Below are 288358 nucleotides of genomic sequence, written 5' to 3'. Positions count from 1 at the left end.
GCCCACTTCTTCGGATGCAAGAAGTGGGCTGTAGTCCACGAAAGCTTATGCTCTAATAAATTTGTTAGTCTCTAAGGTGGCACAAGTACTCCTGTTCTTCTTTTTTCAATTGAGATTGAAAAACACACCGGTTTTTGTCCTTCAAGAAAGGAGCTATCAGGCCACCATCTTTCCCAAAGGCAGCTTGGCTTCAGCCCAGTTGGAAACAATCGGGCATCTATCTTTGCATGTGGTCACCTATACTTTCACCTACAAAAGTTAATGAGAAATGGTGGCCATCTTGCTGAGGACTATCTGGGGATTTTATCTCATTGTTCTTAGTGGGAGATGGCAGTTATTTTGAATGAGGGCAAAATTCTACTCCGTAAAGTTTCGTTTACTGCCCTCATCACTATAGCTGAAGACAGAAATCAGAAATTCATGAGACCCCTTAAGCTCCAAATATCACAAGACTTAAAATGAAATTGCAAGTGTTAGTAATACAGGAGGTGGGGATGCGACACTGTGCACTGCAGACATACAGAATTACAAGAAGACGAGGTAAAGGAATAAAAAGAGAATGAGAAAAAGGAGCATACTGAGGGGGAAATCCCCAAACATTCTATTGCATTCCAGGGTGCAATTCAGACTAGTGAAGGGCTGTGTCACCACCACCATGCAACCTTGGGTGCCTCACAATGCTTTGCTGCTGTAGCTCCCAACCTGAGCCACTCACAAACAGCTGAACAGCATTTCAGTCACATCCTGAGTGTCTGTGTATAGCTGCAGCCTGCGTGCAACACTCCAGTCACATTCTGGCTTCCACCAGCATTGGTTACGACCTGCAAGGTGACCTCAATACATTCCCAGTGACCTCAATACATTCCCAGTGTGCTGCACTGTCCAGACCTCTCCTGGATTGTTCGGCTAATTAGAGGGCTGTTGCCTATAAGGGGTCAATATACAATTGTTTACTACTTTAACTGGAGCTACCAAACAATTTAGTTTAAACACAAGACTTAATTACTTTTGATTAAAGAATAAAACAAGTTTATTTAACTATAATGATTTTAAGTGAGTACACGTATAAGCTATTAAAGTCAGAAATGGTTACAAAAGAAAAAAAGATAAAATGCTTTCTAGTAACTAAACTTAACAAACTAGACTCAATTCAAGATCAAATGCTTACCACAAGTTTCCAGCAACATTGCTGACAAAATTTTCACATCAGGATCCAAAGGCTGGTTCCTTTGTCTTCTTAGATGAAAGAGAGTGACAGAGATAGGGTGAGAAAACCCTGGGTGGTTTTGCCCTCTCTTTTACAGTCCAGTCACCCTTTGAAATGCATTGTCCTGAGGGTCACCCCAAGATAAAGTTCCTTCCTGCCGTGTGGATGGCGACATGGAGTCTCATGGTAAAAGAGGTTTCATGTTGTTGCTTGCTAAAATCTAGATCGATCTATTCCTGCCCCCCTAATGTTGCCACAGAATGGCCACTTGACAGGAAATTGCATATCAACTTTATTGACACCTGGCTAGAGGCTTTAGCTTGTCCTTTGTCTTTGAGGAAGAGGTCTGGTAAACACATTTCAGTCATGATTTCAGCTTATATTCATAACTGTACATATAATGTTGCTATACACATTTCATCATGATATTATTGACCAGTGAGTTATTAGTTTTCAAATGCTACCTCACAAGGCATATTTTGTACAAAGATCATTACAGTGGCGTGTAGGGGGTGCATTCAGCCACACATTCCCCCTTAGACAGGAGATAACAAAATTGACAAGCTCTCAGCTCTGATGGATATTTGGGAAAAGCCATATAACCCATGCCCTGCGAAGCGAAAAGGAGAAAGATACCTTCTAAAGATACTGTAAGGAAGGATAAGGCTTGCTTTTCCCCCTGAAGATAACATGGGGAGTAGCCAGCTGGGCTCCCACACACTCTCCTCTCTTTCTAAAGGACAGAAGTGTTTTGGGGACAGATGATCATGAGAACTTGTGAGGGCTTCCATATGGTAGAATAAGCATCCAAAACTCTAGATATTTGTCTAAACATGAAACCTTTTAAAACCCATACAATTAACTGTGTTTTTAATGTTGTGTTATGGATAGGAGTCTTTTTATTTATTTAAACAAAAATAAATAAGTAAAATAATTAAGAAGTTAAAAGAATCCAAAATTCATCAGGATTCATAGATTCCAAGACCAGAAGGGACCACTGTGGGCATTTGGCCTGACCTGTAAAACACAGGTCCATTTCTCCAAAATAATTCTGAGACCCTATCTATTAGAGAAACATTCAATCTTCATTTAAAAATGGTCAGTTATGGAGAATCCACTATGACCCTCGGTAAATTGTTCCAGTGGTTAATTATCCTCACTGTCAAAAGTTTATGCCTTATTTCAGTCTGAATTTGTCTAGCTTCAACTTCCAGCCCTTGAATCATGTTATATCATGTTTCTTTACTAGTTTGAAGAACCCATTAGTGAATATTTGTTCCTCATGTAGATACTTATAGACTGTAATCAAGTCACCCATTAACTTGTCTTTGTTAAACTAAATAGATTGAGCTCCTTGAGTCTATCACTAAAGGCATGTTTTCTAATCCTTTAATCATTCTTATGGCTCTTCTCTAAACTCTCTCCAATTTATTAACATCCTTCTTGAATTGTGGGCACCAGAACTGGAAACAGTATTCCAGCAGTGGTCACATCAATTCCAAATTCAGAGGTAAAATAACTTCTCTATTCCTATTTAAGAGTCTCCTGTTTATGCATCCCAGGATTGCATTAGCTCTTTTAGCCACTGCATCACACTGGGAGCTCATGTTCAGCTGATTATCCACCCCCATCCCCAAATCTTTTTCAGTCACTGCTTCTCAGGATAAAGTCTCCTATCCTGTAAGTATGGCCTACTTTCTTTGTTCCTAGATGCATTTACATTTAGCTATATTAATATGCATATTGTTTACCAAGCGATCCAGCTCACCCTGAATCAGTGACCTATCCCCATCGTTATTTACGAGTCCCCCAATTTGTGTGTCATCTGCAAACTTTAGCAGTGATGATTTTAGGTTTTCCTCCAGATCACTGATTAAAAATGTTAACTATAGTGCAGGGCCAAGAACCGATCCCTACCAGACCCACTGGAAACACCCTTACTTAATGACAATTCCCCATTTACTATTTTGAAAGCTATCAATAAGCCAGTTTTTAATTCATTTAATGTGTGCCATGTTAATTTGATATCATTCTAGTTTTTTAATCAAAATGTTATGTGGTACCAAGTAGAACGAATTACAGAAGTCCAGATATATTACGTCAACATTAATACTTTTATCAATCAAGCTTGCAATCTCATCAAAAAAAACAAAAAAACAAGCTAGTTTGACAAGATCTATTTTCCATAAACCCACATTGATTTGCATTAATTACTTTTCTTTAGTACTTTATTAATCAAGTCCTGTATCACCCACTCCATTATCTTTCCCAGGATTGATGTCAAGTTGACAGGCCTGGAATTTTCCAGGTCATCCTGTTATACCAATAGAATAAAAACCAGCAGGATCTTATTAAGAGGGATATGAAGCCTCTACCCTCCAGAGGTCAGTAAGCTTTGGTTAACCAAAAATAGAACCGCTCTCTATTGAGCCGGCTGTGTGCACATCAATGTTTACAATAACTGAGGCATTTTACCAATATTCCCCCTTTCGCAATTCTCCACCAAAATGTTATACCAATAGGATAAAAACCAGCAGGATCTTATTAAGAGGGATAAGGCAAAGATGCCACATTTATTGTAAATATACTGATAAAGCAAAAGATAAAAGTAAACAATGTTGTTTGACTACTTATTTCTTATATACACACACACACCTATATAAATATATATATATAGAGAGAGAGAGAGAGAGAGAGAAAGAGGTTCATTCACACAATCATTCATTCAAGTTCTGTATAGGTGTTATAGTTACCAGCCTAGAAGTTGCTCATGCCAAGTTACTGGCCAGGTATCTTGGTCATGAGGATGGAGCCGACTCTGTGTCAGGTGCACCTGATGCTCCTGGAGGCTGGCAGCAGAACCAGAGACTCAAAGTCATCAGTCTTTAGAGTCCATTCTTCTAGGAATTAATTCCTATGTTAGTCTATGGGAACTGTTTTATCCTGCTGTTGCTGACTTAATCAGCAGATGGCACATTCCTGTCCAAAGTGGCACATTCCTGGTGGCTTCACGCTGTCCAAAGTTTGTGTTTCTCATCCTTTCAGGTGATGGGGTGGATCCCAGTTTACCCTCAGGGGGTTGTCTGGTGGTCCTACTTGACACATTCTTCAGAGGATGGATACTCCCTTTCTAGGCTGGCACCTCCCTAACCATTTATGTACATCAAGCATTCATCAACATACATTTCATATCTTAACCATATTTTAATTTACTGTCTCCACCACTTTCAGGGTGTGTGCTAATTCATTTGAGACTCCCGGCCCTTTAATCACAGAGGATGGGGGTCTGTCCTAGGAGTCCTTGAATGAAGTGAAAATCACTTAACAGCTTATAGTGTTTGTTTACATTGTATCAGTTACTTCAAGAACAAAGTCAATTAACTTGTTTGTAAATTTTACATAATAATAAAGTATCTTTCACAGGATAGATATAATCAATGGTTTCTACAGACAGTAGCTTACAAGTTTTAACAGAAGACCCAAGAGATTTTTGTACTTGGTGAAACTGTTGGATTTTAAAGTGTTGGGGGACAAATTATGAGGGAGTCACTGTCACTTGGGGGAATCACTGTTAGTACCTTCTTTAATATCCCTACAATCCCATTTACACGTTTTAAATAGTGGCACAACATTAGCTTTCACTGGATCTCCCACCAAATTTGAAGAATTGTCCCAGGATTTTTTTTAAATGTTGACAATGATGAGTGGGTAGATTTAGTACAGTTTCTAGCAAGCCAAAGGAAGGTGGGAATAAAAACCTGTCTCAGGCAGACAAAAGCCTCACAGCTGCCAGAGATTAGGCTTCTTAGCCTTAACCTCAGAAAATTCCCACTGGTTTATTACACTAATTGATAGCAAGATGCTGACAGTTCTAGTGAGTGGCGAATATTAACCCAAAAGAGAAAGAACTGAGGTCTCGAGTGTAACCTACACACATTAGGGCACCCCACCTTTTCCCAGTCCCTAGGGCTCCAGATGAAAAGCACCTACCCTTACCCAATCCATAGGGCTCAGGGCCATCTGTACCCAAAATGTAGGGCTCCGGGTGTATACTACTACTGCAGGTTTGCAGGACCTTTTACCAGTGAAAGAGCCTTGCAAAGTAATATACTACATAACCTCTATTTATTAACAATCACCAAAACCAGACTGCACACGCTACACATACAGTGCTCACCACTCCCAATAAGACAGATGAATTTTTTTTGATGGCCGGTCAGAAACAGCTACATCTGAAATCTATCTAATCAATCCTAACATATTGTAACATAATTCTCTAACCAATTATATCCCACTACCCGTATTAATTTACACCTACCAAAATTAATTATGTAATAGACAGAAACAATTAAAGAACCGTACAGAGACCATACAAATAAACAATAGGGAAGTGGGGACCATAATGACAAAACAATAAAGAAATGAGGGTTTCACAACCACAACTATTGATAAGTGATTTCTTGGCAGACAGAACGGTGTCAAACTAAGTTTTCTTCATAGATTCATAGATTATAGGACTGGAAGGGACCTCGAGAGGTCATCGAGTCCAGTCCCCTGCCCGCATGGCAGGACCAAATACTGTCTAGACCATCCCTGATAGACATTTATCTAACCTACTCTTAAATATCTCCAGAGACGGAGATTCCACAACCTCCCTAGGCAATTTGTTCCAGTGTTTAACCACCCTGACAGTTAGGAATTTTTTCCTCCAAAGTAGTTGCAATCCCTCCCAGTTTGGTATCATCCGCAAACTTAATAAGCGTACTTTCTATGCCAATATCTAAGTCGTTGATGAAGATATTGAACAGAGCCGGTCCCAAAACAGACCCCTGCGGTACCCCACTCGTTACGCCTTTCCAGCAGGATTGGGAACCATTAATAACAACTCTCTGAGTACGGTTATCCAGCCAGTTATGCACCCACCTTATAGTAGCCCCATCTAATTTGTATTTGCCTAGTTTATCGATAAGAATATCATGCGAAACCGTATCAAATGCCTTACTAAAGTCTAGGTATACCACATCCACCGCTTCACCCTTATCCACAAGGCTCGTTATCCTATCAAAGAAAGCTATCAGATTGGTTTGACATGATTTGTTCTTCACAAATCCATGCTGGCTGTTCCCTATCACCTTACCACCTTCCAAGTGTTTGCAGATGATTTCCTTAATTACTTGCTCCATTATCTTCCCTGGCACAGAAGTTAAACTAACTGGTCTGTAGTTTCCTGGGTTGTTTTTATTTCCCTTTTTATAGATGAGCACTATATTTGCCCTTTTCCAGTCTTCTGGAATCTCTCCCGTCTCCCATGACTTTCCAAAGATAATAGCTAGAGGCTCAGATACCTCCTCTATTAGCTCCTTGAGTATTCTAGGATGCATTTCATCAGGCCCGGGTGACTTGCAGGCATCTAACTTTTCTAAGTGATTTTTAACTTGTTCTTTTTTTATTTTATCCGCTAAACCTACCCCCTTCCCATTAGTATTCACTATGTTAGGCATTCCTTCAGACTTCTCGGTGAAGACCGAAACAAGAAGTCATTAAGCATCTCTGCCATTTCCAAGTTTCCTGTTACTGTTTCTCTCTCTTCACTAAGCAGTGGGCCTACCCTGTCTTTGGTCTTCCTCTTGCTTCTAATGTATTGATAAAAAGTCTTCTTGTTTCCTTTTATTCCCATAGCTAGTTTGAGCTCATTTTGTGCCTTTGCCTTTCTAATCTTGCCCCTGCATTCCTGTGTTGTTTGCCTATATTCATCCTTTGTAATCTGTCCTAGTTTCCATTTTTTATATGACTCCTTTTTATTTTTTAGATCGTGCAAGATCTCGTGGTTAAGCCAAGGTGGTCTTTTGCCACATTTTCTATCTTTCCTAACCAGCAGAATAGCTTGCTTTTGGGCCCTTAATAGTGTCCCTTTGAAAAACTGCCAACTCTCCTCGGTTGTTTTTCCCCTCAGTCTCGATTCCCATGGGACCTTACCTATCAGCTCTCTGAGCTTCCCAAAATCTGCCTTCCTGAAATCCATTGTCTCTATTTTGCTGTTCTCCCTTCTACCCTTCCTTAGAATTGCAAACTCTATGATTTCATGATCACTTTCACCCAGGCTGCCTTCTACTTTCACATTCTCAATGAGTTCCTCCCTATTTGTTAAAATCAAGTCTAGAACAGCTTCCCCCCTAGTAGCTTTTTCAACCTTCTGAAATAAAAAGTTGTCTCCAATGCAGTCCAAGAATTTGTTGGATAGTCTGTGCCCCGCTGTGTTATTTTCCCAACATATATCCGGATAGTTGAAGTCCCCCATCACCACCAAATCTTGGGCTTTGGATGATTTTGTTAGTTGCTTGAAAAAAGCCTCATCCACCTCTTCCACCTGGTTAGGTGGCCTGTAGTAGACTCCTAGCATGACATCTCCCTTGTTTTTTGCCCCCTTAAGCCTAACCCAGAGACTCTCAACACTTCCGTCTCCTATGTCCATCTCTACCTCAGTCCAAGTGTGTACATTTTTAATATATAAGGCAACACCTCCTCCCTTTTTCCCCTGTCTATCCCTCCTGAGCAAGCTGTACCCATCCACACCAACATTCCAATCATGTGTATTATCCCACCAAGTTTCAGTGATGCCAACAATGTCATAGTTGTATTTATTTATTAGCACTTCCAGTTCTTCCTGCTTATTCCCCATACTTCTCGCATTTGTATATAGGCATCTAAGATACTGGTTTGATCTTTCCTCCCAGTTTTGTCCTGACTCTCCTTTCTCTCTGCCAATATAGCCCACACTCCCTCTCGTTTCCGACCCATCTCCCCGGTCTCCATGTTCCCCACTTACCTGTGGGCTTTGCTCACCTGTCCCCGTCAAACCTAGTTTAAAGCCCTCCTCACTAGGTTAGCCAGTCTGTGTCCGAATAGGGTCTTTCCTCTCCTCGAAAGGTGAACGCCATCTCTGCCTAGCAGTCCTTCCTCGAATAGCATCCCGTGGTCTAGGAAGCCAAAGCCCTCCTGGCGACACCATCTTCGCAGCCAGGCATTCACCTCCATGATGCATCTGTCTCTGCCTGGGCCCCTACCTTTGACAGGAAGAATTGAAGAGAATACCACCTGCGCTCCAAACTCCTTCACCCGTACTCCCAGAGCCCTGTAGTCACTCTTGATCCGCTCAGTGTCACACCGCGCAGTATCATTTGTGCCCACATGGATGAGTAGCATGGGGTAGTAGTCAGAGGGCTGGATAATCCTCGACAATGCCTCCGTAACGTCTCGGATACGGGCCCCCGGCAGGCAGCATACCTCCCGAGATGAAATGTCAGGGCGACAGATGGGCGCCTCCGTCCCCCTCAGCAGAGAGTCTCCGACCACCACTACCCTACGTTTCCTATTCGCAGTGGTGGCAACAGACTTTCCAGCCTTAGGGGTACGAGGCGTCTCCTCCTTTACTGAAGGGAGTGATTCCTTCTTTCCTGTATCAAGAAGAGCATAACGGTTACCTATAACCACGGCAGGAGGGTTCGGAGCAAGGGTGGAGCACTGCCTGCTGCCAGAAGTAACCAGCTGCCAGTGTCCACCCTGAGCCATCTCCTCCTCCACCAGTGGTGTATCAGCAGTCCTGTGTACTGGGACAGCTACCTCAGCTGTCTCCACATGGACACTGTCGAGGAATTGCTCGTGGATACGGATGCTCCTCAACCTAGCCACCTCCTCCTGTAGCTCTCCCACCTGCTGCCTGAGAGATTCCACCAGCAGGCACCTCTCACATTGGATGATCCCCCCAGCCTGGATATCAGTAAGTGGAAATTGCAAGTTACAGTCTTTGCAAAACCACACCAGGATCTGGGTAGAGGCATCCATGCTTAGGCACTCTGTCTGGCTACAGGCACAGGTGGAGGAGACAGTAGCAGTGCTGGCACAGGTGTTGCGGGTCTTTCTAACCATCGTAAGCCTCCCTCTGTCAAATTCCCGTCTGCAGCCCCCTGTCAGCTGAAAGGGTTGTTTAAGCAAAAAGTTATGAATGTAGTTGCTTTATAGGTATTAAGGGGAATCAAGAGAAAACAGATGGAACTGGCAAGGGACCCTCGCCCCCTTCCTAACTCCCTTGCAAAACTCCCTGTTAGCAGCCCCTGGTCGCTTGTGCGCTGCTTTATAAAGCCCTGGCCTGTATGAATGCCCCGCCCACTGATGAAGGCTCAGCCACTTACCAGAGGCTTCTAGCTTTCAAACCTTCCAACTGCCAGCCACAGATCTGTTTCTGTATCTGGTGACAGTGGGTGTTATTAGGACGGGGTCTCCTTCTTAACAGCCTGATATTCCATTGTTTTAATGTCATTTAGATGGAATGTGAGGATGTGACTTCCTGCTTCTCAGCCAATGGCTGCTGCTCAGCTGCTCTTTTAATCTGGCTGCAGACGAAGTCTTTAGGCCTTTCAATGTGGCTGCAGACAAAGGTCTTAACCTTACATAAGTAGGCTAGAAATTGTATGAGTACTCACAATTGCCTCTGACTACCAGGAAATTCCACACTTTGGGCTATTTAAATCTCAGTTGAAGAAGCCTATCATTTTCTATTGAAGACTAAAAAGGTTCAAGGTTGTGTCTTTTCCTTTTTCTTCTACAGTGCTGCTGTGGCTACTACCACCACCATCACCAGATACAGCGTGAAGTGCTCTATTGCAAATATTATAAGGTTTACTCTTTCCTGTGTGTATATAGTTAGTTTGATTTGGCACACAATCCAGAGTATATCACTGTCCGAAAAGGCTACAAAAAGGGGCTTCATAAACAAAGTGAAAAATGCTATAATATGGCCACTCTTTTTCTGCACTGAACTGGCACTTTGCAAAGTGTTCTCCTGTCTGCAATTGCTGGCAGTGCTCAAACTGCTTTTTCAGTGACCCTGCCTGTAGACAGAATGTGACCAGTATTGTTTTATGTATAGTACACTGTGTCACTGTAAATCAATGGTGATATTAAGTCTCCCAGTCCTTACTAAACAGAATGTTTGAGCTGTTTTGATGTAAAGAAATCAAATTAATATGTCCAAGTACTCCCAGTCTTTTGTTATAAGTGCTACCATAAAAGAGGTTGCAGTCAGGGCCGGCTCCAGCCACCAGCGAAGGAAGCAGGTGCCTGGGGCGGCCAATAGAAAAGGGCGGCACTCCGTCCGTTTTTGGGGCGGCACGTCCAGGTATGTGGCAGCAATTCGGTGGCTGGTCCTTCATTCCCTCTCTTCCTCTTCGGCAGCAGCTCAATCGGGGTGGTTTTTTTCTCTTTTTTTTTTTTCCCACCGCTTGGGGCGACAAAAAAGCTGGAGCCAGCCCTGGTTGCAGTGTTTGTGCTTACTTAAGAGGCCAGTCTTCAGTTGTGCGGGAGGTACTCTCAGCACACTGAAGGGACAGGAGGTAAAGGTGGTCTCACTGAACCTTTCTGCCTCCTGATCAAAAATCTGAAGGAACAGTTTAGCCTCTGGTGAAATTTAAAATAGCCATAGGGCTGCTCTATCTTTTGCTGACTTGTAACAGCCTCTTTAAGGACTCGCAGATGGCCACGGTCACTTGAGTACACTGTGCGCTGGCCATGTACTTTAATATACCCCCTAAAGTAGAATGGTGGTGGGACAGGAGAATAGCTCTGCCTCGGAGGAATCCTCTGATGTCCATTTGGGAAGCTTTAAGTTCCCCTTGTCCTGACGCAGAAGCAAAAAAGGAGACAATGTGTGCCACAATGTAGCCCAACATTTCTATGTAACTGGATAGCTTCCAGTCCCTCTCTAAAAATTAATTAAACTTTGGCTATATTGATAAATCAGCAAAACATCTACAATAAATATTGTGCCATTCTCTAGCATTCTGCTCACCCCTTGTTTTTATTTTGTAAATAATTATTTACACTTCTGTTATTCTTCATCCTTATTTCTGTTTTCATGGTAGTAACATTGAATATTAGCTCTGTAATCAATGAGTGCTGCTTGTTACTTTATCTCATCTGAAATTGTTCATGTGGCATAGAGGGACACAGAGCCCCCGACATGAGGTAATGCTATTCTCTGTTGTGGTTTCTAGGCTATGTTGTTTTATCTTGGATCTGATTTTATTTTCTTGCTCCTTGTTTGGGAGGTGAGGTGAAGAGAATATCTTGCTCTAGTCTAATCAAGAAGGATTATTATATAATATCTGTCAGATTGACTTTTACCATGTGGGATCTGGGGCCATCTTCTGTAGTGAGAACTTACAGAAACATCCCAAAATGTCTGTGAAAATAGAAGCTATTTTTAGAATTGTAGAATATCCTCCTACACTGCCAAGAGAACCTGTCAAAAGCGCATCTTGATTTGTTCTGCTCCTACAGTTCATGCTTGTTTGCAGTAATGATATTTATTGACTGAAGGTGGGTGGTGGAGGTTCTTGGCATCAGCTTCTGCAGATGTGAAATTAAAAGTACAGAAGATCTTCCTGCAAAGTTCCTGAAAGTTTTGAGATATTCTAATGCAATTGGGAGGGAAGGAAGGAAGGAGAGAGAGAGAGAAGAAAAAATATCAAGAAGAGATCAGATAAGAACAAAAATGAGGGGGGGGAAGGGATATCAGAATAAAAGGAAGCCACTATGATATGATCCTAGATGTTTTAATCTACGCAAAGTCATCATATTGACTGTGGTTCTATTCCTAGTCAAAAACTCTTGAATCAGCACTACAATTGAAATAGCTCTACAATAAAGCTCACTACGGAACTTTTAGTGTGCACCACCTGGGTCTACATAGATTAATTGATGTGCAACCCATTAGGCTATATCTACATGACACACCATGGCTGGTGAGGTGTAGCATATGGGTAGCTATACACATATCCATGAAAGACTGAAAGAGGTGAGGCAGCGGGGAAAGGCTTCGGTGTCTCCCTGTTGTTGGTGCCTTTCACTGGGATAAGGAAAGGCTCTGGCAGGGAGCATCAGACTGCCTTTCCCCACTGCCTCCCCACTGCCAAAGTCTTTCCTTACTGCTGCCTCTGGAATCTTTCCGTGCTGTGGGGAAAGGCTCCAGCAACAGAGAGGTATCACAGCCTTTCCTCACTGCTGAAGTCTTTCCTTGTGGTGGGGCAGGGCTCTAGCAGCGGGGAGCTGGCAAAGCCTTCCCCCTACTGCTGGAACCTTTCCCTGCTCTCTTCCCCACTGCTGAAGTCTTTTCCTGCAGCAGGGAAAGGCTCCAGTAGGAGAAGCAGGGACATTACATTGATAAAAATAGCAGTATAGAAGTGCAGACATGGCTTGGATGAGTAGAGAGCCTTGTAGGGTATGTACCTGAGTAAATACCCACACCCATTACAGGCTCATGCCCAGCCCACCACAATAGCAGCTAACTATATTTATTTATCTCCTCTCAACTGGAAAAGAGACTATGATACAGATAAGACTGCAACCAAATCTAGAGATTCATTATTTTAATTTGATAAATACAATTTTATATATAAAAGAACAGGAGTACTTGTGGCACCGTAGAGACTAACAAAATTATTTGAGCATAAGCTTTCGTAGACTACAGCCCACTTCATCGGATTTTATATATAATTTTTATATATAATTAGTGTTAATTGTGTACATATTATACAATAATAAAGAACAGAAAGACAACATTTCCTTTGAAGATAGCTGGAAGAAAAGCATCAGTGGTTAGACCAGCTCTGCATCTCTGAAAGTAACTTTTGATGTAAGACTTTACCTTTGAGGTGGCTATATGCATTACAGACTGCAGATAATTGTCCATTAGGCAATTACAGGGGTTTAGTTTATTCATGTTCATAAAGGAAAACATTTAAACACAAATATAAGTACTTCCAAAGAGGCTTGTACAAACATCAGTCCTCTTACATAACTCTAGATATCTGTCATATGGCAGACATTTATAGAAATTCAATAAGTTTCCTTAATTAAACATGGATTAATTCTAGATGGACATTAGCCTTAGCTGCTTCAGGTCCAACTGAAAATGAGTCTGCAAAAAAATCTGAATTTGTTTATTTCTGCTTAAAAGTTGCTGACCCAATGATCAAACAAAATTAGAAGAATCTTGAAATATTCAGCAAAGGAACAACTATCACACCTATATTTCTGCAGCATAAGCTGGCAAGTCGGAAAGGTCATTCCACTGACAGGCTGCAAGCAAAGGTCACTTCTTCCTGGCAGCTGCAAACAAAAGTCATTGCTCTCTCAGAAGTGTAATATTTGAGTGCCTGAAATATATTTTCACAAAAGTCAAGAAATGATTCTGTTTATCCAATACACACAGGAGATTTCTACTCTCCTACCCTATCAGCTCTCACTTGAACTCTGCTCTTGCAGAGAGAGATTATTAGTGAAACTACAGGCTGTATACTTCAGATCTTTTGGGTCTCTCTCCTCTGTCTAGCTTCTGTGATGGCTTAATGTATTCTTCTGCTTAAGTAGTTAATGTTGATACTTCATTTGGCTTCAGAGTTAACATCTACCTGGAATGAACGTGGCAAGTTACACTTTTCATAACTATTGTATCAGGCTATTTGCCTACACACTGAGTAAGACAAAATTATATCTGTTGGCATTTGCACTGTTTTCTTCACAACAATAAAGGCTAGAAATTATTTTTTAAAAATGAAATCTTAAATTCTGCAGAAAAGGAGGAGCCACCAGTTAACAGTAAGAAACTCCTTGGTGGTCCATAATTTGTCTATCATAGGTATATAATCTTAGTTTATGGTGTCTGGGTAGCCAGTCTGAGTGGACATGGCACATGGGAATAGTATGCCCACTTTCGCAGACCCACGTGTATAACTCTAGATTTGCATTACCTGAGAAAAGACCAATCCCTTGTTTTCTATGTTGCCAAGATATGGGGTGCTTTAGAACATAGCAACTATGCAGTGTTGGGCCTATGCCATTTCCAAAATCAGTTTTAGTACTTACAGTTCCTTTCTGTGGGTGAAACACACCTCATAATTAGTCTCCAAGATCCCAGATTTGCAAATAACCTGAAACTCAGTTTTGATTTGGCAAGGATTATAGTTTAGCTTTTGTGTTTTGGTTTAAAATGCAATTCTTCTCTGAAAAGTTATGATATAATATATGGCACCTCCTGGCCTATCAGTTCTGCTCCTTGTGTTTTTTCAGTCAGATTATCTTATATTTGTAAGGAAGTTTAAGTTTTATTGCCCACTCCTTACTTCTGTTATCATGGCATCACCAATACAGTTATGGGAAAATGAGCTGGATTCTATTCTGGCAGTAACTAACAGACATGTGAGTTCTGCTGTTGAGAACAATGGGGTTACAAAGATGTAAATAAAAGCAAAATTTGGCCTGCAGACTTTATTTGTAGCTCTCTCTTTTCAGTGTGCCAAGTGGGGTGCCCATTTTTACAACGCATGAGCCAGAAAGAATCTAGTTTGCCTTTCATCTCCCTGGAGTTTGCATTGCTAGCAACTGGGGACTGGGGGAGCAGAGGAGAATCTTTTTTTCTTATAAACTGAATGGATTTTAGTGGGAAATCATTGACATACAATAAACATGAAATCCCAAAATGCTTTTTACAATCAACTTTCTGAGTGGAACCACGCTTCTTTAAATCTGAAAAACCCAAATGAGACACCAGCCCACACACTATTTGAGAATCACTGTTTATAACCTAGGCATCAAAATGCACAGCTTTTGCAGTGTTTGCATTTTGGTTAAAAGGGATTCTTTCACAGTTAAAAATTGTATGTAGCAAAAGATTATTTCCCTATCAGAAAACCAGGGCTGGCTCCAGGCACCAGCTTGCCAAGCAGGTGCTTGGGGCGGCCAATCTGGAGAGGGGCGTCAGGTCCAGCTGTTCGGCAATTCAGTGGACAGTCCCTCACTTTCGCTGGGAGCGAAGGACTTCCCGCCGAATTGCCGCCGCAGATCCCGATCGCGGCTTTTTGTTTGTTTGTTTGCGCTGCTTGGGGCAGCAAAAACCCTGAAGCCGGCCCTGCAGAAAACCAACAAGGGGGGAGACTCCTTTTGATGGTAATTTCACATCCAAATGCTGTACATTCCATTTACAGTCCAGACATTGTAACCAGTAAATTGATACCTTGGTACATTTAAGGAAGTAAAATATATTAAGACAGGTGGGGATGCGATCTAAAATTGAGCCAATTTCTATAAGTATGGTGACCAGATAGCAAGTGTGAAAAATCAGGATGGGGGTGGGGTATAATAGGTGTCTATATAAGACAAAGCCCTGAATATTAGAACTGTCCTTATGAAATCGGGACATCTGGTCACCTTACTATAAACTGAACTCAAATGTAACTATAAAATAGAGGAAGCACTAAACTTTGATTACATTATCCTTAATATTATCAGAGAGATAGTTGTGGAAATGGTACTACCATTCAAAAACGCTGATTTCATCGTGGGGCATGGTACTGAAGATCCAACATGACTTTAAATTAATACATCATGTGTCATACTCAGAGAGGTCTTCTGTTAACAATTTCAAACCTACATCATTATGTAGTATCTCATCATTATTAAGTGTGTTCTTCATGGCTGATTAAAGTCAGCAGAGACACACTGGTAATCAGAGACACATTACTGCTGAGAATTGTTAATGCCTCCCTTCATGAGGGCAAGCTGCTGACCATGCTTAAGCACTCATTGGTTAGATGGTGCTATCCTTGGATACTAACATCCTCACCAATAACTGGCTACTCTGGAACGTCCTACTTTTAGAGCTGTCTCTGGAAGGGGTTATTGGGACAAGTCTAGCCACACACACATACTTAGTTTTCTTTAATCTTAATTAAGCTGTATTAAAATTGATCTCTTTCCAGCAAGAAACAGGGATAAAGTGTCCATCCTGATTTGTTAGAGCTGTTCTCAGTCACAATGCTTCTTCAAGGACTTCACTGCCTCTTGATAGGGACAATGATGAGCTGCCAAAATCTTAACAACCGGTTCCCTACCGAGTCTTCAGCGGCACTTCGGCGACGGGTCCCTCAGTGCCGCTGAAGACCGGAGCCAGGGCCGGCTCCAGGCACCGGCTTAACAAGCAGGTGCTTGGGGCGGCCAAGGGAGAGGGGCGGCACCTGTGGCAATTCGGGGGCAGCAGCTCTTTCACTCCCTTTAGGAGCGAAGGACCTGCTGCTGAACTGCTGCCGCCAATCGTGGCTTCTTTTTTTTTTTTTTGCTTGGGGCGGCAGAAATGCTGGAGCCGGCCCAGCCCGGAGCAAGTGAAGGACCTGCCACTGAAGTGCCGCTGAAGACTCAGAGCGCCGCCCGGAGAGTACAAGCCCCACATGTTTTTTTAAGTGCTTTTTTTTTTAGTCATCCCTGCCGGGGCCCTGTCAAAATCGGGCCCCGCACTTCCTAAAGCTGGCCCTGCATATCGGGATTGCAAAATTGTATCGGGGGCCAGGTAGGGAAGGCTGTGCCTCTCAAAACAGCCTGTCCCCCCCATCCGACCCCCACCCATGTCCTGCCCCCGACTGCCCCCCTCAGAACCCACAACCCATCAACCCTCCCCGCTCCTTGTCCCCTGACCACCCCCTCCCGAGACCCCCTACCCTAACTGCCCCCCAGGACCCCACCCCCACCCAACTCGCCCCGCTCCCTGTCCCCTGACTGCCCCGACCCCATCCACCACCACCCTGACAGACCCCCGGAACTCCCGTGCCTACCCAACGCCATTCCCCGTCCCCTGACCGCCCCCACAGAACCTCCACCCCCTCCAACCACTCCTTGCCCCTTATCTAACCTCTCCTCCCAGCCCCGACCCGGCTCCGTTACCATGCTGCTCAGGGCAGTGTGTGTGGATACCACACGGCCCACTGGAGCTCACAGCCCCACCCCCTTACCATGCCGCTCAAAGTGGCAGGAGCTGCAGAGCTGCCCAGGAGCGGTTCAGAGCGCTGATGCCGGCGGCACGGCACGCTGAGGCTCTGCGAGACGGGGGAAGGCAGAGGAGGGGCTGAGGGATCCTCCCCAGCCGGGAGCTCAGGCGGGCTGGACAGGACGGTCCCACGGGCCAGAGTTTGCCCACCCCTTTAACAACCGATTCTAAACCGGCTTCTAAATTTAACAACCGGCTCCAGCTCACCACTGGATAGGGAATCCTAGAGGGTAGTGCTGGACAATTGCTCCTGTCCTCAAAGGCTTTTCCTGAAGGTTTTCTAGTTCAGTGTTTTATATAAAGCCACAAGGGATACTGTGAGGCATTCTGGACTGTAGTAATATACTGAAATTCAGCTGTCTCTCCTTTTCAGCAAACCCAAATTCTACATTTTTGTTATCTGGCCAGGCTCTGATAGATATGGATCTAGATGAGCGGGCTAAAGCTCAGTCCAGATAAAACAGGAGTAATGTTGAATCATAGAATCATAGAATATCAGGGTTGGAAGGGACCTCAGGAGGTCATCTAGTCCAACCCCCTGCTCAAAGCAGGACCAATCCCCAATTAAATCATCCCAGCCAGGGCTTTGTCAAGCCTGACCTTAAAAACCTCCAAGGAAGGAGATTCCACCACCTCCCTAGGTAACCCATTCCAGTGCTTCACCACCCTCCTAGTGAAAAAGTTTTTCTTAATATCCAAGCTAAACCTCCCCCACTGCAACTTGAGACCACTACTCCTTGTTCTGTCATCTGCCACCACTGAGAACAGCCGAGCTCCATCCTCTTTGGAACCCCCTTTCAGGTAGTTGAAAGCAGCTATCAAATCCCCCCTCATTCTTCTCTTCTGCAGACTAAATAATCCCAGTTCCCTCAGCCTCTCCTCATAACTCATGTGCTCCAGACCCCTAATCATTTTTGTTGCCCTCCGCTGGACTCTTTTCAATTTTTCCACATCCTTCTTGTAGTGTGGGGTCCAAAACTGGACACTGTACTCCAGATGAGGTCTCACCAATGTCGAATAGAGGGGAATGATCACGTCCTTGATCTGCTCGCAATGCCCCTACTTATACAGCCCAAAATGCCGTTAGCCTTCTTGGCAACAATGGCACACTGTCAACTCATATCCAGCTTCTTGCCCACTGTAACCCCTAGGTCCTTTTCTGCAGAACTGCTGCCTAGACATTCGGTCCCTAGTCTGTAGCAGTGCGTGGGATTCTTCCGTCCTAAGTGCAGGACTCTGCACTTGTCCTTGTTGAACCTCATCAGATTTCTTTTGGCCCAATCCTCTAATTTGTCTAGGTCCCTCTGTATCCTATCCCTACCCTCCAGCATATCTACCACTCCCCAGTTTAGTGTCATCTGCAAACTTGCTGAGAATGCAATCCACACCATCCTTCAAATCATTAATGAAGATATTGAACAAAACTGGCCCCAGGACCAATCCTTGGGGCACTCCGCTTGATACTGGCTGCCAACTAGACATGGAGCCATTGATCACGACCGTTGAGCCTGACAATCTAGTCAGCTTTCTATCCACCTTATAGTCCATTCATCCAGCCCATACTGCTTTAACTTGGCGGCAAGAATACTGCGGGAGACTATATCAAAAGCTTTGCTAAAGTCAAGGAATAACACATCCATTGCTTTCCCCTCATCCACAGAGCCAGTTATCTCGTCATAGAAGGCAATTAGGTTAGTCAGGCATGACTTGCCCTTGGTGAATCCATGCTGACTGTTCCTGATCACTTTCCTGTCCTCTAAGTGCTTCAGAATTGATTCCTTGAGGACCTGCTCCATGATTTTTCCAGGGACTGAGGTGAGGCTGACTGGCCTGTAGTTCTCCGGATCCTCCTCCTTCCCTTTTTTTAAAGATGGGCACTACATTAGCCCTTTTCCAGTCCTCTGGGACCTCCCCAGATCGCCATGAGTTTTCAAAGATAATGGCCAATGGCTCTGCAATCACATCTGCCAACTCCTTTAGCACCCTCGGATGCAGCACATCCGGCCCCATGGACTTGTGCTCGTCCTGCTTTTCTAAATAGTCCTGAACCACTTATTTCTCCACAGAAGGCTGGTCACCTCCTCCCCATGCTGTGCTGCCCAGTGCAGCAGTCTGGGAGCTGACCTTGTTTGTGAAGACAGAGGTAAAAAAAGCATTAGTACATTAGCTTTTTCCACATCCTCTGTCACTAGGTTGCCTCCCTCATTCAGTAAGGGGCCCACACTTTCCTTGACTTTCTTCTTGTTGATAACATACCTGAAGAAACCCTTCTTGTTACTCTTAACATCCCTTGCTAGCTGCAACTCCAAGTGTGATTTGGCCTTCCTGATTTCACTCCTGCATGCCTGAGCAATATTTTTATACTCCTCCCTGATCGTTTGTTCAATCTTCCACTTCTTGTAAGCTTCTTTTTTGCCTTTAAGATCAGCAAAGATTTCACTGTTAAGCCAAGCTGGTCCCCTGCCATATTTACTATTCTTTCTACACATCGGGATGGTTTGTTCCTGCAACCGCAATAAGGATTCTTTAAAATTCAGCCAGCTTTCCTGGACTCCTTTCCCCCTCATGTTATTCTCCCAGGGGATCCTGCCCATCGGTTCCCTGAAAGAGTCAAAGTCTGCTTTTCTGAAGTCAAAGGTCCGTATTCTGCTGCTCTCCTTTCTTCCTTGTGTCAGGATCCTGAACTCGACCATCTCATGGTCACTGCCTCCCAGGTTCCCATCCACTTTTGCTTCCCCTACTAATTCTTCCCAGTTTGTAAGCAGCAGGTCAAGAAGAGCTCTGCCCCTACTTGGTTCTTCCAGCACTTGCACCAGAAAATCGTCCCCTACATTTTCCAAAAACTTCCTGGATTGTCTGTGCACTGCTGTATTGCTCTCCCAGCAGATATCAGGGTGATTGAAGTCTCCCACGAGAACCAGGGCCTGTGATCTAGTAACTTCTGTTAGTTGCTGGAAGAAAGCCTCGTCCACCTCATCCCCCTGGTCTGGTGGTCTATAGCAGATTCCCACCATGACATCACCCTTGTTGCTCACACTTCTAAACTTAATCCAGAGACTCTCAGGTTTTTCTGCAGTTTCATACCGGAGTTCTGAGCAGTCATACTGCTCTCTTACATACAATGCAACTCCCCCACCTTTTCTGCCCTTCCTGAACAGTTTATATCCATCCATGACAGTACTCCTGTCATGTGAGTTATCCCACCAAGTCTCTGTTATTCAAATCACATTAGAATCATAGAATCATAGAATCTCAGAGTTGGAAGGGACCTCAAGAGGTCATCTAGTCCAACCCCCTGCTCAAAGCAGGACCAATTCCCAGCTAAATCATCCCAGCCAGGGCTTTGTCAAGCCGGGCCTTAAAAACCTCCAAGGAAGGAGACTCCACCACCTCCCTAGGTAACGCATTCCAGTGTTTCACCACCCTCCTAGTGAAATAGTTTTTCCTGATATCCAACCTGGACCTCCCCCACTGCAACTTGAGACCATTGCTCCTTGTTCTGTCATCTGCCACCACTGAGAACAGCCGAGCTCCATCCTCTTTGGAACCCCCCTTCAGGTAGTTGAAGGCTGCTATCAAATCCCCCCTCATTCTTCTCTTCTGGAGACTAAACAATCCCAGTTCTCTCAGCCTCTCCTCATAAGTCATGTGCTCCAGACCCCTAATCATTTTTGTTGCCCTCCGCTGGACTCTTTCCAATTTTTCCACATCCTTCTTGTAGTGTGGGGCCCAAAACTGGACACAGTATTCCAGATGAGGCCTCACCAATGTCGAATAAAGGGGAACAATCACGTTCCTCGATCTGCTGGCAATGCCCCTACTTATACAGCCCAAAATGCCGTTAGCCTTCTTGGCAACAAGAGCACACTGTTGACTCATATCCAGGTTCTCGTCCACTGTGACCCCTAGGTCCTTTTCAGCAGAACTGCTACCTAGCCATTCGGTCCCTAGTCTGTAGCAGTGCATGGGATTCTTCCGTCCTAAGTGCAGGACTCTGCACTTGTCCTTGTTGAACCTCATCAGGTTTTTTTCTGCCCAATCCTCTAATTTGTCTAGGTCCCTCTGTATCCGATCCCTACCCTCTAGTGTATCTACCACGCCTCCTAGTTTAGTGTCATCTGCAAACTTGCTGAGAGTGCAGTCCACACCATCCTCCAGATCATTAATAAAGATATTAAACAAAACCGGCCCCAGGACCGACCCTTGGGGCACTCCACTTGAAACCGGCTGCCAACTAGACATGGAGCCATTGATCACTACCCGTTGAGCCCGACGATCTAGCCAGCTTTCTATCCACCTTACAGTCCATTCATCCAGCCCATACTTCTTTAACTTGGTGGCAAGAATACTGTGGGAGACCGTATCAAAAGCTTTGCTAAAGTCAAGAAATAACACATCCACTGCTTTCCCCTCATCCACAGAGCCAGTTATCTCATCATAGAAGGCAATTAGGTTAGTCAGGCATGACTTCCCCTTCGTGAATCCATGCTGACTGTTCCTGATCACTTTCCTCTCCTCTAAATGTTTCATAATTGATTCCTTGAGGACCTGCTCCATGATTTTTCCAGGGACTGAGGTGAGGCTGACTGGCCTGTAGTACCCCGGATCCTCCTTCTTCCCTTTTTTAAAGATGGGCACTACATTAGCCTTTTTCCAGTCATCTGGGACCTCCCCCGATCACCATGAGTTTTCAAAAATAATGGCTAATGGCTCTGCAATCTCACCCGCCAACTCTTTTAGCACCCTCGGATGCAGCGCATCCGGCCCCATGGACTTGTGCACGTCCAGTTTTTCTAAATAGTCCCGAACCACTTCTTTCTCCACAGAGGGTTGGTCACCTTCTCCCCATGCTGTACTGCCCAGTTCCTTGACTGTGCCAGGACTTCCAGTTTGTTTCCCAGGCTTCTTGCATTTGTGTATAGGCACTTAAGATAACTCGCTGATCGTCCCGTTTTCTCAGTATGAGACAGGAGTCCTCCCCTCTTGCACTCTCCTGCTGGTGCTTCCTCACGGTATCCCATTTCCCCACTTACCTCAGGGCTTTGGTCTCCTTCCTCCGGTGAACCTAGTTTAAAGCCCTCCTCACTAGGTTAGCCAGCCTGCTTGCGAAGATGCTCTTCCCTCTCTTCGTTAGGTGGAGCCTGTCTCTGCCTAGCACTCCTCTTTCTTGGAACACTATCCCATGGTCAAAGAATCCAAAGCCTTCTCTCCGACACCACCTGCGTAGCCATTCATTGACTTCCACAATTTGATGTTCTCTACCCGGGCCTTTTCCTTCCACAGGGAGGATGGACGAGAACACCACTTGCACCTCAAACTCCTTTATCCTTCTTCCCAGAGCCACGTAGTCTGCAGTGATCCACTCAAGGTCATTCTTGCCAGTATCATTGGTGTCCACGTGGAGAAGTAAGAAGGGGTAATGATCTGAGGGCTTGATGAGTCTCGACAGTCTCTTCGTCACATCGTGAATCCTAGCTCCTGGCAAGCAGCAGACCTTTCGGTTTTCCCAGCCAGTTGGGGGAGGATATAGAAGTTGTTCCTGCCACATCAATTAAAGGAATAACCAATTTTTAACAAAAGGTTCTCAGCCTCAATATCTTATTGGGCCAGTCATTGTTCCCGGATTCCCTGATGTCACCAGTGGTACTTTGTGCTTTTCACCTTTTATAGCTCAAAAAGAACCAGTGCCCATGCCTGACAAATGTGGATCCAGAGGTTTTGTTGCTCTAGGGTTGCACTCATATAATATACTCTAGTTAAAATAACCATTTTTAAATCCCATCTAGAAACTACAAGTGTAGAATGGAGCTGCCTGCTTCGTGAGAGGCATGAACTGGTCTGAACATGTAATAGCCCGGCTCAGGTCTCTGCACTCATTTCTTTTTAGATTGAAGGTGCTGGTGATGATTAAAGCTCTGGATGGTCAGGAAGCATATTACCAATCATGGCAGCTGGAAGCGTTATCTATTAGAACCTGCACTGAAACTTTCTGTGCCAGTTACAGGCTTGACATTAACAAGTGTATATGAAATACCAACGACACTCTACTGATCTAAATACCTTAGATCAGTTGTTCTCAACCAGGGTCCAAAGCCCCCTGGGGGGCCGCGAGCAGATTTCAGGGGGAGCCAATAAGCAGGGCTAGCATTAGACTCGTTGGTGCCCAGGGTAGAAAGCCTTGAGCCCCACCACTCAGGGCTGGAGCCAAAGCCTGAGCAATATAGCTTTGCGGGAACCCCTGTGACCTGGGGCCCCAGGCAATTGCCATGCTTGCTACCCCCTATGCCAGCCCTGGCTTTTATATGCAGAAAACCAGTTATAGTGGCACAGGTGGGACTTGGAGTTTTTATAGAATGTTGTGGGGGCCTCAGAAAGAAAAAGGTTGAGAAACCCCTGCCTTAGATAGTCCCCATCATTGCAGTGTCTGAACAGCTCTGGAGTTCGAGGCTAAATCCAGCCACCATGGCCAGTGTCAGAAATTTCTCACGTGAGGGATCCTGCCATTGGGATTTGCAGTCCCCAATAGACCTGCAGAGCCTGAATCTTGCAATCTTCAGGGCATGAAGCCAGATGCAATTTTTCTGATTAGCATTTGACTAACACTTTTTCTTTCTTGTTCTGTCTTTTAATCTCGGTAATTAAGGCACCTACCTATCCCGATGCTCCCAAATTAGGCTTTTAGATAAAAGCTCTGATCAACAGCAATGAATATATAAAAATCAAAGGAAAAAAAGTGTGCGTGTGTTTGGATTTAAATATTTCCTTGCATTGTCTGTGACCCAAAATGCATTGTGCTAAAACATGAAAATCTGAAATTGAACCAGCTTGTTGGTGTTCATTTTCTAACCTGAATATAGTGCAAAAAATAAACACTACTAATTGTGAAAAATAAATTAGAATGTGTAATTTGTTTTATTAGGTGCTGAAATAATGAGGGAATTCTTATATTTAAGAAAACCAGTAAAAAGCTTTGAGTTATGATTATGAGTGCTTACATCTCCTGTAACTCTGTCCAATCCTGGATCAAAATCTTGGAAATGCTTCACAGAAAAAGTGGCTACTCTGTACCTAGAAAAAGCTTACTACAGAGGACTAGGCATATTGGTTGCATAAGTTTCAGGTGTCTTCTGGCATTCTAATACAAATATTAATAAGATTTTAAATGTCAGGTGTTGTTTGCCAAATATATATGAAGCTTAAGATAAAATCTCAGACGCACACACACAATGTACTAGTGGTCCTTTTTCTTATTTATATTACTTAGAACATGATGTGTCCTCCCACCAACATTAGAGTGCAGTAAATGCTTGTCCCAAGACTCTGAGGGAAATTTTAGGCAAGAGAGGCCCCAAGGTTCCATTTCACCCCCACTCCCCCCCAAAAAAAGTGTGTGAGGTGCCTGCCAGAAGATGTGAGTAGAAAGAAGACCCTTTAACAGTGAAGAAAAAAGATATCTCAGACGAAATGAATGCTGCCTTACCTGAAACTAAGGAGCATAGAATTTGCCATACTGGATCAGATCAGTAGTCCATCTTGTCCAGTCTGACAGAGGCTAATATCTGACACTCCAGATGACGCTACAAGAAGCCCCATAACAGACAAATGCAAATAAACTGCTTATAGAAGTAGTTTCTTCCCAATCCCAGATTCCTTCTGATTGCCTTATCCCTGGAAAATGAGGATTTATATGCCCCTCCCCCTTTTTAAGTTATCCTAACTAATTTAATTGTGATTATTCTTGCCATATAAATTTCTAGTCCTTTTTTAATCTTACTAAGGTCTTGACCTCACTTGAATTTTTTGGCAATGAGCTCCACAGGTTAATTGTGTGTGGTGTAAAAAGACATTTCCTTTCATTAATTTGCTATATTTCAATTTCATTTAATCTCACCTTATTCTTGAATTATGAATAATAGTTGAATATCGGTTCACGCTTTTCAGTCTCTTTTGGTATGGAAGTCTCCCCATCTCTCTCACCATTTTATCACCCATCTCGATATATATGTTGTCTTTTTTAAGAGTGACCAGAAATCAACACTGTATCCCAGGTAAGACCATACCATTAATTTATATAATGGCATTAAAATATTTTCAGAAATATCTTCTATTAATTATTCATACATCCTTATGCAAAGCTCATTTGCTTTTTTAACTGCCACTACATACTGCACAGATTTTTTCATTGAGCTGTCCACAGTAACATTCTGGTGCTTTTCCTGAGTGTTTACAGTTAATTTAGAACCTGGAAATAGATATGAGAATTTGAAATTCTTCTATTCACTGTGCATTAAATTTTCAACACTAAATTTTCATGTCCACCAAACCCTGCATTCTTTTAGCTTTGTTGGATCCATTTGACATTCCTCTTTTCTAGTCTTTGCTCTCTGAAATAATTGTTTGTAGTGGTGGTGTAGCCGTTCAGTCCCAGGATATTAAAGAAACAAGGTGGGTGAGGTAACATCTTTTATTGGACCAACGTCCATTGGCAAAAGAGAAAAGCTTCAAGCTACACAGAGGTTGCCTTCAGGTCTGGGGGAAGATCCTCTGAATAACTTTCCCAGACCTGAAGAAGAGTTCCATGTAGCTCGGAAGCTTGTCTCTGTAACCAACAGAAGTTGGTCTAATAAAAGATATTACCATCTTGTCTCCTTAATAACTTAAACATGTCATCTGAAAAATTTGCCATTCTGTTGTTAACCCTCTTTTCTGGATCATTGATAAGTATATTAAACATCGCTTTGGACACTCTAATATTAATTATTTTTAATTTACTATTTATATCTACTCTGTCTTATTTTACTCTTGCTCTTTACTTCTTAGCCAGTTTTTAATTTGACAATTTTTTACCTCCTATGGCCACTTAGTTTTCTTAATAGCCATTTGTGATGGACTTTGTCAAAGACTCTGGAAAGTCTGAATAAAGCAGGTCTACCAGTTTTCCTTTATCCACTATTTAGCTGACAAGCTCTAGGTCAATAGAGTAATATTAATGATGATGATGTCTGGCTCACACTTTTGAATCTTGCTATTTGACTGTAGTGGATTTTTACTTGCTTTCTTTGCTTCTTTATTCTTTTGACGTGTGCACCCCTTCTGTGACTATTGTAGAATGCTCAAGTAGCCTCTATTCTAGGATTTTAATTGTATGCCTTTCTGATATTAGGGACTTTTTTAGGGTTGCCAGGTGTCCAGTTTTCGACTGGAATGCTGGGTCGAAAAGGGACCCTGGCAGCTCCAGTCAGCACTGCTGACCAGGCCGCTAAAAATTTGGTTGGCGGCACAGCGGGGCTATGGCAGGCTCCCTGCCTGCCATGGCTCCATGCAGCTCCCGGAAGCAGCAGCATGTCTCACCTCTGGCTCCTACATGTAGGGGCAGCCAGGGGACTCGGCACACTGCACCTGCCCCAAGTGCCGTCTCTGCAGTTCCCATTGACTGGGAACCATGGCCAATGGGAGCTACAGGGGCAGTGCCTGTGGCGGGGGCAGCGCGCAGAGCTACCTGGCTGCACCGCTGCGTAGGAGCCAGAGATGGAACATTCCGCTGCTTCCAGGAGCTGCTTGAGGTATGTGCCACCCCTGCCCCTTCCCGCACCCCAACCTCCTGCCCTAGCCCTGATCCCCCTCCCGCCCTCCAAACTCCTCGGTCCCAACCTGGAGCACCCTCCTGCACCCCAAACCCGTCATCCCCAGCCTCACCCCAGAGTTTACCCCCCCAGAGCCCTCACTCCCCCTCCCCCACACCTCAACCTCCTGCCCCAGACCTGATTCCCCCTCCTGCCCTCCAAACCCCTCAATCCCAGCCTGGAGCCCCCTCCTGCACCCCAAATCCCTATCTCTGGCCCCAACCCAGAGCCAGCACCCCCAGCTGGAGCCCGCATCTCCACCCCCCTGCCCCAGGCCTGAGCCCCCTCCCACCTTCCGAACCCCACGGTCCCAGCCCCAGAGCACCCTCCTACACCACAAACCCCTCATTCCCATCCCCACCCCAGAGCCCTCACCCACAGCTGAAGCACCCCCCACCCCTGTGCTCCAACCCCCTGCTCCAGCCCTGATCCCCCCCTCCTACCCTCTGAACCCCTTGATCCCAGCCCAGACCCCTCTCCTGCACCCCAAATCCCTGATCCTCAGCCAGAGACCTCACCCCCCCACATACACAACTCCCTGCCCCAGCCTAGAGCCCCCTTCCTGCATCCTGAACCCCTCATTTCTGGCCCCACTCCAGAACCAGCACCCCCAGCCCAGAACCTATACCCCCTCCCTCACACCGCAACCCACTGCCTTATCCAGGAGTCCCCTCCCATACTCCAAACCCCTCAACCCTGGCCCCAGCCCACAGCCCATACCCCCAACCAGAGCCTTCACCCCCGCCTGCTCCCCAACCCTCTGAGCCAGCCCGGTGAGTTAGGGTGGGGAGAGTAAGCGACGGGGCTGTGTGTGGAGTGAGCGGGTGGCAGGACCTCAGAGAAGGGACAGGGCAGGGGTGGGGCCTCGGAGGAGGGGTGGGGCAAGGGTGTTTGGTTTTGTGTAAGTAGAAAGTTGGGCAACCCTAGACTTTTTTGAGTAACTTTTTTTAAATTTCCTTTTCTGAAGTGTAGTACCATAATACGAGTGTTTGATTTGATTCCCCCAAGGATGTGAAATCTAATTATATTGTGGTCACTGTATAGTTATAGCTATTTCTTCATATAACTCTTCTGTGTTATTTAGGGCTAACTCAAGCATAGCTTCTCTTTTTGTACCTCTAGAAATACCTGTTCCAAGAAGTAGTGAATTAAAGGGCCTTCCTTACAAAATAGGCAAGAGAGATTTCAAAACCCCAAACGGGTTTAAGAATTACTTTTATCCCTTTAGCCTAAGAAAGTTTCAGAAATACTCTTTTTGTATTCAGAGCCACAAGAAATGGGAACTATGGATATGTCTATGTTGCAGCTGGTGGCATGAAAGACAGTTTGCGTGGATGTGATTGTGCTAGCAGTATTCTAGTTAGCGCACTAAAAACAGAATTGAGGACACCATGGTGTGGGCTTCACCAGGAGCTGCACAAGGAAGCATGTACCCGGGGCGGGGGTGTCAGGCACACTTGTGCTGTCTGTACCAAATCCTGCACCATGGCATCCTCATTTCTACTCAGCTAGCTAGAGTACAGTGATCACACTCACAGCTGTAGTGTAGGGATACCTCGAGTAGTCTCCAATACCAAGTAACCAAGTAAAAGATTATAAACATGGCCATACACTATGCCCTGCAGATAAAACAGGGCCCACAGAGATAGAACCAGAGTTAGAAATGTTTAGTGCTCCTCTTGACACTCTTTGTGATGTCCAAATCAAAGAGTCTTTGAACAGTGTAGATATCTAAGTGTATAAAACTGTTTCAGAAGGAGTCATTTCAATCCCCCTCATACATGAAAATTTCCCATAGATGTCAAAAGGTTTTCAAGCATAAGGGATATAGATTTTGGATCTGTCACTATCATTTCTGTCACTATTACAAATATATTCTTCATCATTATAAGTATTTATTTATGTATTTATTTGTGGTAGTGTTAACTATATGTTAGGTGCATTCCAGACAGATAAATAGAAGCAGTCTGTGTCCCAAGGAGTTCACAATCAGAGAGATAAACAAATTGAATGGGAAATAACCTTTTCATTTAATATACATGTTAACATGTTTTGTTGGAGATATCAAAGCAGAACTGGGTATGTGAGAGGGATTTAAGTGCAGACAGAGTAGAAGCCTAGCAGATAAGCTCCGGAAGCTTGTACCATGTGTCAAGCTGCCTAGAGTGGTACATGAGCAAATATAATGCCAATCTATAAAAAGGGAAATAAGGACAACCTGGGGAATTAGAGACCAATCAGCTTAACTTCAGATAGATAATGGAGCAAATAATTAAGCAATAAATTTGCAATCACCTAGAAGACAATAAGGTGATAAGTAACAGCCAGCATGGATTTCTCAAGAGCAAATCACGTCAAACCAACCTAATAGCTTTCTTTGGCAGGGTAACAAGCCTTGTGGATGGGGAGAAGCGGTAGATGTGGTATATCTTGATTTTAGTAAGGCTTTTGACATTGTCTCACATGACCTTGTCATAAACAAACTAGGGAAATATAACCTAGATGTGTAACCTACTATAAAGTGAGTGCATAATTGGTTGGGAAACCAGTTATTCCCAGAGAGTAGTTATCAGTGGTTCACAGTCAAGATGGAAGGGCATATCAAGTGGGATCAGTTCTGGATCCGGTTCTGTTGAATATCTTCATCAGTGATTCAGATAATGGCTTAGAGAGTACACTTATAAAGTTTGTGGATGAGGGATTGCAAGTGCTTTGGAGGATAGGATTAAAATTCAAAATGATCTGGACAAACTGGAGAAATGGTCTGAAGTAAATAGGATGAAATTCAATAAGGACAAATGCAAAGTACTCCACTGAGGAAGGAGCAATCAATTGCATACATACAAAATGGCAAATGACTGCCTAGGAAAGAGTATTGTAAAAAGGGATCTGGGGTTCATAGTGGATCACAAGCTAAATATGAGTCAACAGCGTAACACTGTTGCAAAAAAAGCAAAGACCATTCTGGGATGTATTAGCAGGAGTGTTGTAAGCAAGACACAAGAAGCAATTCTTCTGCTCTACTTTGTGATGATTAGACCTCGGGTGGAGTATTGTGTCCAGTTCTGGGCACCATATTACAGGAAAGATGTGGACAAATTGGAGAAAGTCTAGAGAAGAGCAACAAAAATGATAAAAGATCTAGAAAACACGACCTATGAGGGAAGATTGAATAAACTGAGTTTGTTTAGTCTGGAGAAGAGAAGACTGAAGAGGGGACATGATAAGTTTTCAAGTACATAAAAGGTTGTTACAAGGAGGAAGAGGGAGAAAAATTGTTCTTCTAAACCTCTGAGGATAGGACACTAAGCAATGGGCTTAAACTGCAGCAAGGACGGTTTAGGTTGTACATTGGGAAAAACTTCCTCTCAGGGTGGTGTGACAGACCCAGACCAGTGGGGTACAGGAGTCTGGTAGAAGGCAAATATACTGGTCACTGGATGAGTAGTTTTCTGTTCCCTGAGTGACTAGAGCAGGGACGGCACTAGAGTAATCAGGAATCTGCTAGAACCAGTTAAGGCAGGCAGGCTTATTAGGACACCTGGAGTCAATTAAGAAGAAGCTGCTAGAATCAATTAAGGCAGGATAATCAGGGCACCTGGGCTTTAAAAAGGAGCTCACTTCAGTTTGTGGTGCAAGTGTGAGGAGCTGGGAACAAGAGGTGCAAGGAGCTGAGAGGGTGTGCTGCTGCTGGAGGACTGAAGAGCACAAGCGTTATCAGATGCCAGGAGGAAGGTCCTGTGGTGAGAATAAGGAAGGAGTTTGGAGGAGGCCATGGGGAAGTAGCCCAGGGAGTTGTAGCTGTCATGCAGCTGTTACAGGAGGCACTATAGACAGCTGCAGTCTACAGGGCCCTGGGCTGGAACCTGCAGTAGAGGGTGGACTTGGGTTCCCCTGAAACCTCCCAATTGACCCGGACTGTGGGCTTCTTCTAGAGGGGAAGGTTTCTGGGCTGTTCCCCAACCCACATGGTGAATCTCTGAGGCAAGAAAATCCACCAATAAGTGCAGGACCCACCAAGATAGAGGAGGAACTTTGTCACAGTGGTTAAATTGCCTAGGGAGGGTGTGGAAGCTCCATCATTGGAGACTTTTAAGAGCAGGTTAGACAAATACTGGTCAGGGATGGTCTAGATAATACTTAGTCCTGCCATGAGCACAGGGGACTGGACTAGATGAGCACTGGAGGTCCCTTCCAGTTCTATGATTCTAAGACCATGAGTGCCAACCTCAGAGCAAATTGTTAAGAAACAGGACACAAACCCCAAATTGGTTGTGTATTCTATACTTAGATTTCAGCAACCAAGTATCGGGGGTAGCCGTGTTAGTCTGTATCTACAAAAGCAACAAGGAGTCTTGGTGCACCTTAAAGACTAACAGATTTTAAACCTCACTTCTTCGGATGCATAGAGTCACTCTATGCATCCGAAGAAGTGAGGTTTTTACTCACGAAAGCTTATGCCCAAATAAATCTGTTAGTCTTTAAGGTGCCACCAGACTCCTTGTTGTTTCAGCAACCAAGTATCAAGTGTGACCTCCTCAAGCACTAAAATAGACTTAACATGGAGTCACAGACAATCCCCTTGGGTACTCTAGTCTATCTTGCCACCTAGGCAAACTTCCTTTGTGATAGATGGTCCCTTACACCAAAAGTCACAACAATATTAAACTTGTTCCAAAGGATCAGTCACTTACATCAAGTCAATTATACCTTAGATCTCTCACCAAAGACAGCACTTGTAGCCAATACTATAATAAACTAACTAAAATGTATTAACTACAAAAAAGAAATGAGAGTTATATACAAGGTTAAAGCAGGTAAACATAGGTACACAAATGAGTTAGTCTTGGGTTTCAAAAGGTAATAGAAACTGCTGTAATATACAAGCTCTATATGCCCTTTAGGACTAACCCAAGCTAAGCAGTTTTGGAGATCCCTGCTTATGCTTAGAAATATTGCCCTCTCTAAATTCCAAGCAACATGTGGATACAGTTCCTTCTGGTTAGGCATTTTTATTCCCTTCCCCCAGAGTTCACACTGATGGAACAAGTGTCAGCACCTGTCTCCTCTTCATGGGTACGTGTAGTGGGCATGTGATGGGATCCCCCGGGTGCAACCTGGATGTGGGACTGATGATCCCTCTGTCCCACCAACCTAGGGTATCCCTCTCACACTGTGATGCTATGTCAAGCCAGAAACCTCTTACAGGCACTGCACTTACACAGCTATCTGCAGGCAGGGACACAACCAACTGAGTGACATGAATGATCTCCCAGGCACTCATGAACTAATTAATATCAACAGGGAGGCTCCAGCCAATTCCCCCCAGCTTCCCAGCCTTGCACCCCAGAACTGTACTATCTTACATTGGTCAGAAGCCTGGACAGTGTAAGTTCATTACCCAGTCTGCCCCTCCCTCGATGTGGAGAGGACGTACAGTAGCCTTTGTAAACTGAGCTGCGATTTAGCAAGGACTTCAACCAAAAGACACTGTTTTAGGTAAAATATAAAACAGTTTTATTAACAACAGAAAGATTTTAAGTGATTATAAGTAGCAAGCATAGAAATCAAGCTGGTTACCTAAGAAATAAAAATAAATTCACAATCTGAGTTCTACAAACTAAACAGGATTTGAATCAAGCAGTGTCTCACCCTGACAGATGGTACAAACAGGTCACAGATCGTCAATATACAGGCTGGAACTGTCTTCCAGTTTGGGACCATCCTTCCCCAGTTCAAAATCTTTGTCCTCCAGATGTTTTTTTCCAGGTGTTGAGTTCGGAGGGGTGGGGGAGAGGCCAAGTGATGATGTCACTTCCTTTCTTTTATAATTTATTCCAGCTTGTTGGGAAGATCTTTGCTTCTGATCCCCATGTCACGGCAGTCTCCATTGTCCACATGCTCTCTCTGAGAAGTCTTCTAGAATGACTATTGGTAAAGTGGATTCCTTTTAATGGGCCATCAGCATGTCTGGCTACTCCATTTTGTACCTGAAAGGCTGGTTGTGGGTGTTCCCAACCTCACAACATATTTCAGTTACACACACATAGCAAAACTTAATAACATCACATATAGTGATAGCACATACAATCTAACAGGATATTAATGTTAAAAAATCAAGATGTTTAAAATGATACCTCACAAAGCATACTTTGTTTAAAATACATCATAATGATAAGAAGTGGTGAATATGGGGGTTCCAGAGTACTACTCTGAGGTACAGAGTGTCACAGGGCAATCAACAAAGTCTTTGTCTTTTGATGTTTCACAATGGTTCAGAGGGTTTCAGAGGGCCATTTTGTGTGCAGAACCAACGCTTTATACTAAGTAATGCTTCTTTCCTGTTTGGTGAGTCACACAATTACAGAGATTTACAATGCAAACACTCAATATAATTTTTTACCAGGGCTATGGATGTTATAAGTGAGATCAATACATTCAGCATCCTAAAAGCATTTCATCAAGTCTAAATACTGAACACATTTTTATCAACTTAACTTCTATTTTAACACTGCTAACACACAGGTGAGCCAGACTGGTTTCTAGTTATGCACGTGTCAGTGTTCTATGAGGTCTAGGGGCCTTGACATGAGCTGGCACCTAGTCTGCCAGTGTCATACCATGCATGTGGGGCAGCATGGGAGAAGACACTGAAGTGCTTATGGGAGAAGGTGACAACCAAGTGATGAAAGGTAAGAACTTTAGCAGCAAATGTGAATTTGAACATGTAAGGAGGGTTAGAGGCATATAGAACTTTGAAAGTGGTGACAAGATGCTTGAATTTGATGTAATATCAGATGGGGAGTCAGTGAGGGAATTCAGAGAGGAAGTGACATGATCAAAAGATGAGCAAAGAAGATAACTTGCAGTGCAGCATTTTATATGACCTGGGAGGCAATATGGATTTTAGGGAGGTTGCAGAGATATTACAGTAGTGGATGTGGGGTGTGAGCGCCTGAATGAGTAATATAAATGTAAGGTGGGGGGAAGGGGTGGATCTTGATGATACTGAAGAGGAAGAGGAGGCAAGATTTGGACCTGGCTTAATTGTGTGGGGCAAGGGAGATGGGAGTGTCAAAACTAACATCCAGGTTGCTGACCTGAGTGATGGGGTGGTAGGTGGGGTTTTCAGCTGTAATAGAGGAGGGGGAAAGAAGAGCAGGTTTGGGAATTGAAATCAGTAGTCTGATTATTAACACGTTATGTTGAGGTAAGGCATTAAGATGACAATGAAACATCTACAGAGAAACATCAAATAGATGAGCTGAGACTCAGGATTGGATGGAAGGAGACGGAAACTTGAAAATCAGTCATAGAGATGGCAGTTGTAACCATCTAAATGGATGAGATTGCCTGGAGACAGGGTGTAAAGGGCAAGAACAGTGTCTTGGGGTACCTCTCACTGAAAGTGAGAAAAAGAATGAGAACTGACCAAAAGAGAGGCAGAAAGAATGGACAGTGCAACAGAAGAAAAACCAGGACAGGATGGCATCACTAAAGGCCTATTGTCTCTCCCTGATGATTACTTGATATCCACTGATATAGCAGATGCACGTTTCCATGTCAGTGGAAAGTTCTCAAATTTGCATTCAAAATTATCCCTTTCCACTGTTCTGTAAAAACTCTTCTGTATCAAATATATTCCCAAAAGTTTTCATAAACCATTAACAATTACTTGTACTGTTATCCCCAGCTTTAAAGTATCCACACGTTATCATACGAACAAACAGAACTAAATGGGGGACAGGGACACTGATTAGAACAATTCAGAAGAAAAGAATTCGTAACCAAATGAGAAAATTATATATAATTTAATTGTCTTTAGTTTATGCCCAGGGGTGAAAGTAGAAATAGGGACTTACTGGTACGGGGCTGGGTTGGGGCTGGCTCTGGCCCCCCGAAGGGGCAGGGCCTTGGGCGGAAGGGGTGGGGATGGGGAGGTCAGAGCCAGCCCTGGCGCACCCTGTACTGTTAAGTGCTCTCCCCCTCCCCCACTGGGGTAGCAGTGGCAGCAGTTTAAAGGGCCCAGGGCTCGGCCGCTGCTACCACCCCGGGCCCTTTAAACCGCTGTCAGAACCCCCGGCTGCCGCTGCTAGCTCAGGGCTCTGGCAGCAGAGCTCCGGGGGCTATTTAAAGGGCTGGGGCCATAGAGGCAGCGGGAGTCCCGGGCCCTTTAAAAGCCCCCAGAGCCCCGCCGTTACTCCAGGGCACTGGGGGCTATTTAAAGGACCCAGGACTCCCCTGCTTATACCACGCAGGCCCTTTAAATAGCTTCTGGAGCCCTGGGGTAGCAGCGGTGGGGCTCTGGCAGCTATTTAAAGGCAGTAGAGGCAGCGGGAACCATGGCCCTTTAAATAATCCCTGCTACCCCAGGGCTCCAGTGGCAATTTAAAGGGCCTGGGGCTCCAGTCGCTGCTGGGAGCCCCAGGCCCTTTAAATTGCTTCCTGGGGAAGCCAGGCCACCCTGGTACAGCACACCGGCTCTTGCCGGTATGCTGTACCAGGGCGTACTGGCTTACTTTCACCTCTGTATATGCCTCTATCCCCATATAGTACCATTACAGTTGAGATCCAATGAAGTAATCAGACTAACAGCCCCCTGTGAAAGATCTTCAGTTCTGGAACATATTTTCTCTGTTAATTCACTAGATCCCAAATTTGCTGACCTTCGGGTCATGTTGCAAAGATCATCTTTTTCCCAGGCGATTCTTAGTTGAGTAGTTTGTATTAGATAGTAGGAAAGTCAACGTTTGTGTGGTTTGGGGAGGATTTCATATATTGACATTGGTTTATTTTGTATTATTTCAGTAGAACTACCTGAATAGTAAGGTATTAATCAACACGTGTACTGGTGGCAAAATCCTTCCCTGATTATATTTTAAAAAGAAAGCAGAATCTATTTTACTTTTCATTGTCTACTCTTTTGTTACCTTGTATTTCCCACAATGAAAATAAACTGGAAAGTTTCCCTCTTGTTTCATCTTCAGCAGTGCTCAGCATTTAGGTCAATGCTTGGGCTTCAAACACTGTAAGGGAATGTTTGTTTAAAAAAACTTTTTCCTTTATTTTTTGGGGATGGGGTTATTTAAAAAAAAACTTTTCTTTTTGTTTTGTGGTTTTTTTAATGCGTATTTTTTTACAAAATTCTAATTTTTGCATCAAATACATATTGCAGTGTCCCTTAAAGAACTAAGGACCATCACAAACTCACCACCCTCTGCTCCAAGTGCAAGGCATACTACTTCAACCCTCCCTTTTATATAAACACATAGCAGTTTGTACAAACAAAAACAACACACTATACTGCACAAACAATTCTCTCCAGAGGCTGAGACAAAGAACAAACTGCACATAATAGATGTTAGTCATGTCACTTAATGCACTACTAGAAGGCACTCGGATACTACAGTGATGAGGGCAGAATAAGAACCTATAATACAAGTTACAATGCTTACTCCACTTTACCAGTCATTTTCTTTGCTCAGAAATAACATATCTACTCATCCTAAAAAGTTTTGTACTGTTATTTTTATTAGAAAGGAGTGTTCATAGAATCATAGAAGATTAGGGTAGGAAGAGACCTCAGGAGGTCGTCTAATCCAACCCCCTGCTCAAAGCAGGACCAACCCCAACTAAATCATCCCAGCGAGGGCTTTCTCAAGCCGGGCCTTAAAAACCTCTAAGGATGGAGATTCCACCATCTCCATAGGTAACCCATTCCGTGCTTCACCACCTTCCTAGTGAAATAGTTTTTCCTAATATCCAACCTAGACCACCCCCACTGAAACTTGAGACCATTGCTCCTTGTTCTGTCACTTGCCACCACTGAGAACAGCCTAGCTCAGAGGTGGGCAACCTGCGGCCCACGATCCGAATGTGGCCCGTCAGGGTAATCCGCTGGCGGGCCGCAAGACAATGTTTACATTGGCCGTCCAAAGGCATGGCCGTCCACAGCCGAGGCAAAAGAATCATTGAGCATTTTCCCTCACATCATCTGTCACTAGGTTGCCTCCCCCATTCAGTAAAGGTCCCACATTTTCCCTGACCTTCTTGTTGCTAACATACCTGTAGAAACCCTTCTTGTTACCCTTCACATCCCTTGCTAGCTGCAACTCCAATTGTGCTTTGGCCTTCCTGATTACACCCCTGCATGCTCAAGCAATATTTTTTTATACTCCTCCCTAGTCATCTGTCCAAGTTTACACTTCTTGTAAGCTTCCTTTTGTGTTTAAGCTCACTGAAGATTTCTCTGTTAAGCCAAGCTGGTAGCTTGCCATATTTGCTATTCTTTCTGCACATCCTGTTTGTTCCTGTTCTTTAATGCTACTATTTTGTATTTGTGGACAGTTGCAGTTTTGTTATTTTACAACTCTGGAAGAATTCTTCCTGGGGGGTAGGTTCTTTCAAGAGGACTACCCATAATTGACAACTTTCATAGTCATAGGTGTTATGTCATAAGGAATCAAACCCTAGAGAGATGAGTTGGTGGGTATGATATTTTTTGAAAAAAGAGGGAGGAGGAAGAAAATTTTTTGTGTATTTATATAATAATAATTTTCTTGGGCTCCTAAGTCACAAAAGCTGCTGTGAACCATTGAGACATGCTTCCTGAAATGATGGGAGTAGCCAAGAAGAAGTGGTGTAGAGGCAGCCACGGCTGCTTCTAAGCAAGGGAAATCCCCAAACGTCTTGTTAGGATGTCTTTATTTATTGGAGATGTATCAGTGGTCCAGTATCTAGCCCATTATTTATATATGAATATAATCTTTCTAGATAAAGCATGGATTCAGACCATCTCAGGGGAACAAATTGCAAGGGAAGGTACAGTCAGAATTAGAAGCTATATATAATGGGAATGATATTTTCCTGTCCATCAAGCTGTAATTTAATGCAAAATGCAATTATATTCAGTACACAACTGTTCAACAGTTGTGTAATTACTGTATTATACTGTGTTCAGTTTCATTATATTAATAAATGTGGCAACTTCTGTGGGAAGATCAGAATTCTTGTTCCACCCAAATGGATTTTAGAAACCTTGTATTATCATTGTGTGAAAATAGAACTACTACTTTCTTTTTGAAGCATGGACATTTTTCCTGAACGTGTTACAAATACAATGTGCAGTAAATAGCAAATAGAGGAATAAACTGTTTATTTTTGCTTATTTACAATGGCCTATTATACTGTACTTCTGATTCCTGTTCCATTCTGTCAGTTATATAGTCATTTATAGAGTGTTGGAAATAAATAGCAGCATTCCAGTGATCACTGCTTATATATATTCTAGATGTAAGACCCATATACCAAAATGAAATAAATGAAAAATACTTGTGATTGACATATGTTTACTTGTCTGAATTTTGAATCTACACTACAATATGAAACCTTCCATGAGATGTGTTTTTATTACTATGACGGTTTAAAAATGAGGCACTTTTTTTAATCTTGTAGGTGGATAGTCATTTACAATGAGTCATTGATGAAAGATTCTTTTTCTGGAGTTGTATACTTTATGTAAAATACTGTACATGCACTGAGCACTATACGGGAAAGCCATTTTCAAAATTGTAGCATTATAATTTTGTTTAGGAGTATATAAATTACTTTTCTGGGCCATATTTTAAGTTTAATTTATTTAGTCAGAAAATCCTCCTCACTTGGCAGATAATCATATTTCATCCTTATATCATTGTTATAAGGCTGTTGCTCATTTGACTTAAAATATATTACTTCCTTTTAAATGGAGACAGATTATATTTCATCTCATTGTGTGGTACTTATGTGGCAAATACAATGCAACACAACCTCTATGATTAATAAATATGAAACAATGCTCATTCAGAAAAATGATGAAGTATGATCCTGCTGTTTTTTGGTTGGATAAAACTTCCATAACTTTTAGTGGGTATTTTGCCTGCTAAGATTGCAGGACAGAGACCTAATTCTTATCCAGGACAACTTTTAATGCAAACACTGGGCCACTAGAGAAGTACAGTATGTGGTCACTTTTTTCTAATGTAATTTCAACTTTTCGTTAATACATCAATATGTTTTAAATCTGTATTAAAATAAACCTAATTATGAAAGCAATATATTCTAGTAAAATGCATGTTTAGTATTGATAATAGGGCTGTCAAGCAATTAAAAAAATTATCACGATTAGTTGTGTGATTAATATTTTTAATTGCACGATTAATTGCTCTGTTAAACAATAATAGAATACCATTTGTTTAAATATTTGTGGATGTTTTCTATATTTTCAAATATATTGATTTCAATTAGAACACAGATTACAAAGTGTACAGTCCTCACTTTATATTTATTTTTATTACAAATATTTGCACTGTAAAAAACAAATAGTATTTTTCAATTCACCTAATACAGGTACTGTAGTGCAATTTCTTTATCATGAAAGTTGAACTTACAAATGTAGAATTATGTACAAAAAAATAACTGGACTCATAAAAATAAAACATAAAATACAACCTACAAGTCCACTCAGTCCTACTTCTTGATCAGCCAATCACTCAGACAAACAAGTTTGTTTACATTTGCAGGCGATGCTGCTGCCCACTTCTTGTTTACAATGCCACCTGAAAGTGAGAACAGGCGTTCACATGGCACTGTTGTAGCCGACATCGCAAGATATTTACGTGTCAGATGCGCTAAATATTCATATGTCCCTTCATGCTTCGCCCACCATTCCAGAGGACATGCTTCCATGCTGATGACAGGTTCTGCTCGATAACGATCCAAAGCAGTGCAGACTGACGCACATTCATTTTCATCATTTGAGTCAGATGCCACCAATAAAAGGTTGACTTTCTTTTTTGGTGGTTCGGGTTCTGTAGTTTAGGCATCGGACTGTTGTTCTTTTAAGACTTCTGAAAACATGCTCCACACCTCGTCCCTTTAGGGTGACCAGACAGCAAGTGTGAAAAACTGGGACAAGGGGTAGGGAGGGTAATAGGAGCCTATATAAGACAAAGCCCCAAATATCGGGACTCTCCCTGTAAAATTTGGACATCTGGTAACCCTATGTCCCTCTCAGATTTTGGAAGGCACTTCAGATTCTTAAACCTTGGGTCAAGTGCTGTAGCTACTTTTAGAAATCTCACATAAGGGTACCTTCTCTGAGTTTTGTTAAATCTGCTGTGAAAGTGTTCTTAAAACCAACAACATGTGCTGGGTTGTCATCTGCAATTGCCATAACACGAAATATATGGCAGAATGCAGGTAAAACAAAGCTGGAGACATACAATTCTCCCCCAAGGAGTTCTGTCAGAAATTTAATTAATGCATTAATTTTTTAACAAGTATCATCGGCATGGAAGCATGTTCTCTGGAATGGTGGCCAGAGCATGAAGGGATATACAAATGTTTAGCATACCTGGCATGTAAAAACCTAGCAATGCCAGCTATAACAGTGCCATGTGAACACCTGTTCTCATTTTCAGGTGTATTGTAAATAAGAAGTGGGCAGCATTATCTCCCGTAAATGTAAACAAACTTGTTTGTCTTAGTGATTGGCTGAACAGGAAGTAGGACTGAGTGGACTTGTAGGCGCTAAAGTTTTACATTGTTTTGTTTTTGAGTCAGTTATGTAATAAAAAAACCTACATTTGTAAGTTTGACTTTCACTATAAAGAGATTGCACTACAGTACTTGTATAAGGTGAATTGAAAAATACTATTTCTTTTGTTTATAATTTTTACAATGCAAATATTTGTAATAAAAATAATATAAAGCCATCAGTGTATACCTTGTATTCTTGGTTGTAAATTGAAATCAAATATTTGAAAATGTAGAAAAACCATCCAAAATATTTACTAAATTTCAAGAATGTGGCTTAATTTCAAGTAGGTGTACAACTCCCTTTGAACTCATTGGGATTTAAGCAAATGCTTAACTTTAAGAGTACACTTAAGTGTTACCCTAAATCAGGGCCAAAATTTGAAGCTCTTTACTATTATCATTCATTACTAGTACCTTTTGAAGCCACCACCATGCACCTTAAGTAGATTTGAATTTGAAGATAAATAGCAGCTTTATTAAACATTCTTGTTGTACACAATTTGCACATTTTAATTTTTGTTGCCTGTTTCTTGCACTAGAGTGATAATCTTATACATGCATATTCAAGCATAAATTAAACAAAGAATTGACATCATAACCAGCATGAGGAGATGAATTCCTTAGTGAGAAATAATCTGCTTTCATGAAAATATCATTACTTAGGAAAGGGAACAAACTAGATGGGTACAAAATGCCTATACAATTAAAATCGGAGGAAGTGACAGCACTTTGGAGGACAGGATTAGAATATAAAATGATCTTGACAAAATGGGAGAATTGGTCTGAAATCAACAAGATTAAATTCAATAAAGACAAGTGCAAAGTACTTCACTTAGTAAGAAAAATCAAATGTACACCACTAAAATGTGGAATAACTGGCTAGGCACTAGTACTGCTGAACAGAATATGGGGATTATAGTGGATCATAAAGTGAATACAGTCAACAATGTGATGCAGTTGCAAAAAAGGCTAATATCATTCTGGGTTATATTATTATAGGAGTGCTGTATGTAAAACGTGGGAGGTAACTATGAGCTATGAGGGAAGGTTTAAAAAAAACTGGGAATGTTAAATCTTGAAGAAAGAAGACTGAGGAGGGACCTGAAATGTCTTCATGGCTGTAATGGCTTCAATAGCAGAGAGACCCAATCCAGCATATCCCATGTCCCAGTGGTGAGGGTGTGCTTCTGAGAGGTTTAAATCGCTGCTCCAAATCAGACAAAGGGGGATTAATAATCTGATTCTCCTGCATTCTGAGTGAGTGCTCTAATCAATGACCTAACTGATATAAGGGTACCACTATCACAGGGCTTTTTGTAAGAAAGGGTTTAAGTACCTGACTCCAGGAAAGGGTTCACAGCTGTGACTCCCAAGTAGTAATAAGTACCTAAAACCAGTTTATGCTCCACCCCTCTCTTCAGCATTTTCTGTTGACTAGTTTAGGTAGCTTCTTTGCTCACCTTGCTGGCTTTTGTGGTTCCTGTTCTTAGGCACCTAATTCTCACCATACTTTGTATAGGGAATCTAGGCACCTAAGTCAATGCTGTGATTTCCATTAGGAATATTTAACCTAAGATTATGCCACACTGAGTATAAATTACCTTAGTGGATCTAGCCCTTGATGGTTGGTTACTTCTATAAAGTAATATTGTGTATATTAAACAAAGTGGGTGATTTTCATTAAGTGAGTTATTGAAAGAGCTTAGGAACATTGAAAAGGCTACAGTAAATACTAAACAAAAACCAGAAGAGGAGATAGTAAAGGACAAACTTCCTGCATTTGTTCTGGCCAAGCCTCATGCTTACTGGAACATAGAAAGCAAGAAGATATCGACAGACTACGTCAGGGGTAGGTAACCTATGGCATGTGTGCCAAAGGCAGCCGTGAGCTAATTTTCAGTGGCACTCACACTGCCTGGATCCTGGCCACTGCTCCTGGGGGCTCTGCTGCTGGCTTGGGGTACCGTCCACCGGCCCCACTCAGCCCGCTGCCAGCCCCAGGGCCTGGCCACCGGTCCTGGGGGCTCCACTGCTGGCATGGAGTACCAGCCACTGGCTTCCTGCCAGCCGGGGTTCTGTCTGCCGGCCCCGTTCAGCCCTCTGCCGGCCCCAGATCCGGTCACCGGTCTGGGGGGCTCTGCTGCCGGCCTGGGGTCCCAGCCGCTGGCCCGGGGCTCTGCAGCCATCCCCAGCTGTGGCCCACTGGGGGGCAGTGAGGGGTGCAGACAGGGGCAAGAGGGGGTGCAGCTCAGCACTCCGATCTTAAAAATTGTTCTAGAGCACTGTAGTGGGATATTTTTAAGTCCTGATTTGCTGCTTACATCACTATCACACCACATGCAACAGCGCACTCCGTTTGATGTTGAGATTATAATGTACATGCAAGAACTGGAATCAGAATTTTCTGACAGATTTCAAGCTTTCCAGCGATTTGGCCCAATGCTTTCTTTTCTAATTAAACCTGAAAAGTTCAAAGAAAGCAACCTGGATTTGTCTGTATTTCAGTGGATGGGTGTTGAAGATTTCGAAATGTAGCTCATTCAGTTAAAAAGCTCAGAATTGTGGGCATCAAAGTTTGAAGATCTGCAGAGTGCACTTGAAGCTACTGAGAGAGATCATGGGGCCTCTATTCTCACCCGCTGGAACTCCCTGCCAGTGAAATTTAACTGTTTGAAGAAAATTGCGTTTGCAATGCTTTCAGCATTTGGATCCACATACCTGTGTGAACAGGTATTTTCACACATGAAATCTGTCCTCTATCCCTCTCGGAACCAGTTAACAACTGATCACTCAGAAGCCTGTGTGCAGCTTAAAATATCCAAATATGTGCCAGACATTGGAAAACTCAGCAAGGAAAAGCAAGGGCAAGGATCACACTAAACTGATAAGATCTGCATTTTAATTTAATTTTAAATGAAGCTTCTTAAACATTTAAAAAACCTTATTTACTTTACATACAATAGTTTAGTTATATATTATAGACTTATAGAAAGAGACCTTCTAAAAATGCTAAAATGTATTACTGGCACATGAAACCTTAAATTAGAGTGAATAGGAGTGAATAAAGACTCGGCACACCACTTCTGAAAGGTTGCCGACCCCTGGACTATGTAAATAAAAGGAAGAGTACTATGCATTCTTAGAACAACATTGGAAGGAAATTAATTAAGTGCTTTCACTGGCCAAGGAAGATTTGGATAAGCAGAAAAATAAATTACTTCTTCGGACAGTGATAGAATTAAAGGAGTGGCTGAGCCAAACCAGAAGAACGTGCTGCTAAGAAAACCTTACTTTAGGAACTGAAGAAGTGACTGACAATGAAGAAAATGTAGAAAGCAGATCTGGATTTTAAATATTTCTTCAAAATAACTTATATTTATTGATATGGTACTCATCTACTGAAAATGAGATGGAGATTTAAACAGCAATAGTTAACTGAGGGAATAAAAAACAGTATGTATTATCAGTAATATACAATGAGGAAAGCCAAAGACTTTTTTGGAGACAAGTGAATGTGTAAAATATATTAAGTATTTTTTACAAGATTCCATTGTGAAGTAATAAGAAAAAATAAAAACATCTATAAGAAGTTAAAATAGTTAAGTAATCTACATTATCGAATCAAAGTGTTATTGTGCTAATGTAGAGTGAAGGTCTGCTCTATTATACTAATGTAAATTCAGAGTAGCTCCAGTGATCTCTTGGCATTAGTTCAGATTTATACCAGTACAGCAGAATTTTTCCATAATAAAGAATGTTATAATTAAAAGTAGTCTGTTTGGGGATTTAAATATAAATAAGGCCACGGAAGGAGAGTCCCTTTCCAGGAACAGAAATTTTGAAATAAAAGCTTCAGTTTATTATGGAGATAAAAGAAAAGTTTCAGTTCTTATAACTGAAGAGTGGAGCATTCAGTATTGAGTAAGAGAGCTCCTCCTTCCCTTTTTAAGGGCAGCAGATGAGTGAGTCTTTAGCTGAAGACAGTAAAACTAAGGGCCCCGTGTGGCATAATAACAGATGGGGAATTTATAAGGCCCATTAAAATGCAGTGTTAGGCTGAGTGAAATTCTGCTCACTTCTACAGAGGGTGCCGTAGCAACCAAGCCACAAGATTCCATGACAGTTGGGGTGAGCCCAAGGATCTTCCAGGAAACCTGGTCTGGTTGCCCCATCCCCAGCCGTGTAAAAGATTTGGGACTGGGACCAGGAGCATCATTTCAGAATAATTCAGAGTGGGGTGGGGTGGTCAAAACTGTGTCAGCATATGGAGTATTATATATGATTACATTATATCCGCAGAGTTGGGTGAAGAGGAGTGGAAGTCACAATGGAGCATTGGAGCTATGAAAAATCTGGAGAGGGGACAAACCAAAGTCAGGGGGTGGGGCAACTGCCCTCTTGCCCCATAGCAAATGATGTCCCTGACTGGGACTGGAGTGTCAAACATTGGAAAGAGAGTTCAGACATCAGGGCAGAAAGGTCTGAGTAGGGCACAAGGAGGAGGTTGGGCAGAGTCAGTTTAGTTTGCAAAGAGAGGATGTGGTTATTGGGTAAGAGGAGCAGGGAGGGAGGAAGCTTTGAAATACTGCAACTAAAGCCTGAGAGAAGAGATAAGGAGGATGTTTGCTGCACTATAAAATGAAAGGCCTACTCTTGCTCCCATGGAAGTCAATGGGAGTTTTGCCATTGACTTCAATGGGAGCAGAAGTTAAGGTAGCAGGAAGGGTCAAGTTGGTGAAAGGCATCAGTCGTAGAGGTGGGTGTGGGGGGTGTGGAAGACTACAGTACTACACAAAATAGCAACAATGCATATATCATTATAATTTATTATTTGTATTACAGTAGTTCTGAGAGACACCAGTCAGAATCAGGGTCCTCTTGTGCTGGGGTTTGTATTAAAAACAGCAAAACAGTCTCTGCTCCAAAGACCTTACCATATACTTAAAGACACTACTACTTAACTGGAGGGCACACAGTAGAGAGGGTCAGGAAATGAAGGTGACTATAGTAGGAAAAAATGGTTATACAGGCCTCAAATCGTCAAACACTGAAGCACATTCTTAACTTTACTACTGTGATGAGATGACTGGTGTGTGTTGCCTTTCTGCTTCCTACTTCCTGTTCCCCTTCCGGTTTTCCTGCTACCTACCTGCTGTTCGGACTGTCATCATGTTTTGTTCAGATTGTTGCTGACTTCACCAGTTCATGGTTGTTACAGGTTTTGATTGACAATCCACTTGTGTGTCCCGCTTCAGGTTTTTTTGTGTTTTTAGATTGCTATTCTGAGGTGCATCAGAGCGTAACACGTGAATAGTCCTATTAACTTCAAAGGAACTGCTCATGGTAGTAAAGTTAAGGTCATGGTTAAGTATTTGCAAGCTTAGGGCTGGTAATGTGAACACAATGGGGCTACTCACATCCCTAAAGTAAAATTACTTATGAGCCTAAGTCTTTGCAATATTGAGCCCTATACATGTAACCATACAAGAAGAGCTGTCAAGTTGCAGTATTTTCCTTCCCAGTTTATTGTTTATAATATAAACAATTGTCAGAAGATGGAGGAAATCAAAAAACTTAAAAAATATGGACTAACAATGTATAAGAGCAATGGATAATAAAACAGGAGTTGGAACTACCCACATGTTTTACAAAAGGAACAGAATTTGGATTATAAACAGGAACAAAACAACAACAACACATTAATGTTTTATATAAAATGTACCCTGGCCCTTATCTAAGCCTATTTCTATTAAATATTTCCAACAGACTCATGCCATCTCTTGGGTCAACTGAGAGCACTCCTTTGAGGATGATTTGAGGAACTCCAATGTTCACCCCTCTCTTCTCACAGGTAATGTAAGGAAGCAACCATTTCCTAAAACTATGAGAACTATCTTAGCTTTTCCCAACTACTCATGCAACATAGACCTGCTTGGCATACAACTCCAAATTGACCTACTGAGTTGTTAATCCCAGGGAAAAAATGAATAGAAGTTTCATTTATGTTACCTCAGAGATGCCATGGAGAATCCATGAGATAATCTTTCCAAGTTATACAACACCTGCACCACCGCTGCTATGGCACATTCAGGTTGACTAAGAGGAACCTTTATATATATAATCTGTGCATTTAAATTTATTGTGCTTTTCCCCAATAAACCTCTATTCTAGGTATAATGTAGAGATATTATGTAAGTGCTGTGTGTTGGTCTAATGCTATTCTTAAGGTATTCTTGTTACAGATAGGTAATGCCACTGGCTAACATTACCAGGATTGCATGCAATTATGACCTGATATTATTTTCCTCATAAGTCATAATTATAATAGATTCTCCCTCTTTATTCACTAACTGAAGACCTGGGGATGATTTGCATTTCAGAAGATATTTTAAATTTTTTTTAAAAATAAAGGAATTAATGTTTGAGGCAAGGATAATGACATTACCCTTCATGGTTGGGTATATGACTCACAAGTGAGAGATGAGAACTATCATATTGCAACAGAGAAATTGAGTCTATTTTGATATTTTGTATCAACAATAGCCAGTGTCTGATATTTCAAAGAAAGGTGTAACTCTGCTCCACCCATCTAAATTGTTCAGTTGTGTAATAGCACCAATGAAAGGAAATGTCTTCCTAACCTCATCAATCATTTTATGCTTTATAGAATGAGGCTGGACAGCCCTTACCAATACTTTCTTTATTATCTTAATTTAAGTTGCTTTACTTGTTATGGAGAAACAGTAGCTCCTCCATAGTTAAGATTGTAACCAGCTTCCATTATGCTCTAGATTACATTACATTTCCTTGAATACCAATGAAGCACCTGTAGTACGAAAATATATGTAATTAGGCAAAAATATTAGCTACTATTCTTTAAATAGTTCTCAGTGATTCTGTAAATCCTGCTCTCAGTGATTTGAACAGTAAAATTTTGCCATTGATCTCTGATCATATTGTTATTGTCTGATTGCCGCTTCCTAAGAACACAAGGAAGTTCATTGTTAAGGTAGCTTATTCTTGAGATCAAGTGGCAGTGGTCAGTGTTTTTAGATCTGTAGCTAGATATGTAGCATCGGGGGGTCTAGTCCATCTCCCCAGGTGGATGGGTTAAATATGAAGAGATAGTGAGCAGCTTCACCACAGCTGCTATCCAGCCATGACCATAACTAGGTATGGTTAAACCATGAGTGCCTTACCCCAGTACCTGTGGTATGGCTGAACCACTGATACCACACAGACACAGAGGGAAGGAACCACAGCCTCTCGAGACCTGCCATCTGATCCCTGGTGCCACATCAGAGTGACAGAAGGTTGTTGTGGTGTTTGCACAGAGGACTCAAAGCAGGCATCCACAACCTCTGGGGGAGGCTCTACCTCTGCTCAGAGGGTGCCTTTCGCCATCCCAACGTGCACCCCTTCCTGGGGTGGCCTCCCCGGGCCGTCAAGCTTCCCCCCAGAGCAGGAGTAGGGAGAGGGACTCCGACATCCGGGTGCCGGCGGCCTTTGCGCGCATGCTCTACAGAGCCGCCGCTGGGTGGGTGAGGAGGCAGCGGCGGCAGGCAGCAGCAGTAGCAGTGACAGCTGCTTCTTGGGCGCTGCGCTTCCGCGTTGTGGGGCCAGAGGACTAGACAGGGGGCGGCGGCGGCTGGAGCAGGAGCAGGGCAGGAGGATGGTGGTTGGGGGGCGGGCCGGCAGCCAGCAGCAGCAGCGAGAAGCTCTCTCCTAAGGCACGCGCCGCACTGAAATTGACGCGCGGAGGCTGCTGAGCCGAAGGAAGGGCGAGCGTGAAAGGCAGGGACTGCGGCGGCCGGCCGGGGCACATGGAGGGCTAGCAGCGCGGCCACCGCTACCGCTATGTGAGGCGGGGTGGGTGAGAGGGGCCGAGGCCGTCGCTGTCACGTCGCAGCTGTACCGAGAGGCAGCCTCAGGCGGGGGCCAGGGGCCTCGGCAACGGGAAGGGCCCGGAGCGGGGCCAAGGCTGTGTGCGCGTCTGGGGCCTCGGCAGCTGCAGGAAGGGGGACCAGGTCGGGGGGAGGGGGTCATCTGAGGCCTCGAGAGGAGGAGGCGGGGGGACCAGATTTACCTTCTAGGGGTCACTTGGGGTGCCCCGTCTCCGCACCGCGCCTTAGGCTTCCCCCTGCGTTAGGACTTCTCCTCCCCTGCCGGCTCAGGGGCTCGCCGTCTGCCTGGGTCCGCCCGCCGCCCTGCTTCTGGTTCTCTGTTCCTGTGAATGAGGGGAACCGCTTGGACAGCACCACTCGCCTAGCACCGCCTGCGCTGCAGGGCTCTCCGCTCCCCTCTCTGTGCGCTGGGGGCTGAGGCGGCGGGGAGCGCCCGGAAAAGGGGGAGGCGGCGGCAGGCAGAAGAACAGGGAGCGCCGCCGCCGAGACCATGAGGAAATTTAACATCAGGAAGGTGCTGGACGGCCTGACAGCGGTCTCGTCCTCCTCCTCGGCTTCCTCCTCCTCGCAGCAACAGCAGTCCGGGAACCGGGAGAGCGACATCCCGGAGACGCTCCAGTCCGAGCACTTCCAGCTCTGCAAGGTGAAGACTGTAGCCAGGAGCCCCGCTCGCAGCCCTGGGGGAGATAATGTAGCCATGATGGGCTCTGCAGGCTTTGGGCTCTTTGGTTTTCAATACCTACAATTATCTGAACCCCTCCACTCTTTAGGGATGGGGAGGGAATGCTGGGGGAGTTGTAAAGGGTTTGCTCGATCGTCTTTTCCCTCCCTTGACAATTTCTGGATTGATTCTCTTGCCTCTAGGCTATTTCATGCACATAATACTGTGTCTGTTCAGAATAAGCTGGGGAGGGGGAAAGTAGGGAGGAGAGTAATGGTACCTGGGTATAATGGAAATCTGATTGCTGTTGCATTTGAGTGATGGACTGGACGTATGGGGAACCTAACCCTTCACATTATTTGGAAGTGTATTTATCCTTTTGCACCTAAAATGGGCTGTAGACGTTTATGCTGGATTTGTTGGAGCTTGTTGTCAAGTAGACACTTCTGATATTCTCAACTTGAGGTGGGAGAGAAGCTAATATTGTTAATTGCTGGTATAATTATTGTAGTTGAGGTCTATACATTTATAAAAGGATGATGCAGCAAATTAATCCAGCAGCTGCACGAAGAGGAATAAAAACTAATTTGAATATTAACACCCATCTTTATCTTTACAACATCCAGGGCCTACTTGTTATTTGGTTGGGCTTGTTTGTGTATATTGCTTTACATTTTATCTAGTGTTCCAGGCATTTTTATCAGCAATTTAAAAGAGGTAAGGGATCTGGAAAGGAAAAAGCAGTGTTGAGTTAAATGGCCTTGTTTACAGTTACATTGTAATCCCTTATCACTTGCAAAATTATTGAAAGTTGAGAGGCATGGCTGTTTAACGTAACCTATTTAACCTCATTGAAGTAAAACCTGTGTGTGTGCATTTTTGAGGTCCTAAATCACCACACTGGCATTTGTATATTTATTTGTAATTTTAATATAAGATTTTTTTTTAAAATAGAAAAGCTAGCATTTGTATGGTTTTATTTTTTCATTTGCATAGCTGTGATCAAGGTTAGATCACTATATTAAATATTTTTGTGTGAAAAGTGAGTCATGCAGTGAAACAGCACAATTCATTAATTTGAATCAATTATTGTCCGACAGTACAGTTAATTTGATAACTGCCCAAGTAGTAATTAAAATCCTGGCTAGTCAAAAATGGTAGCCATTCCAATAGCTTAATGTTAAGTATTGGTTTTTTGGGGGGTGGGATGTGTGATTTCTTTTAAAATGCTATCCTGGAGAGAGGATGTACTGTTCTGCTTGAGAGAAATGGGGATGGCTCTCTGAAGAGCAGTTCTAATGATTTGTAATAGTTTAATTTACAGTCCTGGCTGCGTTGTCAAGCTTCCCAGGAAACCTCTCATATTTTAATTGTCAAATGCCTTGTACACAGCTATAAACAAGAAGCCAGAGAATAGGGGAAGGGACAAAATGAAATGGAAGTAGTTGGTGGCTTTTTTAAGAAAAGAGGTAAAAATCAAATCCATTTTCAGTAACCATCTCTTATTTCATGTTCAAGGATGAATGGAATAGATTCTCTACCAGAAATTTTCTGTAATGAATTCAGGCTAAAGTGCTGTTTTGCATCAAATCTTTTTTCCTAAATGCTTGTTTCCTTACTGAAGTGCCATTAAAACTGAACCCCTCCTCCTAATACACTTTTGATTTTATTTATTTTTGGTCTGCTGCTTGACCCACCGTTACTTCACTGCTCTGACTTGTTAGACCGTACGCCATGGTTTCCCCTATCAGCCTTCAGCCTTGGCATTTGATCCTGTTCAGAGGATACTGGCAATCGGGACTCAGACTGGAGCTTTAAGGCTGTATCCTTTCATTCTGTTATAAAAAGAAAATCACTGTGCTGCTGATTGGAGTCCGGTCCTGGCTTATTCTTCTGCTTTGCTGGAGCTAGTGTGAGGAAGCACTCTGGAAATCAGATATGCATTTGCATTTGAAGGAGAGGGAAGAGGGAAAACTCTTGGTTGCTGTTGCTGGGTTCTGTCTTTTTTGTGTCTTTGTGTGTGCACACATCTTTTGAGGATATGCCAGTGCTGTGATGTATGGCTCCTCAGTTTCCACTATCTGGGGTTGGTATATGTGTCTGTGAAGTCTCTGTTGCGTTGGCATTTTTACAGCAGTTAAACACAAATCTGAGTAGAGGCCTGTACTAAGATGTTAAAGATTGTGGTGGTGTTGTCTTTTTGGACTTGAAAATCTTCCAGAGGGAAATGTTGGCTTCATGCTTGTTCGTGAATTTTCTTCTGGGGAGCTGCTTTCTAATGCTGTAATTATTTGCCGTTTGTTTTTAAGCCACCAAAAGATTGTTTTAGCAGCACCATTTGATCTTCTAACAGTTATCTCAACACTGAGTAACTTGTACATTTCAAACTAGCATATGGAATTTGTAGCCTAAATCAACAATAACTGTGTTCTTCTGTGCTTAACAGTGCTAACTAAATAAAAAATTAGTTGCATTTATTTGGTTGAGAAGGGGCCTAAATGTCTTTCCAAAAACAGATTGGAATTACCTGAACATCACTTAATAGGGGAATGTAGTCAATTAAATTTGCTATTATCCTGAAATCTACTTAAGTTTTGACATTTCTAGAAGCTTCAAATCATCTTTCTAGGAAAAGTAAGTAAATCCCTTTATAAACTGCAGGTAAATCTCATCTTTTTCTTGTTGCTGCTGCTACTTTGTTACTCCTTGCTACTGCTTATAGTATTCTGGGAGTTGAGTAACATAACTCTATCTCCTTCAACTAAAAATGAAATACAATATTACAATACAATACAATATTAATGGATTTTCAGTCCTTTTTAAGCTCTCTTTTCAATTTAAGTTACATTTACAAAAAGTTAATTGTTATTTGAGAGATTCAGAGAGGAGAGAATTTTAGATATAAACTGAATGAGGTAAAATGTGTAAAAACATACAAAGGTGATGTTTTATTATTTATTGATGAATAGTGCATTGTTCATGGGAGCATCATATTATAAGGATAGTTTTAATAAAATGCCCTTATATGTAAATAGTATGTATTTAGTTATCTATTGAAGATATCTCTTACAGTTAGGTTGCTATTTGTTTCCTATAAATAAATTAGCAATACATGGCATCCCTAAGATTATAGTGAGGGTGATCTGTAAAAGTGGTTAAATGAAGAATATCTAATATCAGTGTAATAGTGCCTTATGAGTGTGCTTGCTTTTTAATAGGCAAGAGTAAGCATTCTTGGAGGACAAGCAAGTTTAGTTTGAGCAGCAGTATAAACGCAAATGTTTTGTTTTACTCTTTTGATATTTTAATGGAAATGTTGAAACAGCTGTACTGAACTAGTGAAATGGAGAAAAATATTTCAAAATGTGGTTCTTATCTGAAACATCTAACTGGTAAATCTTTGGCTAATGTTTGATATTACTTACAGGGCTTGAAAAATCCACTTGCTAAAGGCACTTAATTTTTGTCTGAATTGGAATGGAGGGATAAACCAGTCTCTGCAGAATTTAAATCTTCACTTTTTGTTTTTGTTTGTTTATTTGTTAGAGAGGAGAAGCATTCCAAATATAAAACAATGTTTTTCTTCCTGAGTGCATAGGCATGATTCTGCTGTTAATAGCCTTCTAAAAGAGAGGGAAGTTGACCTTTGTTAGTTTTCACTGCTATTACTCAGAACCTTGCAGAGGGCAATGAAATTGGCAAGAATATCTTTCACTGTTGATGATTTAATGAATACTCTGAACAGAAACATGGCCCAGAGCTACTCACAGGGGAACAGGACCCAAAAATGGAGCCTAAGTGAAGGTATTGAATAACATATTGAAAAAGACCTATCTTTTTGTCTCCACACATTCTGATACCATTTAGATTGAAGTAGGGTGTCTTTCAGCTAGATGAGAAGTCTCCCCACCACATTGTCCTGAATCTAATTGGTGAGATTTCCCCTTGTCTTTTGTATTGGCCTCTAACTAGTAAATACTAAGTAAATTTTTAGGTTATGAAATCTTTCTAGTGTTTCATTATTACTCGTTGCATATCTCTAACTCTGGAGTTGTAATGACTGCTGTAGCTCATTTAAAGAATCAAATCAGTCTAATATCAAGTTAAATCCAATATGAGGTATAATGAGTAGGTTTTTAGGCATTTCTCTACCAATTTATATGGGAAATTCCTTTTCATGAGAGGGACTCAATGTTGCTTCTATTAAAATTTTTACATGACGCAGTTTTAAACAGGGTTCTAAGGGACTTTAAATTTAAAAAGGTAACATGATTTAACGCTCAAAACTGAATGGGGCCAAAATGTTTTACAAATCATGGGACTATCTAGTAATGAATATTATTCACCAATTTTAATGCTTTTTGGACATGTCTACGTTGAGTAGTTAAACCATTTTAAAAACTGTTCTAGTGAGTAGTTTTGAACTGCTCCAAGTTTTAAACTCAGTACTGGTTAGAGCTATGCATAGTGTGGGCTGGGTGTGACACCTTCCCTACAGTTTTGCCATTTAATATCTGTCCATTATGGTCATGTGTGCACCTGGAATAAAAGGTATGTTTTTAGCACATTAAATGACTGTTTAAATATCAGGATTTAGCATACATGGTAGCATTAAAAAAATGCACCTTTTTTTGGGCTGTGCCACTGTAGCACGACTGGTGAAAATGCTCGATGCTGACGGGAGAGAGCTATCGCCTCCCATGGAGGTGGTTTTATTATGCCAGCGGGAGAGGTATGTTGGTGGGAGAAGCTCCCCCGCCAATCTAGCAGTGTCCACACCAGTGCTTAGGTCGGTGTAACTTACTTTGCCTAGGCAGGTGGCTTATTCACACAAGGCTCTGCTATTCCATGGCCAGCTTGTTCCTTCCTTGAGCATCAATTGCTTTTTGATCTTGTTGTAGTTTGAGAAACAGAGCTGTCCATAAGGTACTAGGAAGAGATCACAAAACTTACTTCTACTTGTGACCTTACGCAGTGTCTTCAGAGTGACAGACTAGTGCACAAGACCACTCCACCCTATAGTTCTGAAAATGTGGTTAAATATGCAACCTATTGGTTCTTATTAATATTTCCATAGGAGTTTGTTAGCAAAATTTGAATCAGGAACATTTCTAACAGGATTAATTAAAAAAAAATAAACTTTGTTAAGTAAATATCCTTGTGCAGCATTGTGCTAGTTTGAGAAGCTATTATTCACCTGAAATAGAAAACTATATTATCTATCTCAGCTCTTCAAATAAGAGGAACTCTGCTCTATAGCAGACTGAGTTGTTAACAAGTGAATCAGTCAGAATGGAGTCTCCGTAATTGTGTTTGACAGCTATGGACAGAGAAATGTGGTGACCTCACTCTAGACCTTTCAGAAAAATCACATGACTTTTTAGTAGATCGAGGCAGAAGATACCATGGTTCTTGTTGCCTTGTCTTAGTCCTGAGCACAGGAACTTCTCTATGCATTCTCTCCTTTCCAGAATTTCATGAAAGATAGAGAAAGATCTTTAATAGTATGCCATGTTCACAGATGAGACCCTAGTTCTTGCACTCGATAACTCAGTAGATTCTTTCCCTTCCCTGGATGGAAGAATCTGCTAAGAAATACTTAAGAATTTAGACAAACTTTTCTTAGTATCCTGGATGCTGCAAGGAAACTTTTAGAATATTTTTTACCTTTCTCAGTCATTTCAAACGCCTTTTGTTCAGAAATCACTCTACAGATCTAGCATACTCAGATTTGTCTAATATTTATCTGATAATACACTACCAAAAAATAAAACACAGCTGCTAGGCTTTTTCAATACTGGTCCTTTGGTGTCTAATTCAATAATGGAATTGTTGCAGGCCCTAGGCATGCCAGTGTCTTAGTGAATAAACCTGCTCCTTTTTCCCTTTCGTTCATGCATTTTAAAGATCATTAAAAGCTACAGCACAAAAGATCCAGGGAGTCCAATCTGTTGAAAACTTGATCTGGTTCCTTTAAGGGAGGCAAGGTAAAGTTAGTGGTTAGAGCAGGAGATTGTGAGGAGACCTGGATCCATGCTTCACTGTTGCTTATTTGCTCCATGAACTTGGGCATTTTTCTGTGCTTTAGCTGTGTAAAATCCTTTGAGATTCTCTCAGGACAAGTACTCCATAAATAAAAATTATTATTTACAAGCCTTAAAGCCTTCAGTTGCATCTCAGAGTTCAGTCTCTCTAACATTCAAGATACTCTTCCTGACTATGGTTATTTACTCTAGAAGATCTGCAGAAGTAGGGGCCTTTCAGTGGAATTACAACATTGTGTCTTCTGCATGGACAAAACTGTGTCTAGGACTCCATGGGATTTCTATATATCTATTCTTTCTTTTATTAACCACAGGAGACTTTTCTTCCTCAGGTGTATATACACAATACCCAAAAAGTAAAAAATTGGTGATCTGGATGCTCATCATATGGTCAAAATAATATACATTGAAAGGTCCAAGTTCTTCCAAATGCCAGACTCTTCTCTTGTCCTCTTCTTTCTGGCAGTGAAAGAGAAGAAAACTACCAAATCTTCAGTAAGTGAATGGCTAAACTTTTACATATTTGAGGCACAGAAAACTTATTTTGGTTGATTTAAGGTCCCTCTGCAATAGTCACATCTACAACATAGGCAAAAAAGACATACACTTGTGTTTTCAAAACATTTTAAGCTGAATGTGAAGTTTTTGATGCCCCTTCTGGCAAAAGAATGCTTCATGCTGTAGTACCTGAATAATCTTATTCTAGATTTTAATCTTCCTTTTTTTTTTTTTTTTTTGTACAAACATTTTGACTAAATGTATAATTCTCCTTCAGAGTTCCACTGCTATTAAGATTTCATTGTTCTGACTGATAGTCCTGGGTGTAATAGAGGGAAGAAATGGCATATCATGCTTTCCTCTGAACATCTACATCCGCCAAACTATTTCCTCCCATCTTTGGGTATTGATTTATTCTTTGTGTTGAAGAGAGACTAATCACTAACTTTCTTACAGATCATAGAAAGTATTTTAAAAGAACATTGTTAATATCCCCTTACATTCCCTGTGCATGTGAAGATATACAGTTCTGATCCCCACTTTTTGCCCCCCTTCAGGGAGGCAGACTGATGCTTTTCTTGTATTAAATAGCTTTAATTCTTTCCCACTGTCTCCAGGGAAATGGAAAGGGCTTAGTAGATTAATAGAATTAGTGGCTCTATATATTCAGAGTAAAACACTAACTTTTGTTTTCCATATAGATCTTTTCTTCTAATGTTTTAAAAAATTATGTTTTGAGGATTCAAGAATGTCAAATTAATTTGCCACTTTGTGGTGCAATAACCATTTTTTTTTATAATTGTCTGATGAAGGTCCTTTCTTATTCAGAGCAGAATCTGTGTGTGTGCCAACACAATTTTGGATGAGTATGTAATAGCACTGAGCAATACATACGTCTCAAAAATATGGTAGGTAATTGCAGAGCATGTTCTGACATCATGACATACTATTCTATTGCTACTGTTGTTTAAACTCTTGTACTCCTTCCTACTATTCATATTTGTTCGAAGTCCAAACAACATGGTTACAGAAGAGGTTTATGAGGGTGGAGCATATTCTAGAAGAGGATGTCCTCACTTAGCTTTGGAAAAGCAGTAGAATTTGCATCAGTTAGTATGTTTTTGCTTTATCTCTGAATTAAGGGCCTGGAACAATAGAAGTATGTTCAACTTGTATGTTACAGTGTGGGACTCCTGAAAAGCAGCACATGCAGTGTGGTAGTTGGACATATATACTACTGAATGAGAGCCACAGAGTTTTGGCAGCCTGATGTCAGCATGGACTCCTTTTTTCTAGAAAGCTATAGTTTTGGTCTTGCTAATGTGTCCAGTAAGCAGATATGAGGTGACATTAAGATGAGACCTCACACTGCAGAAGGCACAGACACAATGAGAGAAAGGATATTAAATAGAGTCCCATTACTTAGAACAGTGTCTGTCAGAAAAGAGAAGATAATCAAATTTATAAACTAAAACCTTATTTCTGTAGTAGCTAGTATTTGAATGACAGTACAGTGATAAATGCTGTCTAAATATTTGTATAATACAAGACCATGGGTGAAGTTTTCATTCACTCCTGCATAATAATTATATGCTAATTGATTCTCATTTGAAGGATGCAGACCGCCCTTTAGGGTAACTTTGTGAGAATAAAGGTTACATTAGGTTTTTTTAATGGATGTCATATTTTAATCCCGTTTTGTTCTGTTGCTGTGCCTGGCCCATTCCCATCACAAGGTGACTGTGCTTTCCTTTTTGAGAAGGGAATGCTGGTATTTATCTTTCATTAAGGTGTGCTCTGCATGCAAGCATGATCCCACTCACTAGGAGACCTGATGTATTCACTCTGCACTGGCTAGGAGAACAAGAGACCCATGTCTGGTTGTGAACCAGAATTGTCGTGCTATCAGACTGTCTTGCAGCAACTTCTTAAATATAATTCCTGATTATTTCATTTTATGTTGAATCACAGTAGGTTCTTGAGTTGTGTTATCAGATCAACAGTCATAGTGAGACTATGCCAGTGGTTGTAATGCTCAGGTCAGCTAGTGATGTGTGAGGTGACCTGTATTTGTGTCATTTGACTTAGGCACTCTCTTAATTATGATCTTGCATTAAAATGTTTTTTCTTATTACTTTATTTGCTTTGTAAATTAAAATATTTGTTCACAAACCACCTTCACTGTTGGTTCAAATGTGAGCACCTACCCTTTTAAAGGGTTATGTAAAGATTTACTGGCATAAAAACCATTGACAATCCATCACAGTCGCACCCTGTACACCACTTTAAAAACTTGGGGGAAATGGCCTGGTGTGAAACAAAGCCCTGGAAATAGTTAAAATTGAAGCAATCATCCATTTCTTCTTCTTCTTTGTATGGCTGATGTAAATGTAGAGCAACACTATAATTTTACGTTCAGATGGCTAAGCCAGATAATTGCATCTGGAGTAGCAGAGTGTATTACAGTGATGCCTCCTTCATATTTGTGAGTTGTTATATAATCCATGGTCTGTTCTGGGTGACCAGTCACATATTGGAGAGTCTTTAATTTTCCATTTGTGCAGCAAGTATCCGCATCTACCACAGTTTGTGCGGATATGGTTTAGGGTAGCTCATGAGCTTCATGGGAGATCAAAGCCAGGGATCTTCTGCATCAGGTCTCTCATAAGGCCTTTATTTCTGACTTCTTGTGAACGCCATTCGGCTTTCCAAGCTTCATCAGGATTGAAGTTGCATTATTGAAGGTTAAATGTGTGGGTCCAAAAGGGCTTAAGCGACTTCAAGTGATGGTGAAGGATGTTGTTAAGGTCCTGGTAGATGGGAAGACGTACATTTTCCATGACCCTCTGGGATTCCCGGAGGATTGTGGCAAATGGATGAGGGAGCAATGTGTGACACCACTGGCAGCCCAGATGTTGGGGTCAACTTCAGGGTTCTAGTGATTGCATTGCAGTGTTTAGTTCGACATCAGCAAGCTGAGTATGGCTACTTCTGGTCCTTACCGGTGCACAGTACTCAGCTACGGAGTACACAAGGGCCATCGCTGATGTCCGTAACACTGATGCTGATATCTCCCAGTTTGTGCTTGCCAGTTTCTGGACCACTAATTCTGTTGAATGGAAGCAGTGTAAATCTGTAGGCTGTGATGACTCCTATGTACAGTGTTTATAGGATGAGATAAGCATAGGGATTCATCCTGAAACCTGATTTCCCTCATTTTTTATTTAAACCCTGCAGCTCCCAGCCAGCGCTGGCTGAAGTCACGGATTTCGTGACTAAATCGCAGCCTTACCTATGGGCACAGAGTGATAGGACAAATGGCTGGAGGATCGTGATAGGACAGAGAAGTTGGTACTGCTCTTTATTTATGTTAAATTTAGTTTCCTTTCCTTTGTGGCCTTGAGAATGAGGACTAAGGGTTTTGCTCCAGAGCAGACTCCCACTGAGAATATGAGCCTTCTGATTAGAAGGTGGACCAGCGTAGGAAGTAGTCCATGGAAGAAGCAAGATGTCTGACCAGACACTTTAACTACTTGCTACAAGGGTAGCTGGGTCAGAACCCGGAGTAGAGGGATGGACTGGTTTTCCCTGCAACATCTCTTGGAAAACTAACTGGAAGACTTCAGACCCAAAGGGCTAGAAGGACTGTTGGGCCTAGACCAGGGCCATCAACCTGGTCTGAGATCCTAGGACTACTGGGTGAAAACGCTATGTTACCTGAAAGTGACCTGGCTGGAGGGCCAAGTCACAAGGCAAAAGGGGACCATCAGTGGGTCAAGACAATAGGTGTATAGAGGGGGAAAAAACCTGGCCATGCTGCAGCTAGCCACAGTGCAGTGCACCAGCTGGTGAGTCACTCACTGTTGTAATTAGCCACCTCTTGCAAAGACAATTTTTTGATTTGATATTGGATTCAAACACGTTCCCTTTTAAAAAGTATATGCTAGATAGCTGCAGTAGTTCTGCCAGAAGAGATTCTGCAATACAAGTCAGTCAGAATTTATCTACCTTATAGGTCTTCAAAATGTTTGTTTTTAATTTTGCATTGCTGGAATTCAGGGATAGGCCTCTCCTAATCTCTCTGCTTTTAGTATTTCTGCTGTATCGGAGAGAGGCTCTAAGCATAGATGTTTTTCATTCAAGTGAATTCTGTCAGCTGAAATGTTGAGGAGTTAATGTGTAATGGTCTTGAAACATATGCTTTTCATTAATACAGAGAGAATAAAGTGTAAAAGAAGTTCTGTTTTAAGGTTTTTAAGCAATGTCAAGCAAAGCTGATCATGCCGATTAAAGTGTCCAAAACTTGGCTTTCCATAATAAGAATGATGCTGAATACAGTTTTCTTTAAAAATAGATGCCAGGGCTGGTCTTAGGACATTTGATAAGGTGAAGAGCAGATATACGTTTTGCAAATCTGCAAAAGCAAGTGCTAAGCCACAGTTTGTCCCAGCTGAAGGCAAGAAGCTGGACTGTGGCCATCACAGAAAAGGAAGAGATTTTTATCTTGATGTAAATAGCAGCCAACTAAAGCACAAATGAATGTGCCCATTAAATCACTGAAGACCATGTAGGAGTTCTTCATTTTTGTTAACTTTTTTGCAGATTTTGGCTGCAGGCAGTTATGAAGGTCATGTACTTCTTTTAACTGATTGCACAGTTGCTGTCATTACTGTTTAGTTTTCAATAAAATCTTTAATTCACACACAAATTGAGTCATAATATATTACTAAATAGAACAGCAGAGCTGTGGAAGTATCAATCCAACCTGTATTTAATGCAGCATGGTGGTTTCAAGTCGTAATAACAAACAACAAAATTCTGATCTTACTTGTGAAGGAGGCAGCACTTGTTCTGATATCTATAATCAATAGATGGACAGAAGTGCTTAATTTGCTTTTTGTTTACTTGTTTGTTACTGTATTTGGGTATCATGGAGAATACAGTAATAGATTTTGTGATTAATTTACATTAATTTTACATTAACTGGATTAATGTACTTGGGTGCCGTTAGTATGTATCCCCTCATGCAGTTAGCATTTGTTATATTTTCAAATACATTAATTTGTTTACAGAATAGTAATTCACCTTGTTGCAGTTGAGAACTATTTTGTTTTAGAGATACAATTATTAGTCATTTTAAAAAGTCATAGATTCTAGGACTGGAAGGGACCTTGAGAGGTCATTGAGTCCAGTCCCCTGCCCTCATGGCAGGACCAAATACTGTCTAGACCATCCCTGATAGACATTTATCTAACCTACTCTTAAATATCTCCAGAGATGGAGATTGCACAACCTCCCTAGGCAGTTTATCCCAGTGTTTAACAACCCTGACAGTTAGGAACTTTTTCCTAATGTCCAACCTAAACCTCCCTTGCTGCAGTTTAAGCCCATTGCTGCTTCTTCTATCCTTAGAGGCTAAGGTGAACAAGTTTTCTCCCTCCTCCTTATGACACCCTTTTAGATACCTGAAAACTGCTATCATGTTCCCTCTGTCTTTTCTGTTCCAAACTAAACAAACCCAATTCTTTCAGCCTTCCTTCATAGGTCATGTTCTCAAGACCTTTAATCATTCTTGTTGCTCTTCTCTGGACCCGCTCCAATTTCTCCACATGTTTCTTGAAATGCGGTGCCCAGAACTGGACACAATACTCCAGCTGAGGCCTAACCAGCGCAGAGTAGAGCGGAAGAATAACTTCTCGTGTCTTGCTCACAACACACCTGTTAATGCATCCCAGAATCATGTTTGCTTTTTTTTTGCAACAGCATCACACTGTTGACTCATATTTAGCTTGTGGTCGGCTATAACCCCTAGATCCCTTTCTGCCGTACTCCTTCCTAGACAGTCTCTTCCCATTCTGTATGTGTGAAACTGATTGTTCCTTCCTAAGTGGAGCACTTTGCATTTGTCTTTGTTAAACTTCATCCTGTTTAACTCAGACCATTTCTCCAATTTGTCCAGATCATTTTGAATTATGACCCTGTCCTCCAAAGCAGTTGCAATCCCTCCCAGTTTGGTATCATCCGCAAACTTAATAAGCGTACTTTTTATGCCAATATCTAAGTCGTTAATGAAGATATTGAACCGAGCCGGTCCCAAAACAGAGCCCTCGGAATCCCACTCGTTATGTCTTTCCAGCAGGATTGGGAACCATTAATAACAACTCTCTGAGTACGGTTATCCAGCCAGTTATGCACCCACCTTATAGTAGCCCCGTCTAAATTGTATTTGCCTAGTTTATCGATAAGAATATCATGCAAGACCGTATCAAATGCCTTACTAAAGTCTAGGTATACCACATTCACAGCTTCTCCCTTATCCACAAGGCTCGTTATCCTATCAAAGAAAGCTATCAGATTGGTTTGACACAATTTGTTCTTTACAAATCCATGCTGGCTGTTCCCTATCACCTTACCACCTTCCAAGTGTTTGCAGACGATTTCCTTAATTACTTGCTCCATTATCTTCCCTGGCACAGAAGTTAAACTAACTGGTCTGTAGTTTCCTGGGTTGTTTTTAATTCTCTTTTTATAGATGGGCACTATATTTGCCCTTTTCCCAGTCTTCTGAAATCTCTCCCGTCTCCCATGATTTTCCAAAGATAATAGCTAGAGGCTCAGATATCTCCTCTATTAGCTCCTTGAATATTCTAGGATGCATTTCATCAGGCCCTAGTGACTTTCATAGATTCTAGGACTGGAAGGGACCTCAAGAGGTCATCGAGTCCAGTCCCCTGCCCGCATGGCAGGACCAAATACTGTCTAGACCATCTTGCAGGCATCTAACTTTTCGTGATTTTTAACTTGTTCTTTTTTTATTTTATCTGCTAAACCTACCCCCTTCCCATTAGCATTTACTAGGTTAGGCATTCCTTCAGACTTCTTGGATGAAGACCGAAACTAAGAAGTCATTAAGTATCTCTGCCATTTCCAAGTTTCCTGTTACTGTTTCTCCCTCTTCACTGAGCAGTGGGCCTACCCTGTCTTTGGTCTTCCTCTTGCTTCTAATGTATTGATAAAAAGTCGTCTTGTTTCCCTTTATTCCCGTAGCTAGTTTGAGCTCATTTTGTGCCTTTGCCTTTCTAATCTTGCCTCTGCATTCCTGTGTTGTTTTGCCTATATTCATCCTTTGTAATCTGTCCTAGTTTCCATTTTTTATGACTCCTTTTTATTTTTTAGATCATGCAAGATCTCGTGGTTAAGCCAAGGTGGTCTTTTGCCACATTTTCTATCTTTCCTAACCAGCGGAATAGCTTGCTTTTGGGCCCTTAATAGTGTCCCTTTGAAAAACTGCCAACTCTCCTCAGTTGTTTTTCCCCTCAGTCTTGATTCCCATGGGACCTTACCTATCAGCTCTCTGAGCTTACCAAAATCCGCCTTCCTGAAATCCATTGTCTCTTTTGCTGTTCTCCCTTCTACCCTTCCTTAGAATTTCAAACTCTGATTTCATGATCGCTTTCATCCAAGCTGCTTTCTACTTTCAAATTCTCATGAGTTCCTCCCTATTTGTTAAAATCAAGTTTAGAACAGCTTCCCCCAGTAGCTTTTTCAACCTTCTGAAATAAAAAGTTGTCTGCAATGCAGTCCAAGAATTTGTTGGATAGTCTGTACCCCGCTGTGTTATTTTCCCAACATATATTTGGATAGTTGAAGTCCCCCATCACTACCAAATCTTGGGCTTTGGATGATTTTGTTAGTTTAGGGTTACCATCTGTCCGTATTTCCCCGGACATGTCCGGCTTTTGCGTCTCTAAATAGCCGTCCGGGAGGAATTGGTAACAAGGTTAAAAAGTCCGGGTTTTTTCTCCCTCGCCTCCCTCCCTCCCTTCCATGCAGAGTGTGGCTGCTGATTGGGCGGCTAGGCCGATTGACCCACTCCCATTGGCCTCCAGCAGCCAGAGCCCTCCCCTGCTCCCCCCTCCCTCTCTCTGTAGTCCTGTGTAGCACACAAACCGACCCACGTGGAGCCAGAATGGTAAGAGGAGGGGGGGGCAGTCAGGGAGCGGGAGAGTGTTGGATGGGTCCCCAGCCTCCACCTGCCATCCCCCCTCTGCGCATCCCCCCCCCCTCCGTAGGTCCCCCCTCCCTGTCTGCCTCTCCCTTGTCTGCGTGTACTGCCAGAGCCAGCAGCAACTGCTGTCTGTTGCCCCCGGGTCCTAGTGCCCCCATCCACTAATGGGAAGACAGGCTGCCCTTACCCTGCCCTTCCACCCTAGCCCTGAGCCTCTCCAACACCCCAAACCCCCCAGCCCTCATCCCCACACACCCTAATCCTCTGCTCCATCCCTGAACCCCCTCCTGCATCATGAACCCCTCATCCCCAGACCCAAAGCCCTCACCCCTGCATCCCCTCCTATCCCCAAACTCCCTCCCAATCCCCCTCCCCCTTCCCACACACCCCCTCCTGCCCTCAAACTTCCTCCCAAAGCCTGCACCCCCTCCCTTTGCACCGGCTCTCACCCCCAAACTCCATCCCAGAGCCTGCACCCCTCACCCCCTCCTGCACACCCTGCCCCAGCCCAGAGCCTGCACCCAGCACCCAAACTCTATCCCAGAACCTGCACCCCTCCTGCACCCTAATCCCCAGCCCAGGACCTGCACCCCAGACCTCCTCCCCCCACCCAACCCCCCTCCCAGAGCCTTAGGCAGGTGGGGTGGGGGGTTCTGGGCACCACCAAAATTTCTACAACCATGCCACCCATGCGAGTGGATAAGGGTCAGGGCAGTCAGGGGACAGGTAGGGTCCTGGGGGGGGCAGTTAGGGTAGGGGGTTCTCAGCGGGGGGCAGTCAGGGGACAAGAAGCAGGGGGGGTTGGAGTTCTGAGGGGAGCAGTCAGGGGGTGGGAAGTGGGAGGGAGTGGATGGGGCGGGGCGGGGCTAGGGCGGGGCTTCCCCCAGTGTCCTCTTTTTTTTTTTGTTTGTGGAAATAGGGTTACCCTATGTTAGTTCCTTAAAAAAAGCCTCATCCACCTCTTCCACCTGGTTAGGTGGCCTGCAGTAGACTCCTAGCACAACATCACCCTTGTTTTTTACCCCTTTTAGCCTAACCCAGAGACTCTCAACACTTCCGTCTCTTATGTCCATCTCCACCTCAGTCCAAGTGTGTACATTTTTAATATATGACACCTCCTCCCTTTTTCCCCTGTCTATCCTTCCTGAGCAAACTGTACCCATCCACACCAACATTTTAATCATGTGTATTATCCCATCAAGTTTCAGTGATGCCAACAGTGTCATAGTTGTATGTATTTATTAGCACTTCCAGTTCTTCCTGCTTATTACCCATACTTCTCACATTTGTATATAGGCATCTAAGATACTGGTTCGATCTTGCCTCCCAGTTTTGCCCTGACCCTCCTTTCTCTCTGCCATTATAGCCCACACTCCCTCTTGTTTCCGACCCATCTCCCAGGTCTCCATGTTCCCCACTTACCTGTCATGCTTACTCATATGCAATGTTTTGCCCGTGTAATATTAAAATAAGTTTGATTTTGCAGCCTTCCTTTGTATTGCACTTGTCACATGATACTTGTGTATCAAACTGGCGCAATACAAATAAAGCCAGAAAATCTCAATTTGAAGTTGGGTTATAGCAGGGGTTCTCAAACTGGGGGTCGGGACCCCTAAGGGGGTGTGAGGTTATTACATGGGGGGTCGCGAGCTGTCAACCTCTACCCCAACCCCGCTTTGCCTCCAGCATTTATAATGGTGTTAAATATATAAAAAAGTGTTTTTAATCTATAACGGGGGGGGGGGAGGGGGTCGCACTCAGAGGCTTGCTGTGTGAAAGGAGTCACCACTATAAAAGTTTGAGAACCACTGGGTTATAGCAAGGAAATCAATTGAAAAATGGATGGATGAAAGTAAACATAGAATTTTTCAATTAGAGTTCCTGTTAAGTAACTAGTTGTAATCTCTTTTGTCACTAACATGGTAAGGTATTTAATACTCTCATTCTTCAAAACAGTATTTTTTGGAAGAATTCCAGATAAGAAGTTGTAGAGAGAGATTAGTTCAGCAACCTCTCTCTTGAAGATACATAGTCTTTTCTTGTACTGGCAATGTCTGCTTTTCTACAACAGTGCCCTGCCAAAGGTGATTGTAGATCCAGTGGATTCAGCTAACTCTGTGTCTGCTGCTGAATTGCTTTCCTTCTAGTTTCTATCCTCCCATTCTTTTAGAAATCTGTCCTGAAGAATCTTCCATTTTCTGCAGCATATATAGCTGCCTATAACTTGACTGCTTCATTCTTTCTATTTCATATTCTACCCATGCAAGCAGTATTTGCAGTAGACCCATTTTTAGTGACCATTCAATGGACCTGCAAAATTTGGTAACTTAATGGATGATAAAGGTGGAGCAGACTTGTATGTGTTTTTGAGGATGCTTTAGAGTAGACTCATAAATCAGGGAGTTGTTTAACGAGTCTTGTCTCTTGTACAGATTTTGCTGTATTGAGTATTAGTGGATAGAAACTAATTTGAACAGTCACTCTGCAAAAATGCCATTGTGAGAACCCGTCTTTGTACATCAACTTCCCTATCAAATATATTTGGTTTACAGGTAGAAAGATTTTTTTTCCTCCCAAACTGCCAGCCCTGTAAAGTCTGCCTTGACTGAGGGATTAACTGGGTTCTTTACCTTTCACTCACCATGGCCAGAAATAAAATTTCTGTAGATGAGATTTTTGTCCTCAGTTATATGTGTGCTACTCGATTGTCTTCAAATTAGACTTTTTGTAACCGCTTTACCTTAAATAGGTTTTCATAGGTTTAACTGATTGGACCTTGGCAAACAATTCTGTTGATGCATGAGACATAACAGAAACTATATAGCACACTCAATTTTAGCTCTGTTGGCTCTTTATTGGTAATAAAAGCAGTAAAAACTTTTTGTTACTACATTTAGATAAGACTCTGATAACAGATCTGCTTTCTGGATTTGACTGCAATTTTTACATAGGCACTCTTCAGAATGAAACTATGCTTTAATGTTTTGGAGTAGAGTTTTAAGGTATTTAATATTAGAGAAGTGATGTATGGATGTAAATGCCAACAATAAACAAGGATCACATAATCAACATTTCAGTTGGAAAGGGCCCCTAGTGTATGGTCTAGCTCATCTTCTGCATTATCTGGATTAATTTAATTTAGAACAGCTGATAGTTGGATGTCTAGTGTAGTATTAATAGCTCCATTTTAGTACTAATGACTGCAGTTTCACAGCCTGCCTTGGCAGGATGAAAACATTCCAGAAACTGGGATTTAAAACCCTAGAGCCAAATTTTCTGCTGGTGTGACTTCAGCCTCTTCTCTTGACCTTCTGGTTTCAGTAGGGCCCCAGAAATACTCATTCATTGACTGGTGCTTAAACCATGGTATGGGACACGAGAAATACCAAAAGTTTTCAGCAATTGCTCTTAAAAAAAAAAAAAAAAAAAAAACTGTAAATTTCAAACTGCATTGTACAAGACTGCAAGGAAAACTAATAATGAAAATTATATTTTATTTTTACTTCCTATATTCAGTTTGTATGAATTTTTGACATTTGATTTGAAAACCTTTATTCAGCTTCCATAAGTCTTATACTTTCCCTTCACATATTAGAAGAGCAACATGATAAAATACAATATAAAAAAGCAGTGCTCCAATTTCTGATATGCAGTTATGGAACTTTTGGTTAGGTGCTAGCAGCACATGAGTGATAGGTAGAGGAAAAATTGTGCCAAATTTTTTTTTTTGCATAGTACTTTATGTTCTGACCTCTCTACTAAATTCACCGTTGCTGCCTTTCTGAGTTGCAGAAGTATGTTCCTGAAAAAGGCAAGACCAGAACTCTGTTAATCAAAAGGAAGATGTACAAACACAGAAGAAATGTTTGTTTTTAACAGAGAACTGTTTGTGTGTGTGTGTGTGTGTGTGTGTGTTTGTCTCTGCTACTTTGAGAGCTAGCTATTGGTTGAGGAGGCCTAATATACCTGTTTTGGAATCCTTAAACATTGGTAGTTCTGGCAACCCCTTTTTGTCTTTCACAAGTATACGAGAGTTCAGAAATACTGCTTTGTATGTAATTTCTTAGTAAGAAATGTATAACCCTCATCATTCATGTATGATTTGGTTTTTCTCTCAGCCTAAGTTGGTGTCTACTAAAATTTAACCTATCCCTTGCACTGTTTATCTTATACGGAGGACATGGATCAAACTGCTGCTCCTAAGAATGAGGCTCCCCAGTCTCCCCCTCCTTTGCCCCAAATTCCTGCACCACCTTCATTCCTAACCCCTGCATCCCCCTCCTGCACCCACATGGGGAAACTGACCTGGATGCATGAAGCAGTTGGTATTGCTGCTTGCTTCCACCCCCCCCCCCCCCCCGACTGCTGCTCCTCTGCCCGGCACACTGGGGGTGGTGGTGGTCAGGAGCAACATCAAGGCTCCCTGCACCCAGGTCACTTTCCCCGCCTGGGCTGCATAAGGAGAGGGCACAAGAGGAGCAGCTCCTGATGCCTCACACCACAGCCCAGTTGGGGGAAGTGATCTGGATGCAGGGAGCTCTGGGGTGTGTGTGTTGGGGGGGACTGTGTGTGTGTGAGAGAGAGAGAGAGGGAGAGAGAGAGAGAGTGTGTGCATGCGTAAAAATAGCTAACAAAAGCCAAAGGTGGCCAAAACACCAGCCATGTGCTGCTCCAACTAAAAGGGAACCATCAAACTATCTCATCCTTCACATTTTTCATATGAACTACCAGGGCTTCAATTAAATTTTTGAGCCTATCACCACCTAACCCCAATTAATAAATCTAAATTGATGTAAAAAGAAACTACTGTTAGTAGGAATGGGAGGAAAGAAGACTTCCCATGAATCTGATCTACCTTGCTCCTTTTGTCACCGTTGCGACACTGCACCCCATATTTGTCATAGTAGTAATATAATATGGTTTTGGCATAATTATGATGCATTCTGTACAAGATAAGTCACGTGAAGTGTCATTGGAAAAGTTAGGATTTGCTGAATATGATTACCTGGGTAACGCCCACTAGACAAGATGCTTTCAGTCTGGATAGCTGGTTGGGAAGGGCTCATTCAGGGCAATGAGCCATTGGGAAGACAATAGGCCTTAGAAGAAGCTTATCTCCCATCTGGTGAGCCTTCCTGAAAACACTCGAGACAGCCTGTAAGTAATGGCTGCTATGACTCTACAAGGACATGTGCCAGGCCACATGATTCTGGACTCCATCTTGGGATGTCAGTATTTTTCCACAAAGCGGTCTGGGAACCAAGTTTTGAAACAAAGGGTTCCCGCCATATGCTAAAGCTATATAAGGCAGGGAGTGACATGATCTGTTCACTTCCCACGTAAGAAGACTCCTGGAAACACTTGAGGAACAAAGACTGAATTGGGGGAAAGTGCTGATCCCAGGCAGGAAAGAAGGAAGCCTACCTGAAAAAGTTATCCAGCTTGCACTATCTAAGTGGGTGAGACACTGCTTGATTCAAATGCTAACTAGTATGTTAGGCTTAGATTGTGGTTTTGTTTTGTTTCTTATGGTAATCTGCCTTGAGCTGTTTGCTATCACTTATAATCACTTAAAAGCTATCTTTCTGTAGCTAATAAATCTACTTTATATTTTAGCTAAAACACTATGTTGTTTGAAGTGCAAAGTGGAAAAATCTCAGCTCATGAACAAGAGCTGGTGCACATCCACTTTCCTTTGCAGAAGTGGCAAACTGGGGAATAAATGGTCATACTGGTCATTTTGACCAGGGCAGGACCGTACAGCTCTGGTGTCTTAGGCTGGGGAGAGTATTGTCTGTAACCTCTCTATTGTTGGTTCACATGCAATGGCTGGTCAGAGAGCCTGCATGTAACGGCAGCTTGTTGTGTCCCTATCTGTGTATATGCTAGGGTTACCATACGTCCGGATTTTCCTGGACATGTCTGGCTTTTTGGGCCTCAAATCCCCGTCTGGGGGGAAAACCCAATAAGCCGGACATGTCCGGGAAAATAGGGAGGGAGGGACCGGCAGTGCTTGGGCCGGGGGCCGGCGGTGCTCGGCCCGGGGGTGCTCGGCCAGCGGTGCTGGGGCCGGGGGCCGGCGCCCCAGGGCCCGAGCCGAGCCGGGCGGGAGACGCTGGGGCCAGAGCCTCTTGGCCTGGGCCGGCCAGCCGCCGGAGGGAGCCGCTCAGCCGGGGCGGCCGAACTGGGCCGCGCCCCCCCGCCCCAGCTTGCCTGCTGCTTCAGGCTTCCCGCGAATCAAATGTTCGTTGGAAGCAGGGGAGGGGCGGGGGGGGGCGAAGCGTCCAGGGGAGGGGGCGGAGTTGGGGCAGGGCCAAGGCCTGTGGAGAGTCCTCTTTTTGGACCCTTAAAATATGGTAACCCTAGTATATGCTGGTGGAAGTGTAAGACTGGGAGCATGTCTGCAGCTTGTCACAGCAGCACAGAGTGAGAGGGAGCCCAGGCTGGTGGGTTAGAGGGCTCAGCGGTACCCCAGTTCTCGGTGGCCTCCCAGGGGGAACCCATCACAATCAGTATTAAGGATGTATGTTTATTAATATGTTGAGGGTAGTAGTTAAATGGAGCAGAGTGACTTTGTGATTTTTTCCCCCCGGTGTTATGTGGACCAGTGATCTGCTAGGTCACTCCAATCCTTGACTCTAGGAGCCAGCCTTACCCTGCTCTGCTGTGAGAACCCCCATTCCTGGGCTGTTCACGCACTGCCTCTGACATGTAAATTACTTAGATTGTGCAACCGAATGACACTAACCAAGATCTCCATTCCCAGACACAACCCTAGGAACCTTCGTCTTACAGTGTCCAGTTATGCCCGCTGGATGCTACAGGCTTATATGAGTTCATCAATTTAACAAAGAAATTGATATGCACCAGGCTTGTTATCCCAAGGGGAGTCTCTGACACGCTTCAAACCAAACACACTGCTTCAGGTAGAATAAACAAACACATGTATGAACTACAAAGATAGACTTTAAGTGATTGTAAGTCAAAGCACAAGAAGTCAGATTTGGTCAAATGAAATAAAAGAAAAACGCATTCTAAGCTGATCTTAACACTTTCATTGCCCTTACAAACTTAGATGCTTCTCATCACAGGCTGGCTGGTTGCTCTTCAACCAGGCTCTCCCCTTGATCAGCGCTTTAGTCGCTTGGTGGTGACGTCTGCAGATGGAGATGGAAGAGAGAGTCAGTGTCCTTTGTTCCTGTGAGGCTGGGCTGGGTTTGTCCGATACATGCCCCGATGAGGTGTGAACTGCCCCCCTGCTCTTGGGGAGTTTTTGCCTGGGCTTGCTTTAAGCCATGAGGACACATTTTCAGCCTCATAACTATATACATGAAATTACACCCTATAACATTACTATAACAACGATTACTATAAAATTACCATAACAACAATGCCCAGTACATCATGAGCCTTCCGAAGACACTCAACGTGACAAACTTTGCATTAGATACCACACAGTCATATTATAAGGATGAAGATGGGGGTGTAGGGTGTTCCCACGAGGTACAAAACGTCACAGATTTAAAGTAACATTAGAGTGGAAGGGTAAGAAGCTTTTAGTATGATGATTTGGAGGTCTTCACAATATAGTTATTTAATTAATAGGATGTACTAATCTACCCTGCCTTCAGCCCTTATGTTTAGCTGAGGATACCATTCTATTGTAAACAGGGCACTGTCTTAAATTATTAAAAATTTCCTTGAATAATTAGCTCCAAGAAAATAACCCTGTGCTATTTTTTAAATATTTAATGTACATTTCATCCTATGGTAGGATGGTTAGTATCATAAGACACAACAATAATCCTTACTTTTCTAATCCTTCTCATCCCTAGTGGTGGTTGTCCCCCTTTCCTCATCAAGAAATAGTTGATTATTTTCTCTGTTGTATCTGTTTTGTGGAATAACAAACTTTTAGTAGCTCAACCTGGTAACATCTGAACTTAAATGCACTAAGGTTTTGAAAAATAAATGAACTAAGCCCAATTTTTTTGTTACAAAATGTTGACAGTGATTTTGTTTGCAGCATATAACTATATTACTGTTGTTTTTCACATGGAACATATATCTTAACATGAACATTCCTTATCTAGTTCACCATATGAAAAGTGTATATCTAGTGATAAGCAAATTGTTAATATTGTTTTAAATACGCTCTTTTTGTTCTTAATCTTTTTTGGTTAAAATTACTATTGTCTGAGTAATTTCATGGTGGTGTCCCAAGGAAAATAAACCTTCAGAACTTCTCTAAGGAGAGGTGCTGAAAGGCTTCTGAAACTTCTATCTCCTCTCTCAGTCTTGGTTAAGGGGCTTGGACAGAGGGTTAAGTGTCCAGTGAGCTGCGTTGTCATCAGGCTACAGAGAGTGATGACAAATGAGAAGCTGAAAGACCAAGAAGGAGATGATAGTTAAGGGGGAGGGGAAAGTGTTTATTATAATAGGAAACTTAGTGTCAAATTAAATAACAATTTTGAGAGAACTGGGTGCACATATTGTTTGGCTCACCAACATGCCTAGGCTAGCATGAATGTAAAATTAATATTGAGTTAATCTATGACTTTTTGCTTTTATTACTCACTGATTTGTTCTAAGTCTTAGTTCTTTGTATATGATTTTTCCAGAAATCAGACAGAAGTGTGAGTGTGCTTTTTTCCCCTCCTTAGTAGACACAACAGCAGTGTTGTAGACTACTCATTTTACTGGTATATTATACACCCTCTTTAAAAAGTTCTGTATAAAAGCACTCAGTTATTTTTAATGAAACCTACACATAACCACTGTGGTTTATCCATCCCCCCCCCCCCGTCCTCCCGGCTTCTTATGTACTTTTTTCCTCCCCTTGTCACGGGAGGAGAATAATATACAAATTGCCCTAAAAACTGTTTTTATTTTCAAAATTATTTTAGTTTAGGATGGCTGCTATTGTTCTGACTGACTCTTTTTTTAGGCATAAATTGACTCCAAAATTTCATTTTATATTTGTGTTTAATGTGTTTTTGTTTTTCCTCTCTGGTATTCAGGAATTCTTAAGCACCAAAGTATTCCAAGATTTCCACAGCTTATTGCTATTTGACAGACTATCAGATGTAATTTTTTTTGGCTATAGTCAGGGATTTAGGTATGCAACTACCATAATGAATTGATGTGTTATGGTTATATCTCTGGGTGAAATGCAAAAAATATATCCTATAAATGGAACAATGGATTATCAGCAATTTGACATATCTGTTGTGTGTTAAACTAGTGTTATTTTTTGCATTCTTTGTATTGTTTGACTGTAGCAATAGTTTAAAATACTGCATAGATCAGGATATTCTGTAGTGAATTTACTTGCCGATCATGGGTTATATTTGTTTCATAGACTGGTGTGTAGGGTAGCCATAATGGAGGTGGCTTACAAGTGGGCGTTATTTTGTTTAGTGTTTTGAATAAAATTGTGACCATTTTTAAATTTACATTAGTGTGTCTCTACCTTTTCATTAGTGATGTGCCCTGTTACCAATGAGTGTTGTGCTCAGGATGGATTGATTTAAATCACTAATTTTGATCAATATTTAAATCACTAAAAAGAGAATCTTGATTTGCATTTGTACTTTTTAGTTACTTTCCTAAAGAAAGGTTGTTGGTAACCATTAAAACATGTCGATTTGCAATCAAATATAGCTTTTATGTAAATTTGATGGTTACTGTATCCTGTTGGTTAGCAAAATCTATACACATTTATTTAAGCAATTATATAACTTAGCAGTTATTCAGATTCTTAATTCTTACTCTTTTTGCTATGTTAGAAAATGGTGGATAATGCATTTCTTATTTACTAGAGTATCTTTTTTACTGGTGATCGCGTCAAGCTACATTTTGGATGAAAATTACAATTCAATTAAAAATGCACATAAACAGCATTTTACATTTTTTAAAAAAATTGGTTTAAACAACCGCAACAACAAAACCTACCTTAAATGTTCTGTATGCATAAGGAGAGAAAGTAAGTTTATCAAAACATGCTTTGCATTTAAAATATTATCTTTGTTTAATAAATAATTATCTATAGTTAGTGAATAGAACTGATTTTTCTTGTCAACTTTTTCTTCAGAATTTTAGAACTACTGTAGTAGATCTCATCCTTTCACATTTAGTTTTTATTCATCAAGTGGAAGAGGAAAATAAGCTTTCCTGCTTTTTCAACTACCATTGGTTTCTTAACTTTGAGTGAGCTAGTCATCGAACTAAACTAGTTGAATAAGCTGAAATGAAGAAAACATTCTCTGCATCTGCAGGAGAGGCTTCTGCTGTCAAAAAGATGGCTTAGCACAACAACAAATTTATAATTCTGGGTGCTTATCAGGTGACTTTGACCAGCTCAGCACTTTGGCTATTTTTATAACTTCTGCAGCAAACATGTACTGCTAGAATGTATTTTAAATTAAAATGATTTTAATAGATTATAGTAAGTTTTAGCATTATCATTGGTTGTCAAACTTCAAATTTAAACACAATTTTCTTTTTTAAAATAAATCTATTTAAATTAAATATTTTGATATTTTTAAAATCCATTTTTATCCACCCCCTATTGCGCATCTATAGGGAGAGAGTAACCACTATATCTTAATTTTAGTGTACACAGAGTGTAAAATTCCAGTTTGATGGGTTAGTCTCTTTCAGGAGAAACACTGACACTTGTATATCTCCATTTATCTAAAAGTTCTTGAATTCAAATGTAACCACGTAATTCCAATAAAATGCATATGAAACATTAATATTTTTTACAACAAACCTAAAGAAAGTCTCAAGAAACCTGTATTTGAATGGAAACCTTGGTATAGTTTAATCAATGCAGTCTGAAACAGGATACTTTTTAAACCATCTAATGCAATGACTTTCACAAGGAAAACAGTATGTTCAAATTCAACGGTAACTTCAGTAGAAACTTTTTCTGCTTTCTAGTAATCTTTTCTGTTACAATTTAAAATAAAATGTTAATACATTTCCAGCTTTCTTGGTGCATGAACATACTCTCTTATAATTCCATTTCCTATTTATTTTCCCCTTTCCATCTTTCTCTAGTCCAGATGTGGGCAAACTGCGGGCCACATCCGGCCCACGGGACAGTCCTGCCCAGCCCCTGAGCTCCCGGCCGGGGAGCCTAGTCCCTGTCCCTCCCCCACTGTTCCCCCTCTCCCGCAGCCACACCGCTGCGCAGGCCGCACTCTGGCCCGCCGCTCCCGCTGGGCAGCGTGGGGAGCACAGCTGGCTCTGGGCAGCGTGGGGAGCAGAGCTGGCTCTGGCCAGGTGTCGCGGCTGTGAGCTCCTGCTGCTGGTAAGGGGGCAGGGAGCGGGAGGTCCTGGGGGGCAGTCAGGGAGGAGGGGTTGGATGGGGCGAAGGTTCTGGGGGGGGGGTCAGGGGATGGGGAACAGGGAGAGTTGGGAATGGGAGTCCCGGGGGGACTGTCAGGGGGCAGGGATGTGGATAGGGGGCGGGAAGGCAGTCAGGGGACAGGGAGCGGGGTTGAGGGGGGGTTGGATAAGGGGGTGGGATCCTGGGGGTGAGTTAAGGGTGGGGGGTCCCAGGAGGGGATGTCAGGGGACAAGGAGCAGAGGGCCATTGGCTAGGGGGTGGAAGTCCTGAGGGGGGGCTGTCGGGGTGTGTGTGTGGATAGGGGGCGGTCAGGGGACAAGAAGCAGGGGGGGTTGGATGGGTTGGGGGTTCTGAGGGGGGCAGTCGGGGGTGGGAAGTGGGAGGGGGCAGATAGGGGCAGGGGCAGGGCCAGGCTGTTTGGGGAGGCACAGCCCACCCTACCCAGCCCGCCATACAGTTGCCCAACCCCGATGTGGCCCTCGGGCCAAAAAGTTTGCCCACCCCTGCTCTAGTCCTAAAGGGAGAGAGTCATTTGAGTGCCTCTCACGCCCGAGGCAGCCATCTTTCCCTTTATTTTTCTGTTTTTCCCCAAGTACCTCACACATCTGTCTAAAGACTCTTATTTTAAAAGCCACATTTGCCCTTCTGTTTCTGTGGCTACTTAAATTGCTTAGCATCTGCTTCATTTGCCTCTCCTTCTAATGTGACTCAATAATATTTGTCACTTGATTAAAAATGGATGTCTCCTACTTCTTTACTTTTTATATAGTTATCTCGCAACATGTGATACATTAGAGTAGTAGTAATGTTTACAATGTATATAGTGCTTCACATCCATAAATCCCAAAGCAATTTCCAAAGAGGTGGTAAATAGAGACACTTTAAAGGTGGGAAGCTGAGGTGGAGAGAAGTAAAATGCCTTTCTTAAGGTTGCAGAGAGTGTCTCTGGAAGAGCTGGGAATAGCACACTAATTGTTGTTGTGTATTATTTGTATTACCATAGTGCCTAAGAGCTGGTCACATGCTAGGAACTGTACACACACACACACACACACACACACACACACACACACACACACACACTCAATCTCTCTCTCTCTCTCTCTCTCTTCCCCCCCCCCCTCCTCCTCCAAGAAGCTTACGATCTAGGTATAACACAAGCAACAACAAATGGAGATGGACAAACAAGGAAGCACAAGGATCAATGAGACAATATTGGTTATTGAATAGGCTGCTGAGACCATGGGCTAACTGTTGTGAACATGTGTGGGTTTTTTGTTTTTTATCACAGCAAAAGAGAATTCTGAGGAGGGATTTGAAGGTGGATAGTCAGGTAGCTTTACAGATGTTCATGGGGAGTGCCTCCTAAATCTGTGGAACAAAGCATGAGGTGCCTGTTTGAAAATTTAACAAGTGGACAATGGAAGCTGGCATTTTGGGCCAATTTGCTGAATTTAGAGTACTAGAAAAGAAGTTTATTTTTATAGCATCAACTGTATGTTTTGTGCTTTATAGAAAGGCATTTTCACTCATGAAAAATGTGCAGTCTGGCTTGGTGGGGCTTGGAAGTGACACAGAACAGTGAGTGTATAATTTCAATTTCCCTTTTCTTAAAGGAATAAAGATTTAAAAGAAGTGATGCTTTTGTTAAGTGCTCACTCACAAGTGAAAGAAAAGGCGATTGGCTCCGTTAAGGGTCTCTACTGCATTTGGGTTCCACTTATCTGAATGGAACCAAGGAGGGATCAGGAAGTGGCCAAATCAGGTGATCAACAGTGTGCATTGTGGGAATGGGAGGATCTTTATGCCCCATGCATTTGGCAAGGAACTCTCTTATGTCCGTTACCAATCAGCAGCTGAGGATGGCTTTAAATAAGATTGCAGTAGCTATTAGGGAAACTGAGGCATGGTGTCCAAGATACACAGGCTGCAGCCATGAGGCTGTGACCTACAATAGAGGAACCCAGTACAGAGGGTGTCCATGGATATTGGGGGACACCACAGTCAAGGGGTACTGACTCTCAGCCCACACAGAAGCCAAATGGAGAGCTTGTGTATACTATAGACGCTGTAGTGGCACAGCTATGGTACTGCACATATACTGCTGTAGCACTGTCATATAGACGCTTTCTACAACAGCTGAAGGGAGTTTTCCCATTGTTGTAGGTGAGAGCTCAGTTGAAGAAAGAATTCACCTGTTGACCTAGTGGTGTCTACATGGGGGCTTAGGTCAGTGTAACTGCAGCTCTCATGGGTGTGAATTTTTCACACTCCTGAGTGACATAGCTAGGTTGATGCAAGTTTTAGCCCAGCCCAGAGGGAGTTGTCCTTAGGAGAGGAGCATGGTTAACCTGTGGAGGGGAGTTGGTTTGGGAGTTCCATAGAGAGGATATGCCATAGCGTGAGGGAGGAGGACTTAAATCCCTTTGCCACCTGACACTGAGTAATTGAAGCCCAGGTATTCTAGCTTTATTAAAATGAGCTTTGCTTGTGGTGGGCCACCTAGATACACTTTTCTTTGCAGCAAGGGTGGTTTCAAGAAGACTCAAGCCCAGTGACTTAATTGCAGATTGGCTGGTAGGATAGAAAGCATCATCAGCAGATGTAATACAGAAAGTTTTCTCCCCAGTAGGCTTTCTTGTCTGGAAACAGGTTAGAGACTGAAGTAGGTAGATATCTGTACTCCCCCTTGTTAAACTGGCAGGGTTGCAGGAGTTGGCTAGGAGGGTTGGGCCATCCAAGGAGATTACTTTGCATGAACTACAAGATTGGCCACCTTCAACTTCACACACCTTGGGGTGGGTATTATACACTTGGCAGTAGGCTGCTTCCTCAGCAGACCCAATTTATTGAAGGGAAAAATAATAGATGGAGATTTTATTTTCCCAACAGTCAATCTTAATGCAAAAGGGTTTCCTGGAAGGGAGGATTGGATGTCAGAGTCAGATTGGAAAGTTGAGCGGTGCTCACTGGATTCAGAAAGGGATGGGAGCATAACCCGATAGTAGCTCTCTCCTGTCCTTGTGGCAGTGGCTACCTGCAAGAACTTAAGTTGGGTCAGGGAGGAGAGTCAGGCAGTGGTTCACATTGATAAAGGCCAGCTCAAGTCACTTAAAGTCTGAGGTGGGTGGAATTTGATAGTTGGTACTGAGAGCCAGGGCACAGCTAGACCTCTGGAAACTTGGATCTTGTTTGGCCAGTTTTGTCTGAGTGTAAAGCAGGTAGTACTTTAAATATTCAGGTGTATATATTTAGGGGGTGTTCTACTTCTCTATCAGGTTTAGTAAGGGCTTGAGCAAAGAGAGATTTTTAAAAAGGTCTTTGGAATTTAAGGATCTTAAAGATCTGAAGCATCTGATACCTTGACTCTGAGTGTTAAAAACCAATTAAAGGATTGCAAGATGCGTCAAAATGCTATAACAGTGTGTGGATTTGTTGGCCAGGCAGTCTCTATTAAGATTAATAAGGGATTCAGCAAGAAAGAGGTAAGATAGGGATTGGAATTCAGCAGGGTGGATAAAAATCAATTTAAAAATAGATTTAAATCAGTTTTTTTATTTAAATTACATTATTTTTTAATAACAAAATCTGTTCTAGCAGGCATTGAACAGCTCCCAACGTAGTTACAGTTGGGGAGAAAAAATTACGCTTATAGGCTATGGTTTTCACATATTTATAGCTTTCTGAAACAATGACCTTTTGGCTGAAATTCCCTATGCTTAATGCCTTCCTGAAGATGGTTTGTTTTGTTTGGGTTTTTTGAGTATTTAAGCAAAAAAATTATTTTGTTTCTTATCTGGCAATGGTGGGAAAAATTGTTGATCTCACAACTTTAATACTGCATTAATGCATTCACAGAATAGATGCAGTATAGGTAGCAAGTACATGCTTGCACCACACTACACCATCTTGTCATTGTCTCATGGTCGGAGAGGAAAACCAGTGTCTGCTCATTTATTGCTTGTCGTCTTTGCTGAGACTGCCAGCAAAGTTATCAAATGTTAGAATGATTTTTCTGATGTCGCTGAAACCTGCTGACAACAGTTTCAACTCGGAAATTACTCTGGCTGGAAAAGTTTTGGCATGGTTATTTTAAGTACTGTATTTCAAAAGGAAGAGGCAATCTAGGATGCAGAAAATATTCTGGATTAAATTTAGTCTTTAGTTTGCTTTGAGATAAATATAACATTGCCTCTAAAAGCTAACAGAGTCCCAATTCGTAGATTCTAGGACTGGAAGGGACCTCGAGAGGTCATCGAGTCCAGTCCCCTGCCCGCATGGCAGGACCAAATACTGTCTAGACCATCCCTGATAGACATTTATCTAACCTACTCTTAAATATCTTAAATATCTCCAGAGATGGAAATTCCACAACCTCCCTAGGCAATTGATTCCAGTGTTTAACCACCCTGACAGTTAGGAACTTTTTCCTAATGTCCAACCTAGACCTCCCTTGCTGCAGTTTAAACCCATTGCTTCTTGTTCTATCCTTAGAGGCTAAGGTGAACAAGTTTTCTCCCTTCTTCTTATGTGACACCCTTTTAAATACCTGAAAACTGCTATCATGTCCCCTCTCAGTCTTCTCTTTTCCAAACTAAACAAACCCAATTCTTTCAGCCTTCCTTCATAGGTCATGTTCTCAAGACCTTTAATCATTCTTGTTGCTCTTCTCTGGACCCTCTCCAATTTCTCCACATCTTTCTTGAAATGCGATGCCCAGAACTGGACACAATACTCCAACTGAGGCCTAACCAGAACAGAGTAGAGCGGAAGAATGACTTCTCGTGTCTTGCTCACAACACACCTGTTAATACATCCCAGAATCACGTTTGCTTTTTTTGCAACAGCATCACACTGTTGACTCATATTTAGCTTGTGGTCCACTATAACCCCTAGATCCCTTTCTGCCGTACTCCTTCCTAGACAGTCTCTTCCCATTCTGTATGTGTGAAACTGATTTTTTTCTTCCTAAGTGGAGCACTTTGCATTTGTCTTTGTTAAACTTCATCCTGTTTAACTCAGACCATTTCTCCAATTTGTCCAGATCATTTTGAATTATGATCCTGTCCTCCAAAGCAGTTGCAATCCCTCCCAGTTTGGTATCATCTGCAAACTTAATAAGCGTACTTTCTATGCCATTATCTGAGTCGTTGATGAAGATATTGAACAGAGCCGGTCCCAAAACAGACCCCTGCAGTACCCCACTCGTTATGCCTTTCCAGCAAGATTGGGAACCATTAATAACAACTCTCTGAGTACGGTTATCCAGCCAGTTATGCACCCACCTTATAGTAGCCCAGTCTAAATTGTATTTGCCTAGTTTATCGATAAGAATATCATGCGAGACCGTATCAAATGCCTTACTAAAGTCTAGGTATACCACATCCACAGCTTCACCCTTATCCACAAGGCTCATTATCCTATCAAAGAAAGCTATCAGATTGGTTTGACATGATTTGTTCACAAATCCCTGCTGGCTGTTCCCTGTCACCTTACCACCTTCCAAGTGTTTGCAGATGGTTTCCTTAATTACTTGCTCCATTATCTTCCCTGGCACAGAAGTTAAACTAACTGGTCTGTAGTTTCCTGGGTTGTTTTTATTTCCCTTTTTGTAGATGGGCACTATATTTGTCCTTTTCCAGTCTTCTGGAATCTCTCCCGTCTCCCATGTTGCAATGAGTTCCCCTGTGGAAGAGTTACAGCAAAGAATTGGATAAAGAATATCAGTTATGTCAGATAAATTCTCAAATATTTTCTTCTTGGTTTTCTGCACATTTAAATACTGTGCCATTTATACCCTGACAACTTGTTTTGCTTTTTTAATTGGTGTCTCTCTTTTTTACTATAACCCAATAAGCAGATGTCTGTTCATTGATTTCAGAACTTATATATTTGTGCATTGAAGCAATAATATTTCTTTTTCTGATGTGTAGTTTCTTTTAAGGAAGACTAGATAGACCTGCTAACATGAGGAGTCCAGCTTTTTCAACATTTTCCCTCTTGAACATGATTAATATCGGACCTATCTATTGTATGCTCTTGCTCGTTATAACTGCAGCCTCTAGGGCAGCTATAATTAAGGTGGTATCAGGGTTTATAAATCAAACTTTAAATCCAGATTACCTACTCTGAACAGAAACTTGATTTTCAAGGTCTCAGTCTAGATGTGACTTTTTCTGCAAAAACTCTAGATTTATTTATTTATTTGCTGTGGTTATAGCAAACTACATGTGACATGTTAATTTTTAGGGTATAATAGCTTTCTGTTGAAAAATGACACTTACTAGTATAAAATGGCTAGTACACATTTGCAGTAAGTACTTTTCGTAAGGCGTTTAGAAGTGGGAACTGTAGCAAGCTTCAAAGTTAGGGTTACATAGTGGTTTAATTTCAAAACTCATTTTAATTCATTTTCTAACAAAGCTTTTGAACGTAGTCCGTGGCTAATAGTGAATTTTGCTGGAATGACTGCCCTGCACCTTTAAGCAGGGGCTGTGGAAGTATTTGACTGGCTGACCCAATGAAGGGAACTGTGCTTTATGGAAGGGGGGAGGGGAGATGAAAACAGCTGCAAAAAGGGTCAGCATGGTTGCTGACTCATCCCCTGGGAATGAGGGATTTAAAAGGGGCAGCCCTGTGCCTTAACCCTCTCTGTTGCATGGAGCAGGCTGAGGCGGCACCCTCCCTCTCCTTTAGGTGGTAAAATACCAGGTTTGGTCTAGAGCTGCTGTGGGCATTACACTAGCTGCCCCTTTGTTTAGGGGGGCTGGGAGGGAGTTATTCTCTTGCCACCATATTGGCCTAATGGCATTGGGGTTTTTTTGCCTTCCCCACAGCAGGTTCAGGAAGGACTCTGTTCATGCATGGCATGAAGGGCGATAGGCTATATGTCACAACTCATTATTTAAGGGTAGGGTGGATGTCCAGTGCAGGTACTGCATAGGAAAGGTATACAGTGATCGGATAAATGGCTTGGAAAAGGATTTAAAAAGAGGTGTTCGGTAAAGGAATGGGGGAGGAGGAGGCAGTTGGGGACTGCCATGATTGGTACGGCAGGAAGCCAACCCCCATTATCCCTCCTACGAGGGTGGAGTGTGGATAGTAAGGTCCAAGCAATGGATTTGCTGGAGACACCTGGCTGGAAAAAGAGGGGGAGCTAGTAAAAGCCCACCAGATAATTACAGAATAAACATGGGGTTACCTGCACTGTACACTTTTATCTGCCGGATAGTCCCAGACATCTTCCCAACAGCTTCCAACCTGCTGGAGGTGACAGTTTGAAAAACTCTGTGCTAAATGGAAGGCAGAAATCTGGGGCGCACATGACCCCGCATGCTGCCTCACATTGCACCATTTCTCTGCCCCTGCAGCTTTGTGATTGTGTCTTTTTGTGCAATACAAGTCACAACACCTGAAGATAAATCCTTGTGGGGTCACTTAATTGCTGCTTTGAGCTCGGGGGGAGGTGGGAAGGGTTGGAAACCTTGTAACCTGCTTTGTAGAATAGTATCCTGTTCCATATAAAGCATATTGAGTTCAGTGCAGATACGTATCCATGAGTTGAAAATTCACTAGCTATGAGCACTTGAGTTTGCGAGTTAAAAACCTGCTTTTCTTTCTGAGCATTCATGCAAGTAAAATTTTAGTTCGAGAAGACAGAAGGGATATGAGCATGGTTGAAGCAAATTTACTTTGGAATTTCAGTTAATGTTTGTGGGAATTGTGTTTTACAGTATCTTCCTATTTCTTGTGCTCATCCATGCAAAATATTGGTATAAATAAAAAATTGTTTGGGACACAATAGAGTATAGTTTTTGATGCTAGGGTATTATCGTTGTATGCCTGGTTGTGTGAACCAACTCCAAAAATTGTTTGAGTAATTTGATATTTTACAATAATAAATAGTAAAGATACTAATAATATATAGTAAATTCAGATGAAACCTGGTAAAAAGATTGGGAAGGAAACCTAGCTAGCTGTTGCATTTTTGTTCACCCTGAGGGGTTAAAGTAAACTAATAATTCTGTGTGGAATAAAGCTGGCATTGTGGAGGATGCTGAATTCTGACATCTGTTCGTTGCATTTTGCATCACTTAGTCAATTGTGTACTGGTTCATCAGTGTAGTAGAGGAAAAACAAATGAACTGAAGTTTAGCAGTCAACACAATATTAGTGTGTATTGAAGCAGATGGTAATTTAGAATACTTTAATTTCTGTACTTTCTGTAAGTATAGTGTTTAAAAAGACTTGCAAAGACCAACTCCCTTACTATTTGTACATTTCTGCCTGAAAATCTCACTTATGTTTCACTCTTCTTCCCCCCCCCTCGACCACCCATTTGAAAGTTGTCAGAAGCACATGATTAGCCAGTTTACATCCACAGCATTCCTGATCTTAGCAGCCAGCCAAAGTGAATGCTGTAAATGCAATTTATTGTCATCCTTTTAATATGCAGGTTCCACACTGAATGGAACTGATGAGATAACTGGCTCAGTGGATGAGGGGAAATCAGTGGACGTGTTATTTCTTGACTTTATCAAAGCTTTTGATACAGTCTCCCACAGTATTCTTGCCAGCAAGTTAAAGAAGTATGGGCTGGATGAATGGACTCTAAGGTGGATAGAAAGCTGGCTAAATCATCGGGCTCACTGGGTAGTGATCAATGGCTCCATGTCTAGTTGGAAGCTGGTATCAAGCAGAGTGTCCCAAGGGTCGGTCCTGGGGTCCAGAGTGTCCCAAGGGTCGGTTTTGTTCAATATCTTCATTAATGATCTGGAGGATCTGGCGTGGATTGCACCCTCAGCAAGTTTGCAGATGACACTAAACTGGGAGATATGCTGGAGGGTAAAGGTAGGATACAGAGGGACCTAAACAAATTAGAGGATTGGGCCAAAAGAAATCTGATGAGGTTCAACAAGGACAAGTGCAGAGTCCTGCACTTAGGACTGAAGAATCCCATGCACTGCTACAGACTAGGGATTGAGTGGCTGGGCAGGAGTTCAGCAGAAAAGGACATGGGGTTACAGTGGAGGAGAAGCTGGATATGAGTCAACAGTGTGCCCTTGTTGCCAAGAAGGCTAACGGCATTTTGGGCTGTATAAGTAGGGGCATTGCTAGCAAATCAAGGGACGTGGGGGGGAGGGATAGCCCAGTGGTTTGATCATTAGCCTGCTAAACCCAGGGTTGTGAGTTCAATCCTTGAGGGGACCATTTAGGGATTTGGGGCAAAAATATGTCTGGGGATTAATCTTGCCTTGAGCAGTGGGTTGGACTAGATGACCTCCTGAGGTCCCTTCCAACCCTGATATTCTATGATCATTTCCCTCTATTCGGCATTGTTGAGGCCTCATCTAGCATACTGTGTCCAGTTTTGGGCCCCACACTACAAGAAGGATGTGGAAAAATTGAAAAGAGTCTAGCGGAGGGCAACAAAAATGATTAGGGGGCTGGAGCACATGAGTTATGAGGAGAGGCTGAGGGAACTGGGATTATTTAGTCTGCAGAAGAGAAGAATGAGGGGGGATTTGATAGCTGCTTTCAACTACCTGAAAGGGGGTTCCAAAGAGGATGGAACTCGGCTGTTCTCAGTGGTGGCAGATGACAGAACAAGGAGTAGTGGTCTCAAGTTGCAGTGGGAGAGGTTTAGCTTGGATATTAGGAAAAACTTTTTCACTAGGAGGGTGGTGAAGCACTGGAATGGGTTACCTAGGGAGGTGATGGAATCTCCTTCCTTAGAGCTTTTTAAAGTCAGGCTTGACAAAGCCCTGGCTGGGATGATTTAGTTGGAGATTGGTCCTACTTTGAGCAGAGGGTTGGACAAGATGACCTCCTGAAATCCCTTCCAACCCTGTTATTCTATGACAGTACACAAAACATGTATATATCGTATGCATTCCACTTTACAACTGCACATTTTTCAGTACACACAAGAACTAGTTGCAGAACTGCAGAATGCTCAAGGTTCTGCCAGTTTCCAGTAGTGAACTTTTAGGTTACATTGGATGTACAAAGAATAAATTGCATATTTTCCATTTTTTCCTAATTGACATTCTGAGCTGCTTTGTGCTTTTAAATAGTTGACTTATTTTTGAGAGCAAGCTACATAGCCCTTTGTCAAAATTTCTACTCTAGTGCAAAAACAACAACAAATTTATTTGGGCATAAGCTTCAGATGCATGGAGTGAAAGTTACAGATGCAGGCATTATATAATGACACATGAAGAGAAGGGAGTAACTCACAAGTGGAGAGTGTTGACAGGGACAATTCGATCCGGGTGGATGTAGTCCACTCCCAATAATAGATGAGGACGTATCAATTCCAGGAGAGGCAAAGCTGCTTTTGTGTTGAGGCAGCCACTCCATGCCCTATTCAAGCCCAAATTCATGGTGTTAAATTTGCAAATGAATTTTAATTTTGCTGTTTCTCTTTGAAGGCTGTTTCTGAAGGTTTTTTTGTTCAAGAATAGTTACTTTTTAAATCTGTTATAGAATGTCCAGGGAGGTTGAAGTGTTCACCTACTGGCTTTTGTACCTTACCATTCCTGATGTCCGATTTGTGTCCATTTATTCTTTTACGTAGGGACTGTCCAGTTTGGCCAATGTACATGGCAGAGGGGCATTGCTGGCCCATGATGGCATATATAATAATAGTAGACGTGCAGGTGAATGAGCCCTTGATGGTGTGGCTGATGGGGTTGGGTCCTGTAATGGTGTTGCTAGAGTAGATATGGGGACAGAGTAGGCAACGAGGTTTGCTACAGGGCTTGGTTCCTGGGTTGGTGTTTCTGTAGTGTGGTGTGTAGTTGCTGGTGAGTATTTGCTTCAGGTTGGGGGGTTGTCTGAAAGCGAGGACTGGCCTGCCTCCCAAGATCTGCAAGAGTGAAGGGTTGTTTTCCAGGATAGGTTGTAGATCGTTGATAATGCGCTGGAGAGGTTTTAGGTGGGGGTTTTATGTAATGGCCAGTGGTGTTCTGTTATTGTCCTTGTTGGACCTGTCCTGTAGTAGGTGATTTCTGGGTACCCATCTCACTCTGTTAATCTGTTTCTTCACTTCCCCAGGTGGGTATTGTAGTTTTAAGAATGCTTGATAAAGATCTTATAGGTGTTTGTCTCTGTCTGAGGGATTGGAGCAAATTCAGTTGTATCTTAGGGTTTGGCTGTAGACAATGGATCGTGTGATGTGTCCTGGATGAAAGCTGGAGGCATGTAGGTACGTATAGTGGTCAGTAGGTTTCCAGTATAGGGTGGTGTTTATGTGACCATCACTTACTTGCACTGTAGTGTCCAGGAAGTGGATCTCTTGTGTGGACTGGTCCAGGCTGAGGTTGATGATGGGGTGGAAATTGTTGAAATCCAGGTGGAATTCTTCAAGGGCCTCCTTTCCGTGGGTCCATATGATGAAGATGTCATCAATGTAGCGCAAGTAGAGGAGGGGCGCTAGGGGACGAGAACTGAGGAAGCGTTGTTCTAAGTCAGCCATAAAAATGTTGGCATACTGTGGGGTCATGCGGGTACTGACTTGAAAATATAAGTTGTCCACAAATCTGAAATGGTTGTGGGTGAGGACAAAGTCACAAAGCTCAGCCACCAGGTGTGCTGTGGCCTCATCAGGGATACTGTTCCTGACAGCTTGTAGTCCATCCTCATGTGGAATATTGCTGTAAAGCACTTCTACGTCCATGGATGGCCAGGATGGTGTTTTCAGGAAGATCACCAATGTATTGTAGTTTCCTCAGGAAGTCGGTGGTGTCTCGAAGATAGCTGGGAGTGCGGGTAGCGTAGGGTCTGAGGAGAGAGTCCAATTAGCCAGATAATCCTGCTGTAAGAGTGCCAATGCCTGAGATGATGGGGAGGTCCAGGGTTTCCAAATTTTTGGATAGCAGGTAGAATACCGCTGGTCGGGGCTCTGGGGGTGTATCCATGTAGATTTGTTCCCATGCTGTAGCAGAGTTTCTTGAGCAGATGGTGTCATTTCTTTTGGTATTCCTCAGTGGGATCAGAGGACAGTGGCGTGCACAATGTGGTGTTGGAGAGTTGCCTGGCAGCCTCCTGTTTATAATCCGACCTGTTCACTATGACTACAGCACTTCCTTTGTCAGCCCCTTTGATTATAATGTCAGAGTTGTTTCTGAGGCTGTGGATGGCATTGCGTTCTGTATGGCTGAGGTTATGGGGCAAGTGATGCTGTTTGTTCACAATTTCAGCCTGTGCACGTCTGCAGAACCACTCTATGTAGAGGTCTAGTCTGTCATTTTGACCGTCAGGAGAGTCCATGCAGAGTTCTTCGTGTAGTGTTGGTAGGAGGGTACCTGTGGGTCAGTGCACTGTTCAGAGGCGTGTTGAAAATATTCCTTGTGTCGGAGACGACGAAAGTAGGCTTCCAGATCACTGCAGAACTGTATCATGTTCATGGGGATGGTGGGGCAGAAAGAGAGTCACTGAGATAGGACAGACTCTTCCGCTGGGCTAAGTGTGTGGTTGGATAGATTAACAATATTGTTAGGTGAGTTGAGGGTACCACGGTTGTAGCTCCCTGTGGCATGTAGGAGTTCAGATAGTTTACTGTCCTTTTTCTTCTGTAGAGAAGTGAAGTGTGCGTTGTAAATGGCTTGTCTCATTTTTGTGAAGTCCAGACACATGGAAGTTTGTGTGGAAGGTTGGTTTTGTATGAGAGTCTCCAGTTTTGAGAGCTCATTCTTGGTCTCCTGTCTGCTGTACAGGGTGCTGATCAGGTGATTCCTCAGTTTCTTTGAGAGTGTGTGGCACAGGCTCTCACCATAGTCAGTGTAGTATGTCGATTGCAATGGATTTTTACCTTCAGTCCATTTGGTATGATGTCCATCTGTTTGCACTTGGAGAGGAAGATCATATCTGTGTGATTTTGTTGTTGTTGTTGAGGTTGATGGATTTCCACTCCCTACGGCTAAATTTAGTGCCTTGCATGGTGTCAAGTATCATGGGATAGCCGCGTTAGTCTGTATCCACAAAAACAACAAGGAGTCCGGTGGCACCTTAAAGACTAACAGATTTATTTGGGCATAAGCATTCGTGGATAAAAAACCTCACTTCTTCAGATGCATGGAGTGAAAGTTACAGATGCAGCATTATATAATGACACATGAAGAGAAGGGAGTACCTCACAAGTGCAAGCTTGCTTTCTGGGCTACTTCACACAGAGCATTTGTATTCTTCATTGCTTTTTTCCTCATTATTTTTCTGTAAGTGTGTTTCTTTCTCCTGCGGTGGAAGAAAACCCTTAATCTTTTTTTATAAGTGAAATTGTGAATTACATTAATTTAAACTTGAAATTGGTGGTGTGAAAGAAACTTTTGAAACATATTGTTGCAAATTCTAAACTAAAACAACTGAAATACTTGGTGTGGAGACAGAGAATCTCTGTCATTTGTCTGATATTCATTCTGGTGGCTTAGTTCTATTTGCAAAAACCCTTTGTTGCAAATATTTTTTGTTGTTGTTAGCGTAAACCCAGGAAATCATAGCATACAAAGCTTGATCATTTTAATTGTTACATTACTGGTGATGGTGCTGCTTAATAGCTTACCACTAATGATATTTGGATATGAACCAGTAACTCAGCTAGTAACTTTTACCAGACTTTTTCAGTATATCAGACTTTATACAACTCCGTTTTCTCAGCAGTAGATGTTCAAAAATAGCTCTGAACGCAATTATACGTACATGATTGTGGGTTTTTTTCTTTATACTTTTGGATGTGCCAAATCAATTTCTATTTGAGGTTTCTCATTTAATTCTGTTTCTACTATGTAACATCTCCAGAAAGTAAGAGTGCCTCACCACCATCCATTTTATGTACTGAATAAGTCAATGGTCCTCTGGATAAAATGCTATATGCCCATTTAATTAAAGACTGTATCAATTCTGCTCCATTGTGCATACACATTAAAGTTGTACAAACAATCTTAATTTTGGTAATTCCTGACTTCTGATTTCTTGACTTTGCAGTCTTAACATTTTTAATGTAGTTTTTTGTGTGTAACTATGTAGATTTAAAAAAAAATAAAAGCAAATTTTATTATTTGCAACTGTAGTGATCTTCACAGTCCGCCCTCACATCATAAATATCATCAAGGTACCTTGGACCTTCAGTACTTTAATACAAACCTCTACTGCTGAGGTTAAAGTAGTAACTACATTAGCTAGCAGCAGAAGACTATTATCCTATATGAACTAGGCATTAGTGGAGCACATGGAACACACTAAAACAGTGTGCAGAATGTACTATGTTTGAGGCAGGCTCTCAGCCATGTGACTTTTTAGTGGGGCATTAGACCTCAATTAATAATAAAGGTTACAACTACACTGAATCAACACTAATCAGTAGAAGTGTATCTAGACATCAGTTTTCTAGTTACCAGCTCTGTGCACCACCTCCTTGGGCACAAGGTATTTTGGTGGGGAAAAGCATCATGATTTGCCTTTGTTTTCTCCAGAGGCTTAGCGCTCTGAGTTGCCGAAGCACGCGACTGGAGCTGTGCATGACCTGTACTGATGGAATTTTGATGCTTTTGGCAGCAAACCAGGAAGAAGCTGTAGTGAGCAAAACACAAAATAAAAATAGTGATTTTTTTTTTGACTATTTATAACCTGGCCAGATATGATTGGATTGTCACTGGGCCTTTCTGGTGCCAGTCCTGCAGCTTTTCAAAAAATGTTTGGAAGAATTTTTATAAGGTAATGGGTTGGCAGTGTTAATATAGGGGTAATTACTGCTATCCCTATAGTACCTGTGATAAATATTCAGTGTTTGTAGAGTGTTTTTGAGATGTATAGTTCTATGTAAATGACAAACATTTTTTTTAATACAACCTTCTTTCAGTAGTTAGCATAATAGTGGATGTGTGGATATACACCTCCACACCGATATAACACGACCCGATATAACACGAATTCGGATATAATGCGGTAAAGCAGCACTCTGGGGGGTCAGGGCTGTGCGCTCTGGCGGATCAAAGCAAGTTCAATATAATGCAGTTTCACCTATAACGCAGTAAGATTTTTTTGGCTCCCGAGGACAGCGTTATATCGAGGTAGAGGTATACTATTGTTCCTGAAGAACCTGTTTAAAAGATAAATAAAAGCTTCTCTGATAACTTTCACGAATGCTAAATCCTCCTTTTTTTGTCTTTTGGCAGCAGAAAATATTATCCTAACAGTTTAATTGACTGTCTAGGAGTAAACCAGATTCTGTTGTCAGACCATTCACACTGGAAAGGCTAAGATGATTTTTGCTCTGAGAAAGGAAAAGACATTTTTAAATAAGACATTTATAACATGTTGTAGTGAGATTAAGAACTCCCATTTTTTACAATCTCTTATCAACTAACAGTCCATGTGTTTCTTTGTGAAATAACTAGTGTTTTTCTCTTGGCTGTTCCTTCAAAAAGTTGACATTTCATGAGGTTGTGGCCGTAAACTGACTTATGGTACTGATTTCAGAGTTACAGCCGTGTTAGTCTGTATCCGCAAAAAGAAGAACAGGAGTACTTGTGGCACCTTAGAGACTAACAAATTTATTAGAGCATAAGCTTTCGTGGACTACAGCCCACTTCTTCGGATGCATATAGAATGGAACATATATTGAGGAGATATATATACACACATACAGAGAGCATAAACAGGTGGGAGTTGTCTTACCAACTCTGAGAGGCCAATTAATTAAGAGAAAAAAAAAAATGAGTCAATGTTTGTAATGGCTCAGCCATTCCCAGTCCTTATTCAAACCGGAGTTGATTGTGTCTAGTTTGCATATCAATTCTAGCTCTGCAGTCTCTCTTTGGAGTCTGTTTTTGAAGTTTTTCTGTTGTAATATAGCCACCCGCAGGTCTGTCACTGAATGACCAGACAGGTTAAAGTGTTCTCCCACTGGTTTTTGAGTATTTTGATTCCTGATGTCAGATTTGTGTCCATTAATTCTTTTGCGTAGAGACTGTCCGGTTTGGCCAATGTACATGGCAGAGGGGCATTGCTGGCACATGATGGCATATATCACATTGGTAGATGTGCAGGTGAACGAGCCCCTGATGGTATGGCTGATGTGATTAGGTCCTATGATGATGTCACTTGAATAGATATGTGGACAGAGTTGGCATCGGGGTTTGTTACAAGGATAGGTTCCTGGGTTAGTGGTTTTGTTCAGTGATGTGTGGTTGCTGGTGAGTATTTGCTTTAGGTTGGGGGGGTTGTCTGTAAGCGAGGACAGGTCTGTCTCCCAAGATCTGTGAGAGTAAAGGATCATCTTTGAGGATAGGTTGTAGATCTCTGATGATGCGCTGGAGAGGTTTTAGTTGGGGGCTGATTTGCCTGATTTGTAGACAGCTAGTGGTGTTCTGTTATTTTCTTTGTTGGGCCTGTCTTGTAGGAGGTGACTTCTGGGTACTCGTTTGGCTCTGTCAATCTGTTTTTTCACTTCAGCAGGTGGGTATTGTAGTTTTAAGAATGCTTGATAGAGATCTTGTAGATGTTTGTCTCTATCCGAGGGATTGGAGCAAATGCGATTATATCTTAGAGCTTGGCTGTAGACAATGGATCGTGTGGTGTGTCCTGGATGGAAGCTGGAGGCATGTAGGTAAGTGTAGCGGTCAGTAGGTTTCCGGTATAGGGTGGTATTGATGTGACCATCGCTTATTAGCACAGTAGTGTCCAGGAAATGGACCGCTTGTGTGGATTGATCTAGGCTGAGGTTGATGGTGGGATGGAAATTATTGAAATCATGGTGAAATTCCTCAAGGGCTTCTTTTCCATGGGTCCAGATGATGAAGATGTCATCAATGTAGCGCAAGTAGAGTAGGGGCGTTAGGGGACGAGAGCTAAGGAAGCGTTGTTCTAAGTCAGCCATAAAAATGTTGGCATATTGTGGGGCCATGCGGGTACCCATAGCAGTGCCGCTGACTTGAAGGTATATATTGTCCCCAAATGTGAAATAGTTGTGGGTGAGGACAAAATCACAAAGTTCAGCCACCAAGTTAGCTGTGATATTATCAGGGATACTGTTCCTGATAGCTTGTAGTCCATCTTTGTGTGGAATATTGGTGTAGAGGGCTTCTACGTCCATAGTGGCCAGGATGGTGTTTTCTGGAAGATCACCGATGGATTGTAGTTTCCTCAGGAAGTCAGTGGTGTCTCGAAGATAGCTGGGAGTGCTGGTAGCGTAGGGTCTTAGGACAGAGTCTACATAACCAGACAAGCCTGATGTTAGGGTGCCAATGCCTGAGATGATGGGGCGTCCAGGATATCCAGGTTTATGGATCTTGGGTAGCAAATAGAATACCCCTGGTCGGGGTTCTAGGCATGTGTCTGTACGGATTTGTTCCTGTGCTTTGTCAGGGAGTTTTTTTAGCAGATGGTGTAGTTTCTTTAGGTAATCCTCAGTGGGATCAGAGGATAATGGCCTGTAGAATGTGGTGTTAGAGAGCTGTCTAGCAGCCTCCTGGTCATATTCCAATTTATTCATGATGACGACAGCACCTCCTTTGTCAGCCTTTTTGATTATGATGTCAGGGTTGTTTCTGAGGCTGTAGATGGCGTTGTGTTCAGCATGGCTGAGGTTATGTGGCAAGTGATGTTGCTTTTCCACAATTTCAGCCTTTGCACGTTGACGGAAGCAATCTATGTAGAAATCCAGTCTGTTGTTTCGACCGTCCGGAGGAGTCCATGCAGAATCCTTTTTTTTGTAGTGCTGGTAGGGAGGATTCTGTGGGTTAGTATGCTGTTCAGAGGTATGTTGGAAATATTCTTTGAGTCGGAGACGTCGAAAGTAGGATTCTAGGTCACCGCAGAACTGTATCATATTCATGGGTCTGGAGGGACAAAAGGAGAGGCCCCGAGATAGGACAGACTCTACAGTCGTGGGTGCTCTATGAAACCTTTAGATGTCAAATTAAGTTAGCCACAATTAGTTCTTTTCTTATTCTTGTCTATCTTATTGTGATGCAAGTTTTCTGCACCATAGCTGAATCAAATTAGGAAGTAATTTTGATTGAACATTCAAACAGTGTAATTTGGAGCTCCTAAAGAGTTAAAACAGATAGGAATTGCTGTACTGGCCCAGATTAGCTCTCTGTGTACTGTAAATGACTACCATCTCAGAGACAGGAGTCATCAGATGCTTTAGAAAGTGGCACACAAAACCATTAGTAGACAAATATTGAACAATTTTGTCCACAGAGAAAACTTCTTTCTGCCCTCAAGCAGTTAGTAGTTGGCTTATGCCAGACTTCTTAACTTGTCCAAACCTTCCATATAATTGATGATGTCCATATAAATGATCTTTTCTTGCATCTTTTCCTCAATTTTCTGTGGCGGGGGGGTTCCACAGGTTAATTAAATTAAATTGAAAGGGAACTAAAGACTGAAAAAAGAATTTTAACAATATGTAATGTCCTCTTGTTTTTGTATTAAATAGGATTGTCTTGTTTTCATTCTCCATACCATTCTTTATTTTATATATCTCTACAGCATTCCCTCTTATTCATCTCCTCTCTAACCTAAACAGACCCAATATTTTGATCTGTCCTTGCATGGAATTCTTTCCATTCTTGTAGTCATTATATTTGCCCATCTTTGGCTCTCTTTTCTTTCTGCTATATCTCCTCTGAGATGAAGTGACAGGTCCCGAACACAGTATTCAAGGTGGTGTTCCACCGATATATTACATATGATAGTGTTATAATATTTTGGCCTAAGTTCCGTCCACTGAAGAGCCCCTTTGATTGTTTCTCTAACCCTAAACTGAAGTAGGAGGGTCAGACTGTTACTTGAGAGCATAAGAAGACTAGAATTTCCTTCAAAGAGAGCTTTCAAATAATCTTTTAAATACTAATTTAAACATGGCCCTGCATTTCTTCACTGATTTGGTTTGATTAGTCTGCCACTGTCAGCTTTTTCTGTTTCCTCACTGCTCTGTAACTCAATGTGAGATAGTGGAAAGGGCTAAAGATCAAAATTAACTAGCAAGTAATGTTTTTCCTACAGTTCTGCCAGGCACCAAAAAGGAGGAATTTTTATTTCTTAAGGAAAAAATAAAGGACTCATTGAGGAGTAAGTCTAGGTTTCACCTTCTGTGGTTTAGTCCTGGGTTTACCTCAATCCCACCAATATGAAAGCCTTTCAGTCCTCCTCTGAGAATAGAGGGGGTCACAGTGACTTCACAACTGCCATAATACCTCATTGCCCTTTGGAATTACAGTACTTCTCTGCCATTCCCTTGCCACTTTGAGACTTCCTCAGCCAAATTTGTGAAAAGTTTAAGTAATAGTTTTTGAACATCATTAAGATGGGTCTGAACTTATATTCTAAATAAGAACGACAACAGGAATAAAGTGTCTGATCTGCATTTTGAAATGGCTTTGTGATTTATAACCTTTCTGGTTATTACAGAAGCATGTTTTATAATTGGTAGTAATAATACAAGCACCAAATTTCAAAGCTATTTAGGACCCATTCACAAACATCAAGCGTCTTATAATATTCATTTTACTAATTTTTTGTTACATACAACAGTTATTCCTTAATAGCATTGTCAGTTTTGGTCGGCCAGGAGTTGAATGCTACTGCCAGCATGACAGTGAATCTGCAGTAATCCAGCTCCAGTTCCTGATTAATGAGGTTAGTAAAGAGTTTAATCTTTACTGTAATTCAAAAAGAACTTACATCGTATATTTATGGCTGTGTTTTAAAGCATTTGAATACAAATAAGAATATGAATTATTGTTTCATATAATTTAATGAGTAGTAATAATATATAAGGACAATGAATAAGTTAACTTTTTTCTTGCTCTGTTCCAAGAAAAAAATACAAGTGTCCAAAAATAAATTATGAAAGTAATTTTCTCTTTGGGGTACTTTATCACAGTAAACAAGATAATAGTGTTGTTAATTTTTCTTAGAAAAACTATGGTCAAACACTGCAGAATGGATAAGCTCGAAAGCTTGTCTCTTTTACCAACAGAAGTTGGTCCAGTAAAAGATATTACCTCACTCATCGTCTCTCTTTCTAAACATTGCCAAAGCTATTTAGTCTGACCTTTTATTAAAAAAAACATTGTGAATTGAGTAGCTACACGTGGAATTTCAAGGGACACCATTAAAATGAAAGATAAATTAATCTCTTTTAAATGACATATCTACACCTGCTCCAGAAACACATGGCCAATTTTTGTGGCTTCACAATTCTGAGTTTTAAATATTTTTTGCTCTCTCCTGTTGCTTAGTTCAAACAGAGGAAACTAACAAAAATGCTGTCATATGCGAGAAGTAAACAAGTTGGAAAAATAAAAATATTTGTTTTCCTGTAGTCTCTTAATGTACTCTGAGCTGTAATTTGTAAGAGTTAGTAAGTGTGAGTATTTTCAGACAGAACTGTTAGTTTTTTTTTTTGTTTTGTTTTTTTTATAAATTTTGTGTTAGTTTCAAGAATATTCATAAAATGTGATACAGTAGTTCTGGGATCTTATGAAACAAACTACTGTTTTCTTAAGACATTGATGTAAAATCACTAATAGTTATAAGGGATATAAAAAAAACTAGTTTTCTAAAAAGAAATGGTAAATATTTTTCTAAATACTCCATCAGGAATATCCCCAAAAGCTTCATTACTTTCTACAAAGCAATATGTGACTTATTTCAGAATTAGGCATTTTTTCTGTGGTGAAATACACATTGTATATTGTATTTAATGTGATCCAGTAGCTTAAAATATGTACCTTCTCAATAAATAAAACTGGTACTAATTTCTATATTTTATTAATGTTCTTATTACATTTACCCCAAAAGTAAATTTTTAAAGTTGAAGCTGTTCCTTTAAGTAGTAGTATAAATTTGTTATAGCACTTTTCAGTTTGAATCATGGTCTTGCTATAAAATTTCTTCACATTGATATTGGTAAACAAGTCTGTGGAAACTAAATATTATACAAGTGAAAGATAGTATAAACTTTTTAAATGTAGACGAACATCTGAATGATCCTTTTTCTCAAGGGAGCTCTTGTGAGTGCCTTGGCTGATGACACCTTACACCTATGGAATTTGCGTCAGAAGAGACCTGCTATACTTCATTCACTCAAATTTAACAGAGAAAGGTAAGAATTGGGTCATAGTCACCTGTCATATGTATATATTAAAAAGTAAATGGAGTATGTATATGTAAGTGTATGTAATATGTTTTAAAGAACAGATTGATGAACTGCAAACCATCTCAAGAATATCTGACCTAAACTGCTACAGATTAAGGTTCTGGTCCTACAACTGACTGCGTGGGCTTGAGATGCAGGATAATTGGGACCTAAGTTAGTTTAAATACATTAGTTTTTCTACTTGATTCAACACCCTTTTATTTTCTGCACAGTTACTTACAGCTCAATTGTCTGACAAGAATGTGTGCTAAAGATAGTCACCATGATCAAAATTACTTATAGCCTGATCCAAAACACACTGAAGTAAATAAAATCTTTTCATAGAGTCAATGGGCTTTGAATTTGACACTTCATAATTAGTTGTATTTACATGTTCAGTGTATCAGAGTAACGCTGGTACTAAAAATATTTTTAGTGTTACTAATCTCATTAGATGGTTTAAATCATCCTTATGTAGACATTGAGTTGGCTTTCAAAGTGGGATTTCATTTTTTTATTGAAAAATCCAAAATATGTATTGGAGAAAAGTAGAAGGGGGTGATAAACTTTCTTTGAAATTAAAAGGAGTACAAAAATTGAAAATTTGTGGCCTAGAAAACTAGACTGTCATTGATTATTGAAGTGCTATTTCTAATTTTTTTAAGTGCTATGCAATACTAAAGGATGCCTAAGTGGATTGGGTAAACATTCTATAGTAGTTCATTAATTTTGCTTTGTGCTGTGAGAGGAGCCGAGATAGTTGGCTTCCTGATTTTATAGTAGACTAATATTTTTGTTCCAAAACTCATTTAGGAGAATGTTATGGTTAGCCCAGTATTCCTCATGTTTGGGCTTGCACTAAGGACAGCAGCAGCCTCTTGTATGGAGATCCTGAAGAAGAATAAAGTAATTTGGACTATGTAGAAACCCTACAGTTTAAAACGGGAAAAGCTCACACCTTTGCTAAAGAGAATTTAATTATAGCTTCTAATAAGATGAAAAGATCATATGCGGAAACTTTTTAAAGAGTTTAAACCTGGTCTGGTTTCAAAATCCTGGAAGAAAGAAGGGGAGGAGTCAAAGCTATATAAACCTTTTGGAGGGGCCCTATACAGTATTGACACAATAAATGAAGTTCTGTATAGGATACAGTTGGGTCCCAGGACTAAGCCCAAAGTTATCCCTAAGGACTATTGAAGGTGGGGACATGATTTCAGCATGGCTGACACCTGCAACTGAGAATGTTGCTGTGGAAGTTGAGGGTGGAAAATTCAGAGTGGTGAATTCCCGATTAGAATAAAATGGTCATGTTCTGTGTCAGTCAGTAAATTCCACCGAAATAAAAGACACGCTTCAAGGGCTCGTTGAAAGAGACCACTGCCATCCCACCCTGTGGTTGATTTTCTTTCAGAGAAGTACACAGAAACAGACAGAGAAGGAAGCTGGAATCCGGCTGGACAAGCAGTATTTGAGAAGCATAGAGAGAGGGCTTTTGGGTCTAGTGCTACCTAAAAAATGTTGGGGTTGTAAGCAAAGACACTATATCCTATTTGATTCCTTCTGGGATTATGGGGAGCAGGACTTTGTACATTATTTGTAAATAAGATTGCATTAAAGGTACCTATTTCATCATTACTTTCTCCTCTTAACTGGAACACCTATCAAGACCCTGAATTTTTGGCTAGCCTCTTGGTTCAAAATACAGGAGAAACCCAAAGAAAATGGACATTAACTTGGCATTGGAACTGTTACGGCCATTTCTAGTAGTGTGCATTGCGAATGGCAATCCAGCCAGCAAGGGTGAAGGGCTGTCACGGAGTCCCCAGGCAATGCTCTGGAACTGCTCCCTACGAAGCCAGTCAGGTCTCTGGTGAAGTCTCCTCTCTGTGAGCAGACTGTCTCCAGGACAAGAAGCTCACACAGCTTCCACCTTCCTGGGTCTGACCTTGGAGCATTCAGCATCCTCTGCCCCTCCAGGCGCTTCCCACAGCGAGACCGCCCAGGCGAGGTCCTGGGGAAGCCAGAGGGTCCTGCACCCCAACTTTGCAGTCAGACGTGACTCTTAGCCAACTAGTAAACGGAGGTTTATTAGATGACAGGAACATGGTCTAAAACAGAGCTTGTAGGTACAGAGAACAGGACCCCTCAGCCGGGTCCATTTTGGGGGCCAGTGAGTCAGACACCCACGTCTGCACTCACTTCACGTCCCTAGCCAGCTCCAAACTAACTAACTCACCCTCCAGCCCCTCCTCCTCTGGGCTTTGTTTCTTTCCCGGGCCAAGAGGTCACCTGATCTTTGTTCTCCAACACCTTTAGCTATCTCCTTACAGGGGGGAAGGGCCCCGGCCATTAGTTGCCAGAAGATAGAGTGTCGGCCATTTATGTGCACTGGCCCTTTGCTCTGCAACAATCTCACCCTCTAGACACTTAAGAAATGCATAGGAGAAACTGAGGCACCCACACAGTATTCAGAGGAAACATTAAGAACAGTCCCACTTTGTCACAAGGGCTTATTCTGTTCTTTCCTTCCTGTCCCCTTCCCATATTTGAGAGGAAGCAGTATTGCTAGAAAACTGAAAATCAGGATTCCTGAGTTTGAATCCTGTCTCTTCCACTAATTGACTGTGTAGTCTTGAGCAATTTACTCATCCTCTGTAGTAGTTTATCCATTTGTCAGGTGAGTATGCTAGTTCTGGTGTTAGAAAGAAGATGGAAAACTGAATGGTTATGGGCAGGTCTACATTACCACTTAGATCGACTTAACTTATGTTGCCCACTTCGCGCCCCCCATCCTGAACAGCGCAAGTTTCATGCTGTCCATACCAGCGCTATATTGGCAGGAGATGAAACAATTTGATTGCTCTTGCTTATTAAACACTCGCTTACTAAATACTAGTTCCTGTTTGGACGACGGAATTTACAGTTTGTCTGGTATTTGAATCTCCTCTCCTTTTTTTTTTTAAACAGTATACTTTTTTATACTTTTTGTTACTGAGTTCAGTTCTGCAATTGGAGGTTTTACATCACCATGGATTTAATGTAGTGACTTATATGCAGGTAAAACCTCAGTCATACTGAATTCTTGCATTTTAGGTAAGTAGTGTTTGTATTTTGGGTACTCTTTTATCTCCTGCTAAGATTGTGAGTGTCCTGAAAGTAAATAACAGACTAGGCATCCAAGTTTGAAAATTCTGGCCATAAAGTTAATCACCTAAATTCATATTCAGATACTTTAATCAAAGTGGCCAGATTGTCAAAGATTCTGAGCTTCGAATTGAAAGGTCTGTAGATTAATACCTTTCGTACCAAATCTGATAATATAGGAAGTTTATTTGTTGGCATTTAGTTTTCTTAACATATTATACTTCTACCATTTAAAGTGCTAGATATCCCAGGGACCTCCACTAGTGCCAAGAAATAAAAATTCCCTTAACGCTCTTGAATCAGGTTTCCTATAAAATACTGTAAAGAGTCCACAGTAAATTCACTGAAGCATAAGAAGTCTGTGTATAAACATGAATCTACAATTTCCAAATATAGTCCAACTTTCTGAAGTTTAAGCTGAGTCAAATTGAATCTGGTGAATTTTCCCATCTTAGTTGCCTTTTTAGGCAAAGTGTAGAAAACTAAGTCACCTTCATAGTCCCTTTTGTGTCCAATCTCCACTTCCTCAGTTTTCTCTCAATGCTGATCATACATAGTTGCTTCATCAGGATGCCAATCAAGATAGTTGTCTATTACACTGATTCCAAAACCTAGCCTAGAGGCTACGCACACATATCCCAATTCTCAAAAATACTGTTTTTGAGGCAGATATTCCCTTCTACTCCATAAAACGAAAACTTACCCATTTATTTTGTAAAAATTCTGCTGCTGCAAACATGGTATTTCAGACCATGCAGAATTCTTGATGTCTCAAGAATAGGATTGTTTAGTTGGATAATTTGATAGAACTTTATAGCAACACAATAACTGGAAAGAAGGCTTAGAAATAAACTAATGTAACTATAGGTTGAACTGAGCCAATATCTTCAACCACTGTCTTTAATAAAAAATTAAAAAAAAAAAAAAACTGTCAAGATCTCTGCCCTCTAGTTAACTCTGAAAAACCCTTGTTATACTTAAGTTTAGAATTCAAATTTTGTCCTGGCTATCAAATGAATTGGTTTTCATTGAGATGAATTTACCCTTTTATTAGGACTATAGCTGCCTCGTATTCTAAATAAGATTGATGGAGACTTTTGAGACTTCAGTCTCTTTTCCCATTGCAGCAAAGGATTCCTGCATGATACTTTACCACTTGTATTACTCATAAGTATCCCAAATGATGATGATTGAAATTGAAATATACAATACTTTCTTTCTACATATGTGTATGTACAGGTGTATGTGTATATAATACACGTGTATGTGCACATGCATTTTAAAGTCTATATGCAGTAAAAATAATTAAAATATTTGTACATTGTGCACTAAGACACCAAGTACAGTTTTACTAGTTAGTGCTGGGGAAGTCAGACTTCTATATTAAAAGCAGCTGCTTAGACTAACTGTCATGCAGGTGAATTTGAATGTTAAATCATGTTTTTGCTGTGTCAGTATATAAAAACCTTTTTACTGTTAAAGAATAAGTCTTATCTATTTGGTACTTTACATAAGATTTCCATAATATGCATAAAATACAATTTTTAAAAAGCTAGTACAAATATCAGTGATCCTTCTTTGAGACTTCCATAATGAAGTTGTTCTTTTCAGTAACTGTCTCGTGTTATAATTAGTGTTTTGATATGTATTGTGGTCGGATCATGATAAACATTTTTCTTAAATAACTGTGACAGTTTATCAGAGGCATATGGTATGCAACTAGCAAAGGAAATCCTTGGAGCATGTTTGTAAATTTCTTCTCAAGTGATCTGCCTGTCACTGTTAATATATTACAATCTGCAATTATGCAAATTATGTTTTAAAATTCATTAATGTAAAATAAGGAAAAATTAATATATTAAGTTTATTTGGATCGGTGCTCTGTGTCAGTGGTGCATTAGTTTTGTTTCCTGGCTGCTATGTTTTTAAATAGTCAAAAGTATATCCATAAAGATAGATTTGACAAGTATGCTTGGTCTTGACCCTAAACACAAATATGTAGGTAACCTTTTATCTGTGTTTTCGGGGAAGGAAAGGCCTAGGATGTTCTTAAAGGTGTTAAGCACTATCTTGATTTATCCAATCTAAAAATATTACATTTTTAGTCATGTTAAACATCAATATACAAAATTGAAACATCTCACAGCCGTACCTACCTTATAAATACCTCTGTGTTTGGAAGATTTTTCTGGTCAGAAATAAAAAAACAGAAGGAAAAAATAATAATTAATTGTACTCTGTTGATTTGCTGAAAGGCACATTCTCGGGCATAGTTTTTCAGGTAAACAAAGAAACTGTTTTGTTTTATTTAGTGGATATATGCCAATAGTGAGAGCTAAACATGAAAAGAAAATGGTTGTCCATTGAAAGTGTGCAGACTGTGTTTAGCTAGAATTCTTTCAGCTCTTCTTTTGAGGCTAATATCTTCATCTCCCTTTCCCAAAATCCAGTTTAAGTGAGTTGAAACTTAATGGTATGCAAGACAACTCAGTAATCTGAAATGGTTGAGTGCCACTGATGTAGAACATGTTGTGATGATAAAGGCATGGATAACTAGAGCACAATCTACTTCTAGATAAAATGTGATGTTTTTTCCAAGTGCTAAATTGTAAGAGCAGTATTACAAGACACCCCCACCCACCCAAATTACATAAAAGAAAGAAATGTGGGGTGCTCTCCTGTAGTTACTGGTAGTGATACAATCTACACCATTTCTTTTGCTTGTTTTTCCCAGTGCTAGATTGTATTTCAATCTAGAAACCCCCGGTCGTATTGGACCTCCTTGCCACCAGACACAAGTGCCTCTTCCTCCCAGATTTGTGTGGCTGCTGGTGCGCATCCACTCCCACACATTAAACTACTCACACGCAGGCTTTTTCACAGGAAGAACTTTTTCCCCACCCCTACCCATAAGAGTCTTGTGATGATGGGCGAGTGGTGAAGGGAACAGGTGAAGTAATCACCAGGAGTCCCTAGTCACATACCCACATGCAGGCGATGACTGCAAGATGGTCATCATGTGCCCGTGGACTGAGATGGGGGGGCATTTTCGAAGCAGTGGTCATGATTGAGCAGGCCTTTTTAGGAATCCCTCTGCTCACCCCATACTGGGAAGGGGCTAGAAAAAGTGCCCCAAACATAGGCTAGCCCACCATACCTGACTGGATAACCATGTCCAGAGGGATCACTCCCAGTGCAGTTGAAAAACAAAAATGTTTCATGTAATTTGGAATGTCATACTCTACTGGATGGATCAAAAAGTGAAAGACCAAAATGCAGAACAGCAATTGTTGCCTGAGAACTCTCAAGGTACAACATCGACATCACTGCTCTCAGTGAAACAAGATGTGCAGATGAAGGCCACTTGAGGGAAGAGGGCGGTGGTTACACTTTCTTCTGGAAAGGAAAACCAGCAAGCGACAGGCAAATACACGGTGTTGGCATTGCAATCAAAAACCTGCTAGTCAACTACCTGCCTGAGCTCCCCATCAGCATTAACGAGCGCCTTATGATCCTCCGCATCCAATTGCTCAATAAGTCATTTGCCACTATCATCAGTGCATATGCACCAACTCTTGATGCTGAAGAAGAACGGAAAGAATCCGTCTACACTGACCTTGATAAATATTTCTCATCCATTCCAAAAACAGATAAGATAACCCTCTTAGGGGACTTTAATGCAAGAGTTGGCCAAGATTCTAATGTATGGAATAGCACCATTGGGATGGAAGAAGAGGGCAAGACTAATTCAAATGGCATCCTTCTATTCAGCAAATATGCAGAGCACGATCTTGTGATCACAAACACAAACTTCACACAAAGCAAAAAGTACAAAGCAACTTGGCAACACCCCCGCTCAAAACAGTGGCACCTCCTAGACTGTCATTGTAGGAACACAGAATCTAAGAGATGTCCAAATCACCTTTCATGAGAGGAGCTGACGACTGCTGGACTGACCATCACCAGGTGAGGTCAGTCATGTCCATCAGGATTGCACTAAAACATAGAAAGCTATCCAAATCACACAGATGGCAATAAAAATCCAACGACTTCAATCCTCAGTTCATCAAGAGAACTTCCAAACACTCCTCAGTGGAAAAACTGGTCATACGCACATCTGGAAATGACAGCTCAAGTGTTTTGAAGAAGACTCAGAAGCCAGAAAACAGATCATCCATGAGGTTTGCAAGGAATCCATTGGCCTTGTCATCAGGATTGGTTTGACAACAACAACAACGCTGAGATTACAGCCCTTATGGACCAGAAGAGAAAAGTTTTCTGTGACTGGTAAAACCAATCACTCTCCAGTCAGAATCAGAGCTCTTTCCATCAGTTCAAAGCTGAAGTTCAAAGGAGGATCCGAGAAATCAAGAACAGATGTTGGGAGGACAAAGCAAAAGAAATCCACACATTCGCTGACAGACATGAAATGCGGAGGTTTTTTTGTGAGACGAAGACCCTGTATGGACCAAGCTCATGTGGCCTCACACCTCTGAAATATGAAGATCTAGTACCCATCTTAAAGATAATGAATCCATCAAAGAGCACTGGAAGGAACACTACCAAAGGCTTCTAAATTGAGAATCGACTGTGACTGACACCATTGACTCCATCTCTCAGCACCCAGTCTGGGAAACGTTTGCCAACCCACCGACACCTGAGGAGGTCTGCAAAGCAATTAAACAAATGAAGAACAATAAAGCTCCAGATCCTGATGGCATACCAACTGAAGTACTGAAAGTGGGGGGAGAAACATCGACTATCAAGCTCCTCAAAATCTGGGATACCGAAGAAATCCCTGCCGACTTCTGTTAACATCGTCACCATTTTCAAAAAGGGAGACGTCCGACTGTGGCAACTATCGAGGCATTGCCCTCCTCTCCATCACTAGGGAGATTCTTGCTAGAATCTTACTGAATCGCCTGCTCCCTCTTTCGGAGGAAGTACTTTCAGAGTCCCAGTGCGGCTTCAAACCAGAAATAGTTTGCCAACTCTTAATGGGGGTGGATGGAATTGGGATCTTAATTATTGCAAATTTCAATAGAAAGATTGTGTCTTGGAATCCTACTCTTTCCCTTCCATAACTAGCTTCTGTTTTTTAGCTTCTGTTGCCCCACTCTGTCTGCCATCATCCTGTCTTTAAGTGTACAAAACAAGGATACAAAGTTATGAGGCAGGACATGATACAAGTCTTTCTGTCACTAAAGATATGCATATTAGAGGATTCCCACTCCTACAGCTCAAAGTTTCAAGTCATTGGCTCTACTGGGGAAGCCTCATGCTGCCGTCAGCGGTCTAGTTCAGTTTGAGTTCCTCTGGGTCTGTGCCATTCCAACTAGCAATACTCCTCCAAGTTTCATGCAGTGCCCTTTGCTCCCACTACACCATATCGTTACACTGTTTCCAGCAAAAGTAGTCTTTGGTAAAAACTTTTAAATAATTAAAAAACATTGTATCCTTCTCCCCTCTTCCCTGTCCTCCCTCCAAAAACTGTGTAGGTTTTTCCTCTGAACCAAGGAATTCCTCTCTCAAATGCATGAGACACACTTCCTTGGGTTTGGTGCTCTGGTCCTATTTCCTTTTGAAGAATCCACTGCATCAAGGTGAGCATGAAAAACAATGTGTTATTGAGCACTTTACTTTTCTACTCTTCGTGTCACCAGAGCAGTTCTCAGTGCTGAACTTCGGATTTGAAATCACCAACCATTTCTGTAACACTAAACATTTGTCTGCACAGCGTTTTGGCTGTGCAACACTTGTTATAACACATGATTTATCTGTGGTGCCAAATTTAATTCTCTAGCATCATTTATAGTGCTCACCTATCTTGCAGTAAAAGAAAACACCATCACAGACAGGTTGAACTCATGAGTGGAGATTAAATCTGAATGGATGAATGTTATCGGGATTAGGGGATCAGTTCTTAAATTGTGCACCTGAAGAGTCTGTTAACTATACTCCTAACAAAGTACCAATATTATGCCCCAGGAATAAAGTGCACCAGTGAGTGGTTTTTCTAATGTGGACTAGAAATATTGTGAATTTCCCATCAGTGTCATCATATGACATCATTTATCTTGGCACTTGGGAGGTAGCATGCCAAGTTATTTTCTTTGTGAGCCACAGATGTCTTTTTCCAGTCTTCTCACTATGGTGGCACTGATCAGTTAGTTACCTGTTACTTCCTTGTGATGGCTCCCGTTTTCTTTAGTGCTTGGCTTGTGATTAATAGTTAGACTGCTGACCTCTCTTGAGTCCTGTTCTTTCTCCAGTTCTTGAAGGCAATTTATTAAAGTTGCATCAATGCAAAATTGCTCTGTATTGGTTTCCTTTTTGGTCTTCCTACTAGTTACACTTCCATGATATCTTCATTTCTCCATCTTTCAACATGTACCATTTTTATCTCATGTGTACTATGGACTTTCCTGTAGTGCTCAAAGGAAATAAGATTTCCTGTGCATCTGTAAATACCTGCTCAATCTAGTATGCCTTCCTTTGCATCCTTCTGACAGTGCATCTGCTAATCAATTTGTTGCTCTTCTGTGAAAATGTCAATTTCCACTTAATAAATGTCTGCCATGGCCTTTTTTTCTGTATTGGATATATTCCAAATCAGTTTACCTTGGATCCTGCAGTAGCTTTCTTTTGTAGCAGTTGCTACTTATTTCAGGATGTTTGGAACATATGTCAAGCTGCTCTGTCCGAAAAACTCCATTCTTTGCAATGCTCTGTTCACTTAGGATTTTTTTCTATTACTTACTAACCAATATGTCAAAACATTCCCAAGGGGTGAAAATACAATGAAACTGTTGCGCTTTACTTGCATAACTTGATACTGATCCTTGTGTTAAATTAATAATGCAGGCCAAACTTCTTGATAAGAGAAGAATCCCCTCTTCCCCCCTTCCCCCCCCAAACACCACCACCTCTTCAGGAAAGACTTAAATTTTTTTTAAAGGAACAATTTAATTGGTCCAGCTTTAACTGATGATGCCTTGACTTTTGAAATAGATTCATATTTTTGCACATGCAGATAAGGCATCTACCTGGCCATATACAAATAAATTTGCACGTGCAGGTATGGTATTATCACATGTAACTTAAGCTTTTTACACATTTGTGCGCATCCATCCATGAAAATAATACCCTATAGGAAATAGTATGTGGTACCCATGCTGTGATATTACCACCTGGTGTTCATCATATAGTTAAATTGGCAATTTCAGTCTCTCAAACTGTTAAGTCTTAATCACACTCTAACCTTGCACATTTTTTACATTGCACTTACCTGTATGTTCAAGTTGACTGGAACAGCATCACATTGCTGGCACCTAAATATGTATAATTGTCCGGAAGATCAGATGTTTATTATAAATGCTTGCATGCCAGATTTTCAAACCTATTTTTGGTGAGGCTGCAGCACATCTGAGAGATTTTTTTTTCAATGAAAAATATTGACGTCATAATAATAAGTAATTCAAACAGTTAAATACACTCCGGTTTGGGAACTGAAAATTTATTATAGTACCTATGCTGTAAAATATACAGGATCTGCAATATAGCCAATGTTGCTGGTAGAAGTTTAATTTCTGCTTTTCCTTACTTCAGTGTTAACTGTGCAGCCATAATGTTGATTTGACATTTGCATTTAATAAGATTAGGGTTTATAACTAGCATAGAATTGTTGCTCTTTGATATCAACCCTTAAGGATTTTATTGCTTGAAGTGGAAGAAAATGAACATAGGTTGAATGCGTTATTTTTTCTATGTGACACTAGTATAATTGAAATATTTTAGGTTTGAGCCCTTGCCCCCGTAGTACCAATATTTAATTGACATTCATTGCAATTAAAAACATGACTTTGTTTCTTGAACAGATTAAAAAAGAAACATTCTTGAAAATGTAACAGCTCATTTACTGCATTCAACACAAAACTGAAACAAAGCAACTGATTATTTTATGTGGGTGTAGTATGATTAGTATAGTGAATTTATATTCTGTATGGCATTTTTCCAATTTTTGTTCCTTTAAAGTTGTTACAGTGGTACAAGCATATTTTGATAGATTATATGAAGAGTTTATTGAGCACTTTTTGTGGTGTAAGGATTTTAAAAATATACTTTGAGTAAATAATAAGGATCAGATTCTTGATATTTTATGTTAACTCTGACCCAAAAGTTGGGAAATGCCAGAATTGTTTCTGTTCAATCTTACTTTAACCTACTTTGTGTCTGTATTCATTGTGATAATTATATTTAACTGCTGGATCACATACTAACTTCCACAGAAACCTCCCAGTCTTATTCAATGCACAGAATGGATTCAACCTATGTACATTTTTTAATGAGACAGGGCTATGTGGGCTATGTGGTGCTGTAGGTATGAAAATGAAAGTTTTCTTATGTCTCCAGATCCTGATGATGAAAATTATTTGTATTGCTGTAGTGCCTAGGGTCCTTAGTAATATACCAGAACCCCATTGTGATAGGCACTGTACAGACCACAAGAAAAGACAACTCCTCTCAAGGGGTGTACAATCTAAATACAAGACAATAGATGGGGGGAGTAAAAGTCAACAGTGAGACAATATTGATCACGTGATAGGCAGTGGTCTCAGCACATCAACAGCCTAACTGTTGCCCAACTTTTTTGTGGGCATCACGGCAAAGGAGAGTTTCATGTTTGTCTAGCTGTAGTGACTTTAATGAAAATAACAAGAACACAAAATAACAGAAATGAGATAAATGAAATGCTTATTTACAAGCTACATGAAACCCAACTTCGTTCTTGAGTTCAGACTGTATTAACTTTAGCCTGCCAAGTGAAGTTTTTTTTTTAAACTCTGGAACATAGAATATTTCAAACCTGAGACTTTCCACAACCTCTCTGACTTCTGCAGAGGCCAGAGTGATCCCTGGACCGCCCAAGCAGCTGGCTCCGGGACACCCACACTGGACAACGCTGGAGTGGCCCTGCAGCCGGGCGCACTGGCCGCTGTTCGGGTGGCCGTGGGCAATGGTCCCTGAGTGGGCGGCCGGAGCAGCCCCAGCCCCCAGCAGCAGCAATCTCTGGGCAGACAGAGCAGATGGTGGGCAATGGTCCCTTACGGGTCAGCCAGAGCAGCTGCAGTCCACAGCCCCAGGCAGCAGTCCCAAGCAGTTGGTACCCCCCTCCTCCACACACACAAGATATTTAGACACAGGTATTCTAGTATTGTGACAGACCCAGACCAATGGGGTACAGGAGACTGGTAGAGGGCAAATATACTGGTCACTGGATGAGTAGTTTTCTGTTCCCTGAGTGACCAGAGCAGGGACTGCACTAGAGTAATCAGGAACCTGCTAGAACCAGTTAAGGCAGGCAGGCTAATTAGGACACCTGGAGCCAATTAAGAAGAAGCTGCTAGAATCAATTAAGGCAGGCTAATCAGGGCACCTGGGTTTTAAAAGGAGCTCACTTCAGTTTGTGGTGCGAGTGTGAGGAGCTGGGAGCAAGAGGCGCAAGGAGTTGAGAGTGAGAGGCTGTGCTGCTGGAGGACTGAGGAGCACAAGCGTTATCAGACACCAGGAAGAAGGTCCTGTGGTGAGAATAAGGAAGGTGTTTGGAGGATGCCATGGGGAAGTAGCCCAGTGAGTTGTAGGTGTCGTGCAGCTGTTACAGGAGGCACTATAGACAGCTGCAGTCCACAGGGCCCTGGGCTGGAACCCGGAGTAGAGGACGGGCCCGGGTTCCCCCCAAACCTCCCAATTGACCTGGACTGTGGGTTCTTCTAGAGGGGAAGGTCTCTGGGCTGTTCCCCAACCCACATGGTGAATCTCTGAGGCAAGAAAATCCACCAATAAGCGCAGGACCCACCAAGACAGTATGTAACGGACAGGTCACGGCCATCAATTTTTGTTTATTGCTGTGACTTTTTACTAAAAATACCTGTGACTAAAACATAACCTTACTTCTAGGTGAAGTAACCACATAATCCCTACACTTATTATAGCACCCTGCATCTTAGAGGCCTACCCATTGAAGGTGTTAGTGAGTGAAACTATATTAACTGCCCTTTGTGTAGACCACATAGAAAGGCCATCTTTCTTTAGGAAGGAAATACTGCAGTGGAGGTATGTTGTGGTTATCATTCTATTAGATTAACAGCTCAAATAAAAGCAGACTGAGTGTAAGTCTTGTAAGGGTTTTAGAGTGTATATTACATTATAACGCCAGTTCTCAAACCCACCAAAAATAAATAGTGTCATTAAAAGGGAAGGACAAGGTTGCAATGAAGCTCAATTTTACTTTATTGTAGAAGATGATTGGGAAATTTCTCTCACAAGGGCATTTGTTTATTAGGGTGTCATAGTATAGGATTAACAGATATTAAGGCCTATAGAAACTTACAGCACGGTAAATTCACATGACTGGATGATGTGTATCTTTGAGTCCAAAGAACCTAAAGTGCAAGATTCTGCTGACAGTTTTGTTTAGACAAGTAGTATTGGGGAATGGGAAGGGCTAGACACTTTGCCCACAGGGTGTCAGAGCTATTTATTGACTGCAAAGGAAGGGTAACTCTAGGAAATCTTGGATTCCATTCCAGACTGTGAAGAAATGTGAACTCAAATGAACACAAATGTGAACTCAAATGGTCCCTCTTAAAGCCTGACACTTTTTGCCTTGTCCTCTCCAAGCTCTCCCTATCCCAGGCCTTCCGATTCAATTTCCCTTGCCCTAATCCCATTCTTCTTGCCTATCCAGTCTGTCTTCACTCCTCATGCTTCTCATCCCAGTCTCCCTGCCCAAAGCAAGTTCTAGGCCAAAACTCTGTTTTCTCATACTTGTTGTCTCTTATAAAGCAGCTTTGTGCAGGTATAAGTGACCATTAGCTTTTTCCCATGTTTATGTAGGTCTTTGAGACAGAAATACAGGAGCCAGAGGAAAAAAATATGGTTGTAAAACTCTGACGTTCAGCTGCGAAGTACTGGAGCAACTTCAGTGCCTAAAACTATTTTTAAATAACTTTTCTTGAAATTTGTTATAATTCAATATTGCATTATTTTAAATATTTTTGGAAGAAAAACTTTTGGTATAATATTAAAATTACTTGTCACAATTTATATTTATTGTATTTGATTTATTAACCTAGTGTCTCTTGAAACCAATATATAAAACAGAAGGCAACATCTAAAATGCATTGGGTCCTTGAAACTGGAAAAAAGTAGTAATATGGTGAGATTAATTTTAAAAAGCAGTTGGAAACTCAGCGTACAATTAGAATATCTTAAAATAAATCCCAAATAAGATATTCAAATTTTAAATGAAGATTTATCATTTGTTCCAAGGTTAACCTTCACACTTGCAATTTTTGTTTGTTATAGACAGGTTTAACTACATCATAATTTCTGAAGCATGTTCTTTTATGTAGGAATTACACCAGGTCTCTGAAGTTTAAAATTTCATATGGCTGAGTGATCTATAAATACAAATAAAATATGATAAAGATAAAATATTTCTCTCTTCCTGGATTGGGTTTTCTGATATTGGGCTTTAACAAAGTATTTGTAGGATTTATAAACAATCTTCCTAATTACTTTTTTTGAATGCATTGTATCTTGCAGGATAACATTTTGCCATCTGCCTTTCCAAAGTAAATGGCTATATGTGGGTACCGAAAGAGGAAACATTCACATTGTCAATGTGGAGTCCTTTACACTCTCAGGCTATGTCATCATGTGGAATAAAGCCATTGAACTGTGAGTCTGGTTAAGTATTGCCTAGCTGAAAACAATTTTTTTTGTCCCAGATACCATTGTTAATTATAGAAATGTCATTTGTGTTAAATAACAAATTTAAATAGAATCTGAAACATATACATTTGTTCTGGTCTAAAATTATTTTCTACATGAGTGTTGGGACAAAAAAACCTTAAATCTTTTATGTGATGTGAGAAGCATCCCCAGGATAGGTATGTAGATCATGTTGAAGTACAGTATGGATTTCATTGGTCTGATTTCTTCAATTTGGAGTACATAATTTTATTTTATAGTTCTTAGTCTGGCAGCTGCAGTTTCACTTAATAGGAGAGTAGTCTTAAAGTACAGTACAATTCACTTTGTATGTAAATCTCCCTGAATTATCTACAGTGCTTAGAGTTTTCTATATTATATCCTCACTTGCATGTTCCTAGAACAGGGATTCTCAAACTTCATTGCACCGCGACCCACTTCTGACAACAAAAATTACTACACAACCCCAGGGGGTGGGGACTGAAGCCTGAATCTGCCTGATTCCCAACCAGTTTTTTGGTATTCAAGGATTTGACTACAGGATTGTACTGTTCAAAAAGTGTTAATTTATCTCATCCAGATGACTTTGTCTGGTAGCTTTTGTTGTAGTCCAATGTTAGATGGCATATCGTAATGGTAATTTTAATTAAAGGTTTCTGGGGCTTTTTTTAGTTCAGATCTTTTATGGAACAGCCATTGCAACAGAACATTTATTGTAACTTTAACTTAGGGACACAACTTTTGGACCCATGCATGCACTTTGTCAAAAATGCCGTTGTTTAAATGGCATTTTTGAATGCAATGAGCTGCAGGAGGGCCCATAGACAATAAAACTCATTAGTCATTAACTGTACAATTCAGCAGGATTATTTTTGTGCTCACAATACATTTTTGGGCTTAAATAATATTAGTTAAAATAAGTAAATTCAGTTTTATTGATCCTGAAATATTTCTTTCATTACTGAACTAACAGTTGTCACATACTAAGTATAGCTAGGAATAAAACACTTATCTGAAATTGTCTTTAATAAATGATCCCGATGCTTAGGTTGAACTGAAAGGAACAGATGATGATAGTGTATTGACAGAAATGGAAAAGAAATCCAAAAATAAACTGGTGTTTAGCCAGTGCTTCAGTATAGTGCAGAGCAATTCATATTTGTAAATTATTTTCAAAGCTTTCTTATTTGATAATTAATTGATGGATTAAAAATGGAGCATGCAATACCCTGATTCACACAAATGTATATCTATGGGCCTTTCAGTTAATGTGTAAAGTTTTTTTCAATAATAAAATGCAAACTATTACCCAAAAAATGAGATGTGGCTGGGGCTAATGATTTGTGAGGATGCAGAGTCCTACATTCTCTGCCACTTTGTGATTTAGCAGCTAATAAATTAGTTAGTGGTAGTATACACTTTTGCGCATTGTTTACACATACTGAATGATCAACATTAAGACTACTTTTCTACTATGGGATAAAATAATAAAGGCTGCTGTATCACTGCTTCTCAATTAAAAAAATCAAAATACAGGTAAATAAAATAAACATAACATAGTAACAGATTCACTGTAGTTGCAGCAATTGCAATATTTAGTTGTTCACAACATTTTTATCAGTGGCCTGGAAGAAAACATAAAATCATCACTGGTAGAGTTTGTAGATGACACAAAAACTGGGGCAATGGTAAATAATGAAGAGGACAGGTCACTGATTTAGATCAATATGGGTTGTTTGGTAACCTGGATGCAAGCAAGCAATATACAGTATGCCTAACTGTAAATGTATACATATAGGAACAAAGAATGTAGGGGACCCTCACTTGGAAAGCAGTGACTGTAAAAGATTTGGTAGTCATGGTGGATAATCAGCTGAGCATGAGCTTCCAGTGTGACGCTGTGGCCAAAAGAGCTAATATGAACCTGGGATGCATAAACAGGATCTCATCTCAATAGGAACTAGTTGTAATATATTCTGGGGGAAAAATGTGTTTCTTTTATTTAAGATGGAAACATTTTCCCCTTCAGGTCATCCAAATCTCATCCAGGACCTGTTGTCCATATTAGTGACAATCCAATGGATGAAGGAAAGGTATGTTGAATTTGAAAATTGTATGAATAAAAAAAATCTCAAAGAGCAAGATTGAATGATGTGAAAGTGTATTTATTTATCTTTTTTAAAAAGAAAGAAACCAAAGACAACCCGATATAAGTGCCATGCATTTTGCAGAAGTACTCAATAAATGAGGAAAAACTCATGATGGAAAGGATATAGCAAGGATATCCAGGGCTAGGCGAAGCCCAAAAGTATTGAGACAGGCATAGTAAAATGGCTTGAAGGGTTTGATCAGATGAGCTGTTTGGGCTAAATGAAGTGAGTGTGTGTGCTGAAGCAAGGATGAAAGCAGAGATAGGAGAAAGGTTAGTTGTGAAGATCCTAGAAGGTATAAATGAGGAAGGAGCTTACTGTGGTGGGCAATAGGGAGATAGTGAAAGAAATGGAGCGGCTGAAAACAGTCAGAGGCAAAATAGATAAACTTTAGCATGTGCTTTTTAGGGCTCTTGTCATCAGTGACTGCATGATTTTATAAAATGTTTAGTGGATTTGGCCACTAAAAGCAGGTGGTGCCTTTGGATAATTCAGGTAACACATGTCCGTCCATTCATTCAGTAAACCCACCCTCCCCATGCCATAGTTACAGTGCAGAGTCATTGGGTAACTTTGTGTTTGTCTTCCTCCTTACTGATCAGTGATTCTCACCTCCTGCTGTCCTCGACAAAGTTTCTCCTTGCAGGGCTTCCTTTCTTTGCAGAATTAGGTAGTGCTGTGCTTTTTGGTAGCAGCCAGAAAGGGAGTGTGACAATTCTGCTACCACTAGAGTACCGAAGATTGAGTCATCTTGTGTGCACCTATAGAGGGGAAAAGAAAGTAAGAGGGACAGAGAATGGAGGAATATGTGAGAGAGAGAGAGGCACCTTTCTATATATGTGTATATATATGTGTATATATATGTTCAGAACACCAGAGCTATCTGGAGGGAAGAGGGAAAGGGTTACAATAGCAGCTGTAAATTTAGTTACGCAATCTATGGAAGATATAAATTTATTCTGAAAGAAGTGGAGAGCATTCCTTTCAAGATATATTTCAATATCTGCTTCTTTCTAATCACTAATATAGTTTTGCAAGATAAGCTTGGGGAGAAGTTTGACTCTCTGTATAGAACCTGAAATGGTAGATTACTGATTTTTTTTTTTTTAAACTAATTTTTTTAACTGGAATTCCCTGCTCTATCTTGCAACGTTAAAGTTAATGATTAATGAATTAATTCACTCTGAAGTGGTTCTGATAGATTAGAGGGGGCAGTAGTAAGTGGTGCCTCGAGAGAGAGAGCTCATCTGTGTGGGGTGAATTCCTACAAAACAAAAGACCATCACAAATCTCACCACCTTCTGCTCCCAGGGAAAGGTGTACTACTTTGACCTTGCAAATTTTTTTTTTCAGCCTTCTGCATCAAACATGTAGAAGTGTGTCCATTTAAAAAACTTTTCCCCAAAATAAAACCCTCTGAAAATGCTGCAGAGCATACACAAATATACCTCCTGGGGAGAAGATGAGAAAGAGAGAACAAACCACACATGACAGATATGTATTCTGCGACATGGCTAATTATGGAAGACCTACCTATAAAGAGATTTACATTTCTACCATATTCAGGACCTGTCTATACAGAGCAAGCTACCATGCTTAAGAAAAGTTTGCATGTATTTGTGGTAGAATTGGTTGTTTGGGAGGGAACTTTACTTTAAAAGTGAGCAAAGTGGTTGGCTTAACAGTCCTTCAAACTTAATTTTGAGAAAATGCATGCTGACCAGACAGAAGCAGGAATCAAGAAAAATCATTCAGCACGATACAAATTTTATTAAAATTATCTATTTTCTATTGCATAAAATCACTGTTAGTTAATGGAATAAATCAAAAAACAATTGGCAGTTAAATAATCCTTCCTGTATTAGCTAAGGCCATTGTACCCCAAAATATAAGGAAAAATATTGTCTTCATCACAGTATTAATGTACACATGTTTAATTATGAAACTTTGGGTTGAACATGGTTTGGTGATGATGTAATACTCAGTTTGTTATTAAATGTGAATATTTTGTAATTACAGAAATTTGCATGGTGCAATAGACATTTGATAGTCCAAGAGTTTCCTTTTGAGACCATGTACCTGCTGTTTAATAGTTTTAGAACTTTGTTGTGGAGTGTCGTGTGGCAAGTGCGCCTCTTCCCCTTGTGGGGTGGGGCGGGGTAGTTACTTCCCCACAGTTGCATCCTTAAGATCACCCTTTGTCTTGGGGTGGTGAGGAATAATAGTTAAAGTCAATATAGAATCATAGAATATCAGGGTTAGAAGGGACCTCAGGAGGTCATCTAGTCCAACCGCCTGCTCAAAGCAGGACCAATCACCAATGAAATAATCCCCGCCAAGGCTCTGTCAAGCCTGACCTTAAAAACCTCTAAGGAAGGAGATTCCACCACTTCCCTAGGTAACCTGTTCCAGTGCTTCACCACCCTCCTAATGGAAAAAGTTTTTCCTAATAGCCAACCTAAACCTCCGCCACTACAACTTGAGACTATTACTCCTTGTTCTGTCATCTGCTACCACTGAGAACAGTCTAGATCCATCCTCTTTGGAACCCCCTTTCAGGTAGTTGAAAGCAGCTATCAAATCCCCCCACATTCTTCTCTTCTGCAGACTAAATAATCCCAGTTCCCTCAGCCTCTCCTCATAAGTCATGTGCTCCAGCCCCCTAATCATTTTTGTTGCCCTCTGCTGGACTCTTTCCAATTTTCCCACATCCTTCCTGTAGTGTGGGGCCCAAAACTGGACACAGTACTCCAGATGAGGCCTCACCAATGTTGAATAGAGGGGAATGATCACGTCCCTTGATCTGCTGGCAATACCCCTACTTATACAACCCAAAATGCCGTTAGCCTTCTTGGCAACAAGGGCACACTGTCGACTCATATCCAGCTTCTCGTCCACTGTAACCCCTAGGTCCTTTTCTGCAGAACTGCTGCCTAGCCATTCGGTCCCTAGTCTGTAACAGTGCATGGGATTCTTCCGTCCTAAGTGCAGGACTCTGCACTGGTCCTTGTTGAACCTCATCAGATTTCTTTTGGCCTAATCGTCTAATTTGTTTAGGTCCCTCTGTATCCTATCCCTGCCCTCCAATGTATCTACCACTCCTCCCAGTTTAGTGTCATCTGCAAACTTGCTGAGGGTGCAGTCTACACCATCTTCTAGATCATTAATGAAGATATTGAACAAAACTGACCCTTGGGGCACTCCGCTTGATACCGGCTGCTAACTAGATATGGAGCTATTGATCACTACCCATTGAGCCCAATGATCTAACCAGCTTTCTATCCACCTTATAGTCCATTTATCCAGCCCATACTTCTTTAATTTGCTGGCAAGAATACTGTGGGAGATCATATCAAAAGCTTTGCTAAAGTCAAAGGATAACACTGCTTTCCCCTCATCCACAGAGCCCGTTATCTCGTTATAGAAGGCAATTAGGTTAGTCAGGCATGACTTGCCCTTGGTGAATCCATGCTGACTGTTCCTGATCATTTTCCTCTCCTCTAAGTGCTTCAGAATTGATTCCTTGAGGACCTGCTCCATGATTTTTCCAGGGACTGAGGTGAGGCTGACTGGCCTGTAGTTCCCCGAATCCTCCTCCTTCCCTTTTTTAAAGATGGGCACTACATTAGCCTTTTTCCAGTCATCCAGGACCTCCCTCGATCGCCATGAGTTTTCAAAGATAATGGCCAATGGCTCTACAATCACATCTGCCAACTCCTTTAGCACCGTTGGAAGCAGCACATCTGGCTCCATGGACTTGTACTTGTCCAGCTTTTCTAAATAGTCTGGGACCACTTCTTTCTCCACAGAGGGCTGGTCACCTCCTCCCCATGCTTTGCTACCCAGTGCAGCAGTCTGGGAGCTGACCTTGTTCGTGAAGACAGAGGCAAAAAAAGCATTGAGTACATTAGCTTTTTCTACATCCTGTGTCACTAGGTTGCCTCCCTGACTCAGTAAGGGGCCCACACTTTCCTTGACTTTCTTCTTGTTGCTAACATACTTGAAGAAACCCTTCTTGTTACTCTTAACATCTCTTCCTAGCTGCAACTCCAAGTGTGATTTTGGCCTTCCTGATTTCACTCCTGCATGCCTGAGCAATATTTTTATTTGTCAGCTCTCCTCTCAAGGTTATATGGCCCAATGGCCAGAGTCAGGGTGACGGCCCCTTCCCACAGGGCTGTGGGGCCCAATTGCCCAAATCAAAATGGTTTTCTGATTCGGCCAGGGTGTATTGCCTAGTGATCAGAGTCAGTGTGGCCACCTGGCTCAGCAAGGCAGTATGGCCTAGCGGCAAGAATGAGTAGGGCTGCCCTATCTCAGGGCTGCATGGCTCAATGGACAAAATCAATAGGGCCGCCCCTCTCAGGGCCATGTGGCCTAGTGGTCAGAGTCAGGGTGGCAAGAGTCAGTATGGCTGCCCCCTCTCTCAAGTTTGCATGGCCCAATGACCAAAGTGAGTCGAACTGCCCACTTCAGTAGTGCTGTAAGGCCTAGTGGACAGAGTCAGCATGACCTCCGATTTCAGAAGGGCTGTATTGCCTAGCAGTCAGATTCAGTAGGGCTGCCCTTTCTCAGGATTGTTTGGCCTAGTAGCCAGAATCAGTATAGCTGTCCCTTCTGTGGGGTTGCATGACCTAGTGGCAAATATGCTTGCCACCGAGTCAGCAGGGATTCTGCCTGTAATACTCTGACTCCACTCAGCACCATAACTGGTCTCCCTGAGCTAGTTCCTGATACTGGGGTCCCAACATCTTCATGGGCTCTGGGCTCCTCAGTCAGGGTGGCTCTCAACAGCTCCGCCACTCCTTGGGCATTCTCTGGAGCCTCAGCGTCCCTGGCTCCTGATGTCTGAGACTTCTGCGGTTCCTGAACTGGAGCTTGCAGCGTGCGTTCTCTCTCTTTGCGGTCTGCACTGAATGAGCTGAGCTGAGCTGCTCCCTTTTATACCTATTCTCTAGCTAGAGCATGCCCAGCAGGGCTGGGGGTGCATGGGCTCCTTGGCCCAGAGAGTGACGTTAACCCTCATGGTATCAGTGCGGGGCAAGTGTGCCCCATCACATGGAGGATTCCTTGTCACATGTAGGAATAAAGATACAAGAGGGTGGATCTAATGTTACTGCAGTACCTACTTCATAGAACAAGAATTACAGGTATTTCAAGTAACTTTCCTTCTTTCAACGTTCTTTACTCTGATTATTGCAGCTCCTGATTGGCTATGAGTCTGGAACAGTAGTATTATGGGACCTCAAGTCAAAGAAGGCAGATTACAGATACACACATGATGAGGTAATGACATTATTCTTCAGTTGACTGATTTCCAGTTGTGTTGCAATGTGGGTTTTTTTTGTTTTTCCTATTTTGATTTAGTCATTAAATATTGGAAATGGTTGAACAATGATGTTTAGAAGTGAATACTGTATTCCTCATAATTGTTTAATACCTGTGTAAGTGAATCTTACGGTCTATTCCTTTTTTTTTTTTTTTACTCTCTTGCAGTGATTTGGTAAATACAACTCATATGTTTAAAATGCTTAAAATATTTTCAGTTTCTCTAAATTTCCTGCAACTGAAAATTTGTGTTTAGAAAAATAGGGAAAAAGCCTATAACCCATAATTCTGTGCAGCTGTGAAAATTTAAATATATAAAAACAACTTACAAATAATAATCTATTGTTATCTAAAATAAAATCCTTGTTAATCAATAGTTAATGGGCCAATTCCAACAAAGATGGCACAGGGGTATGAAGTACTCTTTTTCCTGTGTCAGCTAAAGCCATTATACTCCAGGCCACAAAGGAGTGTTTTTCTTCCATTCTCTGCTGTGGTTTGTGTCAGGGAGACTGTTTCAATATCCTTTATTTCTTCACAAAAATTAAGTCAATGGAATCTTGTGAAGGGAGGTGCTGATTTTGTGCAGTTTAACGCCATCCTGGCAATGCTTACTTTTTGGACTATGCCTCGCATTTTTATGTCTGCATAGGACCCATGCAGCCCCCATTCAGGTGGAGTTGTGACTGGTTTGCACAACCTGGTTGTGTAATTTTGGCCACCAGAGCCTGCCAACACAGTTTGTACTGATATAAGCAGGCAGGAAACTTGTTCCATTGTATGTCTCTTGCACGTATCAGTAAGTGTAAAGCAACAGTCTTACATCTATCTCATGTTTAACTAAAAAGAGAAAAGCAGTGACAAATATTTATAGTTCTCAGATTTTCTTCTCCCAGATTCATTAGAAGGGCCAGGCTGCAGGTGGAGTTCAGCTACTGCCTGCCTCTCATGTTATGTCTATACTGCAATTGGGAGGTGTGATTGCAGCATAGGTAGACATATGTAGGCTAGCTTTGATCTAACTATATCTGGCTTTGAACTAAAGCTAGTTTGAGTAATAATAGCAATGAAACCACAGCAGCACAGCTCATCCTCTCAAGTATGCAGCCAGGGTTTGTGGCAAGCAAGGCTGTCACATTTTTATTGCTATTGTTACTTCAGGTAGCTTTGACCTAGTTAGATCTAGCTAGCTTGGCTATGTCTACACAAGCTGCAATCATACCTTCCAGTTGCAGTGTAGACATGCTCTCAAGACTGCTGGGATGTACCATGGGGAAGCTAGGGTAATGCTTCTCCTAAGATGCACTTCTGGTTTGGAGATGGGAGTTGTGTCCGGCAACAGATGGAGAAGCAAATCTGTCTTGGTCTTTGTCTCTCTCACAGTCCTACTTGGCTATAGAAAAGTGGGGGGCTCATTTGGATCTCCACCTGAGATACTTTTCAGGTTGGGAAGGAGGCCTGGCCAGATTGAGTTGCTTTTTCATCTGCAAGCTCCCATCTCCCATATAACACAGTGCTTCACATATTGTAAACACTGTAAATCAGTCCTGTGAGGGACTGTAGTTGATATTGAAATATTTATCCTATTTCATAGATGAGAAAACTGAAAGTGCTAAAATAAATTAGTCAAATTTACATGTGAATCTAAAATTTACATTCTAACAGGCTTACTCATTTAAAATCACAGTATAAATCTGTAGGCATAAAAATATAATTCTACTCTTCATATTTTTCATGTAAGAAAATCATGAAATAGAGAGAATTAAAGGTTTAAATTTACACTTTCACAATCTTTTTGTTTTGTCTCTATTTTCTATACTGTGCATTACCACAAAGTAGAGAGGGACAGAAAAAATTGAAGACTGGCAAAGCTAAGTTGCTCAGGCTTCGGCTTCAGTCCCAGGTGGCAGGGCTCGTGATGCTGGGCTTCAGCCCTGTACAGCGTCTTCGGCTTTTTTTTCCTGGGCCCCTGCAAGACTAACTCTGGCCCTGGTTGGCAGACTCCCTGAAAACTGCTCCCTTCCTTCCCACCCCGTCCCCCCCCCCCCAGGGACCCCGGACTCCTGGTTGAGAGCCATTGATCTAGTTAATACTGCAGGCTAAAAACAGTCCAGAATGCAGTTACTTATGCACTGGGAGGGCCAGTGTATTAATTGCTTTGGAGGGAACTGTGATGCAATGGGTGTTTAAGATCTCTCTTCTACCATCAGGAACTTGTAGGAAAGGCCCTTTTGTGGGTTAGGGTTGGGAGCAATCTAAATCTGCAGGATAAAAAATCAGAAAATCACTGTAGTCTCTAGCCTTTTTTAGTTTAAATTAAGTGTAAAATATTTCCTTACTCTGCAGACTCTCATTCCAATAATTTTATGCAGACGAGTGTAAACGTAATAACAGCTGAAGTACTATAACGAGTATTAGCTTAGATAATAGATTAGATCCTGAAGTTCGGTATAGCGTTGCCCAGAGATGTCCATGTAGTAAAAAAGAAGAGCGTGGCTTTTAGGGTAGACTGTCTAACAATGACTTTTTTTGGGGGGAAATATTTTAAAATGACTGAACAAAAGTATTCTAGATCTTGGATCTACCTCAGCTGGGGGGATGAGGAGGTGATATCTATATGACCTCTTGAGGTCCCTTCCATTTGAATTAGGCTTCCTGTGATCTCTCTACCCAAAGGAATGTCAAAGCTTCCCAGAGCTTTGAAAGGAGAGGGGTGCATGCCTACATAGCTAGATGCAGGGCAGCTGAGTTCATTAGCCACCGCCTCCCTCCCTGGCTCTGCACAGCACAGCAGTCCCCTCTTACCTCCCTGCTCCACCCACAGCAGCAGCCTGCCTGCCACTGTGTTCCTAGTACCAGGAAGAGCAGGAGGATTCCACCTCAATGATTTTCTCTTTGCTGCCAGATGCTCAGCTGTCAGAACTTCCCGGAGCTTTGAAAGGGGAGGGGCGCATGCCTGCAGGGCAGCTGAGTTCAAAACAGTGAGCAGAGCGGTCAGTGCGGGCATTGTGGAATACTGGGGGAGACCAGTTCTGGCAATAAAACGAACGGCAACGTCTACAATGATGCTTTGTTGCTTTAACTTTGCCACAAAAAGCTTTATGCCTCTCATCGAGGTTGTTTTATTTTGTTGGCTAAACAGCAGTGTTTGGCCACCAAAAGTAACTTCTGTAGTGTGTACACCTCCACGTGTTTTGTCGGTAAAAGCTGCCTTTTGCTGCCAAAACTGTGTAGTGTAGACAAAGCTTAAGCATTCCAGTTGACAGTGAGAAGTAGAGAACAGAATACTTAGCATTTAGGACACTAAGTTTGTCCTAGTAGTTTGAAAGTAGTCATTGAGCAAAATTGTTTAGGGGATGTCGAGTCAGTTATTCCGTCCTCTGCACTACCAATTTTTACTTTGGAGGCAGTGAGGATGATAGCGCAGGTTTCTGCAGGCAGAAATGAAATAAGATTTTATGGATTCCTTTCATTTAACAGCAAAGATACCTGAAATCTGCCAATATAATCTTTGCTTTTACATTCTAACTACAGTCATGGACACCTAGAATTAAACCTGTTTGCCAGGGAATTTCCTTTCTTTGCAAGATGAAGTTCATAGAATGACACTCAATGCGTGTTTAAAAAAAATTGCTCCCTTCATGCAAGACAAGTTGGATTTTAAAACTGTAGTGTTGTAAGAATAGTGCATGATCCATTATTTCTTTGACAGAGAATCATCTGAAAGAATACAAAATCTAGCATTCATATTTAACAGAGCTAGGGAAAAAACAGTTTGTCTGGAATCTGATAGCTATAATGTTAGAGACCTGTGGTTATAAATTAACTTTTTAGAGCAGTTATTTATAATGCCTATCAAACCATCCTGTGCAGTAAGTTTCTTATCATTGTCTTGCAAGATGTTTATGCACAGTGAAATGATAGAATGGAAAATGTTAGCTTTCTTTGTGTCTCCTTTGTGAGTTTCTTTGTATTGAAAGGCTCTGAAGTTCAAATATATCTGTTGTAATTAAAAAGCATTTTCATGCCTTATTCATACAATATGAACATGAATGTTTACAGTATAAAATTAATTCTATTTTCTGCTGTTTTGTGGACATGAAAACAATAAAACAAGGACATTAGAGCATGATTTTTAACTGCTTTTTAAATAAATGTTTGAAAATGTTGTAACTTTGTCATTTTAAAATTGTCAGGTTTTAAATTAAAAAATTTGCCTGCTCTGTTTTAAGCTAAACTTTAATAGTATTAACTCAGAAAATGTATTATAGATTACTATTTTTAGGCTCAGTCTTCTGATAAGAGGGTAAATATCAGAGCTTATCCCTGAGCTTTATAGAGGATATATCAAAATAGCTCAAGGGGTTGCCATTTAGTCAACAAAGTAGCTACCAAGCAATTTATTTATGACAAAAGAATGGATATGGACAGGAACCTTCCCCCTGCCACAATCTCTCATGCACATAGTAATGGAAATGGTATTTTTAGAAAGGTCAGAATTGCATGCAAGTTAGACATACAAAAAGAGCTAAGAAGTAAATCTGTTTCTACCAAAGACAATGGAAGATTGGAGTATGGGACAGTGTTACCAGTTTGTTGTGCAATTCTTTATTATGCACTTGGTACCTAGATGTCACATTGAGTGGTGCATTAGAAATACCTCGACAGGATACTATTGGATTTTAAATGCTTTCAGATATTGTTTACATTTTTATCAAATAGGAATTAATGGCTTTATTCCATCCCATCTCTCTTCCTCATCATGGCAGTTCTCTTTCCTTCTCCTACTACTTTGGAGAATTAGTAAAGGGAAAGGGCACTGGGTTCACCTTTTGAACTAGTTCCCAAGCTGTGCTCAGTTTATACATTCTTGCAAGATCATAGAAATAGGGAAACAATGCTATTTACCACCCAGGAACAGCAGAAAATACTATTATGAGAAGGGTACTCATATACATAGAATTATAGAAATGTAGGACTGGAAGGGACCTCAAGAGGTCTTCTAGTCCAGTTTCTTGAATTCAAGGCAGGACTAAGTATTCTCTAGATCATCCCTGACAAGTGTCTTTGATTTGTGAAGTCTGAACAGCACTCTAAAAACAGGCAAAGGCAAACATTGCTAATTTTAAAAAAGGCTAAAGTTCCTAAACCAGATCTTCCCAGTAGTATGTAATTGCTACTTAATTGCACAGAAATGTTAATCATCAGTGTCAAATAGAAAGGAGAGAGGTAGAGATTTGGGTGGGGGCTAGTTCCTGTGGGATGTGGAAGAGATGAGAGAGATCTTGTAGAATGGGGTCAGAGGTTTGTGGCCTGAAATATTGTGGAAGAACAGAGGGAAATATAGGATGGCAAACACTGAGCTGAGAGAGGAAGCGAGAAGGAAGCTAAGGAACTGGCATCAGGACAAGAATGGAGATGGTGAAATGAAGAAAAGAGAAGACCGGATGGATATGAGAAAGAGAGAAAATGGGGAAGGAAAGAGAACCTTTCTGAAGCACAAGGCTGCTCGGCGCTCCTAGCAGGCAGTCTGCTTCCATCTAATGCCCAGTGCTGGGCTGTTTATATATGTCAAAACTGATCCATAAATACTTGTGGAAACAGAATAACTTTAATCATACTATTTTAATTTTGTTCAGTCCCAAAATAATAGTACATGAGCATACGCCTTGCCTTAAAACAAATTTGAAAATATCCTGCTTTCTTGTACATTCGAACAAGAACTAGTGCCCTACTCTGTTGGTACAGAATCAAAGTGGATCACTCTTTGGTAAGAGCAGGTATGGGTAAAATAGCAGCTTCTACTGAAAAATGTTCATTTATAGAGATAGTGAATGACATTTCTGCATACTGTTTTAAAAATTGACTTATTCTATATAATATTACTTGCATAAATTCATAAAGATCATTATTTAGATTGCAAATTGAAGCATTCAAAAGTCAGTGCCAAATTTAGTCACCCTGCCATATTAACACTTTTGTGAGGCCATTCTGTGCACAGAATGAGTCATGGAGCTTGGGGAAACTGGTGGAGGGGGAGAAAGAGTACATGCTCCTGTAAGTAAAGATTGTTTCATAATGCACGTACACAATGGATCAGAATTAAGATTGCACTGATAACCATAAATGTGGCATTTCCTAACTTTTAAGTGGTTGACTTGGCGATCTAAATTAACATGCATAGAATTCAAAGCCAGAAGGAACCACTAGGTCAACTACTCTAACCTGTCTATCACTGACTTTTAAATTTTAACCAGTTACCCTGTATTGAGCCCAATAATTTGTGTTTGGCTAAAGCATATCTTCCAGAGGCCATCCAGTCTTGATTTGAAGACATCAAGAGATGGAGCATCTACCATTCCCCTTGTTAGTTTGTGCCAATGGTTAATTGGCCTCACTGTTAAAAATGTGTATTTTATGTCCAATTTGAATTTATCTGGCTTCAGTATCTAGCCATTGGTTCTTGTTCATGCCTTTTTCCTCTAAATTAAAGAGCACTTTAATACCTGTTTTTTCTCCTCCTGAACATACTTGTGCTGTAATCAAGTTACCTCTGAATCTTCTTTTCAGTAAACTAAACAGATTGAGTTCTATTGTGGTTGTCTTCTAAACTCCCATCTTTTTAAAATTGTGGACACCAGGATTGTCTGCAATATTCAAGTGTCCATCTCACCAGTGCCTTATACTTGCTACTCCCCTGTTTATACATCCAAGCATTGCATTAGCCCTTTTAGCATCACACTTGAAGTTCATGTTAAGTTGCTTGTCCACTGACACCTTAATCCTTTTCAGAGTTGCTGCTTTCAGGATACACTCCCCGATTTTGTAGATATGGCCTGCATTCCTTGTTCCTAGATGTATAATTTTGCATTTGTATGTAGTAAAACACATTTTGTTTGCATGGGCCCAGCTTAACAAGATATCCAGAATGCTCTGCATGACTGCCCTGTTCTCATCATTATTTATCATCTGCCAATTCTGTGACATATGCAAATCTTATCAGCAGTGAGTTTATATTTACTTCCAGATTATGGATAAAAATATTGAACAGCATCAGGTTTAGTCCTTTCAGAACCCCACTAGAAACATCTCCATTTGATTATGGTTCCCCACTGATGACTACCATACTGTCTGAGCTTTCAGTTAGCCAGTTCTTAATCAATGTAACATGTACTCTATTCACTACTCTGAAATCTACTGATATTGTCTACTAATTTTTTTATCAGAATGTCGCATAGTAAAAAGTCAATGCCTTATACTTAAACTTTTGGATTGGATTACATCTACGGCGTTATCTTGGTCATCCAAACTTGTAATCTTATCAAAGAATGAAATCAGGTTTGTTTGAAGAGACTTTTTTCTATAAAAACATGTTTTCTAGTATAGTGGAGAGAGGCTGGGGACAGGCATTTGTACCTGATGGCATGGGCCCCCCCTTGAGGGCCTGAAATATCAATTCCTATCCTTTCATTCTTTATCAGTTGAATTCCATGTCAATTTTTCCTTTTATTTTCCCCAGGATTGATGTCAGGCTAACCAGTGTTACCTGAGTTATCCTGTTTGCCCTTTTCCTACAGTCTTCTCTAATTTCTCCAGTATAACAAGACTTATTAAAAATGAACATCAGTAGGTCAGAGATCTACTGAGCCAGCTCTTTTAGTACTCTTGGGTGCAGATTAGTCAGACCTGCTGACTTAAAACTGTTTTGTCCCTAGTAGATGTTAAACTACTTTTTCAAGTGATGGTCCCTGTTGTATTTCACATGCGTCCACAGCCAGAGAATTTGAAAGCAGTAGTGTCTGTTGGTCCGCACATGTGCCCTTGCTTCGCCTCATGGTTCATCCAAGGCGATAAAGGGTGAGGTGGGCTGACAGCATCTCCAGTTCCTTCTCACTGCTGTATGATCAGAGTTGGAGCTACTAGTATCTTCCGTCTCTGACGCACTTGGAAAAATGTTTAGAATTGTATATAGTTAGTTTTCTTCTAGTCTTTACTGTTTTTTACATAGTTTTAGTTTTTTAGTAATAGTTTCAGTGGAACTGAGAATTTGGGGGAATCTGTTTCAGTTCTTCTCCATCCCAGTACTCACACACAGGTACTGGACTATGCTGAAGACGCCAATATTTAAAATCTACACCACCTGCCCACATTCTTTCTTGATCAACAAGCACCAAAGCTACCTCTACTGCTTGGGAGAAGCCCAGATTTCATCCAGGTGTAGTATCTGCCAGTCCTTCCCGAACCATATCTGAGAAGACTGGGCTCTCCGCCTTAAAAAGCACTTCATGAAAACCGCCATGATGCCTCAGTCAGATCCAGCCAGGGGAACCCCTCCTGCCCCCCTCCCAACTCCTCTGGGTACACTGGCCTTAGACAGCCAGAAGTGCACCTCAGGCTACAGAGAGAGTCTGGCTCTGATGGTACCACTGCTACGAGCCTAGTGCCATGACCTAGTCGGGAGGCAAGGAAGCATGCGCATAAACATGGCAGCAAGTCTTCCTCCAAACCGAAAAAGGACAATGCACCTTCCACAAGTTCCAGCCACGGACGCACAAACATGACAAGAAACCATGCAGACCGGTGAATCCTCCAGAGCTGAGCTGAGCATACCCTCAATGTCTGCCTCCCTTAAACCAAAGGATCCATCAGTTCTGGGACAGTCTTCCATTCTGGCGCCAGTTCTGGCTATGGAACGAGTACCATTAATGCCAGGCAGATTAGAGAAAGCACTGGAGTCACGTGAACAATTCACCTTAGGAGAACTGAGATCTCCATGCTTCCTTCTGCCATCGATGCCTAGGAAGGTCTGATGGCCTATCCAGGACCTACCACAGTGAAGTCACACCTCAACTCATCATCCTATGGTTTACACACACACTCCCACCGGCTCCGATGGTACAGCCACTGGAACTAGGATCTGAATGATCATCTGAGGATTCCAATGGAGTACAAGGGCTGCCTATTCTCTGGGTATCCAAAGGGACCCTATCCAGCAGCAGGGAAGTCACTGATTTCCCATCCTATGGAGTCCTCCACAGCATCTGCTGGATCCGTCCTGCTGGCCCTATTGGGGATCCTGGCCTCAATGCTCAACCTTGGAACCCGCCCATTCAGCAAGGGAGACTTCGCCACTATCCCCGCTTAGAGTGTCCTCCAACAGGTGCTCCGAACCAGTTATGAAGGATGAACCACTCAGTCCGAGTCACTGTTTGAGCTGGTTGGAGAATGGCATCATTGATCAGTAGAGGTAGCGAGGAATAAAAGATGTCCTCTCCAGATGCTGCAATTACTTCGGCTTCCCTTTCATCCCCAGATGACTTTCGGCAGTTCCAAGAACTTCTGCAAAGGATGGCAGACAACCTTCATATTCCAAGAACAAGACAAGCAGCTCAGTTCCTGGACATCCTTCATTCCTCAATACTGAGCAGGGTTGCTCAACTGATCAACTATGCCCATATCCAAGCAGCTCAAACAGTGTCTTGGCCTAAGTGGTTCATCTTCCATAACTGGTTTGGAGCAGTTTGGCATACCCTGGCCACTTGCACGCCTACCCCCAAGGGGGCGGAGAAGTGGGACTACATACTGCCTACATCCCAAGTTTCTACTAAAGGTCGTATCCCAGTTTCATCATGAATTCGCTTCAGTGCCTGGCTACAGTACACAGTTGTTCTCTATCCAAAACCAATGTAGCTGGCTTCTATGTCTCCTCCATGTAGCTTCTGATGCATAGAAATGCTTCAGTGGTGGTGGTTGGGGAGTGGCTGAACTGTCTGTCGTCTAGCTATCCCCAGCTGGCATTTGGTTCCTAGTGAACTTTCACCAACAGGCTGAAGTTAAAGCAGGCTTTAACCTGGTTTGAGACAGAAAATCAGGTGACTGTAACTGGTGGTTGGTTATCAGTTTCTCCTGCTCTTCCCCTGGGTGGCTGTATGAAGGAAAGGAGCTGTCCTTTTCTAGGTGCTCCACTAGGCACATGCAAAGCCAGTTAGACTATGTCTACACTACAGCTGAGAGTGAGCCTCCAAGTCCAGGGGCTCACGCTAACACACTAAAAATATCTATAGAGTGGACATTGGAACTTGGACTGCAGCTCAGGCTCTCAGGCCTAGGGGGTTGGGTGGGTTTGCTCAGACTGGTTCTGGCTCATAGCAGAGTTACCAGGTCAGGCTACCAAAGGAGTGGTGGGAGGCAATTGGGGAGGTTGCGCCCCTATCTCTTCACCTACCACAGTAGGATTAATTCAAACCCTTAATTTTAAAAGTTGTGGTGCTTGACTCAGGAAACACATTTTTAATTCATAATCAAATATACATTTTCTTTACAAGGTCTGGTCACCATTCAGGTGCCTCATGTTGCATGCCACTGGACTAAGTTTTGCAGTTGCAAAATTTCTGGTACATTACAGCTGTAGACTAAATAACATCATATTGCACTGAAAATGCCTATGATGTATAACTGCAACTGATGCCTAGGTTCTATGGCAGGGGTGGGCAAACTTTTTGGCCCGAGGGCCACATTGGGGTTGCAAAACTGTATTGAGGGCCGGGTAGGGAAGGCTGTGCCTCCCCAAACAGCCTGGCCCCCCACCCCCTATCCGCCCCTCCCAGTTCCCATCCCCTGACTGCCCCCCTCAGAACCTTCAACCCATCCAACCCCCCCGCTCCTTGTTCCCTAACTGCCCCCCGGGACCCCACCCCCTATCCAATCCCCCTGCTCCCTGTCCCCTGACTGCCTGACCCCTATCCATCCACCCACCCCTGACAGGTCCCCGGGACTCCCATGCCTATCCAACTCCCCCCATCTCCCCCCGTTCCCCGTCTCCTTACTGACCCCAGAACCTCCGCCCCATCCAACCACCCCTGCCCCCTGACTGCTCCCCCGGGACCCCCCGCCCCTTATCCAACACCTCGGCCCCCTTACCATGCTGCTCAGAGCAGCATGTCTGGCAGCCGTGCCGCCCAGCTGGAGCCAGACACACTGCCGCGCTGCTCAGCAGGAGCGTGCAACCCTGCCACCCAGAGCACTGCCCGCACGGCGGCGTAGCAATGGGTGAGAGGTGACGGCGAGGGAGGGGCTGGGGGCTAGCCTCCCTGGCTGAGAGCTCAAGGGCCAGGCAGCACGGTCCCACAGGCCGTAGTTTGCCCACCTCTGTTCTATGGTGACTGGTGCCTTTAAAAAATATAAAATAGGTTGAAACCTACTCACAATTTTCTGACCAAAAATACCCCAACTTTCTGAAACCCACCTGGAGATGCACTGAAGTTTTAAAGCCTGCTAGAGAATTGTGCTATAAATCAACTGAAGAGCTATATAGTTTTTTTGTGCTGTGTAAGTGTGTTGGTGAGTTTATAATTTTAGTTTTTTTTAACATCAAAGCAGCCATAAATAATTTTGCTATAGTCTTTTTAGACTGCAGCTGATCCTCTGTCATAAATGTCACTTCAGATTTTCATTTCTGTTACAGAAGATTTGGACTAGCAATGCTAGTATAAAAATGGCATCAGCAGTCCAAATTGATGTGTATATAGTGACCCAGGTGGTGATGAATGTTGGTCTGGTACATCAGGGCAATTCCCAGTTTTCAGTTAACTAGGTTTTATGCCGTTCGCAGTTTTGTTGCTCCAGTGAAGCTGTTTATGATGTTAATTGACCACTAGGAGCTAGAAGTGTGACTGTATGTTACAGTTCTAACTGGCCTGGCAATATCAAGTAACAAGCAGTATCCAAGACACACTAGCAGTTTGTTCCCGAAAGGTTATTCCAAAATAATTTTAGGCCCTTTACTTTGTTTCTCAAACTTCAAAGATTGTGGATTGTATAACCATATAATGTGAGGCTGTATAATACAAACTAGCATATCCTGTAAAGAGAAAAATATTGGGTATACATTTTTCAGAATGTGTTGAATTGTTTCAAAGGAATATAAAACTGCCTTTTCTAAAGGCTTAGTACAACTCTAGTATACTGGTGTGCATAACTACATACTTCATAACCATTTGATATACACTGTTATATAGCTGAGAGTCTCATTATCACCTAAGTAACCAATACGTTTCTGAAAACTATGTTAAAAAAATTGCCTTGTAATGTATGATTTGAATATATCTAATAGAAACTGCTGCACAGGTATTAATGTTCAAATAATAAAGCTTAGTATCTTATAACAGTACCAGGCATTATTTTCCAAATGTTTGCTTGAAAAGGGAGATTGATTCTCTTCAGGCTTCTTATTGTAGCTTTTTGATTGGCAAATAGAATTTTCTTTAATTTTATGCAAACACTAATACTGCATAAGGATAATATATTTTCTTATCAAAACTTTTTGACACACAAACAATGTTGTAACCTCTTAAAAGGAGAAACAGCTCAAAGAAATACTGAATTGTAACAGAAAAATTAAACATGGATAATTCATACTTGTTTTGGTATTTCATACTTTAATAATTTATTCAATACTTTATCTAACACTTTAATTTGGTTTTTGTGTGATCTTTAAGAAAAGGGAATTGAGACTACACTAAGGCCTGGTCTACACTACAATGTAGCTCTCACCAATGTAAGTAGCCCACTACACCGACCTAATAACCACCTCCATGAGAGGTGTAGCGCTTAGGTCGATGTAGTTAGGTCAATTCTATGTCCATGTAGACACTGTGTTGCTTACATTGTCTATTGCTATTTTTGACAGCCAGAGTTCCGCTGCCCCGGAGTTGACAGCCAGAGCCCCGAGCTGTCAACCCCCCCCATAATGCCCCACTTAAGTCAGTGCAAATGCTCCTAGTGAGGACATGTACCACTGGCAGAAGGAGTGTATTGTGGACATGAACGGCCAATTTAATGACTGCGGTGGCTGTAGTCAACCTAACTTAAGTTGTAGTGGAGACATGCCTTAAGTTGCTGGTTTTCTGCTGAAAACTCTAAATTCTTTTTTTCTTTTTTTTTCTTTTTCTTTACACAGGCTATTCACTCTGTTGCTTGGCACCATGAAGGAAAACAGTTCATTTGTAGCCATTCAGATGGTACCTTGACTATATGGAATATAAAATCCCCTGCCAAGCCACTTCAGACAATCACTCCACATGGTAAGAGAATGAATACACACAATGTCTGGCAGTTCTTACACTGGAAATATGTCATTAAACGTTTCTATAAAATCCTGTTTTATTTAATTCTAGCAAAACTACTCCCCTAGCAAAAGGAGTTTTATCCTAGGTGAATGCTAACAACTTCTGCAAAATCCAAGCTGTTGTTTACCAAAAAGTCTCCAGCCATTATGAAAAGAAACTTCTGAATGTGAATAGTGTAAATCAGTGCCTTCCTAAGTCTGCAGAGACATCTCTAGTGCATTTCTTGGCAATTGCTAGACAGATGAATGAACGTAGAGTTCGCATGGTTTGCATTGTGCTTAATGTTGCAATCCATATATTGTTTAAAATATTTCTGTGGATAAGCAAGTAAATCAAAATTGTGCTATTAATTTATAGAATTTTAAAGCAAATATGCCCATTACCAAACTAGTAGCCAAATGAAAGGTATCTTGACTGTTCAAATAAATAAAATAGTTTTCATTGCTATTTTGTAGGAAATCAAGATATAAGTGTGTTTTTTCTCTGAGAATATGGTATGTAAAATGGCAATTTTAGTCTTTAGATCAGCTCCCTCTGTTTATTCCAATGTCTGTTTTAATCAGTTTTCAGAGTAGAACTACATTATAGGGGACAAATTTTTTTTGGTTTCTGCCATATTGCTTTTTGAAGGCTGTCCCAAACAAACATTCCATGTTTATATGATGAATGGCAATATTAACTGTACTTTTGCATTTTATCGAGGCATAAAATACAGCATGTGACAATGTAATAAATTGTGTGCATATTTTAATTTGTAATTTATTTAAAAGAATAATTTCATAAGATTTCAGCACATTACAGAATTTTTTTTGATGTTTAATATATGAAAATATATATTTTTTAGGAAAGCAGCTAAAAGATGGGAAGAAGCCAGAACCTTGCAAACCTATCCTAAAAGTGGAATACAAAACAGCTAGAACTGGGTAAGACTTTCCTTATAAGTCAATTGACTCTTAACTCTATATTTGTAGTCTTTGAGAATGTCCTTTTGTATCTTCTCATTTGTGGGATATGTACCCAGTGTCACTGACCTTGGGATCCTGTGGAAAGCAGTAGTGAGTGATGAACTATAGTTACTGTTGGGTAAAAGATAGCCATTACTCTAAAATATATGTGTGACTAGAATAGGTAAACAACATGTTGATAAATGCTCCTTATCTATATGCTCCTTCTTTAAAACCAAAGGGCTAGCAAAAATATAAAAAAGTGATAAAATAGTATTTGTTGCTGTTTTTAAATCTTCATTATTACGTGTCACCTTTTAGCAATATTAAGGAAAAACTGATAAATTAGCAGCACATTAAGTAAACTTTCAGTTGTACAAAGTTTTTTAGGGAAATCTGTTTCTTCGAAGAATTAAACTTACTTTATCTAGTAATGAGACCTATCAGTAACTTATTTATTTATTTATTGGTGAAGCTGTAATTCCAACAAGAGGCTTTGATGAAATTACTGCATATTGAGTAGCATGTTCTTGTCACTCGAACTTAATGGAAGACTTTTTCATCCTTTTATATACAATGTGGGGTTTCTTATTTACAGTTGTAAAGCATTTTTATATGCTTGGGTGAAAGGTGCTATTGAAAATCATAATATTCATGGAAATCCTTGGAGCTATTTGCAGATGTTCAATTTTCAAATAATGTTCTCCATTTTATTTCTGTTGATTTATTTGTTGTACCTTCTATTACTTTTTGGCTTTCTGTATTGCTTGAATGTTTGCAAAGTAAATAAGACTACTGAAAATTGCTGATAGTTTAACAAATGCTTCCATATATATATTGATATGCTCTACAGTTAATTTTAATGGTTATATGAAGCATTTTCCTTCTCTAAAAGTCAATTAAATAGAGTTTTAAGGTTTTGAAGCCAATTCCCAATTTTTTGAAAAGCCATGACCCAGTCAGAGAACAATTGTTCCATTGCACTGTTTGCAGCAGTCTACATCTGTCCAAGTATTTCCTTTCCACAGGGAATAAAAACACTGAATAATCATGAAGTCACGATATTTTAAAAAACTGACAACTCAACTGTTGTGTCCAAGCTTCTGAACCAAATTATGCTATAAATAACTGAAAAGCAGCCTCAAACATGCAGCAAGATAAAAATTCTACAATTTGAAGTGTTCACACTGTGAACAGTCATTTAAAAAATATAATTTGAAATCTCCATAATGTAACTTTTTTTTACAGCATGCAAACTTTAACTGATTTTTGACATGGTTTAAACAAGATAAGAGTTGCAATAAAACAAGCTTAACTGTATGCAACCTCTCCTGTTAGTATAGCTTTCCAACTGTATTCGTTTTTCCAAGATTATTTTGCCTTTTCCATTGTTTTGTTTTGTTGTTGAGTCTCAATTTGTTCCCTACCTTTATTTATTACCTTAAAACTGTCCTTTTATGGTATTTTTCATGCTTGATGGTGTTCAGAACACTGTCAAATTTATTATCATTTGAAAACAGAGTGGATTTGATTTAAATCACTAGTCAGGAAGACTCGATTTAATCATGGATTTCTACATAAAAGTGCATTCTTGTTGATTGTTATAACCTTAATACATATTCTTCACAACTCAGAGATAGATGTAGGTTCCATTTTTAGAAGGTACACACTATACATTTTTAAAGTGATTTATTTTGAAGACTTTTCAGATTAGTTTTACAGTTATATCAGAAAATGAATGATCGTTTGGTTATTTCATTTACCAACGGTAATTGAAGCAGATATTTATGAAGTCGTTGGGAGGTGAACTATCTCCGATTCAACAGGTTAATCATTAATATTTGGAGGATTTTCTTGCCATGTTGTATTAGGAGGAGAACATCACCAGACAGACATTTAAATTGTTTTATTTAACTAAAATAACAATGTTATATATTCTGGATTTTTTTTCTTCAATAGCAAACATATAATATTTTAACAAAACAAGCATTTGGATTAAGTTAAATATTCAAGTTTTTAAAAATAAGGTTTGTTTTTGTTAAAATTGTTTTTAAATAAAATGTATTTAAAAAAAAAAATTTAAATCAACTATGTCAGCCAGGTCAATATGAGAAATGTAAAACATTGGCTTCTGCAGCTAACTCAGTCGTCTTTACCTTCATTTTCCTGTTTGTTCATAATCTGGGAAAGAAAAACAAGCTTTCCTGCTTTTTCAGGTCCCAAACAATTTCTCAATTTGGAATGAATTAGTCCAAAGGAATAAATATTCTTTCTACACTGGCAGAAGAAGCTACTGCTGTTAAAAGTGAGATTATCACTTCAACAGTCTCTGAATCCAAGTGCTTATGTGACTTCCACCAGTTCACTGGTGTGACTTTCTTTAAAACATCATCAAGCAAACATATATTTCTCGAATGGTTCACCCTTAGCTCTGAACTTTATTATAGTTGGCATTATGGAGGGATGATTGCTGGATGTCCATGTCATAGCCAACTCCTCTTCTTCAGCAGTTAAGGTTTGACCCTGGTACCAAGTATTGAGAATATTTGCAAGAAAATGAGCTGGAGATTGTGCTTGTCCCATTCATTTTTTTTAATGCTTGTAATTTAACTCTTGTCAGTCCACTACTGAGTTCCATCGCAGGCTTGTGGGAGAGTTAGCTTGGTTCCTCCCACATTTTTTTCAGAGTAGCTGCTGCAGGGTAGTTGTTCCGGAAGTATTTTGCAATTTCAACAACATTAGCCTTTATTTCTGGAACACTGAAGTCTTTGGCTAGCAGGTGCATCAAATAAGCACTGCAAGCTTATGTTATTAGCTTGGGACTCTCTATTAGCTCTCTTCTAAATAATTTCTTCTCATCTTGGATACTTTTGCAGCATTGTCTGTGACCAAGCTGCATTCTAGACCTTTGAATTTTTTTCCACATTTTGTTATAGCTTTTTCTACTACTTCTTGTAAGTATTCTGCTGTGTGCACATTTCCTGATGTATCAATTGTTTCTGAATGGAAGACATTCCCTTCTTCTGTTGTCACACAAGCACATACAACAGGATCATTGTGGACACTGCTCCACCCATTAAGACTCAGGTTAACAATTTTACCCTCTAGACCTTTTGCACATTACCAATTTCTCTTTCATATGCTTATCCAACAATTTGCCTGTGACATCTTCTCTGTTGGGTGGACTGTATCCTGGTCTTAATAACTGAACCATGTTAATGAAGTGTGGGGTTCTCAATCATACGGAAAGGAGAGTTTGTTGCATAAACAAAATGGGCAATTTTTTCATCAATTACCTCTTTTTGTAATCTGCTGATTCTTATCACAAATTCATCCATGGTTGTTTCTGGATGATGAGATTTTTTTTTTCTTTTTGCTACAGGTGATACACTGTGGCTATGTGACATACGTGATGTGATTGAAGCACTATTATTGGCAGATAACTCTGAAACTATAGAAAATGATGGTGACCTTGAAGGTGGATAGTCTTCAGAATCTTGTATGTTGAGGATGGATTCCCATAAACAAAATAAGTCAATGCAGTTATTTAATTATTATTACCATTTAGTATTACTCATTGCATTCCCTGACACTGAGTGCTACTTTAAAGGTGGAATTGTAAAAGGAAGATCACCTATTTAAGCTATTTATTTTTTATCACAACTGAATCTAAAATGATAGTACCATAAAGTAACAACTATGTTTTTTGCTCAAACATGAGAATTCAAGAATAGTCCAGAAGGAAGACCGGCAGTCCTTAAGAAAGAAGTATGAAATAAAAAAGTTTACCAACCTGAAGATCCTGCATGTTCAGACATGTTCCTTTCATTATCTTCAATGCAGCTTCCTCCTGAGAAAGAACACTTCTCATGATGTTGTTTCATTCGGGCAACCAAGCCTTGCATTTTTTGGTTGCACTGTTTGCATTTTGCACGCATGCCTCTCTTACCCACAGGTAGAGGAACTTCATTAAAATATTCCCAAACTGGGTCTCTTTTACAGGCTGCTATAGGTTTTCCCTTCTAGTGAGAGAATGGTATGGTAGATCTCAAATCAACGAAGGCTACACTCAGAAAGACTTCAAGACTTCTGGAATATGCTGCTCAAAGAGTTTCACTTTTTTTTCTACTGCCTGTCCCTCCCTCCTCACATTTAGGTCCAGACTTCTCCTTGTCCAGATCTATTCTGCCCCCAACAATCTTCTATTCATTGAACTATTTGAAACTTTGCACTCTTAGAGAGAGGTAAGGGATTGACTCTGTGTACATAAATTTGCAAAGGGACAATGCGGGGGGGGAGGGGGGGGCAGGGATAGCTCAGTGGTTTGAGCATTGGCCTGCTAAACCCAGGCTGAACTGTGAGTTCAGTCCTTGAAGGGGCCATCTAGGGACCAGCAGGGGACAAAAAAATCTGTCAGGGACAGTACTTGGTCCTGCTAGTGAAGGCAGGGGACTGATCTCAATGACCTTTCAAGGTCCCTTCCAGTTCTATGAGATAGGCAAATCTCCATATATTATTATAGGGTTGAGGTCTGTTATTTCTCACTTCTATATATTATTTATTTAATTAAAAACATATTTGCTGTTAACAACATATTATCTCTGGAGACACAAATCTAGAGTTTGAGAACTGCAAAACTAAGCATCTCTGATGGTATCTTCTAGACCAGGGGTTCCCAAACTTGGTTCGAGGCTTTTTCAAGGTAAGCCCCTCACGGGTCGCGAGACGCTTTGTTTACCTGAGCGTCCACAGGTACGGCTGCTCGCAGCTCCCAGTGACCGCGGTTCAAGTAAACAAAACGTCTCATGGCCCACCAGGGGCTTACCCTGAACAAGCCGCGAACCAAGTTTGGGAACCCCTATTCTAGACTGAGCACCGAGTCCCATTGGGTAGATAGAAATATTTAACCTAAATAATCTATACAGAAGCCCCTGGAATCCCATAAGATTGGGTCCTTAATCCATGAACTATTAGAACTCATTTACAAAACTTTTCTTAAACATTACATGAATATATTCTCATACTATAGAATTTATAATCCCTAGTCCATGATGAGCTATAATAGCTAGTCTTTGAGCTATAATGTATCTTAATTTAAAACTATTTTTAGATAGGTTTTTCCCTCAAAAAGCACTTTATAAAAAAATTGATTTTTTTTATTTTTTTTTTAAATCTTTGATTTTTTATCCACCCTGTTTGAAAATGTCACTAATGTGACAACACTCTTTCATATTGATAATAGAGAAGTTTAAATAAGGCAAGGCCTAACACTAATCTCTGAAAGAACAGTTCACTGGGCACCTTAGTTTAGCAAATTGCTGTTTCCGGTTCCAATTGGTGCTCTAACTAGTTTAGTTTTTGTCTTAACTCAAAATCTTGCTTTAAAAATTACTTATTCATACTTATGTCACATTCCCTTTGCTTTTGATTAGAATATTCTGTAATGTTCATAGAATCATAGAAGATTAGGGTTGGAAGAGACCTCAGGAGGTCATCTAGTCCAACCCCCTGCTCAATGCAGGACCAACACCAACTAAATCATCCCAGCCAGGGCTTTGTCAAGCCGGGCCTTAAAAACCTCCAAGGATGGAGATTCCACCATCTCCCTAGGTAACCCATTCCGATGCTTCCCCATCCTCCTAGTGAAATAGTGTTTCCTAATATCCAACCTAAACCTCCCCCACTGCAACTTGAGACCATTGCTTCTTGTTCTGTCATCTGCCACCACTGAGAACAGCCGAGCTCCATCCTCTTTGGAACCCCCTTCAGGTCGTTGAAGGCTGCTATCAAATCCACCCTTTACTCTTCTCTTCTGCAGACTAAACAATCCCAGTTCCCTCAGCCTTTCCTCATAATTCATGTGCCCCAGCCCCCTAATCATTTTTGTTGCCCTCCACTGGACTCTCTCCAATTTGCTGTTAGTTGCTTTTATAAACCTTTTGGTCTGTGGCTCATGATTTCATTTTCTGTAGATCAGATTCTGATCCCTTTCCTTAGTTGGGTAGTACCTTGCTCCACAAGTAGCCATATTGACTTCAGTGCTTAGTTATTTTTTTCTTAATATTTGTTCTTTAGTTCAGTAGGTATTGAAGATAGACTTAGCCTTACTAGATGGTAATTACCATCTTTTTTAAAAACAAGTATTTTTCTCATCTTTTCAACATCAGGTTCACTATGATCTTTCAAAAGAATTGCCATTGGCTCAGTAAGTTTATTCATTTTGTTATAGACCCTGGAATATATATTGGGACTTGCTGATTTTTACATGGCATTTTTTTTAAAAGTATTCTCTTACCGGCTGTCTATGTCAAGCCTTATAGTGGGGCAAGCTTTTCATTCCTTCCTAACTGTCCATACCTTCCTTCACTGCGCCCTTTGATTTCAAAAGCCTTTTAAAAATACAGTAGTTCATTAGCTAAACCAATTCAGAATCACTGATTTATTCTTTATTCATTTCTTATTGAGTCGTGTGACTGGGTGAGTATATCTGCAATAATATCTGACAAGCAGGGGCTTAAAACATAGCCCCGTACAGCCAGTCTACCCTGCCTTCCCTTCAGGGTTTGTCTGTGCAGGGATTTTTTAGACCAGTAGTTTCCAACAGGTGGTGCTTCACAGTTGGTGTTCGTGAAAGCTGTAGAGTTGAAAAGGTGCATCCTAGTCCAGGCATAGCTACCACTATGAAATCTAATTTTATTGCCATGATGGTAAAATTGCCTGAGCCCGTTTACACTGTAGCCTCCATTGGTGGAGCTGCATACATTAGGAATTAGAGCTCCAAACTCTTAGTCTAGTCACAAACTAAGATTGCTGAGAGAATTCTGGCTGCAATCAGTCCAGCTATCATGGCTAACTGCCCAGCAGGAGTTCTTGGTAAAATTAATGTGTTCCGTTGGCATCTTGCACTGGATTACCCCGAAGTTCTGGTTGTATAGGAGCGGCAGGGCAGGAGTAGTAGTCGGAAGGGCTGCAGAAATGTAGAAGTTAGTGATCTCCCAGTCTAGCTGAAGGAACTCTATTTGATGCTCTAGAATGGGGGGAACTTAGAGGTTCTTTTCATTCCACTTTAAATGATCCATTAAGTAATAAACTGTGTCAACCAGTATCTGTATTGAAATTCTGTTGTGCAGGCTCCTTTACTAGTCATCACACTGACCTGCTTGTCTCTCTTATATAGTAATAAGCTATGAGGATGTTCAGTAGGTTATTGGAGCACTCCTTAGGACCTTGTAACTTCAACCACCAGAGAAATGCAGGAATAGCCTACTAATGCACATCCCACTGTGGCTTACAGTTGTTACTGTGGTCATGTGCATGTGTGTGTAGAGTAACCAATACAGATGTTACAATATCCAGGTACAATATACATGTAGAGAATTCGGCATGTAAATCTGGGCTTAACTCAACTTTCCTTTTCACTTTGCCATTCACCTTTAAGCTCCCAGGAGCTGTGTTTGGTTCTACAAAATACAAAAATTCAGTTCCTCCCCTGAACGTATAATTTAAGATTAGAAGACTAGGGAAGTACAGAGGTTGAGATCACTTAAGTTTAATTTTTTGACACCTTTTGATCATTGCAAAAGTGTGTTTTAGGAGAGATTTAAATGAGGGCCTTCCATCCACATTTTTTCTACCCTCTTCAGCAAAAAAAAAAAAAAAAAAAGATTGAAAATGCTTCCAAGACTGAAAAGTGAATTATAGAGTGGTAATGGCCTGACACCGCACATTATCCAATCCTTCCCCCATCTATATGTTCAATGGGGTTTTGACCCAAGTCTTTGATTTCCTTATTTTTGTAGTGGGCTTACCCCTTATGGATTCACTAAACTGCAGCAGAAACACCCTGTAGGTTGGGCTACTCTATGGTCGTACTGTATTCTTGCTCCAAACTGCATGATACAGTCTAGATTCCTTTTTAATAGTTTCCATTACATTTTTAAGGATATTGTGTAATTCCATAGGTTTATATAGTGATTTATAGCAAAAGATGCCAAAATCATTTGTAAAATTAAATAACGTGTACATTTATAAGGATCACTTCAACTGTCTCTGAAGTAGAACCGCTTCTGAGCTAAACCACAAATTTCTAACAGCTCCCAGTAATCCTGCATAGCAGCGATTCCACAAAGTGAAAAACTTATTTCTAATTGAAACTACCAGAGAAAATTAGGTAGGCAGAATGTAATTACCCAACCTGGTTCGCAGTCATCTAAAATAATTTCCAAAATGGTTCATAAAAGGTTGTTTACAGCAATCATGCATCTCAATTATGTAATCATGCATTCTGATTTTTATAGTATTGCATATCTCAATTTCATGTTCTTATTCAAAGTGCATAATTAGTTAACATAATTATATTACACTGTCATTTTAATATTAGGACCTACTGTTAGTAGTAAACTTTGATTTAATTTTATTCATCAAAATATTCAAAGTAATGCAATACAAATACTTTTGACACAATTCTTTTTCTAATCTCAACATTGTTGTAACAGATTTTATATTGTGACTCCCTTTTTCTCATATTGGAGCTACTATGTCATCCTTTCCAAATGACATTTAAGTACCTTAAATTCATTGCTTTTTTCCCCTCCTCTGGTTGATTGTGGGATAGAAATATATTTGATAGATTCCCTGGATACTGTTGTTAACTGTACAGTTATTTTGGTTTACAAGAAACCCTGCCAAGTACAGCCCAGTTACCCTCAAATTTACCTCAGAAGTGAAATCTGCAGAAACTACAGGTACCAATATGCAACATTCATTATAATATGATAGGTTATGCTGTTCAAATCAAGATATATTATTGTATGTTGATGTATGTAGTCTCTGTGGTAGCAGTACAACAGTAAAATGTCCATTTGAAATTGGTCATTTTCACCAAAACCAATTAATTTCAATATGGTGAAGTTTCTTGACTGTACAATTTTTTTTCATTTCCTTTTTAGCAGTGTGAAAACTAAGGCTATGTCTTCACTAGCAATTTTCTCAGTCAGGGGGTTGTACACCCCCCCTCCTCCCCGACTGACATAAGTTTCAATGACAGAAGCGCCAGTGTGGACAGCGCTATGTCGTCAGGAGACGCTCGCTCCCATCGCCATAAAGCGGCTACACAGGAGACCTTACAGTGGCGCAGCTGCAGCAGTGCGGTTGTGCTGCTGTAAGGTCTGTAGTATAGAGATAGTCTAACACAGGTAAATGTTCATATGCATAGCAGAAGTTGTCAGGCTCATACACAAACTCAGAACCTCCCTGTTGTGCCAGCTACACAAGCTCACAGTGAGATACTCCACTTACCAAGCAACTGCCACATTTTGCACCAGCTTCAGTTTCTGAATGGCTTTAAGGTGTAGCTTTACATAGAGCATATTGTCACTTCAAGATTAAATTATGGATGACAGTAGAAGGGTCCCTATCCAAAAGGAGTGGTCACACTCTTGCCCTCTGCAGGTATGATGCTGCAGAATTAATATGGTGACTGGTGCTACCTAATCTTCTAGTAGCACCTGAGAGTCCAATGTAAGGGAGAGCTCTCACTATAATGTAAAAATATTAATAGAATTATTATAACTTTTTAAATCTTAGGTTATTAAACTTGCCTTTACAGAAGGTTAAGGTATATTTATCATTACTATCATACCTATGAGGCTTGGAAAAAGTACCTCACATGCATATATTTGTTTGTTTAATTATATCCAGAAGAATTCCAGGAGGCTTCTGCTTTCTGTCACCCTGGGGACAAGCAACTGTCAGGAAGAAAACCCCTCCTTAGCCATAAAACCGTGTTTATTACCCCTAAGAGTGTTCTACAAATTCAGAAAAGCTGCATTTTAAACTTTAACTCGCTTTAACTTCATACTGTGTTCTTTTGTGCTATGTTTAAAAGATGTATTGGGTATTGAAATTTGTGCTTTGTACAAACTATTTAATAGCAGTTGAATTGCTATAACAAACAGAATGTATCTCTAAGGCTTACGTCAAGAGACAGACAAACCAAAAAAACTTTTATCTAGACCAGAACTCCTCCTTATTGTATAACATATCAGTTTGGTACAAGTGTAATCCTTACCTCAAGAAAACAAACCATGTAGGAAAAGATCTGATTATGTGGGAGGGAGAATAGGGAGATGGTTCTTTATGCAGGATACTCCAAAAAGGAATGCAGGAATCCTATAACTGTAGGACTGGCAGGGACCTCAAGAGGTCATCTAGTCCAGTCCCCTGCACTTATGGCAGGACTAAGTATTACCTAGACCAGCGGTTCTCAAACTTTTTCTTTCAGAGGCCCCACCCAAACATGCTATAAAAACTACAGCCCAGCTGGGCCCCAACTGCATATAAAAGCCAGGGCCAGCGTTAGGGGATAGCAAGCAGGGCAATTGCCTGGGGCCCCATATTGCAGGGGGCCTCACAAAGCTAAGTTGCTCAGGCTTCAACATGAGCCCCAGGTGGTCAGGCTCGGGATCCCAGGCTGCAGTCCTGCACGGTGGGGCTTCGGCTTTCTTCCCTGGGCCATAGCGAGTCTAATACCGGCCATGCCTGGAGGACTGCCTGAAACCTGCTTGCGACCCCCCAGGAGGCCCTGAACCTCTGGTTGATAATCACTGACCTAGACCATCTCTGACAGGTGTTTGTCTAACCTGATCTTAAAAATCTCCAATGATGGAGATTCCATACCATCTCTAGACAATTTATTCCAGTGCTTAACCACCCTGACTGTTAGGAAGTTTTTCCCTCATGTCCAGCCTAAATCACTCTTGCTGCACGTTAAGCCTGATACTTCTCATCCTATCCTCAGAGGTTAAGAAGGACAATTTTTCTCCCTCCTCCTTGTAACAACCTTTTATGTACCTGAAAACTATGTCCCCTCCATCCTCTCTTCTCCAGTTAAACAATTTTAGCAATAAAATTTTTCAATCTTCCTTCATAGGTCATGTTTTCTAGAAATTTAGTTATTTCTGTTGCTCTTCTCTGGACTTTTTCCAATTTGTCCACATCTTTCCTGAAATGTGATGCCCAGAACTGGGCACAATACTCCAGTCCAGGCCTAATCAGCCTGGAGTAGAGCAGAAGAATTGCTTCTCGTGTCTTGCTTACAACACTCCTGCTAATACATCCCAGAATGATGTTTGCCCCTCCCTCCCCCCCCTTTTTTTTTTTTTTTGCAACGGTGTCACACTGACGCTTATTTAGCTTGTGATCCCCCAGATCGCTTTCTGCGGTACTCCTTCCTGGGCAGTCATTTCCTATGTGTGCAACTGATTGTTCCTTCCTCAGTGGAGTCCTTTGCATTTATCCTTATTGAATTTCATCCTATTTACTTCAGACCATTTCTCCAGTTCGTCCAGATCATTTTGAATTTTAATGCTGTCCTCCAAAGCACTTACAACCCCTCCCAGCTTGGTGGTATCTGTAAACTTCATAAATGTACTCTCTATGCCATTATCTAAATCATTGATGAAGATATTGAACAGGCCGCCCTTCCCGCAGCCCCCATTGGCCTGGAGCGACGAACTGTGGCCAGTGGGAGCCGCGATCGGCCAAACCTGCAGACGCGGCAGGTAAACAAACCGGCCCGGGCCGCCAGGGGCTTTCCCTGAACAAGTGGTGGCCTGACTTTGAGAAGCACTGTTCTAAGTAACTGATTTCAATTGTTTTTTCGATTCCATAGGATTTAGTTACGATTGCTTACTTTGCCCATCTATAAACTGGCTGGTTATTCATAATAACCAGACAGGTTTTCACCTGTCCTTAAACATATTCTTTTCCTTATTTATAAACATTCTTCATTGTCTAAGGATATACGAAGACTTGATTCATGATAATTCTGGGAAATAAGATGGTGGTCTCAACATATCAAAAGAAATGTGACACTGAGGGCAGACCCGCTGTCAAAGGTGTAAGCTCTGTTGAAAGCTTTTCCAGCCTCCTCAGTTCCTTCTTACCGCTTGTGATGATCATTAGAATTGCTTGGCTTGCCTTAGCAAGTACTCTGTGTACTCATTATAAATTTCTTGTAAATAGTTATCTAGTACTTAGCTAATTCTATCTATAGCACTTACTTTCTTTTTCAGTCCCCAGATCTGGCGTTTCCATTTTTTGGTACTGAACAATACCTCGGTGACAAGTCTTCAAGCCCTCTCTCTCTCATTCTAAGCCATTGCCCATGAGCAACCCACACTCAAGCTGCTTGAAGTGTTTGGGCGAAACTCAGATTTGCTTATCATTGCCAAATTTGCAAAGACTTTAACCCAAGGATTAAAAAAGACTGAGAATCCAGGCTGAAGGGTTTGCTCCTGAAGACAGTCTTGAGACCTCCGTCGGAGCCTAGCCATTGTGACTTGGCATTGAGCACTTTGGCTTCAGTTAGGAGTACATTTTCTATGCAATCTGAGACCTGGCATGACTTGTCCTCTTCACTGTCTAAAAAGAGACATAAGGTCTCTAGAGACTCTGAGAGGAGGATCACTGATACCTACATTTACTAAGCATGTGGTTGAGTAGAGTGCAGCCAAAATCCAAACATTTCTCTTCTCAGAAAGAGAACTACAAAAACTAGCATTATTCATGCCAGCATCGAGGCAGGCACCCAAAGTGGCACCTTCTATGTTTTGTGGTACTTCAGCAACCCAAGACCATCACGCTGGAGGAGTTTGTGGTGGTGAGACTTCTGCTGAGCTTATTGGTACCGGTATCCCCAACAGTGCATGATACAATACTCCCAGTACCGGCAGACAGAGTACTCCCATTACCAGTATCGTCAGTGCAGTACTCGGTACCTTGATGTCCTTCAGTGCCTCAGACTTCACGCCGGTTTACCCTTCAATGGTACAGACAGAGCAATGTTGGTTCTTCACTGACTCAGCACTGGTCTCTGGCACTGTGAGGAGCGAGCTCCCCCTGGGTCAGCAGATGGTGATTTTGTTCTCCTCTGAATCTGAGATTGGCTCTTATGTTTCCTAGTCTTGGAGCCTGTCACACTACTCCCAACCGATGCATTACTACCCTGGGTTGCCTTGAAATTCTCCAGCTGGAATGGGATCAGGCATTTGGCCAGAGAGTTATTAGGGCCCAGCCCCATCCAGTGGCCGTTTTCGAACCCATGGTAATTCCACCAGTTTCCAGGTCCTACATGAGCGGTTCCTGCTCTGTGTCCTTGGAGAGGCATGGAGAGTCTACCGACCAGGGACCACCTGTTTGAGTCCAGTACTGGGACTGGTGGTGAGCAGGAAAAGGAGGTTCAGGAGGAGCATGCTCGGCAGCTAACAGAAGAGGGGCACCTTCAACCTGTGCTGGCTTTATCATTGTCCTCTCATGATGAGGCAGTTTCCCCAGGAAAGAGAATGACAGGGTCAGCAGACAGCAACCCCCAAGTCACAAGATGCTAAAATACTTGATTTATTTTGTAGAAAAGTTTATTCTGCTGTGGTTGTGGAACTCAGAATTACCATCCAACAAGTTCTTTTGGGAGTTATGATTTTCACATTTGGGATGCCATGTTAAAATTTAAGGACATATTGCTGGAGGACGCGAAACCAGGGTTCTCCTCTTTAGCTGATGAGGGAAGTTCGTAATGAGAACTTGGACTTGGCTGCTATAACTGTGTCTTCTTTAGTTTCCATGCACAGGAGCTTTTAGGTGCAGACTTCAGGGCTTCTGCACAAGGTCAAACAAACAATTCTAGACTTGGCCTTTGAAGGGTCATCCCCATACCTCTTTAAGGAGCACTCTCAAGAGGAGTTCCTCCTCCAGGAGATGCAATCTCTCCTTTCTGTGAGAACCACAGAGGAGGTTCCCCAGCATGTCAGAGGGAAGGAGTTTTATTCCCATTATTTCCTAATCCAGAAAGGAAAGGGAGGTCTCAGACTAATTTTAGACCTGTGCCAACTCAACAGATGTTGAAAAAATACAGTTTGTTTGCATGGTCACTCTGGCTTCTGTTATTCCATCCCTGGATCCTATAAACTGGTATGCAGCCCTTGATTTAAAAAAAACCTACTTTCATGTGGCGATTTATCAAGGTCACAAGTGTCTCAGATTTATAGTGAAACAGTCTCATTACCAGTTCACCATGCTGCCTCTTGGCCTGTCAGCAGCTACTTGGTTTTTCACAAAATATAGGGTAGTGGTAACTGCCTTTCTGAGGAGACTAAGAGTACAAATCTATCCTTACCTGGGTGTCTGGCTAGTAAGATACTGGTCCAGGGCTCAGGCACTATCCGGTGTGTCTCTCATTCAGTCAACTATGAAGGCTCTGAGTCTGCTGGTCAATTTAGAAAAATCTACCCTTTGTCCAGGTCAGAGGATAGAGTTTATAGGAGCAGTACTGTACTCTATTCGTGCTGGAACTTTTCTTCCAGAGGCATGGTTCCAAACAATTCAATCTCTTGTTGCAGATCTCAGCTTGCTCACCCTGTCACAACAGCAAAAGCCTGTATGATGCTCCTGGGGAATATGGCCTTGTGCATATACATAGCCCAGCATGCCAGATTCCATCTCAGGATTCTTCAAAGTTGACTGGCCTCCATTTATTTGCAAAGTCGTCACCTTCTGAACTATGTGCTGTATGTGCCCTCTCACATTCTGACTTCTCTAGATTGGTCGACAGACCTGATCAGTGTAAGTGCAGGCATTCCCTTTGTCTGCCCTCAGCCTTCACTGACATTGTTGATGGACACATATCTCCTGGATTTATGGTTCTCCCAGGACCTGTCTGTACACATCAGTGTCAGGAAGCCAAAGGCTATCTGTTTAGCCTGTCAGGCTTTCCTATCTCAGATCAAAGGAAAAATCTGTTTGCTGCTGTGGTCTATGAGAACAATGTTATACTTCAACTGGCAGAGAGGAGCCCTTCCCTGTTTTGTCAAGAGGCAGCTCACCTGTGGGACTTCTGCATTGCCAGTTCAATCAATCTTGAAGCCTCTTACATTCTATGGGAGCAAAATGAGCTTGCAGACCACCTAGGCAGATCATTTACAAGTCACCATAAGTGGGATCTACACCCAGATATAGCCAGATGCATTTTCCAAAAGTGGGGGACTCCCCAGAGAGATCTATTCACAACAAAACCAATAGGAAATGACATCAGTTTTGTTTTGTTCCCTACAGGGTCGTAGTCCATATTCCATCACAGATGCTTTCGTACTATCCTGGTCGAACAAGCTCTGCTACGCTTTTCCCTCCAATTCTACTCTTTCACAGAGTGTTGCTAAAGATCAAACAGGACAGTGCCCAAGTTATACTAGTAGCCCCGGCAGCACTGGTTTTCCACTCTCCTGGATCTGTTGGAGCCTCCAATATCGCTTCCTTTGGACTCAGAGCTAATTTTGCAGAATCACGGTTGGCTGCTCCACCTGAACATGCAGGCACTTCATTTAACAACCTGGAGGCTTCATGGCTAAATTCTAGAGAGGAGTCTTGCTCAGAGCAAGTTTGAGATTTTTTGCTAAAAAAAAAAATAGAAAGTCCTCCACCAGGGCTACTTACATTGCCAAGTGTAAGTGATTCTCCGTTTGCTCTTGTCAGTTCAGGGTTTCACCAATACAGTCCTCAATCCAGCATAGTCTGGACTATCTATTGTACCTAAAACATTAAAATTGGGCAAAATAGTTCTATCAAGGTCCACTTGGCAACAATATCATCTTTGTAACCCCACATGGACAACCATTTTATTTTTTCTAGCGGTACGTCAATCAGATTTCTGAAAAGCCTGGAAATGTTATACTGTATCTACAGATTCGATAACCTGGTCCTCCCTGGGACTTCACCTTAGTTTTGTCAAAGCTTATGGGGCCTCCGTCTGAGCCTTAAGCAACATGCTCCTTGCTAGATCTATCAATGAAAGTGGCTTTTTTGGTAGTCATCACTTCAGCCTGGAGCGTGGTTGAGCTGCGTGCTTTGATATCTGAACCTCCTTATACAATTTCCTTTTAAGGACAAAGTATATCTGCACCATAATCCAAGAATTCTCTCTAAAATGGTATCTAGTTTTGTATTAAGCGGTCCATTTACTTACCTACAGTTTACCTGACACAGCACTTCAACAGAGATGAACAAGGAAGAAGGGCTTTGGTGTCCTACATACACAGGACTAAACAATTTCATGTGTCAGCTCAACTATTGATGTCCATCGCAGACAGGAATAAAAGTTCTCCCACACTTTTCACAGAGAATTTCATTGTGGATAGCATCCTGTGTTTGTTTGTGTATGTTATGAACTGGCTGGCATTTTCTCATCAAGCAAAGTATCTGCACATCTGACAAGATCACAAGCAGCCTCGGTGGCGTTTCTTGCGAAAGTCCTTATCCAGGATATTTGTAGAGTGGCAGCTTGGTTTGCAGTCCACACAGTCGCATCCCATTATGCCATCACTCATAGAAACGATGCTAAATTTGGGTGAGTTGTATTCCAGTCTGTGTACACACAGACTCCGATCCTCCACTTGCTTTATGGCTTGTGAGTCACCAAGAGTAGAGTGGGCATGTGCAATCACTCAAAGAAGAAAAAGCAGTTACTGACCTGCTGTAACTGTTGTTCTTCCAGATGTGTTGCATGTGTGTCCATTCCATGACCCCTGCTCCTACTTCTCTGCAGTAGAGTTGTCCAGCAAGAAGGAGCAGAGTACATTCTGGGGCAGCTGGGTCCTTTTATATTGGGACAAAGTGCTGCGCAATAATACAGGGCACTCAAGCAGCCCCAACTGGTACTACTGCGGGAAAAATTTCTGATTCCGTAGGTTGCGCACACCAAGTGTGAAAGAAACATGTACAACACATATCAAAGAACAACAGTTACGGAACATATGATACCTTTACCAGACACCTTTTATATACATGTTATGACAACAGTGTGTTGGGGTAATGAGTGTGTCAGGCCAGACGTGTATTACAGTCGGCCCTCAGCCAGTGAGCATTTCAGGGCTTGTAAGGTGATGATAACATGTTAAGTTCTGCCCCAGAGAGAGGACGAGAAATGGAACGAATCACATGTGAGATGTTAGTCATATTACTAAATGAGTGCTATTGGATGTCTAGTTTCTATGACAATGAGCATGGCAAAAGAACCTATTTAGAATAAAACATAAAATCAGATCAGTACTGCCTGTATTAAGCACTCATCTAGCTCTTATCTTTACCAATTTCGTCCAGACACAGTGTGCGCCTATTAACTATTTTGGCCAGGTCAGATGAAATCTAGGCATAAAGCTGAATGTCATCAGCATAGTGAAAACACTGCAGCCATGTCTCCTTACTAACTGTCCCAATGGCCCCATTTAAATGTTGAACAAGACAGGAGACAAAATGAAACCCTGCAAAACTCCACACACACACTATCAGAGAGGAAGAGTTTGTCAGCACTGCCTTCTGAGAATACATTACATATAAGGAAAGGGTTTAATCATGTTGATCCACAAACTAGTCAAAATCATCTCATGATCAGCTGATAGATTTAATGATATCGGCTCCATCACCAAGAAGAGAGTTACCAATACAACTATTGCATTCTCTCTGTCCCAGACCCAGGTTGGTACAAACATTGACCATGGTTACAGAGCTCTGAGACAGCTACTTTATATTCTATTCTAGATAGGTTTTTGTACTGAGCTTATCACTGTAGTATCTAATGTGAGAGATGTTTTGCTACAATGTTTTTAATAATCTTAACCAAAAAATGGAAGATTGGGTTTACAGGGTGGTAGCAGGCTAGTCAGTGGGCCAGATTTATCAAGGGATTTAGGTGCCTAAATTTTGTGGATCCACAAAACCCCCACTTAGCTCCTCCTAACCCTATTGGTGCCCAAACTCATTCAGCATCTCCTATTGCTAAGGCCCTACCAAATTCACAGCCTTAGCAATAGGAGATGCTGAATGAGTTTGGGCACCAATAGGGTTAGGAGGAGCCCTAAATGCATCACGGACCATGAAATCTGGTCTCTTGTGTGCTTTTACCCTATACTGTAAAGATTTCACGGAGGAGACCAGCGTTTCTCACTTTGGGGGTCCTGATCCAAAAGGAAGTTGCAGAGAAGGGGTCACAAGATTATTTTAGGTGGGTTGTGGTATTACCACCCTTACTTCTGTGCTGCCTTCAGAGCTGGGTGGCTGGAGAGCATTGGCCATTGGCCAGGCACTCAGCTCTGAAGGCAGTGCGTCCCCCCACCATCAGTGCAGAAGTAAGGGTGGCAATATCATACCATGCCACCCTTACCCCTGCGCTGCTGCCTTCAGAGCTAGGTGGCTGGAGAGTAGCGGCTGCTGACTGAGGGTCCAGCTCTGGAGGCAGGAGCATGGAAATAAGGGTGGCAATACCATACCATACCATCCTTACTTCTGTGCTGCTGCTGGCAGTGGCTCTGCCTTCAGAGCTGGGTCCAGGGCCAGCAGCTGCTGCTCTCCAGCTGCCCAGCTCTGAAGACAGCGCCGCTGGCTGCAGCAGTGCAGAAGTAAGATTAGTAGAACTGCAACTCCCCCTACAATAACCTTGTGACCACCTTACAACTCCTTTTTGAGTCAGGATCCCTACAGTTACACTATGTGAAATTTCAGATTTAAATAGCTGAAATCATGAAATTTACAACTTAAAAAATCCTATGACAGGGAAATTGACCAAAATGGACCCTGAATTTGGTAGGGCCGTAGTTATTGCTGTAATGGTTTCTGCCTCTGGGCCTGTACGCTGCTGGGTCAGGCAGATGTCCAGACACTATCTCATGCCTAAGACACAGTGCAATCCTCAAACTAGGTTAAGATAGGCAGGGTAACATGTGTCTCACCTGTGTGGCCTGATCCGTTAGGCATGCTCAGAACTGGACTATAGAGGCATCCTTTCTCTGTCTCTAGCCCAATTAATATGTAATTGTTTAATACAAAATGGAATGGCTTCAGCAGGAGAGACTGAGAGACCCATATCAGAATATTCCATAGTTCAGTGGTTTGGGCACTCACTTAAGAGGTGAGAAACCCCTATTTAAATCCTTTTTCCTCATCAGGCAGAGGGGGGAGTTGAACTGAGGTCTTCCATATCCTGGGTGTGTACTCTAATCACTGGGCTAAAGGTTATAAAGGAGGCCACTTCTGTCATCTATCCCACCCTGGCAGTTTTGTGTGAAGGGAGGCAGACATCTAAGCTGTTGCAAGAACGGGATAGGTGTCTGCCTCCAAGAGAGAAGGTTCCTGGCTGTGGATCCCAAACAAAGATAGGTGCCTCCCTTCAGCTCTCACTTAAGTATCTAATTCTGGGAGAGGCACAGGATTTAAGACACACTCCTCTCCTCAGCATCTCCCTTTGACTGACCTACGCAGCATCCCACCTGGCTTGTTGGTTTTTGTGGATCCCATTTTCAGATGCCTATCTCTACTTATGCATTGTGTGTGGCACGTAGGCACCTAACCCAGGGTTTTTGGATTTCAATGATTTTTCAAAGTGTCTAAAAGTTGCATGTTGCAGTGCCTTTCTCTTTGTAGCTCCAAGCCCATGCCAAGCTATGGTTTCTTGAGCAGTGGCCATATTGAAGTAAGAGAAGCCATCAATCTGCCTTCCTTCAAGAAAGTGTTGACAATCTAGTGTGATTTATTTTTTCAAAGGGATTTATTGTATCTAGTGTTAAAACTATTGCTGATTTTGATGATGGTTGAATAAGAAAGAAAAAGTATCCCATTTCCTAGACATATTCAACTGTTTCACTCTTGCAATTTTATTGAATGAAATGTAAACTTATGCATATTTACTTAGAAAAGTGTGTGTGTGTGTGTGTGTGTGTGTAAAAATATAAAATATTGTAATATAGGTGAAAAAACACTTTCCAGTAATTCAATGGAAAGTCCATAATCTGCTTTCCCAATGGGAAGAGTAAATGTTTCCATGAAGCAGAACTAATTTCTTTGCCTTGTTCAGTCCTATAAAGAAGTTAATTAAGCAGTAGGAATTTAATTTACGTGATAGTCACACCATCTCCAGATAAGTATAAAACTGATTTATGGCTAGAATTAGATCAGGTGAGCTAACTCTGTTTCAAAAAGCTATTAATTTTTATTATAATTAATCAAACAATCATAAAAGGCAGAATCAGCAACTTGAAGAGAGCATTAGTAGATTTATTTAGTTATTGAATGTTTTTACAATACTCAAGTTTTTGTTGTGGGCCTTTATTTAAAGGGACACTGTCAACTCAAAATTTTAAAATGTCCACTTAAGAAATAGCCTACAAGTAGTTTTTGGTATATACTTCCACTTAAATCTTGCTGCCATTTTTGTATTTTATAATCATACTTTATCTTCAAAATATTTTTCTCCTGTAGCTGTGTGAAAAGCCCAAACAAGTAAAACATTGAAACTTGGCTAAACATTATACTGTCAAATACACCAAGAAAACAAATTGAGAAATAGTAAAATATTTTGTTCATCTTTTACACTATAGTTAACTTAGATGTTCATGGTAAGTTTTAAAAAAGTGTGATTTTTAAATTGTCATTTCAAATAAAAAAAAATCACAAACAATTAGAGAAATGGGTTTACCTTATATTTCTATAATTCAAGACCACTTTGCATATTTGTGTTAAAAATTAACTGTATTATTTTAAAGATGTAAATAACAAAACAACTAAATGGATTTTTAATCACCTATGTAATTGTTATAATGAAGCAATTATTGAAATTGAAATTACAGTAGTGGTGTTGCCAGTATTGGTGTTGCCAGTATTTTTATGGATTAGTATACCTAACAATGTGTTAGTGTCATTGAATTATGAATGGTTGGACAATATTCTGTCCTCGGATACAGGTGGAAAGCTTTTGCTGAAATTAAAAAGGGTTGTCAGCATTTTGAAGGAAAAAAATGTTCTCATGTTTGAAAATCCTAAATATCTGTGGTTTTACTCCCAAAATCACTCTAAAATATTTATGCATTACATTAAAAAAAAGTTAAATATTTTTATTTCCTATTTGTAACAAACTTTTTGTTGCCAGCATTGGCCTGTTCAGTAAATGCAATGTACTCTAATATTATCTCAATGTAGTGTGTATAACTTTTCCTCAAGTAATACAGTTTGTACGTTAGCTTACTATGTAGTCAATTAATCAATTTCCATTTCATTTAAAATGAAGTTCTTTGACCTTCTATCACCTACATATTAAGCACCTGATGTTCCATAATTGTATGAGAACATTGCTGTTCTATTGCCATTCTACAGAATGTAAGAGAAAAACAAGTATTTATTCCTTCTTATTAAGTTATATTGCTGTACTTTGAAATACTTTGTGAATATAAGCTAGCAACATCACCATACCACAGTAGATCTATTAGTATTTCAGGTACAGTGTCCTGCCTTTCATAGAGCCCCATATATGATACTTAGGAAGAAGGGAAACTTAAAGCACTTAGTTCCACAGTTCAAAACATGATGCCATACGGAAGGGAGAAAAATGTTTTTTTAACCAGTGGGTGGTCAGCAGTACATCATCTGGTTTGAGATTTGATTGTTGTTTATTAATTTGGGGGGACTAACTTGGCCCAGAGAGTTAAAGGTGTTAATGTGACTGTCACTGCACAACATTAAACAGTTATAAAAGGCTTTGGATATTGGAATACAGTGACGTCAGCCTGCTTAGTCCTATGGCAAACACATAGCTAAAAATTGTTTTTAATTATGTATTAAAGATACGGGGGGGGGGGAGGGAAAGCTTTTGAAAAGTAAGGTATGAAGCAAGGCTTTCATTTTCATATTATTCCTTTTAGCTGTAGAGGAAGGAAGAAAAAACCTTTTCTAACAAGTTTTTTAGATGGTATTAAATATGTTGATAACTGACCTTTTGGGATAAGAGAAGTTAGTTGAGATGGGCTGGGGCTGATGCTGTTGCTACTGTTAACGTCTGATCCCACTCCTAGAAAACAAAACAAGAGAAGCTTACACAAAAGGGGAAAGAAAAGAGCAACAAAAATTGAGCTTCCACCTCTGTGGCTGATTGAGTGAGTTGCAGCCTCACTGCTGGAGAAACACAGGCCCAGCACACATTCTGATCAGCCACTGCAAGTCCTGGCAAACTGGTACCTGCATTTGTCTGTTTTAGGGCACTGTCTTGAATTGCTGCTTTGGTCACAGGTTCACAACAGTGTTGCAAAATATACAGTCTTTACTAGCTAAGCCAGACTCTTACTAAACAGAAGACAAATGCAAAGAGATAGGAAAGAGAAGAAATAAGGTAGGGAAGGAAAATGACACAGTTGGGAAGGGGGCGGGATGGTACAGGAATCAGTCTTACATCCCAGGTGATGTTTGGGATTTAGCCAGAGCCAGTGAAGGTGGCAGTGTCCTCTGGATTCCTTTCTCTGACTTTTGGTTTCATATGGACTTCTCTCAAGATTAGGACAACAAAGGGCTAACTGCCACAGTGGATCCTGGGGTCCCAGGAGAGGGTGTGTTATGCAGCCTTGATGGTGAAGCTTGCCTGTTTTGGTTCACTCATCTCTCAGCTAACAATTGGTTAGATTTTTCTCCCCCAAAGTCTTTAAGGACCCCAAAAAGAAGTGATGGGTGGAATAGCTCATTTGCTCATTATTTTGTCCACCAATTAAGCCTAATTTCCAACACACCAATTTTGGTTAATTGATATCCGGTCCCACACTTATCTTGTTTACCAAACATCATTTTAACACCATTCTTGAGTTATATTAGTATATATTTTGTTTGGATTAATTCAGTCTTTGTATCTCATTGGTACCTATCAACATCTGTTGTTATAGGTGATTGGAACATTTTATAAATGTTTATTCGCTTTCCCACAATTAGGCTTACAATTGGGGTAGGTTTATGAGCCCCTCAGTATTACAACACTTCCTTTTTCCTAAAGTTGACTTAAAAAGAGAGGGCAGGGGAAGCTGCTGTGTTTGTGTTTTTCTATTTTTAATTTTAATAGGGTTCAAAAAAGAACTAGATAAGTTCATGGAAGATAGGTCCATCAAGGGCTATTAGCCAGGATGGGCAGGGCTGGTGTCCCTAGTCTGTTTGCCAGAAGCTGGGAATGGGCAACGGGATGGATCACTTGATGATTACATGTTCTGTTCATTCCCTCTGGGGCACCTGGCATTGTCAGAAGACAGGATACTGGGTTAGATGGACCTTTGGTCTGACCCAGTATGACCGTTCTTATGAGGAAATATTAAGAATATCAAGTCTTGTCTTTGCTGGCAAGTTAAAAAAACTGGAGTACAAGTATTCTTAGCCCCTCCCCCCCCTCGCCCCAAGCAGTGCTGGTTCTAGCAAATCAGGGGCTCCCTGCATAACTGTTGGATCAGGGTCCTGAACTACTCTGTAAGTGCTAATAAGATTCAACGTGCAACTTTCTCTCTGATTCCTAACCCAAATCCATATACTATCTTTGAGCTTTATGTGATGTGCTACAGGGCAGAAGAGATAAAGTACTCAGAATAGGTGAGTGTTTGTAGAGATTTAGGGGTACATTGGATAAAGGTTTTCTGCTAACTGGAAAGAAAGGGACATCTGTGAAGTTTATCAGGCAGGGCAGTTATAAAGGAGGAGATATCCTGTTACTTCAAAGGGCTCAAGCTATTATGACCACAGAGCTTTGTAAGCACAAAATAGTTCATACTCCAAATTGCACAATAAGGAGATTTAAGCAGTAAACATCATAGTACTATTTCAACTCATCTCTGATAGCTCTGATGTGGGATGTCCATGCAACTAGATGTTTGACAGCGCATCTGAACTGGCTCTGCCATTAACTGAGAGGACATAGACAATGTCTTTTGCAGAGAACTCTTCTCCCAAGCCTGTGTCAGGAAATTGTTATGTGGTGTTAACAAAACCAAAAAAAATGTTAGTCTCTGACATCTGACAATCCGTTCCCCTTCAGTTGCTCAGGTTGTAGCACTTAACTCTGACCTCCATCAATAGTCAAAGCTACAGACCGAGTACACACTGTGTGGATAGCTATTTCCAGTTACACTAAATGTATCTACCATTAGTTGTGTCCTCTTGAAGTCATATTATGGGGCAATGGGAAAACTGATCACTCTTTCCTTTTCAGTACCTTTCATTGTCATAAATGCCTGTTTTATTTCCAGGGAGCCTTTTATCATTCTGTCGGGAGGCTTGTCCTATGATACTGTAGGAAGAAGACCCTGTTTAACAGTCATGCATGGGAAAAGCACTGCTGTGCTAGAAATGGATTATTCTATTGTTGATTTTCTAACCCTCTGTGAAACTCCGTACCCTAATGGTAGGTTCTGTAAAGATTATACTTTTACCCATTCTCTTTGTAGCTTTACTCTGCCGGAATACTCCTTACTGCTTCTGCCCCACTATTATATCTCTGTGAGGGACAGGACTGGAACAATAACATCTGTTGTAGCTATTGTCTGTCAAGTTTTGTTTCAGCATTCTTTTAAAGGTGAAATAGGTTTCATAATAAACCCCAACATCAATTATAATGTTCTGGAAAAGAATTAGTAATTACATGTGGTTTTTCTTCTTTTAAAAAATAGTACAATTTATTAAATGTGCATGCATACAAGCATTTATAAAATACATCTATATGCATTACAATGCAAAGACAGTTATAAATAATATTAATAATGATTAGCACTTACCCAAGTCTTTTAATCTACAGTGATTGTGTAAATATTTACTAATTATTGTAACATTCCTGTGAGGTTAGTAAGTAAGTTATCCATGTATCAGAGGGGTAGCCGTGTTAGTCTGAATCTGTAAAAAGCAACAGAGGGTCCTGTGGCACCTTTGAGACTAACAGAAGTACTGGGAGCATAAGCTTTCGTGGGTAAGAACCTCACTTCTTCAGATGCAAGTCAGTGAGGAAGTGAGGTTCTTACCCATGAAAGCTTATGCTCCCAGTACTTCTGTTAGTCTCAAAGGTGCCACAGGACCCTCTGTTGCTAAGTTATCCATGTTTTATAGGCAGGAAACCTCCACCAGAGATTAAGTAGTTTACCCAAATGGACAGAGAAAGCACAATGTTTCATCTGGGATTAGAAATTGGTTTATGGTACTATGTTCTGTGCTCAGGCCATTAGAATACACCTCTTTATTGTCTATTAGAAATGCCTATTAGAAGTGTATTGTCTATTAGAAGTGTACCTATTGAAGAAATACCTTTTGTAGATCATTAGAATAGTATGTCAATACATCTAATGTATAAATTTTCAGTGTTGAAATGTTAGATATTACATCACATGCTCAGAATAGAGATCACTGTAAAAATGAGTTGTTGAATCATGTCAGCAATATATTCAAACTAATGTTTTAAATGAAAGCATTACATTATTTTTGTGCGTGTTCCAGGGCTTGCAATTGGAAAAAAAAATGAAATTTCATAAGGGAAAAAAGTTTGTGCATATCCCCACTCTAGGAAGTCACCTGTCATGTCTCAAGACCCAGAGTTATTCAAAGCAGTAAAACTTTTAGTGTATATGTCTGACATCCACAGATCTAAATGTTCTAAACCATGGTTACAAAAGACCCCAGTCACACATCCTTCTGTAGTGCCTCTTTTTCCATTAGCTAGAGCAACCACTGAATTTGCTGGTTCATTTCTATTTTCCTCATCTTGTTGTTTGCTAGTTGATTAATTACTAACAGCTATTTTTATTTATAGTTCTTACTGGATGCGGGTTTGGAGTTGTGGTAGGCTAATACTGAACTACTGTGAACTCTCAGTCATAAATTTGAGTATAGGTGTACCTCAGAGGTCCCAATGGTGGACATTGAGACACAGCAAGGTTCTGTTAAGAGTACTTTTTGTACTAGCTATATACTTGTAGCAGATGAGTATGTTCAATGTCTTGGTGGTGGGACTTGCATCTTGCTCACCCAGTCTTACCTTTAAACTTTTTGCCAAAGGCTGAAAGGATAGAGGTGCAGTTGACCATCCAGAAAGAACAAGATCTGTCCAAACAAGTATTACACACTGCTCATGTCTCCAACATTTGCTCTCCACAGAAATTCTAGTTTGCTGGCATTCGTGGCTCAGAATGTCTGGCCTACTCCAAGTTAAAATTCTGGAATTGCCTTTTAATTCTCCAGATTTTGGTACCACACTGGTGCTCCTTTCAGATGGAGAGTCCTTCAGTTCCTTTTGTAAATTAGGTCATTTACTGTTTCCTAATCTCTCACAGTGAAGATCTGCAGAAGCAATTCTGTGAGGGGAAATAAGGTTACTGTTAGTAACTGAAAATATTGCTTTTGCAGATCAAAACACATTTCTTCCCACTTCTCAGTCTTTTGAAATGGATTTAATTGAGAGGGAGAGGAAATGAAGATAGGTGGATAAGGTCTACAACCTCAATTTTGAACATAACAGATTTGTGAATACCTGTGCATGCTCTAATGGTGTTACTGCTTATGGCTAGTAAAGTGTGTGGTATGCAATCTCCTGCAATGTGAACTGCTGAGCCTATATGTTAGGAGAACTAAAATGACTAATATGTAACCTTTCTTTTTGTCTGTTTTTAGATTTTCAGGAACCATATGCTGTGGTGGTTCTTCTAGAAAAGGATTTAGTACTTATAGACCTTGCACAAAATGGGTAAGAATCTAGGGTGTATTGGAGGGTATATGGAGTGTCAACTTAATGGCAGGCCGCTGTGTATCCATTTGATGTCACCTATCAACATTCCACTTGCAAATGAAAATAATTTTTAATGAGACTTACTGGAACTATGTTTGAGATTATTGCCTTACTAAAACTCCCAAATGGACTCTTGACAAGCAAATCCTTTTTAAAGAGCATCTAATTTTCTGTTCTACATTTTGGTTTTAAGGACTAGATTTTATTTAAAAAATTTCTACTTCCATATTTTTATAATCACACAACTTCTGAGTATGGCCTACTCTCTGGCAGGTAGGTGTAACATGGCATACGTTTATAATTGAGTACCATATTGTTCTATTTCTGCCAAGTTTATTGGCTTCCAGCTAATAAGAGAGAACTTCTAGTGATTTCATTCATGCTAAGCCCATCAGGAGAAAGTTCTTTAATGCTAGCAGACTACTGGCTGCTAGGTGCAGAGCATCATAGTATTTTGCTAAGATTGTAAACTCTTTGTACAAGGATTGCCTTTTTGTTCTGTTTTTGTATAATGTCTAGCAAACCAGAGTCTTAGATTCTTAGATTCTAGGACTGGAAGGGACCTAGAGAGGTCATCGAGTCCAGTTCCCTGCCCTCAAGAGATTCGGAGTATGGGAGGGGGCTCTGGACTGAGGCAGGGATTTGAGGTGTGGGAGGGGATACAAGTCTATGCTAGGGGTGCAGGTTCCAGGGTGGGGCCGGAAATGAGGGGTTTGGGGTGTGGGAGGGGGCTCTGGTCTGGGGCTGAGGGGTTGGGTTGTGAGGGGAAAGGAATTGAGGGCTCCGGTTGGGGCTTCAGACTCTGGGGTGGGGGTGAGGGGTTTGGGATGTAGGAGAGTGCCCCAGGCTGGGACTGAGGGGTTCAGAGGCAGGAGGGAGATATGGGCTGGGGCTGGGGGTTGGGGCACGGGAGGTGGGGGAGGGGGCAGGCTCTTGGTGGCCCTTACCTCAAACAGCTCCTGGAAGTAGCCACATGTTCTCCCTCCGGCTCCTAGGTGGAGGCGTGGCCAGGCGGCTCTGCCCACTGCCCTGTCCACAGGCCACCCCCGCAGCTCTCATTGGCCAGAGTTCCTGGCCAATGGGAGCTGCAAAGCCGGCGCTTGGGATGAGGGCAGCGCACAGAACCCCCTGGCTGCCCCTACGCTAGGAGCCAGAAGGAGGACATGCCACAGTTTCCAGGAGCCATGCAGAGCCATGGCAGGCAAGGAGCCTGCCTTAGTCCTGCTGCACCACCAACCAGACTTCTAATGGCCCGATCTGCAGCGCTGACCAGAGCCACCAGGTTCCCTGGCAACCCCAATCTTAAAGTCAGCATCCTTAGTCCACACATGGAAATAATTTTCTTTATTTAGGGGAATTGATTTTTGTGTCTCTATTTATTTAGAGAAATTGGGCAAAGCTTGCTAGGTAATGAAGAGTGGAGGGTGAGTGAGGCAGTCTAAGATACCTGACTGAAAAAAGAACAAGATTTTAAAAAAGGAGAGTTGAGACTTCATACCTTCCTTCTGGAAGCATAGACCCAAGAGTCAGAAATCAACTTTTATCTGCAGAGCACAAGAACTAGAGCTCAGTAACTTACTTTTTCATTTCTGCTGCTACAGAACCATTAAGTAGTCGTCTCTACAGTGACAATTTTAAAAACTTACATGAAAAGATATTTACTATCCTTGTAAGCATCTTCATCAGCTGAGCGAGCAACCTTTGCAGAGTGCAGTAGCTGCATTTAATTGTTTTGCTCTGTAGGCACATTTATTATTTGTGGTTTATGCATAATGCTACCCAGAGTGTGCTAAATACTTTTCAGACAGACAGGAAGGCATGGTTCCTGCCCTAAGAAGCGGACAATCCAATCTGCACTATTTCTGTAACTTATTTGGCAGATAGTAAAGTTATACAAATATTTTTTAAGTAAATTGACAGGCTTCAGTTCTTCATTTATATTCTGGATTAAATTGATCACTTTTCTTTTGTTGGATTAACAATGTTTCCCTTTCCTCCAATAAAGGTATCCTATATTTGAGAATCCCTATCCTTTGAATATACATGAATCTCCTGTTACCTGTTGTGAATATTTTGCTGATTGTCCTGTGGACCTCATTCCTGCACTTTATTCAGTTGGGGCTCGACAGAAACGTCAAGGTTACAGTAAAAAGGTATGGTATAGTGTGCATATACTTATTTGATAATGCCAGTGTAAAGTGTCATTTATTTCAATCTGTTATTATTAACCTTCTAGGAATGGCCTATCAGTGGAGGCAACTGGGGTTTGGTCACTCAGAGCTACCCTGAGATCATTATTACAGGGTAAGTGATAACTAAAATAACTAGAGTGCATTTTTATAGTTCATATTCACATAACCTGTAGAAAACAAAATAATTTGTATGGGGGGGTGAATAATTAATGGAATGTATAAAAAACTCATCATACAAAAAACTACAAGTAATAGCTTTTGTATAACACACTGAAAAAATATGGTTGATATGTATCTATTACGTACACTGGGTGATGATATTCTGTCTGTGCAACGCTCTCAAAGTGTTTGGAGTTAAAACAAAGTGAAGCCAACTATATGTTGAAAAGAGAACCATAACCTCATGCAAAAGCAGGATGGGAGCAGAGTCATTGTTACCAACTTGCTTTTGTAGGAGATTCTCATCTCATTGTCACATAATTTGTAGACAATTACTAAAATACCTATATGCATATTGCATAATATAGCTAGAAACAACAGTTACTTATGCTCTTTGCAAAAAAACACACTTTTTCTTCCTGGATTCCTTCATTGTACTTTCTTGTCTCTAGTATCCATCATTGTTATAATAACAGAATCATTGAATTGTAGGGTGGAAGATGCCACATGTCATCTAGTCCGTCCCTTCATACTAAGGCAGGACCAAGCATACAGAGACCATCCCTGAGAAGTAGTTGTCTAACTTGTTCTTAAAAACCTCCAACAAGGATTCCACAACCTCCCTAGCTAACCTGATCCAGTGCATAACTATTGTTATAATTATAACTATAATATTATAATTCCAGTCAGGAAGTGTATCCACTAGAATAAGCTGCCACCTCAAACATATTGCATTTGCTTGTTGTCACTAATTCTTAAATATATTTTCCTTTGCTATTTATAACTCTTTGATAATGTTTAAACTATTTTAATTGACATCATAGGCTTTCTTGAAACACTGCTTTTAAATATATGTTCATATTTAGATAGCTGTTGAGTTCAGTAATCAAAGGATTACCAACCTGTCAGTCTTTTTCTTCTAAATGAGAATAAGTCCCAACAACTCCACTCTAAAGGAGTAGCAGGGAAAGGTCAAAAGGGGTTCTGAAAGACCAGGCAGGACAGCATTGGAAGAACGTGAGCCAGAACTAAACATTTATTGTATATTTCTTTAGCACTCAAAGGCACCAGTCAGAATTAGGAACACATTGAACTAGGCACTGCACAGAAATTCAGAAGGATGCTGTCGCTGCCTAGAAGATCTTAGTCTGTGACTTTATGCAATGTTTCTGTAGAACATGCTGGTCCCAGCATATTAGAGAGACAAGGTGGGTTAGGTAATATGTTCTCTTGGATCAACTTCTGTTGGTGAAAAAGACAAGCTTTCAAGCTTGGGTAAATAAAAGGTACTACTTCACCCACCTTGTCTCCCTATTAGTCTGTGATTGACATTTTCAGAGGGGCCTAAGCAAATTAGATGTCTGTGCCTAATCCCTATTGAACTTCAATTGATTTGGGCACGCAACTCTCTTAGAAAAATTCAGAACTCTTAAAATGTCTCAGGCTGTGTACCAGAAATTGAGGCACCTGAAATTACTAAGCACTTCTTAAAATCTTTGCCATGGTACTTACTGGTAGTGCAACAGAGTCATAATACTAATGCTAGCTCTGTGGTTTATGCTAAATCATTAATGTAATCTAGTCTAAATCTCCCCTACTTATTGCTAACCCCCTTATTTTTTTCCAGGAACATGTGTTTTTTAATTTTTTTTAATTTTATTTCATAGGCATGCTGATGGGTCAATCAAATTTTGGGATGCTTCCGCAAGTAAGTATTTTGAATAATGATCGTAACTTACTCAGACAGCAAAAGAGTTCCCTAAACTTGCATGCTTCTGTAGTATAATTGCTGGCAAGTTGTTCTCATGTTATCTGCTTCACACACTGTCAGTGCCTTATGTTAATCTTTGAATTGTAATAGACTTAACTTGGGTCTATCAATTTTTTTTAATAGTTTAGTGTTTGACTGATTTTTACTTCCCCAAAAGAAAACAAATTATTAGAGCAGGCTGGAACAAGAAATGGGAATTTTGACATTCTTAAAACCTCGGTCTTATTTTCTTGGCGTTCTCCTCTCTTGGCACATAGATAGGAGAAAGGAGAGAGGAGAAGGGCAGAAAAACAGATGAATTTTAGTGAGGTACCTCTGTGTCTATATTTTGTTCTTTCTAATGCAAAAAGTAACAAGTGTATATTTACAAAATATAAGCTCATGTTAAATAATAGCAGCTAGAAATAGTTGTTTCCCAAAGTTCTTGCTAGCAAAGCTCAGAAAAGAATTAAGTTCCTCTATAAATGCACCCAAATAATTCAGTGGTCCTAAGTTTAGAGAGTAAACTATTTCCAATACAGTTTTGAATTAGAAGAGCATTGTTGACACTAGTATGCAAAGAAGTACATACACGTATTTAGAGTCATGTTGTGTCATTGGTATTCAAGCACAGCTCAGAAGGAAGAAATTCATCCTTTATATGTTGTAGGAGTACTACATTTCCTGGTGCATGGATATCCTGTTTTGTAACTCTTCCATCTTCACCTGATTTCTTTCTAGGAGAAATTAACTGATTTTAGCCTAGATTTATGAAGTTCTAAGGACTTTTTCCTTTTTAAATGTCTAAATGTGGATATATTTTCATGAAAGAACTGAGAATGTTAACACTGTGTAACCCTGCTTCTGTGTTTCCCTCTTACTGAAAATTGTTTGGTTACCTTTGTAAAGGGAAAAAGGCACCAAAAAGGAGAAATGAATTACAGAAAGATATCTGTTTAAATTGAAAACTAACTTTGTTATATATTCTTATTTATTCCTAGTAACACTGCAAGTACTTTACAAGCTAAAAACAGCTAAAGTATTTGAAAAATCACGAAATAAGGATGACAAGCCAAACACAGATATAGTAGATGAAGATCCATATGCCATTCAGATCATCTCGTGGTGTCCAGAAAGTAGGATGCTGTGCATAGCAGGAGTTTCTGCACATGTCATTATTTATAGGTTCAGCAAACAGGAAGTGACAACAGAAGTCATTCCGGTAATAGTATCACTTTTTTTATTGTATGGATTTTGGCTGTAATAGAAATATATTGATGGTTTGGATTTTTATTATGATTCATCCTGTTGGTTAAATTCTCATACATAGGAGATGTTCAAAACTAGGAGCAGCTTTTTGCAAAAAAAAAAATTGAATAAAAGTTTTATTTCCCTATTTATATCTTTTTATAGGAGTTGAATGTGTGTCTTTAATAGGCCCAATTCAGCAAAGCACTAAAGCACCTGCTTAACGTTAACTTCATTGGCACTTAAGCATGTGCTTAAGTTCCTCTACTGGTTCCTAGTCAGGTTCCTATACCAGTTAAAGGTTTTGGTTCTAATTTTAAAAGCAATTGATGAATCAAGGCCAGGCTGCATCAAAGGTCAAATTTCAATCCGTAAACCACTGCTTTGGAGACAGAGTACTCTCAAGGGGGATCCGGCTATAGAACAGTCTTCCGAATTTCTTTGGGAAATTGTTGCAATGCCTTTCTCTTTGGGAAAGCCTCTGCACCGTAAATGACACTCGCCATTCAAACACCTCTTTTATTCCACTCTTAACCTCTCCCCCCCACACCAAAAACAAACCTACCCAAAGCAGAGTTACAACTCCATAGATGGAGAACTGCCAGAGATGCTCTGAAGGCCATTAGAGATTTTGCTATTGTTACTGATCTTACATGGATGACTTTCAGGTACTAGGGTGATGGGTGGCAGTACAAAAACTCAAAGATAGATCTAGGTGAGAGTTTTATTGAATTAATGTTATACTGTATGCCTGCATACCCATATACAAAACTGTTAAGAGATGATAAATTATTTTGAACTCTATAACAAATATGATATCATTAGTTTTTAAATTCTTTATAATGTGTCCTAAACAAAGTTTAATCACAATGCAGCTCTTCTAGTTTTAATATTATTTCTTGGGTAAAGTCTCTGAGGATTTAAACATGCTTTCTTTTATTTATCTTTTGATAGGGCTACCATATATCCGGATTTCCCCGGACATGTCCGGCTTTTCGGTCTATAAATAGCCGTCCGGGGGGATTTTTAAAAATCTAAAAATGTCCGGGATTTCCCCCTGGTCGGCTATTTATAGATAGAAAAGCGGCGGCCAAGCGCCGCTGGGCACCCAAAGCCCCTTCCCGGCTCCCCCCATCCCCTGCAGCCTTACCATGCTGTCCGGCCCGCAGCTGTCTTCCCCCTCCTTCCCTCCCCTGAACGCTCTGCCCCCTGCTCCTCCCCCTCCCCTGCTTCCTGCGAATCAGATCTTCGCGGGAAGTCTGAAAAGAAGCAGGGGCAAACGGGAGGCAGCAGCAGGTAAGCTGGGGTGGGGGTGGTGCGAGGAGGAGAGCTCCGGGGAGGCGCGGCCCTTGCCGAGTGGCTCCGGCTGCCCCAGCAGCTCCGGCACAGCTCAGGCCCCAGCACCCCCAGCCCGGACCCGGTCCGGCTCGGGCCCCAGCACCCCCGGCCCGGACCCGGCCCGGCTCGGGCCCCAGCAGTGCCAGCCGAGCACCTCCGGCCTGGCCCCAAGCCCCGCAACCCCGGCCGGAGCGCAGCCCGATTCCTGGGCTCTTTAAAGCCAGCCCTGGTCAGGGGACAGGGAGGGGGGGTTGGATGGGTTGGGAGTTTGGGGGGGGCTGTCAGGGGGGCAGGGGTGTGGAGAGGGGTCGAGGCAGGCAGGGAGCAGAGGGGGTGGGATGGGTCTGGAGTTCTGGGGGTCCTGTCGGGGGCTGGGAGCAGTTGGATAGGGCATGGGAGTCCCCGGGGGTCTGTCTGGGGGTGGGGGTGTGAATATGGGGTGAGGGTGTGGATAAGGGTCGGGGCAGTCAGGGGACAGGTAGGGCGTTCTCAGGAGGGGGCAGTCAGGGGACAAGAAGCAGGGCGGCTGAGATAAGCAGTGGGGTCCTAGGGGGCAGTTAGTGGCAGGGGTCCCAGGAGGGGGCAGTCAGGGGACAAGGAGCGGGGGGGGGTTGGAGGTTCTGAGGGGGGCAATCAGGGGGTGGGAAGTGGGAGGGAGTGGATGGGGGTGGGGCAGGGGCGGGGCTAAAGCAGGGCTCCTCCCTCCCCCCCCAGTGTCCTCTTTTTTGCTTGTGGAAATATGGTAACCCTATCTTTTGACGTTACCTGTGTATAACAATGGGTAATTAACACAAAGGTTATTTTAGCAGGTACATGCTTCTAAATGATTGTTTAAAAAGTTTTTAAACTGTTCTTCAAGATAGTATAGTTTTACAAATTACGGTAAAACTTGCTATATATCAACCTGTGTGTTAAGTTCTGGTTGATAGCTGACAAAAATATTTGGTTGAGGGGAAAAAATAGAAAAGAGGGGAAATCCACCCTCCAAAAACTGTACTAAAATGATAATAAGGCTATAATAGAGGAAAAGAACTAAGCAAGAGAAATTTGAATTAAGGGTGAAACCTGTCTAATGTTTTCTAAAGTGTAGAGATCAGCACAGTGGGAAAACTCATTATGTTGTTTTGATGTATCCAGTTCTACCCAGTGTTACTGTATGGTACAGTTCACCCTTAACTTTGAGTTCCATTCTTTTTACCTATTTCTCCTAAAAGAGATTGCAGTAACTACATAAAGAAAGTGCTGTTTCATGACTGAGAAATTTTACTGTTGACATAGTATGAGAATAACACATAGGCCCTGATTTTTAAAGGTATTTAGATGTTGCTGCGTGCTCAGTGCCCTAATGCCTAGCTGATGTAGGAGCCTAAATCTCAGTTTCATAAGGGATTTAGGCTTCTAAGTACCTAAATCCCTTTTGAAAATGAGATTTAGGCAAATCGGTTAGGCATCCTGACACTGAGTGCAGCAACACCTAAATGCCTTTAAAAATCTGAGCCTTACCCCTTATATATGTAGTATTTCATTTTTGTTCAGCAAAGAACTGCAAAAAGTGGTGATATTCTTGAACTGCTTTTCTGTACAAAAGTTGGCCTGACATATTGATCGTCCATTTGAGTTTTTATTAGCACTTTACTTAATTCACATATACGTTTCTCTGGCTTTCAAGAGGCAAATGTGGGAATCAAAGGAGAGTGGTTTTCATAGAGAAGAAAGATAGTGGATTTTATTGTTGCTTTTGCTTTGGTTTAATTTACAGATGCTTGAAGTACGGCTGTTGTATGAAATAAATGATGTAGAATCTCCAGATGGTGAGCAAGCACCAACGTTGCCAACTCCAGGCACAGGTTCCAATCCTCAGTCCATTGCCCCCCAGTCACATCCATCTACAAGCAGCAGCTCATCTGATGGGCTCCGTGATAATGTTCCATGTTTAAAGTAAGTGTAAGAATATGGAAAGTTTATGGTGCACTTTTGTTTATAATGTTGTATCTTCTTATTTTCATTGATCATAACCTTGACAAGACTATGCTGACATAAACTCCCAGCAGGGGGGTTGAGGAACCCTAAAGTAGGGGAGAAAAGAGAGAATGGAGGGCACACACAGAGCCCGTGTCTTGTGGAGAAATGGGGGACCCTTGAATGGGACGGTATTCAAAACCTCTGGTGCAACTAATTCTCGATATTTGTTCCAGGCAAGCTATCTGTCTAAAAATCCACTTTCTCACCTTGCACTCTTGTACCCTTCTGTCATACCAGCAACCTTAGCCTGAAAGCCCCTGCCTACCTCAGTTAACCGTACTTACACACCATATTCAAATCCCTCTTCAATATAAACTTCTTCCATTAAAGCTACAATTCCTAATTCTCCCCTCTTAGAAACACAGAATCTGTGACACGTTTTCTTTATTAAAGTCATCATATGATACTAGTGCTGTTAACCCTTGTCCTGCACTGTCCCATCCCTCGGTTTTTAGAATCATTACTCAGGTTGTTTTAAGTAGTAAATCTAAGTATCATCACAAATAATGGGAACTAAGGTGAAATGAACACTTTTGGTGCATTATTCTTATTTATTTATATTGTGTGTATTCATTTGGTAGATTGTAAAATTCAATAATTCTCAGTCTCCCTGTCTTGTACAAGTTAATTAGATCCTATTGTATCAAAGTGGAGAGATGAATATAAAGACATTATACATTATTTTTATATTGCAGAATAAAAAGCTCTCCCCTCAAACAGTCTGCAGGCTACCAGATTGAACTAGTTATTCAGCTGGTATGGGTGAGTGGAGAACCTCCGCAGCAGATAACCAGTTTGGCAGTGAACTCCGCCTATGGTCTGTAAGTATATTCTGTACTTTTTACTAGTTTTCTAATAAATGTCACTAGAGTGGCTGTCATTTAAAAAGTCAACATTTCTTTATACCCACTATATAGGAATATTGGAGATGCTATCAATTTTCCCCTATACACCTCTACCCCAATATAACGCGACCCGATATAACACTAATTCAGATATAACGCGGTAAAGCAGTGCTCCGGGGGGGGGGAGGGGCTGCGCACTCCAGCGGATCAAATCAAGTTCGATATAATGCAGTTTCACCTATAATGCGGTAAGATTTTTTGGCTCCCGAGGACAGTGTTATATCGAGGTAGAGGTGTACTTAAAATAAATAGCTGCAATATTTGTATAGTAACTGGTGATATCTTTTGGCACATTTTGACTTTTTAATGGTAACCATGGTAATCAGTCATTTAAAGTATGTTTATAAACCTGGATTTATAAACTGTTACTGAATATCCTAAACTAATCTATTTGAATTTATATTAAAAAAAAATAATAAAGCATTGATGATTCTCTGAACAGAACTTGAAAGTTATATGTACAAAAAGACATGTAAAGTTTAAATGTTTTTTAATTATATGAACAAGAAATTTCAGATTTTTTTTGTGCACCAAAAATCTTAAAATGAACAGAGTTGTATGTGAGTTTGCGTCATATATTTAAAAGAATCCTGTCTAGCTGCCTTGTTTTAGCTAAGAGCAAGTTATAAGTTCATTAAAATAGAGATTTATAATAGGAACTTTAGTCCATCTTTTCCTCATCGTAATTGTAGTGATTGTCACTAAAATAATAAAGTAAATGACCAAAAGGAATTGTATAGGCAGCAGTATTACATTTTGCATCCATTATAGTGAAGGGGACAGAGTCCCGGTGGTTGTAGGGAGACTTCTTTAAGAGAATCTTTCATTAGGCAATTTGCCCAATTATTTGGCCTATGGTAATTGTATCTATATATACAACAACATAAATGTATATTAGACTTCCAAAAAAAAAAAAAGATATACAGGGAAATGTAAATTCCAGAGATGAAACTTAACCGTGGGGAAAAAAGCATCTACTGCAAAAAGTGGATTGTATAAAATGAGTTGTAGACATTCTTTCTGATTAATTTTGCTCATTTTGCAAATAAAATGATTGTTCTGCTAAATGCCAGCTCTACAAACCCAACTTAGAATCTGGATATTATTGGAGAGTCCTTTAGACTCAAACATCACCAGTTTCTACAATTACAGCTTAGTTAGCAATTGTGCTGTTGATTAACTGGATTTAATTATGACTTGTTCATTCTCACAGAGCTATGTTGGCTCTGCAGAGTCAAACAGGAGTAAAAACTATTCAAATTGTCTCTTTAGTAAGTGAACTCTACAGCTACAGGAAGCTGATTTATTGAGGAGGAAGTACTATTTTTAGTCACTTTCTAGAGCAGTGAACTGCACTTTATACACGAGTATTTTTTTAATCCTTTTTCAGGCTCATTTAAAAGATCAATTTAAAATAAAAAGTGTGTTTATAATTCTTTGTCAAGTACAGTACTACATACAAGAATAAAAACAATAGCAACTTTTGACTTATTAGCAACTTTATTGGAGCCTTAATCTTTCCTCCTACGCTTCTTCTTCCAGAGTAGTTTTTGGCAATTGTAATGGTATTGCAATGATTGATTACCTGCAGAAGACAGTGCTCTTGAACCTTGGCACCATTGAATTGTATGGCTCTAATGATCCTTATCGTAGGGAACCTCGATCTCCTCGCAAATCTCGGCAACCATCAGGAGGTAAGAATTGCTGGATGTTGCATTTCAACAATGGTACCTTTCTCCATAACTCATAGTTGTGCTGTCAGTCACTACTTCGAATATAAGCACATTAGCAACACACAACCTATATTTTTGTATGAATATTACATGTCTGATCTTTGAGAATAATTAATGGAACATCGGTTTGTATTCGCATTCTCCTGCCTGATGATTCTTCGCAATTCAATATCTTGAATCAGAAGTATCTGAGAGGCTCTATCCTAGATTCCTGCTGATTAAGTATAATACTGCATTTTTGTCCCAGCCTCCCAGATTTCATTTTTCTCTTGTTGTTAAGTTGTATTTGTGATATGAGTCTAAGCTTTGTTGTAGACTGAGCTTTATGGTGGGGAGGTACTTGCTGTTTTTATTTTGGTCAGTAGTGTTTTTAATTTGTGTTAAAAGCACCTTAAGCAACAGATAGGAAAGTGTTGTACACATTCATAGAAGTATAAATTAAATACAAAATAGTTATATGAACTTTAAAAGATCTTAATTAAATAACCAACATCGCTTTATAATTGTCAGAGTTTTGTAAATATGCCTACGCAATATCCTGCAATTTCCATGTCACATCTGCTCCCATAGATCTTCTTACACTTACAGATACCCCTTTTCTCAGCATAGAAGGGTTATCACAACTGGCTACCTTTGTTTCTGCTGCTATTAGTTTAAAGTTTCTCCTCACTAGGAATATTCATAATTATCTGGCCTCTTAGAATATTGTGTGCTGCTTAGAGGGGAAACCTCAGTGTATGAAATATAAATGGATGTTTTAAATTTGCAAATCCAAACTTGTAAAATAGAGCGGGTCAAAAAATTAGATGTGGAGGGGAGGAGTTGAAATCGCCATTCTGTTTTTCTTAAATTGCTGTGACCTTTTATTGTTCAAATTCTTCATTTATAATTTCTGAAATAAAAATAGCTAATATTTTTGAAAAAAAAAATTTGTTCAGCTTAGTTACATGGTGGATTTTTTAAATGAAAAAACGTTATTTTGAAAATGATAAATGATAGTGTGCATGAAAAAAATTGTTACCTCAAAATGGCCACTTTTCAATGAAAAAGAAATTTTTTGAAAAATTTCATCCAGTGATAGTTTTGGTTCAGATTAAGTGGGCCAGGAGAAGATTCAAGCATGTTTTTATTTTATCTCAAGTGTTTCAGGCTGTGACAGGATCCCCAGGGTATAACCTGGAATTGTGGGATTGCTGCGCCCCCTTAATTTGCCGACCTAATGTCTCTCAAAGCTATGCCAGTGATAAGTAGCAAAACCCCTCCAGGTGCTGTGATCACACAGCCATCAGCATGTGAAGCCACACACCCAGCTAAATTGCAAGAATAATCCCTGAACCACTCATGAATTTTACAGAGAGGCACCAGCAAGTCACCCCAGCTCCCAGCCTTGCACCCCAGAAATATACCGTCTTACACTGCTCAAGGTTCCTTTGGACAGTGCAAACTCATTAATAAGTTTGCTTCTTCTTCATAGGAAAGTTGACATGCACCAGCCTTTGTAATCTGAGCTGAGATTCCCCAAGTACTTCAAACAAAAAGACAGTTTCACGTAAAATACAGTATAAAACAGATTATGAACTACAGAGAGACCAATTTTAAGTGATTATAAGTAGCAGGCATAGAGATCAAAGTTGGCTACCTAAGAAATAAAAATAGAATTTACACTAAGTTTCTAACTTCAACAGACTAAGCAAGATTTTAATCAAGCTCTGTCACACCCTACCAGATGTTTACAGTTCCTCAATATGCAGACTGGACTCCCTTAAAGCCTGGGACTAGTCTCCCTAGTTTTCAAGTCTTTGTCTTCTAGACAAATGTACAGGTGTTGAGACTGGGTGGGGGGGTATGGAGAGGGGGAGAGAGAGAGAAGTGATGATGTCACTGTCCCTTTTTTATACTTCCTGCAGCTAGAAAAATCCTTGCTGTGACATGGAGGTCAGGCAATCCCTATTGGTCAGACAGTCCCCATTGCATACCTGCCTTCTCTGAGAAGCCTCTGGGATAGTAAATTCTTCTTGATGAGCCATTAACACCTGTCTGGACTATGATGGTTGCTTCTTTGTTGCAACTGAAAGCTGTGGGTGTTTCTCACAACATATAGGAAAATTTCATCACTTCATATACAATGATAGTATATTCAGTCCGATGGGGTATTAAGGTCAATACTTTTAAAAGTATACCTCACAAGGCATACTTTTGTACAAAACATATCATAATCATATGACAGTGGTGAATATGGGGGCTCCAGGTTGCTATTTTGAGGTACAGTGTCACATACACACTATTATTTTTTTAGATTTGTAGATGCTATAACTGAGAGAGGTATTTCTTGATAGTAAATTATTGGTTTGAGAAACATCAAAATAACTACAAAATGAAGTTCAGTAGTTGAACTTTGAACACAAAACTAAAAAAAGGCACCAATTGCTGCTTATATTACCTGCTGTATTATAAAGCATTTCAAAGATTTTTAGTCTTTGATTTTCCTTAATGGATAAAAGTTCCATTTTAAAAGAACAGAAACTTCCCTCTTCACCTCCATGTGACAGGCAGTCTGATAGGCTTAATATTTTAGGTTCTTAGGGAAAAATGTTAGTAATCTTAAATTCTGCTTTTATATAGTCAGATTACAAGTCACTCTGGGAGACATTAGAAACTACTTGTTTAATGCTATTGGCCTTTGTCACTGTAACATCTTGTCAGCATGATTAACTGTACCCTTCTGTCACATCTGTGTACATGCTTATTAGCTGAAATATCCAGTACAACTCATAAAGTTAATGAAAAGAGAATCTTTGCTTGTGTGAATCTTGACTTGTGTGAATTCAGATATTTAGACTTTTTTTTTTTTCTTCAGATTTTAGTTGCACTTACTAACAGTTTGTCTGCCTGGCAAAAGCATTGTATAACTCTGATTATTCAAGTTATTCAGTAGGTTTTTCTGTCTCAAACATACTATGTTGGTGTCTCGTCTTTCCTTTTTTCATTGCTTCATTAAGGTATGCTGACTGTGGCTTCTTGCATGTGTGGCCTTTCTAACTTATATTCAGAGTCTGTGAAAAAACTTCGTACCTCTCATATAAGTAAGTCATTTAATGGCAATAAAATATTTTTGAACATCTGAATTTGATGTACTGGTAAATAACTTGCTGTTCACTCACCATGGATTTTTTTGTTAGTCCATTTAAATAACTATCTAGTTTTAGAAAGTGGTGGTGTACTGCGTCAGTCCTAGGATATTAGAGACAAAACGTGGACGAGGTGTAATATCTTTTCTCACCAATAGATGTTGGTCCAATAAAGGATATTATCTCACCCACCTTATGTCTCTAGTTTTAGAAACTGATTTTGGCATGATCTGTTCAATCATATATGTGTACCATATCTTTTACTTGTGGCGCCACCAAAATATGTTTGGTTGAGGGCATGGGAGGATTCTCCAGATACAGGAACTGTGAAAGAGGGTCAAAAGACTGCCTCCTGAGGACACCTAATGAGCCCAAGCATACGTGGCTGGAGCTCACAGTACATCTAGTCAGGGCCGTAGCACATAGCACTGCAGAGATTCAAGGCAGCGCTATAGCACATAGCCCAGGAGGCTGCCATGACTTAGACAGACCCACAGAACTGAATAAAATGTTAGACCTGCTCCAGCCCCTAGAATACTCCATAATCAAGAGGGTGCAAAGCAAGCAAAAAACCCTTCCCCAGGGCAGCTTATTCTGTGCTGCACTTCAAAAAGGCATAACACAGAATCTCATTCTTGTTTTTTATTTTATTTTTTAAACGAGGGAGAGGAGAATAACTGACCACATAGAAGACTTTGTTGTCTTATGAGAAGAAAGAGGTGTACTTAAATTTAACTTTTTAAAACTTGTTTGCTTGCTAAATTAATCTTTAGCTTCCAGCTGTTGGCATGTATTTTTTTGCCGGGAGAGAGGAAACTGTTCCAGCAACCATGCAATTACCTAATCCTTTGTATCCTCTACCATCATCTCTGATAAATAAATCCACATGCCTTAGTACGGATAATTAATTGAAGCCAAATGTTTAATCTCTACTAATGCAGATTTTATACAAGAATATTTTAAAGAATGGAAAGGGTTTCCTCCAAACACACCATTAACATATTTTTGTTGTTTTTTTTATGGCTTGTGGTCATCTCGAAGACAGAAACACAATGCATACCAGTATAGAGATTAAAACAACGAGGAATCCTTGTGGCACCCTAGAGACTAACACATTTATTTGGGCATAAGCTTTTGTGGGCTATAACCCACTTCATCAGATTCATCAGTACAGAGATTGTTATATTTAACTTAGTGTCTTATTACTTGCAAAAAATTACACAGCAATAGTGTTTCATAATTGGTTTAAATAGAACTATCAAAGAAGTAAAATATTTTATAAGGTAGAGCTGCGTGAATTTATCAGAATCTTTTTTATTTGCAGTATCCCTGACTCAGGTATAACCTGGTTTAGTGTTTTTGCAAAATGCAAACTATTAACATGGTCTTGTTTGAGCTTTGAAAGGGAGAATATCTTCTCCAATTTTATTTATTTATTTGGAAAGTGTTTTTTGATGTGGAAATTTGATGTTTTTAAATGATCTAAAAATTTAGTACTTGCAATGCATTTTTATGCATAGCACATCTTCAGCAGCAATAGCGTGCTGATAACCTCTTAACAGACTTATATTCTTTTTGGTAGTCATTCTCTTACCCATCTCCTTTAGATAACCATTAATGTAAATTCACTGATGCTATTGCTGCGTGAAGAGAAACTGAAAATACCTTGCTATTCTCTGCAATGGGTGCACCAATTTCAAAACTTATTTTAAAATCATGGCATCACATCATAGATGTGTGTACTTTGAGTATGTAGCCAAGAGGATTTTTGTCCTTTTATCTCCTTTAAGCAAACTAGGTTCAGTCAGCATGGTGCACTTGTGACAGCAAAACATACTGCTATTGTACGTCAATCTATTTCTTCCAGGATTGGTAGGGATGAGAACTGCTGATAGAGGGGAGAAATCCCTTGCATTTTCATCAACTTCTTCCATTATGTTCCGACCAAATGAAGGAACAAAACTAGCTATGAAAGGCAGGAGCTATAGCTGCCCTATCTCCCTAGCAGCCTTATGTCTGTGGTGTTTCTTTATATGTATGCGTTTTTTGTAGAAAGAACATTGATGTACTATGTAAAATGTATCAGTTAATGAATTAACAAGATGAACGTTTTTTTGGAATATTTTAAAAAGTTGGTGAAAAGTCAAAAGACCTTATGTCATATGGCCTAGCATATGTCAGCCTGCATTTATGTGACACTGCTTGCCAGATTTCATCCACATCCATTATAAGCCTGACTAAAATCCATCCATTCTCCTACAAAACATCAGGTGAGCATGAGTTGTGGTCCCACCATACTACTCAGCATTACTGTCAGTGGTCCTATCAGCACTGACCTGGTGGTTAATCCCAAAAACATTTGGAGGGGGCTTTTCTACCCTGCCTCCCACAAGTGCACTGACTATGGATGTGTCTGGAACAGGTTGGGGTGCCCATCTGAATCCCCTCCAGATACATGAAATAGAGTCTGAAAAAGATGTGTCCCTTCACAAAACGTGCCAGAGCTGCAAGTGATCAGGTTAGCTTGCATAGCATTGCTGCCTGTGGTACAGAATTCCACGCTTCAACCCTTAACAAACAGCACATTTGCAACATATTACAGTGGAGTCCACTTAATAGCTACCTGGATATTGACAACATCCAGTTAATAACAATATTTTGCCAGGAACCAATACTGGACCATTGACTTTAATGTAAATGGTATGTAGGTATTGGCAACAGCATGCCATTTATTGACAACATTTTTTGAGAAAAAAATGCCCCAGCTCTACAGGCAGGTTTGCAAGATGGCAGCCAGGGAAGGAAATGCAGGGACGTGCCTTTCCCAGTTGCAGTCCCATAAACCTGCATGTGACCCATGCTCAGCCCCTCCCAGTGCTTCCTTTTGGGGCTGAATCCCTACAAACCTGGCTTTTCATTCAGTTCCATAAAGCCCCACCTTACCAGTAGTCTCTGTATACCATCCACTTGTTCAGTTTTCTCACAGCCCACAGTAACCAGATTCCTGAAAGGGCTACTGCATACTTACTCATGTGTTCAAGAACCCACCTACTTGAAATCTTAATATTGTCCTTGCAAACCTCATGGAGCCCCCTTTTCAAGCCATTTTCAGAATGCTTCTTACATGACCTCACTCTCAAGATGATACTCTTAGTCGTTATCACGTCGGCTGCAGGCTCAGTGAACTCCAGGCTCTTATCATTGATATCCCTTTACCCAACATTGTACAGACATAAGGTGGTATTGAGACTTCATCCTAAATTTATCCCTTAAGCAGTTTTGGAATTTCGTTTGAACCAGTCCATCAGTTTACCTGTTTTCTCCCCTAAACTTCATTCTGCTTCTGGAGGGGAAAAAACTACACAATTTGGACATTTAAAGGGTCTTGTTATATTACAGAGTTCTTCAGCCTGGCTTCTCATCTCTTTGTTGCCATCTTTGATGCTTTGAAGGGTCAAGCTTTCCTCTGCCAGAGAATATCAAAATGGATCACACAGTGCATATCATTCTGCTACGAAATGGCTGATAAACCTTTCCCTCCAAATATCAAAGATCACTCTGTTAGTAGACAAGCTGCAAGCTACCTAGAGTAATCCTGTGACTTTTGTTAAGACCTATACTCTTGACCTAGCTACAAGATCAGATGCCAAGTTTGAAAAGGCAGTGTTAACATCACTGTAGTGGGGTAGAAGTGCATAGTGCTTCTATGGGCTTCTATAGTGCCCATCTATAAAAAGGAAAATAAGAACAACCTGGGGAATTACAGACCAGTCAGCTTAACTTCTGTTCCCGGAAAGATAACAGAGCAAATAATTAAGCAATCAATTTGCAAACACCTAGAAGATAATAAAGAGATAAATAACAGTCAGCATGGATTTGACAGGGTAACAAGCCTTGTGGAGGGGGGGGGGGGAGAAGTGGTAGATGTGGTATATCTTGACTTTAGTAAGGCTTTTGATACTGTCTCGCATGATCTTCTCAGAAACAAACTTGGAAAATACAACCTAGATGGAGTTACTATAAGGTGGGTGCATAACTGGTTGGAAAATCGTTCTCAGAGAGTAATCATCAGTGGTTCACAGTCAAGCTGGAAGGGCATAACGAGTGAGGACCCACAGGGATCGGTTCTGTTCAATATCTTCATCAATGATTTAGATCAGGGGTCGGCAACCTTTCAGAAGTGGTGTGCCAAGTCTTCATTTATTCACTCTAATTTAAGGTTTTGTGTGCCAGTAATACATTTTAACGTTTTTAGAAGGTCTCTTTCTGTAAGTCTATAATATATAACTAAACTGTTGTTGTATGTAAAGTAAATAAGGTTTTTTTAAAGTTTAAGAAGCTTCATTTAAAATTAAATTAAAATGCAGTGCCCACCAGACCGGTGGCCGGGACCCAGGCAGTGTGAGTGCCACTGAAAATCAGCTCGCATGCCGTCTTTGGCACATGTGCCATAGGTTGCCTATCCCTGATTTAGATAATGGCATAGAGAGTACACTTATAAAGTTTGTGGATGATACCAAGCTGGGAGGGGTTGCAAGGGCTTTGGAGGATAGGATTAAAATTCAGAATGATATGGACAAACTGGATAAATGGTCTGACGTAAATAGGATGAAATTCAATAAGGATAAATGTAAAGTACTCCACTTACGAAGGAACAATCAGTTGCACACATACAAAATGGGAAATGACTGCCTAGGAAGGAGTATTGCGGAAAGGGATCTGGGTGTCGTAGTGGATCACAAGCTAAATATGAGTCAACAGTGTAACGCTGTTGCAAAAAAAAGCAAACATCATTCTGGGATATATTAGCAGGAGTGTTGTAAGAAAGTCCACTCTACTCCGTGCTCATTAGGCCTCAACTGGAGTATTGTATCCAGTTCTGGGCGCCACATTTCAGGAAAGATGTCGACAAATTGGCGAAAGTCCAAAGAGCAACAAAAATAATTAAAGGTGTAGAAAACATGACCTATGAGGGAAGATTTAAAAAATTGGGTTTGTTTAGTCTGGAGAAGAGAAGGCTGAGAGGGGACATAACAGTTTTCAAGTACATAAAAGGTTACGAGGAGGAGGAGGAGGGAGAAAAATTGTTGTTCTTAACCTCTGAGAATAGAACAAGAAGCAACAGTCTTAAATTGCGGCAAGGGCACTTTAGATTGGACATTAACCACTCTGACTGTTAGGAAGTTTTCCCTAAGCACTGGAATAAATTGCCTAGGGAGGTGATGGAATCTCTATCATTGGGGATTTTTAAGAGCAGGATGGACAAACACCTGTTGAGGATGGTCTAGATAATACTTAGTCCTGCCTTGAGTGTAGGGGACTGGACTAGATAACCTCTCAAGGTTCCTTCCGGTTCTGTGATTTCTATGAGAACATGGATAGCACAGGTGTGGCCCAACGGAAAAGGCAGTTCAAGAGATTACGATTGCACACCTTGAGTGGGATCCACATTGATGACATCATCTTGAAGAACCATAGTTACAGTAAGGCTAAGTAACTCTTCTTTCCCTCACAGGATAAGTCTTTGGTTTTGGCATTCAGAAAATATTCATTTGTTAGCCCAGACTCCAGAAGATAACAACTAGTACCCCAGAGTTTTGAAATAGAAAAACTGCTTCTTGCACCTACTTTTGCCCTCTATCAACAATGCAAACACACTGAAGTCAGTAGAGTTGCACAGGTGCAAGTGGGTACAATTTGATTCCGTCTGTTCTGACTTGGCATGTGTAACCCACCCAATCTCCTCAACAGTCTCAACACATTTGTGGTTTTTTTTCCTCAGAAGGTTCAGATACTAAGAACTAAGATTGCACTGTGCTGAAAATCTTGTTCTGCACAGGCAGATACTTTTCCCCCAACAAATGATTCAATTGTGTTTAATTTGTGCAATTAGTACTCATTGTATTTAGATTAGCATGGTACATCATAACAGATCTAAAGAGTAAATTATTTTTAAGTAAGTCTGAGAACAAGTTAATATTCTTAAAACATTAATGAAAGCTTTTAATTCAAAAAAAATTAAAAGGTCTAACTGGTAACTTTAAATTTCAACACATCCTTTGTCAAGTCATAAAGAAAATGGGGGATCAAAAACTCCATTTGTATCTACAGTTCACAATATGCAATATCTGTGATCCCTATGGTTTGACTTCCTTCTTTGCATCTAATTCTGCATTCTTTAAGTGTGCAAAGTTATCATTTCTTTCAGTGAAAGAATCTTGTAACTACAGTCTTGTGATTTGTCTGATGATGGTGTCATATTGAGTGTTATATGAAAGTCCTCAACAGGGGAAAAATCATTTCACTCCCCAAAAATAAACCATAACCACCTTATATCATCAGTCCATTTCTTAAATGAAATCAGTGAGTTCTGTTGAAAAACTGATGGTACAGGATCACCTAAGTGTGGCTGCAGAAATATAGTATAACTTTACCCAAAAAAGGGAAAGTAGAAATTATTTAAAAATACACAACAGTGGTCACATGTTAATCTTAAAGTATTTTATAGAATTCCTTAATATTGAAATCCTCCTTTTCATCTGATTTTATCACAAACATAAATTAGTTTTCTTATTTCACTTAAATAAAATTTTAGGTCATACTTTACTCTTTTGTTTTGGACAGCATACATGTTTAATGCACATACCTACCTCTAAAAAAATAAACAATTTTCTCTGATTATATAAGGCTATACTTTTTTTCTTAAATGTTTGCCAAATATTACTTTTCTGATTAAATATTGATGAATTGATAAAAAAAATCAAGTGAAAAGTTTCAATATTTCTGAGGTAATACTGAAATTCTTTTGTCAAACAGACTATTTTAGTGCTGTAGTTGAGGTCAGCCTCTTAAGTGAGAGACTTGTGTAAAGTAAAAAAAAAAAAAAAAAATCTTCTCTCCCGCCCCCCCCCCCCCAAGAGAAGGGGGAGAGAAACTTGCTTAGTGTAATATAGAGGCTAAAAATTCACTGAAGTTCTAGTTCAGGAAAGATTGTAAACAGCAATTTTATTTTTTATTTTAAATTGTTCTTTGTATTTTTCAGCAGGTCTTTGTGATATTAATGAAGGGACCACAGTGCCAGAGGATCGCTGCAAGTCACCCACTTCAGGTAACTATAAAACTACAGTTTTTTTCAAATACTTTAACATTATAATCGCACAGAATGTGACATGCATTGTTCTAAATCGTGCCAGAAATGTTTGCTAAGTAATTTATATAGAAACTGTCTATGGTAGCATTTTTCTTTCCATCACATTGTATTCATTTTGCCATTTAAGATTTCACTAACCATTGCAGAATTCTGGTTTAAATCAAGGACAACTTATATGACTCGGAAATATAAACCTAGTGTCTAGTAAGGATGAGTCAAGTGGCATGTGTAAGTTTCAAATATTTATGCTTCAGGGAGACAGCACACAGGCAAAGATATTCTTAGATTGGAAATGCATGCTATCTATGAGGCTGTGAGGAAAGTGACGTTCTCATGCTACAGTATATTTTGTGAGTGCTTTTCCTATTAATGTTGTCAAACCACTGTGTGTGTGTGTGTGTGTGTGTGTGTGTGTGTATACACACCCACACCCACACCCACACACACTGCACAGCCAGGGAGGAAAAGGGATCTTGGCTAGAGATTGCGGCCTGTCGGGGGCGGGGATGTGGACAGGGGTCAGGAGGGCAGTCAGGGGACAGGGAGCAACGGGGGCTAGATAAGGGGGTGGGATCCTGGGGGGCAGTTAGGGGTGGGGGTCCTGGGAGGGGGTGGTCAGGGGACAAGGAGCAGAGGACGGTTGGATAGGGGGTGGGAGTGCCGGGGGGGGCTGTCAGGGCAGTCGGGACAGGGAGCAGGGGGATTGGGGGTGTGGATAGTGGTCGGGGCAGTCAGGGGACAGGGAGCAGAGGACGGTTGGATAGGGGGTGGGAGTCCCGGGGGGGCTGTCAGGGCAGTCGGGACAGGGAGCAGGGGGCGGGGGTGTGGATAGTGGTCGGGGCAGTCAGGGGACAGGGAGCAGGGGGGTTGGATAGGGGGCAGGGGTCCTGGGAGGGAGCAGTCAGGGGACAGGGAGCAGGGGGGTTGGATAGGGGGCAGGCGTCCTGGGAGGGGGCAGTCAGGGAACAAGGAGCGGGGGGGTTGGATGGGTTGGGGGTTCTGAGGGGGGCAGTCGGGGCAGGACATGGGAGTGGGCGGATAGGGGGCAGGGGCCAGGCTGTTTGGAGAGGCTCAGCCTTCCCTACCCTACCCGACCCTCCATACTGTTGCGCAACCCCGATATAGCCCTCGGGCCAAAAAGTTTGCCCACTCCGCTCTAATAGCTCAAAAGTTTAAGTTATTAGGGCCCTGCTCTTCCAAATACTTAAGAATGCACTGATAATGAATATATATAGTATTAACGTGAATTTTCAAAAGTGTCTGGAAATACCTGGCACTGTTTCACTTTCCCATCACTTTGATCAGACTCTCAATGGGATCTATCATTTTACTCATTCTCCCTCAGAAACTCTAGTCTGATGAGGTAGATTAGGATTTAAAATTGCAGATTTATTTTATCCGGATATTTTAAAAGGGCCTAAAAGGACCGGGTGGGAACATGTATATTAAAATGAATTCATCTCATGAATAAACTAATGCCATTATGTATGATCCTCCCACTACAGCCTATAAAGAATACTAAATACCAAAGTCTTTGATCCTACCCTCTATAGACTAAAGCCCTTATTGAAAGCTTGGGTAAAAAGGATATGCCTTTTAGAGATCCAGAATGTCAACAAATTCATATTCTGCTCTGGTCTACACTACAAACTTACGTTGGTATAGCTAAGTTGCTCCAGGGTGTAGAAAATCATGCCCTTGAGCGACACAGTTATACCCAGTGTAGACGACACTACATCAATGAGAGAGCTTCTCCCGTCAACATAGCTACCATCTCTTGGGGAAGTGGAGTACCTATGCCAATGGGAGAAATTCTCCTGTCAACATAAGTAACATCTTCACTAAGCACTACAGGAGCTCTGCTGCAGTGCAGTAAGTGTAGATGGCTCCCCATTGGACCAATGGAATATGCAAGTTCAAAAGTTGAATGCCATTAACTGAAAACACCTCTTCATTGTTCCCTCAAACTTAGATAAGAGGCATGTCATCTTTATCACCCACATGAATGTATGACAAAACAAAATATCCCCCTTTTTTTTAAGCTTTATCAGGAAAACTTTTTATAAAGTATTAAACTTAATTTCTGAATTGACAGTTTGAGTTGGCAATTTTGTTTTGAGACATATTCAAACTGTATTCAGAGTTTCAATGTACATCATCAGACTGTCATTCTGTTAAGATTTTCCTTTTCAGAAGGGCAAATTGAGAATGGAATTGGAATTTGGCCAAGACATCATGATTAGTAGATTAATTCTGCTTTACATTTAAAAACAAACTTCTACTAAAGAAGTGCGTTGCTATGATATAAATACTTACCTAAATATAGAATTTGTTGAAGTGTTAAACCTAATTTTGGGCTACCCTATCCTGTGGTGTAGAGAAGTATTTCCCTCATTTGGATTCAAAGATGTGCTTCCTATTTGTGTTACAAAAGAAGAAAACACCACAAAGCCCAGTAAATGTGAAAAATCTATGATCCACCTACTGTATCCTGCTGTTGTTGCAGTGAAGCACTTCCTCCCACATTTTAGGTGATACTGGTGATAGTTCTAACTGAACTATTTGAATTTGACAGGTAGAGTAAGTAAAATGAGCTAACCTGGACACTTACATTTAAGGCAAGTTTTGAATTAAAAAAAAATTCAATTAATAGAACTAAGGAGATAATTCATATAAAAGGATTAATATAAATGAACTTTAAAATATTGACTGATATATAATTATTTGGTATGTATGGGTTGTTTTGTTTTTTGTTTTTTCAGAAGATAGCAATTTTAGAATTAAATGGGTGTGGTTCACAAGAATAGACTGACAACCAGAAGAGGGGAAAGAGGAGACATTTCATGGATGAGGATAGGGCAAGCAAAGAGAAACAAGCATGGGGAACATATGGGGAGGAAAGAAAATGTAGAGAAATAAGAAAGGAGACACCCAAAAATATTTGTCCTGCAAGGATTAGCATCTTTTGTGAAAGTCAGGTATCATGGTCCCCAGAAAAATCTTTATTTAGACATCGCAGTGGAAGGAATATAGAAAAGCTTAAACTAACTTTCCTTAGGAAGGAAAACTTGAAAAACAAAAGAAAGGAAGACTGGGAAGGTGATAAAGAAGAAAAGAAATAGGGTAGGTTTTTTGATCAGTGTTTCCAGATTATCACCAGCCTTCAAAGACTTTTGAGGGGGAAAAAAAACACTGGATTCAACACTGTACTTAAATTTGAAATTCAAAAATTTCAGTAAATTAATTTAATATAATTTCTTCCCTCTCCCACCCCCCCCATCAAATTTTTCAATCTGAATTTGAGATCAGGTACAGTATTTAAATAAATTCAACTTGTATTCTGCCATAGAAGAACCAAAGAGTATGCATGCATAGTGCAGAAATTTAACACACTCTACTGGGTGAGTAACAAAACAAAACAAAAAACCTGGGTACGTTTTGTCTTGAATTAGATTAACATTCAGAAGTGGGCTTCTCAAGATAACTTAAAAATTAATTTGTAGTAATAGAAAATGGAGAAATGGGATCTATGGGGCTGGAGATAAGAAGTTGTTGGCTTCACAGAGGGACTCCAAGGCCATGTTTACACTTACCGGGGATCGAAGCTACTGCGATCGATTTAGAAGGGGTCAATTTAGCGAGTCTAGTGAAGACCCCTAAATCAACCGCAGAGCGCTCTCCGGTACCCCACTGGAACAAGAAGATTAAGTTAAGTCGATGGGAGAGCATCTCCCGTCAACTCAGCGTGGTGTAGAGACCGCAGTAAGTCAACCTAAGCTACGTCAACTGCAGCTACATTATTCACCTAGCTGGAGTAGCGTAACTTAGGTCTACTTACCACAGTAGTGTAGACAAGGCCTTAGAGAGGGCAACAAGACTGGGGAGGAGCCATGAGATGCTGGGAAGGTGGGGAGTGGATATTGTCAGAACTTAGGAGTGTCAGAAGAAATCAGAGGATCAGACACTGGTGGACTAAAGCTACAGAGAATAGGAGAAGGGAGATTTCGGTGGTTACAATTTGTCTAGTTAGGGAGAGACTAGCTATGGGCTAAGACTGCAATATCCAAACATAATTTTGTAATTAACTTCATTAAGCTTTGCATTTTTAAAAAATTCAGTGAATATAGTTTTGGAACTTACTCTTATAAAATAATGCTCAACTAGAACTTGATTAGGAGACTGGTTGTACAACAGTCTGGAAGATCAGTGTTTGGGACTGACAGTCTGAGACATCTGAGGGCAACTGAAGCTACAGCATGAATGGTGTGACAATTTCAATCTTCCAAATGAACAGAGCTGCAACTTCAGTTACTCTCTAACTTCCTCCACTGAGTAGTTACACAGATTGACAGCTATAGAAAAGGGTCCATGCCCTTGCTAGTTGGCAGAGCATCCTCTTGCTTTGGGAGACAAAAAACTAAATTACAGCAGAAATAAAATGAAAACCAAAACAAAGAGATTATAAAAGCTTTAAACTTTGTTCCCTTCATACAGTGCCCTGGATAAAGTTGCATAGCATATACAAAGTGTCATGCTCAGATACCTAAAATAGTAAGAAAATAATACCCTTGTAACACTTTGTCCTTTTTATTGGTGATTTTTTTTTTAGAGGTATAAAAACCTATTGTGTTTGGCATTTTAATAAGATTAAAAAAGCCGCCAAGTTAAATCTCTCTAAAACAGTGGTTCACAAATCGTAGCCCATTCACCATTAGTGGTCTTTAGAACTACTGCTTGCAGAATCAAGTACTCTATTGTGGTGTTGGGATAGGAGTTTTTTGCAGAATAAAATTGCTGCTCTAAACAGATTTCTTACTTTTAGAGCCCAAACGATGCTCCATATTGCATTTGCTCTATAGATCAAAATTCGGATAAATTATTTGTCCTCTTATTTACAGACCAACATACTGGGTGTCCACATATTAAAATGTTTATATTAAATAAAAGAAATGTCTCTAACCAAAATAACCCAGATACACTGTGTTGTGGTGGTGTCTTGCACTAAGTAATTTTGCTTCAGACTATCTGCTTATTTTTGTTTTTGCTCCTTTATTGCAAAGAGTTTGGCATTTTAGTGCCATCACATAACAGAAAGCTTCACTCATCTTTTGATCTTTGATCGGTACTTTGATGTATCTTAGCTGTGAAGTCAGTGTGACAGTATGTTATGTCTCATGTCTTTTTAAATATAATGGATAGTCTTTCTGTCAAATCAGTGTTGTACATGTATCTTGTTTTGTGAATGTCCATTTTGCATGTCTTTTTCACTCTGTCTTCGCTCATATAGGTTCTGGTTCTCCAAACAATTCTGATGATGATGATCAAAAAATGAATAATTTTATAGAAAAGGGTACAGTATTTTTATTTTAACAGTATTATTTATTTTGTTCATTCATTCTTTTAGTACATTTATAGTTTTTGACATTTTTTGTTAAAATATTATTTACAGTGAAGACCAAAGGCAGAAAATTTTCCAAGATGGTAGCCAATGATATAGGTAGGAGCTAGAAAAATTCTGCTTTCTTCCTAATCTAGTGCCTTACTCTATGCAACACTAACCCGACAGCAAAAAATTTCAAATTGCATTGCATTATTTAGTTAATCTATCTTTCCCTGTGCTAAATGGTAATCCTTTGGGCTGCTTCTGTGCTAAATATATTGGGCACAATGATTAACAAAATCAAGGAGAAACAGTGTTTTAATACTTTAATTTATATGATGTGCACCTTCCTATTTATTTGGGAGAAGAGGTTCTACTTTATTCTGAAATATTAGAAGGGTTCAGTCTATGCATGTTGCAACATAATATTATCACATTTGTCGTGGTGCAGTATACTTTAGAAAATGTTGCTGATTTATTTCCTTCTAAATATTACACCCATATCCATAAGGCCTAGTTTCCCCTATAAGTTTTCAAGATAGTGGTAGGAGTGCATTTTCCTTCAACATAAAAATGAACGATAGCTATATATACCTATCCTCATTATCAATACTATAACCCAGAGTGGTATATGCTATCCGGACATAATATGACAAGTCACCAGTCTATAAATTCTTTTAAATAAAAGTTGCATATTAATTGACAAAAATGGTTTGAATTATGTTGTATGCAAGCTATGAATTGAACCCTTTTATGGTCAGAATGGAAATAGGATGGATTGATAACCTAACACATGGTCAGTAAGGAAATATGGCAAATGGATATTTGGTAAATTCTGGGAAAAGATCTCTTCATTTTTCTAATTTATTCTTATTTCAGCTTTAGTACCTTAAGGTTTTTATTTGTTTTATCTGCATTGTATGGTAGCAATAAGATTTAGTTATATTCCTTTGGAGATATTTTATTCAAAAGATTTAATCTGTGTTGTTATATATAACAACATTGTTTGGTATACCTATAATGTCTTTAGAATATAAGTATACTTTATAGAAAGAATAACTAATAGTGTAGTAATAATTATCTACCAAAGATAAAGAAATTGTTGAGACAATGAGTGAAAGTAAGTTTGAAAGTGACCATACAGAATAACATGTCCAACTTCCACCCTAGGATTTTGGTACCTAGCTATCACGTTTACGATCTTTTCTGGACCTCTTTCATAAAGTAATATCTACATAGTACTGTGGAGACAAAAGTGGCTGGTGAGGATTTCTAATGCTTCCTGGCTGGCAAATTACTAGCTATTGTAGTTTAATAGGTAACAAATCTATCTGGGACCCTACCTATCTTAATTGTGAGTGCTAAGCACCAAAAAGGTTGAACCCTCTTTACACAAGAATCTGTAGTTTCTGCCATTTCCTTCATCATAGTATTTTCTGAGTAATCTACAAACAGCAGAGTTTGCTGAATAAGGTATAAGACTAGGAATTGAGATAATTGGATTTTTACTGGCTCTGATTTATTGTTTGACCTTTGGCAACTCACAACTTTTTCTGCACCTGAATGGAAGATTTTTTCTTTCTGCACCACAAAGGAAGACCAACAAGTAATGCCAGTGCAGCAACTAAAGGGAAAAATATAGCACTCAAAATTCAGAGCTGTATGAATGTTGATGTGAAGGCTTCTTACCCTGTCCTACATATGGAGAAAGTAAGAGAGGCCTCTCAATCTAGTAAAAAGACTCTATACCAGAGTCATCAGGAAGATGGAAAGAGGATGTATTTTTGTCCCAATCCTGATCAGAGAGCTGGCCACAATAATAAAAGCATCAGATGTAACAGGCTCTCTCTGTTCTGAACATCCCAGGACTGAAATAAGAAGGCTATAGAAAGTCCATTTTATAACACAATGGTAGAGTAATCTGACAAACCTTGAAAAACTTTACCTGATGTTTTACATGTTATCTTTACCTGGTAAAGAGGTAAATTGTCTTCCTCTTAAGTGTTCCAAAAGGAGTGTTCTCTTCCGTATTTTAAAAAAATGACCTATATTATGCAAAAAATTGCTTTTAGTTATGTTAATTGTTGACCAGGCTGTCTGAGCTGTTTAATTTGACTCTGATGATGTAATTTCTACTGTCATCACTATATTGCAGCATTATTATATTAATAAAACAAATCAGTGATAATTATACAGTATTATAGACATCTGTTCCAGCCTAAAGTCTTCTTTTCTTTCTAAAGAAATAGAATAATGTCTTGAATTTGCTTCACAGCTCAAATAACTTTCTAGAACAAGTTTGAAAGAATTGCATCTTTCAGGAACAAAGTGATGTGCAGAGTTAAGTTGAGACTGATTTTAACTATGTGTAATATCAGGTTTCAGAGTAGCAGCCGTGTTAGTCTGTATCCGCAGAAAGAACAGGAGTACTTGTGGCACCTTAGAGACTAATTTGTTAGTCTCTAAGGTGCCACAAGTACTCCTGTTCTTTATGTGTAATATATGCATTAATTAATGCTACGATTTTGTCACAAAGGATGCGGAAGTCACAGAATCTGGGACTTCCAAAGACCTCCGTGTCTTCAGCCCCGGCAGCTGGGAGCTGCAGGGTCGTTCCGCCTGCCGCAGCTGCAGGGAGCTGTGAGGTATCCCCGCCGCCTGAGGCAGCCAGCCCCAAAGCTCCTAGCGACTACAGGCAGCGGGGGCACCCTGGCAGCTCCCCAGCCATCGCCATGGGGGGGGGGCAGGAGGACCCCTGCAGCCCCAGCCGCCACGGGCAGGGGGACCCCCGCACCTCCCTGCCTCTGGGGAGGGGGCAGGGGGACCCTGAGGCTCCCCTCCGCCGCTGGAGCCCAGAGTTCCCAGTCACCTTGCAGCTGCCCAGTCCCTTCCCATTTTATCATGGATATTTTTAGGAAGAGTCAGGGACGGGTCATTGGCTTCTGTGAATTTTTCTTTATTGCCACTGACCTGTCCCTGACTTTTCCTAAAAATATCCATGACAAAATCTTAGCTTGACACATAGTCAGTCCATGAACTCCACATTGTAACTGAAATTTCTGTTATCAGTTTAATAAATTATACACATAGAAGATTTTGAAAATTTTGTCGTCTCACTCATAATTATTTACTAGGGTTGTGAGTAGACAGATGTCCTACTAATAATGTATTTAATAGAAGGCCAGTGAATCTATCTAGAAGAATTAGAAAATGCCCATCTTCATGGTTCTCATGTTGCTGCTATGAATAGGATTGTTGTGTAATGTTCAATTTGAAATGTATTAAGGAGTGACCACTTGAAGTCAGTGAAAACAAAAATACTTTTTTGCATTGCCATTTACTGTACATTGTATGTGGTATGTTTATGTTGCACAGCTGATTTGTGAGCTTATGGTGCTACTTTAATCTCTTCCTTTTCTGTGTCATATTGCAGAATGTCACTGTTGTCATTATTTGACATTAATAATTGCGTGTTTATCATTTCAGTTTATCAAATGTATAATCAGATGGGACTTGTCTTGTGGCATGAGAGGGTTCCTTGTGTGGCAATGCAATGAACTGCAGAGTTCAGAAATAAGCTTCTGGAATTCTTTGGCCCCAACCTGTTGCAGATTTGTCCCATTAGAGAGGCTACTCTTGGTTATTAGATAAGGTGAAAGTACCCACACTTCCCATTGCTCTAACTTGCAAAGTATTATTTTCAGAGGAAGATAATAATCTTGTCCTTGTGTTCAGTTACATGTTGCCATCATGGCAGCAATTAAGGGTAAGGAGCTGTCACTCATGAAAGGATAATTGAAAATCTAGGTCCCATCTAACTGAAGACAAAAATAAATACTATTCCAGTGACAGGACCATAAGGAATGTCTCCCTAAAGTAAACTTATATATGTCTAAATCTTAAAACTAGGGCTGTCAAGTGATTAAAAAACTTAATTGTGATTAATCGTGCTGTTAAACAATAACAGAATACCATTTATTTAAATATTTTTGGATGTTTTTTACATTTTCAAATATATTGATTTCAATTACAACACAGATTATCAAGTGTACAGTGCACACTTTATATTTATTTTTATTACAAATATTTGCACTGTAAAAAAACAGAAGAAATAGTATTTTTAAATTCACCTAATACAAGTACTGTAGTGCAATCTCTTTATCATGAAAGTTGAACTTACAAATGTAGAATTATGTACAAAAAATAACTGCATTGAAAAATAAAGCAATGTAAAACTTTAAAGCTTACAAGTCCACTCAGTCCTACTTCAGCAAATCGCTCAGACAAACAAGTTTGGTTACAATTTGCAGAAGATAATGTTGCCTGCTTCTTGTTTACGTCACCTGAAAGTGAGAACAGGCGTTCACATAGCACTGTTTTAGCTGGCATCACAAGATATTTACATGACAGATGTGCTAAAGATTCATACTTCAACCACCATTCCAGCGGACATGCATCCATGTTGATGACAGGTTCTGCTCGATAACGATCAAAAGCAGAGCAGACTGACACATGTTCATTTTCATCATCTGAGTCAGATGTCACCAGCAGAAGTTTGATTTTCGTTTTGGTGGTTTGGGTTTGGTATTTTCCACATCGGAGCGTTGCTCTTTCAAGATTCTGAAACCATGCTCTAGACCTCGTCCCTCTCAGATTTTGGATGGCACTTCGGATTCTTAAATCTTGGGTTGAGTGCTGTAGCTATTTATAGAAATTTCACATTGGTACCTTCTTAGTGTTTTGTAAAATCTGATGTGAAATTGTTCTGAAAATGAACATGTGCTGGGTCATCATCTGAGACTGCTATAACATGAACTATATGGCAACATGCGGGTAAAACAGAACAGGAGACATACTATTCTCCCCTAAGGAGTTCAGTCACAGATTTATTTAACATTATTTTTTTAATGAGCATCATCAGCATGGAAGCATGTCCTCTGGAATGGTGGCCAAAGCATGAAGGAGCATACGAATGTTTAGCATATCTGGCATGTAAATACACCTCTACCCCAATATAACACGAATTCGGATATAATGCGGTAAAGCAGCGCTCCGGTGGGGGGGCTGCGCACTCCCGTGGATTAAAGCAAGTTTGCTATAACACGGTTTCGCCTATAACGCAGTAAGATTTTTTGGCTCCCAGGGACAGCTTTCTATCGGGGTAGAAGTGTACCTTGAAACACCGGCTACAAAAATGTCATGTGAACGCCTGTTCTCACTTTCAGGTGACATTGTAAATAAGAAGCAGGCAGCGTTATCTCCTGTAAATGTAAACAAACAAACTTGTTGGTCTTAGTGATTGGCTGAACAAGAAGTAGGACTGAGTGGACTTGTAGGCTCTATAAAGTTTTACATTTTTTTTTTAGTGCAGTTATGTAACACAAAGCTACATTTGTAAGTTATACTTTCACGATAGAGATTGCACTTCAGTAATTGTATGAGGTGAACTGAAAAATACTATTCCTTTTATCATTTTTACAGTGCAAATATTTGTAATAAAAATCATAATATAAAGAGAACACTAACTTTGTATTCTGTGTTGTAATAGAAATCAATATATTTGAAAATTTAGAAAAACATCCAAAAATATTGAATTAATTTCAATTGGTATTCTATTGTTTAACTGTGGGATTAATCACGATTAATTTTTTTGAGTTAATCGCATGAGTTAACTGCAATTAATCAACAGCTCTACTTAAAACAAATCTTTCTCCTTTTAATCATTTTGTTGAAGATATGTGCTTATGTAAAGCTTATGTAAAGATTCATATCTATAGCAACAAATTGATGTCAGAGTCAGAATTCTTGGTTTGTTACAGGATCAAGAAAAATCTAGGTTGTTGAAAAATCTTGCCTAAACACACACAAGTGCAATGTTAGCACAAAGAATATAAAATAATCTGGAGTCAGTCACCATTCCAAATTTACCAGGTGTATTCTAGTTATCTAGTATTTTGATTATTTTAGTAACACTCCCAGAACTCTTCAGGAATGAACATGACTCAGACACCAAAGCACATGCAATATCCCTTCTGTAGGCTCATTATTTTAGCCAAACGTTCATTTGAATTGTATGAAAAGCTAACTATGGAGCAATGGTCTCAAGTTGCAGTGGGGGAGGTCTAGGTTGGATATTAGGAAACACTATTTCACTAGGAGGGTGGTGAAGCACTGGAATGGGTTACCTAGGGAGGTGGTGGAGTCTCCATTCTTAGAGGTTTTTAAGGCCTGGCTTGCTGGAATGATTTAGTTGGGGTTGGTCCCACTTTGAGCGGGGGGGGGGGGGGGGGGTTGGACTAAATAACCTCCTGAGATCTCTTCCAACCCTGATCTTCTATGATTCTATAGAATAATTATAATGCTCTTATATTTATATAGCTCTGTTTATCCAGATGGAGCCCAAATACTTAACATGGTTTACTAACTACTTCTACAAACTATACTATAGGAAATACTTTGACCACTGCTCAAAACAACCACATGTGCAGTGAGGCATGGTAAATATTTGCTACTACACAGCAGTGCACATAATCTCATGTGGCCTTTAGAGCTTTTACTGCTGAATTAGTTAAATCTGCTATTCTACATTTTTAAATAATGATCAAAATTTACCCAGCCAAGGAAGGTTTTCTTAAGGTATACTGTGTTACAGCCAGTAGAGCATTTTTTATAAAATACCCTAATGTAGACAATATTAGAGGGGACTCCTCTGCACAACAAATCTCATACTATGCATACTATATAATATGTACAAAAAGGAGTTAAGATACATAGACCCAATGTTTTTTGTTTAGCTGAAGAAGACAAGTTAGAATGAGCTCTTTTGCAGCAAAGGGAAGTTGCGGGAAGAAGGGGAGGGAGTGTCTATCTGTGTGTTTATATGGCCTGTTTCATAGTAGTATCAGAGTATTTTAAACATCTCTTTGGATAGGGAAATATTATCCCTATTGAGTCAATGAGGGACAGAATACATAACACCACTCTTCTTGTGCAGATGTTTTCCAGAATTTCTGGGTTTCTGTTATGGAAAGTCCACAACTCCCATGTGTGAAGATTTTCATGTCTTTGAAGAAGTTAAATTGAATTGCCTTTGACCAAAGAGTAGGAGTAATTTATGCAGCCTAAAGGCTGAGAAAAGCTGAAAAACACTTCTTTACTGTAGTTTTCTGGCTATAATTCGCTTTGTTTTTAAAAATAAGATTCTGATTAATAGCGTATATAGGTATACCAGGAAATAAGTCTCTGCTTACAAACCTACAATTAACTAATATTTCAGAGAATAGATTCAAGAGATTTGAGTTAGATTTATTTTGCAACATGGTGAAACAATTGCCTCAATGTACTTTAATAATTGGGACTTATACTAGAATATACTTAATTGTTAAATCTGAGACTTTTTTCCTTGTCGAAAGAAAATTCAGAAGGATAAGACTGAGTGGTATTATACCCTACAAAAGTAGGGAGGTCACACATGTGTCATCGGTGTGGGTGCAAAAAATGAACACTTAATTTCAACAAAGATGACAAGTCAGAATGAGCTGTTTTTCAGCAAAGGGAAGTCGGGGAATTGAGAGGAAAGAGTCTGTCTATCTGCGTAGTCTATCATAATAGCATCTGGGTATTCTAAACATTTTTTAGGTAGGGAAGTAGTATCCCTATTAACAGCTTGTCTACCTGGTGTAATAGTCTGCAGTAACTGGAGTATAAATTATAATGTGCAATAGCATGATGTGCACTAACTGGTCCATGTGGACCCTACTGACATGCACTAAAAGTTCCCCAGTACACACATTAATGCACACTAGGAAACTTTTAGTGCCCACCAGCAGAGTACACACATGCCAGTTAGTGTATGACATGCTAGTGTGTATTAGAATTTACATGCCAGCTAGTGCAGACAAGCCTTAAGTGATTTACCCAAGGTAACACATGAAGCTGGGAATTAAATCCAAATCCCCTGAGTTCCAGTCCTGTGCCTAAGACACAGCACCTTTCTGATAATAAGAAAGACAAAAGTGTGATAATTAATTGTTCTAGTAGCAGTTAGTTATAACTTGAGTATTTTAGTTGTATACTTGCTTTATAAATAGGCTGTATGTAATTACTGTTTTCTATAAATAAATTTTCATCATGTTCTTAATTTCATTTCTTCATTACAAGACTGATAGTTCTGAACAATATTAGAACAATTATAGTCCACCTCTACCTCGATATAACGCTGTCCTCGGGAGCCAAAAAATCTTACCACGTTATAGGTGAAACCGCGTTATATCGAACTTGATTTGATCCACCAGAGTGCGCAGCCCCCACCACACCCCCCCCCAGAGCACTGCTTGACCGCGTTATATCCGAATTCATGTTCTATCGGGTTGCATTATATCGGGGTAGAGATGTATAAAAAATCAGGTTTTGTTATGCAGCTCTATGAATCCCTGAATGAGTGGTTTTAAAAATCTATCAGTAGTATTGCTTGTGGTGATAAGAGAGAATTAATGGTTGTCTTATTTCTTTAGAAGAAACTTTTTGTGAAGAGAAATTTATTTACTGTGTATGGAATGGCAGGCTCTTTAGTTGCTCTGTGTTGTGTTTAAGGATTTACATTCTTTACAGTTGTAGGCTTTTAAATTTTGTTACGTATGAAGACAGTGTGTGTGAATGACTGTCAGAATTTGAGACAAGTTGAGGAATTGGACAGTTCACCTGTCACAAATGGTTTCACCTTTTTATTACTTTGTTTTACACTCCTGGTACCTTAATTTTGCAATGTTTCAGTGTCCATAAAAAGGGCAATTTTCTGTCTACGTATTGGTAGTGCACCACTTACTGTGACATCTAGCAATATCAACCTAATTGTTCCAGAAATTAATTTTTAATAAGGCTTGCTTTTTTTAAAAGTTGTTTTTATATTAAAAAAGCTACTGGTACCTTGTCTTCTGTAAGGTAACCCACGGTTGGATCCTAGATGTTAGCTATGCTTGAGTTAGAAAAGCATCTTAACAACTGAAGTAATTTAAAGAATTCTCTAAAAGGCATTTCTTTAGGACTACTTTTAGGTTTTCCTTAAATTTACAGTATTTAAATCTGTAGTTAATGTGACTGGCATAATATTTTCAAATCTGCATTTTATGTGACTAGCATAAAATATATCAAAATTTGAATGACTGACAAATTATCCAGCTGTACCTGTCACTCTCACAGTAGACCCTTGCTAATAGATTACTCTTATAATTCATTCCAATCTTTGCTCTTATGTGGGGAAAACACCATTTTATATACAAGGTGCTGTAGTGAAATCTTCTTTTACTAGGACTTAATTACTTAGTTTTTGTTTTTTTTTTTAACAAAATAATGTGTGTGCTGCTGTAGCCCTAGTCACTTGGAATTCCTCTTATCCTACAGGAATTCCTCTTCACCCCAAAGAGCAGAAAAGGATTAAAGTAGCCAAGACTACCTATTATATAATTAAGATTAAAATAAACGATTGAAATACATGAACAAATTACATAGTACTGCATCGTGTTTTCCTTTATAACATACTAATTTGCAAAACTCAATATTTCACAATGATCCCCCCATTGGTGCAAATTATCAAAGTTCTACTATATTTTACCTAAGAAAACATTGTGCATATTGTATATAGACAATATATTGCTTGTTGTTTCCGTATTTTCATATGTTTGTTCCCCTAAATTTCAGAATATTTAAGATGGCTTATTTAAAAAAAAATCTATACATAATTGTAAAATCTTTTATCTTAATGTGGCATAATTATAAATTACATCTTCTGCCTTTTATATATGTCAAGATTATGATGACATTGAGAAAAAGTGGTGTACACTAAAGTTGTGTAAAACTCAGCTGTTTGCATGTACAGGGCTTTGTGTGAACGGTGTTTGTTTGCCAGGGCTTTGTACAACCTCTCCCCACATCAGTTTTGGTCTAAACTTGGGGTTTGAACAAAGCCAAAAATGCAAACAAAATCCATAAGTTTTGTCAAGTTTCAGGCAAGATCTTAAGGATGGCATAAGCTTAAAAATTTGAGTCTGAATTTCAGTTCTCTCCTCCCCAAAAGTTAATGGGATTTTGGATGTGGGGATTTTGAGTCAGGCTCAACTCTAGTGGAAACACTGCTTAACGCAAGGTTTCAGTCATACAGAATTTGGATTAATTGCTTAGTACTGAAATTGGATGTAATAAATTGTGATGTATTAAACATTTGGAAAATGGCATCTGTTAATAAAAAGGCCAGCACTATCATATTTCTTTTAAAGATATATTTTATTTTTCAGCAAAGATGTCCAGAAAGTTAAGTTTGCCAACTGAGCTAAAGCCTGATTTAGGTAAGTTCAAAAATAAAGGTTGACCCATATTGCAACTGTGTTTTATAGGAAGAGTAAATTTCCATAAAGTAAGAATCCTAAATTTGTGTTTAAGTAGACATGTAAAATTTTAGTTGTTGACATCCTAATGTCAGCACACAGATTTGTGTGTAGTTGTTAAATTTTTATCTGAATGTTCTGAGGCTGCTGTAATTCTTGTTATGTCAGTTACCTTGTGATGTCAGGAATATTACAAGAGGAATATTACCAGAAAAATTTCATGTCTTTTTGGAACCACATGACATGGAAAAAATTGGAACATGAAGTTTTACAGACCTCACAGGAGATTTTAATTAAGATCCCATTCTGCAAACAGTTAAACTTGTAGTTGACTACAAGTTTAAAGCTAATGTGTAGAGCTAAGTTGATGTATAACTGTTATAAGAAAATGTTATTTTACGATTTTGTGTCTTGAGACATAGTACAGTAATTTCACAGTAAACATTCTAGTTGTACTGCTTGCATATTAAAGTTTAGAAACACAAATGATCATTCCATTGCATAATTAAATCAGCTTAAAATAAGCATTTTTTTTCAGCACATTGTTACATCTTACTTGAATGTTAAATCCACAAATATAGGTTTAATTTTATATCTGTCACAACAATCCTATTTTGCTCAGAAAAAGAAACTGGAGAATTCTTATATAATGCACACAAGAAAGGTACATGCAAATCAAAAGTCAAAGGGACAGAATTCAAGAAGTCATTTGCAACCCCCAGTTTCAGTGAGTTACCAGAATTTTGGTTAGCTTCTCTTACGCTTGGTAATGGGTCAATTCAATTTTATCTTCAATATGCAGCTCAGTTGGAGACAGTATAATTAAGGCACTTCTATAAAAAAAAAAAAATTCTGATGGCTTTTGAGCTGATTTTCCTGATTTTCAAAAATTCTTGTTAATGACAGAAAAAATTAATCTGTAGCTAATCAAGTTTACAAATTATTAATTTGGGTGTTACAGGTATTTAAATGGAAAAACCCTTAGATTTGTTTTCTTCCCCAGTAAATATTAAAATCTGAAGAAGCATCTTTTTGAAGAGGGTGCTACGATCAGTAGCTGAAGTTAGCAGAACAAATGATTCATAGTGCATTACACATTATTTTCACTGGCTATCCGACTCTACCATATTTTCTTACTATAATGCAGAAAGTAGTAATTTTTCAAATAAAGCCCTAGGAGATTTTCTCAGTGGGGAAAACAATGTAGCCCATTAATGAAATGGCACATTATGCTGTGCTGAAATGCCTTTATGAATAATTTACATAAGTAAATTCTGTTGGTTAAATCTCAATCCTGCTAGTGCATAGAGTTGCCAACTGTATCTATGCACCAGTGAGGGCTTGAAACCAGCATACTCGAGGCCTAAACAAAGCCATAGTGTAAATTACACCATATTTTTAAAAGGGATAAACTTGGTTTGCCTTTTAGTAAAAGCATTGGGAGATGCAAGCTGAAAGAGAATGATTTGTCAGGAATTTAAAAATCACATTGATGCTTGAGTACAGAAGAGAATCTCTAAAAATGTTGACCCCTCTGGTATTTACAATGTGTGCAGCTGATAACATGCAGACGCAGATGTTGGTAGCATTTCCATTGTAATATCCTATTTTTAAGGAGTTGCACAGTAAATTTGAATTAAATTAAAACAAAATTACTTTGTGCTTATGATTTGAATTCCCATTTGTGGAGCTACTTTGTGTTCAACCTTCTTTTAGTCCAGGGATGACTGCCGGAAAAGCTTATCAATGTCACTTTCTATAGCACTCCAGAAAAAACTCTTCAACTGCCCAGTTTCTTTGTTTTTGAACATCACCATCAAAGAACCTTAGGTTTTTTAAGTGACCTATGCCAGAAGTTCAGGCTTATGTGAATAGCCAATGAGCTCTACTTCCATCAATCTCCTAAAGTCGGAAAACATGACAAGCTATTTATCGCCATGGTATGTGGGTCCCTTTACAAGCTTAAACGGAGACGTTTGTCTCTTAGTAAGATAATAAAAGGCTTCTACTGTTTGATAAATGACTGCTGTCTTTTGTCCCACACACAAGATGAACACACACAATGACCATCCAGGACAATTATATAGTGGTGTACCCTGCAGTTGAAGAGATTGTTGCAATTAGAAGACAGCATAGAAAATGGGGTCAGTGGGCAGGAGAGGAAATGTAATTAGGGAAATATTTAGCAAAAGGAAGTAATCTATGGAGTGAAAGTTACTACATGCTTGATTTTTAAAGAACTATCTTTACAAAATATGCTAAACAAAACCTAACTATAGTTTATTTTGAAACTTTATACTGTATTTTGCAATGCTTTTTAATTAATGTAAAAATTAATTTGTTTCAGATGTCAGAGACAACTCCTTCAGTCGATCCCGGAGTTCCAGTGTAACTAGCATCGATAAGGAATCCCGAGAAGCAATTTCTGCTCTTCATTTCTGTGAGACTTTCACACGGAAAGCAGATACATCACCTTCTCCATGTTTATGGGTCGGGACTACTCTGGGTACAGTGCTAGTCATTGTACTGAACCTACCCCCAGGAGGAGAACAAAGACTAATTCAGCCAGTAATTGTTTCTCCCAGTGGTATGTACAAGACAGGAGATTTGCTGTATAACGTAGCTGGTATTCTGCATTATTATTCTTGAGGGATTTTTAATGTGGTTTTGTTTTTTCTCAATTATGTAATACAGATGCCCCCCCTCCCCTCCCGACTTACGCAATCATTCCGTTCTGGAAAGCCTTGCATAGCTCACATTTTGCATAAGTCGGAAATGTATACCCGTACGTTACACAAAAATTTCCGCTACTCAAAAATTCTATTTCTGGCTTATGGAACTTTTTCCGTAAGTGCGAATTTGCGTAAGTCAGGTCTTGCATAGCCTGGGGAGTGTCTGTAATTCCATAAATAATTATACAATGCTCACCGTTTAGGTCAGGACAGTGTAGTGTTTTGGTATTCTAGAAAGTTTCTATGTCACTTGTGCGTTAGAGATAACCCGATTAGCAATTTTGCATATCAGTTAAGTCTGAACTGTAAGTTTACAACCTGGTATAGGAATATCAGGTAAATGGACTACTGTTTGTGTAGAAAGAATGACATTTGAGTAGCTCTACTGCAACTCACACAGTGTTAACAGTATAACTAGAGGGAGACAGCAAGAGAAGAATATTGTTAGAAGCCACAATCTTTTATTCACCTAGCTCTCATGAAGTTCATATTAGGGTTTCCCACTACAAAAAAGAATAAAAGTTGATTATGACTACATAGATTGGACCGGCTGGTACTATGTGCTAAGGACAAAATTCTTTTCTCAGACCCATGTGGAAGATTTCAGCTCTAATATTCTGCCTTCCCCCAATGCATAGAAACTATCATGACCTGCTCCTTCCTGGGCACACACCTTGTTCAACACCAGTGTCTTCGGGTCACTAGTATAGCCCTTTTGCCTGTCTCAGCATCCTCTCAGAACACTTGCCTGTGAATATCTGGCCTGACTGCTTTTCTTACCTCTATTTCAAGGGCCCTCTACATCTCTTCAAAAAAAATCCTGATTGATTATGCCTTCGATTTACAGGTTGGAAAAAACAAAAATTTATATTTAATCTGAGTAAACATAACATCATAATAGCTTTCAGTAACCATTATAGTACTTACTCCCAGAAGGAAAACCTAATTTTATAAGAGCCCGGAAGTGCTCCCCTTCCTGATCAGTCTTGCTCCCTGGCCTTCTCTGTAATCCTGCTCTCTCCCCCATCACGAGCCAACTCACCACTCTTCAAATTCAGAATCCCAAAGTTCTGAAGGAGCAGTCTGGTTGGAACTTCTGTCCAGGAGTCCGAACTTCTGTGTCTCTGGGCACCCCCGGCATATGTTCTTTTAGTGTTTGTCCGACAACATACCCCATCATATAGGTACACAAGCAACACTTATCCTATAACACCACCTCCTACCATACCATTTCAAGTTTATATAGTCCTTTCTCTATAGAAATCCAGTTGATTTAATGGTAGTTACACACAGATGTGCCTGAGGACTTCTGCCAACAAGCATGTTAGGGTGAATATGGTTTATCATGTGCAATGCTGAATGTGGCTGGCCTTTGTTGACTGCTACATTGCATTCATCTGCTGTTCAGCTAACATGATTGTTGGCAACTATATTCAGACAAAGTAAAATTCCGTAATATAGACCAGGCTGTAGACTGAATACAATGTCAGTCACTAGATCTGCAGTGTGGATCTAAGAGGAGAATTTTGACCTAAGTAAGCTTTCCTCTGTAGATGGCAAATCAAAATGGATCTAACTATATGTAAATAAAAATGACATTAGACAAAAGAAGCAGCACAGCACAAAGATGCCTCAGTTTTAACACATGCAGGAGACAGCAATTCAGTTAATAACAATGGTGGGTGAAAATCCTCTTCCCTGCTAAACAGACCTTATTTTGTAATTCCCCTTATCACAAAGCCAACGAGGGAAGATGCAAGAGAGCCTGCTCGCTTATACCTAAGCATGTCTAATTCAAAGAAGGAAACACAGGTTGACACTTCTGACAGTTAATAGTATTCACCATAGATGATATTAAACACACAGTACAATTTATTGATGCTGTGTTTAGGAAAGCATTAATGCCTATGAGGAAAAGAGTGAAAGCTGTTTATTTTTAACATCTAAGTTTAAAACACATGGGTTCCAGCTTGGTCCTCCTTTAAAAGCCTCAGCTATTTCTTAGCACTTTCTTGTCAGTCTCTCTGATTCAGGAAAACATCCCTGTTTAGGAAGGTCGATGTGCTTAATTTCAAGTATATGCGTAATTTCCATTGTAGTCAATGGGACATATACACACACTTAAACTTAAGTCCATGCTTAAATGCTTTCCTGAATAGGGATGGTCTTAAGCACAAGTTTAAATGTTTTTTTTTAATTAAATTAACGAACATTTTGGCCAATTTGAGTTTTACTGTAGAAGAGACAGAAGGCAAATCTGAAGGTTTTGTTTGGAAGGATCTCTTTTATGTTTAAAAAAATTGGCAAAGACAATTAGTATGTAGTTTGGAAGACAATTCAGGAGAATTATTTTAGATATCATGTCAAATTCTATATCCTAGGAACCATTTTGAGGCTAAAAGGGGCAATCCTGAGAATGGCTTTTCTGGACACCACAGGATCTATAGTTCCACCAGCATATGAACCGTGGAGAGAACACAATGTTTCTGAAGACAAAGATGAAAAGGACAAATTGAAAAAACGGCGGCCTGTCTCAGTGTCCCCCTCCTCCTCTTCTCAGGAAATCAGTGAAAACCAATATGCAGTGATCTGTTCTGACAAGCAAGCAAAAGTTATCTCACTGCCATCACAGAACTGTATTCATAAACAAAACATAACAGAGACTTCTTTTGTTCTTCGTGGAGATATAGTAGCATTGAGTAATAGTAGCTGCCTTGCATGTTTCTGTGCCAATGGACACATTATGACTTTTAGGTAAGATCTATTTAATCATGATTTAAACATTAAAAAGAGATAAATTATAGTTCCCTGCCCCCTCCTACCCTGTCCCCCAATGCACCCTGTTTCCTCAATCCACAGAAAAAACAAAAAATATATATTCAATGATGATGATAAACCTGTAGGAATAGTAACGTCTTGGGGGTGGGGGTAATTTGGCAGCTGGATAATATTGAACTTGAAATTTATTCCTATATGAATTAGGTTCAAGCTATAGTTCAGATGAATTGTTAACAAATAACATAGGCTAAACTCCTCTAAAGTAAAATATAAACTTGTATTATTTAAGTTTTCTCAAATGAAATCCATAGTTTACTGATTTCATGATTTGTTACAAAACTTGTGTAAAAACATTACATATTGAAAGCCAAAACCTGCTCTTCCTTATTCCTATCCCTTGTTTTGGTTTATTTTAAATTTATCTTTTTCCCCTCAGTTTGTTCATTTATGTATGTATTGATTTTTTTTCTTTAATATTCTCAGGAATTACTTTCTTCCCAACAGTGCTTGTCATAGAGTCATAAACTTTAAGGTCGGAAGGGACCATTATGATAGTGTAGTCTGACCTGCTGCACAACATGAAACCTGGACTATTTATCTGTCTAAAGTATTGCACAGAAAAGAAAAAAAAAAAAGCCAAAAGAACATTATTAAGATCGCAAAGTCAAGCACTCAAGTTAGGAAATGCCAGAATTAAGATTGCTCTTGTTACTTTAATTTAGTCCCCTGTGTATGTATGCATTATGATGCAGTCTTTAATCACATCTTTGATGACATTATTTATCTCAGCATGTCTGTGCATACACAGCAAGTCACTCACAATCCCTTTCTTTTTTTCCTCAAGGACTCCCAGCCCCAGTTCTCATACCCCAGCTCCCAGTCTTCTTGCCTAGACAGCCCCAGTCTCTTCTCACAATCCCAACTCCCAATTCCAGTTTCCTTACTCCCACTATCCTACAGTTCTACTCTTCCCCTCCCCTAAGCTCCTTGTCCCAATCTACTGACCACATTTACCCTCCCCTGGATCTGGCCCTTGCCCTCCTCAGCATTCAAATCAGGAAACTTCATCCACCTGCCTGGGCCCTGCAGGAGGAGCATTGAGCGCACAAGAGAGACAGGCTCCCTGCTTTCAATTCTGGTGCCCTGACCCAGTATACCACCCAGCCACCAGCAGCTCAAGATACAGTTGTGGGGAAAGTCCTGCTCAGTGCAGATAAAATCTTCATAGATCTTAGTGCAAAGGTCTAGTAAGTCTCTGCTAAGCATGTGACACAAATTTTTAAAGGCTTATAAATTGGCTGATTTGGGGTAGATTTTTAATAATTATTAACCTAACTGGCTCTGTGGATGAGGGGAAAGCAGTGGATGTGTTATTCCTTGACTTTAGCAAAGCTTTTGATACGGTCTCCCACAGTATTCTTGCCACAAGTTAAAGAAGTATGGGCTGGATGAATGGATTATAAGGTGGATAGAAAGCTGGCTAGATTGTCGGACTCAACGGGTAGTGATCAATGGCTCCATGTCTAGTTGGCAGCCAGTTTCAAGCGGAGTGTCCCAAGGGTCCGTCCTGGGGATGGTTTTGTTCAATATCTTCATTAATGATCTGGAGGATGGCGTGGACTGCACACTCAGCAAGTTTGCAGATGACACTAAACTGGGAGGAGTGGTAGATATGCTGGAGGGTAGGGATAGGATACAGAGGGACCTAGACAAATTAGATGATTGGGCCAAAAGAAACCTGATGAGGTCCAACAAGGACAAGTGCAGAGTCCTGCACTTAGGACGGAAGAATCCCATTCACTGTTACAGACTAGGGACTGAGGGGCTAGGCAGCAGTTCTGCAGAAAAGGACTTAGGGGTTACAGTGGAGGAGAAGCTGGATATGAGTCAACAGTGTGCCCTTGTTGCCAAGAAGGCTAATGGCATTTTGGGCTGTATAAGTAGGGGCATTGCCAGCAGATCGAGGGACATGATCGTTCCCCTCTATTCGACATTGGTGAGGCCTCACCTGGAGTACTGTGTCCAGTTTTGGGCCCCACACTACAAGAAGGATGTGGAAAAATTGGAAAGAGTCCAGCAAAGGGCAACAAAAATGATTAGGGGGCTGGAGCACATGACTTCTGAGGAGAGGCTGAGGGCACTGGGATTGTTTAGTCTGCAGAAGAGAAGAATGAGGGGGGATTTGATAGCTGCTTTCAACTATCTGAAAGGGGGTTCCAAAGAGGATGGATCTAGACTGTTCTCAGTGGTAGCAGATGACAGAACAAGGAGTAATGGTCTCAAGTTGCAGTGGGGGAGGTTTAAGTTGGATATTAGGAAAAACGTTTTCACTAGAAGGGTGGTGAAGCACTGGAATGGGTTACCTAGGGAGGTGGTAGAATCTCCTTCCTTAGAGGTTTTTAAGATCAGGCTTGACAAAGCCCTGGCTGGGATGATTTAGTTGGGATTAGGTCCTGCTTTGATTGGGGATTGGACTAGATGACCTCCTGAGGTCCCTTCCAACCCTGATATTCTATGATTCTGTGATTAATAACGTTTATTACAGGAGTGCATAAAGACCAACGAAGAGCGGGGCCCATTGTTCTAAACTCTGTGCTAGGCACTAGTGCGTCTCAAAGGGTACATCTACAGTGGATCTGGAAGTGTAATTTCCATCTCAGCTAGACATACCCATGCTAGTTCCAATTGAGCTAGCATATTAAAATTAACAGGGTATGCGCAGCTGCATAGGCAACAGGATGGGTTAGCTGCTCTGAGTACAATCCCGTCCAAGACCCTAGGTATGTACTTGAAGTAGCTGTGCAGCCATGGCTCCACTACTATTTTTAGCGCTAGCTCCATCAGAACTTGCATGGGTATGTCTGCCCAAGCTGGAAATTACACGTCCAGCTCCAATATAGACATACTCAAAGAGATGGCTGCCAGACTATTTTAACATGAGAAAAGAATACGTTTTCTCTTAGCCTCATTCTCAGAAACTGTTGAACCATTTTGGCTGAACTAAAAAAAAAGGGAGGCAGACACTTGGCATAGAAAATTTCAGCTGAAATGGTTAAAGTTTAGAAAAGATATAAGTCAGTGGTTCCTCAGCCAAGGGTACATGTACCCTGAGTGTAGGCAGTGGGCTTCCAGGGGGTATTCAATTAATCTAGATCAGTGTTTCTAAACCTTGGGATTGCAGCCCCCTGGGGAGTCACTGCATGGGTTTAGAGGGATCACAAGTGCAGGACCGGCATTAGGGGGTGGCAAGCACAGCAATTGCCTGGGGCCCCACACCACAGAGTCTCCGCAAAGCTAAGTTACATGCTTCAGCCCCGCCACCTGGCGCTTGGGCTTCAGACAAGGCTCACAAATGAAAAACCAGCTCAAGTATAACACTGAAATGTAAGCACAATATTTATATTCCAATGAATTTATTTTAAAAAGTGCTGTGACACTTTTTTTTGTATTTTTATGCCTGATTTTGTAAGCAAGTAGTTTAAGTGAGGTGAAACTTGGGGTACGCAAGACCAATCAGACTCCTGAAAGGGGCACAGCAGTCTGGAAAAGTTAAGAACCACTAATACACGCAACTGAAAATAGGGTCTTATAATGGGAAGTGTCAGGCAACCAGCCCTGCCTATAATTACAACATACAGCCAAACAGTTCTCATAAGTCCTTCTAGGACTCTCTAGTGTGAGGCAGATATTTCTTCAAGGACTTGTTAAAATAAGATTAAGGTAGATATACTCCGTCAAAAATCCTTAACTCCTAGCCTACAGAACCATAAGAACAAAATATCACTAGTCCTACATGCTTTCAAAATAAGAGTGCTGGTCATTTTGCAAGAAGAGAATTACTAAGGAGAAGTTTATTCTATTCATCTTATCATCCAGTCTTCTCCCAGTCACAAGATATAACTATTTCTAAATTAACAAATTCATCCAAAATGATGGCTAATTAAAATGTCAAAGAAAGTGTTCATAAATATGTCATTTAACTTGAAATATTTAAAATAGATTGGCAGGATCTGGGACCGCTGGTCTGGCAGAAAGGATATGCAAGAGCCAGCAAGTCCCATCTTGGATGATGCTACAAATGTTTGGCCTTGTGAGGCAGCTGCAGTGGACCTTGAAGCATGCAACACATGGCCTTTCACATCCCATTAGTATGACACAATATGATATTCTGGCCTCAGTGGCCTGGTAGCAGACCAGGCACAATCTTCTTTAGGGAATAGATTTCCAAATGCCACCTGTTCACACTGTATTGCAGAAACTGCTTGAACAACCACCTTCACCTATCTGAGTCAAATCTAAAGTCTAGCTCCATCTACATTCGTTGGGTAGCTGCTTTGACTTATTCATTCATTGGTCAAAGATAGATCAGTGCTTCCACAGCCCCTCATCATCAGGTTTATGCAGGGGCCCAGGGCTTGACACATTTTACCACCCTTTCCAATTAAAATGCCTCCTGTGTCATGGAATGTTAATATTGTCCTGACAAATTATTATGTTCCTTTTAAAACACTCAGTGATTATTTTCCTCATGGCAGAGACTTGAGCTTGCAGAGTGCATGAACTTCAGACTCTAGTAACTGATCCTCCTAGACCAAGCTTTACTAGGATAAGTTGGTGGTGCAGAGTCATCTTCAAAGTAGTGATGGAGCTCCAGGGCCGGCTCCAGGGTTTTTGCTGCCCCAAGTGGTGCAAAAAAGAAAAAAAAAAGCCGCGATCACGATCTGCGGCGGCAATTCAGCAGGAGGTCCTTCACTCCCAGCGAGAGTGAGGGTCCGTCCACCGAATTGCTGCCGAACAGCTGGACCTGCCGCCCCTCTCCGGAGTGGCTGCCCCAAGCACCTGCTTGGCAAGCTGGTGCCTGGAGCCGGCCCTGTGGAGCTCCACCTTACTGAGCATATTGACAGGACATCGTTTTTCTCATATTCACATGCCCTGGCGAAGCCCTTTCTAGGTCCATAATGTTATAAATTCCTTCCATTCTAATGGAGCAGGCTAAATACCTCACACAAAGTCCCCCCAATGTATTGCTTTGTTTGATATCTATCACTAAGATATCTGTGACTGACCTAGCTTGAAGCTGGAAAAACATGTTGGCTCAGTTAACCTTAGAGCAACTTCCTCTTTGTCTTTAGTTATTCCTGTTTCAGATGCATGCAGGCCAGCCACTTCAACCCTGCACTACATATTTACAAAGCAATGCTGCTTGAATTCAGCCCCTACGGAGGAATCCTGCTCTGGTCTCTCTCCTGCAGAACCTATTTCTGAAGCAGGGCAGCCCAAACTCTCCACCTCCTTGATATGTTTCTTAAGATATGTTCCTTTAGTTGGCTATGCTTTTGAAATTGTGTTTTCAACAGGCTATCAGGCTTGATAAGCTTGATATTTTGAAGAGAGATCTCATATGAAGAAAAAACCTACTTGTACATGTTGTTGCTATTACCCTTTTTCTTGTTTGCTGCTAGTTATAGTTTCATTTTTGCCTTACATTTTTTTTTGATCTCCAGGAGTTAGAATCCTACACAGCAGGTATCTTTAGAGTAGGAGGAAACTACTTGGCATGTAATTCTTCAACTCTGAAGATAACCTCTTGCATGACTTTTGCTCTCTCACCCAAGTTTCTAACTTTAAGATGGTGGCCTGTCTTTGTTTGCGTTGAGTAATTAATCCTTTCAGTCATTTTATTTATGACTGGCTAACTTATTTCAGGGGGTGGGGTTGCAGGAAAGCAATGCTTCCCAATAACACAAAAAGCTGACTGAAAAGTTCCAAGGATGATGTTTACAGCCCAGAGATTGTATGTGATCATCAGTACAGGGCATGGTTTATGGTCTAGCCCATTATTGTTAACTTTGTTCTAGTGAGGCCAAGAAGTGAGAATCCTGCAAGGTTATATATTTTTAAAAAAAATATTTAAAAAAAGTACAAGGTAGGTAAGTTTTGTTTTCTCTTGAAATGCAACCAAATTAGGGAAAAGGGGAGACTAGTTCACACCAAGATGGTAGAAATCTTTTTCTTTTTGAGAGTACTTTCCATGCCCATTTCCCTCTGAATAGAATAGATGCTCTAAAAAAAAATTACACAATGAAATAGTCTCTTCTAGTGAAACTCTAATTCTTCCAAAAGTGACCTATTTTGAATTTATAGTGTACGTTTAAAAGTGTGTGTGTGTGTGTGTGTGTGTGTGTGTGTGTGTATTAATATGGAAGGGCAGTAAAATTTTGTGCTATAAATTAATTGTTCAATGCTACTTTAAATTTTAGGCAATAAACTTTTGTACTACTGGGGGGGGGAGTTATGTCTAAAATCAAGGAGCTACCTGGTTCACTACATGTTGTGTTATCACTGAGGTTGCATGTCCCCACTGAATTATACTTACCAGTCTACTGCAGTACTGTTAGTAATGTGATTAAAAAGGATAAGAAAAAGAAGAAGAATAGTGTACTATAGTTTGTTAATATAAGTTGAGAAACTGAACAATAATAATAAAAAGAACAGGAGTACTTGTGGCACCTTAGTACAAGTACTCCTGTTCTTTTTGCGGATACAGACTAACACAGCTGCTACTCTGAAACCTGTCAATAATAATAAAGGTAGTCCTCCTTAATGTAAATGATCTTTTAATTCTCTTCTCAAGTTTGCCAAGTTTAAGGCCATTGTTGGATGTATATTACCTGCCACTTACCAACATGCGGATAGCCAGAACATTCTGCTTCACCAACAATGGACAGGCGTCGTATCTTGTCTCACCTACAGAAATCCAGAGAATCACATACAGTCAAGAAACTTGTGAAAACCTACAGGTAAAGATTATACTGTTAATACTGTTGTTTTTCATAAGTAGGTATCCTCTACAGGTCCCTGATCTTAATTCTTGATAATCACATGGTAGATTAAAACCCCTTCTAAAGAAGCTATGGTGCACTGGCGGGCTTTACAGTATATAACACATCATGATTTCTCGTGCTTCAGTTCCCTTTCTCTCAAATGGTGGTGTGAAACATCCCTTGTACATCTGTGGAGCAGTCTTTTCCTTTTTTTGTCAGTCATGTTCCATGTGAAACTTCCTTGATAATTCTTGCAGTTAAAGACTTCAAAATTCCTCCAGTCAAAATGGTAGTAATCAAAGATGCATGCTGTCAGAGGCAGGGAGCACAATCTCAAGGCATTTTGATTGACGCATTATGTTGCAGAAATTTCAGAGACAACGAATGAGATTCTCATCTCTTTTTTTGGCCTCATGACAAATAAAAGGCCCAGACCAGCATAAAGGGACTCCACAAGTGCCAGTTTTGGATGAGGAAGAATTCCCACAGTGTTGGAAGATGCACATGCAACAAGCAACATGTTGCAGGATTAGGTCATTATCCTTTTTTTTTTTTTGGAAAAGTACTGTGGGATCTTCAACATCAGTGCATAGTTGGAAGCATGTAAGCATACGAGCCTGATTCTTAGTCCACTTAGTCATCTGTTCTGGGTTTATAACTCTCATAAGAATAATTTAGATAAAATGGAACTGACCATTAAATACCAGGATGTGTTGTATACTGTGTATGCTTCAGTGTGTGTGTTGGCTGCCTTGTGAATATTATGTAAGCATCTTGGGTGAGATTTTCAAAAGCAGTCAGCATTGTCCTGACTCTGCTCCTATTGAAGTTAGTGGAAGTTTAACTGCTAATTTCAATGGGAGAATAGTTAAGGAGCACCAAGTGTTCCTGAAAATTCCGCCATTATGTCTACTTCCCACAAAAGGGATGGGACCAAAGAGTGGGGATCTAGAGAGGACCCGGCATCTCAGAACTTCAATCAAAGGTAAGGGTGTTTCCATATACCTTTATGCCACTAAGTGCAAATTTTAATATCACTGTAGAAACAGAAATTCTGGGATAGAAACCACAAGAAATCTAGCCTCTGACATCCATCAGGAATGTGTGCACTGTACATCTTCTTCTAATATTACATACCTATCTATTTTATAGTTAAGTTCATGAGAAGTGTTGCTCCCTTGCTGTTGGATTAGTTTTTTTCCATGCTCCTGAGTCTCTGGGTGAAATAGAGCCAAATGAGAAAAATGTCCCTGAAAGGATAACATTTTGCAGGAGTTTTCAAGTAACACAATAGGGGTAAAACCTTGGCCTTATTGAAGTCAATGACAAAACTCCCATTCACTTTAGTGAGGCCAGGATTTCATCCTAGAATTCCAAAAAGTGAATCCACGAGTATCCAATCGCAGTCCATCCTAATGTTCTCTCATTTTAAAGATTCCAGAAGTAAGACAGCCTTTCAGCCACAGCTGTAAGTCAAAAGAAAAGAAGCTGAGTGTTTGTTTTAATTGAATCTGATTTACATGTTCTTGAATTTGTACGTTTTGCATATTAGAAGTCAGAAAAAAAATCGTAAAGGCAGCTCGTTATATAATGAAGACATGGTGCCACAGACTTGTGTATCAGAAGCTATGCAAATGACTTGATGTCTTGAAATTATCCAATATTTAAAAATTAGGCAGAATAATATGAACTACACATAAGTTGGGACATAAACGGGACATGTTAATGTTCCAAATGTGGTAAATGTAGTTTCAGCAGGAAAATAGTTAGTGTTGCCCAATTTTTTAGTTGAGGGAAGACATGGCTATTCTCAAATATTACTTTTCAAGTACTCCTGTATTACAAGCTCAAATTATTATTTAGCAGATGACTTTGAAGAGTTTCCTGATCTGTTTTTGACTTCTATGTTTGGCAATATGCCTGAATAGAAGATAAAGTTGTTCTGAATATTTGCTGAAAAGTTCTGTCCTAGTGTGAATATGTTGCATTATGAAATTGCAAAACCTAAAGGTAGTTGGTTAAAGTGAAAATGGACTACAGTAATCTTGTGTTTTTATAAGAGTCTTAAAAAGGAAATACGTTGTTGCTAGCAATAATTTTTTTTTTTTCATTACAAAGGAAATGTTGGGTGAGCTCTTCACTCCAGTAGAAACACCAGAAGCCCCAAATAGGGGTTTCTTTAAAGGCCTGTTTGGAGGTGGTGCACAGTCACTCGACAGAGAAGAACTCTGTAAGTTCATTTCTTTTATTCTGAAAAGTATTTCCACATGAGGAAAGTGGTGAACCATGCAGAATGTATTTAAATATTTTGTACAAATTTTACATTAAAAGAAAATAAAGTTGTAAAGAGAAGCGCTCAGAAACTAGGAAATAAGATTTCCTGTGCAAACATGACTCTCTTATTTATATGCAACATAATGAAATCCTTAAGTACAAGACCACATATTGTTTTTCACTGAATCTTCTGCCTCATTTATGCAGGGGTTGAATGGTGCAATAAATAAAACAGCTGATACATAATTATATTCCACATCGCCATTCATATGTGGCCTCATACCTGATTCACTGAGCACCATCCACCCACTGTACTGAATACTCAAATATGGGAGGGAAGTTGTAAATAATGAAGCGGATAGGTCAGTAATACAGAAAGATCTGGATCACATTTTAATATGGCCAAATGGTAAGTTATAAATCTAAAAACAAAGACTGTAAACCATACTTATAAAATAGGCAACTTTATCCTGGGAAGCAGTGACTCTGGTGGGGGAAAAAAAACAACCACCTTGGGATCCTAGTGGTGAATCAGCTGAACATGAGTTCCCGATGCAATGCTGACCACAAGGGCTAATGTGATCCTTAGATATATAAACAGGGGAACAATGAGTAGGAGTAGGGAATGATATAGTCACATCTGTTTGGCACTAATGCCATCACTACTGGAATACTGTGTCTAGTTGTAATGTTTTATAATTCAAGGGATGCTGATTATTAGATTTCAGAATTTGGATATTAGAATTCAGAGAAGAACCACAAGAATGATTAAAGGTTTAGAAGACAGACTTTATAGTGATAAACTCGGGGAGTTCAAATTATTTAGCTTAACAGAGAAGGTTAAGCTGAGAATTGATTACATTCTGTAAGTACCTTCATGGGGAACAGAAATTTGATAATGAGCTGTTCAGTCTAGCAGTCAAAAATGTAAAAATATCCAATGACTGGAAATTGAAACTATACAAATTCAGGTAGAAATAAGGCATAATTTTTTAACAGTGAGGACAATATCCATTGAAACAATTGACCCAAGGGTCTTGGTGATTCTCCATCACTGGAAATTTTTAAATCAAGATTGGATGTTTCTCTAAAAGATCTGCTGTATTTCAAACAGTAACTAATTCACAAAGTCCTATGGACTGTGTTGTACACCTTTTTCTTTCTGAGCCATCCCCCCTTTCCCTCCCCCACCCAAACATGCTATAAAAACTCCATGGCCCAGCTGTGCCATAACAAGTTTTTCTGCATATGAAAGCCAGGGCAGCATTAGGGGGTAGCAAGCAGGGCAATTTCCCAGGGTCCCACACCACAGGGAGCACTGCAAAGCTAAGTTGTTCAGGCTTTGGCTTCAGCCCTGGGTGGTGGGGCTGGGGGACCCAGGCTGTGGTCCCGTGTAGTAGGGCTTAGGCTTTCTACCCTGGGCCTAGCAAGTTTAATGCCGGCCATGCTTGGTGGCCACCCTGAAACCTGCTCACAGCCCCCCAGAGGCCCCAGAGCCATGGTTGAGAACCACTGTTGTACAGGGCATCAGACTAGATGATCACAGTGCTTCCTTCTGGCTTTATAATCTGTGAATGAGGCTGAGGTCAGGACCATCTCTTTATTCATTCACACCATCTAACTTCTACTACAGTGAATGAGGCAGGAGTTCTCTATGCTTCATTCATTACATATCTCTGTCTCACCACTCAACTTGTTCACTGAAAGAGGCAGAGATGGTGTGGGGCAGTGGGGGGGAGCCATGACCATGTAATTAAATACTGTATTGTGATACACATGTACAAGGATATATAATTAAGAATGTGCGGGACAAATTATTTTTTTTGTTTCAAATTTTCCCCCCCAGTACTTCAATTTTCAACCTTACTAGTCTTTTACTGCAATTTTTATCTAGACTTTTAAGAGGGGAGGGATTGTTTGTAGTTGCTTGAAGAAAATCTAATTCCATCATGTACAACTACTTACTAGGCAGCACTGTAAAGCTCTTTAAGATGGATATGCAATCAGAGGTAGGAGTGTTTGTCTCTTTCCATATGCACTGTTACTTATTGTATTGAATCAAGGCTCTTTGGGATTCCTACTTTTTTTATGCATTATCGAAGTCCATTATCACATGCATCTATATCTTAAAAACTAAATTCATCTTAACTTTCTCATCCACGCATGAACATATTTCATGTATTGAATGTTGAGAGACCATCTTTTGGGTTGACATTTCCATTCATACTTATGCATAGTCCCAGTAGAATGTTTGCAGATCATTTATCACATAACAAAAAACAGTATTTTCATAATGAATGTTTATTAAACCATTGTAACACAACTAAGGAAAACAATTTTCACCAGGCCACAGAAGAGCATATTTGTAAGATAGGGATTACATCATTGCCATATTTCAAGTCTTTTCAATTTTCCACTGAAACTGTAGACTGGGGCGGGCAAACTTTTTGGCCTGAGGGCCACATTGGGTTTTGGAAATTGTATGGAGGACCAATTAGGGGAGGGGGCGTCCCCCTCCCCGCTTCTCGCCCCCTGACGGCCCATCCCCGGGACCCCTGCTCCATCCAACTCCCCCACTCCCTGTCCCCTGACCGACCCTGGAACCCCTGCCCCTGACTGCCCCCTGCCGCCCCATCCAACTCCCCCCACCCCCCAGACCTCTGCCCCATCCAACTACCCCTTTTCCCTATCCCCTGACTGCCCCCGGAACCCCTGCCCCCTGCTGCCCCATTCAACCTAGGGTTACCATATGTCCTCTTTTTCCCGGACATGTCCGGCTTTTCGGCAGTCAAACCCCCGTCCGGGGGGAATTGCCAAAAAGCCGAACATGTCCAGGAAAATGGGGAGGGGCCGGGGGCTAGTCTCCTGGGGCAGGAGCTCAGGAGCCGGGCAGGAGGGTCCCGCAGGCTGGATGTGGCCTGTGGGCCATAGTTTGCCCACCTCTACTCTAAACCTATCTATAAAAATGTTCACAAGTGTGTTTTGTTTTGTTATTTTATAACTGCAAACGTTTGTGTTTTCACTTACGCTTTTTTCAAAAACAGCAAACCTGTCTTGGCTCAAATTTCTGAATGAGACGTAAAAGTTTGACAAAAATATAGAAGTATCTGAAAATGTCTCCAGAATAGAAGTTTTTAACTATAGGCCTCACTACAGGTTCCACTTGTAATCTAAATGAAACAATTCATTGATGCCATTCTTTTGATAAGCACTCAGTAATATAATTTTATATTGTTAAATGGAATGAGAACCATTCTGTATGGAAATATAAAATCTGACCAGAAAATCTCAAGATATTGCAACAACCCTTTCAGGGCCAGCTCTGGCTTTTTTGCCGCCCCAGGCAAAAAAGCTGCCGGCTGCCCCCCCCCCCCCATGGGGGGGAGAGGAGGGCGGCCGGGGGGAGGGCGGCCGGAGGCCCAGCCGGGGCACCGCTCTCCCCCCTGGCGGCCAGAGTACAGGGGGCAGGGCGGCGAGAGGGCGGCGAGCCCCAGCCAGGGCTCGCCGCTCTCCCCCCGGCGGCCGGGGGGAGGGCGCCGGGGGGGGGGAGGGCAGCGAGCCCGGCCGTGGCCCCGCTCTCCCCGGGGGCCGGAGCACCGCGCCGCCCCCCTCCAGGTGCCGCCCCAAGCACAAGCTTGGTGGGTTGGTGCCTGGAGCCGGCCCTGAACCCTTTCAACCTGAAATGTGCATATTCCGATCGCAGTAAGAATAAACTGAAATGGAAATTTAAAAAAATAATGCTCCAGAAATTACAAGTAATTTTTTTTCTTTTTGATATCTGACACCATTTTGTTTTCTTAAGCTAAGACTTAAACAGATTACTATAAAAAATTATTTTTCTCTGATTAATTGACCTCACAAATATCAAATAATCAGTATAATTTTTAGTCAGGTCTGCCATTAGTTATTTGGTGTTCTAAGTGAAAAATAATTTGACCCCTCTTTTGGCTAATGAAAAAAGTAATTTTACAGTAGCATATGATGTGAGGTTAATAGAATTTTTTAAACAGTAGTATTGTTTTAGGCAAACAGAACGACTAAATGGATGATCATTTTGAGTTAAATTCCTAGTTTTTTCTGCTTTGAAGTTGGAGTTAAACAGTGTCTAATGTTACCACTGAAAAGTTAATCAGTTTATAGGAAGCCTTATTTTTCTGTTTTGGGTATCTTGTTCCTTGAATATATATAGTTGGAGAATCAGCATCTGGAAAGGCATCAAGAAGTCTTGCTCAGCATATCCCAGGGCCTGGTGGTATTGAAGGTGTTAAAGGATCAGCATCTGGAGTAATCGGTGAACTAGCACGAGCCAGGATTGCACTAGATGAAAGAGGGCAGAAACTAGGAGAATTGGACGAAAGAACAGCTGCTATGCTAAGTAGTGCTGATTCTTTCTCCAAACATGCTCATGAGGTGAGTCCTTTTAGTGCATCAACATGTTACTATATCAGAGTTGTGTAAGATGTGCAAGTAACTTTATATTCACTGAAAAAGAGAAATGTGCAAGAAATGGGAATCAATATGATTAATACTTAACACTTCCTTTGTCTTCCTATGGCGCATCACGTTTCCCCCTAATGGTTAAGCTGACAATGTCTGCTATTTAAGTAACCAGCCTCACCATATAGGATTTTTTTACAGAGCTGAACTGTGCCTATCTGGCATGTGTCATGGTGGATACTGCAGGTTAGTTTCCATTGTTAAAGGAATTCATGTCATGGAGTCGAGTCTCTTAACTGTACTTTATTTACGTTATGTACATGTTCTATTTACACTATGCACATGAGCCCCGAGGACCTTAGCTGCAGATAGACCAACTGCATACAAACAATTGCAGAAATCCCAGTTTGATCATTCTGAGCAGCCACCAGGAACAGATATCCTCATTGCTGGCCCTCCAGATCTCTGTCTGTCTTGCTACCTGCCACTCAACTTTCCGGTCCTTGTTGAGTTGTTACCCTCACAATCAGGAGCCAGAAAGGCAGCAGCATATGCACGCTTAGCAGATTTGTGATGGAATCTGTTGATGTTATTGTTGAAGAAATTCATCTCAATGTTAAAAAGCTTTGTGAGAGAATGAAAAATAAAGAACTGATTGTCTTTTTTGTAATTGTGTATCTGCATGTCTGTGGCACTGTATGGAAATGTTAATCGTATTTATATCTTTACTTTTTTGTTTATTTTTAGATGATGATGAAGCACAAAGATAAGAAGTGGTACCAGTTCTGACAACCTACATCCAAATAGATCAATTTAACTTTCTCTTGAGGAGGAAAAATGTCCTTTTTTTTTCTTTTAATTAATTTCTGCAGGACCATTGGAGTTGGAGGAGTATTCACTGTCTATTGGATGGTGTTGTTTCCTAGCACAAATCATACACAGTTTTACCTCAGTCATATGGCTTTAACTGAGGAGCATTATATTTAAAACAGACAGACACAAAAACTTGAGTGTTTGTCGTAGCGTGGGTTTGCTCAGAGCTTGGGAACAGAGCAGGTGACACAGGACACTTGGAGAAGAGAGGCAAAGGGGAAAAGATGCAAGATGGGCAGTGGCAATGCAGGATCAAGCCTGTGTTAATATGTCATATGCCAAAAGTTTCTGTTGTAACTGCTGCCAATGTTTCACCCTCCTGTGAGGAGAGGCAATAAATCAGGGGTCCAAGAGCTGAAATAAAGTTGTGTTTGTCTTACTGAACTATAAATAGCTGACTTCACCTACCCTCCCTTCCATTATTACTGAAGAAGAGTTATACTCTGTTTGCTACCATCTCTTTGATCAGACAAGCTGGAAGTCTGAAAGATCCATATTGAAAATGTATATACAGTTGACCTGTTCATAGTCTCTTCTAGGACCCCTGATCTAGTATTCTTGTATTCACATCATACTCTGTCAAGTACAAAACAAAAGGATAAAACATTTTTGCATTAAACAAAAATCAAGTGAATAACATGACTGAATTGTGTTTCATGCTGGGAGTTTTCATTTGTGTTATGGCTGTGCGAAGTGAAAAGTGAAAACATCTCCATTGTGGTGAGAAGAATACTTCAGTGTCTCTTATGTGTCTTCTTTCATTCAGCTAAATCTTCCCCACTCCCCCTCCCACTCCCCTCAACCACCCAACCCTAAAAATAACCAACTAGTTATTGGGTCAGTTTGTAAAATGTTTGGCATTGTCGATCGGTTTCATTCATCCTGTGAATTTTTATAAATGTTTAACAGAATATCTTTTTACAGCCATTTAATTAAATTTGTTGAGATGGTTCTAAGCAAAAACTGTAGCTAACTTATATCCCCTTTTAGTTCTTCATTACCAAATCAAATAACCTTGGACTCAGGTTTGAAACAGTTTTAAACTCAGTGAAAATGCTGTTTCAAGGATAAGGGCAAGCATCTAATGTTAAGTAGCTATAAGTCTTTTAGTTTATTTCTTAAATCCTGTTTGTAGAGCTACTGTACAAGTCTGTATTTTAGTAGCTTCAAACATTCAAGACCTACTTAAAAATTGGAGTTAGTCTGCAAAACCATCTTTTCAGTAAATGGGTGTGATACTAAAAATGAACAATTAAGAGGTTCTCAGTATTTCACGGAGTGGAGGACCACTCTTTAAATTTGGGCAGGAAAAAATTTAAGCATTTGTGCTAAATCAAAGCAGCATATTGTGTTAGCATATGACTTGCACCAAAGCCATAACTGTAGGGATGAACAGAGTTGGAAAGAAAGAAAAAAAAATTCCTTAGAAGAAAATGTTTGCATTGTAAAAACTGAGTGATTTCATTATTTTAATCTCAAATTAGAAATAGTGACTAATTGTGTTTTGCAAGGGGAATAGTTAGAAAATAACAGCGGAGAAGTTTTCTGAAAAGTTTTCCATATTGAATCATTAAGATAAAGTCCTTCTAGCACCAGAGCTCTATCTGTTTGTCATGCACTCCTCTTTAGGTATTCACAGGGCAAAATTTGTTATGTTTATATCTAATTGAAAAATGCTGTCATGGGTATACAAGTTTACAGTAAATTTGGCTTATTATTTGAGAGATGCAAGATGTGAAGGGTTAATTATTCTTAATACAGTTCAAAAGATTGTAAGTTTTGTCCCAGAAAATGTGTTCAGAATTTGTATGCTTTGGTGAAATAACTTAATTTTATTTTGGGGTGAGGAAGTTAATGGAATTCACTGACTGCCTTTTGATTTATCAGCACTTGAGGGTGTACCACACATCCTGCCATTCTGTGCTGTATCACACAAAATAACAAGTCTGACTATGTATTTAAATTTTTGTTAGGAAAAAAAATGATGCACCAAAGAAAGCAGTTACTGATGGGGACATGAAAATGCAAAGCAGCAGCATCCTAAATTCTTGATAGTTCTCCATATAGATAAGGGTTATATTAGCTCCAGTTATTTTGGCCACATATTTGTTTCATCTCTTCTATATGTTACCTGTTTCATTTTTGCAGTCAGTTTGCCTACTGTATATTAAATATAAATTAATTTTGTATTTGCTTGCAATCCAGCAGCAGAAAACCAGATAAACTTACATTAGATCAATTTAAAAAGAAATTCTGAAGTGGTTGTTTAATTTTTCCCTCACCCTTAAATTCACCCTGTTACTTTCGCCCAGTGGAACTGCATTTCAGGGCAACAGGAATCTATCCAAGAAGATACTCTGATCAGTCTTTGGGAGAGATGCTCTAAGTTGTGATGTCAGATCCATGGACGCTCCCATCGGATTAAGAGGGAAGTCTTGCTTAGTCTTCCCAGAATGAAGCATTTGACATCCATCAGCAAGCAAAGCAAAATAGGAAGGAATGAGAGAGCATATACTAGAACAGGGAAGATGTCTGTTTCTTAGGCACTGAAGAGTCTCATATTTTCTTTAGCATAGTTTCTGTTTCTCATGTGTCATGGTATATAAAACTTAGTTTGAAAAATTAGTGAAATGATCGTTGCTTACAAAATGAACGCACAATGGCTCTTTAGTCAATTATAGGGACTACATAGCCAATTTTAATTGCTTTTTAATCTAAAATGTTGCTTGTCAGTGTTTTTCCTTGGAAGGAAGTTTGTGATACAGAAGCTATGTGGCATTTTATTTGCTATTATTGGACAAATTTTATACACATTTCAAACAAAGAGGGGAGACATCACCTTTTATCCTGTTGATTAGCTTTTCTGTGTTTGGAAAAATATCAGAATACAACTGAACTATTACACTTTTCTCTTTTTTTATGGAAGTGCAAGAAACTGCTGCTACTTGTGTTAAATGTTGTGTATCACATTTAATTTAATTATCTTAAACTGAAGAAGCGTTTCTTGAGTTTAGAAATCCTGCCAAGTTGTAATTTTTTCTGAATGTTATTTCATATAAACATAAGCATATTCCAAATAAGTCTGAAACTATTACACCACCCACATCTCAAGAGAGGTTTGTTCTTTGGAAATGGTCAATTGGAAAGTATTACACTAATTTACAAGTCTATTTTTGTCTGTTTTTATAGATATGTTTTGCTTGAGATACTCCTTGCATGACAATTACATTAGAAAGCTATATCCAAAGGTGATTTTTTTGGCAGTGAATTTTTTTTCCTGGCTTAATAAATAGCACTGATCTGACCTGAACTTTAAACTTGAAATTATTTCCTGCACTTTAAAAGCTTGGTATTTTATTCCTCAATTTTACTTTCCATATTTCTGTAGTTCTGATTCATTATTTGTATATAAACACTCATACAATACACAATGCTTAGAACAGACTAGTCTTCACAACTGATAATTACAGTTTAGAATATAGCTTAGAAAATGTGTGCTTTTTTAAGTCAGCAAACATTGTGTATATAAATATATACAATATAGAATCTAATGAAAGGCACTTGCCCTGTGTCAGCATCTGTGGTTTTTAAATTACAACAACACTTTCAGATTTGTTTCAAGATCATACAGTGGCAATCTGTTATATTTATACATACTGTTATAAAATACTTTTAGTTTTAAAAGAAGATTTTATATATGTACACTTTTACCTTTAATTTAAAAAACTTGGGTTAAAATTTAAGTCAAAGTACTTAAAAAGTATGTATATTATCCATACAAAAAGTTATGTTTTAAGCTTATAATAAGAAAATACATTCATATCTCATATAGAGATACAATTACTAAACAAAAAAAAAGCCCATTTTCTTCTTTAGAAATATTCTGCAGAAACTAATCATTCTTACTTACTGTAACCTCCCTTTTGGAACATTTCAAAATAAAGGGAAGGGAAAGTATTATTTTCAAAAAACAAAACCTAATTGTAAAACCTCTCTCAATAGCTGCAGATTGCTGTTGGATGTTTACCATAATTTTTTTGTTTTAAGAGATATATATATATATATATAACAAACTACTAGTTTTTCAGGTATTTTTTTCAGCTTTTTTAATAAATTTCCAAATATTAAAAGGGAGTTATGTATTTTTGTCATTAAAGTTTTCCTTTTCTAGTTCATTAATTTTGGTTCTTCATCAGTTTTGTACCTGCTGATCAATATTATTTGTTTTCAGAATGTTTTAAAAAGCATATTGTCTGTGGCTGAAGTGCCCTCCTCTTTCTATTCATTGTTTGATTTACCTGGGTGGAAATTGGATTGCAATTGCAGTGCTGTGTTGATGTGTGGTGTTGGAATCGTGTGCAATGATTGCCTTCCTTTACAGAGTAATTTCTCAGTTGCACTTTCCTTATTCTAACCAGTTTCCTATATAGTCTTATGTGAATCTTTTCCTGTGGATTTTAACGACTTTGCTGCCACTTCAAAAAATTTAAATACTTTGTAGACAGAAATTAACTTTTGGGAGGGGGAAGGGGTGAAGATAAAGTGAAAAATGTATGTGGATCTGCTGAAGTAACTGATTTAACTTTATTTCCATTTTGACAGTTTAACTTACATTGAAAAGCAAAGTTGTTTAAATTATGCCCGTTTCTAATCATCATGTGTCTTGTATAAATGTACTGTAAACCTTATATTTGGTTATAGTGTTTCAAGATAGCAGTGTATTTCTGGAATATTTTACACTTCAGGAAAGAGTAATGAATTCCAGGCCCAGAGATCCAGATAGCAGTTAAAGGTAGAGATGTAATCAGAAAATCAACTACAAGATGTGACTAAATCAGTATTACTTTTAATTTTTCAAGTTAAAGCACTAAAAACTATTTTAATTTTGTTATGCAACTGTAGTAATTTCTTTTGACAGTTGCATGCCTTTTATTAATACTTATTATATAGTACCAGGCAAGAGTGATTCATAGACATTAAACTTTGTTTGTTTAAAACATGTAAGGAGGTGTATATGGAGCACCAATAATATTCAGCAACAGGCAATGCAAGAGGGGGGAACATATTTTAAATATTCCCTTTTTAAAAATGTAAATAAACTGTACTAAGTTACTGTAGACCTGAGCTCCATTATGGTTCAGTGGTTAGAACTAGAAGAAACATGCTGCTTTCTAGTTATGCTACTGCTTCATTGTACCAGCACAATGGAAAATGAAAAACATCGGTAATTTTTTCTAATATTGCCCACTTTTTGGGTAAGCATGCTTGTGGTACAGTTCTTGCTTTATGTATATCTTTGTACATGTATATGGTGGTTTTTTTATTTTGTTTTGTTTTGGTTTTTTGTTCATTGCAATTTATTTTTCAGTTAAGTCTTGCTGAGCCCCCCCTAGCTCTTGAGGGTTATTACTGGGAAATGCATTTTAGATAGGGTTGCAGATCCATCTGTCTACAAATATAGTTTCATATGAACTGCAAATTGTACTGTTACAAACACATGTTAGATTGTGTAGAGTTATTTTACTTGTACTTGAATTCAACTGTCATCATAACAAAACAGTTAAAATTAAGTATGGAATATTTTTGTAAATAAAAAATACCTGTGCAGCTGGTATTTTAAATGAAAGATGTATTATACATTAATGTTTCAGAAAAATGTTCATATATGTGTATATGAATGTCTCATTATGCTGAAGGGCTCTGATTGGGCAAAATAAACTACTCAAATTTCTCCTGAAAGATATCAAACTGACTTTTTTTTAAATTAGTGGTTAATTGTTTTCTACTGAATGTGATCTGTACATTTTGTTTCGTTGTATTGTATAGTACCCAGTTACTCTATTCAGAAAGGATGTTCCCCATCTGACAAACATATTGTCTGAAAATTCGGTGCATAGTACTGTTAGAACAGTTTAGTTTCTGTGCATTTGACAGCAATTTGGGTATATTAGTTTCGTTTTTTGTTTGATGTATGCCCTCCATTAAGCTCCACAGATGGTGTGTACCAGTAACAGCAGCAGCCAGAGCAGAACTGAAAGTGACAATGAACAGCAAGGAGCAGGCAAATGTGCACACAAATATGGAAGGGTTTGGGTTTGTGCGATTAGACACTTGGCAACTCTAACACCCTGGCCCTGCCTCCTGCCCCTTCTCCAAGGCCCCGCCTGCATTCACTCCATCCCCCCTCCCTCTGTTGCTCACTCTCCCTCACCCTCATGCACTTTAACTGGGCTGAGGCAGGGGGTTGGAGTGCAGGACGGGGTGTGGGCTCTGGGATGGGGCTCAGGGCTGGGGCAGGGATGCAGGCTCTGGAAGGGAATTTGGGTGCAGGAAGGGGGTTGGGGTGTGAGAGGGGGTTCAGGCAGAGGGTTGGGGTGTGGGCTCTGGCCGGGCGGCTCCCAGAAGCGACTGGCATGTCGGGCTCCTAGGCTCGGGCAGCCAGGCAGTTCTGTGCACTACCTGTGCCTGAAGTCACTTCCCCCGCAGCTGCCATTGGCCGCGGTTCATGGCCAATGGGAGCTGTGAAGTCAGTGCTTGGAGTGGGGAAAAACGTGCAGAGACCTCCTGGCTGCCCCTGTGTCTAGAAGCCAGAGGGACATGCTGGCTGCTTCTGGGAGCCATGCAGAGCCAGGACAGGTAGGGAGTCTGCCTTAGCCCTGCTGTGCCACCAATCGGACTTAGCGGCCTATTAAAATCTCCCAGACTGATTTCAGTAGCCACCAGGAGATCGATTCCGGGAGACTTTCAGCCAATCCAGAAGGGTTGGACCTGAGTATATTGGACGATGGGGTCCAAAAACCTATCCAAAAGATGCTTCTAAGCATAAATGGGGGACCAGAAAACTCATAAAAATTTATAAAAGTATTTTTGTACAAAAAAGTCAGGAGGCTGCTTATCAGGAAGTTTCATGATGATATGTATTATTCCCACAATGTATTCTTGGTTTTGTCTCCTTCTTCTGGAGCATCAAAGATGGCCCAGCTGGAGAGATGACAATCAATGCAGTGAGCTGGTCCTCAGATACTTGGCAGGTGGGTCTTGCGTATAAATTCAGTGTCAAGAAGGAATTGGCAGTCACCTTGGATTTTTTCGCCCACCTTCCTTTGCAACATAGGGTACGGATCGCTTCCTAGGATCATCTGGGTATATCTCATATAATTTCCCTGGCATCGCAGAGGCCTCAGGCATTGGTGTACCTCACTCCCTGTGGCACATACTAATTAATTCTCCTGAGGGTTATAGTACTTGGTCTAATTTTGTTGGTTAGGCTTGATGTGGCAGTGGCTGGGTGGTGTTTAGTGGCCTGTGATACATAGGAGGTCAGATTAGATGATCTGGTTCTATCTTCTGGCCTTAAATGCTATGACTCTAAGCTAGCCCTGGGACTCCCACCAGACAGTTCTGATCACTCATTTTGCAAAATAGACTTTATAAGGCAATTTTTTTCTCTCCTGCCATTTTAAGATTGTTTAGTAAATCTCTAATAATTGAAAGAGACCAAATTAAATATTTTCTTTATTCTCACTATCTGGGAATAGAGATATTTGTGAACTTCCTTTGATGAAATCAGTGCACTGTGAATGCTGTGATATGGTGCCTGTTGAATTGCAGCTGTTCGTCTCTAACTTTCAATTATAAAATTGCTTCTGGCCTTTATCGTTGTGATGAAAAACTTTCCAAATGTAGACCAAGCGTAAGACTTAATGCAGTGATATTTTCCTGAGTCTGGAGACAACCTGAAATAATAGCTCTAAGATGTGTGAACTGCCCCATTCATCTCAGGGGAGTGTAGATTTTGAAACTGAATGTCAACTTTACTATCAACATTAAACATTACACTACTGGCTCTTTTAACATCCACCTGCTCAAATACAAATTGCATTTTACATCTTCCCTAGGTGCTCAGTCCCCAAAACCTCCAGCTTCCCTCTTGTAGCTTCTATTATAATTATGCATTTTAAATACTAAATTATGCAGTACACTATAAGTTTTAAAGTTTTACTATGAAATGAAATGAGGGGTATTCCATGTATTCAATTCAGTTTAAAAAAAAAAAAAAAGTAAAACAGGTTATTTGAAGCTATGGCAAAGCCTCCAGTCTTTTCCGATGGAATGATGCAGAATGCAGCAGCATGAAGCTAGAAAATATTTTAGGGCAAGCTGCTGGCAACCCCTACATTTAGGGCTTGACTGGCAACAAGTTGTACCACCAACTGAAATCAGCTTTTGCTGAGAGAGAAATTATTTACCCCTCTCTCACTTGAATTTGTCCGGGAAGTTTTGGCACGGTGCCGAAATAACTAATCACAAACATTCTAAAGCTGGGCTTATGCAGCTGGGCTGGACTCGGGGCTGGACTCGGAGCTGCCAGAGTAGCTGTAGTGGGGAAGTGGAGAGGGGAAAAAATCCAGGCTGTGCTTCCCTTGGACTTGGCACATGGCCCCAGTATCCACACCCTCTCTGGGAACCCTAATGGGGCAGGGACAGGGCTAAGCTCCCTCCACCAAACACCCCTGATCCCAATCGTCCAGTCTTCTGACCCCATCCACCTCCCCAGTATATCACATATGTAAGGCCCTACTAAATTCATGGTCCATTTTGGTCAATTTCACGGTCATAGGATTTTAAAAATAACAAATTTCATGATTTCAGCTATTTAAATCTGAAATGTCACGGTATTGTAACTGTGGGAGTCCTGACCCAAAAAGGAATTGTGTGTGTGTGGTGGGGGGGGGGTCACAAGGTTATTGTAAGAGGAGTTGCGGTACTGCTACCTTTATTTCTGCGCTGCTGCTGCCAGGGTGCTCGACCACAGCTGCCATTCTCTGACAACCAGGCTCTGAAGGCAGCGCAGAAGGGTGGCAATACTGTGACCTCCCCTCCCCTAAAATAACCTCTCTTTTGGGTCAGGACCCCCAATTTGAGAAACGCTGGTCCCCCCCCATGAAATCTGTGTAGTATAGGGTAAAAACACGCACACAAAAAAGATTTCACAGGGGGAAACCAGATTTCATGGTCTGTGACATGTTTTTCATGGCTGTGAATTTGGTAGGGCCCTACACAGAGGGCAGGCACATCCTTAACTTCAGGGGTAGGAGAGGAAGACAAACAAGCCAGGCTGGGCTCTCCTACCCATCCTTTCAGGTGACCACACCTAGGATTCAACATCCAATCCCTCTTTGGGATAACAGCTTCTGCAAGCTATTATTTTTTATATTATAACGTAATAAGTGATAGCAGTCTGTGCTGTAGTGTTAAAGGTGCGGCTGCTATCTGATGGGGGATTGCCACTTGCACATAAAAGAATATTTAAGCTTTTTCTTTTTAAAAGACAGCGCCCCGTCCTGCAAAATAAAAGACCTTAACACTATTTAGGTTGCCAAGTCAAGCACTCAAATGTTAAGTGTCAGATTTACTGCTGCCCATGCAACCTGTGTGTACATTCTGATATCTTTAATTACATGATCACATTTACTACAGAAGCCCTGCCTAATTCAGTGTAGACGAGGCAGAATTAAGATTACACAGAAAGCCATAAATCTGGCATTTCCAAACATTTGTGTGCTTGACTTTGCTATCTAAATAATTCTGTTAACATGGTGGATTACATGGACTAAAAACTTGCTAATTTATAAGTCTCAAAATGCAATTTTAAATGGGGAATTGTCATGGGGGGGTGTCTAGTGGGGTCCCACAAGAATTGGTTCTTAAGCTTACACTATCTAATTTATCAATTACCTGGAAGAAAACAAAATCATCAGTGATAATGTGCAGCTCATCCAACGATTGGAGGAGTGGTAAATAAGGAAGAGGATGGATCACTGATACTGAGCAATCTGGATTACTTGGTAAATTTGCTTGAGCAAACAATATGAATTTTAATAAAGCAAAATGTAAAATTATACATGTAGAAACAAAGAATATAAGTCAGACTTACACACGGGTGGGACTCTATCCTGGAAAGCAATGACTGAAAATGAGTTGGGGCAGATCATCAGCTAAACTTGAGCTCCCATTGCCACACTGCAGTCAAAAGGGCTCAGGTGATCCTTAGATGTATAAAGAGGATATTTTGAGTAGAAATACAGAGACTAAATTATCTGTGCACTTGGCTGCTACTGGAAACAAGTTGATAAATTGGAGAGGGTTTAGAGAAGTCCATGAGAATGATTAAAGAGTTGGAAAATATTCCTTATAGTGAAATTTCAGGAGCTCAATGTATTTCGCTTAACAAAGAGAAAGTTAAGAGACCACTTGTTCACAATCTACAATACCTGCACAGGGAACAGAAAAATTATAAAGGGTTCTTTAGTCTAGTAGACAAAGGTATTACAAGACCCAACTACTGGAAGTTGAAGCTAGACCAATTCAGGCTGGAAATAAGATGCAAATAAGGTGATGGTAATTAATGTATTGGATTCTCTATCACTGGCAATTTTTAAACGCAAGATTGGATGTGTTTCTCAAAAACCTGTTCAGAAACAAATTAATTCAGAGGAATTACCTGTTATGCAGATCAGAATTGATAATCACAATGGCTCCCGGCCTTACTTATTAATAGTTTTGTGTACATACTAGTCAGGGTAGTCTATTATTTTTTGTCAAGGTCCAAATTTCTTGGTCAAGGTCCAGACTCCAGAGACGAAAATAATAAAAAATACATAATTTTGGGGTCCATTCAAGAGCATCTGGTGGTCCAGATTTGGCCTGTGGTTTGCCTATTGACTACCCCTGTGCTTAGTCCTGTTCACTTGTTATAAGCAAACAAGGTTGAGCATTCTATTGCCACAGGAGGGCAGTCCTAGCTAGCATTTCTGCATTGGCCACTGGCAAAAATTACTGTACAACATCTCAAAGCAGTTGTGTTCTTAATGGAAAAAACAAGTCTTCATCATCTTGTCAGATGCACAGATTTTTGGAACATTCATTTAACCTTAAACACTGCATAAATATTCTAAGATGAAATAACTTTCCCCTTTACATTTTACCAGGCATCTTGATCATTGTTAAGATGTTGAGCTACAAAAGACAGCTAACAATTGGGTTATGCTGTGATTTGCATAATGACAACCCCAAGTTTCTTAAACTCTTCACAAGAGCTGCAGGGCACTGAGGCAAGAAGGGCAACAACAAGTACGTAACTGCTGGAATGGGAGTCATGAAGGATCACTACTGCAAATTCTCGGTCATGAGCCTGTTAAGATTTACAGTATCTTTTATAGCAGTTGCCAGCCTCAAATTCTGCATGTGACTTCACAGCATCCACAAGTGTTCTAAACCCTTCCTTTTTAATTCATTTTAGGACATTTAAAAATCAATGTTAGAAGTGAACCTAAAAGGCCGTGGAATTCTCATTTCTTCGCTCTTTTTGCTAAGCCCTGAAGCTTCATGTTTAGTTTCAGGCTGACTGCATCACCAGAGACAAAATTTTGATTGACACCGTTGATAAGAAAGAAGCCAAATTTTTCTATTCCATTGTTCCACTATTCCGCTTAGAAAAGTCACCAGTTTCTCTCCTCAGAGCAGTTACAGTTTGACTCTGGAAACTTGAGACACGCAACAGAAGTGAATGCAGCTCAAACAGCTGTGATTAATATGTCTGCTTTAGTTTGACTAAAAATCGTTTATATAATTTAAAAGTAGTTTGTTTTTAAGGAGTAACATGTTCCAGGGGAGTTCCCTGCTGATCGTCCAAACCCCCACCATATGCTAATCCCAGAGACGAGAACAGTTTATGGGCTGCTGCCTAGAACCCTACTCCTCCTGTGCATATAAACAGGACAAAGTGTGCAACAGTGCCAAATAGTTCCATTGTACTTCAGGTCAGTACCACAGAAATTAGGATAGAGATGCCTGATTCTGGTCTCAGTGACACCCCTGGGAATCTGGAGTCACACTACATCCTTAGCACTGGATTGCTAGTAACTGCATGGACGGGGCAAGAGAGGTAAACAGAGCTGAATGTCCTGAGGATTCGGGGCCTTCTGACTGTTATGTGTACAGACTCAGCTCTTTTCTTGCTGATTTGACTTGAACCATTGTTGGCTTGTTCAAGGGGCCACCTGAACCAGCTATGTGTATCACAGCTGCTAGGTCCTAGTGAGATTTAGAAAAGTGCCATATTGAGTTAAGTGACTAACTCCTATAGAAAGTTGCTGATTTCAATGGCATTTAGGTGCTTTTGAAAAACTCAGAAGGACCCAGTTCATTTGGGAAAATGGCACGTAGGTTCCCAAATCACTTAGCCAGTACTGACATTTTTACCCTGTATCTCTTTTCAAATGTATATTTCAGTATTGCCCAGAGGCCTCAGCCAGGTCCCACCTATTGTGTTAGTCCTTGTGCAAATGCAAGAGGAGGTGCACTTTCTATGTAACTAGCACAGTCCTGACCTATGATATTCTCTGCTTGCGGTAGGGATTGTTAAGAGAATAACTGCTGAGGAGTTCCCTGCTGCTAACCTGAATCTGACAATCACTGAGATTAGTGCAGGGAACAGTTTGTGGGCTGCTACCACTCGTCCTGTGTATGTAGGTGAACTAAATATTTCTTTTAACAGCCTGACTACCTGTTTGAGTATAGCAATACCTCCGTTCTCAATGGCCTTGGAGTGAGTTACTGACCATTTTAATCATCTGTAAAGTTGAAAATCTGTCTTGAGAACAAACTTCTCATCCTTTATGATACTGCTCTGCTGCATAAATGTGTCACTGGCAGAGGAATTATGGAATGTTGCTTTCAGTTCCAGCTTGATGTTTACAACACAAAAAAATTGTGGCTTTTTGTACGAGTTTAGAGAAGCATAAATCACTTAACCTCTAATGACTGTTCTCAGCCACACACTGTAATGATAATTTTTTCATAGATTCCATATGAACATTGATTGTCTGTCAGATTCACAACACAATCACAGAATAAACAGCTGACCTGCTGTATGGTAGGCTTCACTACTCCATATGTTATCTGCAGAATCAGAGGAAAGCCTAGGGAATCTTAAAACACACCCCACACTAAATGCCAAATTCTCCTGTGTGGGCTTTTCCTCGGGAGTGGCAGCAAACTGAATATTGACGTGCAGAGTTTCCTGCTTATTATTCTGATAGGAGAAGAGGACTTGGCACCCAAAACTAACTAGTGGGTCTTCCAAGATGCACAGAGATCCTGCAACCCCACTCCCTCTGTTCCTGAAGGGGGGAAAATAAGTAAACTCACTGCCAAAGTTGCACAGTAGCAACTGCAGAAGCAATTCTATGAGTGTTAAAGTAGCTGAAACAGCATTAATGCCATCTGAGGTTTCTCATTGGAAATCCCAGGGTGTAGAGGGGAGAATTGGAGCCAGAACTGCCAAAATGGAAATACTAGAAATACAAATCTGTAAGAATAGAGAGGTTGATGCTGCCCGGGGGATGGAAGCAGGGAATTGCCTAGGCTCTAAGGATAAAGGGGATCTCTCATATACAAATTTCCAATTACACATGTTTTTCTTAGAGACTTTTCTTTGCAAAGAGGGGGAGGACAGGGCTCACTTTACCCATAGGTTTTATGGTTTGATACGGATCTTCAGTGCTACTTCTTTGAAGTCCTTTAGACCAAATCATGTTTATCAGGTTCAGTCTTTCTAACTAAAACTATCAAACATTCTGTACAACACCCCAGTCGCAACCAAGCTTACATCCTTTTTTCAAAATGTAGTATAAGAGAAATTGGCATAGAAAGTTAAAGCAAGGTAAGGTTTAGAATGCAGCTCTTCTGACTTTGTATAACACTTTTAGAAGTAATAAACATGGCTTTATGGCTAAGGAGGGGTTATCTTCCTGACAGTTGCTTGTCCCTAGGGTAACAGAAAGCAGAAACCTTCTGGAATTCCCTTGAATAGCTTGAATATTTCATATAATTAAACAAAAATGTATGCATGTGAGGTACTTTTCATCGTATGTATGAAAGATGATAAATAGCTCTTAAGCATCAGTAAAGACACAGGAAGGTTTATCATGACTTGGCATAAGAATAAGCTATAAGAAGTTTATTAATATCATTTTTTCCATTTATTGATTTTTTTTCCATCACAGGAGCTTGGACATCTCAACCACCTGATTCCAGGAGAGGGGTTCAGGGCTGTGGATCACAGGCAGAGATAAACCCTGCCCCCCTCACAGAGTTTGGATGGCTTGTCTATGCTGGCAATTAACAGCGCTGCAACTTTCTCACTTAGGGGTGTGAAAAAACACACCCCTGAGTGCAGCAAGTTGCAGCGCTGTAAAGCACCAGTGCAAACAGTACCCCAGGGCTGGGCGCTATGCCCCTCGTGGAGGTGGGTTTTTTAGAGCGCTGGCTCATAGCACTCTGCTATGACTATACAAGCCACTTTAAAGTGCTGCCGCGGCAGAGCTTTAGCGTTGCCGGTGTAGAGTAGCCACCACAGCCCCCTTCTTGGCATCGCCCAGTGGCTAGTTTAGGCAGCTCCCTACCTAATGTGCTGGCTTTGGTGGGCCCCATTTTTGGGTGCCTTTCTCTCCCCATGTATTGTATAGGGAGGCTGGGCATCTAACTCAAGGTTTGTGGATTCCAGTGATTTTTCAAGTCACCTAAAAGTTAGCTATTGCGAGGCTGAGTATTGCAATCTTTAAGTCCCTTTGTGGATCCAGACCCATTCATTCCTAGCCAGAACTGCAAACACAGACCCACAAAAACCAAAGGACAGATTTTTATAAAATGTTCCCTTTTGGCTCACAGCAATGTGAAGAATGTTTCTGAGCTAAATGCATGGCTTTCTAGGAGGACTGATATCAAAAGAAGTATCAAGAGAGTTTAGCCATGAACTAGTGGATTGATATAGGACAGGGCTTTACTGCTGTGTACTTTTTCAATGTGATACTCAGTTTGGCAAGAGGTTAAAGAATATGTGTGCTTAGAAGACAGTGAGACTGCAAATGTTTCCAAGCATACATAATAAATTTTATCTGGGGTCGGGGCGGGGAAGAGAAGTCAGCTTTCAACTTCAGGCTTGCTTGTTGAACCCAGATCACTCCCTAATGACCTGCAATTAAACAAGTGCAGGCTTGTAATGTCTTTCAGTAATCTAAACACTGCAGAACAAGGAAATTTTTCTAATCCACAAAAAGGAATGGTAATGGTGAGAAAAGCTACATGACCTATAATACTTATCAATTTGTCTTTTTTATGCCATGCTATTAGTCTTGCCCTTGAATAGCCATCTAATGTCTAAGAGTTCATGGACTCAAATACAGGGCACCTCAGCTAATAGAGAGATGGCAAAGGAATGCAAAATTCCCTTACTTCTATAAGAGTATCTTTAGTTTTAACTATCTCCAGCCAAAACTTAACTCTTCACAGCAGGCTCTTGGAAAAAAGCTGCTCCTGAGATACATGTCAAGGGGAATCATCTACAGTCTTAGAAACCCAAGGCAAAGCAGAAGAATTATGACTAAACAGCAACTGTGAAGCCAACAACTATAAGCAGATGCATACTGTATGGAACTGCTCCCTCACATGAAATAGAGGTTATAGTTGCAAAACCACATGGAGAGATGTGGACACATGCCCGCCCGTTGGGGAAAGATAAATACGTTCTGGACTAGATACACTATGGGTTCATTGCAAGACATGCTGTCAGGTCAAATCTGGCCCCCCATTAAGGTTTTATAATGAAGTTTTTACAAAGCCCAAGGCTCTTTCATCTTCACTGTGCTTGCTCTGGAGAGCACAGAAAAGGGTGTTTCTTTTTAATTTAAAGCATTCTGCAGAAGTCAGGAAATCAGCTGTCACCAGCTACATGGTGGCTGCAGCAAGAGTCCTTTTTCTCCCTATCTATCACGCATATCGGCAGTCTGAGCTGGGGAGGGGAGATACTCTCACTAGCTCTGACTGAATATAGAGTGCAGCATGAGCAGTGAGAGGGATAAATAATCTCATGAGGTGATAGTCACGGTGTCTGGGCAGTTAGCCCTTCCAGCTGCTATGCTGAAATAGCTACACATTTTTAGCATGCGATCTCTGTCGGACCTAGGGCGAGTAAGTCTCCTCCAGCTGGAATTACTCCCCCAGCTTGAGGTATAGACATACCCATGCTCCCTGCAGTTGCACAATGAACTAACACCAGCTAAAGTCTATGGTCCTAAACGTAGCATCTCTAGGTGCTTCACCCGTTTGATCAACATGTACCATATGAAGTAAAGGCTTGCACTAGCTTTATTTTCTCAATGAAACAAAAATGTTAGTAACAAAAAATGTGCTGAGGCTCCATGGAAACGGGGCAGTGGCTCGTGTTCATCCTGTGACTCAACTGCCTGGTGGTCCTAGATCTCTTCAAATTAATTTTAGAATCTGCTGTATTCTGCCTGTCACAATTGGCTTCTTTGTTAAGTCATTACTGGAAAAATGTATAATTCTTTAATAAATCTGATTAGAGGAATAAACAATGTTTTCTAACTGACCATAAACAAAAGTCTACATTTGTTAGCCAGGGCCCGAACTGGTACTTCTAAAGCATGAAGTATCAATCTGGTTAATAAGGCTACTTTAGAATCACTCATTTCTAATTTAAAAACTACTCTGGTATTCTCCTATTGACAGAATGTAATATAGGAATTACCCCCATGAAGTGTGTGTCTCAGTATTTTTCCTTGTGTTAAACTGTAGAATACTCTGTCAAAGAAAGCAACAGCAGCCATCATCTGAGTCATTTAAAACTTAACTGTAGCAAGCCCTAGGGAAGGCTGCACACTATAATCACAGAGTGGTGGAGAGAAGGGGCAGGGATGAGCTATAAGTAGGTATTTTCCATCTCCAATTTGTGTTTCCTGAAGATGTAACTTTGGTGAAACCTCACTAGAGCTCTAGCACAAGCCAAAGTTGTGTGGCTAGTGCCTGACTGCAGTGTCCTCTGAATCGAGAAACATGGAGAGAATGAATCATTTGCACAGTGACTCCGGTCCAGGCAGCAGCCAGGTCCTTTACCTCAATCTAATTTAGTGAATCCCAGATAATTTGGTAATAATAATAAATTAGCACTTATGTTAACTAATCCACACAACAGCCTTGTAAGGGATAGGTTTTACAGATGGGGACCCTGCCCAGGGAGAGGTTAAATGACTTGCCCAGAATACCATTCAAGTGAGTCACTGCCAGAACTGAGATTAGAATTTAGGACTTTAGTTTTTGTTCATACCACTAGATCATCTGTTTTCTCAAGAGTGTGTTTTTCTCCCAAGAAAACCACCTTTTCTTACAATAGGCTTCTATTATAAATTCACAATGCATAAATTACAGGATCTTACTGGAGTTAAACAGTCAATCTTTTCCATATGAGTGCATAATTTTGGCTGGGAAAAGTATTATCTGAATATAATGATTTCCTTTCCAAGCCAAAACTAAGTAAGGATAGCACATCCAACTGCTACGAGAAATGACACATATTTCAGTTTGAAAAGCTGCTCGTTCTGACTGTGGTTTTACTGAAGACAGTGGTTTTGCTGAAGAGTTGCAATCTTCTTAAGTAGAGTATAAATAATAGCTAAAAACTAGATTGGAAGCAGAGTAAACAGATGATTAATTCAACAAAAAAGCTAATTTTCACACTGATTACCCATCCTTGCTCACAATCATCACTTAATTACATTAGGAGGTTGTTAGATAAGGAACAAATCAAATAATTCAATTGATAAATTTGTATTGTCACTTAGTTTATCTCTTTTCAATCCACGTGTAATTATTCTAGCAGGGCGCTCTCAGCTCTGTTACACAAAAATATTCCTCTTCCAGTTTAAACACAGCTTTGAAAACGTGATTAAAAGACCTGTAAGTAAACAATCTGGGTGATATTTAAACCTCAATTCCTACAACTTGTCAATTTCCAAATATGTATTTGGAAACTGTTCTAGGCTGACAAATATCCCATGGCGCTCTGCTACTCACCAAATATTTCATTTCTATTCTCTCTCTCATTGCAGACAAATCCTCACTATTGCTCATCTTCACCCACATTCTCCTCACCCACACTCCCCTGCAGGCACTTCCTGGAGTTGGTCAATACAAGTCAGTCCATAGTTAATGAATAGTTTTATTTTTCTTACTATATTTCATACATTGATTCTACTCATCAGACATTCAGTGCCTTTCCAAGCAGAGGCTGTCATCCACAACACCTTCCTCAGGCAAATTGCCCTGATAGGACCTCAATCAACCAATAGTATTTTATAGCTATCTTTTACTTCATAATACTAACAGATAACTTTACCATAGCCCTGACCATATAAGACCTGATCTTCTTCACCCAGATAGCAGAGGGAACAGGCTCAAGCCCACAACAACAAACTGATTTATTGTGTGTGTGTTTAGAAACCAAATTTTATGGTTTAAGAAATTTTTTTCACTGGACATCTAAAATAAAAGGCACCTTTTCAACTCTTCATTCAAGTTCATACATTCATGAGTCCTTCGTTTCATCACAGAAATACTCAAATCATGTAAACAATTGCACTTAAACTGTCACTTCAAATATATTAATTTCTAAATCCTCAAAAAAAAAATGTACAAAACAGCACAACTCCATTGCTGTTAGCTCATTCAACCATGCCTATATTTTAACCCAGCTTTCATTTTTATACTCTCTAGAAAGGCAACAGTATTATTCTCTAGGCAATGAATGCGATTTTCATTTACTCCAAGACCCTGCAGTGATGTTTCCCGGGAGTACCCAGGGTTATGGGGCACCTTGCCATCACTTGCCCTTAGTGATGAGGGACCCTTGTCTGAGCCTGCTATGGGTCAGTTCTCCAACGCCATCAGCCTCTGGCAACACAAGCACTGCCTTTCAGGCCTCCACAGATCCTGCTCTGTCTTTACTGGTTAATGATAGGTACACTCCAAGCATCCCCTGATGTGCCCAGCACATGATCCACTTGACACTCACAGAATTCCCATCTCCTCTGCTCCCAAAGTAACAAATCATCCCAGCTTACCAATTACACTTTAGATCACAGCTGCACTTAGGACACAGCACTTAGATATGTTTATAGTAAAACCTATACATTTATTTAACAGAGATTTGAGACAATGCAAGTAGAATTAATGGAAAGAAATGGTTACAGATAAAATAATACACTTCCTAGAGCCTAATCTTAATTAACAAGACATTCCTAAAGTTTCATAAAGTTTAGCTCACCCAAGGTGTCTCACCCAGCATTAAACAGCCAGACAGACTGTGATCCTCTGTTCATAAGACAAGCCAGCTGGCAATTTGTCCCCTCAGTGAAGGATAACTAGATATACCTCTGCACCCCCAGATATAGTTCCAACAATATATTGCTTTCACTTGTAAAAGGGCAAGACCTGCTGCTTGTTTTTTCCTGTCTAGAATCTCCCCTGGAGACTTTGCAATCACTTGATTAGCATTTTGCTCAGACTGTAAATAGGCAATTATTGTGAAATATATAATACTCAGTCTACATGTAGCCAGACAGGTAGATAAGCATCTCCTGTCTAAAAGAAAAAGAGAGACAAGCTGGGTGAAATATCTTTTTTGGACCATCTTCTACTGGTGAGAGAGGCAAGTTTTTGAGCTTACACAGAGCTCTTCTTCATGGCTGGGTTTTCCTTCCTCTTTCTTCATATTGTGGAGTTTCTATTTTAGATGGCAAAATTTGATATCTTCCTTTGTTGTATATAGTGTTGGTCCCAGGATATTAGAGAGACAAGATGGGTGAGATAATATCTTTTAATGGATACTCTGTGTAAGCTTGAGTCTCTCACCAGCAGATGCTGGTCCAATAAAAGATATTACCTCACCCACCTTTTCTCTCCAATATCCTTGGCTTAACACAGCTACCACTAGGGGTGAAAGTAAGGCGGTACAGGCTGGTACGGCGTACCGGTAAAAAGTGGCCGCCGTTACTGGCCCATACAGCTGACTTTAAAGCGCTGCCATGTCATTGCCCCTTTTGCTCCCCCCAGGTCGCCACCAGTGGGGGGGACAAAAGGAGCAGCTGCCCCCAGTCCAGCAATTTAAAAGGGCCTGGGACTCCGGCCACCACTGCTGCTACCGCGGCGGCAGCTAGAGCCCCAGGCCCTTTAAATAGCCACTGGAGCCCCGGGTGGCATGGGCCAGCCAGTGTGGATGGACTGGCTGGGGGACGCTGACCCCTAGCCCCGCCCCTTCTGCCTGAGGCCCCCCCCTTCCATTGGGTGGGGGAGGGGGCGGAGCCGGCCCCCATACCAGTAAGAGTTCAATTTTATTTTCACCCTGACTACAACCACACTGCATGAAATTCACTTGTTTATCACTTCTGGTAACCAGTCCCAACTCACAGATCTTAAGAACAGTTTTCAGTATCGATACATAACTCTGTACATATTATCTGTGCATACATTTTTCAATGATTCTGAGGACCAGTGTGAGAGAGGCTCTCAGCAGATATCTTACTCTGGCAAACTATTATGTAGATACCAGAGCCGGGAATCCCTGTTATCCTTATGCACTCCTCTGCCAGTTGGAACCAGGAGGTCCCTGGGTCACACTTCCTTAAGACATAACAGAGTAATACTGTATGTCATTACTAAAAGAAATGTATTACACTAGCGTTAAGGGTCTATGTTAAATCCATGTTAAAGCTAGTAATTTCAAGGTTATGGCTGAAAAACTGTCCTTATGTTCCATGTCTAGACACCATATTCAGCAAAAATACTTTTTTTTAGATCATGTAGTTTCTTATATCTAGGGTGGTGATTGAGAGATTTTTACCTCATTGGCTATATCAGAGAAATTACAAAATTTCACTACAAAACATAATAAAGATGGTCTTTTCAGAGATTCTCCCCACCCCCATAGCTTTAAAATATGGTTTTGCTCTGAAAGGACTTTTAAATGGCATTGTGGAATTCCATATTTATTGTGTCTCAAGGGTAAGAGCCAATAAAAACTTATTTCTGTCTTTTGAACTAAGCAGATGTGACTCCACACACACACACACGAACGAAACAGGTCATTGTTCCAGGCTGCTCCGGTGCTCCCCCTTGCAGGCAGACATTGTCTTGCAGGTGAGTTCTTACTTGATTTTTCCTCACCCAGCAAGTCAAAACAGACTGTTAGATGCTAAAGAGTGTGGTGAGTCTCATTTATTAACAGAAAAGCCAATGCACAACAAACAAAAGCTTTCACACCAAAATCTCAGCTGGATGACTTGTTCATTCCTAGCCCATCTTCCCCCCACCTGAGTCTAGTGCTCACTAATACCGACACTCTTCCCCAGGGGTTCTCTCAGTTCCAGTTTATGACACTGGTGTTGGGCCTCTTGCCTCTACTGGAGTAAGATTCTTCACTGGAGTCGGGGGTCCAGAGAGGTCCATCCACTGTGTCTCTTCTTCAGGGACAGCAGGTGATCCTGGCCAGGCCAGGCTTCCAGCCATGTCAGGGATACCCCTGGCTGAGACCAGGCCCTTTTGGATGGCTGGCGACTGTAGCCCTCCATCTAGGAGGCTCCCTTCTCTAGGAGCACCTCTTACAGGCTCTCCATTGTGGTGGATCCCACAGAGAGATCACCCTCTTTGCTCAGGCCTCTCCTGCAGGCTCCTCCCCAGAGAAGCTTCTCATCTCTCTTTAGAGTTTCCCCTCTGACTGAGCTTGAGTAACCTTATTAGATCTAGGGGCTCATTTACTGATTAGCCACCTGGGGAAGTCAGGGTATGTCTATATTGCAGTGTAAGCCTCACGTTAGTAGAACTCAAGTTAGCAGACCCAGGGTTTGTTAACCTTGGTCTTGAGAGTCTACACTCATTTGTAATCCCAAGTTAGGAATTTTTGACACCTAGGTCACAAGCTGGGTCTCCAGTATCCACTGTGCATTATGTGGGCCTGAATCCAACTACCAATATCCCAGACTTCCTATCACCTTCTAGCCCTTTGTTTGTGGTGCAGTATGGGAAAACTTGACTTTCCACCAAATTTGACTGAACAGAGGACAAAGAAAGTCAGCCTGTGGGATATTTTTGGTGACCTCCCAGAGTAGGAGCCCAGTGGGGCTGTGTCTACAGTGCAAAGCAATAAGGGTTGAAGCCTGGGTCCCAGCTTGATTCAGGCTTGGATCCTCCACCTCCATGGTATCCTAGGACCCTAGGTTCAAGCCTTAGGTTAGCACAATTTGTGCGTAGACAAAGGGAGCCATTCAAAAACTTGGCCTTACATAGCAGTGTAGACATACCCTCAATTACCACCAGGTGGTGCCTTCACAAGACAGGCATGGGCAGACTGGATCCTAACTCCTCATAAGGGGCAAATGCCCCATGATAGATCTGTTCTGTTGTGCAAGTAGGGGGCCACTTTTATACAATCACTTTTCAGAGTAGCACTTTGTTTTAACTGTAAGACTTAATTCAGAGCTCAATTTACTTGTATTTTCATTCAGCTAGGGCCAGTCTCCCTCTTCATAAAGGTCTCTGCTCTCTAGAACTTAGTTTGCAATAACTACAATAAAATCTGCATGAATTGAGTTTTCTCCTGGGAAAAAAAAACAACTTAAGTCTGCTTGAAGTGCTCAGCTTCCAGTCATGGCATTGCAGTGAAGGTGAAGTAATGCAAGTGTAACTTGTATTCAGAAACTAAAAGACAAAGGCTGTTGAATGGAATGGGGCAAAATGTACAGCATTATGTTACAACCACAAAGCAATCTGTTCTGTCAGGTAAATTGTAGGAATCCATCATATTGCAATAAGGCTTTCACAGGCAGTTTAGGTAACTTTGTTTGATACAAAACTCAAAACAATAATGGTAGCATAAAGCACAGAGAAAACAATTTACCCCACTTCTAACAATTATTCTTCCTGTATTATGGTATTCTCATTAGCCAGCCATAGGCAATAACAAAGCTCAGTATTTCAGCTAAGAATATGGATTGAACAAACTGGCTAGTCCTAAATCTATTAGCCAGCTGAAGCCAAGAAGCCCTTATCAAACATGCATAGAGTTCTAAAAGATGAGATCATTAAATCCAATAATGTTCCCAAAAAAGAATTTGAATTTTTATTAAGATTCTTAGCCAGCTATTGAGAATCACTTTGAGAATAATTTGCTGTCATCTCAAGCGGCAGATATTGAGCATTTCTAATGTATTAGCAGTCACATAAATAACATGGAAACAATTCTTTACCATTTAGAATGGACAATGGAAAATAATTGTTTTTGGGTGCCAGACAAAATATGAAGATACATTATTCCACCTACTAACTCTGTATCAAGGATGCACACCCATCATTGCTTGCTGAAAATACCGTCTGCTGTTTTTCTAAATAAAGCCTTAATTTAATGGGCTTTGAAACCTTGCTGTGAAACTGAATAATCTCTATAGCCTGTGATAAACCTATTCTCAAATGATTCTTCTGAGAGAGGGGTTCTGCTGGCATCCTATATAAGAGATACTGACTGACGGATTTCTTCTATGCTCAGCTACTGCAGGAGTTAACAAATCACATTTTGTCCCCCTTGAATTCTCATCATGTTTCATGTTTGCCTCAATCTGCTCAGGCACTTTCCTTGGTTTTCAATTCCACAGTATTCCATGGTTTTAAAATAATACATATTTTATAATGTGGCAACATGCTGGTGGTAGTTTCTAGACTGTTAACAATTACAAATGAGTTTGAGCAGCTTCCTCTCAACTGTGGGGCAGGGAGTGAATGGATACATTGGGCAGAATTGTAAATAGGAAAAGAATATCTAAGGAAAAAGCCTGGATTCTGCAGGTGTGCCATGCCAATCGAGCCGTGAGCTCTGCACAGCATGAACAGCATTCTGAGACATACAAACCATTCTTGATTCTGTCGGTGTGGAATCTTGAGCAAGCATTAACATACAAAACAATGGAACACGCTAACTAGTGTTATGAAGAACACAGGGCAGCAAAAGCTTAGGCTCCAACTCCATCTTAAAACTAAGTTAAATGGGCCAGATTTTTTCAAGGTATTTAGTTGCCTAAAGATGCAGATAGACACCTAGTGGGATTTTCAAAAGCACTTAGGTGCCTAACTCACACTGAAAATCCCCATGGCACCTCACTACATTTTGTACATGCCTAAATACCTTTAAAAATCTGGCCCATTGTGCTGTGATCCTGTTAAAGCAGTAAAGCTAAACAGTGTCAGCCCAAGTCAATACTTAGACAACCTCTAAGGAACCTCTGGTGATGTTGGTGTTAGGGGCCCTGTGCTACTAGTGATGATATTTTTAGGACTATTTTTGGTCTTTACAGTTTCCATGGCATTTTCATAAGAGTTTTGGTGTCTTCCTCACCACTCCCCCACTCTGGAATTTCATAAGTTAGGTAGATTTTAAATTCCAAAAAACTATACTTTGCCTACTTATAATTGCTGCTACAGTTTCTATTACATATACTATTCTTCATTTTTGGTCCTAACCTGTTGTGTAGCATTGAGGTGAATTGCTGGACTACTGATGCATTTAACCCCAGAAGTGGCAGCATCATGTCAGTGACAGAAGACACTATCCCTATATTTCCCCTTACCTAGCTCGCAGGAAGGTTCTGGGGCTTAATGTTTATAAAGGGCTTTCTTCAAAGAAAGGTGCTACAGAAAGACAAGCTAAGAGAGACTATCTAGCAGGAAGTATTTATCTAGAACTGAAAGCAAGAGAGAGCAACCATAAAAGCATCAAGTTACTGTTGGCCAATCTACCACTGAAGAAAGATTAATATCCCCACTGCTAGCACTGTAGAAGTGCTGCTGCCATAAATATAAATTACACTTAGCCATTGATATATCAGCAATCAAAGACTTAACCAAAGGTCTTCATAAAAATATTCTAGTTTCAACAACTTTCTGTGTGTGCTGATGACAGATAAATACTAATGTACTCTCTGTTTCCTTCCTTCCAGGGCTTTTAGGCTCTGAATTAATCCTCAGTTCCAGCAACGCTATTGCATTGGGAAACTGGTTACAGAAAACATTTTACATTTTGTTTTAGTTCTTCCGGAGGCTTAGAAGGGGATTAGATGATCCAGTGGTAAAAATGCCTGTGCACTATCTACACTACAGTTTTCACCCTTGTAGCACTGGGGCTGAAAAGCTAATCTTTGTTTCCTACCGTAGGCAACATTTATCAGTGCAATTCAGTCTCCAGCCACTTGTGCTGCTTGCTTTGCCAATTAATAGGCAACAGCAACAGTCCTAGAGTGTGTGGTTCTGGTTGTATTAATTCAAGAATAGTTTTTCCTTGAGACGTGGTTCCCTAATGTCTTATGGCATTCCTTTTTGCAGGCTAGTCTGTATTTCTTCAAGGGAGATCCAGCCATTCTTGTAACTGGGTGTAATTCATTTCAGTCATTAGGGTTATCATCATGCACATCTGCAAAGTCTCTTCTGCTTCATGCTCAAGTGTCCAGCAGTCCTCTGCCTACTTGTTTTTAGGCTTTAATGTTTCTCTGATCTTATTCCACCCTGCAACCCAGCCTGTGTTCTACTTGTTTTACTTAGAGTGACCCATCCAGATCTTAACTGTTTGTATTTCCTGTATTTTAATTTATCTTTATCTCCTTGCTACTGGCTACTAATATGTAACAAAACTTATGCTTAATTAAAATCCAAGGATAAAGGAATAATTACAAAGTGAAAACAGGGTGATATAGTCGCTAGGGTATTAGACTGGGAATCAGAACATTGAGGTTTTATTCCCAATTTTGCCACTGATTTACTATGTGACTTGGGGCAAGTCACTTCATCCTCTTTGCCTCTATTTTTTCTCTCCTACATTGTCTCGTGTATTTAGACTGTAAGCTCTGCAGAGCAAGGATTGTCTCCTATGATGTGTGTACACAGCACCTTGCACAATGGGTACTCAGTCTTGGTTGAGCCTCTAGGAACTAGTTGAATACAAATAATAATAAATCAAACATATTTGGTATTGTTGTTGCTCTGAGACCCTCTATCAGAGTGTGCACAGAGTCTCTTGCTTTATTGGCCACATCTTAATTAGAGGAACCAACAGAGACAACTTAGAGAATTAATACTGTTTCTGTTATTCTGTCTCTCATGAGACATGGTATGGATACTAAATAGTGGTTGCTGAATTAGAATAAAAAAGATGTAGATATGAAACCCAGAAATCTAAAGTCAAGTGCCCTCTGACTCCATTTAAAAAATCTCTTCACATAAAAAGTTCTCTCTGCGAACAGTGGCAATTCCCCCCCGCCCCTTTTAATCAGCAGATATGTATCAGTGACCAGGATGTGGGTGATCATGCCCAGTGGTCAGAACAGGTGTCAATGGCCCAGTGGTTGGAGACAAGGGTCACAGCCAAAGTCAGGAATCTGAGCTGTGGGTCAGAACCGGGTTATCAGGACCAAGACCAGGAACAAGCAGGAGCTGTCACAGCCACTTTGAGCAGCCACTGAATTGCTGCTGGGCTTAAGAGCTGGTCTGCTGACTCTTTCAATAAGTCAGGTGCAAGTAGGAAGCCTACTACAGGCCAGCTGCACTCATTAGGTTATCCAGAGATTGGTTCTGCTGCACACCATGATTTCTGACAATATGTCCCAGACTATGTAGCTAAAATATTGAACTGTGGTAAGCTTGGAACCCTTGACATAAAGGTTACATCTATGCACTTTCTTCAAACAGTACACCAAATTAAATGTAAATTTAACTACTAATCTGCTCCCCCTACCTGATTCTTTGTTCTCCTTTTCCCCACTGTTGATGATCCTCTAGAAATCTGGTGGCTGCTAAGATAGCGGCAAATAGAAAATAAATTATTTTTGCCACAGACTTGTCTGGGTCTCTGCAGATCATATTGGGCAAATCCTTTGGGGGAAAATTAAAGATGGCCTAGAGCAGAATAGACACTTTTGTTTTCTTTTAAACAGAGAACAGGAGTAATGAGTTTGCTGCTGCTAGGAAAAGCTGAAGTTGTTTATATAAAATAAGTAATCCAAACATGCACCTACAACATAATGGACAAGACAGGCCAATCCACGCGCATGTGTGTGTGTGTCCCCCTTTTTTTAAAAATTCCAATTTCTATTTCAGGTAAGTTAAAACTCAGGCTTTTAAAACAACAGACGTTTTGTTTTTACACATGTTCTGAAGATCCAGGCCAGAGCATAATTGTGCCCAGGATGTTGGCAGGGGACAACCCTCCTCCTTGATACCATGAGGCCCCCAACCCCATGAAGTTTCCAGTAGTATAATTCCGCTTCTACCCCATCCACTATCATGGGCAATCCAGCACTTAATCTGGTTGTGCTGCTTTGGTCTTATTCATACTACCCAATGGGTAGAGCCCTCCCAAATTCACAGTCATAGGATTTTAAAAATAATACATTTCATGACTTCAGATATTTAAATCTGAAATTTCACAGTGTTGTAATTGTAGGGGTCCTGATCCAAAAAAGAGTTGTTGTTTTTGGGGTCAGGGGGGTCACAAGGTTCTTGTAGTGGGGGGTTGTGGTACTGCTACCCTTACTTCTGTGCTGTTGCTGGCAGCAGCACTGCCTTCAGAGCTGGGTGGATGGAAAATGGCGGCTGCTGGCCAGGAACCCAGCTCGGAAGTCCCCGTGAAATATGTATAGCAGGGGTCGGCAACATTTGGCACGCGGCTCGCCAGGGTAAGCACCCTAGCGGGCCAGGCCAGTTTATTTACCTGCTGACGCAGCAGGTTCAGCCGATCACGGCCCCCACTGGCCGCGGCCAGTTATCACGGTCCACGATGCCTTTTTCCTGGCTGTGACTTTGGAAGGGGCCCTCCAATGGGACTCAATCTTTCCCAGAAACAGATTTTTGCTGGTGTTTTTAGTCTCAAAGGCCCCCTTCCCCATAAATCCCTACATTCCGTCTACATTTCTCCTCCCTGCTCATCCCACTAGCTCACTGTCTCTTCCTGAATTCTCTCTTTCCTCCTACCTCCACTCTCCATTCCCCATTCCCACACTATCCATCAACCCCCCGCTTTCCCCCACCCTCCTCAGCCTTTGCCCCCACCACTCCCTCTTATTCACCCAGTTGCCCCTCATCCCTCCTAGTGACAGCCTCACAGTGCTCCTCCAGTTCCCTCTGCCTCCAGCCCGTTGCTCCCTAGCTCCTTCTGCACCGTCAGATTCTGCAGGTCCCCTGGGCCGCCCTCAGCTTCTGTGGCCCCAAGCTTCCTTGTCCACAGGAATGTCTACACTTCAGTGGCACAGTTGCAGCACTACAGCTACACCACTGTAGTGTAGTCACTTCCTACAGTGACAGAAAAGGTTTTTCCATTGCTGTAGTAAATCCATACCCTGGAGAGGCAGCACACAGGTCAACAGAAGAATTCTTCCATCTACCTAGTTGCATCTACAGTGGGGGTCAGATTGAGGTAACTATGTCACAGACGATCTGACATTTTTCACAGCACAATATAGCTAGGTTGACCTAAGTTTTAGGTGTAGACCAGGCCCATGTTCACGTCCCCTGCTTCCCACAAATTTTAGTGATTCTTGTAACAGCCCCCAAAAGGACCAAATGCAATCATTTTCTCCCTGTAACCAAATACTCCTAGATCAATATTTGCTAAAGTAAATATACATGATTTACAAAATTATTTCCTCCCCAAGGATTCCCCACCCTGGATCTGAGGGCATAAAAAGGAGAGAACCGCTCTTAAAAGCCCTGCATATAGCAATACTTCACTGGTTGGAGGACCTGCTCTTGAGAAGTATGAAATACTACTTTTCCACCCCAACCCTTCGTCCTCTACATCTCTGTTCTAGGGTCTAAGCCAACTGCCTCCAGAAAAATCTGCTTTTTGTTCACTCTAATGAACTATCATTATTGCCCTGTCCAATCAGCCTCCAAGCCATAAAATTGCTTTTGTTATTTATGTTGAAAGATTACCTTGCGTGCACGTTCAGCAGAGATTTCTGTGCTATTCTTTGGCCATGTCATGCTATTTATTGATCAAGGTTCTTATAAGATACTTATCACGGTGGCATAAAGAGTCTTAAGTGTACACATAAAGATGTATTTAGCTCTCTTCCCTACTTCAGTCCACAGGTCAAAGAAGTAGTTTTGCATTTTCCTATGAAGATGCAGAGGTTTGTGGTCATCTTGGTATATTCCAAGTACAGAGTTCCAGATTCCTGGACCACTTGCCAAGAAAGTTCTGTGTCTCTCTCTCTCTCTCTCACACACACACACAAGTTTCAATCTAAAGGTTGGCACTTCCATTGTTTCACTGGAATGTATAATAGATATAATAGGAGGTCCTGATCACACAGGGTGAGGCTGTCTCAGATAATTTGAGCCAGTCGGACAGAGGGCTTTGAAGATGAATGAAACCTTGTATTTGATTTGGTATTTTGAATACAGGGTCAGGAAAGAATGCAGTGCTGGGGCGACGTGTTCTTGGCAGCCCGTGCTGCCAAGCACACATTTTAAATACAAGGAATTACAAGTGAGTGAGTGCTGAGGTCACAAGTGAATGAGGAAAGTCCAAATCCAGAAGGAAAAGGTGCAGTCTTCTTGTCACCCATAGATGGAAAATAAATCTTGATACCTAATAATTTTGTTAGTATCTAGGTTCCTACACTCCCACTGCTCTGCAACTTCAAAAGGCAGGCTCAGACCTTTCAAACAATATGGAGGGACACGGCTCCCCATTTGGGAAAACTCCACGATAAGACTGCTTCCAAAGGTGAAAAATACCTTAAGAACTTTTAGAAACAAGTTAGAATAACACTAATAATAATTTTCTCTCCATTCTACTCATCTGTTGAGTATGATAGAGGCATATCTTAGTCCAAAATGTCTTTAATTCTAATTATCTATCACAAATTGGTGAGCCTGGAATTCAGAAAAGAAAAATCACCAGATACAAACCTTTAATTTCTACTTTCTCTCTTGTGTTCAGGTCTGTTGTTCCTATAGTAGGATAATTACAGCGGTGGAATCCATGGCTGGGCTTTTCACATTCATTTATAGTCTACATAGTATTTAGAAATTTTACTGAGGTACCATAATGTGCAGGGCTTTCCAGCTTTTCCTGCTGAGGCCTGGATATGTAGGATGGGATTTTCAAAAGCAGCTAAGGAAGTTAGGCTCTCAATACCTTAGATGCTTTTAAAAATCCTACCCTTAATTTGACTAATGTGCTGGAGATGACCGAGTTGCTGTCTTTCCAGATTTCTTTGTATGATGTAAAGGAACTCTCAGCCCATGCTCTACCACTGATGAGTTTTAATCTCATCTGGAGGTTTCAGACCTTTGGTTTTGGAGATGTCACAACAGGACTGACCCCTTGAAGAGGAGATGGGCCCAGGCCCATATCCATCTCTCACTAATTAGTTGCTCCCTGCTTAGGCTCTGAAGTTAGGGGGTCAGGTGATAACCAGTATCCAATTCCATATTGGCTGTGGGCATCTTACCATTATGATACTGTATGGCTCCACCAACACAAAGACTAATGATGAAGCAGATAATTTTTACCAACAAAGGCTGTCAGTCCTTAATGAAATTCTGAGAAGAGATGTCATTATGATCCTATTCAACTTTCATGCTTAGGTAGGAAAGGGGAAGTATGCTTGGAAGGTTGGGAATGGGCAGCAACTGCTGGGAATTTGTAGCTGCCAATGACGCAGTGATTGCTGACGTGCTCTTCTTCCACCCACAGTTTCAGAAGCAGACCTGGTACACTCCAGATACTTTCACTAGGATTGTTATTGATCATGTCCTCTTGAACAATTGTTGGCGGTCAACAATCATGATGTACAAATCCAGAGTCGGATGAAAGAATCCAATTAGTAGGTGACTCCCAGGTAGATGGCCTGGAAGTGGGAACTATAGGAAGTCCAAAGGCTTTTCTAGGACTCTGTGCTCAGGGCTCCTGGATGAGAGAGGTGATGGAAAGGCCTCTGGGAATGTAGCATATATTGGACAGAGGAACCACTTTAATTTGGTATTTTGTCTACGTTTCTGTTCGACCAATAAATTGTTCAGTGAGGCAAGGCATAGCACCGATCTTCCCTGGGCCATAGAGCTAGGTCACTGGTTTGCAGGAAGTCTCCTGGATGCTAAATTTCAGTCTCCTTACACTCAGTCCTTTATATCTTACCTAGGGTAATGGAAATGGCATTTCTACATGACTGTGTACCTACATGATAGAGTCTGATCACCTGAAGGATGTGCCACTCCCTTTATTTTGTGTATTTTATAGAGGTATAAGATTGTCAGTACCAGGAAAAATCATGGTCAAAGTAATTGTCACCAGATTAAGGCCAATTTTAGAGAAAGTAGCAGGCGAGGAAGAGTGCAGCAACAGACCAGGCCAATATCACATTGATTCATGTTCCAACAGTTGAAAAAGAGTGAGAATAGGGATTAAAGATTTTTGCTGTTTTCATCAACTTTTCGAAGGCATTTGATTTGGGTTGGAGGGAAGCATTATGGAAAGTAGCAAAATCATATGGAGTTCCAGATAAGATAATAGCAATTATGAAAGCTATGTACAAAGACTCCAGCAGTGCCATAAGAATTGCTGGAAAATTGAGCAATTGGGTCAAGTCAAAGTTGGTGTCAGATAAGGGGGCATGAAATCACCATTGCTTTTCATCAAGTTCTTAAGTGGGACATAGAGAATGTTATCAGTTGGAGGGCATGACTCCTTATCTTATGCAGATGACCTTATTCAACTGGCAAACACATTTGAATTAATGATGGCTGTGGGCATCTTACTGCCATCACAGCATATGATCCTACCAACATGAAAGATAATGATGAAGCAGATAATTTTTACAAGCAAAAATCAATCAGTCCTTAATGAAATTCTGAGAAGAGATGTCACTGGGATCCTATGCAACTTTCATGAATAAGTAGGAAAGTTTGCTACCTTGAAAAATGTCTGAAGTCGACTTGGACTTACAATAAATGCCAACAAGATAAAGTGGTTGCATCTTGGAAAAGTGACAATAGATCTAAGTGTTGAAATGCAACAGCAGTGAAGTCATAGAAAAGCAGAAACTTATGTCTACCTAGGAAGCTTGATCAGTGCTGACGGTTCCATCAAGGATGAGGTTAAAAGGAGACATGCCTTAGTCCCAAGTGCTGCACAGAAATTGACGAAAGTATGGAATAATCAAAACATTTTGTTACCAAAGTGAAAATTTATCAAAGCTGTGTGCTAGCAGTATTACTCTGTGGCCCGGAATCAGCTGCATTAAATGAAACAGATATCAGAAAGTTGAAGGCAATAGAGATGAGAGTTCTTCAAAAGATGGAAAGTACAAAGTGAAATTATTTTTAAGACAAATTAAGAAGTTAGGCAAGTAGGATGTAAAATCAGGGCACTGTATTGGCTACAGTTGAAAAGATTGCAATGATGGGAACACTGCAAAAGATAAACAGATGATAGGATGTCAAAGAAAATAACGCAAATACACCCAAGATCAATCTGAACTAGAGGCTGATTACCAACTAGATGGTGGGTTGTCATACACAGGGACTTGACCCAGGCTAGGCTTACTAAGGGAATAAGACAAGGGCAGGAATGAATGGTGATGCTGCACTGCTCCCTGTGTCTGCAAAGATGCTCCAGGATGAAAAAAAGAATAATGGTACAAACCAAGATTAAGCTAAACTATTACCAGTGGCAAGTTTTCAAATATGAGAAAAATATTAAAATATGTTAATTTTCTATAGAACTTAACATCCAAGGATCTTTAATTATTATTACTATTATTTGTATTGCAGTGATGCCAAAAGGTGCTGAGGCCATTCATACCACTGCTAGGAGAGGAATTCTTCCTAGCTCACTGTTTCAGTAATCATACCCTGCTCTTTGAGTCCCTCCTGTTCTCCTTTGCATCACATATAAGCTTTTCCTAATCCTCTTCTCTAAGGTCCTTCATAATTCAGCACTCTCCTCCCTAGAAAATCCATTGTTTTATTAGATTTTTTTTTTTTTTACTGCTGACTTTGGTCCACTAAAAAAGAAAACCTTTACAAACATTTAGTTTCCCACAAGGAAAGCATCTCCATGCATTCTTGCATGGCACAAACTCCCCCAAAACACCAGAAACCCACTATTTTATTCTTCAACTCTCTGTTGAAGACTTGGTTCTGTTGTGAGGCCTACAGAACTCTACCTGATGATAAAAGGCAGGTAACCTGGTGTGCTACATTAGACCACATGAAAATGTGCTTGTATTACTGCTATCTTATCTTTCCTTTTCCCCTCTCCAACCCATCTGTTTGTATCATGAATTTTGTCAGTTGCTAAGATTGTAAGAGCTTTTGGGCAGGGATCGTCTTTTTCACTACATGTTTCTACAGTGACAACCCCAGCTCCTGACTGAGGCCTCAAGGCACTACTGTAATACAAATAATAATAGTCAGAACTGGAACTCCTTATGCAAAGTGTGGAAAACACACCATAGAATACATGGTTCCTGAAGTGCTTAGTCTTATTTAAGAGAAAATGAAACAAATGAATATGGAAAAGCATTTAAGTCTCACAACACAAGATCCCTAAATAAATACCCACATTCCATATCACTGATTTCCCCTCTACTGGTAAACCAATCTGCAAGACCCTGAAATCTGCCATTACATGTCAAAGAAGGTGGCAATACTATAGGGAAGTTAAGATAGAGAGAGCCTAAGGCTAAAATTTTCAAAATTGGCCACTGGTTTTGACTCTCTTTATTTTTGGCTAATTAATTTGAGACACTTTGGTCCTGATTTTCAGAAGTGCTAAGCACTCACCACTCCCATTGACACCAATAAATTAGTGGCAGAGCTGAGAATAAAATCTAGAACTTCTGATTCCCAGTCCTGTTCTCTATCCACTTTACACTACTCCTCCCTTAGAAACGATGCATAAATCAAATCAAATTTTAACTCTTTAAAGCTAAAGTAGATTCACTAGTTTAAAATACTTTTTAAAAAAAACTACTATATGGATTTCAAAATTATTTTAGTGGGTAGTTGCTTGCCTATTTCTCCAGACAAGGAAAATCATACACTGGCTGCATTTACTGAAAGGGATAGGTGCTGTTAAGGCAAACACTCTATTCCCTGCTGAGCTTCTATGAATCATAATGCACAATGTAATTTGAGTGAAGTTTTTATTCCGTTGTAGAAATACATGCGTGATTGGGTGGCCTTAAAGTAATGAACTGTAGTGAGACTATGAAATACCTTACTCTGCTGCTTGCCAGCATAATACATTTTAGATTGTTTTCCATTATATTACCTCAGACTGCTAGACATTTGAGTTAATGTAGGTTTATCCTATTTCATAATTAAAAGGAGTTTATTTTGAGATATTTTCTTTCCAGCGCTGCAAAGGGTTATTTTATTCTCCTGGTTTTGTTTTTGCTTCTCCTGTGAATCTCTTTCACTGACTTTACATTTGAACACCTCTTGCTTTTCATGGGTCTTTAGTTCCATTAAGTGTCTAGCACTAATTAGGCTCTGTTGTCTAAACTGCACCGAACACTTCACTCAAATCAAAGAGCATTTAATTAGTTAGGCTGTAACCTGCAGTCTATCTTGCAATGTTAAACTCAAATAAACAGTTGAAATGCTTGCTCCAGCCTCATGTGAATATAAAAAAGTCTGTTTAATAGAGGACAATATTTCCATTTCATTGCTGCTGTACTATAGTGTGATGGAGTGACAAGGCCTCTCCACCCACTGCTGTTAGGGACTCAGTGTGTTAGTAGGGTGTTGGGAGGCCAAATCAGTACTTAGCCTAGCTCCTGCAAGGCATACCACATGGGCAGACAGCTCCACAAGGCTGAGCTCCTTACAGTATCAGGGCCTTAGACTGGCAGCTGCAGAATACTCTATACACCTAGGAGTTCCCATTGTGATGTTTATGGCCACCACTTCAAAAAATCTCAGAGCCTAACCTTTTTTGAAAATCTGGCCACTTATTCTGGTCCTTAAATGGGAGTTGAGCAATTCTGAACATCTGGTTCTAATTGTGGATGCTGAGCATCTTTGGAAATTGTGCCCCAATTGTGCCTCAGTTTCCTCGTTTATAATATTGAGATATCATCTGCTATGTTGCCTACTCTCACATTTCTTCATGAGTCTCATCGGGTTGCCAACTTTCTAACTGCAGAAAACCAAACACCCTTGCCCCGCCTCTGCCCCACCCCTTCTCCGAGGCCCTCCACCCGCTCACTCTGTGCCCCCTCCCTCCGTTCCTCGCTCTCCCCCAACCTTGCTCACTCACTCATTTTCACTAGGTGGGGTTTGGGGTGTTGGAGGGTGTACAGGCACTGGGCTGGGGGTGTGGGTTTGGGAGTGGGGACAGAAATGAGGGGTTGAAGGTGCAGGAGGGAGCACCAGGCTGGAACAGGGGTGCAGGAGAGGGCTCCAGACTAGGGCCAAGTGGTTCGGAGTGCAGGAGGCGGCTCAGGACTGGGGCAGGCAATTGGGATGCGGGAGGAGGTGCGGACTCCAGGAAGGAGTTTGGGTACAACAGGGGGTTCCAAGTTGGGGCAGGAGGTTGGGGAGCAGTAGGGGCTTCAGGGTGTGGACTCTGAGTGGCGTTGACCTCAGGTGGCCCCGGCATTTCCCAGGGACGGAGGAAGTCCACATGGCTCAGGGAAGTAGCGACGTGTACCGCCGGCTCCTAGGTGAAGGGGCGGTCAGGGGGGCTCCACGCGCTGCCCCCGCCCACAGGCGCTGCCCCCGCAGCTCCCATTGGCCAGAAACTGGTGCTTGGGGCAGCACCTGCAGGTGGGGACAGTGCGCAGAGCCCCCCGACCGCCCCTTTGTCTAGAAGGCAGAGGGACATGCCGCCACTTCCTGAGAGCCGCGCAGAGCTGGGCATGCAGCCTGCCTGTCCTGCTGGCATTGCGGCCAACTGGATTTTAGTGGCCCAGACAGCTGTGCGGACCAGAGCAGCCAGCTTGTTCTTTTGACCAGGCGGTCGGGTTGAAAACCAGATGCCTGGCAACCCTAGTGTCTCATGAATTTGGCTGGGACGTGAGTGAGTCTTGTGATGATGGAGAAACTTCAGGCCTCTGGTGAATTGCAGCTCTGCCTGGGGGGGAACGTCTGCTTTGCCTGTTAGCCTGCCTGAGCTGCTGTGAGAGACAGTCAGAGCTCTCTCCTGCCCACCCTCCAAGTGCCTATACCATTCTCACTGGAAGGGAGCAGGTATCTCTCCTCCCTCCCTGCAATACCTGGCTTGAGGAGAGGGGTAAAGAACCCCTGGAGATACCCACCCAGACAAATAAAAAGACCTTCATTATTTATTATTATTTATTTATTTATTTACCATTCCCTCAATTTGTGTGTCATCTGCAAATATTATCAGGGAGGATTTTATGCTTTCCTTCCGGTCATAAAGATGTAGATATTTAATAGCATAGGGCCAAGAACTGACCCCTGAGGGACTCCATTGGAAACAGACCCACTTGACGACAGTTCCCCATTTACAGTTACATTTTGAGACATATCAGTTAGCCAGTTTTTAAATTACTTGGTATGTGCCAGGTTAGTTTTGTATCTTTCTAGTTTTTTAACCAAAATGTCGTGCAGTACCAAGTCAAAGTATATTACATCAACACCATTACCTTTATCAAACTTCTCAACTCATTAAAAAATTAGTTTAACAGGATCTATTTTCCATAAACCCCTGTTGATTTGCATTAATTACATTACCCTCCTTAGTCTTTAAGGCCAAAATCCTGCACTCAAATGAAATGTAAGACTTCTAAATATCTGTTAATCAACAAAACCCACAGAAGGATGTTCCTCAATTGATTCGTCTACATAAATCAGCCTTTTCAGAGAGAAACTATGCTGAAATCTGAAGACTTGCTCAAAATGTAGTTGCAATGGTTGGCTAACAGCTTCAGAATGGGCCTATTAGTTTGCAAAAGCAGGTTCTGCAACATAACAAGGAAAATAAATTAGCTAGCGTGTTAGATTCCCCTTTTAAAAAAATGGAAAAGCGCAAGTTCTGAGGTAGGGAAGAAAATTAATGCAAGCAAAACAGAATCCAATTTATAATGCTTAAATCAATTTATTCCAGTGGCATGCAGAACACTGCAATTCTCAAATAGCTTTGGTCCATTAGCATAGTTGAATATTAAAAGAAGCAGATATATTCATAGGGATTCCATTGAAAAGTACAAGAACAATATCAACACTGTAGCTTTTGTGCCCTGTGCCATTTTATAGTCCATTGCTGTTAGGACTGATTGCAGGAAGCCCTACTGCATTACAGAATGTTTTACTAGTCCTTCCCAGTAATGAAATCTGAGGAGGTAGTGCAGCATAAGACATCACATCTCCCCACCCAAGTAAAGCAAAGATCTCCCAAATTTGGTGGGACTGCATCATTAAAAAAAATATATTACTATTTTTTTGATCGATGGTAATCCCCCCGTCACTGGATGGCTGGTGCTTCAAGGGGATATGGGCCTCATCCCACCCGTGACAAGGTCTGCTCACCTCCCCGGTTGGAATGATTTTGGTCACATGACAGGAAGGACATGTGACTAGCTTAGGCCAAGCACAGAGATATAAGGGAGAGGTCTGACAATGAGTAAGGAGCTTGAGTGGGGGTGCAAGGTCAGGTTACCAACTTTCTAATGGAACAAAACCCAACACCCCTGCCCTGCCCCTTTCCCGAGGCCCTGCCCCCACTTGCTCCATCCCCCTCTCATTTACTCCTTCTCATAACACAAGAACTAGGGGTCACCAAATGAAATTAATAGGCAACAGATTTAAAACAAAAAAATGAAGTATTTTTTCACACAATGCACACTCAACCTGTAAAACTCCTTGACAGAGGATGTTGTGAAGGCCAAGACTATAACAGGGTTCAAAAAAGAACTGGATAAGTTCATGGAGGATAGGTCCATCAATGGCTATTAGCCAGGATGGGCAGGGATGGTGTCCCCAGCCTCTGTTTGCCAGAAGCTGGGACTGGGTGACAGGGGATGGATCACTTGATGATTACCTGTTCTGTTCATTCCCTCTGGGGAACCTGGCATGGTGGGGCCAGGGATAAGGGGTTTGGGGTGCAGCAGGGAGCTCTGGGCTGGGGCAGGGGGTTGGGGTGTGGGCTCTGGCTGGGGGTGTGGGCTCTGGGGTGGCACTGGGGATGAGGAGTTTGGGCTGCAGGAGGGGGCTCTGGGCTGGGGCCGAGGGGTATGGAGTACAGGAGGGGGTGCATGCTTTGGAGTGGGGCTGAGGGGTTTGGAGTGCAGGAGGGGGCTCCGGGCTGGGGCAGGGGGTTGTGGTGCAGGAGGGTGAGGGCTCCAGCTGGGGGTGTGGGTTCTGGGGTGGTGCTGGGGATGAGGTGTTTGGGGTACAGGAGGGGGTTGGTGCCGGGTGTTGGGGGGGCAGGCTCCAAGAGGGAGTTTGGGTGCATGAGGTTTGGGATGTGGGGTCCCCGGGAGCCACGGTAAACACCGCCGAAAGTGGCCGCCAGATCCCTGCAACCCTAGATGCATGGGCGGCCAGAGAGGCTCCTCAGGCTTCCCTCGCATCCACAGGCACTGCCCCTGCAGCTCTCATTGGTTGCAGTTCCCGGCCAACGGGAGCTGCAGAGTGGCCCTGGGGAAGGGGCAGCACGCGGAGCCTCTCTGGTCGCCCATGCATCTAGGGGCTGCAGGGTCCTGGCGGCCGCATCTGGGAGCCACGCGGAGCTAGGGCGGGCAGGGATCCAGCCTTGGCCCTGGGCCCCTGCTGCGCTGCCAGCTGGACTTTTAACAGCCTGGTTGGTGGTGCCGACAGGAGCTGCCAGGGTTCCTTTTCAACCAGGTGTTCCAGTTGAAAACCGGATGCCTGGCAACCCTAGTGCCAGGCAGGACAGAAGCCTGAAGCTGCAGCTGACCTGAGTCAGAAGGGAGAGACTGAAGAGTGAGAGAGGCTCCTGCAGAGAAGATGCTGAGACACCAGGGTAGTTACTCCAGCTAGGAAGGGCTGAGAGTGGACTGCTATAGCAGGGAACTGATTTGAACATTGTAGATTTTATTTTGGGACTTGGAGTTTAGTTCTAAATTTCTGTGTTGTTAAATCCCTTCCAGACCCGAAGGAGGGGTGTTTGAAGCCAGTGTGTACAGCTAATTGAGGAGGGCGAGAACGGACTCCAGGTCATGAAGGTGTGCTCAGGAGGGAGACACCCTTTTACATTTGTCATAGTTCGCAGGCTTGCCTGCAGCTGCCTTTCTTGCACTGCCAGCAGGTGGAAAATGTCTTCTACTCCTTTACCTTTCTAGATCCTTGCTCTAGAGCTGAACACTTTTGAACTTGGGAACTTGAAATAGAGATTTGAATCTAACCTTTCAGAAAGCTCAACGTGTTCAGATTCGGATCATTATCAAAACAGGTTCTCATTGCCATGTATAATCCAAACCTTGATCCAGACTTGGATTAATGAGTTTGGTTCTGGAGCATCTCATTTATATACAGTAACTTTGCAAATGTAAAACAGCTAACTCCTTCCCCCTACTCTGAGCCTCAGCGACTGGAAAAAGATCACATGAAAGGCAAGAGCTGACATGAAGCACTGTCTTTTGGGAGATCTAGCTGGAAGGCTGACAAACTATTGTAGAGCTGGAAAAGGGTAGAGCATGACAGTAAGGTCACGGATGATTTATTTCTCATTCCTTCTCTGAAATGGGAACTTCTACTGGGGATTTTGGGAAATATTTGATTATTTAAAATGTTGATTATTTGGAGAGGAGCTTTCCGAAAAACACAACATGCTTTAAAATACCTTTGTTTTGACCTGGTCTGGTGATAGTTCAAGTTCAAGGTCAAAAGCCAGTTTCTAATCTGGTATAAATGGGCCAAACTCCACTGATATGGCACTCTTTCACACCAGCTGCCCAATATATTTTGCTTCCAAGGCTAACAGATGCATTGTGCTCAGTCCTGTGAGCAACTGATCAGTAATACTGACTGCTCTGAAGGAAGTTTTATCTGGTACTCCTTTGGAGAATCACCTTGACTCATTCTTGCAAAGAGGATGCCTAAACTTTTGACAGACATAAAGACACAGAATGTACATTCTCGACCTTCTTCCTGTTGGTTGCTACTACATGTGGTTTGTGCTAGCATTTCCTATCTCTCTGTTGGGAGACAAGAAACATTAGATATAGTGTATAGCAGGTGAGCTATGGAAGATAGTAAGAGTCTTGCAGGGATGGTGCTCATCCCATTCACTACTGAATGCTTTTGTGTATGGGAATTCAGAAATGGGGGTTAGAGGAAAATCAATGACAGCGGAGGGGATAAAGTGGAGGTGGTGTCATGGAACAGCAAGGGGAGGATGATCAGCAGGGAGGTGAAGCTGTAGGGAAAAAAGCAAAAGGGAAGGGGATGAAGGGACAGACAGGAGGTGATGAACAGGGTAAGTAATGAGGCACAGTGGTTCAGGTAAATATGGGTGGGAGACAGAGCAATGGCGACAGAGCAGACTGGGGGTGGGGTGGAGCAAGGAGAGTTAGGGGAGATAGATGAGGGGAGTAGAGCGTATGTTCAGGGGGAACTGAGAAGGGCCTCTCTTTGGCAGTAGCTGCAGTTGTGTCTAGTACCCAAGTGTAGGAGTGGCAGAAGTTAAGGGCCAGATTTCTAAAGGTATTTAGGTGCCTAAAGATGCAAATAGGCACCTCGTGAGATATTCAAAAGCCCCTGGGTGCCTAACTCCTAATTGAAATCAATGAAGGGTTTTCCATTGACTTCATTGGGACCAGGATTTCACCCTTTGATTTTACAAAGGTTCTGTCATACTCCTAAAAGTACCAAGAAGCTAATTTCTGTAGGTCTGAAAAGCCCGAAAGGGACATCTCGCTGGAAAAGGAAGCTTCTCTACTATCCCCACCCTCCATTAAGGAAGTTGGGATTTAGCACCACAATTGTTAGATCAGGCAGCATAACCTAATGAAGGAAACCATACCTCCAGCTTTATCAGGACAGTCTTTTTTTTTTCCCCCTATAACATCTTCTTTAAGAATGCCTAGCATGAAATGACAATCTCAACATGTTTATTCAAGACCTGTTCCTGTGCTTTCATATAATGCGTTCATTCATATCATGTGGTGAGTGTGTGTTCTAACTGAAACTCTGTTCCTCACTGGGAAAAAAATGGAAGGCTGCTGAAAGATTGTTGTTTATATGTTTGTAATATGTGAGCTTGATAGAGTACTCTCTGATGAAGTGACCAGCATGAAGAAGTTTGTATACGAGAAGATAGATAAGCAGAAAGTGAACACAGGTAATTGTGTGAGTGAACAATTGTGTTGAGCTATTTAACTACTATGCTTCTGACATGATTTCTTGTGGAAATACTAGATTGTAAACTCTCTCTAGTAGAGAGTTTCTGCAAAGTACCTAGCAGAACAGAGCCATGATCCTCAGTTGGAATTCCTAGATTCTACCACAAAATAAATAAAGTTGAATTTTCCCTGTGTTTACCAGAAACAACGGCCCAATGGAATAAGCATTCAATTTGATGAAAAGCGTTTGGAATAAAGAAAAAAACTGCAGCAACGTACATACTATCAACATTGTCTTTTTGCTCAAAGTGAATATTAAGTCACTTTTTTAGTGTTTCAAGACAACCCATTAAGAAAATACAGGTTTTCTTCCAGACAGGAGGGAAGGAAGCTATCTACTGGTCTTCAATGAAATAAAACAAGGCATGACCAAACATAATGGAAGCCCAATTTACATACAGATCAGCAGGGGGATGGGAAGACCACAGGAAGGGAAAAACAGGATGCAGTCATCCTGAGTCTGGGGACAATACAAAGAGTTTGGAAAGATATTAGAAGAGAGGAGAAGCCATCTTGGCACCCAGCACTATACAGACACAGGGGATTAGAGCTCTTGCAAGCCTAGAAAGATGAGTTCTTCAACTAAAGAGGATGAAGTCTCTGTGAATGGAAGATTGGTAAGGAAACTGCCATGAAGAAAGACTGCAGCTGGTTAAAGCAGGCCTTAGCCTTTAGAAAGTTTATTTTTATTTTTGTTTGCAATCCTTTCAAACTTTATACCTTCTACTTCGTATCACTTATGTGCTTTTGTTAATAAACTTGTTTTATGTTTACAATAAACTAACTCAGTTCTCTGCTTGAATGGAATTTACTCCAATTAAGTTAAGAAATTTACTCCAGGGGGAATTCTGCGCCATTGTGCAATGCAGAAATTAATGGATTTTGTGCATACTTTCCTTTCCCTGACTGAAATGGGCTGCAGTGCTGCTGGCTATCACCAGGGGTCGCTGGACCTGGCAGAGCCCAGCTCACATATAGAAGACACTGGAGGTCGGGGGTGAGTGGGGAGGAAGAGGAGAGTAGAGAGTTCATGGCTGGGCTCAGGGAGGGAGGGTACAGGTGTCTGGCCTGGGGGGAGGCACAACTGGGCTTGGGGTGGGGAAAGGGCAGGTGTCTGGCCTGGTGGGACCACAGCTGCGGGGGGGAGGAAGGTGGGTGTCTGGCCTGGGGGGACCACGGCTGGGCTCTGATGGGAGGAGGAGGGCAGTGTCTGAGCTCAGGGGGTGGGTGTCTGGGCTGGGGGAGTCCCTGCAGCTGGACTCAGGGGGAGGGGTTGTGGGTGTTTTGCCCCCTGGCTGGGCTCTGGGGGGAGCTGGGTTTTCATAGGGGTTTCTTTAACTCTCTACTCCTGGAGGAATTTTTGTGTATGTGTCTAGATTGTTACAGACACATACTGTGTGCAGAATTTTTATTTCTTTGGCGCAGAATTTTTAATTATTTGGCACAGAATTCCCCTAGGAATAGAAATTGCAATGTGCTTTTGTCTCTTTAAAGGAGCAAACAAACCTCATTATACTTCTCTGAGTGTTCCAGCAGAGGACTGGACCCTTCAGGACAGACAGTTTTGAGGAAATTCAAGACTGGAAGTGTGTTGGGGTCACTTGGCTAATGATAACCAAGGCTGGTGGAGACCAGAGCAGGGCTGCAGTGTAACAAGCAGGCTGCTGGAGTCAGAGCTGCTGAAATCAGTGAACGGTTGTATGCTAGCTGGGAGTGTCCAGATAGGAAGCTGCAGCAGTGGAGCATTTTAAGGCACTCAGGGTTACAGGACAAGCAGTAACACAATTTCTCACCAGGCTGAGTTGAACCCCAGAACATGACAACCCCATCCTGCATCACGGAAAAGGACATTTCCAGTCACGTAATATGTTCCCTGCACCATCCATACTGTATGAGATCCAACAGATATTACATGCCTCTCTCACGGCAATAAGGATTGTATCCACACTCTTATAAGGAGCAACAGCAGGCATAAAATTATGATGAGATTGAGATAAATATGTGACAATACAGAAAAATCCTTAACATTAAAAGTATCTTTTAAAATGTGTTAAGTCATGTCTCTCAAACAGCACCATAAACAAATTCCCTTATCCCTTATAAAACAATCTGAAATAATGCACTTTAACAGAAATAAATTGACTGATATGCTGTTTGGAAATTTCCCCAAGGGTCCAGCCAGAATGAACCCTTGGTCACTTATTGGTATACCGAGACAGTGAACTTCTGTTTAAAGTATATATAAATAAATGCTTTACATCCTTTACATTTTCTGAGCCAACCTGTCATTGCTTTGAAACATCCTTTCTGACAACATCAATCATAGTATATTGCATTATATCAATAATAGAGCCTGACATGGTGAGACTGGCCAAGAATTGCCTCCACTCTGGCAGTTTTCAAAATAGCACAGCTTACAGAAAAAAATAGTAAGAAAATAATTTAAGACATTGCATTTTCTTTTCCTTCCATCCTAATTTTGGGGCCAGATTCTCCTGGCACAGAATATTAATAACTTCCATTGACTCTTCTATGGCTACACATATCTTGCAGTGGAGAATCTGGACCCTACTGTTTGGTACCAACTTGTTTATAGGTTAAAAACTCAGTTATTGCTTTAACGGTGAATATTAAGTACTTGCTATCTACAACAGGCCTAACCAGACATGTGCAGGTTTTGGAACTTAGTACATCATCTAAAAGGTTACTAGAATTTCCAGCACAAATTCCAATTAATTTTCCCACCTTCATGACCTAATGAAGATTTGAAGAATAAAGTTGAAATTTTCCCTACAAACTTAAAAAATAAATATAATAAGCTATCAATCAACCTACAAATATTCAGTAGAATAATCTCTCTTTTTATTCAATTATAGATAAAATATGTAAGCTTTATGGTCCTGATAGTGCAAACACTTACATACATACTTAACTACTGTGAGTAGCTCCATTGATTTTAGGCTATTCACAGTATAAAGTTAAACATATGTATTAATGTTTGCAGAATCAGTTCCTATGTAAGTATTAAAGTATGTATACAATTCTGGATTGTGAGCTCTCTGTCCTTGGGCTGGATTTTATGCCCTCAAACATGAAGACGCTTGTCAAAATCACTGAGCTGTCTGTAATATAGGAGTGAAAGTTTGTTCCCTCAATCTGCACACATGAAGGACCCACTAGAAGACTCCAAATATGCAATTTTCCTCCGTCTACCTGGTTCTGGTGGGGTTCATATCAAACTGCAGCTTCAGTCACCCTCTGATCAGAGAGAGTGCTCTCAATTCCCTTTCTGAAATTCCTGTTGAGCACCATAAGGGGAGAGTCCCCTTTGTTCTCTTTTATTTATAAAAACTAGGTGGTATTATTGTTTTCTTTCTATCTCCCTTCCAGGATGAGCCATCTCTAGCACTCTCATAGATGTTCAGCTTCTGGTTCCTGCCTCCATTGGCAATGTCAGAAACAAAGGCACCCATTTCACATGTTGTGCACTTGTATAATCCTCCTTTTTACTGGACTAAGTTATTTGCATGCCATGTGTAGTTTTTAAATTGGGTTGAGGGAGCCAGGATGGAAAGAGTGTAGCTTGAACCTATCAGCCTTTTGACTCATTGTGCCCTCTTTCTGTTGTGCATCCTGGGAATTGTATAAAACATGTAGATGTGCCTGCTCTTAAATCTCAACTCATTTCTAATTTGTTATTTGGAAAGGCCCTAGATGTGAGGCCAAATTCTGCCCTTGTGGTATATGCAGAGCTGAAGTAATATATATTATATTACTTTAAAGTAAAATTTGACCCATAGTGCATAGCATAGATAGATGGATATTGAAATTAATGTGAAAAATTTGTATTTAATTCCTAAAAATTGCATCTAGCCAAATGACTTTATTAATCCTTTGAGTACTAGACTAAAGCCCTGATCCTGAAACACTTATACATTTGCTTAATTTTACTACTATGCCTAGTCCCATTGAAATCAATGGGACTACTGAAAGTAGTGAAGTTAAGCATGTGCTCAAGTGTTTGCAGGATCAAGATCTCAGGGTACATCAGAATCTGCTCTGATCTCAGGAAGTGTGATGTCTTTGGGATGTGAGGTTATATAGCACACAACAGCAGGGCCATACAAGTGCCATTTCTATCATATATGCTAAACATCCATATAGCCTCAAATGGCTCAAAGTAAATTTAAGGTTTGGACTTAAACTGGCAAAAGCAATTAGCGGGTAGGATTTTCAGATGTGCTTATTGACCCAACTCTGTTCCCAGTGACACTGATGAGAATTTTACAATTGACTTCAATGGGAGCCATTAAGCCAAGCTGAGTGCATTTAAAAATCCCATCTGTATAGCATGTACTGCATTGCACAGGTGGAAACATTTACCATTTTTTTCATCCATAGACAGTTCTCCAAAATGCCATCTTGTCTGGGGGGTTCTAAGGCCCTTTGAAACTGAGGTTTGTTTGTTTTTTTAAATGAGAACCCTAATGAATATGGATTGTTAATGTGACTACCTTAACTATTATGGCTTCTGAAGGTTGGAGATTCAGATAAGCAGGCAGAATTTTAAACCTATGGAAGCCTGCCTTCCCCAGTCCCCTGCATTCTACTGATGACTCCCTCAAAAGATTCCCACTACCTGTAGTTGTCTTTGTTCGAAGGAAGCTAACAAACCTGTTTTCTTTGCCTTCCTCCCTCCCTCACACTCTAGAATCTTCAGTGGTTATTTATCTTCTCAGAGAATGGGGACAGCACAAGCCTATGGGATATCTACTTCATTCTCTCTTTCTAGGGGAATGGTGGGCAGGAGGAAGTAAGGGAGTTCTTTTTCTCCTCATGTGGCATTAGCATACATGCTTGGAGTGGAAAATTGAACAGCCTGTGACCTTTTCATTCTGGCTACTCCCTACACTCTTGTCCGTATTGTCATATAACAATAACAAAAACAAAAACGCTCTTGAGGAAGGGCAGACAAACAGAAATGCTGAACATACCATTGGACAACCTGGTCCCTTTGCACCTGGAAGAGCTGGTGTTCTCCTGCTTCCTACTCTAAGGCTGGAGTGCTACAGCTGTCTGAGAAGCAGCAGCACCTCCCTGTTGGTTCTGCAACTGCTCTGGCTCTTCCAGTCCACCCCATCCTCCTTGTCTGAGAAGAGAAGATCATGCTGCTGAAACACCTTTCCCAGGCCTGGGCAGGAAGTTTAAAATCTTCTCTGTGCTTCCCTTTCCCCTGCTATTGAAAGGTAAGGGAAACCTAACATGCTGGGAGAAGGGACAGGGCGGGAAATCAGAAATGCTGTGAGAGGGAATGAATGCTGGCTTCTCTCCAGTCATCTTTTGCTGTAAGTATATTTGTGATCTGCTGCTTTGTGCCATCTGTACCTTGGTAGGTTTGCAATTGTTTGTACAATGTAGCTCTGTAAAGTTTTCTGACATGTAATACCTCTCATAAAAACTGGGCTACCTTGAATTACCTTGCACTGGAAATGTTGTGTGCTGCCATCAGCTCAGAGCCTTGGAATAAAGGCATTGCAGAAAACTTATGTTACACTTTCCAGAATGAAACATTGCTCTTGTGAAGAACAAGCTTCATTAAACTCAGTTATGACTTAAAAAAAAAAGCTTAAACAGGCTGAGTTTTTGTACTCTGAGCTCCAGGCTACACCCCTCCCCTTTTACACAGGGCTCACTGTGACAGAGGGCCCTGACCCATTGTTAAAGGGACAGATCACATTTCTGTGCTTACATAACCAAATAGCTGTTCCCAAAAGCTCAACAGAAACAGAACTATTCGGACACCATTCAGAGTTACTACTAGACACCTAATAGAAATAATCTATTGCTCGATTCATGCTGGGTCCTCCCACGTGTGAGTTCTACCTGAGCCCTTCAAATACAGAAGACTTTCACAAGGCTCAGTAAATTTTTGCCCCACTGCCGATCCGCAGCTGCACGTCCTTTCTCTGCAAGGGGGGTAGCCAAGTGCAAATACCCGGTGCCTGGCTATGCCCTAGCCAATATGGAAACCACTGTAAAAAGCAACAGAGAGTCCTGTAGCACCTTTAAGACTAACAGATGTATTGGAGCATGCCGACGAAGTGGGCATTCACCCACGAAAGCTTATGCTCCAATACATCTGTTAGTCTTAAAGGTGGTACAGGACTCTGTAGCTTTTTACAGATCCAGACTAACACGGCTACCCAGGGCCGGCTCCAGGGTTTTTGCCGCCCCAAGCGGTGCAAAAAAAAAAAAAAAAAAAAAAAAAAAAAATCGCTATCGCGATCTGCGGCAGCAATTCGGCAGGAGGTCCTTCGCTCCCAGCGAGAGTGAGGGACCGTCCACCGAATTGCCCCCGAACAGCTGGACCTGCCGCCCCTCTCCAGAGTGGCCGCCGGAAGCACCTGCTTGGCAAGCTGGTGCCTGGAGCTGGCCCTGCGGCTACCACTCTGATACTGGAAATCACTATGTGCATGTCCTTCCAGCTCTAAACCGCTCCCCCCCCCCCCCACGAAGAGCCCTTAAATGCACTGCTGGCTTAGTCTATCTAAGGGCAGAACCCAGCCCTAGGCAGGGGAGACTTGCCGAAAGCCCCAGCACTGGGCTGCGAGAGTGACTGGCTGGAAGGGTACTAGGCATCAGCACGGGGTGTGCGGTGGGGGAAGGGAGGTAGCTAGAATGGTTTGGGGATAGCTCTGGGCTGCATTTACACCAGAGGGCTTGAGAGGGCGCTGCCGGTCTAGAGTTGGAGAGAGCTGGAGAAGCGCTGGGGAAGACCCTGAGAGAAACAGACTGAAGCAGCAGGCCGGCTTCCCAGCGCCCATAGCCACTGACACAGAGGCACCCGCTGGCGGGGGAGAGCGCAAGAGGCGGCTGAAGCCTGGGGACTTTCCTCTCCTCTACCCCCAAATTCCTAGAGGAAAGTTCACAGACTCCTCCAAAAAAACTCCCCACCCACCCGTGAGCATCCCTCTGCAGCTGCTTCCCGGGTGCAAAGAGACCCAAACCCACCAGCAGACAATGATAGTGTCACGGCTTCACCTCGGCTTCTAATTCCTGCCGGTAGCCGCTGCTCTCGGGAGAAGGGGGAACAGGAAAGAGAGGGGAGCAGCAGCAAGACCAGCTGGGGCCCCTAGCGCTGTCGCTTCTCTGCCTTGCACAGATCTCAACGTGTTTCTTCTTCCAAGCCTGGGGATCAAGTTTGGGGCTCCAACAGACGCCCAAACTCCTGCGAGCCGGGAAGACATTTTCAACCCCTTAGCACCCTGCTCCCTTCCCCGCCCGCAGCACACCCAGAGCCCACGCAGGGCGCTGCATGTTTCCAGCTGGGGCTGTTGCTGCTACCATGCAAACGCGTGGATGACCTACCCCGCTGTCCCTCTCCGGCCCCGCCTCTGTTCCGGCAGTCCCGGGCCCTTGGCTCCTGGCGCTGGAGGAGCCCGGCGGCGCAGCTGACTGGGTCACTGCCTCAGGCGGGTCTGCTCCAGGGCGTGGAAGTTGGGGCTGGTTTGGAGCGAGGGGGGCGCAGGAGGCAGGTGTGGGCACAGACAGACGGGGAGAGGGCCGGCAACAGCTAGTGGTAGGAGGGGGCGAAAACCCCTCTGAGTGCCCGGGGTAGAGAGGAAATCTGCTCCCCTTGCTTCGGAGAGCTCCGGGCTGGGGAGGGAGACAAGCCCGAAGGGCGGTATCCGAGGAGCCCAGCGGGTGTCTCTCTCACACACAGGGAAAACAAAACCCGTTAGAAACAAGAAGACAGCGGGGTGAGGCGAGTAACCTGCTGCAGCTCAGCTCATCCACCGCGAAGACAAATTGTAGCGGCCGCCGCTCGTGAATGCACCGGGCTGGCGGGCCGCCTTCGCCACCCAAACAAACCCCCAGCAGCGCCGCGTGCGGCTCCCTCGCCGACTCCTGCCTTTCTGGCGCCCGGCAACCTCGCCTCCTCCGCGGCTCCCCAAGCCACCCGGCGTCACAGTGCCATCCCAGGCACGAGAAAGTTGGGAGTGGAGTGAGCGTGGGGGCTGAAGAAGAGACTCCCCCTCCCCAGGACTGCGCGGGGAAGGTGGGATTAAAGGCGGAAAAGGAGGAGAGGGAGGGTGGAAAACTGTTGAATTTCTGGGTTTGCGCTAGCGACGCGTCTTGGACATCCTCGCAGAGGTGAAGGAGAAGCGGGGAAAGTAACTCGGGGAAGTGACCGGGATTATTTTTTAATCCGAGAAGAGTCTTTTGAAAAGGAAAAGCAACAATTTGCACGCCCTGAAGAGCGAGCTAGTGGGAAGCCTTGCATAGACACATGCTGCTGGGCGAGCGGGCAGGATCGTACTCTTCCTCAAGTCAACAGGGTACTTACTACATTTTAAAAAAAGCACATAGTAAACAGAGACGCGTCATGCAACAGAAAAAAAGGAAGATGGGAATGAAGGAAAAAGGAAACTAAAATCAGGAGGAGGCGGAGAAAACACAGTGACAGCAAATTACTTCCAACAGAGAGTGTATGTCTGCCGTGACCCGGGATTTTAGGGGGTGCGCCCTTACGAATCACCCCTTTCTCCAACCCAAGTCTCTCTTCTCCACTGACCCAGGCTCCTCTGCTTGGTTGTAGGAGAGACGAAGGAATAAGAGGATTCGTCCAGCAGCGCCTGCGATTTGCGGCTGCTGCTTCTTTGGAGATTTGTTTTGTTCCTGGGGGATGTTGGTTTCCAGACCTTGACTTGTGCATGTTGCTCTTTTAATTTGATCGCAGATTTTGGTCTGCTGGTTGCTTGTTTTGCAAGAGAAGGAAAGGGGAGCCTGGCTTCGGTGTTAAAAGTTGCAGTTATTATTTTGCAGCTAACATGTGCACCAACATAGTCTATGAGTGGCTGAAGACCCTGCAGCTTTCCCAATACGCGGAGTCCTTCGTAGATAATGGCTATGATGACCTGGAGGTTTGCAAGCAAATAGGGGACCCAGACCTGGATGCCATTGGGGTGTTGGTGCCCCACCACAGGCGCCGAATTCTTGAAGCAGTGATGAGGTTGAAAGAAGAGGATGAGACCGCTGCTGGTCTCTATTTCACCTTGGAGCCTCAGCAGCAGCAGCAGGGCTCGCCCTCTCCCTCCCCAGAGATCTACACTAGCCACCTGGTGGAGCAGTATGAGGCTAAGGCTTGGAGGGAGACTAGCCCTCGCCATCGTCAGGGGACCCCCAGGAGCCAGAAACTTGGGCCCCGCAACAGGGAGCTGGTGATTTACCCAAAACTGAAACTGAAAATCATGATTAGGGATAAACTCATCCGGGATGGGATCAACCTGAGCAAGCCCCCTTACTCCAACAAGGTAAGGGAATCCTGTATCTTTCCCTTCTCCCTACCCCTTGCATCAGTAATTCGTCTCAGCTTGGGTGCATCGGCGTCAAGAGTCCTAAACTGTTGTAGGAGCTAAACGTATTCCCCGTATTTAGGCAGTGGAATTGGAGAGTTAGGTGCCAATATTGATTAACTCTGTTTGGATCCAGGTACCAAATCTGCTTGAGTTACCTTCGTTTGTAGTTGGGATTTCTGGGCACAATAAGCGTGGATAAACCTGTTCACTGCCTAAATACAGGAACTTAAAGCAGTGGGGCCAAAAATTGGCTGGTTCTAGCAGGATCCAAATGCTTAGTTTAGGTTTCTGTGGTGCTGTTGTGGTGGGATGTATTGAGATCTTGGTTTAGTTTATTTATTTATTCTCTGTGGTAAAAGTGGCTAGACTAGTTCTCTAGTAAAGTTTGGGGCTTGAGTTCAAAAATAGGCACAATCCAGTTTTATCCTCTATAATTCCCATATATAATGGGGGGAAAATAGAGATCATCCATATTGGTGAAGGTAATTTTTTGGTGTCCGTTTCTGTTGGTTAATATTTTATGAAACGCCGTGTAAGGATGTTAGAAAATAATTCCTTCCGTAAACTTTCTTGCTAACTAGAGAGTGGTATGATTATTCATCAACCATTCCAGGAGTAATTTAGTCTGTGCACAGGGGGCTAACTCTATTTGAAAGGATAGAAAAGTACGGGTCTTGGAAAAGTACATTCCAATTTGGTGAAATCGCATTCTGTGAAAACTGTGGCTGTAACCCACTCAAGTTCCTTGAAAAAGTTAAAATATTAAAGGAAGGTGAGTTGGCAGATATAAATTACTTGGATTGCATAAAGCCTTTGATAGTCTGTACTGAAAATATGATAAGAAAAATAAATACTCATGTAGTTAAGTGAAAGGTCATTCCATTGTTTTCTTTCACTGAACCAGTTTTTTTAATCTAAGTGTTGTGATGTATGTTTACTTCACAGTTAAGAGAAAGGTCAGTGGTGAGTGCCTCGGGGAATGTATTTGGACCAGTGCTAGTAAATATCTTATTTAATGATTTCGGTTCTGATTTTCAGAAATACTGAGCACTTGCAATTCACATTTACTTCTGTTAGAGTTGTGGGTGCTCAGTGCCTCTGAAAAGCCTTTATTGAAAAAACAAACAAACTGGCAGCTAGTTGTTGAAGCTTGCTGAAGAGTCTAAATTGGTTTGGTTAGTGAAAGCTATTAAGGATTGTGAAAAGCAACAGAGGGTCCTGTAGCACCTTTAAGACTAACAGAAGTATTGGGAGCATAAGCTTTCGTGGGTAAGCTCTCTATGAATGTAACTGCCACTGGGGCATTGGACATGAGGATGCTAAGTGAGACTCAACTATGGTAAGTGTAGGCTAATGCACACGATTAAAAATAATCTAAACTTCTCATATACATTGATGGACTCTGAGCTTGTGGTATTCTGTGGGTGGAAAAGACTTCACAGATGTCAAAGATAGCTCAATGAAGATGTTTGGCAAGTATGCAGCAGAAACAGTTAAAAAGCAAACAGGATGTCTAGTGAAGTGAGGTTCTTACTCACGAAAGCTTATGCTCCCAATACATCTGTTAGTCTTAAAGGTGCCACAGGACCCTCTCTTGCTTTTTACAGATTCAAACTAACACAGCTACCCCTCTGATAGGATGTCTAGATACATTTAAAAAGGAGTAGAAAATGTAACACTGTATCTAACAGTATACACCCTCATGTGGAGAACTGTGTCAAGACTGGGTCACCTCATACTAAAATTTAGTTGAAATTGAAAGGCTCCAACTCACCTTCCTTTAATATTTTAACTTTTTCAAGGAACTTGAGCAGGTTACAGCCACAGTTTTCACGGTGATCAGAGATGTGTCACAATTTACAGATGAATGGAGATTGCTAAAACTAGACTGGAAAGAAGAGTTACTAGAAAGGAAACTTGGTATTCTGAAGTGTAAAAGGATGACTTTATGACCATTAAGTTGCAGTTATACATGCTAAGACTGAAAGGATCTTAAGCTTCAGGACTTAAATTGATCACTTGCTGGGGTCTGGAAGGAAGGCCTCTCCTTGTTTTTCCCATGTATAGTATTGAACAGTTGGCTAGCTCTATTGTGTTGGCTTATTTTTATTCACCTTCTTCTGAAACATCAGGTATTGGCCCGCTCCTTGAGGCAGCATATCAAATTTGATGGACCAATGGTATGATCTGACATGGCAAAGCCTATATGAATTCTTGTATCGTGTGTAAATACATCATCTTCTGAAAACTTATTAACTGTGATTTGGGATGAGAGTGATTTTTCTCTCATAAATTATGATTTGCCTGACTCTTCTTGTTTTCTAAACTACCATCAAAGGTCGGTCTCTCTCTCTCTCTCTCTTTTTCTTAATCCTTCACTTGAATCTAGAACTTTTAAATAGTTGTCACAGAAAGTGTCACTGGAGCTGCATGCTGTCCATTTCCGCGATTATATTTGATCTTTACGAGCAGACAACATTTTCGCAATGTTCTATCTTCATATTATGTGGCCCATTTCTTACAAATAGAGCTTTTACTATATCTGTGTTGTTGGAACATTAAAATACTAATATACTAACACACACACACACAGCATCAAGGAAGTTCAAATCAATGGTTGCTGTTTCTTCTTTCATTCTCTCTTTATTTATGTGTGATGGGGTGCAGGTTAACTACTTGAGACCAAACCCTGCTCACCTTGTGCAAGTAGTATCATTGACTTTAATGGGAATACTTGTATAGTTGTATGATTAAATTGGTAGGGTTTTAGCCTCAAATGCAACATACTGAAGTATAAAGTGGTAGGTGATGAACAGAATAACAGCCTTAAGTTTAAATTTCCTAGATTTACGTCAGCTTGTCTCCCAACTTATTTACTCTTGGATGATATTTTTAGACTAGGAAAAGCCTCTTGGTTTTATAAATCCTCTTCATGAACCAGTTCATATCATATAATGTTAAAAGAAAGTATAGCATTGGCATGATTTAAGTGTATGTTATTCAACATGTTCCAAGTGTCCTCCATTAATACAATCAGTCTTCGCTATTCCCTTTGAGCCATTTGAAAAAAAACACGTTGTGGTGTATTACTCTGAACAACACCCATTGAATATCAGAAAATAATATGCTGCATCATACCTAATGTGGAAAATGGACTACTTATGACCGTAATTTTTTTTTGGAAGTTTATTACTTTAGAAGAAGAAAATCTGATGTGCCTTTAGCAAAATTTGTGCTATATTTTTTGTAGATGATATATACAGTCTGCGTTTCAGAAGAAATTGCAAGTATCATCTTCTAAACTAAACATACATTTTGCTGAATGAGTAATAAAACACAACTTTTCATGTGTTTTGTATGCTTATTTATTGCATATTCATCAAAAGGTGTGCCAATCTACAAGTAAATATGACCTGGTGGGTAGGGCACTGGCCATCAGGCAATTTGAAGTCTCTTCACAGCTCTCCCATTGTTCTGCTATGTGACATTGTGCGAGTCACTTCCTCTTGGTTTACCCAATTGTAAATGGAGGATAAAATATACTTACCTTTCCTAAGTGTTTTGTCATCTGTGGATGAAAAATGCTATATAAGAATATATTTATTTTTTGGATTTCTATTTGTTTCCTGAGAATACCTACTGCCTCCATTAAAAATGTTTTAGGAGGACCAAACATAAAATTTTATGCAGGCTGTTTTATAGGATTTTATTTTTAAATGTCTCTGGGAACTGGAAACACTACCACCACCTCTAGTTTATGTCCTTTAGCTTTTTTAGTGAACTGTGGACTTGGAAGACCCAAATTGAATATATATCTTATATGGCAATGTAGAGATGAGGGACTGTAAAGCCATCACTTGTGATATTTTTGTTTTTGTGTTTCAGGTGAAATATGTATCTGCACATCAGTAGAGATAAAGAATCTGGATGGTATTTCTTTTGAATCTGAACAAACAAAATTAGCCTCAAATTAAAAGTAGCAGTCATGACTACTTGACATAATTTAATATGACTTGCTTTAAGAAGAGTGAATTTTGAATTCAAGCCATCTGCCTAGGGTGATTTCAGACATGCAGGTCTATCACTAACCATATTGTGGATTTACATGGGAGTTAGAGCAAGGAAGCACTTTTTCTAATTATTTCCTTATTTTTCAGAGATAAACTAACTGAGGAAAACTTCATAGAAGTAAAATTTTTGCTCTTGCTAATAATGCTCTTGAATTTTGAAGGCTACCTATTTTATTTTCAAGTCCCCTGTATCTGACTGATCACGTTCAGAAGTCACAAGTATCAGTGAGATTCTTAAAGAGGTGGTGGATTTCTAGATTACAGTTGGGGCCCAATCCTGCAGCTGCTTTATACATGAAAACCTCACTGAGATCAATGGGGGTTTCCATGTATGGAGTAGCTGCCAAGTAGGGCAGTTGATTTGTGTGAAAACATGTCACTGGTTTAAAAAAAACAATTCTGAGAAATCTTTCTCTTCACAGAATTCACAACTGCAGTTTTTAAATTAATTTTGTTTTGATTGATGAGGGAATTACATGTGATACAAAACAACTATTGGGAGATGGCTCTAATAGTGAAAAGGAGCCCTAATGAATTGAAGCCCTGGAATCCATTACAGATTCATGAAATGAAGCTTGTTACTGACTTAACTTGCCTACCTTACAGGACTCAAAGAACCAAAAGCAGGCTCTGCAAGGAATCTGCCTTATGAAAGACAGGAAGGAAAAGTACAAAGTCCTTTTTTGAGGAGATGAAGGGGAGACGAATATCTTCTCTGGGGAGAGGGAAGAGTGCTAGCAACAACTAAATGAGATTAAATAAAGAAGATAGGACCTTTGCTTCATTAAACCCTTTTGGTGATATCAGTGCAAACCAGACTATTTCAACACTGTGTTTTGAGGAGTAGATTCATAGATTCTAGGACTGGAAGGGACCTCGAGAGGTCATCGAGTCCAGTCCCCTGCCCTCATGGCAGGACCAAATACTCTAGACCATCTCTTATAGACATTTATCTTAACCTACTCTTAAATATCTCCAGAGATGGAGATTCCACAACCTCCCTAGGCAGTGTATTCCAGTGTTTAACCACCCTGACAGTTAGGAACTTTTTCCTAATGTCCAACCTAAACCTCCCTTGCTGCAGTTTAAGCCCATTGCTTCTTGCTCTATCCTTAGAGGCTAAGGTGAACAAGTTTTCTCCCTCCTCCTTCTGACACCCTTTTACTTACCTGAAAACTGCTATCATGTCCCCTCTCAGTTTTCTCTTTTCCAAACTAAACAAACCGAATTCTTTCAGCCTTCCTTCGTAGGTCATGTTCTCAAGACCTTTAATCATTCTTGTTGCTCTTCTCTGGACCCGCTCCAGTTTCTCCACATCTTTCTTGAAATGCGGTGCCCAGAACTGGACACAATACTCTAGTTGAGGCCTAACCAGCGCAGAGTAGAGCGGAAGAATGACTTCTCGTGTCTTGCTTACAACACACCTGTTAATGCATCCCAGAATCACATTTGCTTTTTTTGCAACAGCATCACACTGTTGACTCATATTTAGCTTGTGGTCAACTATAACCCCTAGATCCCTTTCTGCCATACTCCTTCCTAGACAGTCTCTTCCCATTCTGTATGTGTGAAACTGATTGTTCCTTCCTACGTGGAGCACTTTGCATTTGTCTTTGTTAAACTTCATCCTGTTTACCTCAGACCATTTCTCCAATTTGTCCAGATCATTTTGAATTATGACCCTGTCCTCCAAAGCAGTTGCAATCCCTCCCAGTTTAGTATCACTGCAAACTTAATAAGTGTACTTTCTATGCCAATATCTAAGTCGTTAGTGAAGATATTGAACAGAGACGGTCCCAAAACATACCCCTGTGGAACCCCACTTGTTATGCCTTTCTAGCAGGATTGGGAACCATTAACAACAATTCTCTGAGTACAGTTATCCAGCCAGTTATGCACCCACTTTATAGTAGCCCCATCTAAATTGTATTTGCCTAGTTTATCGATAAAAATATCATGCGAGACCATATCAAATGCCTTACTAAAGTCTAGGTATACCACATCCACAGCTTCTCCCTTATCCACAAGGCTCGTTATCCTATCAAAGAAAGCTATCAGATTGGTTTGACATGATTTGTTCTTTACAAAGTAGTAATGCTAGAGCAGATTTGTTAGTCTATATCTAATCTCCTAGAGTTTGTGAACAATTCTGCGTAATGGCTACTAAAATGTTACTTTGGTATGGGACAGGGGAGTCACCACTTTGTCAATATAAAGACAAGTGGGGACATATAACTGTGGAACACGTCAAGAGCAATTAAGTAGTCTATTTATCTTTTATATAGTCTAAGTGACATCTAATAGTATAGTGAAATTTCATTACTGCTTCTAATTGAAATGAATGACCTGACCTGTTCTTGAGAAACTTTATTGAATTTTTCTTCCACTGAGAATTGCAAATACATAAAAAAATAAATTCTTTAAAACATACATACATTATTAAAAAATAATCCAAGCAATTAAGATGATTTGCTTAGCAGCAATAAACTTGTACTGATGTAGATTTCAATATTTATTAGAGTTCTCCTAAAACCATGTACTGTGACATAGGCCTATGTGACCTCATCTTGATTCACAATATTATTCCTGAATGTGATTATCAGCATGCTTGGAAGTGTATACTAAAAATAATATAACATTTGAGGTCATAACATTGGGAGTGCATACAAATGTTCAAAATCAATAAACTAGATTCAAATGAGCATCTTCGCAGACATCTACCCACATTTCCCACCGAAGTTTAAGATCTATGCTAATAATACTCAACTCTTCAATTATGCTATCCTATAATTAGAATTGTGAGTTAATCACTGTGATATTAGTTTCAATATGTTTAAGTCCTTGGTATTATAGAATATTTTTAGATATATAATATCTAAGAGGTAAGGTTACTAACCATACACCTTTAAATTAAACAACTGTACTGGGTCCAGAAACTGAAAATTTGGTCAATGCTTTATAAAGAAGCAAATGCAATATTGTGCTTTGCAGAAGTGGGAACACTCACCCATGCTAGATTTAAACATGAATCTTCCTCTAAAGATCTGGTTGCTTTGGAATACCTGTATCAACTATGAGTAGTGGAATGTTCTGAAATATACCTTAGGGAAAGCTGCCCATTGACAAATGTAGTAGTGCATTAAGTAGTAACAATGTTTTCCTGGCAATAAATTAACAAAGCTGTAGGCAATGTTTATGAAATGAAAAGAAACCTCTGAACTTCCCTTTGACTTCTTGTTCACGCCAAGTGTGTGTAAGAATGTCAAATATATCACCTCACATGTATGGTATTAGATTCAGAACCATAATTCATAAAATTACAGCAAACATACTGGAAAAATGTTGACTTCCGCATCCTCCTAAAGCATAAAGGTAACAAGTTACAGTATATGAGTATGTAGTACACCTTTACCCCGATATAACACGAATTCGGATAGAACATGGTAAAGCAATGCTCCGGGGGGGCAGGGCTGCGCACTCCAGTGTATCAAAGCAAGTTCGATATAACGTGGTTTCATCTATAACGCGGTAAGATTTTTTGGCTCCTGAGGACAGCGTTATATCGAGGCAGAGGTGTACTATGCTGTACTTGAATTTAGCCTCTTTCTCAATATTGGTCAGCATAATCAGGCCTTTAGTATCCTTTGAAAATGTTTAACATGCGGTAAAACTTAATGGCTCTGATTATTCTATCTGCTTCAGGGGTGGGGACCTGGATAGGGTACATCAAGGTTGGATGGGGAATGAAAGAAAGGAAGTACTAATTCTGCAACATTCTGCCTCCTTTACTTCAATCCTGTGGTAGTCCCAGTCCCCGTAGTACATCCATAGTGGGCTCTCTGAAGCAGGAGAGGAAGAGAGAAGACATATGGGTAGTTCTATATTATATGGCATCATCCCCCACTTCCCTATGTCCCAGGGGTTTACCAAGTTTTTTAAAAAAACGCTAATCCCATCAGTGGGAAAGAATGGAGGATATGGAAGTAGTGTGGAGACACTGAGGGTGAAATCCTGGCTCTATTGGAGTCAATGGGAGTTTTGCCATTGATTTCAATGGAGCCAGGAATTTACTCTCCATATGTGTCTGAATCCCATGACATGTACATATTTAGGGGATACAAATCTGCTGCCTGTTCTGTGAGAGGAGGTGTGGTGCAAATCTCTGTATCTGATAAAATAATTCATAGGAGTAGTCCTCACAACTATCATAGTATTCAAGCCCTAATGAATTCAACAAAAATTCATCCTTCGGGTATCCATCAACATCCAGGCCTTAGGAGTACTGACAGTCTCAGGGCATAGTAATCATGTCTCCTTTATGGAGAACTGTTAGACAGCCCCATTGGCATCAATACATAAGTTCACCAAATTTTGCATATTGGTCATCCAATCTTAGCTAATGCCATTTCCTTTCTTTTGGCAGAAGTCTCTCCAGATCTTCGTGCCTAGGGGAAGATAGAGAAGCTATTTATATAAAATTTATCTTGTTTTGCATTTTCCCATTTAAAGGGTGAACCCGCTTCCCACCCTGGAGCCACACTGCTATGAAAATCCTATTGTAATGGATCTGAGGAGCTTAGTACAAAAGAATAGGAAAAATTATCTGTATTTACCTGAAATTTTCCTTTTTATTACTAAAAAAAATAAAAAAAAAATGTGGAGATAAATGGATCATCCAGAGTAGAGATGGAAATTGCCATTCAAGGGTTTGGATTTGTTGTTGGTAGTTGGAATTTACTAAGACATTGTTGTGCTTTTTTCTCAAAATATATTTAACACACGATGTTATTTAGAAGAGTAGATTTGAATTATTTTGGCATTGCAAGTTATCTCATTTAGAGGGAACTTCAAGAGGCAAGTAATTTCCCTGCTGCCAGTGACTGACAATTCTGGTCCTGCCCCCAAGCTGCAAGCTGGCAAGTACCCATTATAATGGATCTGTGAATCTTATTACTTGAAGAAGGAAAATGTTCAGATAGGCACAGATAAATTTTTCCTATTTCTCTCTCCTGAGAGTTTTTTCTTCCACGTGTAGGAGAATTTAGGACATTAGTATTACTACTATCATATACAGACTGAAAAAATTAAAGAGGAAAGCTTCCATTAAACAATTTGTGATTTAACAATTATAAAGCTTTAACTTTTAGAATCTCAATTTATACTATTATTAAATAATTGCCCAAACCCCCATTGTCTGACATCCCCTCTATAATTTCATGCAACTGTGACAAATGCTTAAAAATAAACCATCTTATCCATTAAAACGATAAAAAAATGTATGTAGGAACTGAAGGAAATTACAGGCTCAGTTCTAATCTGAGGCATATCCACATGCATCACTGCACTACTTGAAATGTGCAGTGGGAGATTGTTCAGTAGACAGGAATATCATTTATCACACATTAGAAATGAATATGTAATATCCCTTACATAAGATTTACTTACTGTTTTGAGAGCCCTACTATATCTAGGGAGAATGGAGTGAGCTAAGAATAGATTGGTAGCTTTAACTTTTGAAATTCTTTGTGTTGTCAGTTTAAATTAGACCCTTTACTCTGTTTTTAACATTGCTATCTGGGTCAATTTCTTTGTCTAGGATAATATGACATTTTACACTGATACACTTATCTTGACAAATGTGGTGTACTATATACTCTGCAGGGATCTCCATTTATTAAAATAGTGTGGCAGCATGATGTTTAGCATTGCCATGTTATTTTAAAAACTGCTCTGCAATAGGAAGTGGTGCATGGGCAAGTCATCCCCAATACTGCCACTCTGCTGGTGTGCAAGCTGAACTAACCTGAAGTAATGCTGATGGTTTAGGTTTTTAATACAGTATATTAACGTTACCTGTAGACACTAAAAGGTTTGTATTATTATTCAAATAAATTGCAGATTCTCTCTGGTATCTCGTTTGCGAATCCTCCACTCTTGACAGTTTCAGTGGGAATTGGGGGCAGTAGAAACTGTCAGCTGAGTAGTGAGGACTGTTCCTCTGATCTCATTCCGAAAATAGTCAAAATTACAGATGATTAAAACACACAACAAACACCAGTCCATCAAATGCCAATGAATGTGTTTTCTTCCTTATCCTGTCGGACACTAGACTCTGTCTGTGACAGGCTATCAATGTTCCAAGGATGGGGGACTCTCAGCTGAGTCCTGCTGCCAGATTTGGAGGGCCAGTTTCAATGGGTTTGAGACAAGAAGTCCATGGGAGTTTTTCCAGTGATTTCACTGGGAACCAAGGTTTGCTCTGGAGCATTCAAACTGATATCTAATAACAAGCATATCCCAACCAACTGTAGCTGCTGTGGTGGGGCACAGGGAGAGAAATGAGATGATGATGATGATGATAACCACAGCAACAAAAAAACCACTGCCAACCAACTCTGAAAGGTCTGAAACCCATAAACAACACCACCTCGAGTTGAACCAAGAAGAAAAGACAATAGCAATGTAGAGTCTTGACCATATTTCATATGTTCACACCAGGGTGGATTGATTTAAATCAAAGTCATATAAATAATTGATTTAAATCATAATTAAAATCAGCAAGCAGCAAACTGTGATTTAAATAATTGATTAATTGTTTTGCATTTTTACCTTTTTAGTTATTTTCCTAAAGAAAAGTTGATTTTCATTGGTTGATAACCATGAAATTTGTTGATTTGCAAGTAAATATAGCCTTTATACTAAACTTGGTACTTCTTTTTGCTAGCCAGAAGGATGCACTTTATCTATACCATGTACAGGAATTTAAATTTCACTGCTTCTGGAGGACCATGTTCTGTGCTCCTGCCATGGCCCCAGGCTGGAGGAGCTGTCAGCTCCCCACATAGCCCCGGAAGCCTGAGGAGCATGCTTTTCCCGACGTGATCTTGGGGCCCAAGGAGCTGTCAGGAGGAGTTCTGTGCCTCTGCCAATTATTGGGGGGGGGACCTGCCCTTTCTTGCCCTCCCTTGTGCATACCTCTGATCGATACACATTTATTTAAGCTATTGTGTAGCTTAAATTTTTGCTAGATTAATTTTTTACTTGTGATCTGTATCAAGTACTTATTGGATAGAAATTCAATTAAAATGCACAGAAGTAGGATTTTTTTATTAAATAAAACTACCTTAGATGTACTGGATACATAAGAAAGAAGTTTATCAAACCATGTTTTGCATTGAAAGCAAACTAATTTACTAAACAAAGTAGTTGTTAGTGAACTGAACTGATCGTTTCTGGTCACAATGTACTTCAAGATTTAGAACTAGTAGATTTTATCCTCTCACATCTAGTTATTTATTCTTCGATTGGAACAGAAATAAAAAGCTTTCCTGCTTTTTCAACTCTCATTTGACTTCTTAACTTTGAGTAAACTGTCATTGAATCGAAACTGGTTAAATAAACTGAAATAAAGAAAATATTGTCTCTGTACCTGCAGAAGAGGCCACTGCAGCCAAAAGTTGGTTTAGCCACTTGACAAACTCTGGTTCCAGGTGCTTATAGTTGACTTCCCCCCAGTTGAGTGGTTTGACTTTCTTTAAAACTTGGCAGCAAATGTCTATTACTCTAATTTTTTTGTATTTAATTTACATTATTTTAATAGTTTAACAAGTAGTTTAGGCCTTAACATGTGTTGTCAATTTCAAATTATATTTTAAATAGATTTATTTTTTAAGAAAACATGCATTTAATTTAAATAAACTGATTTAAATAAATCTGATTTTTTTTATCCACCTTGGTTCACACGTTAATAAACACATGAATAAGTTTCTGCAAAGTTTGCATTAGAGAGTTATGATTGCAGTCTCCTAACTAGCTGTTGACAGTGGACGTGTGCTAATGATATCTGAAAATCCAGAAGCAGTGAGACATCTGATAGAATCCAGGACCTGTGAGCCAGTTTAAATTGCACAGTCCTTCAAATGCTTCCCTTTACTGACAAGGATTGTTTTTGTTTTATTCATTGTTGAGTCACAGGCTGACATAGGGAGGTTGGATTACCCCCGAATGGGGAATTAGGGAGATCATTACTGGAATACAGTGTCCTCTTCTGGTGACCGTGTTTTTAAAAGGATGTTGTTAAATTGGAAAAAAATGTTCAGAAAACAGCTACAAGTATAAATCCAAGATCTGAAAAGAGATTTGCATGAAAATTTGTTAGGTTTTTTTTAATTGGAATTCAAAAACATTTCACAGAAGTTGTAGAGTTGCAAAAGTTAGGAAATTTTCAATCATCTCCAGTGAGACATGTTTGCTTTGTACCAAGAAATCTAGTAGCAATGTTTCTCCCTTCTGACTCAATAGAGATGCTACAGGGCATGGATAAGTCTCCCTGTAAAGTTCCACAAGCAGATCCCATGGCGGGGAGGGATAGCTAGCCCGCTCAGTGGTTTGAGCATTGGCCTGCTAAATGCAGGGTTGTGAGTTCAATCCTTGAGGGGGCCAGTTAGGGATCTGGGGCAAAAATCAGTACTTGGCCCCTGCTAGTGAAGGCAGGAGGCTGGTCTCGATGACCTTTTGGGGTCCCTTCCAGTTCTATGAGATAGGTATATTTCCATATATTTATTTATTTTATTTAGTCCAGCAAAGTCTCTTCCATACTGACCAGAAAATGTCAGAACAAAGTGCCATAGGACAGGCAATACTTGTCCTTGAGAAGATCTATTAAAGGGGCTCATGTATCTGTTCTAGTAACTGTTCTAAAATAAATTTGAGAGGCATTAGGAGAGTCAGTACCCTTAATGTAATGCAATGGTTGCTCTTTAATCCCAGCCTCCATGGCTCAAATTCCATCTCTTGCCTCAGGCCAAACTTCACAAGCAGCTCATTTTAAAACTCTTCCTCTTGGAGGAACCATAGGTTTAATAAAAAGAAAACCAAGAAGTGGCCATGGTTCCTCAAAAACCAGTCAAGAAAGATCTGAAAAGCTTGTCATATTTAGGTATTAACATTTTGAAAAAGGAAAACAGTAAAAAAAGCTTAGGAAATATGGCTGAAATGATTTATATTGAAGAATCAAGAAAATATAGACAATTCTTTCCATTGTTTGTCCTGTTCAATGGAAATTGTCAGACTCTCCTTAGGAGGATCGGGGGGGAGATGAGGAGAGGCTGTTTTGAAATGGAAGATTTTTTATTTCTTTTTGTACAATGTTAAAAAGAATGATTTATACTTCAGGGATTAAGGTGGAACAGGAAGAAGTTGAAAAGGATACAGTTAAATATTTTCCATCCATTTCTAACACATAAACCTGCTTCATGCAGTCAGTGACAAGAAATTATAAAAAACAAATGGGATGTTTCCAGGAACGAGAGGCCTCTACATAGGCTACATCTGTCTTGTCCTTTTGGTCTTTCTCTAAAATGAAAGTGGCTCTAGTGTTTCCAGTATGGTGAAATCCTTAAAAGGATTATTTTCCTCCTCTTTGTGATTAAAAAACAAACAAAAACCAGAGAATTGAAGCAGTATTCCATAGCATATTTTAACTTCACAGATACCTTGTGTGCTAGTCTGATCACTCTCTGGGAACAGTTTTCAATACCCCTTCTTCCCCCCCATCGCCCCATAAAAAACCGATTCCCTCCTGTCCCCCCTCACCCTCCAAAACTTGTATCTTAATTTGCTGCACAGTTAAAGGAAATGGACTAAATTCACTGCTGACGTGAAAGGTTGCAACTCGGAAGAAATCAGTGGAATTTCACCCATTTATACCTGTGATGTATTGGGGTCCAAGGATTTTTCTTTCTCGCGCTCTCTCTCTCTCTCTCTCTCCGGTGCAGTGGGGCACTCAATAAATCATGATGGGTTTAGAAGGTTTTCCATTTGAATTTATTTAATTTGTGATACCATGATAATATGCGGTCTTATTGCATTTGGAAAAGCTCATGCTGAGTTGAGTGGAAAAAAGATTATCATAATTATGGATTGTCCAGCTCCCTCACTGAAAGTAATGCCCTTAACATTGCTAGAAGTACTCAAATAGTATATTATAGCGGCTGTATTACACTAGTGTAACTTGTAATAAAATCAGGTTCTTTGTGTCATTTAGTTTTAAACTGTGGGGCTTATGTATCACCATAGGAATTTTTCAGGAACCAGAAATTAGCCCTAAGTAACTATAGTGTCTGAACTATGCAAAGTGTCAGAAGTATGTACAAAAGAGAATTTACATTACAAGGTTATTCGTACAGTATGTTCCTTTAATTCGTGATCCTATGTAACAGGTAACAGTATTCTCTCCCTGTGTGTGTGGAGGGGTGGGGCGGGGGGCTTTATGTTGGCTTAAGGAAGAAGCAGAAGACCTTTATTAGAGAACAAATTCATTTGATTGAACTTGCTTTATAAATATTTAAAGTGACTACAGATGATGCAGCTGTTAATAGTATTGACTAGTGTTTTGAAAACAATGAAAAGGATGTAGTGCTATGACCCTTCTTACTTCCTGGATAAGAAAAAAATCTGTCTTTTAATACATAATGCCTGTGTATTAATGGAGCCTTAAGTTTAATATAGTTTATACAAGGCAAATGTAGGTTTCAGAGTAGCAGCCGTGATAGTCTGTATCCACAAAAAGAACAGGAGTACTTGTGGCAGCTTAGAGATTAACAAATTTATTTGAGCATAAGCTTTCGTGGGCTACAGCTCACTTCATCAGATGAATAGAATGGAACATATAGTAAGAAGATATATATGCATACAGAGAACATGAAAAAGTGGAAGTAGCCATACCAACTGTAAGAGGCTAATTCATTAAGATGAGCTAGTGAAGGAATTTCAAGAGCCTTTTTCCACCAAGTTTTAATTTGATCATGGAAGAATTTTTCTCACTAATGTGACATATGTCATAAGATTTCTAAAATGTCACAAAGTTGGATTGAAACCACCAAATCTTTTAAATTAGCATCGCTTGCTACAGCAGTCAGATACTGTTTGTGACCCAGACACCCCCTTCTGCCAGCTGGCAGAATGTATAGGGTTTTACTGGGATCCTTTGGTCAGAGAGATGCATAGCATATCATTGAATGGTGTCATATAAGGTCTCTCTTCTACCGAGAGCCAGTAGCCCACTGGTCATCATCGTAATTACAAAATATATCCATGGATAATATTTAGAGAGTTATGTTTCTATACTAAATTTTATGTTGTTAAGGTCTTGAAATTAATCCGGTCATCAGGAGGTGACATACCTTGGAAATGTTCCTTTCAGGAGGAGGTAGCAGACACCTGTCTCCCTGTCTAGCCATTTGTGTATTGACTGCCTCACACTGTGTGCCTATTTGCATACTGAGCCATAGACAAAAGAAAAGTTGGTTCAAATCTACAAGAAAGGAAATCTACAAGATGAAACAAACAGCAGGGGATGTCCTGTTTATGAATAAAGACAAAGGATGGGAGTGTTTTACCTGGGGGGAGGGAAAGAAACACACAATACCATTCACCTAGGGAGCAAGCAGATCACATGGCTGTGATCCTCCTTTCATGAGACAGACAACCTGTCTGTAAACCAATGCAAGGATTTTGTGTGAGCATTATTCTACAAGATATGAGTTTCTTGTTAATTAAATTTAGGCTCTAGAATGTGTTATGATTTTATTTCATATGTGACCATTTGTTTCCAATAGTTCTATTTGCTGCTACTTGACTCTCTATGCTTTGTTAAATAAATAACTATTTGATTTCATTATATACATATCCGAGTGCTGTGTCTGAAGCAGAGCAGTGATCTGAGATGGATTTAGTAGGCTGAGGTGTACTGTTTCTTTGGAAGCAGTGAATTTGTGACTGTTGCAGGTGCCCAATGGAACAGGGGCTGGACACTCCAGGGAGAGACTCAGAGGGTTTGAGGGTTGTAGTGTGCCTGTTGCTAACAGAGAATGCGGCTTGTGCTGGTGGAGTCAGGGAGCTGACCCCCAACAGGTACAGACACATGAAGGGCCGGTGGTAGCAAGGTGTCTCACAGTCCTGGGTACTCTGGAAAGTGTCACACTCTTCTAAATTTTTAATTTTTTTACTAAGTATGTTTTCAGTTGTATCTATATGTCCTATCCATGATTAAATTACAATACACACAAAATAAAAAAATTAATTTATTCATTTTAGTGTGGGATTTTTTTCCACTTTAATTAATTTGTAGTGCTGTTGGTAAATGCCATCGTACCGATATTCAGAGACTGAGGTAATCTATTCATAAACTGGCATGATACAATATAGTAACAGTGCAAGTCTCTCTACTCCATCCCACCTATACACCAGAAAAGATGATCAAATGTCTAGGTGATATATAAGATTTAAATAGACAGCTAACCTGCAGGCAAACTTCTATGTGCTTGAGAGGATAATTCATACCTCTTTGTGCCATTTTAATCCTTGGCATTTCTGCTTAGACTACCAGAAAAGATACTGATAAATGTATGTATGTGGAAAGAGCTGCATGTAGCATGCCCTTTGTGATTGCCGCAATTATATAGAAGTATAGATGATATGTAATAATGTTATCCATACTGAGACCTTATCATTTTGTGAACACTGTGACCAGGTTAGTGAGGGAAAATGCTAGGAAATTCTTTAACTCAATATACATTTTGGTGGTCTTGATCTAACTTATATTTGGGGGCTATGGGAAGAATAAACAAGGAAGAAACACAATGGTTTCCCCAGATAAGAACACCCCAGCACATACTTGAAAGACAGTGGGCCAAACTGTCAGCTTCAAGGACCTTACCTCCTGTCTCCAAGGAAGGTGCAAGTTTGTTTTGCCAGTCTGTGAACTTAGAGATCAAAAGGATGCTAAACAATTAAAAGGCCTCTGAGCAGTGGAAGGAGGTCACTGGTCAGAAGCAGTCTAAGGGGATAGCCTAAGGCAGAGAGAGACTGTGGAGGGAATCTAAAGAAATTGGTCGTTCCCAGGTCCAGGGGATTGTAAGATTTAGGGAAAAGGTAGGTATGAGTACAGCCTGGTTTAATGTTTTTAAAGTATATTTTCTTTTAAATGCTTTTTGTTCTAATAAATGATCCTTTGCTTTAAGGAGGCTGTTTGTTTGGTGGTTCCCACTGTCATTGCCCTAGAGTGAACAGAGCCACAGGGTCAGAGCCTAAGTCAGTCCTGCTCAGGCAATCCCTGTTAGCATAAGGGGACTGCAATCAGGGGCCTGATCTGAGAGCGGGAGGATCATATGATTCCACCCAGAGCCAGTTGACAGCCTGAGACTTGGGAAGGGGGTGCACTCAATGAGACCAGAGAGGGTCAGAGGTGCAGTTCACTCAGTAACTGTGATAATTTAGCAACTGGAAATCAAAAAGTTTAACCCTGAAAAAATAATCCTTTTTTTTTTTTCATTTATTTCCTCTGCTTGTAAGACATTCATTTGCTATTAGAGTAATAAAAATCACACTCTGAAATAGTCCTTTTCTGGATTTTAATGAGTCTATTTTTTTCTGAGTGGAGTTTGAAGCATTTCTCTTCTAGTACTTTTCAATTTTTTTTTTTAAATTCCACCTGAGACTAACCAAATTGGTGCTGAATGGGGCTTGCCTTCCCTTTACTAGTTTAGAAGAATATCTTTGTGTTTTAAGGATTGTCCTGCACTCAACTATAACTGTCTTGGTTGATTCAGTTACAATCCAGCTGTCAGCTAACACAACTAAAAAGTTCTTTTGTAATGTAGACAGGACTTTAAACTGGGACTGTCCAAAATTTTAGCACAGTTTGGGGAAACTGGTAAGATCCTGCCTTTACAGCAAACTAAAACTGTGCTTTACCTGTGTCTGAGAATAGCAATTTTTCCCTTAGCAATTGTTATAGTGTAAGTGTTGTGTCTCGAAATATGCATCACTTTTGTTTTCAGTAGATTGCAACTGACTTTCAGTTTTGTTATGTATTTTACAAGACTAGATAACTCAAATGAAAACTTGCATGCTTTCACCTGTAGCGTTACTGGTTCAACTCTATTTTAAATTGGAAGGAACTGAAAGTCATTGCCATCAGACATAAATTTTGGGGAAATGGAAGGAGCAGTGTGTGTCTCCTGGTTCCTAATGTAAGTGCCCACATTACAAAACCCAATAGCACAGCTGGTGCCTTTGTTGATAATTTCAGTACAGACGCTAGGAATGGAAATAAACCCAATTATTTGATTTCTTCTAATTAGGTCCTTTCATGTCAAGGTTACAGTGCTTTTTCAGGTCAATAAGAGGAAGTTTACAGTGCTATTTCTTATTCTGCTTCTGTCCTAGGTAAGGTTTTCAGACTCCAAGGCTATTAATTAGTATTAAATTCACCTAATACAGCAGTGGTTCTCAACCAGGGGTTTGAGGCCTCTTGGGGGGCTGCAAGCATGTTTCAGGGCTTCAAAGCATGGCTGTCATTTAGATTCATTAGGGCCCAGGTCAGAAAGCCGAAGTCCTGCCACGCGGGACTGAGCTCAGGGCTCCGAGTCTCACCACCTGGGGATGAAGCCGAAGCCTGGGCAACTTAGCTTCACAGTGTCCCCTATGCCATGGGGCCCTGAGCAATTGCCTTCCTTGCTACCTAACACGGGCCCTGGATTTTATATGCAGAAAAACAGTTGTTGTGGCACAGCTGGCCGTGGCATTTTTAGAGGTGGGGAGGAGTGCTCAGAAAGAAAAAGATTGAGAATTCCTGGTGTAGAAAATGCAGCCTCTGACTTATTGGGAAAAATAAAGGCAGATTGCCTCCACAGGCCTGATTGGTAATGATGTAAATTTGTGTGTGTCCAAAATGTGAATTTGGAAGCCATTATCTTGATTTCTGTACATGTATAAATGTCAATATCTAAATAGTGCTTTCATGTCTAGGTTGAAATTTCTATGCATTACTGTTTGTGCTTTTTATTGTTTTATCTGTTATGATAGTTTTGTATTTAAATACATCAACAGTTGTGTGTTTATACTTTAACTTCAAATACAGACAATAATTTGATTATGTTTTTACATTGTGTTAGGGATAATATTATGAGGCTGTCTGTCAGAAGATTTGCATAAAGAAGCAAATAAACTGAAAAAAATCTAAAGTTGCTGAATAAACCCCATTAATTTTCCTGGACCTTTTGTAATATGAAACTGAAGATGTTTAGAGTACCAAACTTAGCTTATTAAAAAAAAATTACTGTTCTGTTGTTTACATTGAAAGATTGTGAGGGGAGAAGGGAATGTCTTCCTGGAAGAATGTATTGCTATTGTCTAAACTGTTTAATTTATTGCAGGGATGTCTTATTAATTAAAAAATAACTTTTTCTGAAACTTTTTTTGTTGTTTTAAATAATTATTTGAATTACAAATAGCATGTTTATGGTGAGCAGTACACTGTAAGACCATTTTCACAGGTTCACATGTCGTACATTACCAGGTTTTAGGGATACAGTGTTAGTGGTAGAGAATTTTGAATACCATGGTTTATTCGACTGTAATTCTGTAGCAATATAAAATGTATCTTAACCCTGATCCTGTTAACATGTGACTTCTGCATTACACATACATAGTCAGAGTTGATGAAATAAAGAACACTATGCAAACCACAGATGTGCCTCAGATGGTTTCCCACCCCCTGTCATCAACTAAATTTTCCATTTATAAGATGATGTCCATATGCTTAATCATTGATAGACCTTGGTGTTTCATTAATTACCATGGTTAGAAAATATGGTAGGATTTAAACACAGGTAGTGTTGTGTTACAGAAATGTGTACTGATGCATGCAACAGGAGAAATTCATGTTTTCTTTGTGTTTTTTATCCTTTTTTTAATGTATTTCATAAGCAGATTATAAAATTTGTTTTATTTTTTAAAAAGAATCTATTTCCAAGGGGTTTGAAAGTGATACTGTCAGAATATATGACTGATTGAAATGGTTCTCTGTCAGAGTGGGCTGCTCCTGAAACACCTGGTTGATGAATCAGCGAAGGCTACTATGGCTTCAGAGTTAAGTGCTACCTGTTTATTTTGCCTCCCTCCTGTGGTAGGATTTTCAAAACCAGGAGAGAAACTGCTCTAATCTATTTTGGGTATTTGGAACCTGACCCTGTATTACTGAAGTCAATACAAGTTTTGCCATTGATTTCAGTGGGAACAGATGAGAGAACAGACTTTACAGCACCAGTCAATCTAATGCCACTGTTCTAAATGCAATAATTTAGGATTGCATAATGCTGTCCGAAGAAGACATCTTTGTGGATGCTGCTCTTTGCCTCCCTCTGATTCTAAGAGGCTTTGCTTAGTATTTTAAAAATGTATGAATGCGAGGTGTTAGTCCCTGGTTATATGAGTTTATATCTGGAAGAGGGCTTGAGTCTTCTCACATTTCTTTGAAAAATGAGTTCTCTTCAGGGTGCCAGAACAAGGGATGCTCTGCAGACTGAGGAGCTGTAGCTCCTCTTGCATTACAAGATTAGCAAGGCCCTCTCCTCTCCCACTTTATTTTTCTTCCAAAAGATCACTTCACAGAATTGTTGAGCAGCATGCTATCGAACAATGTGCCATGGCTGCGGCTGCTTTTGTACTTTTGTTTGTGAGGTAAGGGAGACAGAGTGAAACCATTACATGCGAGAAATCTTTAAGGGAATAAAGTTTGAGAGTGTGTCTCAAAAGACTATATGTAACAAGGCTGGCAGCTGTACCCTGGTTATTTACTGTCACTGGGCAATTTTTCCTTATGCCAAGTCTAAAATAGCATAAAACATAGCAGAAGTCCCATGTCCTAGCAGCTGCTTTCTGATTTTCAGGACTCTGTTTAGGATGCTGTTATTCATACAGAATATAGTATGTACTGTGGTCAGACAGATTGTTCCCAGGTGAAGACCTTTTAAATCAGACAGACAATCAAGCTAGGATGAGACACTTCAACCTGTCTTTTGAAAATAAACATCACCAATCACTAGACCAAAAATAGCTGATGATGCAAAAAGCTCTACAGGTGATTTTGACAGTGATGGACTATTCAAAGAACAGTCACTGACAGGTTCACTTAATTGTCCTCTTATGAATAATGAAATGTCTCATCATTTAAAAAATAAATTGTAATAAATCAGATTTTTAAAAAAATATTATTTGAATTTTTAATACTTTTTTTCTAATATGCACAGCTTTTAAAAACTAAACACATAACATCTTTTTCTGTTTGCACCAATTTATTTCTCATGTGCAAGCCAGTATTTGGGGACTGGGAGGGGAAGTGCAGGAAGGAGGGGTTGGTTTTATTTTCCATTATGAGCTGCAGAAATGTGCTGTCATGCTAATCTAATGTTTCTGTAACAGGGTGTCAGGATTTTCCTGTTGCCCCATCGTGTTAAGAGGTGTTGGAACCCTACGGGTTAATTACTGCTATCTCACTGGGGCAGGCATGAATCATTGGACCTCC

The 288358-nt window shown here is 40.8% G+C and overlaps 2 protein-coding genes across 9 annotated transcripts in view; both read left to right on the top strand.

Annotated features, from left to right (window-relative positions):
• The first annotated feature begins 47815 nt into the window (after window positions 1–47815).
• STXBP5 (syntaxin binding protein 5) lies at window positions 47816–221994 on the top strand. Of its 7 annotated transcripts, none has more exons than XM_034765460.1 (28): window positions 47817–48826; window positions 50569–50666; window positions 94313–94394; window positions 95765–95865; window positions 110650–110784; window positions 112847–112910; window positions 118170–118253; window positions 131254–131377; window positions 132267–132345; window positions 156447–156601; window positions 158851–158923; window positions 160971–161118; window positions 161202–161269; window positions 162984–163024; window positions 164068–164288; window positions 167412–167590; window positions 168370–168495; window positions 170122–170273; window positions 180486–180548; window positions 185878–185940; window positions 186040–186087; window positions 196260–196310; window positions 198697–198936; window positions 201463–201835; window positions 208494–208659; window positions 210802–210913; window positions 215147–215367; window positions 216142–221994. In XM_034765460.1, the coding sequence occupies exons 1-28, from the start codon at window positions 48674–48676 to the stop codon at window positions 216181–216183; spliced, it is 3462 nt and encodes a 1153-aa protein (XP_034621351.1). In that variant the 5' UTR covers window positions 47817–48673; the 3' UTR covers window positions 216184–221994. The 7 variants fall into 7 exon arrangements, with proteins under 7 accessions (XP_034621357.1, XP_034621351.1, XP_034621350.1 ...); XM_034765459.1 differs by having other exon boundaries at window positions 180483–180548; XM_034765463.1 differs by lacking the exon at window positions 185878–185940 and having other exon boundaries at window positions 47818–48826; window positions 180483–180548.
• A 43064-nt stretch (window positions 221995–265058) lies between these two features.
• Window positions 265059–288358, top strand: part of LOC117874857 (SAM and SH3 domain-containing protein 1-like) — an 814380-nt gene continuing 791080 nt past the window's right edge. The window contains exon 1 of one of the 2 annotated variants that reach the window (XM_034765451.1): window positions 265059–266875. In XM_034765451.1, coding sequence (XP_034621342.1) covers window positions 266393–266875 — 483 coding nt within the window. In that variant the 5' untranslated portion in view covers window positions 265059–266392. The remainder of the gene's footprint in view (window positions 266876–288358) is intronic. The other variant, XM_034765454.1, reaches the window with a different exon arrangement.

This window comes from Trachemys scripta, chromosome 3 (genome assembly GCF_013100865.1).
Source record: "Trachemys scripta elegans isolate TJP31775 chromosome 3, CAS_Tse_1.0, whole genome shotgun sequence".
Taxonomy (NCBI): domain Eukaryota; kingdom Metazoa; phylum Chordata; order Testudines; family Emydidae; genus Trachemys; species Trachemys scripta.
Note: the sequence above shows the minus strand (reverse complement) of the source record. Positions and strands in the feature narration are given on the sequence as shown.

Excerpts from the sequence above, each read along its gene's own strand:
- STXBP5 (XM_034765459.1), top strand. The coding sequence starts at position 48,674 with ATGAGGAAATTTAACATCAGGAAGGTGCTGGACGGCCTGACAGCGGTC. Across the intron at positions 198,937-201,462 it reads AGTAATTGTTTCTCCCAGTG|GAACCATTTTGAGGCTAAAA; the intron begins GTATGTACAAGA and ends TCTATATCCTAG. Across the intron at positions 215,368-216,141 it reads TCTCCAAACATGCTCATGAG|ATGATGATGAAGCACAAAGA; the intron begins GTGAGTCCTTTT and ends GTTTATTTTTAG.